Below are 277,927 nucleotides of genomic sequence, written 5' to 3'. Positions count from 1 at the left end.
TCAGCCTGGTGAAACCCTGTCTCTATAAAAAACACAAAAATTAGCTGGGTGTGGTGGTGGGTGCCTGTAATCCCAGCTACTCAGGGGCTGAGGCAGGAGAATTGCTTGAACCTGGGAGGCGGAGTTTGCAATGAACTGAGATCGCGCTGCTGCACTCCAGCCTGGGCAACAGAGAGAAACCTTGTCTCAAAAACAGAAAACAAAAAACAAAAAAACAAAAACAAAAAGAAAGAAAAAAACTCATATGTGAAACTAAATTTATGTATAGTGACATTATCATAAAGCTATGAAAGACTGTGTTATAATCTATTAACGTTGGTTATTTGAGTGTAGGGAAATAAAACAGTCCATTTCAGTGAATTCTCAATGCTCCAGTAAAAGCCCTACCTGACCTCCCAAAATTCTTCACATACCTTGAGAATTAAGATTTATAGCCCTTTGTGTAGTTAACTGCATGATCCAAAAGGATAGTAAAACTTCTCTTATCTCCAGAAGAGAGATTAAATGCTCACCACCTGTAAATCCCCAGGTTAAGCCAGTACCTGGAAGACTAGATAGAGTACTATCTCCCTAGGGATTTACACTTCAAAAGGGCCAGGTGGATGACTCACGCCTGTAATCCCAGCATTTTGGAAGGCTGAGGTGGGCTGACTGTCTGAGGCCAGGAGTTTGAGACCAGCCTGGCCAACATGGTAAAACTCCGTCTCTAACAAAAATACAAAAATTAGCTGGGCCTGGTGGTGGGCGCCCATAATCTCAGTTATTCGGAAGGCTGGGGCAGGAGAATCACTTGAACCCAGGAGGCAGAGGTTGCAGTAAGCCAAGATCATGCCACTGCACTACAGCCTGGGCGACAGAGCAAGACTGTCTCAAAAAAAAACAGAAAGAAAGAAAAGAAAAGATAAAAAGAAACAGTGCCCTCTAAAAATATCACTGCCTTCAAAAGGAAGGAAACCCTGTCACATGCTACAATATGGATGAGCCTTGAGGAGAAAAAGACAAATACTGTATGATTCCACTTATATGAGGTACCTAATGCAGCCAAGTTCATAGAGACAGGAAGTGGAATGGTGGTGGCCCGGGGCTGGAGAGAGGGGGAAATGAGGTGCTATTGTTTCATGGGGGTAGAGTTTCAGTTCCTTAAGATGAAAAGAGTTCTGGAGGCTGTGTTGCACAACACTGTGAATGTACTTAACACCACTGTACTGTACACTTAGAGATGGTTAAGATGGTACATTTTATGTGATAAGTCTTTTACCACAATAAAAAATAAAAATAAATTTAAATATCACCCATAAATCACCATGTATTATATGATCCCATATATGAAAAGTCATCTATCTAAAAACAGATGCATACAAGGATATAATCAAACCAATCGTTATTTCACGGAGATAGGACTTCAAGTGACTTCTTTTTCTTTACATTTTAAAATATTTTTCAAATTCTTTACCATCATTAAGTTTGTTGATATAATAAGAGGGGGAAAGTATTTTCGTTGAGAAAAATAAATAGACAAAAATAAGCATCGGGCCAGGCACGGGGGCTCACACCTGCAATCCCAGCACTTTGGGAGGCAGAAGCAGGCTGATTGTTTGAGGCGAGGAGTTTGAGATCAGCCCAGGCAACCTAGTGAAACTTTGTAGCCCAGGCAACATAGTGAAACTTTGTTTTAACAAAAAAATTTAAAAATTAACCGAGTGGGCCGGGCGCGGTGGCTCAAGCCTGTAATCCCAGCACTTTGGGAGGCCGAGACGGGCAGATCACGAGGTCAGGAGATCAAGACCATCCTGGCGAACATGGTGAAACCCCCGTCTCTACTAAAAAAAATACAAAAAACTAGCCGGGCAAGGTGGCGGGCGCCTGTAATCCCAGCTACTCGGGAGGCTGAGGCAGGAGAATGGCGTAAACCCGGGAGGCGGAGCTTGCAGTGAGCTGAGATCCGGCCACTGCACTCCAGCCTGGGCGACAGAGCAAGACTCTGTCTCAAAAAAAAAAAAAAAAAAAAAAATTACCCGAATGTGGCAGCATGCACTTGTAGTCTCAGCTAACTCGGGAAGCTGAGGCAGGAGGATCCTTTGACCCAGCAACTTGAAGTTGCAGTGACACAATGATAGCATCACTGCATTCCAGTCTGGGCAACAGAGCAAGACCCCATCTCAAAGAAAAAAAATAAACCGTCAATAGACAAGTTGGAAGGAAGCCACTGGCCTACAGGATGATGTGTGGAGACCCCTTTCACCTCCTCCTCCACTTTACCCTGAGCTGCATCTCCAGCCAGAATACCGACGCCTCCCCATCTCCCTGCCAGGCTGGACTACTCTCCTCATCATCCCCGCAACCCATAGCTAGATTCCTTTGACTATCTGTGATCCTCACTGAATTAAGCCACCAAATTACTTTCCCTCTTTGGGATTCCAGCACTAATGCTAGATGGATGAAGGAGAAGCCATATTATTATTGATCTTTTTAAAAGCATCAAAAACCCTGTATTAGTTTTTTAAATAAATTTTTGGAAGTATAAACCTCCAAAATTTGAGACAGGTCTCAGTTAATTTAGAAAGTTTATTTTGCCAGTGCCAGGCGCAGTGGCTCATGCCTGTAATCCCAGCACTTTGGGAGGCTGAGGGGGGCAGAACACAATGTCAGCAGTTTGAGGCCAGCCTGACCAACATGATGAAACCCCGTCTCTACTAAAAATACAAAAATTAGCCAGGCATGGTGGCACACACCTGTAATCCCAGCTACTTAGGAGGCTGAGACAGGAGAATTGGTTGAACCTGGGAGGCAGAGGTTGCAGTAAGCAGAGATCGCGCCACTGCACTCCAGCCTGAGAAAAAAGAGAAAGAAAGAAACTAAGAAAGAGAGAGAGAGAAAGAAGGAAAGAAAGAAAGAAGGAAGGAAGGAAGGAAGGAAGGAAGGAAGGAAGGAAGGAAGGAAGGAAGGAAGAAAAGAGGAAGGAAGGAAGGAAGGAAGGAAGGAAGGAAGGAAGGAAGGAAGGAAGGAAGGAAGGAAGGAAGGAAGGAAGGAAGGGAGAAAGTTTATTTTGCCAAGATTGAGGACACAGCCTCAGGAGGCACCCGTGACACAGCCTCATGACAGGCCCTGATGACATGTGCCCAAGGTAGTCAGGGCACAGCTTGGTTTTTATACATTTTAGGGAGACATGAGACATCAATCAATATATTTAAAATGAACATTGGTTAGGTCTGGAAAAGTGGGACAGCTTGAAGCGAGAAGGGGGCTTCCAGGTCACAGGTAGATAAGAGACAAAGGTTGCGTTCTTTTGAGTTTCTGATTAGCCTCTCCAAAGGAGGCAATCAGATATGCATTTATCTCAGTGAGCAGAGGGGTGACTTTGAGCAGAATGGGAGGCAGGTTTGCCCTGAGCAGTTCCTAGCTTAATTTTTCCTTTTAGCTTAGTGATTTTGGGGTCCAAGATATATTCCTCTCACTGAAGAAACCACACATATAATAGGTAAAAGTGAGTGTCCAAGCCAAAAGAGTCTAGGAAGAGATCCCAGAGCCCTGGCCACAGGCATCCCCCTTACTCTCTTAGCTAAATAACATCCCTGGGCCTGTTAATCTACGTTCTGCCTTTGTACAAATGAGAAAAAGGTGTCTCATCCTCCAGGCAGAGGTAGCCAGGCACCAAGGTGGTGGCTTAGAAAGCTCAGCTCAGGCTGAATTTCAGCCCCCACCGATTCCCCTAGCAGGAGCTTTTTGTGCAGGACACAGATTGGAGGGCTGTTCTCAGCAGCTCTGCCTAGGGTAACTCCAGGGAGCACAGCCTTAACCCTATGGACTAGACCATCTCTAACATCCCACCCAGCTCTGGTGTATCAGACTTCTTCAATTCCACAGCTTCACTCCTGAACAAAGCAGTTGGGCTATGTATTTTTGTGAGATACCTTATCGCAACTATTAAATCCATTAAAACCAAGTATCTTAAGTAAACTGAAATGACTCCTGAATTGCTGTGGGCAGGCAGTTCCCTCAGGGCAGAGCATGGATCTCAACCATCACGGCAGCCCCAGCAATAAGGATAGCTCCTGCCACACAGAAGGCCCTCTCTGAGTACACATGTATTGAATCAGACAATAAATAATGACAGGAAAGGTATCTTGGCCAACTAGAAACATCTCAAAATGCTACATAAAATATGAAAACCTTTTTAAAGTGCATCAGCAAAACAATTTGGTAAGAAATATTCAGAGGCCAAATCTAATAAAAACAGAAATCCAGGAGAATTAGAATAGCTTCGTAGTTGGGTTTTGCCTTGAAAGCATTTGCCAATCTTGGCAAATTGAGTTTCTATTGTCATAGCTCCCAGGGTGATAAAACAGAAGACAAAGCCCAAGATCTCTAGGCAGGAAGTTTATTGATATCCCTTCACCCCTGCATAAAGCTGAGACTTTAAAAAGCCTCACCTAGGCTGGGTGCAGTGGCTCACAGTCTGTAATCCCAGCACTTTGGGAGGCCAAGGCAGGTGGATCAGCTAAGGTCTGGAGTTCAAGATCAGCCTGGACAACATGAAGAAACCCTATCTCTACTGAAAATACAAAAATTAGCCAGGCATGGTGGTGGGAGCCTGTACTCCCAGTTACTGGGGAGGCTGAGGCAGGAGAATCGCTTGAATCCAGGAGGTGGAGGTTGCAGTGAGCTGAGATCACACCACTGCACTCCAGCTTGGGCAACAGAGTGAAACTCTGTCTCAAAAAAAAAAAAATATATATATATATATATATAATATAACATATACAGAGCATTATTAGAGAAAAATAATCACTACCTATTACTACAAACATTTCAGAAGACATAACAATTCCGAACTTGTTTGTATCTATTATTATAGCCTCAAAAAATATTTTAAAATGATAGAATTAGTAAGATAAATTTATAAAATCACAGTCTTAGTGGGATATTTCAACATGTTTCTTTCAGTAATTGAGAGATCAAGCAGAAAAAAAAAGAACCTCAATAAGAAAAAAAGAAAACACGACTACAGAATATGCATTCTTCTGAAGCACCCATACAACTTTTATGAAAATTGACTACATGCTGGAGCAAAACAGAGAAGTCTGAACATATTTCTTAAAATTATAAAATAAATCCCCTGCTATCAAAACACAATGTAATTAAAACTCAGTAACAAAAGGATAACTAGAAAAAAGGTACATGTGTGAAAGTTTAAAAATACACTTCTAAGAAATATTCATGGGAAGATAAGAAATCATAATGAAAATTTGAAAAACTACACTTTGATCAATCAATAAAGATAAGAAAAGGAAACCTTAAAAATGTGGAAAACTCAGTCAGGTAAGGTGGTTCACACCTGTAATCCCAGCACTTTGGGAGGCCGAGGTGGGCAGATCACTTGAGGTCAGGAATTCAGGACCAGTTGGCCAACATAGTGAAACCCCGTCTCTACTAAAAGTACAAAAATTAGCAGGGTATGGTGGCAGATGCCTGTAATCCCAGCTACTCGGGAGGCTGAGGTGGGAGAATCACTCGAACCCGGGAGGTGGAGGTTGCAGTGAGCCAAAATCGCACCACTGCACTCCAGTCTGGGCAACAGAGCAAGACCCTGTCTCAAAAAAAAAGAAAGCAAGAAAGAAAAAAAAAACCAAGAGCACAAAATAGATGGTAGGAATAAGAACAAATATATCAGTAACATAAATACATATGAATGAATTAATTGTTCTAGTTTTAAAAAAGGAATCATCTGGTCAGGTTTTTTAAATCCATATGTGCTGTTTACATAAAAACAAATCTAAAGCAAAAGAATACAAAAGATTGACAGGAGAAGAATGAAAAAATATATATCATGTAAATATAACCAAATAAAAGCTGGTTAATATAGCACGTGTAGAACTAACCAATATATATATTGTTTAGGCTGGGCACGGTGGCTCACACCTGTAATCCCAGCACTTTGGAAGGCCAATGCAGGTGGATCACCTGAAGTCAGGAGTTCAAGACCAGCCTGACCAACACGGCAAAACCCCGTCTCTACTAAAAATACAAAAATTAGCTGGGCGTAGTGGTGCATGCCTGTAGTCCCAGCTACTCAGGAGGCTGAGACTAGAGAATAGCTTGAACCCAGGAGAAGGCGGTTGCAGTGAGCCAAGATCATGCCACTGCACTCTAGCCTGGGTGACAAAGCGAGACTGTCTTAAAAAAAGAAGAAGAAGAAAAAAATGTATATATATATATATAGTTTAGTAACTGTAGCTGGTTACATATTATGTACATTTATAAGACAACATAAAACTCATTGGGTAACTAAAATAGTACTTAGATGCAGTGTATAGCCTTAAAGTTATATATTAGAAAAGACAAAAGTCTAAAAATAAATGAATTGGGCCAGGCGTGGTGTCTCACACCTGTAATTCCAGCACTTTGGGAGGCTGAGGTGGGAGGATCACTTGAGGTCAGGAGTTCTAGACCAGTGTGGCCAACATAGTGAAACCCCATCTCTACTAAAAATAGATAAATTAGCCAGGTGTGGTGGCGCATGCCTGTAATCTCAGCTACTCAGGAGGCTGAAGTAGGAGAAGCTCAAATCTGGGAGGTGGAGGCTGCAGTGAGCAGAGATCACGCCACTGCACTCCAGTCTGGGGACAGAGTAAGACTCCATCTCAAAAAGAGAGAGAGAGAGAGAGATCAGCCTGGGCAACATGGCAAAATCTCATCTCTATTAAAAAAAAAAAAAAAAAAAAACTGGCCAGGCGCAGTGGCTCAGGCCTGTAATCCCAGCACTTTGGGAGGCCGAGACGGGCGGATCACGAGGTCAGGAGATCGAGACCATCCTGGCTAATACGGTGAAACCCCATCTCTACTAAAAAATACAAAAAACTAGCTGGGCGAGGTGGCGGGCGCCTGTAGTCCCAGCTACACGGGGAGGCTGAGGCAGGAGAATGGCGTAAACCTGGGAGGCGGAGCTTTCAGTGAGCTGAGATCCGGCCAGTGCACTCTAGCCCGGGCCACAGAGCCACAGCAGTTCTACAGAGAGGCGACCAGACTGCTTATTCATGTGGACCCCCAGTAACCCCCAGCAGTGTTTTCCAGCCAAAAGAGGTTTTAAACCTCCCTGGATGGACCTCACAGAGGAAGGGATAAGCCACCATCTTTGCTGTTTGGCTGCTTAAGCCACTCTTGCCTTTGGGCTTTGAGGAGTCTGAGGCAACTGGCGGCTGGAGCAGACCTGCAGCATACCACAGCAGCTCTACAAAAACGTAACCAGATTGCTTTTTTAAGCAGGTCCCTGATCCTATTACTCCTTGCTGGGCAGGAGGTTGGTCTGCAGCTACCTCTGCCATTGTTTTCCAGCAGACAGCAGTTCCAAATCTCCTTCAACCTGCCCAGGTCATTGTGCATAAGGGATTGAAGGATGGAGCTATCAGAGGTGTGGAGTCCAAATAGGAAAAAGGAGGCAGGCTGGTGGGACCAGGGGAAAGCAAAAAGAGAAAACAGATAAGCTCTAAGTGGGCCTTTCTTCATGATCCGGGACTCATAGCCCTCATGTACAAATAACTCACCATCTTCCTGTGCCCAACTGATACAGGATTTTGCTCCTTAATTCAGCTAAATCCAGGTTCTTGTGTTACAACCAAGAAACATTAGGCATATGGACACATTGAAGGATGAGGAGGGTGAAATTTGTAGAGCAAAAGGAAAGCTCTCAGCAAATAGAGGGGTCCTGCAAACAGGTTTCCACCTCACAATTGAATACCAGGGCTCCCACATACACGCTGAAGAGTCAGCCTCCCTCCCTTGCATAAGGTATGAATTCCTGGTGGCTCCACCCCGACCTTTCAGTTCAGTACACAGCAAAGAGCTATCCTATAAAATCCCCAGCAAGCTTTTGTTTCCTTGCAGTCAGCTCCTCTCTTGCTGACTCTGCCGGCTGTTCTTTTGCAACATATTCATACTTCAACAAATCTGCCTTTCTTTTCATACAACCATCTTGATAAATTATTTTACCGTCCACACAATACCAGCCCCAGAGAGTTGTTGCTCATCTGTGACATTTTATTTGCCCGTAGAGGGACTCTTTCTCTTTATGGGGAACTCTCTCCCCTCTCTCTTTCTCTTTCCCAGCTGGGGACCTTTGGTGGACAGCATCTAAGCATGAAAACAACTATAGGTCTCCGGCTGGAGCCACACTTTGGTGGAACTAAATAGTGTCCATGTGGAAGTGTCTTACGGTGAGAGGCCTAAGTTTATGTTATCTTTTTGGTCTCTCCAACAGCTGGCTTCTAGTATCCCTCTGGCAATTGATGGCAACTAGCCGGGGCCACTCTCCAGTGTTGCCTGAAGGCCAGAGCGTGAATGGGGCTGGCCACCTTGCCCAGAAGGGAAGAAGGCTCTCTCCTGTATTTTCTGGTTAGAAGTTCCTAATACCTATGTGTGATGCAACTGGCCATGGAAGCTCATTCAGAGCAAATTCACACACACTTTGGGTGACTCAGACCCTCTCTTTCTTACTCTAAATTCTCCTGTGGAGTCAGCCAGGCATCCTGTCCCAGATGTTGCTAAATCAGGTGATCTCAGACAGCCTTGGAACAATGAGTTTTCCCCTACCCGCCCCCTCCGCTGGGCTAGCACAGGCAGAGCTCTCCCTTCACCTGTTTTCCTTGTACCTGGATTGGCCTTATATGGGATGGCCAATGCAGGTACAAGGAAGCAGCCAAGCAGTCTTTTCTAATAGGTGGGACACCCCTTTAGAAAGTGTGCCCCCAAGTCCCTCAGCAGACACAGTGGAACCCTTTTTCATCTCAGCGGGACACCCTGAGAGAACATGTATGGCCCCCAAAGAGTCCCGCCCCCAAGCACGTGTTTCCCAGGCCCTCCACAGGACAAAACCCGTCTGTTCCTTCAGACTCACCTCTAGGCTGCATCCTAAAGTATTGGGGCAAATTCAACCCTCAAACTCTCAAAAAAGAAACATCTGGGTTTTCTTGTGTAATACAGCATGGCCGCTATGCAAGAAATCCTCAAATTAACCTCTTCAGTCTTTTATAATTGAGAGCAGAATAAGGACAACAGGACTAAAAAGAAAAAGAAAAATGCAGAGACAAGAGGCAGACTCAACTGCTGGCTGCTTCACAAGCCCTCGGCCCCCTCCATGTTTGACCCGAAAACCACTCGTCCAAGTAATTGCCATCAGTGCAGAAGGCCAGGTCGATAAAAGACAAAGTGCCCCAATAAAATAAATGGGAAAAAGCCCTGTATGGCTTGGCCCCTCTGCCACAAGCTCAGCCAGTGGAAACAGGACTGCCCTGGAAGCCAAAGGGCCCCTGGGAAGGAATCTTAACCCCTGATGGCCGTGAGCTAAAGGGGCTCTCTTCTCCAGCTGAAAAGATCTCACCTTAACTGGTGAGTTGTGAAGGGGGAAAAATTTGTCCCAAACCGTGTAGGTCTGGGGTGCTAAGGCTCTCCCTAATGGGAAATAAACAAGGGTGGTAGGGTGCTGCCACCACCACACCATGCAGTGGCTAAAAGGCTCACGCCTGTAATCCCAACACTTTGGGAGGCCGAGGCAGGCAGATCACTTGAAGTCAGGAATTTAAGACCAGCCTGGCCAACATGGCGAAACCCTGTCTCAACTAAAAATACAAAAATTAGCCAGGGATGGTGATGGGTGCCTGTAAACCCAGCTACTTGGGAAGCTGAGGTAGGAGAATCACTTGAACCCAGCAGGTTGGAGGTTGCGGTGAGCTGTGATCAGGCCACTGCACTGCAGCCTGGGTGACAAAGTGAGAATCCATCTTAAAAAAAAAAGTTTCATATATTTTATATACATATAATATATATATACACAAAATATATATATAATATATACAAAATATTTATAATATATATACAAAATATATATAATATATATACAAAATATATATATAATATATATCTCAATAAAATTGTTTAAAAAATTTTAAAGACATACAAATGGCAAGAAGTATATGAAAAAATGTTCAGCATCACTAATCATCACGAAAATGCAAATCAAAACCATAATGAGATATCTCATCTCAGTTAAAATGGGGTATCAACCAAATGTCTATTATCAAAAAGACAGAAAATAACAGATGCTGGCAAGGATGTGCAGAAGGGAGAACACTAGTCTATTCTTGGTGGGAATGTAAATTAGTACAGCCACAATGGAGAACAGTATGGAGGTTCCTCAATAAAGTGAAAATAGATCTGTCATACGATTCAGCAATCCCACTGCTGGTAACATATCAAAAGGAAAGAAAATCAGTATATCAAAGGGATATCTACATCCTCATGTTTATTACAGCACTATTTACAATAGTCAAGATATGAAATCAGCCTAAGTGTCCCTTAATGGATGAATGAATAAGGAAATGCAGTATATATACACAATGGGATACTAGTCATTCACAAAAAAAGAATGAAATCATCTCACTTGCAGCATGATACAGAAATACAAACATCAAATGTTCTCACTCATATCTGGGAGCTAAAAAAGTAAATCTCATAAAGGCAGAGAGTAGGATGGTGATTCCCACACGCTGGGAAGGGTAGAGGAGAGGGGAGGACAAAGAGAAGTTGGTTAATAGGTACAAAAATACAATTAAACAGAAGGAATAACTTCCAGTGTTCCATAACACAGCAAGGGAACTTCAGTTAACAAGAATTTATAACAAATTTCAAAACAGCTAGAAAAAAAGATATGGAATGTTCCCAACACAAAGAAATGGTAAATGCTTGAGGTGATGGATACCTAATTACTCTGATTTGATCATTACATATTGTATACTTGTTTCAAAATACCACATGTACCCCATAAATATGTACAACTATTAGGCATCAATAAAAAATCATGTTGCACATGAAAAACATAGAAAAGATTAGCTGAGAGTCTAGCATCTTTTAAACATCTGAATAGGAAATATTTGCCATCTAGTGTCTCTAAGGGTGGCCACCTATGAAACTTCATCTACATAATAAGAGCTTTGGTCTCCACAATCCTTTATCTTAACCCAGATCCTCCTTTCTATTGATTCCAAGTCTTCAGGTAATAATTTAACTTTTTCAATCAATTGCCAATCAGAAATTATTTGGATTCACCTATGACCTGTAAGTCTTCACTTTGAGATGTCCTATCTTTCCAGACCAAATCAGTGTATACCTTAATGTGCTGATGTCTGCCTGTAACTTCTGTCACCCTAAAATGTGTAAAATCAAGCTATAACCCAACCACCTTGGTCACATGGTCTCAGGACCTCCTGAACCTGTGTCATGGGTCATGGTCTTCACATGTGGCTCAGAATAAATTTCTTTTTTTTTTTTTTTTTTTTTTGAGAAGGAGTCTCGCTCTGTCACCCAGGCTGGAGTGCAGTGGCCAGATCTCAGCTCACTGCAAACTCCGCCTCCCGGGTTTACGCCATTCTCCTGCCTCAGCCTCCCGAGTAGCTGGGACTACAGGCGCCCGCCACCTCGCCCAGCTAGTTTTTTGTATTTTTTTAGTAGAGACGGGGTTTCACCGTGTTAGCCAGGATGGTCTCGATCTCCTGACCTCGTGATCCGCCCGTCTCGGCCTCCCAAAGTGCTGGGATTACAGGCTTGAGCCACCGCGCCCGGCCAGAATAAATCTCTTGAAATATTTTATAAACCAGGCATGGTGGCTCATGCCTGTAATCCCAGTGCTTTGGGAGGCTGAGGTGAAAGGATTGCTTGAGCCCAAGAGTTCAAGACTAGCCTGGACAGCACAGTGAGATTTCATCTCTTTTTAAAATTAATAATAATTAAAAATAAAATATTAAAAAATATGTTACAGAGGTTGGCCTTTTCATAAACAAAAAAATATGGCATTTGCAACAATGTCAATAAATTGTACAATTAAGTACGTGCATGCTAAAAATGATAACATGTTATTCAAAGATATTTAAAAAATCTAGGTGGGGCAGGGTGGCTCACACCTGCAAGCCCAACACTTTGGGAGGTTGAGGTGTGAGCATCACTTGAGCCCAGGATTTTGAGACCAGCCTGGGCAACATAGTGAGACCTCATCTCTACAGAAAAATTAGGCAGGCATGGTGACACACACCTATAGTCCCAGCAACTCAGGAGGCTGAGGTGGGAGGATTGCTTGACCCTGGGAGGTGGAAGTTGCAGTGAGCCAAGATTGCACCACTGCACTCCAGCGTGGGCAACAGAGCAAGACCCTGTCTCAGAAAAAAAGAAAAAAGTAAATTAATACCTTCTTAATTTTCAATCCTTAAAGAGAGTGAAAAAACAAGCCACAGACTAGATGACAATTGCAACATATATAAGGACAAGAGAAAAAATCTTGACCAGAAACTTATGGCCAATAAATATATGAAAAGATGCTTGGCCGGGCACGGTGGCTCACGCCTATAATCCCAGCACTTTGGGAGGCTGAGGCAAGCGGATCATGAGGTCAGGAGATTGAGACCATCCTGGCTAACACGGTGAAACCCTGTCTCTACTTTAAAAAAAAAAAAAAAATGCTTAGATTCATCAGTAATCCGGGAAATACAAATTTTAAAAATGGTTAACATTTCATACTAGGCACCAAAAAAAAAAAATTAGCCCAACAAAAAATAAGGATGTGGAGTAAATGGAACATGCAAAGCTGGTATGAGTACAAATTAATACAATAACTTTGAAAAACAAGGTGATGTTTTCTAGTAGAACTGAAAGTGTGAGTACTCTACACACCAGCAACTCCACACATAGGTACAAACCTCCAGCAATTCCACACATAGGTACAAACCTCTGGCACGAATCTTGGGAGATATGTACAGAAATGGTCACAGAAACACTGTTTGTAATGGGAAAAATAGAAATAACCCAAAATGATAATCAGCAAGGGCCAGGATAAATAATGCTGTAGTCATATGATGAACTCTTGCATAGCAGTGAAATCTAGCAAACCAGAGCAACTTGGATAAATCTCAAACATAATATTAAGTGAAAAACAGCCAATAACAGAACAATGCACATATAATTCCATTTACATAAAACTCACAATAATGTAAACCCATATATTGTTTAGAGATGAAAATACGTGTAGTAAAAATTATTAAGAAAGGAAATGACAAATAGTATTACCAGATAGCGGTTCCACTGAGAGGGAAGAAAATGGGATAGGGAAGACAAGTTAGGGAATTAGAAGGTAATGGTAACTTTCACTTGTTAAACTGGGTGGGTTTTGTGTCATTGTTCTTGTATCTTAGATGTAGTCTATAAACAGTTTTATATATTCGCAATATCTAATTAAAACATTTAAGAGAAAAAGATAAGGAAGAAATGGTTAAAGAATATCATGAGACAGGCACTAACGAAGTGGCCTGGAATCAGGAGAACTCAGCTCTGCTCACAGTTCCCTCTTAACTTACAGTCTGACCTGGGTAGAGGCAATGGCTTCCCTGTAGCTCACTCTTCTCACTTGTCCAGTGGGGTTAATAATATATACTATACAAGCTGAGCACGGCGGCTCACATGGCTCATACCTTAATCCCAGCACTTTGGGAGGCCAAGTAGGGAGGATCACTTGAGGTCAGGAATTCAAGCCCAGCTTGAGCAAAACAGCAAGACCTCATCTCTACAAAAAATAAATTAGCCAGACATATTGGTGCACACCTGTAGTCCTAGCTACTCGGGAGACTGAGGTGAGAGGATCACTGGAGCCCAGGAGTTGGAGGCTGCAGTGAGCTACGATAGTGTCACTGCACTCTGTCCTGGGCAACAGAGAGAAACAGTCTCTGAAAAATTAAAATAAAATAATACATACTACACATAAATCTTCTGAAGATGACCAGAGGCAGTGGCTGTGATAGGCACCTCATGAAAACAAGTTGCTATACAAATGTGGTCTTATACAAAGGTAGTGGCATTATTCTTGACAATTTCCTATTTGCTTGGCAAAAAACAGAGAGCCACTTCCTGTAACTCAGTCCTAAACCCCCTTACCTGGGGCCCGCCCCAGCTTACAGAGATAGTCTGTGGTGCTGCTTTTGCAGCTTCACCGGAGTTAGGATGGTTAGATTGTAGGATTAATGTCAGTAATGGGCTAACCTCAACGGAAGGAAGTGGAGAGATGTAGAGCCACTCCCACTGCTCCACCTTCAGAAAAGCAAAGTGACCTCTCATGAAGCCCTCAGCTCACATCCTAACTTTTCCGCATCCTATAAGCCCTCACCATACTCAACAGTAAGCTGAAAGGATTCAATTCCAACTTTAAATTGGTTGGAGCAATAAAATGTCCAGTCTGTGCACCTCTCCACACCCAATTCCACCATTTGACTGCTGCACCTACCATATTCCCTTGTAAATACTGCTTCCCTCCCCTCCCCTGCCAAAAAAAAAAAAAACTTAAAAATTATACACCTAAAGATTTGCTGTTTGTTTTGTTTTTTGTCTTATTCTTGAAATCCATGTTCCCGTTCCCCTCCACCACTGTGGAGAAGCAGAAACGAAAGGACACACCTGTTTACTTAGCAGGTGGACCGTGCACCTGTGTTGATTCCCCTGCACCGGTGGCCTGCCCACCCACCAGAGCTCCCCAGGAACGCCCGGCGGACTGCCTTGCCTGAGCATCCCCTCCCCACAGCAGCGGGCTTCCTCTTCCCTCTCCGCAGGCAGCATTTATTTGTACGAAGGTCTTCTAGCCTTGCAGAAGAGTTGCAGGTGGGGGAGGGGAGGCGCAGGGTTCAGGTTCAGATTCTATTTGTCTTTACAAAGGGACCGCCTTTCCCTCATGGACTTACTTGTGGTAGGTTTGTCGCTTGTGAAGCTGAATTGCTTAATTCTAGGGCTGATTGCCGGGAGCCAAAGGATCACCTACCCTGACGTTCCCGGGGCGCCCTATTCTGTCTTCCTCTTCCTAAGGACTCCCTGACTGCCAGACCACAGACCCACGGCAGGCCCCTGCCAGAGGCTCAAGAAAACCAACCCGACTGTCCCCGCTGCCCGCTGCTCTCTGCTCACAGGAGGGCGCTCGCTCCGAGCCCCAAGTTGTCCGCCACTGGAAGACAGGCGGCGAGGAACTGGAAGAAAGGGGGAGGAAAGGGGCGTAGGGCGGGAACCTAGCTGGGCGCGGGAGGGGTTGGGGAGTGCGTACTTTTCCAGAGGAAGCTGAATAGAGCCAAGGCTTGGCCACGGCTGTGCAGAGAGGGAATTCGGCCCCCGGTCTCTTGCAGCCAACAACGCGACTTCTCCCTGCAGGGCAGGGGAGGCAATAGAGAAGGAGGGACTCCAAGAAGGTGCGGCTCCCAGCTGTTTACCAATCCCCACCCAGTGGAGACAGAAGACAACTTAATTCCACAAAGTTGGACCCCCAAGGGAAGTGGGGGAGGTGAGAGGGAGGGAAGGATGTGGTCTCTGTCTAAAGTCAAGATCTCTTCCCCAGGAGCTAGAGGTGAACTTGCCCAGCTCGGACTAGGCCTAGAGAGGCTGAATGATGTGGCATCACCCGGAAACAGCATTTACCCTCCTTATCCTCTTCCCTCCTGCCTGAAAACACTAATGCAGACGATGGACAATAATTCAATTAGTCATCTTCTCTGATGGGGCTGAGATCCAGGCTGGGATCCCGTGGAAGTGCCGAATGAGTCATTATGCTGAGGCTGCAGAGACACCCCGCCCCATTACTGAGCACCCCCTGGTTCACGTGTTGGTGCAGCTGCCAGCTCCTCAGACCACCATTCCAACAAAAAGGCCCTCATCCCTGAATGCAGGGACACACTCCTAGAGTGTGCCTCCCCGACTCTACCTGGGACCTGCGCAGCCGCAGTAGACTCAGTCACACAGCGTCCTCACTAGTCTAAGAAACTCCCCCAGCCAAGCTTCAGGCATCTCAGATGTGTCCTATCTGCCCCCTGCACTGTGGTGAGAAAGGGGACTTGCCCCACCCCAGGGCCCTTCTTGCCACACCCAGAGCAAAACACATCTGGGAGCCTCTGGGACTATCTCTGCCCCACTTCCAGCCCCCAGACCCCATCACATCCCAGCCCAGGGACCATTTCCATCTCCAAGCTCATCCCAGGGCACTCTCTACTGGAAACCACTTGAGCCTTTCCTTAGGATGGCATTGCCAAGAGGGGCATCTCTCCTCATTCACATAAAGGCACCTTATGTGCTAGAAAGAGCCTTGTCAGGGTGGGTCCCCTGGCCTGGCGAGTCAATGAGTCATTTTCAGAGGTCGACTATGAGCAAATCTTCCGATGGCTGGTGCCCCACTAAGTCAAGGAGGAACAGAAATAATTCGGAAACCAGGACACAAGGGTAAATTTGACCAAAAAAAAATTTATTGTACAATTACCCACCACTGGATTTGACTCAGAGAGGACCCCCAGAGGGTGACTCCATCTTCCCTATTTATTTTCAGCCCTTGAGGGCTTCATTGTAGATCAAAGCCAAGGCCCCCAGGAAGGTGACATACTCCTGGAAGTTCACCTCCTGGTCCTTGTTCCGGTCCAAGTCTTCCATCAGCCTTGCAATTTCAGCATCCTGCAGCTTCTAACGTGTTAGAATGTGAAATCCAGACTCAGTGGTGATGACAATCTTGGATTCTTCCCCTTCCCCCTCCCAGGCAGCCATCTCTGCAAGTGAATCTGTGCTCCCTCATCACCAAGGACTTATGTCCACCTTGAGTTTCACTTTGGCATTACTTCTGCTCAGCTACTCCTCAGTTACTGGTCCTCATTTGGAGCGATGGATATCAGGCTGGGAGCATCCCCTACCCGCTGGGAGAGTGGGTCTACAGCTCAGTAAGACATGTGGACCAGAGCCTCAGAATGTGGGTAAATGTGAGTCAGATGCACCTGGCACCTCTCCCTCCCCTAATCCTGCTTCCAAAGGACAAGGGTGGGAAAAGGGGTCCTGCAGAGGAGGCCACTCACCGAGCCAATGGTGAGCTCCTTCTGGATCAGCTCCTTCAGCTCCTTCTTGCTCAGGGTGTGCTTGTCACCCTCCCTGCCGGAGTACTTGTGGAAGATGGCCACAAGGAGGCCAATGGCCTGATCCAGGGGGCATGCCATGGCTGAGGGCTGGACTTGGAGCTGGCAGCAGAGGGCCTTGTCAGTGCCATGGGAGCAAGGACTTCTCACCCACACCCCCCAATAATGCTGCCTGCACTAGCCCCGACCCCTTGGGAACCACCCAGTCTCAGGCCACATACAATGGCATCAGGAGACAGCCCAGGACTTGAAGGGGAAGGAGAGAGAAGACTAGGGCCAAGGCACAAGAGGTGGCTTAAGGATTCTAAGAAGCGTATAGGAACAGTAGCTTTGGGCACAGCTGAGAACTGTCCTTCAGGGGATCCAGAAGTTAGGGAGTATGGCTGGGCAGGGGAAGGGGATAGAGGCTGCACAGGCAGCTTAAGCACAGCCTCACAGGGCCACTCGTGATGGCAATGACACACCCAGGGCACTCCCTTCCGCACCCCAAAAGAGCACACCCCATTGGGATCCCTTAGCCCAAGGCCTGCCTGGCACAGCACTGCTGCTGCTGACTATCCCTCCAGCTGGGGAGCGCCACAGACGGCCCCAGTCGGGATCCAGCAACTGGACGGGGCTGGGGATGGCTGGACCCCCAGGGGAGGACGGCTGGCCCTGGGAAGTACCCAGGGCTCCTGGCGAGAACTCACCGGTAGGGAGGTGGCCAAGTGCGACGGGAGCGGTCGAGGGGATGGGCTGTGTCGCAGTCCGGCTGGCCTTATAGCGGTCGATGCCCCGGAGGCCGGCTCGGCCAAGCCCACCCCACCCGCCCAAGTCCCGCCCGCGCCCCACCCTGCGCCTTGGCTTACACAACGCACATTCGCGGTTTCTACCCTCGACTTTCCACGCCTCCTGCCCGGGGCTGTTCCGGGTTAGGACGGGATGGGGGAGCCCAGCAGATCCCACTGCACGCCCGGTGACGACGACTCTTCCCTCATCTGTGCAGCTCACTTTGCTCAGTTTGCTCTTCGTGACACGTGACTCGGCAAGGGGAGCAGGAGGCAGACGGCGGCGGTCACCCCTGCTCCCTCTGCCAGACCGTGAATGTGACCCTCGAGCCAGCGCAGCGTCAATGTGGGCAAGGAGGGCGCCTCACAGGATGCCGGTGTCCCGCAGAGGATACTCAGGGTCACCCCAGAGGAGATAGGGGGAGTAGCCTGTGGTCTAAAGGATATCTATGGCACCCATGCCCTACCAGCAACAAGTTCCTACGACATCTCCACGCCTTCCCCTCACTGCCCCAAATTCCATTCACTACAGCACCTTTGGTGTTAATGTGCATGCAGGCGGGAACCCAGCCCTGTAAGCACCATTCGTTATTTCAGACCCTCCCCTGTAAAAGATTTTGATGGAGGAGGTAGGGAAAGAAGAAAGCATTGGCCCCCAGAGATGATGAGAGGGGTGCTGTTAAAGGGGAAATGGAGAAGAGGGAGGGGGCTGGTGTGGAGGCCAGACTTGCCCTTCCTAAAGGTGCTGCCAAGGTGGCCTCCGGTGAGCTATGGACAAGTCAGGCCTGCCTGCCACTCCCAACCCCTCCCAGTGTCCCCCTCTCAAAGCAACTTTCTCTCTTAGCTTCCTCTGCATCTTTGCAGAGTTCCCACCTGGCCTGACTTCCCCATTTTCCAGGCAGTCAAAACTAAGCCATGACAAGACCAATGAGACATCCACACAAAAGAAGGAGAAGAATGCAGTGGAAGCCCAGGACCCTAAACCCCAGAGGCAGAGGCTGTCTCAACCCACTCAAAGAGAGACCCCTCCTGTGCTCCCCTCCCCCCAGGCCAAGGTAGACAAGACAGCTTCAAAACCAGACTCCCAGCACCTGCGATGGAAACTTTATTTCCTCCCATGGAAGGGTCCATCTGGGAGGGAGAGGAGTGCAAGGGGCCAAAGAGGGTCCGTGAGAGGAGCAGCCAAGGTCAGCAGCAAGGGGTGGAGGGTAAGGGCGGAGGGCAGCCCGGGTCACTTCTTGTCCTCTAGGAAGAAGTCATTGTAGGCCATGCACAGCGTAGTCAGGAACACCGAGTACTCCTTGAAGTCGATCTCCTGGTCACTATTCTTGTCCAGGCTCTTCATCAAGTCATCGATGCTGTTGTCCTTCATCTTCACAGACCCAGGTGGAGGGACAACTCAGACCCCACTCCCAGCCCTGCCCTCACACCACTGCATGGTGTCATACCCACCCTGAAATCTCAGTGTGAGCCCCAGCTGAGTCAGTGACACTGTCAGCATCTCGACCGCCAGAGTCTGCCCGCTGCCCACACCTAGGCAAGGGCCTGGCACGAGGTAGGGGGTCAGGGACCTGACTCCTGAATGCAAATAAATGACAGCAGGAGCGCTAGCCTATCCTGCCTTCCCTGCAACGCCGTCCCCCAGCCAAATAAACAATCATCTGGGTTTTATACCAACACCTGATAAAAACAGCTTGCTGGGTCAGGCACGGTGGCTCACATCTGTAATCCTAGCACTTTGGGAGGCCGAGGTGGGTAGATCACCTGACATCAGGAGTTCGAGACCAGCCTGACCAACATGGTGAAACCCCATCTCTACTGAAAATGCAGAATTAGCAGGGCATGGTTGTGCATCCCTGTAATCCCAGCTACTTGGAAGGCTGAGGCAGGAGAATCGCTTGAACTTGAGAGACGGAGGTTGCATTGAGCAAGATCATGTGCACTGCACTCCAGCCTGGACAACAAGAATGAAACTCCTTCTCAAAAAAAAAACCTTGCTGATTATGTGGCACTGAGCGTTATCCAAGTCTCTGAGTGACTCTCTCCCCGTTCTAAGGACTAGGTGAGAATAAGCCCAGACAAAATGTCTCTCAATGAGAGCAGTGCACCAGGGCTGTGAAGCCACTGCATCCCTCTGCTGCTAGGAGAGCTGTGCAAGAGGCCTGCCTGGAGCCCAGTTGTACACTCTTGTCTGGTCCTTTGATGTCCCAGCCTGGCTCCACTATGACGATGGAGTCAGGGTCCTTTGGGTGGAACAGGAAGAAAATATAGACAAGCAGATCCTGATGTCTCCTCATCATTGCCATCAGCTACAGGTTTTCACAGGAGACACTGGGACTTATGGAGGTGGAAACTGCTTGTCTGTGATATGATCCTAGTCCCCATCCTGGACTCCTGTTATTGCCAGGCCCTCCCCTGGGCGTTTCTCCTTCTGTAATTAACCCCCGCTGTACCCGTGGCCCCTCCCTTTGCCCTCATTAACTCCAGGATGCAGGGAACATGGCGGAAGCCAGAGATCAGGACTGGGGACGCCCACACCTGCTTTGGTCCCCTGCCCATGTGGCACACTGTGGACCTTCTTTCTTGGAGGGCCTACCAGGGCTCAAGGTGTGATAGATGGAGAGGCACTCAGGCCAAATTTTAAAGGAAACAGAGAGGATGATTCACCGGCCTGGCCCAGAACTCCAGTTCAGCTCCCTTAGGCAAGTTATTTGATGCATTTGAGCATTGATTTTTTTTAACTGTAAAAATAATAAGACTAGGCACAGTGGCTCATGCCTGTAATTTCAGCACTTTGGGAGGACAAGGCGATAGGATTATTTGAGACCAGGAGTTCAAGAACAGCCTGGGTAAAATAGTGAGACCCCATCTCTACAAAAAATTTTTAAAATTATCTAATCTTGGTGGTACTCGCTTGTAGTCCTAGCTTCTCAGGAGGCTGAGGTGAGAGAATCGCTTGAGCCTGAAAGTTCAAGGCTACAGTGAGCCATGAGCACACCACTGCACTCTAACCCGAGTGACAGAGTGTTATTTATCCTTGGCCAGGCGCAGTGGCTCACGCCTGTAATCCCAACACTTTGGGAGGCCGAGGCGGATGGATCACGAGGTCAGATGTTCAAGATCAGCCTGACCAATATAGTGAAACCCCATCTCTACTAAAAATACAAAAATTAGCCGGGCGTGATGGTGCGTGCCTGTAATCCCAGTTACTCAATAGGCTGAAGCAGGAGAATCACTTGAACCTAGAAGGCAGAGGTTGCAGTGAGCCAGGATCATGCCACTGCACTCCAGCCTGGGCAACAAAGCAAGACTCTGTCTAAAAAAAAGAAATAAATATATATATATATTTATTTATATATATTTATATATATATATATTTATTTATATATATATTTATATATATATATATTTATTTATCCTCAGGGATATTGTATTATAATAACCTCCTGGGCCTTCCCCTCTGTCAGTCACCTCCCTCCTGCCACCTCCATCTGGTGAGAACCAGTTCTGTCTCTTGGCTACCCTATATTTACAAGTTAACATAGCGTAACTTGTAAACATAGTTTCAGTTGGAGAGCCAGCACCATTGTAGAGCCCTGGCCATGCTGTGCACACAGAGAAGAATCAGGTAGGGTCCCTACCCTTGGGTTCTACACAGCTGGACCAGGACACCCTGCATCCCTTCACCACCCACGACCCCTAGCACAGGTTCTGCCACTGCTGCGAAAGCCTAGCCGCACCATCAAAGGCTCAATCTCCTTCTCTAAACCCTCCAGACTCAGCCCTTCCTCCTTCTCAGTGAGACCCTGACGCATCCTCCTTCACAGAGGGCTAGAGTTTTGCTGGCCCCAAATCCCCACCGTCTTCCTTTGTCTCTGTCTGTAGCCCTTGGCCACCCTGCCCCTGGTTTAGGCTGGAGGATCCTGGAAGTAGGTATGTGTCCCCCAGAGGGAGTACTCAGACTTTGGGGTGGAGGATGAGGGAACAATCACCTACCTCCCCAAGACACAGCTCTTTCTTGATCAGCTCCTTGAGTTCCTTCCTACTCAGGGTCAGTTTGCTACCCTCTCTCCCTGAATATTTGTGAAACGTGGTCACCATAGTGGTCAGGGCCTTCTCCAGAGGGGTCTCCATCACAGTGTGCAGCTCTGCAGAGGGAGCGAGGAAGATCCCATTCCTCAGGAAGTCACCACCAGCAGCACTAGCCTACCTCTGAGGCCCCTCCCTCAAAGACAAGAGACTGGAACCCAAGATGAGACCAAAATCCACTAACAAGAGCACCCATCTGTATCAGCACAGGTTACAATGAGACCCACAGCAAACCCTGGAGCAGCTGGTACAAGGAGAATGGCCAGCCCCCAAAGGAGACCACAGACTGTCCTGCTTGGGAGTTGTTGAAAAGGAGGCCTGGGGCAGAAAGATGACAAGACGACCTCCTCAAAAAGCCTGGTGGCAGATGGTGGAGCAGATCAAGGGTCACGATTTTCTGTCTGCCCCTTCTCGCCTAGGAACTGGTTTTCCAGAGGCAGTTCCCACCTTAGTCACCAGCCTTTCCCCCAGTGCCTGAATCACCTGATATCGAGGAGTGTCCCATTATTAAAGTGGGGGACAGGGCAAAGAGAGAGTCCAGGGCTGAGAGGGGGCTGGGCTGGAACTAGGAGATGAGGTCTCAACAACGAGCAGCAGGGAGGTGACTGAGCTGGCCCAACTGGTCTCCAGACTCTGGCCCAGAGCAGTGCACACACAGACAGGCCAGGAGGCAGGGAGAGCAGGGGGCCTCTTGAAATCTCCAGGATCATTCCAAAACCTGGATCCAGAGGCTGCGCTTGAATAAAGGCCTGGATTCCAATGGCACAGCCACCCCCAGCCAAGGGAAGAGACAGATGGAGCTCAAGTGACTCAGAATAAAAACCACTTGCCCCTCAGGGAGGAAGGAGGCAACACCCACGGAACTTGAGGACTGCAGGTTAATCCTGTCCTCACCTCCAGCCCAAAGCCCTCCCTGCCGTTCTTAAACCAGACCCATCATTCCTCTCTTACCACCCAAAACCTCAGCCTCTCCCACCTCAAGGAGACTCAGCTGGGGCCACAGTTGAAGGCAAGGGCCTCTGTGCACCTGCAGGAGCATCCTGGCTAGTCCGGACCCCCACCTCCACCCCAGAGCCATTTCTCAAGAAATTCCGAAGTCTCTGCCCTTTCCTCCCTGAGTGCATGCCCGCTTGTGGGGCCAGGCCTCCTTGGTGGAGGTCACCACCACTCATCACCCTCACCATCCAGTGTGATCCACCAGATAGCAGACAAACAGGGACATAGGAAGGAAGGACTTACCACTATGGGAGTGAGCCCAGAGAATCCAGGCAGCAGACAGAGCCTCCCTCTCACTGCCTTCTGCCTTTATTCCCCTGCTCTCTGTCCCCAGGAAACAGGGTAGAGAAAGGGCCCATGGGAAGGGGCTGGGGACTTGGGGATGCTCACGTCAGAGCCTCCCGGGATGGAGCTGGGGAGAAACCCCTTCTGCCAATCTCACCTTCCTTGTTTACAAACAAGGGCTGGGGACACACTGAGTTCCCACAGCACACACATCCCCAATCCCAGAAACTTTATTCTTCTGACCAAAAATCAGAACTCACAATCTGAAATCTGATGGAACAATAAGCTGAAGAAGGAAACCAGATTGTCCTGGAAAGAAAACTTTGGAGGTGTGGGCCAAACATAAGGCACCATCTCCCCGTGTCCTAGGAAGCTCTCCACATCGGGACCCTCCCACCCATCCTGCCACCCACTCCAGAAGCAGAGAAGACAGCCCTTGAGATAGGGATCAGTGGAGGAAGATATTTTCTGCGAAGGATATGGTCAAGGTCGTGAGCTAATATGGACCCAAAGGTTTTTAAAGGGCTTTTAAATGAACAATTTCTTCTAGGCCTCACTGCTCTTCACAGGAAAGGCTTGTCGGAGACTCTTGGCATGGAGGACTGAGAATCAGGAATAGGGAAGGCACCCAGCGAAGGTCTAAGGCCCAGCACTGGGGTAGAGGTTGTGGATTGGGGAGGGGGGTTCGGGCTCAGGTTGCAGTCAAGGAGGGAGTAGGGGCCAGGGAAGTTCCCTGTATCCCAGAAGACACTCAGACATTGTTCCACCACAGTAGAACAACGTACTTCTACCACCAGGCCAAGAACAGACCCGGGCTCAGGGTGTAGTTCCTATCACTACTACAGTCCCACCTCAGCCTGGGAGGCCTCCCCACTGCTCCCCACTCCACCCCACCCCCAACTGGCAAGGTTGGAGAGGCAGCAGGGATTGGTTGCTATGCAGCAGGCATCTCTGAAGGAGAGCGTGATGCAGGTGGAGGCCCCAGGGAGGGTGCTCCCAGGGAGGGTGGATGGAGAGGGCAGGGGAAGGCAGCAGACTTTCTCCTGAACTGAAATTCCTCCCAAGTCTCTGTAGTCAAACCCTGAGGGAACATCTGAGTCACCTGCCCCACTCCTCTGAAACCTGAGAGAAAAGCCCCGCATGATGAGAGGAAAGAGGACCTGCAAGAGGAGGTCAGTGGGATCACGCCTTCCAGCCTCTGCACCTGATCTCCACGCACTTCTTCCTTAAAGATCCCTGTGTCACCCAGGCAGGGCCTTGAAGTCTAACCTCAGCCCGCCACTGCACCCTTGAACCACTGGCCTTGAACCTGCTTAAGGGGAAGCAATATCATGCCTCATATTTTCTGGGGTGGAGGGGAAATAATCTCAATTTCATTTATCAGATCAAAATTCCACATATGTGGAATTTTGTCTCCAAACTATGGTTACCTTCCCACCCTTTGCCTCACTCCCACCCCAGCCACTGACCCCCACTCATCTCTTCTGAGTCCCCTGTCCTTCCCTGAAGGAGCTTGATTCCTGACTGATAACAGATCTCATCCAGGGACCTTTGAGGCAGAGACGGTGGATTCGAGAATGCCTATATTCTCATGCTACTGCAAACAGCCAGGTCTCCCTCCACATTGCCCTCCCTGATCCTAACACAGATAGGAAAGGATTAATCCATCCCTGTGGTTTGAAGCCAGGGATCTGGAAGCGGGTGGCAGGACAGAGCCTGGACTGTAAATGTCAGCACTAAGTGCCACCCCTCCTCCCCATCCCACTGTCACCTAAGTACTTCCTCCCTGCAGCTCAGCCTTATTCTTTTCCCTCTGACTTCCTCCCAGGACACCCAAACTCCATTCCAGACCCCAGCCAGGAACAGATGTGACCTTCAATTCCAGCCTCGGTTCAAGATCCTGTCAGAGGCAAGATTGGAGAGAGGTGGGAGGGGTAAGTGGGCTGGCTGAGATCCCACAGCTGGGGCCTTCCAAACCTTGGCAAGGGGGTGGTTATGGGGTCCCCTTCTCAGCTTTGACCTCACTGAGTGAACTTTATTGCCTGTGCATACACTCTTAGTCATCTTGCACCCCTCCTCTGACTTCACTAGTTTGCTCTCCATAAAACTTCAGCTCAACTCCCAGCTCTCCCCACGACCACCCCACAACATATCCCTCAGGCCCCAACCCATGCCCCCAGAGTCTCTCAAACCGTCAGCCTCAAAACTTCCAAGAATCTTTATTGAACTTGCTCAGCATCAAGCACGTGTCTGAAGGAGCCAGGGTGGGGCACTGTGCCCACTGGCGACAGGGAAGGCCCCAGCTGGCAGAACCCCCAACCACATCAGAGAAGCTTTCATTTCTTCTTGGGCTGCTTATCTGGGAAGCCTTCAAAGAATTCATTACACATCATGGCGATGCAGGACAGGAAGACACAGTACTCTTGGAAGTCCACCTCGTTGTCCCTGTTGCTGTCCAAGTTGCTCATCAGCTTCTGGAATGCAGCTTCATCTGTCCTTTTCTGGAGGGAGAAGAGGCTACAGATAGAAAACAGAAGCCCAGTGGGGGGAGCCAGGACAAGACCCAGTTTCTACTCCCAGACCAGGGTTCAGGGAGGCTCCTTTGGGAGGTCCAGTTTGGAACTGCAACCCTTAAGGCTAAGCTAGGATGGAGAAGGTGTTCCTTGGATCAGGAAGTCTGAGTACCTGGTGCAATGGAAAAATGACGGAACCACTACATTTTCACCCAAGGTTGTTCTAATAATCCCATGAGGTAGTAATAGTCATGAAAGCAATATGTAAACTGTATTATGTTTGATACAAATATACATTGTTATTGTTTGAGGGGAATGTCTGCAGGCCTGTGATCATCTCCACATCTGTGTCTTCACATCTACAAGCCAAATAGAAACTCAAACAGTGTCCACTGTTGGTGTGATGGCAAGAGTCAGACAGTCCTGGTCCGGAAGGCAGTTGTGTACACTGACCACTTTGGGAAGTTACTGAGCACTCTGAGCTTAGTCTTCCCTTCAGTTAAGTTGCGCAAAGCATCTGGCAGTGTCTGACACATTCATTCTCAGCCCTCTTTCAGTATATGGGGCCAGTCAGTGAGCGGTGCTGTTCAATGTGTTTCCACACCAGGCAGTCACCCCACTGATAGATGCCCTCTGTAGCTAATGCTCTAGAGCAAGACTGCTGCCCTACTCTGTGGGAAATGCCCCACGTGGGGACACACTCAGGCACTACCCACTCACCCCCAAGAAGCTGGGCAGCTCCCGGGTCAGCAACTCCTTTAGCTCTGATTTGTTGAGCTTGAACTTGTCACCCTCTTTGCCTGAGTACTTGTGGAAGGTGGACACCATCACATCCAGGGCCTTCTCCAGAGGGTACGCCATGACAGCAGTCAGGATCTGGGAGCAGGAGGCACAGAGACCCTCTTATTTACCCCACCCCTCAGAGATGTGTTCAGAATGCCAGGCTCCCCTCCCATCCCTCCAGGAGCACTTGGCGAGACTCTGCTCCCTCCCTGGGCCCAGCACCTGGCGGGGAGGGTGTGCACAGTGGGGAACACATGCTCTGGGCAGTGAACATTTGCAAAACCCACTGCGCAGGCTCTGGAGATTCAGGCAGCAAGCTCCCAGGGCCTCCCAGGCCTCGCCTCAACAACAGCATTTTTTCCATCCCTCGCTCAGTCTATCCGCTCCCACGGCTCAGCCACAAAGGCCCCGCCCTGGCCATTCTTCTCCCTCCCAGCACTGGGTGGGGCTGCTGGAGGCCTGCCCAGGGGCCTGCAGCGGAAAAAACCAGCTGCTTAGCGCTCAGCATAGGGAGGGGCAAAGTGAGATGGCAGAGACAAGGGTTGGAATAGAAGGTGCAGAGGCCACGCTCCTTCTTGAGCTGGGCTGCTGCGTGCAGGGCAGAGGCTCATGGGGCACACCACCAGACAAACGCCCACAGTTGCCTTCTGCCTTTCCTTTGCTTCCTGCTCCCGAGTGTGCAACCCAGCAAACATGAGCCAGTGCAGACACCCATGGGCACATACATACCAACACATGCTATAGCAACAGCATGTGCAAGCCCACATCTCAGAAGCACCTGGAGAGCTCAAATCTAGCCACTTGCTCGCTTTTCTGTTGGTTTTTTCCTCCCTCTTACGTGCACGTGTGTGTGTGCACATGCACACCCACACACATGCACACCCACGCACATGCACACCCACGCACACACTCTACCCAGAGTTCCACATCAGAGTCTCACATCTGGATCTCTTTAGCACATCTGGCCCCCACCAGCCTCCCCTTCTCCTGCCCCAGCCCTGGCCTCTGACCCCCCTTGCATGCCAGTCAGGCCAACATAACTCACCAAACCAAGAGAGAAGCGCTGAGGAGAGAGGGTTGTAGAGAGGGGAAGAATGGGGACGGCCCAGCGGTCTGACCTATTTATACCCCAGCCAGGCCCTGCCCATAGCAGGGGACAGGGGAGAGTGGATACTGCCTTCCTGCTGTGGGCTGATGTGTTAAGTGCCACAGCACCCTCCACCAGCCCAGCCTTGCAACCAAGCCTCTTGTTTGGGTAACGGGTAAGCCCCAGCGGTTACCAGCAGGGACCTGGATGCGATAGACATCACCCAGTGTACATAGCTCAGCCTGAGTTTTAGAGAGGTGGAGGAAGGAGTAGTCTGTGCCTGGAGCATGGCGGACAGGGAGGGAGTAGTTCCATCAGGGAGCTAGGAAAGAAGATGCAGGGGGTGGTGGGTGACAGGTGGGAGATTGCCCTGAAAATGTGGTGACACAAAAGCTAGGGAGGGGGATGGGAGGATCGCCTGAGGCCAGGAGTTCAAGACCAGCCTAGGCAACATAGTGAGACCTCTGTCTCTATAAAAAGGAAAAATAAAATTTGTTTTTAATTAGATGGGCAGCATGGCTGTAGCCTGTAGTCCCAGCTAGTCAGGAAGCTGAAACAGGAGGATCGTTTGAGCCCAGGAGTTCGAGACTGCAGTTGGCTATGCTCAAGCCACTGCTCTCCAGCCTGGGCAACACAGCGGACCTTGTCTCTTAAAAAAATAAAGACTCAAAAACAACAACTGGGGCAGGGATCTCCATGCTCAGTACTGTCTGCCATGCCAAGTAAGGCTCAGGGCCGGGGCTGAGGGATCTGGAGGGGAACAGGCTCACACCCAAATGAGGCTCTGGGACCACTTCAGGAACGTCAGTGGGAAAGTTCCTGGGTGAGGTAGTGATGGAGTATGGAGTGGCAGTGACACGTGGGGGCTCACAGATAGATCTCAGGTTCGGAGAGGGTATCAGGAGGGGCCATTTCAAGTTGGGATGAGTGTCAGGAATGAAGAATCCAGGTTGGGGTGGAGAGTTAGAGGTGAAATGGCACGAAATAGGGGAGTTAGAATTCGAGCCAACCTCTCAGGGTGGGCTACAAACTCAGTGAGGGTTAGAAGTAGGGGGTTAAGGCCCTCAGGGGACTGCGGCTTCAGGGCTAGGGGCTGCCTCAAGTTATCCCCTTCCCCCTCCACATAGGGCACAACTTCCTGACTGGGAGTAAACACCTCAGACACCCTAATCCTATTAGTGCTGCTCTCTGGGCTCCCACAGCCCGGGGCAGGGAACAAACACCCCCACTGTGCCCACGGCCCCACCCTCCTCAGATCATCCAACCATGAGCACTGAGTCCCAGGGGAAACTCAGGCGGTCCTCTCTCAAAGACCCCAGAGAGAGAGAGAGAGGAATGGAGGACAGGGGTCCCTGTGTTGGCCCCACGCTCTCCTGCTGGACCCCGGAGGCCACTGCATTTCTGCAGGGTCTGCAACTTCCCTGGGGGAGCCTCCTGCCCCTGCCCTCAGCTGCCTTCCTGCAGTGGAAAAGGCCAGAAAGGAGCAAAGAACTCAGCAGACGCGTCCTCAGAAAAGAATCAAACAAAACCAAGCTGACGCCAGTTTTTTATTAGGAGTTAAATAGGCCCTTTCCCTTCGTGGTCTCATTGGTGCACGCTCTGCTGAGCCTCGAGGGCCTCAGAGCAGATCCCGCCTCCTCCCATCCACAAGGGAGGCCGCAGGGGTGCAGCAGGCAGGCTGGGGCCCAGAGTGGCTCTACCCCTCACTTGCTGGGCATCCTGGGAAAGGAGCCCTCACATCTCTGGGCCTCCTAGGTAAAATGGGTTAACTGATCACGGAAGACCTGGGCAAGTCCAGATTGAAAGGGGTACAGGAGAGAGGGTAAGAGGGAGTGTGGGAGACATGCCCAGCCCCCAACAGCCGGCGCACCCCTGGAGCAGAGGCTACTGGGAGCAGGGGGGATCTGAGGGGCAGTCCTTGAAGTACTCGTGGCAGTAGAGACAGAGGCAGGCAAGTGAGCGCACATACTCCACAAAGTCCACCTCGCAGTCCTTGTTGGTGTCCAGAACACTCATGAATTTGTTGTAGTCACACTCCCGAAACTCAGTCTGTGCAAGGGAAGGGTGGGGAGGAGTGGGGGAGTAGGATGAGGAGGGCAGAACAGCCTCACACGCCACCTCCCTCCCTCCTCTCCCAAGTGGACCCACCCTACCCCAAACTACACCCTTCTGAGGGCCAATTTCAACCTCCTTGCTCTGATAATGCACCCATTGCAATCCCCTCCCAAATCTGCCCTCTCAGATTATTAATCGAGCACCTACTATTTGCTACTGAGTGCCTACTATGTGTTAGGCATTCTTCATGGTGCTCTCGCTCAGTCCTCTCAACAACCCTGCAAGGCAGCAGGTGTGATGATTGTCATCCCATTTTATAGATGAGGAAGCTGAGGTTTCTGCTATGTCAGTTCTCCCCTCCCACTTCCTCCTCACAAACCAGCCCCCGCCCCTTGCTGTCCTGTGCTCATGCTTGTCCCCAGGTCTCTCTTGGCAGAGTCTAGGCAGTGCCTCCCGCTGGGTGAGGAGGGGACAGACACTCCAACTGCTCACCGGGGTCCAGGTGGCCAACTCCTTTTGCAGCAGCTCCTTGAGCTCTGCCTGGCAGAGCTTGTATTTGTCCCCACAGCGCCCTGCATATTCCTGGAAGGTGCACACGATGGCAGCTACCGCCTGCTCCAGAGGCCTGGCCATCCTCACTGTCACAGAACAAGGGTGTGACTCACAGCAGAGTTCCAGGCCAACCCCCCTGCTCACCTCTACCCTCTGTGTTTCTCAGAGACTGTTCCCAGACCCATCTTAACCTCCATCAGGCTTCAGGCCCCGTAGTCTCCCCCTCCTCTGAGCAGCCCTCCCGGACCACACCAGCCCCTCCTAATGTATCCCCCTGCTGTCCTGTTGTTATTTCCCCATGTAGAGGTCTCATTGCCCCAACATCACCGCAAACTCCTTAAAGAGACAGCATCCCACCCCACCACCTGCACACCCCACTGCGGGGCTCCTTAAGCACTCTCAGATTCTCTGCCACCTCTTCTTATCCCCAACACCCAAGGGTGGCTCGCTCCCAGTCTGCCCCAGCCCATGAGATGCCCTAGAAGCCTCCCTCCCACAGGAACTTGCACAAGGAGAGCCTGGCCCTGTGCTTCTCTGCCCTCAGGCCCTTGGAGAAGCTAGGCCTTAGCAGGGAGGGGCAGGTCTGAGAGGCACCCCCACCACCTCATCACCACTCCCCTCATCCTGCCTCCTGCCCTGAACTCAAGGAAGCTGCATCCAAAAGAAAAAACTCGTGGGATCCTCTCTCCCTCTCGCCAGCTGTGCAACCCTGGTGAGTCATTTGTCTCTCTGGGTCTCAGGGGCGGGGCCTAATCTGTAAGGTGGGGTTCATCCCACCTCGCAGGCCTAGTCAGGAACCTGAACCAGATGGTCTCTTGAGAATTGACCAGTTCGGGTGTTTACCAATCTGAGACTCGCCTCCCCTGAGGTTACCCTCCTGCCCCCTGGGGGTTTTGAACAGGAAGGCTCTATATAGGGGTACCCTGTTCTATTGGAGGGAAAGCCCTTCCTGGATTTCCCCTCACTTCCCCTCACTTCAACTCTCCCCTTCCACCGCCCTTCTGGGATGATGCCTCCAGCCTGGGAAAACCCGAAAGCGGCCAGGAAGGCAAGAGTTTTTTCCATGCTAGCCCAGTGACTCACTCCTGGTTCCCCCATGGGACGAGAGTCCTGCAGCACAGGACAGCCAGGGCCAAGACTCTCCCTGAAGATTTGCCCACTGCTGGGCCCCTGCTGGGAGCAAATGGCTGGCATGGTTGAGGCTGGCAGGAAAATAGGGGAAGGAGAGTAGGGGGTGCCAAGCACTGCCAGGATTTGATTCATTGTAAACACCCCAGGATTGGAGCAAGGTGTCCAGGATTCCCAGGAGAGGAAAGGGCCATGATCCTGAGAAATGAGGAGCCTCACAGGTGAAGCAAGGAGACAAGGAGCAAGTGAGGGGCCTGACCAAAGGGAATACCAGAACCTTGAGCCCAGTGCTCCCACCCCAAGGCAGACCTTAGCTCTACACACCCCCCAGTCCAAACGTCCCCAACAACCCCTCACTGTGCAAGGAAACCTCTGCATCCACTATATCTGACTTCCCTCCCCCTGTCAGGCCCGCCTGTGGTCATCTCTCTGCTTCCAATGACAGACCCTAGGTCAGGAGTCAGGCTGGCTATTGGGGATCCCCCAAACTGCCCTGACACTCAACCCAGGGCAGGACCCAAGCAGCTGGCACTCACCGCTGGTGCTGGCGTTTCAGCTGTAGGAGCTTAGAGACAGTGCCTCACTATTTGTAGCCTCCCAAGAAAGGAAGGAAGCAATTATGGGGGACTCAAGTAGGTCAACACTGAGGATGCCCTCAGGGATCCCTCAGCAGCCCCATTACAAGCCCCACCTGCCCACCTATCCACGCACACATCAAAGGCCAGTCTGGGCTCAGACACCACTCCCCTTTCATTCCCCCTCTGTCCTCCCCCAGAGTTGGGAACTGGGGACAGCTTCCTGCCGAGTCCTTCCAGTTCAGTTGGAGAAGACAGGCGGGCCTATCCATCACATCACAGCCCCATCTCTTCACTCTGCAGAGGCCCGAGAATACCAAGTGGGGACACACTTCTGCCTCGCTCAGGTTGCACCCCTACAAATCTTTATTCTGGGGAGACCTTGGAGAAACGTAGCTAAGCCTCCCCTTTACAGATGAGAAGTCTGAACTTGCCTGACCAGATCACAGCTTTTGGCTGTGAACTGCCTGCTTCCCGGGGGGAAATCATCGGGTGGGATGTCTTTGAAGCACACGGGCACTTCCAGCAATCTAAGCTTGAGTTTTCTGACCTTTCCCAGGTGATGGGAATGAATTTGGGCTAGAGTCACGTGAAGGCTGGCCTGAGGCTGGAGCTCCTTAAGGGCTGTTTTTCTTCTTCCCCTGCTCTGCTCAGCACCAAAATAACCTTCCTTGAAGTCTTGTGCGTGGCAGGATGGGATTTCCTCTGTCTTTTAGCTTGAGTGTGTAGCCTTTTGGGGTCTCACCATCATGGAAGGGTCACCCATTTGTGTCTCCTCCTAGGGTGAGCCCTGGGCTCCTACTTCTGTCTTCCTCACTCCCCAAACCATCAAGATCAAAGTTCAGGTTCGGCTTGGCTTGGCCAATGACCTCAGGGCACGGGGGACCCCAGTACAGATTCTGCTTTGACTTAGATTTTGACCTACCCATGTCTTACTGCCTTGTGGGCTCTTCAATGCTTTGAAAAGATTTAATTCTATGCAGCGTTTTTTGTTGTTTTTAGCTGGAGTGGGCCCAGACCACCATATTACCAGAAACAGACACCTTTCACGTAACTTCTCTATTCTTTCCTTCACGCCAGAGCTTGAGAAACTCCTCCCTGTTTCATAGGAAGAGAACCCAAAACCTAGAAGAGCATGAGAGGGAAAAGAGGAAGGAGACTGACTCCCAGGCTGGCAAAGAAGCCTTCCTGCCTGTGCAGGCAGCCAGAGCACCAGTGACACCTTTGACTTCGCCCTCGGCCCCCAGCACCCAAGTCTTGCCTGTTCCATCCTCTCCTAGAAGACTGAGCCCTGTTGGGGAGGAGAGTAAGCAATAAAGGAGGGAAGGAAAGGAGGAGCTGTGAGTAGCCCTGTTTTATAGGCCAGGAAATGTGGGAGTAGGGTGCAGAGAACAAGAGACAGTCACTCAGCAGAAGTGGGGGTTGCCAGAGTACACCAGCAATTAATTCAGCTCTAGGTCAAGCATTTTTCCCTCCTATGACATCCCAGCTCTGTCCCCAGCCACCTCCCTTAAGCAGCCACCTCTGCTCTCAGGGCTTCATTTTACTCATATGTCGGTGATGGAGGGTGATAATAGTAACTACCTCATAGGTTTGTGTGGGGCTTAAATAAGCTAATACATATAAAGTTCATAGAATAAATAGTGCCCAGAACATGGCAAGGGCTTGATAAATGTTAATCAAGAGATGGGTTGGCCGGGCGCGGTGGCTCACGCCTGTAATCCCAGCACTGTGGGAGGCCGAGACGGGCGGATCACAAGGTCAGGAGATCGAGACCATCCTGGCTAACACGGTGAAACCCTGTCTCTACTAAAAATGCAAAAAATTAGCCGGGCGTGGCGGCGAGCGCTTGTAGTCCCAGCTGCTTGGGAGGCTGAGGCAGGAGAATGGCGGGAACCCGGGAGGCGGAGCTTGCAGTGAGCCGGGATCGCGCCACTGCACTCCAGCCTGGGCCACAGAGCGAGACTCCGTCTCAAAAAAAAAAAAAAAAAAAAAAAAAGAGATGGGTGAGGCCGGGTGCGGTGGCTTACACCTATAATAACAGCACTTTGGGAGGCCAAGGCAAGCAGATACCTAAGGTCAGGAATTCGAGACCAGCCTGACCAACATGGTGAAACCCCATCTCTATTAAAAATACAAAAATTAGCTGAGCATGTTGGCAGGCGCCTGTAATCCCAGCTACTCAGGAGGCTGAAGCAGGAGAATTGCTTGAACCCGGGAGACAGAGGTTGCAGTGAGTTGAGATCGTGCCACTGCGCTCCAGCCTGGGCAACAGAACAAGACGCTGTGTCAAAAAAAAAAAAACAAAGAGAGAGAGAGAGATGGGTAACTTGCCCAGGGTCACATAACTAGTGAGTGGCAGGCCTAGCAGGCATTCATTTTCTGTACAAATATTTAGAGGCACTGAGGGTACAGCCATAAACAAAACAAAAGTCCCTGCTTCATGGAGATGACAGTCTCTTCGGGAAAACAGACAATAACAAAATAGATGCTAAATAGATTGCTGATATAAATGCTATGAAGACAAATAAAGCAGAGCTGGGAGAAAGAAGATGATGGTAGGGAGCGATGCACTTTATTAATATGTGCATGGTCAGGGAAGAGCCCAGCAGCCCGGCTCCTTGCCCATGTCCTCATCCACCAGCCCCTGGCGTTTCTCAGCTTGGCAGACCTCTCTGGGATACAGCACCTTGGTTTGTCCACTGGGAGAGACCTGGGAGAGACTCAGACTGAGACTGTGGGGAGGGCGGGAGCTCACTCTGGGAGGTGAGGCCTGAGGGGTCGGGTGGGAGGACAGAGTGGTCAAGGTACAGGACTTTGGGGCTGGCGGACTCTCATGGAAAGAACCTCTAGGTTCTACCTTCCTCTTGCCACCTGCCCTCAAGCATGTTACATTCTTTACCTTGTTAGAGCCTTAATTTCCTTACCTCCAAAATGGGTTTGGAAGATTCCTACCCTGAGAATCCAACATGAAAGTGCTTTCTATCACTTGCTGTTACTGTGGACAATGTCAGGGCAGAGGCCTCTGAGTCCAATTCAACAAACAGGCACTGAATCACCTCAAGGGGGGCTGCAGGGAGGAGAAGGAGAGAACCAGCCTCTCCCCCAACAGGTCACTGGGTCCTGCCTCCTCCATGCAGGTGGAGGGGAGAGCTGTAACTTCCCTTCCTTTCACAGACTCTTCTTGGGGTGATTGGACTCTCTGCCCTGCTGGAATTTGGAAGTTCTTCCCCAGCATCTCCCCTGAATCTCCCTTTCTGCAGTGGTTCCGAATGTATCCCACATGAACCACCCCTCCAAGGCCTGGAGAGGGACCGTCCTTCTCCCACACCCCCTCCAGTGTCCACACACTCAATTCTTCACACTCAGGCTGAGCCCAGGACCTTGCCGCTCAATCAGAGCTCCCCCGCTGCAGGTGTGGAGCTGACCACTGAGAAATGCACCATATTTGGAGGGCAAGGAGCTCTCTTCCCGTAGGGACAGCATGTCTGGGTACACGAAGGGTGAGAGCAGATGCTATCTGATCTGGCAGGACTTATTACAGCACTGACTCTCTCTCCCCTGCACCTATTCTCCCTGGCTCTGTCTCCCCAATATCACCACTATCATCATATGCCCTTGGAAACTGCACCGCGTCCCTGAAGGTCAGTGTCTGGTTCTGCACCGCAGGGAGGAACAAGATAAAGTGTCCTGAGCTTCTGGATATTCCACATGCTTGTGCCAAAAGGGCCTGGGCCCCGGGAGACAGGGTGAACCCACCCCAATTCCATAGCCCCATGGGACCAATGAACCTTGTCAAAATGATCAGCTTCCTTTCTCATCATCTGAGCCAAATGTAGGGAAGGCGTAGGAAGGGGCATTTGATGACTGGGACTGGTGTGGAGCCAGGAAGGCCTTTGCTACAGAACTGGGGACTGAGCCTGGGGAGATAGGAAGAGGATCTGAACTGAGATCAAAGAGGCCTGTGGACCTACTACTTAGACCTAATACTTCTTTTGACTGCTAAATCAGTGACTGTTTGTGACCAATTCACAGATGAGAGCAGTGAGTCACTGGAGACATCAAGTGACCTAAAGACAAGGGCATGGGGGCCCTATTTCAGCCGGTCCCTTGTCTCAGAGCCCACCTTTGCCTTCATTCTCTCTTTTCTTGGAGGATTAACAGGCTGCCAGGGATTAATTCAAAAAAGCAAACGCCAAAGTGACAGTAGGGCAGGATGCAGGGTGAGGTATGTGTTCCTGAGGCTCTCCTCCGGCAGCAGTTCTAGGAGGAAGTGGGAGAGAACTGGCCCAACAAACCTTTGAACAGAGCTATTTCTAGACTCTCCTCCTCTGTGCCTCTGCACAGAAATTTGGGGAGAGGAAAGGGGATAAGGGAAGATTGCTGGAACCATCTGGGAAAGTGGTGTTTGTTAGTTTGTCAAACGCCCAGAAGGAAAGGAAATCAGCCTCCTTCAGAACCTGCCCAGCTCCAGGGGCAGCCAGCTGAGGCTAGTCTCCACCAGCCAAAACAGCCCCAGAACCTGAGCCCCAAGAGAAGCCAGGAATTGTTGTGAGCATAAGGCCCAGAAGAAACCAGACTGCACTAATCCACCAGGAGCAAGGGGGCCTGCTTCCCCCAGTGACTCAGGATAGGGACACTGAGAGTCTGGATGCTGTTCATCTGGGTCCCCTTCACCTTACATAAAGCCCCAGGCTTTGGAGATGGGTGTGGGAAAGGTAAGGAAGGCCCAGACTGCCATCCTGGTGTCCACAGGGATGAGGACCTTTCTTAAGACATGGGTCAAGTCCTGACGCTACTCCTTATTTAACCTCTCCCAGCCTGTTTCCCAGTCTGTGACATGCAGAAACTAATAGCATAGCTCTCGCCCAATTGCCCCGAGGATTAAATGAGATGACACTTGAATAGGCCTAGCAGAGTGCCTAGCTGGAGGGAGTGCTCCACGAATGACAGATGCTGCTTCCTCTCAGTTTCCTCATCGGTAAAAACGGCCTAATGATAGCTCCTCTCAGGGTTACCATGAAGCTGAAATGACAGTGTGCATGAAAGGAACTTTGAGAACTGCTATAGAAATGTTAATTACCATCATCATGATTCTCTGACCTATAGTTACTGGCTGCCTTTCCTACAGCATATTAGGAAGGTGGGCTTCTCTCTTTTTATTGCTGTGAAAAGAGACCATTTGTCACTGAGGGCCTGCCCCACCTTGCCTTGCCAGCCCCAGATGTGCAGTCAAGGCAGAATCGTAAGTGAGAACAAGCAGTTGTCCCAGCGCCTTCTCACTTGGCCTTTTCTGTCTCTGGGGACCCTATCTGAGCTACTCTGGAAGTGGTTCTCAAAGATCGGTTTCCCAAGGAAGTAAGAAAACAGTTCAGGCCAGGCGCGGGGGCTCATGTCTGTAATCCCAGCACTTTGGGAGGCCAAGGCGGGTGGATCACAAGGTCAAGAGATCGAGACCATCCTGGCTAACACGGTGAAACCCCATCTCTACTGAAAATACAAAATATTAGCCAGATGTGGTGGCGTTCGCCTATAGTCCCAGCTACTCCAGAGACTGAGACAGGAGAATGGCGTGAATCCGGGAGGCGGAGCTTGCAGTGAGCCAAGATTGCACCACTGCACTCCAGCCTGGGCGACAGAATGAGACTCTGTCTCAAAAACAAAAAAAAACAAAAAAAAAAAAACCCAATTCAGGAAAACACTGCATTACTCATCCACTATCCATCCCTTCTTTCTTCATTATTAAGACCCCTTTTTTTCTTCTAAGATGTCAACATGGTCAGCTAAAACACTTGGTTACAGCTAAGACTAGCCAAATGACACAGTTAAGGCCAAAGATATAAGTGGAAGTCTCTAGGGGAGGACACTTCTATCATAATAAAAAGGCAAAGGCTCCTGTGGAAAAGGCATTTTGCACCTCACCCTTATTCTGTTTTCCAGCCTGGAACATGGACAGTGAGGCCTGGAGGTATAGCAGCCATAGTGTGATCACGAAATAAGCCATGAGGAAAATAGTAGATGTCCTATATATTAAAGGGCTGAAAAATGAAAAGGCACTGGGTCTCAGAAGATGGCATCTCCGGAACCCTGAATCAAACCTGAACATCCTACTCCAGATTTCTTGTATAAGACAATTGAAGCCGCTAGCATTAGTCAGGTTTTTTGTAACTTGTAGTTGAAAAAACCCCTAACTAGTAGAGAATTTGATATCTTAAAGTGGAATCCTCAAGTAAAAGAATCTAAAATGTAGGGGCCGGGCCCAGTGGCTCATGCCTGTCATCGCAGCACTTTGGGAGGCCGAGGTGGGCAGATCACGAGGTCAGGAGTTTGACACCAGCCTGACCAATATGGTGAAACCCCATCTCTAAAATCTAAAATGTGAACTTGGCTAAGTAGAGGGAGGAAGGTAGTGAGATATGATGACCCAATATGTCAGGCTGGAAAGTCAGGACCTTTGTTGTGAAATGACAATATATTTGGTCAGACCATGGCATATCTTGCAATATGGACCAAATAGAAACCTAGGTGTAATGATAGAGGAAGTGGTAGGAAAAGTTTAGAAAGTTAGCATAAGCTGGTTTCTTGCATCTTTCATCAAAGACCTACAAGAGTAGGATGCTGGCCGGGCGCGGTGGCTCAAGCCTGTAATCCCAGCACTTTGGGAGGCCGAGACGGGTGGATCATGAGGTCAGGAGATCGAGACCATCCTGGCTAACACCGTGAAACCCCGTCTCTACTAAAAAATACAAAAAACTAGCTGGGCGAGGTGGCGGGCGCCTGTAGTCCCAGCTACTCGGGAGGCTGAGGCAGGAGAATGGCGTAAACCCGGGAGGCGGAGCTTGCAGTGAGCTGAGATCCGGCCACTGCACTCCAGCCTGGGCGATAGAGCGAGACTCCGTCTCAAAAAAAAAAAAAAAAAAAAAAAAAAAAGAGTAGGATGCTGCTATTGCAAAAAACTGAAACAGGTGTCACTGGCTTTGGGAGCAGGCAATGGGTGAAAGCCGGAAGGGTCTCTAGAAGATTATTAGTAATGATTTGAAGGATAGTGAGGAAATCGTTACTGAAATCTAGAAAAAAGAGATCCTATTAGGTAATGGCAGAATGTCTGGCAACACTGTTATCTGTGGTTACATGGAAAACAGAAAGGTACCTAATCAGTTTATGGATATGAGTAAGGAGACTTTTATGCAGAATATGAAAGTACCAATTGGCTTCTTCTGGCTGCCTATGATAAAATATGAGACTAGAAAGTTGAACTAGGCCAGACACGGTGGCTCACGCCTATAATCCCAGCACTTTGGGAGGCCAAGGTGGGCGGACCACAAGGTCAGGAGATCAAGACCATCCTGGCCAACATGGTGAAATTCCGTCTTTACTAAAAATACAAAAAATTAGCTGAGCATTGTGGTGCATGCCTGTAGTCCCAGCTTCTAGGGAAACTGAGGCAGGAGAACTGCTTGAACCCGGGAGGCAGAGGTTGCAGTGAGCCAAGATCGTGCCACTGCACTCCCGCCTGGCAACAGAGCGAGACTCTGTCTCAAAAAAAAAAAAAAAAAAAAAAAAAAAAAAAAAAGTTGAACTAAAGAAGGAACTACTCACCCAGGAGGCAAAGGTTGCAGTGGGCCAAGATTGCACCACTGCACCTCCAGCCTGGGCAACAGAGTGAGACTCCATCTAAAAAAAAAAAAAAAAAAAAAAAAAAAAAACCGAAGGAACTACTCAACTTTTTAAAGAATTACAAGGAAATATAGAGGGCCCAGTACAGTCTTTCCAGCCAGCAAATGACTCTCAAACTAATAAATGGCCTTGGGGCAAACATCAAATCCAGATCCCTGACAATAAAAAGGATCTCAGGATAAAGATGAAGTAAGTCAAAGGTAAGACCTTGTAATGAGACCTCAAAAATATTTAAGGGCAAGTTTCCCAGATCTTCTCAGATAAATAATACAACGTCTAATAATCCTAGAAGTGTGCCTCTTAGGCTCTTTCAGACTAGAAGGCTTTTAGGAATCTCAAGGGCATTTACTCCCAGCACCCTGACTCTCAGTCCAAGCTGGAGAGAGACCAATCTTAAAAAGATTTGTAGGTATGGTTTTGTCTATTAAGTGAATTATAAGTTGATGCACAGTGAGGCCACATTTTTACAGGAATTGTATCATTTTGGACTAAAACGGACCAAGATGGCTTAAAACCAAAAGAAGTTTTTGAGTCTTCAACTTTAAATGGGCAAGAACTAGGCTGAGAAAGATACTTAGCTATCAACACAGATACTTCTTGTGGAAAATAGAGAGGTAACTCAGAAAATGAAGTCAAGAACCTAGAAGCGAAGCGCCAAGAAGAACCAAGAGCCAAGCAGAACTGAGCCCTAGACAAGAATCTGGTGACATGTGTCTGACTCAATTTCAGAATTGCTATGGACCAATGCACCAATTTGTGCCTCCAATACACCAACACACCCTTAAGAATAGGAGTGTTAAAAAAAAAAAAGCAGAGTCTCACTCTGTCACCCAGGCTGGAGTGTGGTGGTATAATCTCAGCTCAGTGCAATCTCCACCTCCCAGGTTCAAGCGATTTTCCTACCTCAGCCTCCTGAGTAGCTGGGATTACAGGAGCACACCACCATGCCAAGCTAATTTTTGTATTTTTAGTAGAGACGGGGTTTTGCCACTTTGGCCAGGCTGGTCTCTAAATCCTGAGCTTATCTATCTTTATCTTACCTGTGAACATCGACTATGTTCTTCACAAGGCTTCAGGCCAAGAGGAGCCACTTTTGAGGAGCCGTCCTGGAGGAACTGCACATGAGAAGCCTTGTTCATATCTCTGGACCTCTCTCAGATAATAAGATCAGAGACATCAAATTGATGCCTTAATGAGATAAGACTTTGTGGGTCTTGGGAAGGAGATGAGTGTATTTTGCATACGGGAGGGATGTAAACTGCAGTTGCTAGAAGACAGTCTATGGTATTTAGTCTCCAAAGACGGTCACCGTCAATTTTATGCATGCTGCTCTTTACATTAAAAGATGCCTAACTGGGCGCGGTGGCTCACACCTATAATTCCAGCACTTTGGGAGGCCGAGGTAGGCAGATCACGAGGTCAGGAGTTCAAAACCAGCCTGACCAACATGGTGAAACCCTGTCTCTATTGAAAATACAAAAATTACCCAGGCGTGTGACACACCCCTGTAATCCCAGCTACTCAGGAGGCTGAGGCAGGAGAATCACTTGAACCCGGGAGGTGGAGGTTGCAGTGAGTCAAGATCACTCCTCTGCACTCCAACCTGAGTGACAGAGCGAGACTCCATCTCAAAAAAAAAAAAAAAAAAAAAAGAGAGATGTCTAATTCTCCTCCTCCCCTTAATCTGAGCCAGACTTAATGATTTTTTTTTTTTTTTTTTTTTTGATCCTTAGAATATAGCAGAAATGATGTCCTGGGATTTCTGAAATAAATCTTAAGAAGTGCCAGGCATGGTGTCTTGTGCCTGTATTCCAAGCACTTTGGGAGACCAAGGCAGGTGGGACCCTTGAGTCCAGGAATTCGAGAACAGCCTTGGCAACATGGTGAACCCCTGTCTCTACAAAAAATGCAAAAATTAACCAGGTATGGTGGCGTGTACCTGTAGTCCCAGCGACTTGGGAGGCTGAGGCAGGAGGATTGCTTGACCCTGGGAGGTGGAGGCTGCAGTGAGCAATTATTATGCCACTGCACCTGGGCCTGGGTGACAGAATGAAATCCTGTCTCAAAAATAAATTAATTAATTTAATTAAAATTTAAATAAATAAATCTTAAGCCTACCAGCTTCCATGTGGGCCTCATGCAATGCTCACTTTGAGATTGGTCCTCTCAGGACCCTGCTGCCATGCTATAAGAAGCCCAAGCCACATAGAGAGGCCATGCACGGTAAGCACTCCGGCTGACAGTTCTAGCTGAGCTCCCAGCTCACATCTGATATCAATTGCCATGCATGTTAAGCAAGCTACCATAGATGTTGAGTTTGTTCAAACATTCGGATTACTCTAACTCTGATTTCCATCCACAACTGCATGGAAGACTCCACGTGAGAACCACCAACTAAGTCCAGTCTACCCGCAGAACCATGAGAAATAATAAATTTGTGTTCCTGGCCGGGTGCGGTGTCTCATGTCTGTAATCCCAGCACTTTGGAAGGCTGAGGCGGGCGGATCACCTGAGGTCAGGAGTTCAAGACCAGCCTGATCAACGTGGAGAAACCCCATCTCTACTAAAAATATAAAATTAGCTGGACATAGTGGCACATGCCTGTAATCCCAGCTACTCAGGAGGCTGAGGCAGGAGAATCACTTGAACACGGGAGGCAGAGGTTGCAGTGAGCAGAGATCACGCCACTTCACTCCAGCCTGGGCAACAGAATGAGACTCCATCTCAAAAAAAAAAAAAAAAAAAAGAAAGAAAGCACAATACAATATAGAATGTGTTGTATAGAATACAATACACTTGTTTTCTGAAAACAGGTGTACTGCCTGTCTTGGTTCGTTTTGTATTGCTACAACAGAATACCACAGACTGGTATTCAAAACAAAACAGGTATTTATTGGCTCACAATTCTGGAGGCCAGGAAGTCTAAGCTGGAGGGGGTAACACCTGGAGAAGGCCTTCTTGCTGCATCATCTCCTGGTGGAAAGGCAAAGAGAGGGAGAGAAAGAAAAGGTGGGGGGACAAACTCATCCTTCTATAAGGAACCCGCTCCTGTGATAACAGCATGAATCCATTCATTACAGCAGAGCCCTCATGGCCTAATCACTTGCTAATTACCGTTGCTTTGGAGATAAAGTTTCCAACACATGAATCTTGGGGAACACATTCAAACCATAGCACTGCCTATGGCCTGTATCCTGACAATGAATCCTTTTTTTTTTTTTTTTTTTTTTTTTTTTTTTTTGACAGCTCTGTTGCCCAGGCTAGAGTCCAGTGGCAGGATCTCAGCTCACTGCAACCTCCATCTCCCAGGTTCAAGCAATTCTCCTGCGTCAGCCTCCAGAGTAGCTGGGACTACAGGCATGCACCACCACACTCAGCTACATTTTTTGTATTTTTTGGTAGAGACGGGGTTTCACCATGTTGACCAGACTGGTCTCAAACTCCTGGCCTCAAGGGATCTGCCTGCCTTGACCTCCCAAAGTGCTGGGATTACAGGCGTGAGCCACCGTGCTCGGTCTGACAAGGAATCCTTTAAATAAAGCTTTGTGGGGTTGATTACATTAATTCATATCTCTTGAGCAGATCCTGGTACAACTCATTACTTGTAGTATTAAATGTTAAGGTCTGTCTTTACTCTGAACTTATACCTTTCCTCCTTTATTGGAATTGAAATTTTATCATTTTATGAAATGATAGTGATGGTAGATGGTAATTGCCTTTTTTAATGTCTTTATTTGACAAAATAAAAGTCAGCAACCTATCTTGATTTCCAAATTTTTGCTGGTATTTGAAATCCCAAAATTGAGACCTAAAGTACAGCTCCGGCCTTGGAGAGATTTCCAGGAGAGTCAGAGCCCAGAAGGCAGCAGGATCCAGGAGGCCCTCATTTCCCAGCACTCCAACTGAGCCATCCGGGTTATGGAACATCACTGAGCAATTAAAATATTATCAACAGTCAAAAAAAGTTTATTGAATACAAAACTCAAAGGCATCGAGAGTCCTGGGCCCAAGAGACCCATGGCAAGGAGTCAAGAGTTCTGCTTCAGGGTTGGTCTGGGCAGCCCTGGAAGAAGTCATTGCACATGACAGTGATGAGGGCCAGGAAAACAGCATACTCCTGGAAGTCCACCTGCTGGTCACTGTTCTCATCCAGGTTGCCCATCAGTTTCTTCAGCCCCTCCTCATCCACTTTCTCCTGAAAGTGACAGGAAGTACACTCATCACCAAGCCAGCCCCAACCCCAGCTCCACCACCCAGACCCTCATACACTCAAGTTGGTTCCCAGCTCTCCCTCCCCACTGGGCAGCTGGGTATATGGTGAGCAGGAGGCCCTGGGAGCTACTAAGAGGGCCCAGTGAGTAAGAAGAGAGACAGATACTCATTGGTGAGCATCTCCAGTGTGCCCTCCTCCTGGACACAGGGAGGACACTGGGTGCTCCTCTGAGTACACATCAGCTCGAATCCCACAGGAGCCCAGCGAGGTAGGTATCATCACCCCTTTCTGCTGATGAGGAAACTGACGGTTGCTGATCCCCAACACTAGCCAGGTGGATTCAGAAAAGAAGAACACTTTACTTTTTAAGACAAGGTCTTGCTCTCTTGCCCAGACTGGAGTGCAGTGGCACAATCACAACTCGCTGCAACCTCAACCTCCTGGGTCCAAGCAATCCTCCCACGTCAGCCTCCCAAGTAGCTGGGACCACAGGCTCATGCCACCACACCCAGCTAATTGCTTATTTTTAGTAGAGACAAGGTCTCGCTATGTTGCCTAGGCTGGTCTTGGCAAACAGAGTGATCTCACTCTGTCACCCAGGCTGTATTATAGCTCACTGTAACCTCGAACTTCTGGGCTCAAGCAATTCTCCCAAGTAGCTGGGACTACAAGCGTATGCCACCATTTTTTTGTACTCTACTCTACTAACCCCATCTCTACTAAAAATACAAAAATCACTTTGGGAGGCCAAGGCAGGTAGATCACAAGGTCAGGAGATCAAGACCATCCTGGCTAACAGGGTGAAAACCCGTCTCTACTGAAAATACAAAAAATTAGCCAGATGTGGTGGCGGGCACCTGTAGTCCCAGCTACTTGGGAGGCTGAGGCAGGAGAATGGTGTGAATCTGGGAGGCGGAGCCTGCAGTGAGCTGAGATCACACCACTGCACTCCAGCCTGGGCGACAAAGCCAGACGCCATCTCAAAAAAAAAAAAAAAATAGCTGGGCGTGGTGGCATGAGCCTATAGTCCCAGTTACTCAAGAGTCTGAGACAGGAGAATTGCTTGACCCCTGGAGGCACAGGTTGCAGTGAGCTGAGATCGTGCCATTGCACTCCAGCCTGGGCAACAAGAGTGAAACTCTGTCTCAAAAAAAAAAAGGAAAAAGGGAGAGAGAACGTGCCAGTACTGTGTGATCTTGGGACAATCACTTTTCCCTTCTGTGCTCTGGTTTCTCAAGTCTCCAATGACAGGATTAGACAGATGGACTCTGAAGGCCCTCACAGCACACAGTTCTCTGGAATGCTGCAGGAAACAGCCATTAATAAAGCACTCCCACTCGGGCCTCATTTCCACTCCAGTGGAGCCATGAAGCAAAAGTGGAGAGAGGGCTGGGCCCCACCCTGGCACCTGCATCGATAGGCACCCGGAACTGGGGGAGAGATGTAACCTGCACCCCCACACTCACACCAGGACCTCCCCCAGAGGCCTGTGCCACTCACCCCCACAAAGCTGGGCAGCTCCTTGTGCAGAAGCTCCTTCATCTCCGCCTTACTCAGCTTGAACTTGTCGCCCTCTTGGCAGGAGTACTTGTGGAAGGTAGTGACCAGCACAGCCAGCGCCTGCTCCAGGGAACTGCACATCATGGATCTGTGGCTGCAGAGGTGCCAGGTGATGGGTAGACTGCTGAGGCTCTTGGGGCCTTAGCTCAGCCTGCAGGATCCACTTCTGCCCAATGCCCCCAAGCCACCTCACAAAACCCCTCTCTGAATGGGAAGGCAGGGGCTGCATCTCCCCCTCAGACTGTGGTTCCCTGAGGCCGGAAGCCATACTTCTGCCGCACCCTGAGGGCAGATGCTAAAGCTTCCCTTGTGTCTGGGAGTCACCAATGGCAGGGCCCCAAGCCTCAAGCCTCCTCTGATGGCACTTGGGACACCTCCCTGAGGGCAGGGCTCCCCGCTTGAGTGTCTGCCAGAAGGGAAATGGTAGGGTGACCAGAGCCCCATTGTGACGGCATCTACCCAGGCGCTGGGGAGCAGGGCCACATGCACCAGCTGGCAGATGGGGGCTGTGCGCGGTCTGGCAGGAGCCATGGCTACACCTAGGAGCAGGAAGCTCCCTGAAGGAGTCATTTCCCTCCTCAGACTCGGGGCTCCTGAAGCCAGAGGCGTCTCTCTGCCATCTAACTGGAAGCTCCCTTGGGCAGGGGCGTTTCCTCTCTCAGACTAGGAGCTCCCAGAGGGTGGGGAATGTGTCTCCCCTCACCCTGAAGGCCCCTGAGCCTCTATGCAGAGAGGTGCATGGGTAGGGTGGGGGCAACTTAACATCCTCTCCACCAGGAAGGATCCTGTTGGAATTAGAATTAAAGATATGAAATGTTCATTGCCTTGGGATCAGGAGGGGACAGACCTCAGCAGCAAGGCCTCCGAGAATACTCAGACCAGCCTGGTAAGGTTAGGCAGGTTTCAGGGTGAGGCCAGAGGAGCTATGCCAGAGGCAGGGCAAGCCCTGGGCCCATCCTGCCGGCCCTGCCTTCACCGAGGCAGGGAGCAGAGCTTTGCTGCTCGGGGCCATGACCCAGGCAGAGTCTTGCACTTGAGACCCCTGCCTTTTGTTCCTTAGTCTTGCTAGAAGCCGGGACTTTGCAAAAAAAAAAAAAAAAACCCTCAGGATTCTTATTGTAGCACCACCCATATGTACACCTCCTGCTCCGAGGCCTAGACCCCCAAAGAAGGGCCCCTAGACTGGGATAGCCAGAGGAGGGCCTCAGAGCAACTGCTGCACTGAGACCTCACAGAGGAACCTGGAGAAAAACCCTTCAGTCAACACTTCACAAAGGGTTCTTCCGAGGGGGAAGGCCCAGAGAGGCCCAGGTTGATCCCACCAGGGAAGCTGGAATGAGAGAACTGTGGAGACAGAGACCCACGGGGGTCCTCCCCACCCTGCCCTCAGCAGGACAGAAGTACTCACCAGACCAGGTGGCAGAGAGAGACCCAGGAAGGAGAGCAAGGCAGCCAGGCTCCCAGGGTGAGGATTTATATGTGGGCCCCACTGGCCCCCAACTTGGCTTTTTAAGGAAACCAAACCTGCCTCAACCTGATCCCACCAAACCCTGGCCTCTTGCCCTTCCCACTCATTTCCTCCCAGCCCCCTCCCTCCCAGAGAGTGCCAGCTCCACCACCAGCTCGGGGAGGGCTCTAGGCCAGGTCAAGGGCAGCCACAGTAGGAAGTGGGAGGTGTCATGGGGACTGGGCAGCCTGGGCCAGGGGTGAGGGGAGGCAACCCTGCTCTGGGGCCTGGAGACTGGTGCCAGGCCTCATTCTCATGACATGCCTGTGAGTCACAGCCCACTCCTGTGTGAGAGGCTGCGGGCACACACTGGGCCTTCATGGCCGGGTGCTCATGTGCATACACGTGCCTGTGTGTGAGAGACAGAAGCAACCTGGGGCCACCCTTAGGAAGCTGGGGGCCAGAAGAGGCAGCTGGGGTACATCAGGAGAAGGACAGGACTGACTTCAGGACATGGATGAAGTGGAGTTCATTTTAATGGCCAGCACCAGAATACCTCTTAATGAGGGAATGAAGTAACTAAGTGTGCTTAGAAATACCTCGGAAGGTCCCTCTGTGTAGGAAGGGATCTGGAAGGATAGGGAAGCAGGGAGAAATGGGGTTGCTCTGCACACAGCCACAGCTGGGCTGGGCAACAGTCTGTGGGGAGTTTAAGGAAGTCCCAAGCCGTTAAAGGGTGAACAGGAAAACTTTAGCCTCCTCTTCTCCAGCTTGAGGGCTGGGTGGGTGGGTAGGGGTACATCCCTACTTAGGGCTGAAAACACCAGCTAGACAGCTTCCCAAGCCAGGGTCCAGGCCTGAAGCAGAGCCCCCAGCCACAGCCCTCCCTCACTGCTGCCACACACATGTCCTCCCCAGACCTGGAGAAAGGCAAACACTGTGGCCATTCAGAGCCCAGCCCAAGGGAGGGCTGCCCCCTCCCAGGGCCCCTTCCTCCTTGGCCCTTTGTCTATCCCAACCCCAGTCTGGGCATCAGGGCACCGCCCTTCCTGTGGCCCAGCTCCCCTCCCTGCTCCAGATGTCAAGCAGCTTCTTCCCTTCCCCCAGCCCCTCTACCCCAGCCCTCAGTGACTCACCCGAGGTTCCAGGCCCAGATGCCCAGGCAGTGACTCACCGGCACCACCCTCCTCCCCCAGGGCCAGGGCAGCAGCAGTCCCAGAGCAGTAGGTGGAAGCCCCAGCCCAGCCTGGCAGGGAAAGCACTGGCACGGAGACCCTAAACCGGCCCTGCCAGGAGGAGCTTTGGATAATGACACGGCAGGAGGATCAGACTGAGAACAGGCTGGTCCCTTCCTGGTGGTCACCGTGCCACTTGGGGGCCAGCCTGAGCAGTGTACATGAAGTCAGGCCTTGGGGCCCCCAGTGTCCTCTTCTACACCTTGACACAGTCACCCAGTGTCCCTTGCTGCCCTCGGCACTTAAACCCCTTATGCTACTTGTCTTCCCACCGAAGCCTACTTCAAGTAGGACTCAGAATAAAAACCCTTCACACTGAGGGTGAGGGACAAGGGAGCGCAATGCATCGCTTTTCACAGCCATTCTTTCCTTTTAACTAAGGGCCTCCGCAGGGCCCTCCCTGTTCAGAAAATGCAGTGCATCCCCATGGCTGTCCCTTAAAGCCAGGCGGTGTGTTCTCACTCATAAGTGGGAGTTGAACAATGAGAACACATGGACACAGGGAAGGGAACACCACATACTAGGGCCTGTGGGCGGTTGGGGGGAGAGGGATGGGGGCAAGGGGAGGGAGAGCATTAGGACAAATACCTAATGCATGTGGGGCTTAAAACCTAGATGATGGGTTGATAGCTGCTGCAAACCACCATGGCACATGTATTCCTATATAACAAACCATGTTCTGCACATGTATTCCAGAACTTAAAGTAAAAATAAAATGAATTAAAATTAAAAATTTTTTTAAAGCCTGGCAGTGAGGCGCTCCAGACTCGGCCTGCTCCTGTGTGTCCCTTAAACACACCAGCACATGCAACTAGTGTGACCAAGACCCTTGGCTTGTGCTGACCCCTTGCTCAGAACGTGCCCACACATGCCCACGCCCTCTATCCTGCTGAAACCCCACCGACCCTTCAAAGGCCAGTGAAATGCCACCCACTGCAGGGAGCCTTCCCAGGGCCCAACCGGATTCAGTCTCTACCTGTTCTGTCCTGTACAAAGCACCCCTTTTGCCCTTCTCGTGTGTACTTAGAGCATTCTGACTTTGACTGAAACACTTGTGTACTTGTTTTCTCTCAGCCTCACCCCCACATGGTGAGCTCACCGGTCTTACTCATTTCTGCATGAGGTAAGGGTCTCGCCCGCACCAGGTGCCAACCAGTGTTTATGTCTACCGCATGGCAACAGGGGTCACTGGAGGAGTACTTAGGAGCCAGGGAGTCCTTCTCACCCCGTGAAATCACACCACTGACTATGCTACGAAATCATCACCTCTCCTCTGGATCCCAAGAGTGGAACCGAGACAACGGGTCGGAAAAGAGCTTCAGAGAGCTACAAATCCCTGAGGAGTGACAGCACGAAACGCGGCTCCCGGGACCCAGTGAGGCAGTTGAGCAAAGCCCCCAGCGGGCAGAGACGGAGACAGGAGGCAGACAAAGAAGACAAAGAGTTAGTCAGATGGAAAAGCCAGGGAGAAAAACAGAGACAGCAGCAGAGCCGCGGGTCACTAGGGTCAGCTCCTGGAGGCCTGTCCTTAATCAGGTGTCTCTGTCTCAGGAACTGAGGCTGCGACTGCGCCCATCAAATGGCCATATTCCTGAGACTGGTGATAATCGGATTCATTTGCCACTAACTTGCTGCGTAACCTTGGGCAACTCCCTCCGCCACGGCAGAACAGGAGAGTTGTACAGAATGGACCCTAGTGTCCAATCCCAACTCCACTGTGACGTTCTCCAGCTGTCTACAAAGGCAGAGTAGTCAAGACACGGGCAGGCCCTGCGGACATCCGAGGCAGTGACACTACCCCGGCCCAGCCTAAGGAAGCTGGGTCCTCACATTCTGTCCACCCCCTCTCCGGGTTCCAGGTGCCAGAAATTTTCCACCAACGGCCCCGCAGGATTTTGCCCGGCTGCTTCGTGCCCTCTGGTGGCTAAGGCGTGTCATTGCGGTGCCGGCCTCCTGTCATCCTTGTCCGCCAGACCCTCCGGCGCCCTGCTGACGACTCAAATAGGAGACAGTGCTGATTCATTGCCAAGCGGCCTTCCTACACCCATACCTGCTTCACACAGATGAGGTTTCCTGGACAGTCCCTGCCCAGAAGCCCAGGTGGATGCCTGAGACGGCAGCCAGATACCTGAAAGCCGTTTTAAAAGCCTAGGGATATAGGTACTTGGGAGACAGGAGGTAGAAGGACCATTTGAGCCTGGGAGTTTGAGGCTGCAGTGAGCCATGATCGTTCCACTGCACTCCAGCCTGTACGACAGAGCAAGACCCTGTCTCAATCAATGAATACAAGCCTAGAGATAGGGGCAGAAGGAAACCAGGGGTCAGAAGTGAGGGACTGGCCACTGCCAAGTTCTGCCCACCCACCCCCTTTCCCCAGGCCATTCAGGGGAAAGAGAAATGGCCTCACTGTGGGGGCCACAGGTTTAAAGTCCTGGCATTGCCTCTGGCTCACTGTGTGACTGTCAACCTTGGTTGAGTGGTGCCACGGACCTGAGCTTAAACGTTTTCAGCAGAAAGACCCCTTTATTATGCCCCAACCCACAAAATACGTTCTGAGGTATTCTCTCTTAGCAAAATGCATTAAATAATTTATTTCCCCTGTTTTACTAATCGAATCCATAAGTGTCTCCCGACAGCATGACCAGCATGCGAGGATCCACGTTATCACATTGTGTTCAGGTCATCCTGGATTTGTCACTCACAATGGGTGTGTGCATATCCTTTGCTGGAGGAGTGCAGAACTGAAATTTCGAAGCACCTGCTGTGTATCAGCTGCTCTCTGTACATTACCCCATTTAATTCACACAACAATCCCAGGAGTTGGAATAAGCTGACCCCACTTCACAGAGGAGAACACTGAGACTCAAAGTCTGCCCAAATTCACACAATTAGTAAGGGGTGGCGAGGCATGACCAACACAGGTGGTCACAATGTTAAACCTTTTCTAGAAGCTCCAATCATCCCCCGATAACCCTGAGAGCCCTGACATTTCATTTCCATTCAGACCAGCCTCAGTCTCTCTGCCCATCCTCTCTCCACCCCCACACCCAGCCTATCTGTCTCATTTCTCAACCTCAGCAGGTGCCAGAAGCCCATCTTCTCCCCATCTCTGATTCTGGCATCTTTTCCTCTTGCCTTCAAATGCCCTGTGGACTGGATTCTTTTAAATTTTTGTTTATTTACTTACTTATTTGAGGCATAGTCTCACTCTGTCACCAAGGCTGGAGTACAGTGGCACCATCACAGCTCACTGCAGCCTCGTGTGATCCTCCCACATTAACCTCCTCAGTAGCTGGAGCTACAGGTGCACGCCACTGTGCCCAGCTATTTTTTGCATTTTTTGTGGTGATGGAGTTTTGCCATGTTGCCCAGACTGGTCTTGAACTCCTGAGCTCAAGCAATCCTCCTGCCTCGGCCTCCCAAAGTGCTGGGATACCAATATGAGCCACCATACCCAGCCTAGCCTGGATTAAATACAAATATAAAAGAGACTGGGAGTGGTGGCTCCCACCTGTAATCCCAGCACTTTGGGAGGCTGAGACAGGCAGATCACCTGAGGCCAAGAGTTCGAGACCAGCCTGCCCAACATGGCAAAATCCCATCTCTACTAAAAATGCAAAAATTAGCTGGGTATGGTGGCGCGCACCTGTAATCCCACCTACTCAGGAGGCTGAAGCACAAGAGTCTCTTGAACCCGGGAGGTGGAGGTTGCAGTGAGCTGAGATTATGTCACTGCACCCTAGCCTGGGTAACAGAGTGAGACCCTGTCTCAAAAAAATAATAATACAATCAAATACGCTTAAAATAACAGTTTCTCAATGCCTCACCTCCTCTTGGCTTCCCCTTTGCCACAAATAACAACATCATCTACCCAATCACCCAAACCAGAAATGTGGTTGTCCTCCTGTCCTCTAGCCTCTCGCTTCCCCCTCTCTGCCCCCCAGATGTTGGTCAGTCAACCTGTTGCTTCTACCTTCTAAATAACTCCCAGCTTTGTCCACTCTGCCTTAGGTCCCTCAGCATCATCTTGCTCCTGGACTACTGCAAACACATCCCAAATCCCCTCCCACCTCCATCCTTGCCCCCCAACTCTAACCCCTTCTCAGCTCTCCCACTAGAGTAACCTTCCTAAAATTCAAATCTGAGCATGTCACCCCAGATTCAAACGCTTAGTGATCCCCCACAACTTTCAGAAGAAGGCCTTCTGGCATGGCACGCTTTTGCTGGCACAGCAACTACACTGACGTGCATGCCGCGCCCTTCTGTGTTTCCAAGCACCTGCCTATGCCCTTGAAAAGCCCTTCCTCGGGGGATCCACCTGTCAATCCTAATCACCCCTTAAACTCAGCTCAAAGATCATCGCCCCTAGAATCTACTTCCCAGCCTTCCACCTGCTAGAGCAGAAGAGTGTGCACACACACATGCCCACACACAGCTAGTGTTCCTCCTGCAGCCCCTTGCTCATCGCTCTATCTCTTTTTTTTTTTTTTTAGATGGAGTCTCGTTCTGTCACCCAGGCTGGAGTGCAGTGGCGTGATCTCAGCTTACTGTAACCTCCACCTCCCAGGTTCAAGTGATTCTCCTGCCTCAGCTTCCCAAGTAACTGGGATTACAGGCATGCACCACCACACTCAGCTAATTTTATATTTTTAGTAGAGATGGGTTTCTCCATGTTGGTCAGGCTGGTCTCGAACTCCGGAACCTCAGGTGATTCGCCTGCCTTGCACCCCCAAAGTCCTGAGATTACAGGCGTGAGCCACCATGCCCGGCCCCCATTATTTCTTATGTTTGTGACTATATAAGTGTCTCTCCCACTAGACTGGGCTCCTAAGAAACAGGCACTGAGTATTGTCAGTGCTCCATATCCCCAGTGCCTGACACAGAGGCACAAGTGCTGTCCCTCGTAATCACCATCCTCTCTCCTCCCTTCAACACCACTTTTCCAGGTATGCTCTAAATCCTCCACCTCCACCCCCAGAACCTCCTGAAAACTGACTTGCTGCCATTCTACGGAGCCAACTTTCTCCTATGTCACCAGAAACTCTTCTTGCCAATACCGGTGTTTTGAGGAGGGAGCAATCTAATACCCCACTCTCAAAAGAGTTCTTCAGCAGGGAGGAGCCACCTACTCCTCTCTCCACCACTCTCTCCCTCTCCCAAAGGAAGAGGTGCGACTGAGGGATAGGCTCTGAGCAGCCTCAGCTCTGCCCCTTCTCACTGCAGCTTCTTCTTCCCAGTCAGTCTGGTCCCGGGAAGACATGCCCTGCATCCTGTGCTCTCCACCTGCACTGATGGCCCCACCACCGCAAGGGTTGGCAGCTGGGCAGTTGCTGTCTAGGATGAGCTACAAGGAAGGTTCTTTCAAGAAGCAACGGGAGAGGAATAGAAATATCTTTCCGGCCTCAGCTCCAAATTACATTCACTGGTTCACAGCTGAGACTTGGAGCCCTGCTTCAGTACTTTTTCCCAGAACTCAAAAGAAAGAAGGATGTGGCTGGACGCAGTGGCTTACCCCTGTAATCCCAACATTTTGGGAGGCCAAGGCGGGTGGATCACCTGAGGTTGTGAGTTAAGACCAGCCTGACCAACATGGAGAAACCCCATCTCTACTAAAAATACAAAATTAGCTGGGTGCGGTGGCACATGCCTATAATCCCAGCTACTTGGGAGGCTGAGGCAGGAGAGTTGCTTGAACTTGGGAGGCGGAGTTTGTGGTGAGCTGAGATGGCACCATTGCACTCCAGCATAGGCAACAACAGTGAAACCCCATCTGGAAGGAAGGAAGGAAGGAAGGAAGGAAGGAAGGAAGGAAGGAAGGAAGGCAGGCGAGGTGAGGGGAAGGGAGGGGAGGGGAAGGGAGGGGTGGGGGAGGGGGAGGGGAGGGGCAGGGGAGGGAAAAGGGAAGGGGAGGGAAGGGGAGGGAAGGGGAGGGGAGGGGAAGCGGAGGGGAGGGGAGGGGAGGGGAGGGGAAGGGAAGGGAAGGGGTGAACAATTAGCACCCTCAAAAACCCTAATACTCAGGCCTCCACCTTGGCCACTCTGTTTTTGTCTACACTGTTACCCAGGGCCATTCCTCAGGAGGATCTAGTCAGGAAGAAACTACTCCTTGTGTCCCCAACCTCCCACCACCTCCACCATCATTCGTGCCCTAACGAAAGCAGGCTAGAAAGAGCCAGCCACTCTGTACTATTTCCTGCTGGGCCTCAGGTCCCGCTGAGACTTGCCTCCCCAATATACAACTCCTTACATACAGTCAGTGTATCAGGATGAGCATGGTGGCTCATGCCTGTAATCCCAGCACTAGAAAGCTGAAGCAGGAGAACTACTTGAGGCCAACTGTGAAATCAGCCTGGTCAACAGAGTGAGCTATACAAAACAAGAATGATAATAATGTCAGCGTATCATAGTTCCTGAATTCTGACGCCTGACACCTGGCTCAAGAATGTGGGATATTTCCACCCTGGCCTGCCAGCCCCTCGTTGTCTCCCACAGCCAGAGGCCGCTGCTGTCCTGGCAAGGGCATAGGCCTGAGTATAAGGCAGGCTTGAGTCTGAAACCAAGTTCCACTATTTGCCAGCATAGAGGACCAAGAAGAAACAATGTCACTTGGTAAAACCGAAACTGGTGCTAACAGGCATCAACATAAATCAGGGTGATTCACAATGTTCCCAGAAACACCCAACTTGAGAGATGCATTCTGTGTTCTGATAAATCCAAGTTACTTTCTAAATCTTAGAAAGGGACTAAGGGCAGCTTCAGAAAAAGGTGACTCAGGAGAGTAAGCGGTGATTTTTAATATTATAGTGTGTTGCTCATGAGGAAGTGGTTTAAAGAAAGACGTTTTTGAAGATCAATGTGTAATACTAGGAAATGGGGTTATTGCAAAGGAGTTAAGACTTTGGATTCTGGATTTGAATCTTGACTCCACCATATTCTAATTCTGTCAATCAAGGTCTTTCAGCTAAAAGAGACAGAAGTTTAATTCAAACTCACCAAAGTGAAAAGGTAGTGTATTGTGTTACATCGCATTAAGGTCACTGTGATAATTCACAGGATCAGTAAGCCACTGCCTTGGGGACCAGAATGAGGAACTCAACACCATCCATCCATCCGTTCTTCTCTCATGCTGTTTGTGTCTTTTTGCATGTGGGTGTCGCCCTTAGTGTAGCATAGCAGAGCCTCTCCAAATAATGAGGAACGTGGCCACAGACTGCTCCAGGTTTGTAAACCCATTATCTATATGTTAATCCAGAGAAAAGCCCTGATTGGCCCTGCTTGGCTCATGTACTTAGCCATGGGCCAATTTCTGTTCCCAGGGAGACGGGGTGCTATGATTAGCCAGTGTGGTCAAGGGTCTCTTACTAAAAAAAGAAAGCAAGTTACCTCAGTTACTACACTCATCATGTAACCTTACAAACATTACTTAACCTTTTCCTGAGCATCAGTTTCCTCTTCTGTAACATGGGAATACTATTGCCCACTTCACATATCAAATGAGATAACACATTTGTATGTATGTAAAGTATAGGGAGGACTCAGCGAGTGTTATTACATGTAGCAATAGAAGAAGAAACTATGGGTCAGGCATGGTGTCTCACACCTGTAATCCCAGCACTTTGGGAGGCTAAGGGGGTAGATCACAAGGTCGGGAGTTTGAGACTAGTCTGGCCAACATGGTGAAATCCAAACTCTACTAAAAATACAAAAATTAGCTGGCGTGGTGGTGTACTCCTGTAATCCCAGCTACTAGGGAGGCTGAGGCGGGAGAATCACTTGAACCCAGGAGAAGAAGGTTGCAGTGAACAGAGATCATGCCACTGCACTCCAGCCTGGGCAACACAGCAAGACTCCGTCTCGAAAAAAAAAAAAAGAAGAAGAAGGAGAAGAAGAGGAAGAGGAAGAAGAGGAGGAGGAGGAGGAAAAAGAAGAAGAAGAAGAAAAAGAAGGAGGAGGAGGAGGAGGAGGAGGAGAAGAAAACTGACATATACTTAGAGCCAGTGTCATGGCCAAGATGGGGCCATCTGATGTATCAGCAACATAGAACCATGACCAAACCCCACGGCCACTAAAATACAGGGATCATGATCTACTCCTGGTTTCCCTATCAATACTTATTTATCCTTTGAGCCCACTTTTTGTCATCTGCAAGTATCAGGTGTTAGCTTACAGAAAAATAGTAAAGAAAACCTTAAAGTTGAGAATAATCTGTTAATTTGCTACATTATTTCTCTTAGTTTGGAAATGGCCATATTTTTCTCATTATAATTGGTAAAACATCTAAGTCTAGCTTCAAAAATAATGGACTTTGATGACAACTTGCTTGATCCAGTTCAATGCTTCCCCCCATTTCAAAATAAGAAACTGGCTCCCTACAGGGGAATAGACACACACATCATCAACCAGGCTTACTCAAGCAATCCTTTAAGCTCATCTACCTCCGGGCTCTCCATTCACCAACCAGCCTCTGGTTTGCATTTGGATTCTCAAAGGGACTTTACTTCTGGGAAGAAATTGAGCTAATTCCTGGAATGTTTGTGTTTATTTTGCGGTCATGAAGATGCACAATAATTAGTCTCTCAGAACAAAAGCATCCCTCAGTGAAGTGATAAAGAATGACCTTCTGAACCTGCCCAGTTTCTGGCTTCTGGCTAGATAAATATCTGTTCCTAAGAAGGAAAGAAGAGGTCAGGAGCAGAGACGCACACCTGTAATCTTAGCACTTTGGGAGGTCGAAGCAGGAGGATTGCTTGAAGTCAGGAATTCCAGACCAGCCTGGGCAACATAGTGAGAGCCCACCTTATATATAAAAATGAAAATTAAAATGTTTAAATGATATCTATATATAAAAATTAGCTGGGCATGGTGGCTCATGTCCATAGTCCAAGCTACTCAGGAGGCTGAGTCAGGAGGATCACTTGAGTCCAAGAAATCAAGGCTGTGGTGAGCCATAATTGCACCACTGCTTTCCAGCCTGGGCAACAGAAAAAGACCCTGTCAAAAAAAGAAAGAAAAGAAGAGAGGAAAGAGGAAGGGAGGAAGGGAGGGAGGGAGACAGACAAAGAGGAAAGGAAGGAGGGAAGGAAGGAATGGAAGGGAGGAAGGAAGGAAGGAAGGAAGGAAGCGGAAGTATGTAGTTGCTGAGGTTGGTGGGAGGGAGTTCGGTAAGTGAATATAACTACGAAACTCAGCCCAGAAAAAGACCTCCCTCCCCCCTACCATCCTCCCCCAGCCTACATCCGCCTCCTCAAGCCCAAATCAGCCCACTCCTAAGCCTTCCTCCCTCTCTTGCTTCGATAGAGGGAAAGGGCGGTGCAGATGCAGGGGCTCATGCCTGTAATCCAAACACTTTGGGAGGCTAATGCAGGCAGATTGCTTGAGCCCAGGAGTTCAATACCATCCTGGACAACAAAGTGAAACCCTATCTCCATAAAAAACACAAAGATTAGCCAGGCTTCATAGTATGCACCTGTGGTTCCAGCTACACAGGAGGGTGAGGTGGAGGATCGCTTGAGCCCAGGGAGCAGAGGTTGCAGTGAGCCGAGATCACACCACTGCACTCCAGCCTGGGTGACAGAGGCAGACCCTACCTCAAAAAAAAATAAAAAAGAAGAAGGGAAAAAGAGAAGACAGACAGGCAGGTAGGCAGGAAGAAACTAAAATTTGCTGAGTGCTTATACTGTGTAGGCATTACACTAAGTACTGTACATTTATTATCTAATTTACTCCTCTCAACCATTCTATAATGTGGGCAATGTCTGTGATTAATAGATCAGGAAATGGAAGCTCAAGGAATTAAGTGTAGAGCTGGGATTTGAACTCAGATTGGCATGGCTACAGAGTACCACTCCTCAATCACCCTGACTCTGCCATTCCTTCACCCAGAGTTTCTTCTCCAGCCCCTTCCCCAGGTCCTCTTCCTCCCTCTACCCCAGCTGGTGGAGCTAACGTTGGTCCTCTAAGCTTTTCTCTCTCGCTTGCTTCCCTCTGTCTCCTTTTTCTTTCTTCCTCTTTCTCACAGCATCACCACCCCTCAGTTTATTTATTTATTTTAATAGAGATGGTTCTTGCTATGTTGCACAGGCTGGTCTTGAATTCCTGGGCTCAAGTGATCCTCCCACCCCAACTCCCCCAAGTCCTCCGTTGGCACACAATAGCTAAGATTATAGGCACTCACCAGCAGGCCTGGCCACACCCCTCGGATTACACAGCTCCTAAAAAGCATTTGAGGCCCGGCGAGGTGGCTCAAGCCTGTAATTTCAGCACTTTGGGAGGCCGAGACAGGCGGATCACGAGGTCAGGAGATCGAGACCATCCTGGCTAATACGGTGAAACCTCGTCTCTACTAAAAAATACCGGGCGAGGTGGCGGGCGCCTGTAGTCCCAGCTACTCGGGAGGCTGAGGCAGGAGAATGGCGTAAACCCGGGAGGCGGAGCTAGCAGTGAGCTGAGATCCGGCCACTGCACTCCAGCCTGGGTGACAGAGCCAGACTCCGAAAAAAAAAAAAACCATTTGAATCTCCACTCCACCAGCTCCGCCCTTCCAACCCCAGGCTCTACCAGTGAGCTCACTGCTCCCCCCTACCCCAGCTCCATCCCATCATCCAAGCCCCAATGTGTATCATCTCTGCCTTGCTCTATAGAAACCCAGATCCAGTCAAGCAGCCACTGAGCACACACCAAGTGCTGCTGGGTTTTCCTTGGAAGCTCACCCGGCCAGTCCGTTCTGTCTGTCCCTATAGCTACTGCCTCACACCAGCCTGTCCTGGGACAGCCACCTCTTGGCAACGTCCTGGCTAGCCTCTCCTTGGACTCCAGTCTCTCCCTTCTTCATCCATTGTGATTATAGCTCTTAGTTCCGTCACTCACTTGCTCAAAAACTTTTTGGGTCTCTTCACGGACCACCACATCATTTAAACTCTTCAACACGGCTCTCAAGGATAAAACTCTAATTTATTCTCTATTCATGTACTTGACAAATGGTTATTAAGAACTGACATTGGACTAGATAGACCCTGCAGAGAGATTGGTGAATAAAACAGACATATTTCCTGCCCTGGTGGAGCATTTAATGAACTGGGAGAAGAAAGGGGAAAAACATATAATTACAAGTAGTAGTAAATGCTGTGAATACAGACAAATAGGTGTGATGATGGAGAACCATGGGGGGCCCCAGGCACCCACCTGGGTACAGTCAGGAAAGGGGCTTGCTAAGGAGGAAGGCTTTCATCTGAGACTGAAGGATGAGGAGTTACCCACGCAGGGAGCAGAGCCCATGAGCATTGCAGGCAGCGGCCCTGGGATGGTAAAGAGTTTGGTACATAAAGAAAGTAAAAGAAGACCAGTGTGGCTGGAGCATGGATGGAAAGAGATAGAGAGAGAATGGCACATGGTAGAATTGGAGAGATGAGCAGGGGTCAAATCATGCAGAACCTTGTAGGGCAATGTAAGGAATTATGGTTTTTTCCTAACTCCAACAAGAGGCCAGTGGAATGTCATTCCATTCAAATGATGGAATGACATTATCTGATTTAGGTCTTAAAGATGATTCTAGGGAGCTCCCAATAAAGGATGGCAGATTAGATTATTTCTTCAACCTTGGGACATCACTAAGAATAATCAAACAGAACAAATAGAGAAAGGGTAAAAAGCCATGTTTAATGAAACTGATACAACCCTAAGCTGCAAATCACAAAAAGCATCTGCCGAATGCATTTCTGCAGGGAGCTAAGCAAGGACATTCAATGAGAGCAGAACATGCCACCAAGCCCTTGGTGGAGAGCCCTGTGAAAGGAACCTACCTATTTGAGGTTGAGAAGAGGCTAAGGGAGAGGTCTCCCTGAGGAGACCGACTTTGACACTCCAAGACAGCAGGGAAGGGGGAGCTTAAGAAGAAACGATGCTGGCGTGACATTCCTGTTGCCTTGTCAGGGACACCACCAGAGGTAAACTGGGATAAAGCAAGAGAGGAGACAGAGAGTGTCAGACCACATTCCACTAAGCTTTGCTGTGATTCAACCTGGGGAAGCTGATTGGAGAAAAAAGAAAGGAAAGTTTTGCTGTCCATCCTGGCCAATATGGTGAAACCCCATCTCTACTAAACAAACAAACAAAAAAAAAGTACAAAAAATTAGCCGGGAGTGGTGGCAGGCGCCTGTAGTCCCAGCTACTTGGGAGGCTGAGGCAAGAGAATGGTGTGAACCTGGGAGACGGAGCTTACAGTGAGCCGAGATCGTGCCACTGCACTCCAGCCTGGGCAACAAAGCGAGACTCCATCTCAAGAAAAAAAAAAAAAATTGTAGATGACACAAACAAATGAGAAGACATCCCATGCTCATGGATTTGAAGGATCAAAGTCATTAAAATGACCATACTGCCCAAAGCAATCTACAGATTCAACACAGTTCTTATCAAATTACAAACATCATTTTCACAGAATTTGAAAAAAACTATTCTATAATTCATGTGGAACTAAGAAAGAACCCAAATAGCCAAAGCAATTCTAAGTAAAAAGAATAAAGCTGGAGGTATCATATTGCCTGACTTCAAGTTATACTACAAGACTATAGTAACCAAACTAGCATGGTACTGGTATAAAAACAGATACACAGATCAAAGGAACAGAATAGAGAACCCAGAAATAAAGCCACATAGCTACTCAACTGATCTTTGACAAAGTTGACAAAAACATACACCAGGGAAAGGACACCCTATTGAATAAGTGGTGCTGAGAAAATTGGATAGTCACATGCAGAAGAATGAAACTAGACCCACATATCTCACTGTATACAAACATTAACTCAAGAAGGATTAAGGACTTAAATGTAAGATCTCAAACTATAAAAATCTTTGAAGAAAACCTAGGAAAAACTCTCCTGGAAATTGGCCTAAATTAGCATTTATGACTAAGTCCTCAAAAGCAAATTCAACAAAAACAAAAAAAGACAAATGGGACTTAATTAAATTAAAACGTTTCTTCACAGCAAAAGAAATAATCAACAGAGTAAACAGACAACCTACAGAATGGAAGAAAATGTTGACAACCTATGTATCTGACAAAGAGCTAATATCCGGAATCTACAAGGAACTTAAACAACTTAAGGAAAAAAATCAGCTCATTAAAAACTGAGCAAAGGACACAGACAGATATTTTTCAAAAGATGACATGCTAGCAGCCAAAAACCATGAAAAAAAGCCCAACATTACTAATCATCAGAGAAATGCAAATTAAAATCTGGGTGACAGAGGGAGACTCTGTCTCAAAAAAAAAAAAAAAAGAAAGAAAGAAAAAGAAAAGTTTTGCTGTGAAGCAACCCTATCTGCCAAAAACCAAAAATGAAGAAAAGATGTGTTCCCTATCCCCCACTGCCAGGTTCCACAAAAGCCCACTATACTTCCACTCCGCTCTACCACACCATCCTTCAGCTGATAACTAGCCCCATTCAAAGTGAATAATAATTAGAAAGGAATTAACTTGGGAACTTTGCTTTTAAGTGCTCTTTTAAAAATGAGAGAAATGGGGCAGGTGTGGTGGCCCATGCCTGTAATCCCAGCACTTTGGGAGACCAAGGCAGGAGGATGGCTGGAGCTCAGGAGGTCAAGGATGCAGGGAGCCATGACTGTACCACTGCACTCCAGCCTGGGCCACAAAGCAAGACCCTGTCTTTAAAAAAAACAAGAGAGAGATAAATGGAGGAAAGAAACATAAGCAGCAAAAAATGAAGTATAACTACCAATATACCCAAATAAACTCAGGAAGAATTCTGACAAATATTTCTCCATAATCTAAAGGAGAAAAAAAAACTCATATAACATGACCTCTTCTTTAAAAAATAATTTTTTAATAAACTCCTAGCTTTCAGCAATCCTTCCTCCTCAGCTTCCAAAAGTGCTATGATTACAGGCATGAGCCACCACACCCAACCTTAAAAATAATTTTTAAAATGAGATACAAAATTTCAGAGAAAAGATTATATAGCAAAAGAAGGTGAAGAAGTGAAAATTGGCAGATTTTAGAAAAGAAATAAAAGGGAAAAAGTAAAGCATTTCGAAGTTGAAGGTCACAGTTTTTTTTTCTTTTTTCTATTTCCTGGCTTCTACAACTGAGAAGGTCATTTTTAATTTTTTTTTTTGAGATGGAGTCTCGCTCTGTCACCCAGGCTGGAGTGCAGTGGCTTGATCTCAGCTCACGGCAATCTCCACCTGCCCAGTTCAAGCAATTCTCCTGCCTCAGCCTCCCAAGTAGCTGAGATCACAGGCACACACCACCACACCCACCTAATTTTTGTATTTTTAATAGAGTTGGGGTTTCACCATGTTGGCCAGGCTGGTCTCAAACTCCTGACATCAGGTGATCTACCCGCGTCAACCTCCCAAAGTGTTAGGATTACAGGCATGAGCCACCGCACCAGTCCAAGAAGGCCGTTTTACAAAATAGAATAAATGCAATGGAAAAAAAATCAAGGCTATAATGGGTAAGTTTCTGAAAATCATAAAAATGAAATGGAAGAACACAACAATGAAAACAGCATTATAGAAAGAATGAGAAATGTGGAAAACAGAAAAATCCAAATGACTTATAATTGATATTTTTGAAGAAGAGAACAAAGCACAAAATAATGAATAAAATAATCTAAAATAAATACTTTAAAACATAAAATAAATAAAATAAATACTTGACTCCAGATCTAATAGACACACCTTTTTTTTGTTTTTTTGAGATGGCCTCACTCTGTTGCCCAGGCTGGAATGCAGCAGCACAATCATGGTTTGCTGCAGCCTCGACCTCCCTGGGCTCAAGTGATCCTCTCACCTTAGCCTCCCAAGTGGCTGGGACTAGAGGTGTGCACTACCACACCTGGCTAATTTTTTATTTATTTATTTATTTATTTATTTATTTATTTATTTTTAAGACCAAGTCTCACTCTGTCGCCCTAGTTGGAGTGCAGTGGTGCCATCTCGGCTCACTGCAACCTCCGCCTGCCATATTCAAGCCATTCTCCTACCTCAGCTTCCCGAGTAGCTGGGACTACAGGCTCGCACCACCATGCCCAGCTAATTTTTTATTTTTAGTAGAGATGGAGTTTCACCATGTTGGCCAGGCTGGTCTCAAAATTCCTGACCTCAGGTGATCTGCTCACCTTGGCCTCCCAAAGTGCTGGGATTACAGGAGTGAGCCACCATACCCGGCTAATTTTTGTATTTTTTTTTTTGTAGAGACAGAGTTTCATCATGTTGCCCAGGCTGGCCTCGAATTCCCGGCTCAAGTGCACCACCCACCTTGGCCTCTCAAAGTGCTGGGATTATAGGTGTGAGCCACTGTCCCCAGTCAGGCACATCATGTCCTAAGAAAAGAAAATGATCCAGACTTATCAAAGCCAAGACATATTGTGATGAAGTTATTGTGTTAAAGAAAAATAGCTAGACTTCCATTTCTATCGGTTATTTTTCTTTTCTTTCTTTCTTTTTTTTTTTTTTTAATTTTCAGCAGGGGCTTCTGCAATAGAATCTATCTGGTTAAAACATGACAGTGCTCTTTTTTTTTTATTTCATAGCTAAGTTCATATTAAAGTAAAGAAAACCCTTCTAGGCACAAAGCGAAGGGGAGGCCGGGCGCGGTGGCTCAAGCCTGTAATCCCAGCACTTTGGGAGGCCGAGACGGGCGGATCACGAGGTCAGGAGATCGAGACCATCCTGGCTAACACAGTAAAACCCCGTCTCTACTAAAAAATACAAAAAACTAGCTGGGCGAGGTGGCGGCCCCTGTAGTCTCAGCTACTCGGGAGGCTGAGGCAGGAGAATGGCGGGAATCCGGGAGGCGGAGCTTGCAGTGAGCTGAGATCCGGCCACTGCACTCCAGCCCGGGCGACAGAGCGAGACTCCGTCTCAAAAAAAAAAAAAAAAAGCGAAGGGGAAACTAACAACCAGTTAAGCAAGAGTTAATGCTACAGCTGTTCTTGGGAAGGGAGGGTTTCTAATCTCAGAATACAAGGGGCTTCGGTTTTCAAGGACTTATCATGAAGAGATGGGTCCTCATATCTGCAAGTATCTGGGAATCTGATAGCCACCTTACATGAAGCAAGGTCCCCCAAGGACTACTTCCGTGGTGAAAGAATGGTCTGAAAGAAAAACCTCTCATGAACAAAATGAGATTTCAAGAAAGCTTGTATGTCTTCACCTGGGCTCTGGATGGAGGAAGTTTTCTTAGAGAAATTTTAACCTTGGGCCTGTCTTCATGCAGATTTGGGATTTTAGTTTACACGGCTGGCATGGTTCAGAAAACCCCCAAGCCAAGAAATCAGCATAAAAAGTAATGCTAAACTGGTTTTGGCCTTGGGGCACTTGGGAAAAGCAAAAGCAAAATTGCTTTGAAGACTTATACTCTTAAACCAGATTAACCAGGATTCCCCCAGCTAAAGCTGACGTTGACATTTTTTAAATTAGATAAAATAGGCAGCTTTGCAGGAAAAAAAATTATATATTTATGTAAATTATATATATGTGTAAATTATATATATGTAACACTGACCAACATTGACTAAGAAGGGAAAATCTGAAGACCTATAATCATTAAAGAAATTGATTAGTAGTATAAATCTACCTAACAAAGATAAAATTGATGGTTTTCATAGACAAGTTTACCAAATAAGAAAAAAAAATCTCATACAAACTTAAATTTCCAGAAAATAGAAAAAGGAAATACTGCCCAACTGACTTTATATGGCAGATATAAAATAACCTTTATGGTAGAGACTGTTAGTTGTCCGATTACCTATTCTCCCCTTGTCTTTCACAGCAAAAGAACCTTTGCTTTCAAATTCAAATAAAGGTCACACTTCCTTGCAGCTGGGTGTAGCCATATGACTAAGTTCTGGCCAAGAGAAGTAGAAACAGTGTATGCAACTTTTGATTCATGCTCAAAAGTCAGAGGCATGCCCTTTCTTCACCCTGCCACTTATAAAGTAGATGAGCTATTTGGACCATATGAACTAGGGGTGGTTAAGCAGAACCACCAAACCAGCCCTGGACCACCAACCTCCAGATAATACAGGACAAAAAAAAAACCTGCCTGTCATTCACATCACCACTGTTTTTGGTATCCATTACATACAGCCAAACCCATGTACCAAGTAGATCATCCTACATACCAGCACCAGAAATGTATCGCATGAGAAAGGAAAATTGAGAGCCAATCTCAGTTATGATTATAGATGCAAAACCCTAAATAAACTGCTAGTAAATGGAATCACGTATTATACTTAAGAAAAATTATGACTGGCCGGGCGCGGTGGCTCAAGCCTGTAATCCCAGCACTTTGGGAGGCTGAGACGGGTGGATCACAAGGTCAGGAGATCGAGACCATCCTGGCTAACACGGTGAAACCTCGTCTCTACTAAAAAATACGAAAAGCTAGCCGGGCAAGGTGGTGGGCGCCTGTAGTCCCAGCTGCTCGGGAGGCTGAGGCAGGAGAATGGCGTAAACCTGGGAGGCGGAGCTTGCAGTGAGCTGAGATCCGGCCACTGCACTCCAGTCCGGGAGACAGAGCGAGACTCCGTCTCAAAAAAAAAAAAAAAAAAAAAAAAAAAAAAAGAAAAATTATGACTAAGTTGGGTTTATGCCATGATTGCAGGGATGACTTTAACATTAGAAAATACATTAATGTAAGTCACCACATCAAGAGATTAAAAATTAAAACCATATGATGCTAGAATAAATTCAATACCCATTTATAATAATAACGTTTAATAATCTAGGAATAGAAAGGAACATCTTGACCAACAAAAGACATCTAGCAAAAACCTACTGCAATCTTATTCTTTTTTTTTTTTTTTTTTTAATTGGGTTTCACCATGTTGCCCTCACTGGTCTTGAAGTCCTGAGCTCAAAGGATCCACCTACCTGGCCTCCCAAAGTGCTGGAATTACAGCCGTGAGCCACCACACCCAGCCTGCAATCTTATTCTTTTTTTTTTTTTTTTTTTTTGAGACGGAGTCTCGCTCTGTCGCCCAGGCTGGAGTGCAGTGGCCGGATCTCAGCTCACTGCAAGCTCCGCCTCCCGGATTCACGCCATTCTCCTGCCTCAGCCTCCCGAGTAGCTGGGACTACAGGCGCCCACCACCTCGCCCGGCTAGCTTTTTTTATCTTTTAGTAGAGACGGGGTTTCACCATGTTAGCCAGGATGGTCTCGATCTCCTGACCTCGTGATCCGCCCGTCTCGGCCTCCCAAAGTGCTGGGATTACAGGCTTGAGCCACCGCGCCCGGCCCTGCAATCTTATTCTTAACAGTAAATGAATGAACAGTAAATGCTTTGAAAGTGTTCCTGTTAAAGTCAAACACAAAGAAAGGATTCTTGCTATTATCACTTTATTCAACATTAATTTGAAGGTTCTGACCATTACACTAAGGAAAACAATTTTTTAAGGTCTAAGGATTGGAAAAAACAAAGATATGATACAATTGCCTCCACAGAAGAAACAAGCAGGGCAACGCACAAGGCCTATCAGGATAAAAAGCTGATGCAAGTAAGTCGGGGGCTGACCTGAGGCGACAAGCTTCCTCCCACTGCAAGTCCACAGAGCTGGAGGTTTAAATCCAGGGAGACTGCCTTTTCCCAGAGCTGCTTTTTAAATTAAGGCTTAAAGGCAAATTCCCATCCAGGATGTTGCCCGGTGGAATGACAGCAAACAAAATGGTGACACTAGTTCTCTGGTGCTTTTGGCTGTCCACACTGAGGATTCTCCCCAATACCTCCCATGCAGTAGCTGAGAACAACCCCCACTCCAGCCCAGGAAACACAGGCTCACAAGCCAAAATCACCAGAACCTGAGATGTACAGAAACTGTAACAAAATACCCCCCAAAAAGACCAACATGAACCATCTGAAGCAAAGTTATTGAAATTGGTGGACCAAAAAGTTAAATTAAGGTAATAAACATCCTCAAAAAGATAAAGGAGAGATTAGTGGTAGAAACAAGAACAAGAAGTCATAAAAAAAAGAACTGGCCGGGCAGGGTGGCTCACGCCTGTAATCCCAGCACTTTGGGAGGCCCAGGCAGGCAGATCACGAAGTCAGGAGATCGAGACCATCCTGGCCAACATGGTGAAACCCCGCCTCTACTAAGAATACAAAAATTAGCTGGATGTGGTGGTGTCCACCTGTAGTCCCAGCTACTCAGGAGGCTGAGGCAGGAGAATTGCTTGAACCCGGGAGAGGTTGCAATGGGCCAAGATCGTGCCACTGCACTCCAGCCTGGGTAACAGAGTGAGACTCCATCTCAAAAATAAAATAAAATAAAATAAAGAGCATAATAATTGGGAAAAATAAAAGATGGCTACAACTGGAGGATAAATGGATGAGCTAAATGATCAGACTGAGAAACTCTTCCAGAAGGCAGAAGTAGAGAATAAAGAGAATAGTTTTAAAAGAGCTAAATGCTATGGAGAACAGAAGTAGAGTGTTCATATCAGGATAATAGGGTTCCCCAGAGAGGGGATTAAAAAAAGAAAAACAGAGAGGAGGAAATAATTGAAGTAATAATGTGGAAACGCTTCTGAGAATTAGAGAAAAAGGTTTCAGATAGAAAGGGCTCATAGAATGCTAAATAGGATAACTGAGGAAAAAACACATTTAGACTCATTACATTGAAGTGGAAGAAAATCAAATTCAATTAAAATTCTAAACATTTCCAAAAGCAATAGATTGCCTACAAAAGAATTGAGAAGTAGGTCCACTGTGCACTGGTTTCAACCTGTCTGAGTCAAGTTAAACAGAATACACACACACACACACACACACACACACACACACACACACACACGTTACATGAAGCAGGTTTATTACTTACAGATTGAAAGCAGGGGACAACAGAAGCCTCAGATTCACGGCAGGCTGGTACCCCAAGGCTCAAAAAAGCTGCCCAGGGCAGATGGAGTCTCAGTTACAGGTGTCCCACTTGCATCTCAGCTGAGGGACCCCAAAAAGTAGCCTAAGGTGGCTCATGCCTGTAATCCCAGCACTTTAAGAAGCTGAGGCAGGAGGATTGCTTGAGGCCAGCAGTTTGAGACCAGTCTGGGGAATATAATGAGACTCCATCTCTAGAAAATAAAAAGCAGGCCAGGCACGGTGGCTCACACCTGTAATCCAACACTTTGGCAGGCCAAGGCAGCTGGATCACCTGAGGTCAGGAGTTTGAGACCAGCCTGGCCAACATGGTGATACCCCATCTCTACTGAAAATACAAAAAAATTAGCTCAATGTGGTAGTGGGCACCAGTAATCTCAGCTACTTGGGAGGCTGAGGCACGAGAATCGCTTGAACACGGGAGACAGAGGTTTCAGTGAGCACAGATCAGGCCACTGCACTCCAGCCTGGGCAACAGAGTGAGACTCTCTCTCAAAAAAAAAAGAAAAAAAGAGAGAGAAAAGAAAAGAAATCAGCTGGGCATGGTGGAACACACCTGTAACCCCAGCTCCTTGGGGGGCTGAGATGATCAGATTTCTTGAGCCCAGGAGTTCAAGGCTGCATGAGCCATGATCATGCCACTGCACTCCAGCCTGGACAACAGAGCAAGACCCTGTCTCAAAAAACAAAACAAAAAAAGCAGCCTGCCCTGGATTTACACCCTTGGGGCAATGTGACATGCTTGGCTAAAGAGTTGAAGGACATCCTGTTTCTAGGGGCTACTGGAATGGGGCCCAGGCTGTTCACCAGTCCCTCTTTATCTCGGGATGTTGTATCTCAGCACATCCTACAGTTATTCCTGAGAGCTTCAAGTGATAAAGGGGAGATAACTGGATAAGGCCAAGGCCACCTGGAGAACTGTCCCACAGGAACATGAATCAAATTAACATCAGACTTCTCAATAGAAACACTGAATACAAGAAAGTGGCAAGGTTTGTAAGCATTGAAAGAAATTTTAGGCTGGGTGCAGTGGCTCACCCCGGTAATCCCAGCACTTTGGAAGGCTGAGGTGGGAGGATCACCCGAGGTCCAGACCAGCCTAGCCAACACACTGAAACCCCATCTGTACTAAAAATACAAAACTTACCCAGGCGTGGTGACATGCCCCTGTAATCCCTAACTACTCAGGAGGCTGAGGCACAAGAATTGCTTGAGCCTGGGAGGCAAAGGTTGCAATGAGCCAAATTGCACCATTGCACTCCAGCCTGGGAGACAGAGCAAGACTCTGTCTCAGAAAGAAAGAGAGAGAGAGAGAAAGAAAGAGAAAATTTCTGTGTAGGCAAATAGTCATTCAAATTTGGAAATATAATAAAAATATTATCGGCCAAGCATGGTGGTTCATGCCTGTAATCTCAGCACTTTGAGAGGCTGAGGCGGGCGGATCACCTGAGGTCAGGAATTACAGACCAGCCTGGCCAACAGGATGAAACCCTGTCTCTACTAAAAATACAAAAGTTAGGCCGGGCGCGGTGGCTCAAGCCTGTAATCCCAGCACTTTGGGAGGCCGAGACGGGCGGATCAGGAGGTCAGGAGATCGAGACCATCCTGGCTAACACAGTGAAACCCCATCTCTACTAAAAAAATACAAAAAACTAGCCGGATGAGGTGGCGGGCACCTGTTGTCCCAGCTACTCGGGAGGCTGAGGCAGGAGAATGGCGTGAACCCGGGAGGCAGAGTTTGCAGTGAGCCGAGATCCGGCCACTGCACTCCAGCCTGGGCGACAGAGCGAGACTCCGCCTCAAAAAAAATAAATAAATAAATAAATAAAAAATAAATAAAAATACAAAAGTTAGTCGGGCATGGTGGCGTGTGCCTATAGTCCCAGCTACTCAGGAGACTGAGGCAGGAGAATTGCTTGAATCCAGGAGGCGGAGGCTGCAGTGAGCCAAGGTCGCACCACTGCACTCCAGCCTGGGCAACAAAGCGAGACTCTGTCTCAAAAAAAAAAAAAAAAAAAAAAAAAAAAAAAAAAATCTCACATTACAAAAGCCTCAGAATGTTTGTCACATTTAAAATTCTTACATTTAAAATTTACATTTAGGACCTACATTTAAAATTCTTAAAGTATTCAAATAAGAGAAATAAGTTCAAGAGGATAGAATGATGCCTGCAATATAGGAACTAAATGTGGTTAAATGACATAATAAAATCGAATACCAACAAAAGCTAAAGGGGGAAGAGAGAGAAAGAAGAGGTGGAGGAGACAGAAAGAGATAATCAGAATGGCATGATTGGTTGGAGAGTAGAGTCTCTAGTTACTGTGGCATATATTTGCAACTGGATTCTGTCCCATAGATGAGCTGAAGCAAAAGGACCTTCACAGAGAACTTTTATCATCAGCCTGAGGAAAAGCAATGAAAGGACAAGGCCATTGGTTGGGAACTTACACCAAAGAAAAATAACCTGAATTCTAGATACTATGAATACGATGAAAATAAGCAGAAGGGACCTGGTGCGGTGGCTCATGCCTGTAATCCCAGCACTTTGGAAGGCCGAGGCAGACGGATCACCTGAGGTCAGGAGTTCGAGACCAGCCTGGCCAACCATGGCCAGCATGGTGAAACCCCATCTCTACTAAAAATGCAAAAATTAGCCAAGCACGGTGGCACACACCTGTAATCCCACCTACTCAGGAGGCTGAGGCAGAATTGCTTGAACCCAGGAGGTGGAGGTTGCAGTGAGCCAAGATTGCACCACTGCACTTCAGCCTGGGAGACAGTGTAAGTTTCCATCTCAAAAAAAAAAAAAGAAAAAGAAAGAGAGAGAAAGAGAGAGAGAGAAGGAAAGAAAGAAAGAGAGCAGAGGCCCTCCAAGAAATAAAGAAGAAAGAAAGAAGAAAAGAAAGAAAAAGAAAAAAAGAAAGAAACTCACGAAGACATCCTCAATAAAGAACGCACGACCTCCCTCCTCCCTCCCTCACTCCTCCTCCCTCACCTCCCTTCCTTCTGCCCTCCCTCCCCTCTCCTCTCCGCCTCCCTCGCTCCTCTCCCTCCCTCCCCCGCCCCTCCTTCCTTTCCTTTCCTTCCTTCCTTCCTTCTTCCTTCCTTTCCTTCTTCCTCCTGCTTCCCCCCGCCGCCTCCCTCCCTCCACCTCCCCCTCCCCCTCCCTCCCTCCCTGCCTCCCTCCTTCGGCCTCCTTCCTTCCTGCCTTCCTTCCTTCCTTCTTCCTTCCTTCCTTCATTCCTGGCCTTCCTCCTTCCTCCCGGCATGAAGACCATACCACCGGATAGTATGGGTGAAAGTACTTTATTTTAGGGATACTATAAATATTAAACTTTATCCAGCCGGCGCGGTGGCTCAAGCCTGTAATCCCAGCACTTTGGGAGGCCGAGGACGGGCGGATCACGAGGTCAGGAGATCGAGACCATCATGGCTAACATGGTGAACCCCGTCTCTACTAAAAGATAAAACAGCTAGCCGGGCGATGGTGGTGGCGCCTGTAGTCCCAGCTACTCGGGAGGCTGAGGCAGGAGAATGGCGTGAACCCGGGAGGCGGAGCTTGCAGTGAGCTGAGATCCGGCCACTGCACTCCAGCCTGGGCGACAGAGCAAGACTCCGTCTCAAAAAAAAAAAATTATCCAATGAAGTAGCATAAAGTCAAAGAAACTATATTAACAAGAAAACAGAATGTATAGTTTTCAAAACATGAGAAGAATGTTGGCTCTATCTAATGGAAAGTAATAAAGGTGGGGAAAGAAACAACAAAGAAGGCACGGTACGTGAAAAAATATAAGATTAAATGGGCCGGGCGCGGTGGCTCAAGCCTGTAATCCCAGCACTTTGGGAGGCCGAGATGGGCGGATCACGAGGTCAGGAGATCGAGACCATCCTGGCTAACACGGTGAAACCCCGTCTCTACTGAAAAATACAAAAAACTAGCCGGGCGAGGTGGCGGCGCCTGTAGTCCCGGCTACTCCAGAGGCTGAGCCAGGAGAATGGCGTGAACCCAGGAGGCGGAGCTTGCAGTGAGGTGAGATCCGGCCACTGTACTCCAGCCTGGGTGACAGAGCAAGACTCCGTCTCCAAAAAAAAAAAAAAAAAAAAAAAAAAAAAAAAAAAAAAAAAAAAAAAAAAAAAAAGATTAAATGACAGAATAAGTCCTAATGGTTGAGTTTTTTAAGGTTCAGCAATACGTTGCATACAAGAGAAACATTGAAAATAAAAAACTTTATCAAGGGCTGGTCACAGTAGCTAATGCCTATAATCGCAGCACTTTGGGATGCCGAGGCGGGCAGATCACCTGAGGTCCGGAGTTCGAGACCAGCCTGACCAACATGGAGAAACCCCATCTCTACTAAAAATACAGAAAAATTAGCCTGGCATGGTAGCATATGCCTGTAATCCCAGCTACTCAGGAGGCTGAGGCAGCAGAATTGCTTGAACCCGGGAGGCAGAGGTTGCAGTGAACCGAGATCACGCCATTGCACTCCAGCCTGGGCAACAAGAGTGAAACTCTGTCTAAAAAATAAATAAATAAATAGAAATTAAAAACAATTTTTTCAAATATTTAAACAAGAGAATAGAAGAAGTAAACAAAAGGAAGAAAATACATGAAGCAAATATGAACCAGAAAAAATCAGGGAAGTAATTTTAATATTTGACAAAAGAGGACACAAGAGGAAAAATGTAAAAGACAAAGAAGGATGTAATACAAGAAAATACAAACACCAGGAACATCAAAGCCTACTCATATAGCCTCAAAATATATAAAACAACAACTGATAAAATTTCTGAGGCTGTGTGTGGTGACTCATGCCTATAATCCCACCATTTAGAGAGGCCAAGGTAGGAGGATTGCTTGAGCCCAGGAGTTCCAAGACCAGCCTGGGCAGAATAGTGGGACCTCATCTCTATTAAAAAATAATAATAATAAATTAAAAATTAAAAAGAAAACATGTTTTTTGGAAGAAATAGATTAATTATGGTTAGAGATTTTTTACACACCCTTCTCTGAAACTGGTTGATCAAGGAGACAAAAATAAGCAAAGGTATAAAATAACTGCATAATATCATTGGCAAATTCAAGCTATTGGGCTGGGCATGGTGGCTCAATCCTGTAATCCCAGAACTTTGGAAGGCCAAGATGGATGGATCACCTGAGGTCAGGAGTTCGAGACCATCCTGGCCAACATGGCAAAACCCCATCTCAACTAAAAATACAAAAATCAGTTGGGGGTGGTGGCAGGCACCTATAATCCCAGCTACTAGGGAGGCTGAGGCAGGAGGATCACTTGAACCCGGGAGGCAGAGGTTGCAGTGAGCTGAGATCATGCCACTGCACTCCAGCCTGGGCGACAGGGCAAGACTCCACCTCAACAACAACAACAAAAAAATAAACTATTGGTGTATACAGAGTTTCACACCCAACAAAGAGAAAATACATATTCTTTTCTAGCATGTATGTATCAGGTAATATTGAATATGTTGGATGCTACAAAAAAAAGCCGTGAAAAATTTCAGCGACTCACTATTATCAGATTAAGGCCAGATGTGTTGGTTCACACCTATAATCCCAGCACTTTGGGAAGCTGAAGCAGGAGGACCGCTTGAGCCTGGGAGTTTGAGGCTTCAGTGAGCTATGATTGTGCCATTGCCCTCCAGCCTGGGCAACAGAGCAACACACTGTCTTTAAAGAAAAAAAAAAAAAAGGCCAGGCGTGGTGTCTCACACCTGTAATCCCAGCACTTTGGGAGGCCGAGGCTGGCAGATCACCTGAGGTCAGAAGTTTGAGACCAGCCTGGCTAACATGGAGAAACCCAATCTCTACGTGCCAGTAATCCCAGTAACTCAGGAGGCTGAGACAGGAGAATCGCTTGAACCCGGGAGGCAGTGGTGGCAGTGAGCCGAGATTGAGCCATTGCACTCCAGCCTGGGCAACAGGTCGAGAGTCCGTCTCAAACAAACAAATAAAAATAGATAATAAAAGAGTTTTAAAATAAATCACCCCAAAAAACTAAAAACAGCCCAATGTCCATCAATAGGACTATAGATAAATAAAGTATTTTCATACAATGAAATATGATAGAGTAGTGAAAATGAATGAACTCTATCAATATAAATCTTAAAATAAATCTCTTATTTTAGCCGGGTGCGGTGGCTTACACCTGTAATCCCAGAACTTTGGGAGGCCAAGGTGGGTGGATCACCTGAGGTCGGGAGTTCAAGACCAGCCTAACCAACATGGAGAAACCTCACCTCTACTAAAAATACAAAATTAGCCGGGCATGGTGGTGCATGCCTGTAATCCCAGCTACTCAGGAGGCTGAGGCAGGAGAATCGCTTGAACCCTGGAGGCGGAGGTTGCAGTGAGCCGAGATCATGCCATTGCACTCCAGCCTAGGCAACAAGAGTGAAACGCCGTCTCAAATAAATAAATAAATAAAATATCTTATTTTAAACCAGAGGGGAAGTTGTAGAAGAATTTATACATTATGATACCATTTATGTAAAATGCAAAAACGTGCAATACTAAATAATATATTGTTTAAAAATTAGCTGGATGTGGTGGCACGCACCTGTAATCCCAGCTACTTGGGAGACTGAGGCATGAGAATCACTTGAACCTGGGAGGCGGAGGTTGAAGTGAGCTGAGATTGTGCCACTGCACTCCAGCCTGGGCAACAGAACAAGTCTCCATCTCAAAAATAATAATAATATACTGTTTAGAAATTTGTAACATATGATCAAAAAATGTTTCAATCAAGGGGATCATAAATACACAATTCAGGATAGTGACTACAGCTGTGGAAAGCACAAGTACAATATGGAAGTGTACACGGAGGCCTTTAACTGGATCTGTAAGTTTTAGTTATTTATTTAAAGCAATCTAACACAAATATAGAAAAATGTCCAAATTCAACAAAGCTTATGATTAGATATTATGTTATATTCTGTACCTTTCTGTACCTTTGAAATACTTCATCATTAGAACAATAGGAAAAGAAAAAGAATCTTTAAAAAGGAAGAGCATCCATGAACAAAAAGCAAGCTGTGGATCAGGGAGGAGAGACCAGTTCCCCTGCGATTTTCCCATGAAACACACAATGTCAGCAAACAGTAGAGCGATGGTCACAGGGCTCAGAGAGAAAGAGAGACCCAAGAATTGTATTTCCTGCCAAGCAGCAAAAGACTCAGGTTGAAAGAACTCAGGGAATACATAAAACAAGGGCCCTTTGAAATCCAACCAACCAAATAATAAATCACATTAAGGATGCAGGAATTAAGAAGCCAAGCTAAGCGCTCTGTCTGTGAGCATCGCATTCAGAGAACTGAGGCTAAGCTCACATGGAAATAACGGTTACAAGGCAAAATGTAAATACTGTATTCATAATGTAACTATCAGATAGTGCTACACTGGGGTACGGGAAATGGAAGTGTAAATGTATTATTTTCCTCATCCCCCTGGAAAAATTCATAAGTCACTGTCTAAAATGAAAACCTGTGGTGAGGGCCGGGCACAGCGGCTCATGCCTGTAATCCCAGCACTTTGGGAGGCCGAGGTGAGCAGATCACCTGAGCTCAGGAGTTTGAGACCAGCCTGGCCAACATGGTGAAATCCTGTCTCTACTAAAAGTATTTTTAAAAATTAGCTGGGCATGGTGGCAGACACCTATAATCCCAGCTACTGAGGAGGCTGAGGCAAGAGGATTGCTTGAACCCGGAAGGCAGAGGTTGTAGTGAGCCAAGATCGGGCCACTGCACTCCAGCCTAAGCGACAGACTCCATCTCAAAAAAAAAAAAAAAAAAATTACCTGAGTTCAATATTTTGTTCATTTTCCCTTTGGTTAACTACAAGTAAAATAATTCAAATTGTACTTTTTTCATAAATAACATTTATTATGGTCTACTTTCATAACTTTTTTTTTGGCAAGATGGAATCTTGCTTTGTGGCCCAGGATAGAGTGCAATGGCACGATCTCGGCTCACTACAACCTCCGCCTCCCAGGTTCAAGCGATTCTCCTGCCTCAGCCTCCCGAGTAGCTGGGATTACAGGCATGCGCCACCACGCCCAGCTACTTTTTGTTTTAGTAGAGATGGGATTTCACCATGTTGGCCAAGCTGGTCTTGAACTCCTGACCTCAAGTGATCCATCCGCCTCGGCCTCCCAAAGTGCTGGGATTACAGTCACAAGCCACTGCACCCAACCTGAAGCACATTTTTAAAGAATGATTCTGGCTGCTATATGAGTATATAAGATGAGTATGTTCCCATAAAGGAACAAAGGGAGATGCTTGGAATGTCTAAGTAAGAGACAAGCATGATTCTCATCAATATCGTAGCAGTAGAAGTGGAGAGAGGGATTAATTCTGGATGTGTTTTGAAGATGGAACTAGCAGGATTTCAAAACAGACAAGATGTGGGATGTGAAATATAGAAAGGAACAATGAATGGCTCCATGCTGAGAACAGAGCTGCCAGTGAACCAGAGCGGGAAGAGCAGGTTGAGGACAAAGGGGGCATATGGAGTTTGCATTTGGACGTGCCTTTTGGACAGACCCTCTTCTCACTCCATGCTTGCCATGGGCAAGCTCATCCATGCCCAACACTTAGGTTACCATCTAAATGTTTCTGCCTCCCAAATTGCCAATCCAGCCCTCCCCTATGAACTCTAGATGTGGATATCCAACTATCCTTTTTTTTTTTTTTTTTTTTTTTTTTTTGAGCTGGAGTCTCACTCTATCGTCCAGGCTGGAGTGCAGTGGTGTGATCTCGGCTCACTGCAACCTCTGTCTCCTGGGTTCAAGCAATTTTCCCACCTCAACCTCCCGAGTAGCTGGGATTACTGGTGCATGCTTAGTAGAGATGTGGTTTCACCATGTTGCCCAGGCTGGTTTCAAACTCCTGGCCTCCAGTGATCCACCTGCCTCAGCTTCTCAAAGTGCTGGGATTACAGGATTACAGGCAAGAGCCACCGCACCTGCTGTGCACCCCCCAACTACCATTTTGTCATCACCACATCACTACCCCAAAGGAATGTCTGAAACTAAACTTGCAGTGTCCACAAGTCCTCCTTCCCCACCCACTCTGAAAAAGGGTTCTGGGCCTCTTCCAGTATTGCCTATATCAATGAATGACACTACCATTCTGGCTGCACAAACCAGATATGTGGAAGTTGCCTGGACACCTTCCTCTCTCTGGTCCATCAGATTCAGTTCATAATCAAGGCCTGACTTTTTTACCCCTTACATTTCTCCCAAATCCATCCCATTGTTACATCTCTCCACCAGCCCCATTCCTCAGGACTCACTGTTCTCTTTCCTGCTTTGTTTTTCTCCATATGCCATATGATTGCTTGTCTGCTTACTGATTGTATATCTCCACCTGAGTGGACTATGAGTTCTGTGATGGCAGAGACAGAACAGTGCCTGAGGCTGGGAGTGGTGTCCCATGCCTGTAGTCCCAGCACTTTGGGAGGCCGAGATGGGCAGATCACTTGAGCCCAGGAGTTCAAGACCAGCCTGGCAAACATGGCAAAACCCTGTCTCTACAAAAAAATAAAAATTAAAAATTAGCCAGGTGTGGTAGCGGCACGCCTGTAGTCCCAGCTACTCAAGAGGCTGAGGTGGGAGGATCACCTAAATCTGAGAAGTTGAGGATCACGTAATCTGAGAAGTAGAGACCTCAGTGAGCTGTAATTGTGCCACTGCACGCCAGCCTGGGTTACAAAGAAAGACTCTGTCTCAGAAAAAAAAAAAAAATAGCTGGGCATGGTGGCTCACAACTGGACTGGGTGGCTAATCCCAGCACTTTGTGAAGCCAAGGTGGGTGGATCATCTGAGGTCAGGTGCCTGGTCAACATGATGAAACACCATCTCTACTAAAAATATAAAAAGTTACCGGGCATGGTGGTGGGTGCCTGTAATCCCAGCTGCTCAGGAGGCTGAGGCAACAGAGTGAGACTCTGTGTCAAAAAACAAAAAATAAAAAATAGAACAGTGCCTGGCACATAGTGACCACAGCATAAGTACATGTTGATTGAATGCATGATACATGAGTCCTCATTATCACCACCTGAGTGCTCAAGAGACAATCGCAGTGAAGAGCAGAAGCTCTGAAATCAGAGCTTCTGGGTTCCACCATTTATCAGTTCTATGATCTCCAGCAACTTATGTAACTTTTCTGCACCTTGGTTTCCTCGTCTGTAAAATGAAAATAATGGAAGTCTTTTTTTTTTTTTTTTTTTTTTTTTGAGGCGGTGTCTCGCTCTGTCGCCTGGACTGGAGTGCAGTGGCCGGATCTCAGCTCACTGCAAGCTCTGCTTCCCGGGTTTACGCCATTCTCCTGCCTCAGCCTCCCGAGTAGCTGGGACTACAGGCACCCACCACCTTGCCCGGCTAGTTTTTGTATTTTTTTTAGTAGAGACGGGGTTTCACTGTGTTAGCCAGGATGGTCTCGATCTCCTGACCTCGTGATCCGCCCGTCTCGGCCTCCCAAAGTGCTGGGATTACAGGCTTGAGCCACCGCGCCCGGCCAATAATGGAAGTCTTTACTTCCTAAGATTATAAGGATTAGGGAGTCAATACATGCAAGATACTCAGAATAGCACTTGGTATAAAGTAAGTACTCAATAAATATTAGATGTTATTTTTTGCCTCTTAGCTGGTCCTCCTGCATCTATTCTGCCCCTCTTGATCTTTTCCATATTGCAGACTGAGTGAAATTTTCCAAAATGCAAATCCATGTCACATGCACAAGTACACGCGCGCACACACACACACACACACTCACATCACTAGAAAAACCATTCTATGGTTTTTGTGTCCCCCAAGGCCCTGCCTGCTTCTCCAGCCTTACCTGGTGCCTCCCTCCTTCTTGCTCTTGAGCTTCAGCCATGCCTGCTCTCTCTCTCAGTTACAAACTCATCATGCCATAGGGCCTTTGCCCATGATGGTCCCTCTATCTGGAAAGTCATTTTCCTCCTCAACTCCACTCTCACCTGCTCCCCTTGCATGGATAACTTATGCTCATCTTTCAGATCTCAGCTCAAGCGTCCCTTCCACAAGGATCTTCCCACACTGACACTAAGTCAAGTTTCTTTGTTAAAAACTCCTACAAATGTGATCCCTCAGAAGTTATCTCAATTTGTAATTATCCACTTTTTTGTGTGACCATGTGGCTATCTGCTGACTTTTCCTCTAAACTGTAAGCCCCATAAAATCAGGAAGCATGTCTGTTTCCACTGTTTTTGCTACAGCATCTACTGTGTCCAGAACGTACAAGGTACTTTATTCTTTTTGTTTCTTTGTTTGTTTGTTTGTTTGTTTGAGATGGGGTCTTGCTCTGTCACCCAGGCTGGAGTGCGGTGGGGCAATCTTGGATCACTGCAGCCTCCGCTTCCTGGGCTCAAATGATTCTCCCACCTCAGTCTCCCAAGTAGCTGGGACTACAGGTACACGCCACCATGTCCAGCTAATTTTTGTTTTTTGTTTTTTTTTTTAGTAGAGACGGCATTTCTCTATGTTGGCCAGGCTGGTCTCAAACTCCTGACCTCGTGATTTGCCCGCCTCTACCTCCCAAAGTGCTGAAATTACAGGCGTGAGCCACCACGCCCGGCCTCAAGGTATTTTATTCTTATTGAATGAATAAATGAGTCTGCAGCAGAAACAACACAGCCACTATACAGGGCCTCTGGGGGACACTCTTACTCCTCCATAATTATTGGTGCCAAAACCGGACAAGAACCTCTGCCCTTTGGGCAGTCCACACAGAGTTAGTGAAAGATGGGGTTTGAGTCACAAGTCTCCTGGTCACCAGCAGTGAGTCCTTGGCTGAGTCACATTACCTCTCTGAACCTTGACATCTTCATGTGTAAAATGTGGATCATGATTCTTATCTCACTGCAGTTGTCAAGAGGACCACAAAAACCTTGGATGTGAAAGTGCTCACTAAAACTTTTGCCAGGCTGGGCGTGTCGGCTCACGTCTGTAATCCCAGCACTTTGGGAGGCTGAGACGGACAGATCACAAGGCCAGGAGTTTGAGACCAGCCTGGCCAATAATCGTGAAGCCCTGTCTCTACTAAAATACAAAAAATGAGCCGGGTGTGGAGGCGGGTGCCTGTAATCCCAGCTACTCGGGAGGCTGAGGCAGGAGGATTGCTTGAACCCAGGAGGCGTAGGTTGCAGTGAGCCAAGATTGCACCACTGCACTCCAGCCTGAGTGACAGAGCAAGACTCTGTCTCAAAAAAAAAAAACTTTTACCAGGTGCAGTGGCTCACACCTGTAATCCCAGCACTTTGGGAGGCTGAAGCAGGAGGATCGTTTGAACCAGGGAGTTTGAGGCTGTGGTGAGCTAGGATCATGCCACTGCACTCCAGCCTAGGTGACAGAGTGAGAACTTGTCTCAAAAAAAGAAAGAAATCCACTTTTGTGTGTCTGTGTGTGTGTGTGTCTGTGTGTGTGTGTGTGTGTGTGTGTGTATAGTCTCACTATGTTTTTCAGGCTGGTCTGGAACCCCTGGGCTCAAACAATCCTCCCTCCTCAGCCTCCCAAAGTGCCGAGAGCTCACAAGTGTGAGCCACAATGCCAAACCAAAAACAACACTTCTAACACTGGACAAAGATAGTATTGTTTAGTTTTTCAAAAGGGACTTTACTAGGAATCTAAATGTAAAATGAAACCAAATTTACAGAAAATACAAAAGTTGACACAGATAATTTCAGGTTTCTTACCCTATGTGACAAAATGAGCCAGGCTCTCACCCTAAAGAATGATAGATCTGAGGCTAGGTGCGGTAGCTCACACCTATAATCCCAGCACTTAGGGAGGCCAAGGTGGGAAGATCACTTGAGCCCATGAGTTCAAGACCAGCCTGGCCAACGTAAGGAGATATCATCTCTACAGAAAACTTTTGAAAATTAGCCAGGCATGGTGACCCTGCATCTGTAGTCCTAGCCATTCAGGAGGCTGAGGTAGGAGGAGTGCTTGAACTGGGGAGGTCACGGCTGCAGTGAGCTGTAATCACACCCCTACTCCAGCCTGGGCAACAGAGCAAGACCCTGTCTCAAAAATAAAAAACAATGGCAGGTGTGCTACAGATGGGTTTGACGGGCACAACTTACGGGGCACCCACCACTTCAGTCCCAAGAGGGTTAGACACTGGGCCAGGCCAGCGCTGGACCCCAGACAGAGGAAAGGCCTTCTCAGCTCCACTGTGAGGCCCCACAGAGACCTGCCTCTGGCCCTTCTCTCTTTTGATATGCTCAGGCAGGCATCTGGTTCACAGCTCCTGGGTAAGGGAGGCATGCCCTTCTCTTGCCCCAGCAGTCCGGAGGGAGGCCGCAGGCTGAGCCCACTGACCCTCCAGTGGCTGCTTTTTCTCCTTTGGGACCTCTCTGGCTCCAGGCTCTGAAGCCAAAGCTTTGGCTACTGTTACAGTCCTCTGACCTCCTCTGAAGTTCAGCTTCCTCCCCAGAGCCCTTAAACCCCCTAGCAACAGGCTTCTAATTAGCATCACACACATACTCATTTCCTGCCAGCTGTCCTACAGTCTCCGTGGGGTGGAAGGGCTGGTTTCATCCAAGTACTGCAGGCAGTGAGGGGAGAAAAACCCATCTTCTCTCAAGGAGGCAGAAGTGGTGCTGGGGACAGAGATGGGACTGGCCTGCAGCTGCTCCCTCACCCCTCCTAAGAGAGTCTCTGTCTTGTCTCTGATACAGAGATAACATTGCCTTCTCTCCCCAGTTTCCATCTCCTTTTATTCATTTATTATTTATTTATTTATTTATTTATTTATTTATTTATTTATTTATTTATTTTGAGACAGTGTCTCGCTCTGTCGCCCAGGCTGGAATGCAGCAGTGCGATCTCGGCTCACTGCAACCTCCAACTCTCAGGTTCAAGCGATTCTCCTGTCTTGGCCTCCTGAGTAGCTAGGACTACAGGCGTGCACCACCACACCCAGCTAATTTTTTGTATTTTTAGTAGAGACGGGGGTTTCACCATCTTGACCAGACTGATCTTGAACTCCTGACAATCTGCCTACAATCTGCCTGCCTCAGCCTCCCAAAGTGCTGGGATTACAGGCGTGAGCAACCGTATCCAGCCCCTTCTCCTTTCAGAAGGAAAGACAGGAATGCTGAGTGGGGTGAGAGGGAGCAGGCACAGTATTAAGGACTCGAAAATGAGGGAGGAGGCAGGAAGGGCAGCTCTACCCTGAATTGCCTCCAGGATTTTCCAGGAGATCCCCCATCCCCTGGGCTTCGAGGATTCACCTCCTTCACTACCCCAAGGCCTTGGCACCATGATCCTTGCTCTGTCTTCCAGAAGGCTCTTTGCCTTTTTCCTCCTCACCCCCTCCAGGCCTGCCCCTCTCCTGCCTTCTGTTCCAGCCCAGCTCATGCCTCCTCTAGGAAGCCTTCCTAGGTAGCACCTACTCTGCATTGCTGGTGACCCTGCTGTTCCCTAAAGCAGTAGTCTGTCTTCACAAGGTTTGTTTCTGTGCTCCCTGAAGGAATTGTTCTTTTCTTGAGCCCTAAAGGAATTTCTTAAACTATGTACTGGTTTGCACATTTTTCAGGTTGACAGTTAAGATTTTTCATCATGTTTAATTCATTGCCAAATATGCAGTTTCTGAAGTGTTTTACATATTGCAACATTTTAAAATAAAACTGCTAGGATTCTGTTCTAAATGTATGTTCAATTAAATCTAAATATTATAATGACTTGATACCCTCCACCATCCATTTATTTAATTATTCATTCATTCATTTATTTTTTGAAACACAGTCTCACTCTTTTGCCCAGGCTGGGGTGCAGTGGCATGATCTCAGCTCACTACAACCTCTGCCTTCCAGGTTCAAGTGATTCTCATGTCTCAGCCTCCTGAGTAGCTGAAATTACAGGCATGCACCACCATGCCCAGCTATTATTTGTATTTTTTAGCAGAGACGGGGTTTCACCATGCTGGCCAGTCTGGTCTCGAGCTCCTGACCTTAGGTCATCTGCCCACCTCAGCTTCCCAAAGTGCTGGGATTACAGGTATGAGCCACTGAACCCGGCCTCCATCATCTGTTTAAAATACATATGTATAATAGAACAACCAGACAGGAGATCAGTAAGGAAACAGATAACCTAAACAACAGTATAGACCAACTGTCCCTAAGAGTATACATGGAATTCTCCACTTGATAACATCCAAATACACATTCTTCCTAATCACATACAGAATATTTTCCAGGAGAGAGCACATGTCAGGTCACACAGTAAACCTTAACAAATTTAAGAAGATAGAAATCATGCCAAATATTTTTTATGATCACAACGAAATCAAACTAGAAATCAATAGCAGTAGGAAAACTGGAAAACTCACAAATATGTGGAAATTGCACAACATACTCTTGAACAACCAGTGGATCAAAGAAGAAATCACAAGGGAAATTATAAAACATCTTGAGAAAGGCTGGGCGTGGTGCCTCACACCTGTAATCCCAGCACTTTGGGAGGCCAAGGCAGGTGGATCACGAGGTCAGGAGATTGAGACCATCCTGGATAACATGGTTAAACCCCGTCTCTACTAAAAAAAAAAATACAAAAAAAATTAGCCAGGTGTGGTGGCGGGTGCCTGTAGTCCCAGCTACTCGGGAGGCTGAGGCAGGAAAATGGCGTGAACCCAAGAGGCAGAGCTTGCAGTGAGCTGAGATCACGCCACTGCACTCCAGCCTGAGCGACAGAGCAAGACTGCATCTCCAAAAAAAATAAAATAAAATCAAAACCACAACATACCAACACTTATGAGATGCCACAAAAGTAGTGTAAAGAGGGAAGTTTATAGTGGTAAATGCTAAATTTAAATAGAAGAAAGATGACCAGGCCCAGTGGCTCACACCTATAATCCCAGCACTCTGGAAGGCTGAGTGGGCAGGTAACCTGAGGTCAGGAGTTTGAGACCAGACTGGTAACATGGTAAAACCCTGTCTCTACTGAATATACAAAAACTCACCTGAGCCTTGTGGCACATGCCTGTAATCCCAGCTACTTGGGAGGCTGAGGCACAAGAATTGCTTGAACCTGGGAGGCAGAGGTTGCAGCAAGCTGAGATCGCACCACTGTTGTCCAGCCTAGGTGACAGAGCAAGACTCCATCTCAAAAAACAAAACAAAAACAAAGAAAAAGAAAAAGAAGAAAGATCTCAAATCAACAACCTAACTTTACACTTTGAGGAACTACAAAAAGAAGAATAAACTAATCTCAAAGTTAGCAGAAGAAAGGAAATAATAAAGTTTAGAGCAGAAATAATAGCCAGGCACAGTGGCTCACACCTGTAATCCCAACACTTTGGGAGGGCAAGACAGATGGATCACTTGAGGTCAGGAGTTCGAGACCAGCCTGGCCAATATGGTAAAACCCTATCCCTACTAAAAATACAAAAATTAGCTGGGCGTGGTGGCATACACCTATAGTCCCACCTACTCAGGAGGCTGAGGCAGGAGAATCACCTGAACCCGGGAGGTCGAGATTACAGTGAGCCAAGATTGTGCCACTGCACTCCAGCCTGGGTGACAAAGCAAGATTCTGTCTCAAAAAAAAAAGAAAAGAAAAGAAACAGAAAGTAGAATTGTATTCACTGTGGGGAGGCAGAAACAGTTGTTGTTCAAAGGGTATAGGGTTACAATCGTGCAAGATGAAAAAGTTCTAGAGATCTGTTGTACAACGTATATACAGTTAACAATACTGTAATGCACACTAAAAAAAGAGAGTAAATTTATGTCTTTTTTTAACCAGTTAACAGATAGTGATAGATAGATAGATAGATAGATAGATAGATAGATAGATAGATAGATAGATAGCAGATAGGTAGATAGGTAGGTAGATAAATAGATGATTGATTGATAGATACATAGATGGATGGATGGATGGATGGATGGATGGATGGATGGATGGATAGATAGATAGATAGATAGAGATAAACCTCCCTCCCAACAAAACATGTTAACTCATTCTTTATCATTCAGTCAAGATAGCATAGTAGGCCGGGCATGGTAGCTTACGCCTGTAATTCCAGCACTCTGGGAGGCTGAGGCAGGTGGATCTCTTGAGACCAGCAGTTCAAGACCAGCCTGGCCAACATAGTGAAACCCCTTCTCTACTAAAAATACAAAAATTAGCTAGGTGTGGTGGCGCCAGCCTGTAATCCCAGCTACTGGGGGTGGGAAAGGAGGAACAGTGCCAAACCTTGAGCGCTGCCCTGTTCCAGGGCAGATCAGTTTTAGAAGGTTGAGGATCTGTAAGTGGATGCCAATAAAATTATTGTGCCTGTGCATCTTTTGGAAAGCCTTAAGCTGTTCCCATCTAAAAACCACTGATTCCCAGTTTTGCAGGGTGAGTTTCCTACTGGGATCTCCCTCAGTGCAAGAGCAGGGGAGAAACCAAGGAACTGGCAATGTCCCCTCCAGCAGTTGCAAGTCATGGCTTCCATTCCCCCTGGCCTCCCACACTCCTTCTTCCGTGCACCTCTACTTCTCCATCCCACAACTTCTCTCTGTATCGGAATAGGCTACTAATGAGAATTCAGAGCCTCAGTGCCACTCATGGTTCAAGACTAAGGATAATGGGAGTTCCCTCTCTTGGCTTTGGAGCCCCCCTCCCTCTATCTCTGTATAGGGGAGCTTCTTCCTTCTCCCTTCCTTCTTGTCCCTCTTGCCTATTAAACTCTCTGCTCCTTAAAACCACTCCATGTGTGTCCGTGTTGTTTTATCTAAACCAGCATGAGGACCAAGAACCCTGGTGTTCCTCCACTCATCAGAGACATATCATTTTAGTGCGTTGGCCAGGAAAGGAAATTCATTCATCTGATTGAGTCAAGGAAACATTTTAAACTATTTATGGCCTTTAAACATTGAGTAAAGTGTACTCCTATGAACAAAATTTGGAGGTGTACTCCTATGAACAAAATTTGGAGCATGTTTATTTCTCTGCCTGGTTCCTCTAGATTTGGGAAACTATCTGAATCAAGTTTGACATGCAGAGTCAATAAAAGCCCCTTGGGGAGAACTGGCCTCATGCCTTGTCTACACAATCTCTGCACACGGTTCCTAACCTGTGGTCAGTAAAGAATGTCACTTTCTAACAGGTCTGGGAGCTCCAAGTTTATCTTGGGATCTCAAGAGGAGAGGATCACACAACTAACAGGTATTTGAGGATACAAACCCATGACTGGGCTACGCTTTAATAGTCTTATCTGAAATTCCTTGTGAAACAGAGTTTCATCAAAGCCAATCCAAAAGGCCTGTGCGGAAATAACCATTCTTGCTGCACTTTATGCAAATAATCAGGCCAAGCATAAGACTATACAGTTTATTCATGATTTGTTTTTTCCAAAAATGAGGACTAGAGAGAAAAATGGTGCTCCAAAGCTTATCACACATTTGTCATTAAGTCCTAGTCTCATTAATTGTTTTCAAGCTTTTCGCCTACATTTTTGACTAACCCTGCTTATTCCTGTGAATCAAGCAGTGATCTCCTGCAGCTTGGAAGAAAAAAATAAGGGATGGGTAACACAAAATCTGCATCAATATACTAGTTCTGGGCAATTATTCTGCAAATTCTGCCAGGTAATAAAAGTGAGTAGGGTGTCCATAACCCAGAGATTTCTTTGTTCAGGAAAATAAAACCAAGGAACTTCATAGACCCCCAAAGGGGAATTCTATATCTTGACAGGTAAAAGTTTAGATGGAAATTATCTACCACACCACACTTATGGAAACTGCCCTACTCACTCTGTTATTTGCAATAGGATTATACATGGTAGCACCTTCTAACTGAAATATTAAACAGAGAGTTTCCATCGCTGTCATATTTTGCTTAATCATTATCCTTATAGCAGGGATAGTAGTTACTAATGAAAAGGAAGCATGAAAGTTTTACTGTCACTGAATCTGCTAGGACTTTTTATTGGGTTTAGTGATGCAGTTTTAAACGAAACATGCTGCTTTTGGATTAACACTTCTAGTAAAGTAAAGGAAAATCTACGAGTACTTAAAAATCAAATCAAAATTATTGACAGGCTCAGGGAAAATGCCAGCTTTATCCCCGAGTGGCTACAATCCCGCTTTAATAAATTCCAGTCTTCTTTATGGAATTAGTTAACCCCTTTATTAAGCCCTCTCTTGCTTGTGTGTCTTATATTGATATTTGGACTCTATACACAATACTATAACTCAAATTGTTTCTTCTCATCTAGAAACAATCAAACTCCAAATGATGCTGTAAACAGAGCCACACATGGACACGCCATTCTTCCGAGGACCCTTAGATTGACCCCAGGAGTAGCCCTAGCTGCTGTTCCCCATTCGACGCCCCTTTTCAACAAGAAGTAGCCAGAAGGAGTCGTCGCCCAAAACCCCCTAACAGCAGTTAGTGTAGCATCTCCACAGGGGGGAATGTTGTAGGAGTTATTAAGAAATTATTTTAGGCAGATAGAGAGGAAAAGGGGTCTTTGGGTCCTTGGGAAGTTTTCTTTTTGAGACGGAGTTTCGCTCTTGTTGCCCAGGGTGGAGTGTAATGGCGTGATCACTCACCGCAACCTCCGCCTCCCGGGTTCAAGCAATTCTCCTGCCTCAGCCTCCCGAGTAGCTGGGATTACAGACATATGCCACCACGCCCAGCTAATTTTGTATTTTTAATAGAGATGAGGGTTCTCCATGTTGGTCAGGCTGGAGTTTTCATTTTGTTAAAGCATCTCCAGAAAAGTTTCTTGTAAAGCCCCAGCCCTTAGAGCCAGGTTGGCAACCTTTGATATGCAAATGCAAGCCCGTAGAAACGGGGTCCACCCAAACGTGGTGATTCCCACGGCCTTCTTGCCCTTTCCCCACATGTTCCTGGCAATGTGGCCGCTCTCACGTATCCCCGAGTGTGTAAAACATCATGGTACCCTGCATTTGCATATTAAAAGGCTAGGGTGGGGCCGGGTGCAGTGGCTTACACCTATAAACCCAACACTTTGGGAGGACGAGGCGGGTGGATCACCTGAGGTCAGGCGTTCAAGACCAGCCTGACCAGCATGGAGAAACCGCATCTCTACTAAAAATGCAAAAAAAATTAGCCGAGTGTCATGGCACATGCCTCTATTCCCAGCTACTCAGGAGGCTGAAGCAGGAGAATCACTTGAACCCAGGAGGCGGAGCTTGTGGTGAGCCAAGATTGCACGCCACTGCACTCCAGCCTAGGCAACAAGAGTGAAACTCTGTCTCAAAAAAAAAAAAAAAAAGCTAGAGTGGGAGGGCCAGCTTTTTCCCAGGGCTATGTGAATGCCATGCATAGTCAAACCAATCCCCTGAGCCCTATGCAAATCAGACACCTCCTCCTCCAGCCTCTGTATATATAGCTAGATGGTATCTGTGGCAGCTGGGGTTCCCTCTCTCAGCTTTGGGGCCCCCCTCCCTCTATATCTGTACAGGGGAGCTTCTTCCTTCTCCCTTCCTTCTTGCCCCTTCTTGCCTATTAAACTCTCCAAATAAAACAAAAAAAAGACTACGGGTCATGGCCCCTCTCTCGTGGAATTGCAGTGAGGACTAAATGGGACTTATTGTGTGTCTGGAAGTTGAATTTGAGTCTGAGTCTGGACTAAAAGGGCCCAGAGATTGGTGACCTAAGGCCTTTGGCCCTTCATGGAGGAGGATGGAGGGAGCTGCTGGTCCACAGTTGACAGTGCCTGTTGGAATTCAGGAGTTCTGGCTCCTTTCTTGCTCTGCCTTTGAGGTTCTTCTGTGAGATTCTCTCTGGTCACAGGGCCCAAGGCCTAAGACCACCAAAGCATAAAACGTTTCCAAGGGGTGGGAAGGTTTTAATGAGCATCCCAAAGGGACCAGGGGATACAAACTCCAAATCCGGCCTTTATATCACCATTATTTCAAGCAACGGGAGGAGGCTCAGCTTTGCTTAGCTCATTCCCAGATGAAGAGGCAACTGGAGGGAAGTCCCTGAAAGTGCCTCTCTACCCAATAGAGGGGCTAAGGAAGGAAAGTGGAGAGGTCTCTGCTGCTGCTGCCGCCACTGCCACCAAAAGCAGGGAGACCTCAAGCACCAGGCTGACCTCTGGAGGTCAGGACGGACCCAGAATCTGGCAGGAATTGGGCAGGAACATCAGACCCTGGAAAGTTAGATGAGACTGAACAGGTGAGAAAACTCTTAGGGTCCCCAGACAGCACTGAGATCTCACAGAGGGGCCCCAAGAGCCCGCTGACTCCAGGGGCTGAGACACCCCAGGGAGGGAGGTACCCCTAGACTGAGACACTCACAAAAGGACCCCAGTTCAGCAAGGGTCGGAGTAAGGTCTGGAGAGAGAAGAGAGTAAAGGGCCCTGGGTGGGCAGGAGGCTGAGGAGGGAGGCTGGGGAGAGCACCAGGGCGGGGCGTCAGGCAGGTGCCTGGAAGGTGTGGCCAGAGGGGTCTCTAGCTGCTGCTCTGCTGCTCCTGCTCGCGGATGAGTTTGGCAATGGGGCCGGTGATGCCGCCTATCAAGGTCCAGTACTCGTCGAAGCTGATGCGCCCATCGTGATTGGCATCCAGGTTCTGGATGAGCTTATCTGCAGCCTTCCGGTTCCCTGTGTCCTGGGGAGGAAGCAGGGGTCAGCAATGCTGAGGGTGGAAACCCCAGAGACAGACTCCAGGTAGGACTCTAGGCAGAGACCTAGGATCTGGCCTGGGCAGCTGCTTCCCTTGGGAAATGCAAACACAGCCCCACTGGCTAGGCCTGAGCATCCTGAGCAGACAGAAGCCTGGGGGTAGAGGAGACCCTGGAGTTAGGAGGGCACTGGAAGGATAGAGGCCTCAACAGGGAAAGACACCCTGAGAGGCCAGAGGCTTGCAGGGGAGGGAAGGGGAGAGGGAGGCAAGGCCCTTGGGTGAGAGGCCTTACCGACAGCATGTGGTTCAGCTCTTTCTGGAGCATCTCGCGGAAGCTGCTCTTGCTGATCTTGTTCTTGACCAGGCTGTACTTAGACACATATTTGTAGAAGTTTTCCACCAGGACAATGACCGCCTTCTCCAGCTCCGTGTAGCAGTCTGACATCTCCCTGCTTCGCCTGCTGGTGGGGCCTGGACACCAGAAGGAGGGGAATTGAGAAGAGACCCCCTCAGGCCATACCTCCTCCTCCACGCCCACCCTAGGCCCTGGGTCCCTCCTCCTCCCTTGCTTCTGGTCGCTGGAGAAGGTGGCAGGAAAAGGGGAACAGAGTGGGTGGGGGAGAGTAAGCCCTGGAATGAGAACTATGCGGCTCCTCTAATCCAGGTTCTCCCCAGCTGAACCACCTCAACAGGTTCTCCAGGCCCTGCCCCAGCCCCAGGCACCAGGTTCCAGCCCTAGGAAGCAAGATCCCTACTGTCAGAGACCTGAGGGGCAAGAGGCTCTCACGAGAAGAGGAGAAGAGTCCACCTGCTCTCCCACCCTGCTCCGCAGCTGGCCTACCTCACCTGGGTCCAAGCATGGCTGGGACAGCTGAGATGAGCCATGGAGGTTAGGGGCAGAGGCAGCCACTCCCAGGACTGGCCGAGACCCCAGCCCCAGGAAACAAAGCAGAAAGGAAGGAGTAGGCCTTCCCCAATCCCTTGCCGGGCTCCAGGGCAGTGAGTCCAGGGTCTCAGGCCCCGGCTGCCCCTTTTGGGAAAGGACAAGGTCTAGATCTGTTGGATCAGATTTTGTGCAGCTCTCCCAACACACCCCTCCACACCCTGCTAGCCTCTCCTCCCCTATGCCCATCCCTAAATACACAGCAGGATCCAAGAACACCCCCACCCACACTTCATTACCTACGGCGGGGCCAAGCCCAGTTACAGCCCAGCTGGAGTCGGACCCTGGACACAGCAGCAGACTGCCAGAGGGCACATGCGTCACCCTCTCAACCCAGGACAAAAGACACTTTCCAAGCGGATACCGTCTTCTGAATAACAGGATATGAGGGGAGCAGGCGGATCTGGATCTACTCTGTGAGTCACAGCCCATGCCCAGAGCACCCCCCACATCAACCCCGGGCAAATCAGTCTCCCTTCCCACTCCCAAGCCCAGGAATGTGCTCCAGCCACTCTCACCCGGCAGGTCCTGGTGAAAGGAGATGGACAAAACAGGGACACAGCCACCATAAGGGCCTGAGCAAGCCACAGTCAGATTTGGAAGGAAAGGCTGCTCGGTCAGGCCCCACCACAGCCTCCTGTCCTGCCACCTGCTTTCCGTTGGCCCCTCGTGGCCATTCCTACTCCCATGCCGGCTGCCCTGCCCTCTCCAGCCAGCCGAAGCCTGCCAATCACTCGGGCCCTGCCCAAACCACGCCTCCAAAGTAAGCCCGCCTTGACCCCTGCCCTGGGTGCCATCCTTCCTGACTCCCACAGACGTGTCTGTCATCACCACTCAGCTAGCACTGGCTGGGGCCCACTAACTGGTGAGGCCACAGTGGCTTTCTGGGTCCTGTCTTATTCCTTGAGACAAGCATAGTTTTTCTTACACACGGCCAATGTATTTTCTGAACCAAACGGTGGGACTCAGACTTTAGGACAGTTTTTTTAATCCTGGGTATACACCACTCCCTGCTTTTAATCTCTGCATCTCTCCAGGCCACATTGCCTGGTCCAGTGCCTTGCTCAAGGTAGACGTTCTATAAATATTCCACCTCCTTCCAGTCCTGATAACAGGTATCGCAGGTCCCTGACCACCTTTTAAGCTTTTTCTTTCGTGAAGCTTCTTCTGAAGGAAGGGTGGGACCAGGAGGGAACAGGCCAGGAAGCAAGAAGAAGGAGAGTTGAGAGGGAGAGTCAGGCTGCGGCTTCTCTGAAGGGAAATCCTGCCCTTGTCTCCCCTCCTCCACCTGCCCAAACCCTCTGGTCCCAGCTGGGAGGATGGAGCACAGTACCAGGATGGCAGGAAGCCACACTCTTTTCCATATTCTTTTATTTAAGTGTGTAATTGCATGGTTCCATGTCAATTCTGCTGTAAGACTTTCATACAAACACTTTAACATTTACAGATGAAGAGGAAGACCATTGTTCAACCTGTGATCTGTCCGCTATGCTGCCCTTGGGTTGGAGGTGGCTCAGGTTCACGACCAGTGTTTCAGGTGATTCTGAAAACCGTGCCCATTTCTGGAAGGACTGCGCCAAGTTCACTCCCAACCAAGCCTTGGGAGTGGGAAGATAATTCAGAGACCCTCTCCACACTTAACCATCCCACACTTCGTTCCCTAAATGAGGGATCTTGTGGGAAACAGTCAGGGAGAGGAAGAGGGAAGGAAATGGGTGGTACACCTCCCTCTGCCACTCTCCCCACAGGCCAGCCTACCTCTCCCACCACCTGCCTTCTTGGAGTCATTTCTCTGAGCTGTGTCCTCCGGGCTGTCCTCAATATCATGACTCAACCCCTGCTTGGCCTCTGGCAGCAGCCAAGTGGACAAGACACAGATGAGCCCCAGAGATGACTCTGCTACCTGCTCCCAGGAGTACTGGGAGACCCACAGCGGGAGCTCCAGTGCCTCAGGGCTTCAGCTCCCAGCCCATCCTCCCAGGAATCCACCCACTCCCCACCTTCGGTAAGATGGACAGTGCTGGAGATAACCATCTGACAAGTGCTTTTCTGGAGCTTTTTCTGAAGGAAGGATAGGGTAGTAGGCAGGCAGGGATCATTACCCTCCTCTGCCTCCCTACCCTGGAGGCCAGGAGACAGGATCTGCCATCCCACTGTCCCACAAACCACCTGCTCCTCCCACCTGCCCCATTCCCCCACCAGCCAGGCCCTGGGTCTCCTGGTTCAGGGGTGGGGCATATGTTCTATCCCATCAGCCCCTTCCTAGAAAGGTCAAGCAGGAGGTCGTTCCTGCATTGGCCCTGCCACAGGTAGATCCTGGCCTGAGTGGACAGTGCACACTGGAGCCTTCCAGAAATGTGGGAATGGGAGGACCACGAGTCCTCCAATGGGACCTCTCACCTCAGGCCTCCAGCCCTACCCCAATGTTCTCATTGTCTTCCCCTTGGCTGATTCATCATTGAGCAACCAGCAGTCTCCCACCCCCACCCCGCCCACCTCAGCCCAACTTGCTGACTTCTCTGAAAGCCCAAATTGCCCTGACACCATGCCCATGGATCCCAGCCACTCCAGCCCCACCCTCCCACCCCCAGGTTCTGGGTCCCACGCCCTCCAAATGCCTCCTAACCACCCCCAACATCCCCAGGCTCCTTCTGCCTGGAGCTTCGAACATCCGCCACACCCTCCTAAGTCCACCTTCTCTTCTCACCCCACACACACCTCTAGAGTCTTAAGGTTTTTCCAGGTGTTGGGATGTGTCCCTAGACTCCTGTCCCTCCTGGTCACTGTTCTCTCCAGAGCCTAGCCCACTGCCAAACCTAAGTATGGATTCTCTGTGTCCCTTCCATCTACCTGGAATTCATTTGCTCACTTAGGCACCATGAGTTTGCTTACTCATTCATTCAGTGGCTCATTTATTGACTCTCATTCATTCACTTGCTCATTCAATAATGCATTCACTCTCTTGCACATTCATTAATTCATTCCCTTTTTCATTTACTCATTTGTCCTCTTTGCCTTCAATATACAGGGAAGGTGCCAACAGAACTGGGCTGACAATGTCACCTCTATCAGTAAGGCTGTTTCAAACGAAATTTCTCCAGCCTCAGCTGTTCCATTCTCTGCTCCCTCCTGTGTTCTTTCTCTAGTTCCACAAGGCCCTTTCCAGGAACAGCTCCTGGAGCACAGTGGGGCCTGCTTGGGTCGCGAGGTAGCCACTCTGCCTCACCCCTCACCATCCTCACAGGACTCTCTGCATCTAACTCACACACACACACACACACACACACACACACGCACACACACACATACACACGGAGCAAGGACCTCTGCCATTCCTGATCCCTTCTGCTTGGGTAACCCATCGCCCTTCCACTCACTTCAGCTCTTGGAGCAAGAAGCCAGCCTCTGATATTTTTCCAGACAAGTGAAGTTGGAGGAGTTCAGTGTGGATCTTGCCGCCGCCTCCCCCAACACACACACAACTGTCACAGCCTCACCAACACTTACTAGAATGTGGGGAAAGGCAGAGCTGGCTCCCCAGAACCCTTGCCCTCACCTCCATCCCGACTGGGCTGGGCAGGGGAAGGCTCCCATAGTGCAGGTGGCTCTGCCAAGAAAAGCAACACAAGCCGGGGCCTGCCTGGGTCCTGAGGTAGGGAAGCTGCTGAGTTCAGACCCTCTTCCAGAGAGCTCGCAGGCTCCCCACAGCCTCACTCGGGTTCCTCCCAGATCTCATCATCCCCCTCAAGGAACAGCTCCTGGAACACAGTGGGGCCTGCTTGGGTCATGAGGTAGAGGAGACGCCACCTCAGCCCCTGCCTCCTGTTCCCAGAATCTCAGGCTCCCTGGGACTCGCCTGGTTCCTTCTGGACCCCATCGCCTCTCCCAGGACACAGCTCCCAGAGCCCAGGAAGGCCTGTGTCCAAGCTCTGACCACCCCCAACCCAGACCAACACGCATTTGTCCTCTCCTATTGGGAAGGATCGAGTAGCTGTGGGCAAAGCTTCCAAATGCTCTGCCCCTGGAGAGGAGCTCCGTCAGCTGCTGCGGCAGGGAGGGGTCTCACCATCCCATGCATCCCCTCTGAAGGCCTCACCCAGCTCCCAACCCCCCAGGACTCCGCATTCCCAAACTGGCCTGTGGGGGAAAGTTAATAATTACCAAAGTCTTCCTCCCCGTTCTCTGACAGGCCCCTTTCCCCAGGCCCCCTTCACTGCCCCTTCTCCTGGCCTCCCAATACTGTGGGGCCCTCCAGCAGCCACAGACCTCCCAGGCCGGGCCTGGGGTGCTCACCTGCTGCCTCGGTCTGCCTCCGCTCCAGCAGAGCTCTGGGGCTTGGGCTCCGGCACTGCCAAGCAGCTCCCTGCACTCAGCCCAGCCGGGACTCCTCCCCACTGCACTCCCAGAATCTGTCCCACTCCCTCCCAGCCCTGCCCGCTGAGCTGGCTCAGTGGGGAGATAGTGGCTGAGCTGCCTCTTGACTTGGCCCTGGGGTTGGGCCCTTGTTAAAGGGATACACACCTTTTTTCACACTCCACTACCCCCATCCCAGAGGGAGTGGTGAAAGCTGGCACTCCCCCAACCCCACCCTCCCAGCGCCACAGGGGCTGAGCAGAACCTGACAGGGTAGAGAAAGGAAGGGAAGGACTGTCACCTGCCTTTCTCACCTGGATCACTGGGATCCCAGTTTCGGGGGCTCCCAACAGACAAGTTCAGTTAACATTCCAGGCCAGCCTAACTGGCCACAGAAACCTCCTTGCCATTGGGGTTTCAGAAATAACTCCCAACTTCTGTGCTCAAATCAGAAGGCAGATGCCAGGGACCTGTCTGGCTCCCTGGTCTTCTGTCTCCAGTCCAGCCCATCAGCTCTTCTGAGACCCAGCCCTAAGATCCCTCGTGTACAGAGAAGGACTCCTCTGGAAACTCCCCACACCCCACCGTTGCCCTAAGATACCCAAGGAAACTGGCCAACTCGACCTCCCTACACTAGGGCAGCAGCTGAAACCAAAGAGGGGCCCACTCGCCCACTCCAGCAGTAATGACATTGGCTCATTGGGCACTCGCCATGTGTCAGGCTCTCTGACAAGTGCTTTACATGACATGTGGCATTGTCCTCCTGGCAATCCTGTGGAAGTAATATTCATAATCCCCGTTTTATAGATGAGGAAACTGATACTAAGAGCATGCGCAAATTTCCAATGATAAGTGGCAGATCTGAAATCCAAACTCAGGCCAGTCAGCCTGTTTCTAACCCTCCACCCCCATCTGCCCCATTTCCCTTGTTATGTCAGCCGGGGCTCAGAACACCTGGACTAATATCCTTTTCCCCAAGTGTGCACACATACTCTCCTCTCCTATAAGAGGGTCTGCCCGTTGACAAAGAGGAACCTGTCCCTCAGAGAGGACCATGTTGCCCTTTTGGGCCTGGTACCACCCTCAACCCAAACCCATAGGGAAAAGTGAGTTCCCATTCACTTCCACTGCCAACCATTCCAGCCCCACATGCCCCACCCTACCAATGACTTTGCCATTCACCCCCAAGCTCCTCTCACCCGTGGACCCTGGGGGAGGGGGTGTCCAGTCAAGACAACATGCTTCACTTTTTTCATTTTTTTAATTAATCAAATGATACAAAACAACCATCATTCTGTCAATGCCCAAGCACCCAGCTGGTCCTCTCCCCGCATGTCACACCCTCCTCAGCCTCTCCCCCAACCCTACTCTCCCTCTTCTCCGGCCCTAGCCCAGGGACAGAGTCTAGGAGGAACCTGGGGCACAGCTGGAGGCACGAAGAGAGCCCTAGACAGACAGCCATGGTTTGGGTTGGGGAAGAGGTTGGGAAGTAGGTTCTTAAAGACTCATTTTTAGTACCAGATATCCAGCCATATTCCCAGCTCCGTTCTTCAAATCGTTTCCCACAGCCCAGCTCCTCTCTGTTCTCCCCCTACTACCAATTCTTTGGCTCTTACACAATTTTTATCCCTCAAATATTCATCCCTGGCCCAACCAGTCCCCTGAGCCTCCCTCTGGCGGGGACTCCTGCACTCATGAACTCCACAGAGCATCCAAGACAGAAGTGCACAGAGACCCTTGGGAAGGCCGTTAGGAAGCTGAACTTTGCAGAGATGAGGAGAGGTGCAGGCTAGGGAACACGGTGGTGGTAGAGGAGAGTTTTATTTCCAGGCCCACAGTCTCTCCCCAACACCCCCAAGAATTCCAGGGGGAGTTCTCAGCGCCCCCGGACAGGCCTCTCCAGCTTCACACTCTTGGCCGCTTCTCCAATCAGCTCCCAGAAACTCCCGAACTCCAGTTTAGAGTCATTGCAGCTGCCCAGGTTGGCAATTTTCTCTTCCAGGCCACAGTTGCTCTAAGGGGAGTGAAGACACCATGGCTCAGGGAGGCAGCACCTTCCGATCTTCCCACCCCACCCTGCCCAGGGGCAGACAGCAGGAGCAGAGCCTACCCGGCTCTGGGAAGGGGGAAGAGCTAGGGGTTGCAAGTGCCAGTGTGGGTGGGATCCTGGAACACTTGCTTGGGAAGTCAGGGTACTGACTGGCTGGGGTGGGGTGTGCTCCCTCCATACCGGCATGAGGTGGGGCAGCTGCTGGGTGACCAGGTCCCGTAGCTCAGATGGGGTCAGCGTCTCCTTCCCACCCTCCACAGAGTACTGGTGGAAGTTCTTGATGAGGGTCTCAATGGCCCTCTCCACATCACTGAATTCCTGAGCATCCTGAGGGCAGGGGACATCACCCACATCAGTGAAGCTCCACGCACCCCAACAGCCTGCTCCTCCAGGAGTCTGGCAAAGCCCTCAGGGCAGAAGACTGCTGGAAGGCACACAGCTCCCACCCACTCCAGAGCCCAGAATCTAGCCCCTCTCCCCTACCCCAGCTCGGCCTCCAAGCCACAGCGGCCACAGGTTGGGGAAGACTTCCCTCCCCACACCCTCCAGCTGCAGGCAGTGCAGGTCCCAGCATGCACCCAGGCATCCTCTTCCCAGGAGGACTCCATCTGCATCACCCTGTGTGGGCCTCAGAAGAGGGTTCACATCTCACTCACAGGGTCTGGGGTGCAGGGTAAGGCCAAGGTGAAGGGCAAAAGTCAGTGGGGGGACATAGACCCTCAGGGTGAAGGAGAGGAGTGTTGGAGCAGAAAGGCCAGGAGTGAATGAGCCCACCTCTGCGTTGGCTGACCGGCACTGTCCCATGGTACCCGCTGCGTCAGGTCCTTTGGTGAGAGTTCTGTTGTCCTATAGCTGGCGCCAGAGGAGCTGATGGCTCATGATCTGCCTAGAGGAGGGGGCAGGCCTGAGGTGAGGGGAGAGTCTAGCATTTCTTTCTCAACTGCCCACTTTGGCTCCACCTCAGATATTCTGTGCCTCATCAGGGGGTCAAAACCAACAGCACACAGGCCCAGGCCCTGCCTAGGCTTCAACGCATCTAGGGGGAATCCCTTGGGCCTCACCTTAGCCTCATTCTTTCCACCTCCTCCAACCACCCACCTCTTCTTGAAACACACACACCAACCTCCAGGATCTGATCCCCAGGCCTTACCCTAAGTGTGCCTTCTGGTCAGCAGGCTGTATATTTGGGTGAAAAGCCCTGGGTTTCCTTACCTGCTGGCAGCCGCAGAGACAAGACAGGAGGAGCCAGCTCACCTGAGCTCAGCTCTTATACATGGGGGAAGGGAGTGGAGGCAGGGGCTGGGCCTAAGCCACCCCTGCTATTGCAGCAGCCTGGGCTGTGAGCCAGCGTTATGAGCCCCACCCTCCACTAGCCAGAGTTCCAGAGCCTACCCTGACCCTGCCACGAGGAGAGAGCCACAGAGCACTGGGGCTGGGAAAACCCTGGCCTCAGATCAGCATGTAGAGTCACAGAGAAAGAGAGGGGACAAGGCTGAGGAGACAGGGAGGACTTGGAGACCTCATGGGGTCACCCTAGGAAGTGGAAGGGCCCTGGGGAACTGTAGGGCAGGGAGGGAGAGGGGGTCTGAATCTGTGACCAGGAAAGGAGAAGCAGGAGCCTCTGTACCCTCCATGTGTGTGTCTGTCTGTCTGTCTCTCTCTCTCTCTCTGTCTCTCTCGCACACACACACACACACACACACACACACACATACACACATACGCTTCTCCCAGCCAGGCCCAGTTTGGATACTGACACTCAAGCCTGCCTGGATCCCGGAGCCCAGCCTTTACCAGTCCTGGAGGCAGAGAGACGAATGTAGAGAACTTGAATCAGGAGGAAGAAGCCAGAGAAGGGCAGCCTGGTGGAGGGAGGCAGATGGAGTGAGTGTTCACCTGACCTCCCTTCAGCTCCCCTCAGCGGCCCAGAGTGCACAAATGCAAGGCCCACTTGCACTGCTTGGCAGCTAACACCCACTCCAAACTGGTCGGGCCACGTGTTTCTCTCTGCCTCCCTCAGAGCCCCATGCTTTCCCTAACCCAGCTGCAGAGCAACACCCCCTGATTCAGAACCCAGAATGACATCCCAGAGAGCCCAACCCCAGTGGCCCTCCTCACCTGCCCAGGCCCAGACACCCACAACCTGAAGTCATGGGGAGGGGGTAGGAAGAAGGGCAGAGCAGTAGGCATGAGTCAGGGCAAGGATGGGGTGCGGCCCAGAGCCAAAGCTCCCAGGATCTTTTCCTAAACGCTGAGATCAGAGCACACCCCACTATGTTCCTCCCCATGTCACCTTCTCAATCCAGGGCCTTCTGTGTCTCAATGGAGAGGACCTTCCAACAGTGTCTCATTCTAAGAGTTCCTCTGAAGGGCTTCAACCTGCAGGTCCCTCTGAGGGTCTCTCAGCCTGTCGGTCCCTCTGAGAGTGACTTAGCCTGGGTTCCTCAGGAAGAGGCTCAGGCTGGGGTTTCTTCACAGGGCTTCTCACGGTGAGGGAGCCCTTCAGTGCAGGAGCCCCTCTAGAATGTCTCCACCAATGGCCCCTTGGATTCCCAGTCTGGGGGTCCCTCTGAGGTCTGTCTGGGATCCTCTCATGGTGTGTAACAGGGAGCTTCCTCAGACTAAAGGTTCCTCTGGACTCATAGCTGCCCCTCATGGATGCCTGCCAGTGAGGCACAGACAGCCCTGGGAGGCCGGCCACCGAGCTGCCCGCCCCTGCACCCTCTGGTGGTGGTCATGTACACCATATGCCCCTCAAGCCAGGAAGGCAAGGCAAGTTCTGCCTCCGGTGGCACCACCCCACCCTCACCCCACAGTCCTTGAGCAGAACATCGGGCCCCTCCTTCTGGCTTCCCCACTGCTCCAGAGGGTAAGGGGAGGAGGGCCTGGTGTTCCTGAGCAACCAGCCAGAGAGGATCCTGGTTAATCAGAGCTCTGAAATCCACCTATTCTTGTCTTTATGACTTTACCTAAGATCTGTGTCCTGATCTAATACAGGAGTTAAAAATAGCACCTTCCTCAAAGGACTGTGAAAATTAACTAAGACAATACAGGCAAAATGTTTAGCACTGCACCTGGTACTTAGTAAGTGCTCTATACATGTTCACCACTATCACTGTCATCCAACGGACAAACCCAAGAAAAAGGAAGCACAGCAGGACCATGCAGCTGAGCCCCTGAGTCACCTCTCCTGCCCCACATCTCTGCCTCTACTTTTCTTTTTTCTTTTTCATTTTTCATTTTGTTTTGTTTTGTTTTGATTTGATTTTTGAGATGGAGTTTCGCTCCTGTCTCCCAGGCTGGAGTGCAATGGTGCGATCTCGGCTCACTACAGACTCCTTCTCCTGGGTTCAAGTGATTTTCCTGCCTCAGCCTCCTGAGTAGCTGGGATCACAGGCGCCAGCCTAGCTAATTTTTGTATTTTTAGTAGAGATGAGGTTTCGGCATGTTGGCCAGGCTGGTCTTGAACTCCTGACCTCAAGTGATCCACCCGTCTCAGCCTCCCAAAGTGCTAGGATTACAGGCATGAGCCATTGTGCCCAGTCCTCTGCCTCTACTTTTCATATATTCATTCATTCAACCATTTACTGGGCACCTGCTCTGTACAAGACCTGGTGCTAGATGCTGCGGAGTGTTCAAAGATGAATAACATTGCCTGTCCTCAAGGGGCTCATAATTTTCAGATCCATCCTCAGGTCAAGAGAGAGATTTCCCACCCTCTGGTGTCAAGAAAAGAAATCAGGATGGGGTGTGAGTAAGAAACAATTGTGTTTCAAGGATGAAGCTTTATTTGGGAAGAGTGCAGTTCTGCTCGGCCCTGACCAGCCCTGCCCTGCCCACCCCCATCCCAGCCAGGCGGCTTTACTTCTTCCTGATCTTCAGGTCCTTCTTCTTCCTGATTTCCTTGGCCAGCTCCCCAATCAGTCTCCAGTACTCATTGAACTTGAGCTCTGAGTCCTGATTCACATCCAAGCTCTTCATCTTCTCATCAAGAGAGCCCACATCCTGAGAAGGCACCAAAGGGAAGGGTAGAGTTAGAAACAGGTTCTTGAGAAAACAGGGAGGGAAGAATTGCCAGCTGCCATTCTCTCAAGGCCCTTCCCTCAGAGAGCAGTGGCACCTGCCCCTTCTCTAAAGAATGAGGCTGCAGCCCCAAAACTGCACTGCCGTGGGGTGCCTCTCCAAGGAGCACCAACAGAGAGAGGTGGAGGGGCCTGAGTCCTAGTGCTTGCCATTGTGTAAATACTTCCACTATGGCACAAACAGGTTGTTGCTTAATATAAAGCTGGAAAGAAATGCACACAATCTGCTCTCACCAGCACACTGCTGCAGCTGCTATGGGATCAGCCCAAGGATTTGCCAGCATCTCAGGGAGATGCTGCAGGGTTGGACCCAGTCTGAGCTTTCTGGGGCCACCCTCCTCTTTATCAGAAAGCTGGAGAAGCTCCCAGTACTTAGCTGCTCATTCACACGGCCCTTGTGTCTTTTCATTCATCCAGCTGGGTCACTAGACCAGGGGAAAGACATGGAGTATATGGGTTTTTAGGGGGCCCTTGACAGGGTCTCTCTCATAGGCCTGTGAAATCGATGGCAACAGTAAACCGGACGTCCTGATCGAAGGACCTGTTGCCAGATAAACAAGCAGAACCAAAAAGTTGACTGTTGAATAATAGTTCAACATCAAACCAGAGAAGGGTGCCTCAGGCAGGGTGTGATGCTCAAGGTTTGAACCAACATTTGGATGCAGACAGAGAAGACTCACCAAATCTCTAAAGGGAACAAAGCTGATTCACAGAAGAGCTAAAAAGACTTTTTTTTTAAGTTACAAGCACATTTAATTATAAAACACTATAAGCACTGCCAGTGGAAGGCAAGGATGGCTACTGTAACATTATATTGGGGGTGCATTCAATTAGTAAAGATAAATAAATAAGTATTAAGAAGGAAGAAGCAGGAAGGGTGTGGTGGCTTACGCCTGTAATCCCAACACTTTGGGAGGCTGAGGTGGGTGGATCACTTGAGGTCAGGAGTTTAAGACCAGTCTGGCCAACAAAGCGAAACCCTACCTCTACTAAAAATACAAAATTTAGGCAGGCCAGGTGTGGTGGCTCACGCCTGTAATCCCAGCACTTTGAGAGGCCAAGGCGGGTAGATCACCTGAGGTCAGGAGTTCAAGACCAGCCTGGCCAACATGGGGAAGCCCTGTCTCTACTAAAAATACAAAAATTAGCCAGGCATGGTGGTGGGAGCCTGTAATCCCAGCTACTCAGGAGGCTGAGACAGGAGAATTGCTTGAACCTGGGAGGCGGAGGTTGTGGTGAGCAGAGATCACACCATTGCACTCCAGCCTGGGCTACAGAGTGGGACTCTGTCTCAAAAAAAGAAAAAAAAAACAAAAAACAAAAATTAGCTGGGTGTGGTAGGGCACACCTGTAGTCCCAACTACTTGGGAGGCTGAATCAGAAGAATCCCTTGAGTGTGGGAGGCAGAGGCTGTAGTGAGCCGAGATCAAGCCAGTACCCTCCAGCCTGGGTGACAACGAGACTCTCTCAAAAAAAAAAAAAAAAGAGCTGTGACAGAAACAAAACAAAGGCCAAATACCAAATACCACATCAGTATCAGTGGGTTCCACAGCCCTGGATTCAACCAACCTAAGACCAAAAATATTTGAAGAAAAAAATCCACAAAATTCCAAAAAGCAAAACTTAAATTTTGCCCCATGCTAAGTACTACGTTGAATCCATGTGAATGAAGTGATGAGTAGGCATTGCATTATGTATTACAAGTAGCCTAGAGTTACTTGTAATTTAAAGTATATAGGAGGACGTGCCTAGGTTATATGCAAGTACTATCTGATTTTATATAAGGGATTTGAGGCGAGCCATGGTGGCTCACACCTACAATCTCAGCACTTTGGGAGGCCAAGGTGAGAGGATCGCTTGAGCCCAGGAGTTCAAGACCAGCCAGGGCAACATAGTGAGACCCCCATCTCTACAAGAAAAGGACCAAAAAAGGTACTGGAGCATCCAAGGATTTTGGCATCCAAGGGGGTCCTGGGAATAATTCCCATGGATACAAAATGACAACTATATATTTCATATTATACCACAGGCATATTACAAAAAAAAACTTGAATAAATAGAAAATTAAATAAATATGTATTTTTCTTAAACAGAAAGGCTCAATCGGGTAAAAATGTCAATTTTCCCTAAAATATATCTTTTATATGATCCCAATTAAGCGATTTACAGGATTTTTTTTTTCTTTTTTTTTTTTTTTGAGATGGAGTCTCACTCTGTTGCCCAGGCTGAAGTGCAGTGGTACAATCTCAGCTCACTACAACCCCTGCCTCCTGGGTTCAAGCAATTCTCCTGCCTCAGCCTCCCGAGTCGCGAGGATTACAGGCACCCACCACCACACCTGGCTAATTTTTGTATTTTTAGCAGGGATGGGGTTTCACCATGTTTGCTAGGCTGGTCTCAAACTCCTGACCTCAGGTGATCCACCCACCTCAGCCTCCCAAAGGGCTGGGATTACAGGCATGAGCCACCACACCCGGCCTACAGGATTCTTTTTAACATTATAAAATGTTACTGGCCAGGCATGGTGGCTCACACCTTTAATCCCAGAACTTTGGGAGGCCAAGGCAGGTGGATAATTCAAGGTCAGGCATTCAAGACCAGCCTGGCCAACATGATGAAACCCCATCTCTACTAAAAATGCAAAAATCAGCCAGGCATGGTGACGCATGCCCATAGTCCCAGCTACTTGGGAGGCTAAGGCAGGAGAATAGCTTGAACCCAAGAGGCGGAGGTTGTAGTGAGCCGAGATCACACCACTGCACTCCAGCCCAGCCTGGGTGACAGAGTGAGACCTTATCTCAAAAAAAAGAAGAAAGAAGAAGGAGAAGAAGGAGAAGAAGGAGAAGGAGAAGGAGAAGAAGAAGAAGAAGTTGTTGAAGTTCCATTTCACTCCAAATTATATCAGCGTAAATCAGAAAAAGATACCATTTTCACATCGTAGATTAGCAAAAATTAAAAGCTCAATAATACCCAGTTTGGACAAGTACAAAGGCATCACATGAAGTGTGGGTGGCCATATAAACTGGTACAACTTTTTTAGGAGGCAAATTGGTAATATTCACAAAAATTAAAAATGAAGGCCGGCCAGGCGCGGTGGCTCAAGCCTGTAATCCCAGCACTCTGGGAGGCCGAGACGGGTGGATCATGAGGTCAGGAGATCGAGACCATCCTGGCTAACACGGTGAAACCCCGTCTCTACTAAAAAATACAAAAAACTAGCCGGACGACGTGGCGGGCGCCTGTAGTCCCAGCTACTCCAGAGGCTGAGGCAGGAGAATGGCGTGAACCTGGGAGGCGGAGCTTGAACCTGGGAGGCGGAGCTTGCGGTGAGCTGAGATCTGGCCACTGCACTCCAGCCTGGGTGATAGCGAGACTCCGTCTCAAAAAAAAAAAAAAAAAAAAAAAAATGAAGGCCGATCTTGGTGGCTCAGCCCTGTAATCCCAGCACTTTGGGAGGCCGAGGCAGGCGGATCATCTGAGGTCAGGAGTTCGAGACCAGCCTGGACAACATGGTAAAACCTCGTCTCTACTAAAAATACAAAAATTAGCCAGGCGTGGTGGCATGAGCCTGTAGTCCCAGCTACTCAGAGAGGCTGAGCCAGGAAAATCGCTTGAACCTGGGAGGCAGAGGTTGCAGTGACCCAAGATTGCACCTCTACACTCCAGCCTGGGTAAAAGGGCAAGATTCTGTTAAAAAAAAAAAAAAATTAAAAATGAACATACCACTTAACCTAATATTTCTACTGCCAAATATTTACCTTATGTTGTTATTTTCCCACCAGTACGTAGGTATACAGACACGGATGTTTGCAAGAAGGAAGAAATGGACATAAGAAAAATTTCCATCAGTGAAGGATTGGACTGGGCATAGTGGCTCATGCCTATAATCCCAACCCTGTGGGAGGCTGGGGCAGGAGGATCACGCAAGCCTATGAGTTCAAGACCAGCAAGGGCAATATAATGAGGCCCTGTCTCTACAAAAAAAAAATTTTAATTAGGCCTCAGTTTCCATATATGTGAAATGAGGAATGCGGACTGTGGTTTCTCTTGGCCTCCTTCTAGCTGTGATGGTCTGTGAATCTCCTGGAAGCCAGCTCTGGGCCCAGTCTTGTCTTGGGGAAATTAGACCAGAAAGGCACAGAGCATACACAAGAACCCAACAGCATCATCTGATACAAGCCCATACTCTCACTGACACACAGTATCTTTGCTTACCTAATTACATGCACGCACACATACAGAGGCCCTGTCTCTACAAACAATTTTAAAAATTAGCCGGACATGGTGGCACATGCTGTAGTCCCAGCTACTCAGAAGGCTGAGGTGGAAGGATCACTTAAGCCTGGGAGGTGGAGGTGGCAGTGAACTGTGATCATGCCACTGCACTCTAGCATGGGCAACAAAGTGAGATCCTATCTCAAAAAAAAAAGAGGTATCAGTTGTAAGCTTGTAAGAATGATACAGTGGAGAAGGAAAATTTGACGATGCAAGAAAGAGAGGAGTAATTTCAAGAGGAAAGTCTTTAAGTAGGTGAGAGGGGATGGGATCCAGGGCACCGGTGAAGGGTTGGCCTTAGGGGCAGTGACGGATCATTTGCATAACAGGAAAGACTGCTGATTTCAGGTAGGGAGCATGTACAAGTTTCCTGATTGCTCCTATTTTCTTTTTTCTTTTCCTTTTTTTTTTTTTCTTTGAGACAGTCTCCCTCTGTTGCCCAGGCTGGAGTGCAGTGGTATGATCTTGGCTCCCTGCAACCTCTGCCTCCCAGGTTTAAGCAATTTTCCTGCTTCAGCCTCCCAAGTAGCTGGGATTACAGGTGCACACCACCATGCCCAGCTGATTTTTTAAATATGTTTTTAGTAGAGATGGGGTTTCACTATGTTGGCCAGGCTGGTCTCGAACTCCTGACCTTCTCAGTGAGTAAACTTCTCAAGAAAATGGAGAATGTGGAAAGATGTACTGAGCTTCGAAGAGAGAAGACAAATTGTGAAATAATCATCTGAAAGAACTGGTAAATGAATCAACCAGGGAAACCTAGTAGAACCGCCAGGCATTGCCAAGGGTCCCTTTTGGGGTCTGTGGTTATAGATTTAAAGTGAGACAAGTCAACAAAACTGTGCATTTTTCTTCAGCCGGATTCAGCTATCCAAGTGCAGGTGCAGAACAGTGGATTTAACCGGCAAGTTACCATAGGTGAAATGGTGGATTAACTGGGTTGAGAACAGAGAGAGACAGAATCAACGGAGTTAAGGCAGTGATTACAATGAGAAGCCTTAGAACCTGAGGTGAGGAAGAAGGGCAATGAGGACATGAGGGATGTTGATGGAAGATGCAAAAGTGAGAGGGTCAAGAGACTGAAGGTACCTGAGGAGTCAGGGAAGTGCTGGAGTGGAGAAGCTAGAGAGGGGAACAGAACCAGAATGACAGGAGGAGGTCAGCAGATAAAGGGAGACTTGAAATCAAGATTTTGGAAGTGGTGCGTCATTTTGTTAATGACACAGTCTAAAGCATGAACAGAGGAGTGGGATGCTGAGATGCAAGAAGACAAATCTTTCTGGAAATGAGGAGTTGAGAAAATTGAAAGGCCCAGGTGTTGGATGAATTGTCTGTGTGGATGCTGAAGCCACTGAGAATAACAATGGATGCTGAAGCCACTGAGAATAACAACAGAAGCAGTGATGAGAAGAAAACAGTGAGCCAGGAGCTGAAGAGCTGTAAGGAGTGCAATAAAAAGAATGGCAGGTTGCAGATGAGCTTCCAAGGAGCTGGGAACTCTTAGAAAGAAGAAGAAACTAAAATCTAGAAGTAATGCAAAGCAGAGAGGTCACTTCCTACACTTCCAGGCCCAGAGGAAGTTGAATTTAGGAAAAAAAAAAAAAAAAAGTCACTGCTTGACAAGGATATAAGGAATGCTGTCCCTTCAGGAGAGAAACTGAAGTTTCCAGTAAAAAGATGAAAGGAAACGTCTGACTGGGCACAGTGGCTCACACCTGTAATCCCAACACTTTGGAAGGCCAATGCAGGAGGATCACTTGAGGCCTGGAGTTTGAGACCAGCTTGGGAAACATAGAGAAACCCCATCCCTACAAGTAACTTAAAAACTGGCCAGGCACGGTGGCTCACGCCTGTAATCCCAGCACTTTGAGAGGCTGAGGTGGGCGGATCACCTGAGGTCAGGAGTTCGAAACCAGCCTGGCCAACATAGCGAAACCCCATCTCTACTAGAAATACAAAAATTATCTGGGCATGGTGGTGGTTGCCTGTAATCCCAGCTACTCATGACACTGAGGCAAGAGAACCGCCTGAACCCAGGAGGCAGAGGTTGCAGTGAGCCGAGATCGCACCACTGCACTCCAGCCTCGGTGACAGAGTGAGACTCTCAAAAAAAGAAAACATTAGCCAGGCAGTGTGGCATGTGCCTGTGGTCCCAGCTACTTGTGAGGCTGGGGCAGGAGGATTGCTTGAGCCTGGAAGGTCAAGGATGCAGTGAGCTGTGATCGCACAGTGGCTTGGGCAACAGAGTGAGACACTGTCTCAAAAAAAAAAAAAAAATCTGAGAAGTTGGAAGTTGTAGGGGATTTTGCAGATGAAAGACCATGAGTTTCAGAGACTCATTGTGTTCAAGGAGTCCATATTCACACACTTCAATGTGCCTGTGGATTTTCAGAAAAGATGTAAAACAAACTGTCAACACCCTGGAATGACCAGGCCTCTTTGAGCCCAGAGTCAATGAAATTTAAGACCTGACTCCAGCCTGTGAGTGGGAGAGAAGGAATGACTCTGTCTTACACCCTAGTAAGGGGATGCCCATAGCAAGTGGGGAGTCTTCACAGATGCATCCCACAGACCCCCTACACTGAGGTCTATGACTCCATGAATTTGGCTGTGTTTTCATTTTTGATAAGCCCCTTTCCACTGCTAGGCCTCAGTTTCTATATATGTGAAGTGAGGAACACGGACTGTGTTTTCTCTTGGCCTCCTTCCAGCTGTGACAGTCTGTGAATCTCGTGGAAGCCAGCTCTGGGTCCAGTCCTGTCTTGGGGAAATTAGACCACAAAGGCACAGAGCATACACAAGAACCCAACAGCATATTCTGATACAAACCCGTACTCCCACTGGCACATAGTATCTTTGCTTATCTAATTATATGCATACACACACAAACACACACACATACACACCAGGCAAGAAAACCAATCCCAGCACTTTGGGAGGCCGAGGCGGGTGGATCACCTGAGGTCAGGAGTTCGAGACCAGCCTGGCCAACCTGGTGAAACCCTGTCTCTACTAAAAATACAGAAATTGGCTGGGTGTGGTGGCGTGCACCTGTAATCCCAGCTACTCAGGAGGCTGAGGCAGGATAATCATTTGAACCCTGGAGATGGAGGTTGCAGTGAGCCAAGATTGCACCACTGCCCTCCAGCCTGGGCAACAGAGTGAGACTCTGTCTCAAAAATAATAAAAATAAAAAAAATAAAACCTGCAACCATTTATACATGCAGCTACCCACATCCTTTCTTGTGGTCACATTATCGTACTCGGCACCATCACGTCCTAAACACAGTGTCCCATAATCACCATCTCACAAAATCTCAGTCCCAGACCTCTGCCTACCTTGAGCAGATGGGGCAACTGCTGGGTAACCAGCTCCTTGAACTCGTTGATGCTGAGGCTATCCTTCCGGCCCTCCTGCCTAGCAAAAGTGAAGAAGGTGGTGACCACGGTCTCAATGGACTCCTCTAGCTCTGTCAGTGGTTCTGCTGCCATTAGGACCCTGAGGCCAAAGCTGATGTCCTTAAGGGGCTATCTGACCTTTGTCAGGGCTGACCTGTGGAACAGAGAAGGAGCAGAGAGGGAGAGTCAGGGAGCCCCAAGATGCAGGAATGGTTCAGAAGGCCCCTGCCTTGGTGTTATCGCATCAGGTCTTGGCCTGGAGAGGGCATTATGGGGAAAGAGGGAGAGGACAGGGGTTGAGCTTGGGGCAGCAGACCAGACAACAGCATTTCAGTTTAGGTGGGGGCAGAAGATTCGGCTCCAGAAACCCCCTCTTCTGTAGGTCTCACAATCTGGGCTCCTTTTTAAATGTCTGTGGTTTAGGGACCCCTCTGTGGTGATGCCTCCATCTGGAGACCTCTCTACTTGAGAGGAGGTTTTCAGTTGAGGGTCCTTCCTGGAGTCCTTAGAGTCTGGTGGCCCCTCTGTGGCGTGTCTATCTCAAGAGTCCCTTCTTGTCTCACCCAGCCTCACAGGTCACAAGGTTGTTTGTCTCCAAAGCTTGTTTATGTTGGGACCTGGTCTCCAGCCACTCGCATCCGCCCACACACACTCTGACCGCTTCTCCCAGCAGAGAAGCACAGGGTCTGGCAAATGTTCCCTGTGGTCAGAACTGGCTCCGTCTGAACAGACCCATTTTCTCTGCCTGGATCCACCCTTACCTCTCTCGTCAGGGCAGCAGGGCAGAGTGCTGAACCCAGGACCCCACAGATCCTCCCCGCTCCTGTCTCCCGATGACAAGGGTCCTGGAACGGGGTGTCTCTGACTCCCTGCCCCACGACGGGTTTAGTACAGGTACTCACAGCCCCCTGGGGTGCGGTGGGTGGGGCTGGAAGAGGCATTCTCTTTTCTGTCCACCCCGTCACGCACTCCGGCACGCAGTTGTTCGATCATCCAAAGCTGCTTCCTGAATTCCTGTTTGAGCCAGCTCTGGGGGAGGGACCTGGGAGCCCAGGAAGAAAAAATGATCTCCAGGCTCCCTCCAGGGTCGGCAATGAGACTTACCGGGCAAGGAGATGGGGTAGAGCGAGCTGGAGTCTCAGGGCTGAGGTTTATAAGCAGCAGGGAAGGAGGAGACAGCTGCTTACAAGCCCGGAGGTGTCAAATTTCCGTGGTGGATTCTGAAGACTAGAGACAGCCCAATCACGCCTCTTGCCCTGAACCCTCAGGCCTGGACCAGGGCTCCCTGCCAGCCACACGAGCGCCCCCACTTGGTCAGGGAGAGGAGCTGTCTGGACAGATTTCATTCAGCAGGGGTCCCAGGATCCTAGTCCTTTCAATACTGGGGGCTGTTGCCACCACACCCCATGTCTAATCAGGAGTGTGTATGCTGAGGGGGGAAGAGGGAGGAAACCAATTGAGGGAGCTCAACACTGAGAGGCCCAATCTGAGACATACACAGAGGCCCCTTAGAATGAAACCCCACAAAGGATGCTACAGCCCCAGATCCCTCAGAGAACCCCAGGCTGAGGCCCCACACACAGAGGGGGATCCAGGTTGAGACCCCTATAGAAGAGTCCTGGATCGAAATCCCTCTGTGGGTTCTCAGACTCCCAAGACTTAAGTTACTCACTGAGAGTCCTCTCAGTGAGGCCCCATGGAGGAGTCACAGACTAAGATCCCCTCAGCAGAATTCCCCCCTTACCCGGCTCAATCAGCACAGTCAGCTGCAGGTACTGCAAGGCCCAGCTTGGGGTGAGACAACCAGTATCCCTCCCACGACCTCCTTCCCACCTCTTTCCCCTGCACCATCCACTGCTGCCTAAAGAGAAAGGAACGGGGCAAGCAAGGCTGGGAAAGAGACAAGGGCCGCCTGTTCCAGCCCAGGAGACAGAGGGCGCCTCTGTCTGCTCCTGGCCCCTTGCCCCACAGGGTGTTCGTCTGTGAAGGGGTGGAGTCGATGGGGGGGTCAGTGGGGGAGGGACTGTTGAAGACAGGTCTCCACACACAGCTCCAGCAGCCACATTTGCAGCCTCGGCCATCTGTCCAGAACCTGCTCCCACCTCAGGCCCAGGCCGACGGTGAGTACCCTGCCCCACTGGGCTAGTCCCTGGCCTGCCAGCTTCCGGGAGAGGGGTCTTCAGAAGGGCTCCAAGAGGCTGGGGACCATAGCACTGTGGAGCACTAAGGATCTGGGAGGAGTCAGTCAGGGTGAGGGCAGTTTGGGATTTGGGGGAGACAGGGTTTGGAAGGTGGTGATGAGAGACAAATGAACTGAAGGTCGGAGAGAGAGCTGGCAGCTCAGCAAAGGATGAAGCTAGTGGGGAACCCACCAAGAGCTTCCTGTCCACCTGGCCCTCCCACAGGGAGCCCTCAAGTCCCTGCCAAGGCCCCCTCTGTCTCCCAGGTGTTGGGAAGGGCCCCAGCCCTCCCCTGCCTCGCCTCCTGTGGGGTAAGAAGAAGAGAGCAGATACAACAGCTGTTTCTGCCCCCACCTCTCTTGCCAGCCTTAGTCTCTGCCACCCCCACCCTGCCTTGCCAAGAGCTCAGGTCTCTGGGGAGTCTGGGGGTGGCAAGGCGAAGCTCCCAAGATATGGGGAAGTGGGGGATGGAGGGTGCTGTACCCCTTCCCAACGCTATCTCCACAGGACCTCCCCTTTCTCCTCCTCCCGTTTTTGGCCCAGACCTCTTGACTCCTCTTTCCCCCAATTCTTTCCTCTTTGTTTTCCCATCTGCCCTGCCCCCAAGTCCTCTCAGAACTGCCACCACATAAAATCCCAGGCTGCTCTGGGGCTCCAGGCGACCTCCAGCTGCCCCTCTGGCATGGAGCAGGTATCAAGCCACCAGCATCCCTCCCTCAAGCACCCCTTATCCCCTCATCAGCCACAGCTTGGGTTCCATCTCCCCCATGTCTCTGTGACAACCGCTTCTCAGGTCCAGAGTTCAGATGACACTCACAAGGGCCCCATTGAAGAACTGGGATGTCATTCGATCAGGGGCCATTGTCCAGCCCCCTAGGCCTGGGGAAGGATGGGGACATCTGATCCGAGACACCTGAGCTGCCCCCCTGGGGTTGCGGAAGGCCAGACTGTCCCAGGGCCAAGGGAAAGAGGCCCCCCTTGGCAGTCTTCTCTTTCAACAGACCCCTCCTTTCTCCTTTCTTCTCCTACTCTCTCCCAGCCCCTTGAACTCAAAGGACTGCATGCTCTCAGCCCTTTATCTCCCCCAACACATACCAGCCCCATTCCCCTTGCTCCCACTATCCCCAAATCAACCAGGAGTGAGCAGTCGCAGGGACAATGCCTGCAGGTCTCCTCTCCCCTTCCCTGGGAACCCTGGCTCCAAGGAAAAGGCTCAAACATTCCTCTCTCCCCTTCTGCCACCCACTAGATAGAAGGGATAATTTTGCAGAAGCAATGGGAGCATACCCCAGAGAAGCCAAAATGACATGTTCAGGAGAGAACAGAGTTGAAGGACCAAAAGGGGCCCCCAGCTACTGACAGGAAACTCAGAGTCAGTGAGACCTCCCTCCCCTAGAAGCCTTAGGCCACCCGCCCACTGGGGCTGCCACCCCCCCACCAAGCTGACCGAGGGTACCAGACTGACTCCTTGCTAGGGGTGGGCAGCAGAGGGAAGGCTGTAGTGGACACCCCAGCCCACCATCCTCAACAGCAGAGCTTGGCTATGCTAGGCAGGCAAGGTCCAGGGTAAAAATAGAGCCAGAGGAAGCATGGCCCAGTCCTGTGACCACCCCTGCCTGCCCCACCCTCCTCAATCCCTGCCTGGGCAGCCACTGTAGACATCTACCACAAGCCTCTGAAGCCAGCCCAGCTCCAACTGCCCTCTCTCCATGCCCTAACCCTGATTCCCTTTGGCTGGGGTACACACTGAGGGACACGGAGAAGAGGTCTGCATTTAGGTCTGCTGGGATTTCCCTCACATTGTAAAATCTCAGGGAAAGATCAATTGCAGTAGGGCTTTAATCCCACAGTTATTTGAGCTGTCAGCCAGGGCCAGGCTTGAGGGCTCCCCTCACCTAGACCCCGGTACTCTGGGCCTGGTCCTCAAGGCTCACTTCCATGATGGGGGTGTGTAGGTGCACTGCTGCAATGGGCTCTGAGCTGGAGACAGCAATGGAGACCCTCATCAATGTGTTCCACGCCCACTCGGGCAAAGAGGGGGACAAGTACAAGCTGAGCAAGAAGGAGCTGAAAGAGCTGCTGCAGACGGAGCTCTCTGGCTTCCTGGATGTAAGTACAGAGTGGTGGAGTGGAAGTGGAGTGGGTGAAGGTTGGGAGAATGGGGTGGGCACCCCCTTGCTGTCTCCCCACCCCACCTCCAGCTCAGCCCAGCCTCCTTCTTTCCTTTCCCAGGCTTCTCTCCTGGATTTTTCCAGGCTCCCCTACTCCAGCTGGGTCAAGTCAAAATGCCCCGGTTTATTGATCACCAATGTGTTATTGATCACCAATGTGTTATTGATCACCATAACAAGTGTTAGGCCCTGTGTAGATTCATCAGTAATAAGACTCATAGACTAGAAGGGAAAGATTGACACTTAAAAGTAAACCATGAACTCCAGGAAGTACACAGAGCCTTTTTTTTTTTTTTTTTTTAGACGGAGTCTCGCTCTGTCGCCCATGCTGGAGTGCAGTGGCCGGATCTCAGCTCACTGCAAGCTCCGCCTCCCGGGTTTACGCCATTCTCCTGCCTCAGCCTCCTGAGTAGCTGGGACTACATGCGCCCGCCACCGCGCCCAGCTAGTTTTTTTGTATTTTTTAGTAGGGACGCGGTTTCACCATGTAAGCCAGGATGGTCTCGATCTCCCGACCTCGTGATCCGCCCGTCTCGGCCTCCCAAAGTGCTGGGATTACAGGCGTGAGCCACCGCGCCCAGCCATACACAGAGCCTTAACAGATGTTCCAGAAAGGGTTATGAGAGATTATTAACCTGATTGAAGTGAGATGGCTTTCCTGAAGAGGTAGCACTTGAGCCATGGATTTCCATTGGAAGATTATCTGGGTAAATGCAGACATTTTAGGAGGAAATAACTGAATGAACAAAAGCACAGGAGAAAGAAGAATGTGGAGCATGCCAGTAGTTTTATTCGACTGGCATGAGGGATGTAGAAAAGTAGGCTGCAAAGGCTAACCAGGGCCACAAAGTAAAGAAGCCTCAGGATACGGTAGAAAGTGCACCAGTTTAGGCCAGGCATGGTGGTTCACACCTGTAATCCCAGCACTTTGGGAGGCCGAGGCAGGTGGATCACGTGAGGTCAGGAGTTCGAGACCAGACTGACCAACATGGAGAAAACCCGTCTCCACTAAAAATACAAAATTGGCCAGGCGTGGTGGCGCATGCCTGTAATCCCAGCTATTCGGGAAGCTGAGTCAGGAGATCACTTGAACCCAGGAAGCGGTGGTTGCAGTGAGCCAAGATCACACCATTGTACTCCAGCCTGTGCAACAAGAGCAAAACTCCATGTCAAAAAAAAAAAAAAACAACAAAAGAAAGTGCACTGGTTTTGAGGTTTTATTGGACTGGGTTCAAATTCCAGCCCTGCTACTTTCTAGCTGTGGGACTTTGGGCATATTTATTTAACCACCAATTACCAATTTGTTTCTTCTCTGGAATGGAAATAATGAAACATACCTCACATTATTTGTATTAGAATTAAATTAGACAGTGCTTGTAAAGCTCCTAATGTAGTGCTTGCTGCATTGCAGGCACTCAACATACGGTAACTGGTGTTATTATTATTCATTCTGCCAGGTGAAAGAGCTTATGCCGTAGGCAACAGGAGCCCTCAAGAGTTTTGAAGCCCAAAAGAGTCCCATAATTCAGTGCAGTTCCTCTCGCTCATCTCTGCCTCCTTCTCCTCAACCACCCCCTTGCCTCTGACTCAGTGCTGTACCCCTCCCTATACACCTCCCTCTTCCTCTCCTCCTACCACAGGCCCAGAAGGATGTGGATGCTGTGGACAAGGTGATGAAGGAGCTAGACGAGAATGGAGACGGGGAGGTGGACTTCCAGGAGTATGTGGTGCTTGTGGCCGCTCTCACAGTGGCCTGTAACAACTTCTTCTGGGAGAACAGTTGAGCAGACAGCCACATCGGGCAGCGCCCTTCCTCTCCACCCTCCCAAATCTGCCTCTTGCCCCTGCTTCCACCTCATCCCACTTATCCCTCTCCATAACCCCACCCCTGCCCACCCCACCCACACATACACTAAGGGCGCAAGAGTAGAGGTCCAAGCCTGCAACTCATCTTTCATTAAAGGCTTCTCTCTCGCCAGCCATCCGATGTCTGTCTCCTCTGGGATCTGGAAGTGGGTGGATCCCACTTCCCTTATTTGGGGAAGTGTCTTATTTAGAAACAGGTCAAGGTGCATCACACCTTCCTACTTGAGGAAAGCTCAAGGTCCAGGAATGTGGGGGTTCAAGGTTCCAGTTGGAAGTCGAGGAGACATCAGCTTCTCAGCTATAAAACCAGAGGAAGAAAGAATCTCCTTTCTTTCTTTCTTTTTTTTTTTTTTTTTTTTTTTTTGAGACACAGTCTGACTCTGTTACCCAGGCTGGAGTGCAGTGGCACCATCTCGGGTCACTGCAACCTCCAACTCCCGGGTTCAAGCAATTCTCCTGCCTCAGCCTCCCGAGTAGCTGGGACTACAGGCGCCTGCCAACAGCTAATTTTTTGTATTTTTAGTAGAGACGGGGTTTCACCATGTTGGCCAGGATGGTCTCGGTTTCCTCACCTTGTGATCTGCCTGCTTCTGCCTCCCAAAGTGCTGGGATTACAGGCGTGAGCCACCGCGCTTGGCCAAAATAATCTTCTTTCAATCAACGAACATTTACCTAAGTGGTACTGTGTGTAAACATTGTGTAGGAACTGAGGCTCCAGCATGAAGCAAAATAACCACGATCCTTATCCTCACATGGACCTTACACACACACACACACACACACACACGTGCCAGTGCCAGGAAGGAAAATGAAAGGGTCCTGACGTGCCTATGGGGCGGAGAAAGGGTGGGTAGGGACAGATGTGTCATTCTCTCATTACTCAAACATATGCACACTGTATTGTGCACATAGCCGTTAGAAAAATCCCTTATTGAGGCCGGGCACGGTGGCTCACGACTGTAGTCCCAGCACTTTGGGAGACAGAGGTGGGCAGATCACTCGAGGTCAGGAGTTGGAGACCAGTCTGGTGAAACCCCATTTCTACCAAAAATACAAAAATTAGCAGGGCGTGGTGGCACGCGCCCGTAATTCCAGCTACTCAGAAGGCTGAGGCAGGAGAATCGCTTGAACCTGGGAGGCAGAGGTTGCAGTGAGCCGAGATGGTACCACTGCACTCCAGCCTGGGTGACAGAGCGAGACTCCATCTGCAAAAAGAAAAAGAAAAGAAAGAAAGAAAGAAAGAAACAAAAATCCCTTAATTGAGCAGGACACACAGCTCATGCCTATAATCCTAGGACTCGGGAGGCTGAGGTGAGAAGATCACCTGAGCCCAGGAGGTCAAGGCTGCAGTGATCCGTGATTGATCGCGCCACTGACTCCAGCTCGGACAACAAAGCCAGACCCCGTCTCAAAACAACAACAACAACAAATCAGAAAGCTAGAAAAGAGAAACCCCTATGTAGGTCTGCCACAAAATAAACACGGATGGCAGGTGTGGAAGGAGGAAATGGAAGCGCAAACGAGGACGCAAAGGTGCACCCCCCGCAAGAAGGATTAAACAGTATTTAGGCCAAGTTGGGAAGGGGAGGAAGTGAGGAGAAAAACATGGACAAGGGGTGTTGTTGGCCGGCGCAGGATGGGAGAGGAATGTGCTCCCAATACTGGCCTCCTGGGCCTTGGCGGGAGCATTTACGGCACTTTACAACTCTCAGACTGGGCGACTGGCCATGAGGGGAAAACCAGTGCAAATTCCCCAGGCCCAGTTGTCCGGAAGCAGACGAGGCAAGTCCGCGTAAAGATTTTTAGACGGTGTACCTTGCCTAAGGAACAGAGGGGCGAGGGAATTCGGGACCCAAACCCCGTCTAAGACCCAGATTACTAACTACCCCAGGAGGTTGCAGCGTAACCACCACGGGAACTTGAAGTCCCGGCACGCCCCGACAGGGCCATTGGCCACGCCCCCAGGGGGCGGGGCACTGCTTGTACCGCTGAGGCAAAGTTTGGTGAAGTTCGCCCTAAGGCTCCGCCTCTGACCTCTGCGCAGGCGTAGCTCAAATCCTTCACGCCCTCCAGTCGTGCACGGATCTGACGCCTGACGTAATGGCGTAGACGCCATTTTAGCCGGTCCCACAAGCACTGCATGTGGCGGCCATTTTGTTTTGGACACCGAGCCGGAGCTGGCCGCCGCTGCAGACGAAAGGCAGGAAAGGGCAGGCCGGGTGAGCAGACGGATCGGCCGGCTAGACAGCCAACCAGCAACAACGAACTGAGCTCGCATACTACCGCTTACGCATCTGACCAACCGCCCATCTAGCTAACCCGAGCCCCTCCACCGTCAACTCAGGTTCGGCCGGTCCCCGGCCCGCCTGCCGGAGCCGTGGTGGCAGCCCCGGGAGGAGCACTGGCGTCTGTTTCCTTCGGTGAGTTTCCGTAGTGAGAAGGAGCGGGGTGGGGGGGGTCTTGGGGAGCGGAAGGGGCCGGCGGACGCGGAAAGGGGGTGGTGGCATGTGGACACAGCTGCGGTGTTGGAGCGTGGAGGCCCGGGGGAGGAGGCGGAGCCCCTGCGACGGGGCGGGGGAGGGGCTGAACTGGAACCTGGTGGCGGGACTGATGGAGGTTGGGGTTTGATAGGGATAAAAAGGAAACTTGGGTTGAGCAAAAGTGGGGGTCTTGATAGGGCTTTGAGGATGGTAGGGAGATTAAGAAATACAAGACTTTGAGGAATGTTGGAAATTAATGGCGGCTTTAGGGTTAAGTTGTGGAGGGCTCTTTGCGAGCTCATTCCCCAGGTGAATTTAGAAAACCTTTCCTACTCTTAACTCCCCCAGATCGTTAGTTTCTTGTTGCAAAAGTCTCTACTTGATTCTGGAGTTGAAAGCCAATTTTTAAACTAGGCTTTTTTTTTTTTTTTTTTTTTGAGACGGAATGTCGCTCTTGTTGCCCAGGCTGGAGTGCAGTGGCACGATCTCAGCTCACCACAACTTCCGCCTCCCGGATTCAAGCGATTCTCCTGCCTCAGCCTCCCTTATAGCTGGGATTACATCCATGCGCCACCACGCCCAGCTAATTTTGTATTTTTAGTAAAGGCGGGGTTTCTCCATGGTGGTCAGGCTGGTCTCGAACTCCCAACCTCAGGTGATCCGCCCGTCTCGGCCTCCCAAAATGCTGGGAAAACAGGCGTGAGCCACTGCGCCCGGCCTATATTTTCACTTTCGATCAGTAGTTTTCAACTTTAACTGCACACTAGAAGCACCTAGGTAGCTTTCCCTCCACCCCACAATTGTTCATTTCCAAACCTCGTTACTAGAGATTGTGGTTTGATTGATCTAGGCCCAGATATCTGTATTTTTTATTTTTTAAATTAATTTATATTTTTATAGAAACGGGGACTTGCCATGTCGCCCAGGCTGGTCTCGAGCTCTAGGGCTCAAGCATTCCGCCCACCTTGGCCTCCCAAGGTGCTGAGATTACAGGCGTGAGCCACCGCGCCAGGCCTGGCCGGCGCTTTAAAAGCTCCTTGGATAAGTCATATGTAGTCAAGGTTGAAAATGACTGCTCTAGAGGAAAAGCCAAACTCGACCGGGCGCGGTGGCTCACGCCTGTAATCCCAGCACTTTGGGAGGCCCAGGTGGGTGGATCGGGTGAGGTCAGGAGTTCAAGACCACCCTGGCCAACGTGGAGAAACCCAGTCTCTACTAAAAATACAAAAACAATTCGCCGGGCATGGTGGCACGTGCCTGTAGTCCCAGCTACTCAGGAGGCTGAAACAGGAGAATCACTTGAACCGGGAAGCAGAGGTTGCAGTGAACCGAGATCGTACCACTGCACTCCAGCTTGGGTGACAGAGTGAGACTCTGTCTCAAAAAAAAAAAAAGGCCAAACTCCATACTTTGATTGCTAAATTGGGTTCTGCCGTTTTTGAGAATTTCCTGGGTATTTTCTGGGCCTTGAAGTTTGTTTGGGGTTGTTTGTTTTAAAGAGATGGGGTCTCACTCAGGCCGGAGTGCAGTGGCGTCATCACAGTTCTTTGCAGCCTCCGACCCCTGGACTCTACCACTTCTCCCACCTCAGCTCCCCCTGAGTAGCTAGGACCACAGGTGCTGGCCACCATGCACCGCTATTTATTTATTTATTTTCTTAGTAGAGACTGGGTCTCGCTTTGTTACCCAAGATGGTCTCTAACTCCTGGCTTCAAACCATCCTGTGCCCTCGCCCTCCCAAAGTGTTAGGATTACAGGTGGTGAACCACCACGCCCAGCCACCTTGAAGTTATAATAGTAATCTGAGGTAATTGCCATAGAAATTTAAGCACTTTTGCTGGGCGTGGCACCTCACGCCTGTGATCCCAACACTGGGAGGCCAAGGTGGGAACATCCTTTGAGGCCAGGAGATTACAGCTGCAGTGAGCCACTGCAGCCAAGATCGTGCCACTGCATTCCAGCCTGAGTGACAGAGTAAGAGCCTGTCTCAAAAAAAAAAAAAAAAAGAAAAGAAAAAGAAATGTAAGCACTTGAAATATAAGGCCTTTTTGTTTATTGTTGACTTGGGCCTTGCCACTTATAAAAATTATGTGGTCACTATTGTGATTTGTTCATTTTACATGTTGCCCTTTGTAGATTCTCGGGATTTGAAGATGGCTGCACAGTCAGCGCCGAAAGTTGTGCTAAAAAGCACCACCAAGATGTCTCTAAATGAGCGGTGAGGCAGCCAACAGCAACTTCAGCTCCTTCCTAAGAAAACATTACTTAACTTGGCCCTGGGGTCCAGTGCACAAAGCCAGTTTTAAGCTAAATACCAACAGAAGGCTACAGACCTCTGTTCTTAGTTGCATCTCATGTGGTACACAAAACAAATTGGGCGGTTGTTTCAAAACCCCTTATCAGTAGACTTTTATGTTAAGCTGTCTGAAATATTTATTTGGTGGGATGTATTTTAAAAGACTCCTAACACCCTCCCTTTTCACATTTTTTTACATTGATACAGGGGTCGTGCAGCACGGTAGCATGGTACCCTGGCTACAGTAGGCTTGCTGCCCAGTCCAAGGCCAGCAGTGTTGTGTCTGGCCTGTAAGAGGCAGGTAGCAAGCCATGAATATGTCCAAAGGTCCTTGAATGTCGTTCTTGGGCCTTGTAAGAGGCACTTGCTTTGCTCCATTTCACTTTCTTTCCATTCTGCTTTTAGTTTGGTTTTGTTTTGGATTCTTTTACAGTTAAGTGTTGTTCTCTTCCATTCCATTACACTTCCTTGACAGAAATAATGAGTCTCTTCACGGGCTTATAAATGATTGAACTAATCTAGCTTTCAAAAGTAACTACTTGGAGTCAGAAAAAGTGATGATTTGAGACTAAGAAAAGTAAAGGTATTTAAAGGCAGTTTCTATTTCTGACAACTTTGTTCATTAAGAGTCCCTTTGGCTGGGCGCAGTGGCTCATGCCTGTAATCCCAGCACTTGGGGAGGCCGAGGGCGGATCACAAGGTCAGGAGTTCAAGACCAGCCTGGCCAACATAATGAAACCCTGTCTCTACTAAAAATAAAAAAATTAGCTGGGCGTGGTGGCGCATGCCTGTAATCCCAGCTGCTTGGGAGGCTGAGACAGGAGAATCACTTGAACCCATGAGGCAGAGGTTGCAGTGAGCCAAGATCGTGCCACTGTACTCCAGCCGGGGCAACAGAGAACAGAGTGAGACTCCGTTTCAAAAAAAAAAAAAAGAGAGAGATTGCCTTTGATCAGTGATTTCATTAAGTTGACTTTAGACCACTGGAATTTACTTAATGTCTATTCTTGCCTCTTCTGAGGCGTATGTGCTTCTCTCCTTATCTCTTTGGCTATAGGCTAATTATTTATGTTTATATAATAATATTTATGTTTGCATGTTACTGAGTGACATATTTTAAAATGTGATACACTCCTGTAATTTATGAGAGTATGTTAATTGCTGTGAGCTTTGAAGGTGCTCTAGTCCTTCCTCATATTTGGCCTTAGAATGCACCTTGGATCCCCCAAGGTTTAGGCTTTCTTTGTTTGTCTTTGAAACTATATCTTCTGTCTCTTGTCATATCTGCTTACTGCGTGTTTTTCATACCTTCCACCTCTCTAAAAGCCGTTACCTGAGCCCTTGTTATCACTTTTGGTTGAATGTGCTGCACTTAGCTGCATTTCTGAGTTTCTGATTCTTGCAAGTTTGTGGAAACAGAGGAGTCTTTAACCCACATCAGCCTTGATCTAAGTGTACCACTTTACTTAAAAGTTCGTGGGATCTGGAGCTCCTGGTCTAGCAAGCCATGAAAATGCCAATAAATGTTTGTAATAAAGCTTTTATTTAAACATCCATTTTGTTCGACCTTGAAGCTTTACTAATATGCTGAAGAACAAACAGCCGACGCCAGTGAATATTCGGGCTTCGATGCAGCAACAACAGCAGCTAGCCAGTGCCAGAAACAGAAGACTGGCCCAGCAGATGGAGAATAGACCCTCTGTCCAGGCAGCATTAAAACTTAAGCAGGTGAGAGAATGGGTCTTAATGCTCCAGAAGCAGCTGGTGATCTCTGTCAGGGAGTCCACTGAGGCTGTCAGAACGTGATGGATGATTGCAAAGTGGTTCAGGGCAAAAAACTGAAACTTCTCTGGAAGAAAGAGAAGTGCAGAGAATTCCAATTTTGGCAGGTACCAATAAGTAACTTTTTATTGTCTTTCTCTTTTAGGGAGTTTGCCATCTATGTGGCCTGTTTCTGTTACCAATGAGTATTAATCTTTCGTTTTCTGATCTTTAATCCTTAACATAAATTAATGGCTTATTCCACAAAGAAACTTTATTTCAGCTTTAGATAATCTCACAGCATCCTTTACTCTGTTAAATGATTTACCCACCAGGGAAATAATTTTATTCTTGTTCCCCTAGTGCAGGGAGTTTGCATGGCCTTAGTCAAAGATTTTCAATGCTAAAATATACAGAGTAGAGTGACCTTCATTTCCACAGCACCTAAAGTTTTACCAGTAAAGTGGAGCAAGAGTACTGAGTAATTTGAGTTAGGGGTTCTCTTTCAAACTTACAGTGAGAGATAATCCTATTCCGACCTGAATAAAACCTACTCTTTATTATTCATAGAATTTATATGCAAGTCCGGACAGTGGCTGTGGAAGGATATGTCCAAGCTGTGGCTGGGCGTCTGGAGGGCGGTGCCATGCAACTGTAAGGGCTTTGGTAGCATTGCATGGCTGTGCATAAATTCAGCAGTTAAATATAACACCCTTACACCCCCACCCCGAACCACTGGGCTCACTGACCAAAAATAAACAAGACTTTCTGCTTCAGCTGTCTTAAGCCTTGGAGTGACCGGATTCCTCCCTGACTCAGGAAAGCAGCAAAAGGCACCACCATTTTCCAAGAGTAAATGGAAATTGCTGAAGATGAGTCTCTGACAGATCATTCCAAAAGACCTTTCAACAAGAAGCTTTAAGTTTAGGCTCTGCAGGAAGTAGTCCCGATCCAGAGTAGTAATATTCACTAGAATTTTTTTATGTGGTTTTGTTTTTTTGTTTTTTTGAAACGGAGTCTCACTCTGTCACCCAGGCTGTAGTGCAGTGGTGCAATCTCAGCTCACCCACAGCCTCCACCTCCCGGGTTCAAGCAGTTCTCCTGTCTCAGCCTCCCCAGTAGCTGGAGTTACAGGCACCCGCCACCACGCCTGACTAATTTTTGTATTTTTAGTAGAGACGGGGTTTTGCCATGTTGGCCAGAATGGTCTTGAACTCCTGACCTCAAGTGATCTGCCTGCCTCAGCCTCCCAAAGTGTTTGGATTACAGGCATGAGCCACCGTGCCCAGCCATAACTTTCTATAATGATGGAAATGTTCTGTGTTTGCTATCTGGTACAGTAGCCACTAGCCACATGTGGCTATTGAAAACTTTAAATGTGACTAGTGCAATTAAGGAGCTTAATTTTTTTTTTTAATTTAATTTTAGGCCAGGCCTGTAATCCCAGCACTCTGGGAGGCCAAGGCAGCCGGATCACTTGAGGTCAGGAGTTCGCAACCAGCCTGGCCAACACAGCAAAACCCCATCTCTACTAAAAAAAAAAATTAGCCGGGCATGGTGACGCACACCTATAATCCCAGCTACTCGAGAGGCTGAGGCTGGAGAATATCTTGAACTCAGGAAGTGGAGGTTGCGGTGAGTGGAGATAGCACCACTGCATTCCAGCTTGGGCGACAGTGAGACTCTGTCTCAAGAAAATAGATAAAATTTACTTTTAATTTAGGCTGGGTCTGGTGTCTCACACCTGTAATCCCAGCACTTTGGGAGGCCTAGGCAGGTGGATCACCTGAGGTCAGGAGATCAAGAGCAGCCTAGCCAACATGATAGAACCCTATCTCTACCAAAAATAAGCCAGGCGTGGTGACAGGGCCTGTAATCCCCGCTACTCGGGAGGCTGAGGCAGGAGAATTGCTTGAACCTGGGAGACGAAGGTTGCAGTGAGCCAAGATCGTGTCATTGCACTCCAGCCTGGGCGACAGAGCGAGACTCTATCTCAAAATAAAAATAATAATAATTTAAATAGCCACATGTAGCTAGAGGCTGTCTTACGCAGCACAGCTCTAGAGTAAAAACTAAGTGGTATAGTTGACATCCTTAAGTTTCCTGTTAATATTAAAGGCCAATATTGGTGGCAGTTAAGGATTGGAATGGATAAAGAACTTCTCAGCACAGTACAGTTCTCCCTTTAAAGCACAAAGCTTGGGAGAATTAATATATGCAGGATAACTGAATGCAAGAGACTTGTGGAATGCAGTCTAACCTCATAATTGTGTGTTAATCAGGGGAGTAATAGGACAGGCTGTTATGGTTGGTTATACCTACTTATGCTAGATGCATAATGTTTGGAGCCTTTCCCACTGATTAGAAGCAATTTATGATCTTGTGCTAGAAAGTTAACAATAATGCTTCACAGCATCTTTTTTGAGAGGTATGATTAGAAAACATACACACACATTGGTAGTCACTTCTGGGTGGAGCCTGAAGGGGCCATAGAATTTATTTTCTTTCATATTGACTGATGACTTTATGGACAACTAGGCTTGCTAGGACCTTGGTTGTGTTCAGGGCTATGGCTGTCCCTTTTTCCTTTGAAGGAATTTAATTCAGATGTAGTCTTAATGGTTTTCTGAGAACAGATTCTTAAAAATACTCTTATCTCTGTAGTGTGTCCTTGTCCTCATATATGGCCCTGAGTTTTGTAATCACCAGAATAATTCTAACATATGTTTGGCTGGCTGTCTGTGGAGATATATTGGAGTTACATGTTTATTTTGAATTTAAGGTCATATTGTTTTAAAGGAGCTGTTTGCAAGTGCAGGCATGGAATTAGGGATTTTTAAGAAATGAAAGGAGGTTTGACTTTCTTGTGTTTATTTACATCTTAAGGTAAAAAGTGGACCGTCTGGAAATAGATTCCCAGAGGAAAAATGGAGCACATGGGCCTCTTTGAGAAATCAATGTTGTTCTTAAGTCACAAGAACTCAAGTGAACTTGTAATTTAAGTTTTGCCCAGAGTATGATGAACTTCCTGTGGTGTTTGAGTAAGCCTTTGAAGACAGTGGTAGTCTGTGGGCAGGTATGAATCAAGTCATAAAATCGTCAACCTGTAGTTGAAAAGCAGTACAATCTAGGATTGAACTATAGAGTGTTCTTACTGAAACTTAAATTTCAACTGGCAGTGTATGACTTACATAGCCAAACTAGTGAGGTAGTTTGTGGAGATGCCCATTTCATGGGACCACCCTTGAGCTTCTTGGAGTTTCTGCTCTGGATCAAAATTCTGCTGCTTGTATAACATGTTCTGAGGCAAAGGCTTGCTTCTGGTTTGGGATCCTTATGACACCCACAGCAGGTTTATCTCCCTTCACACCAGCATCTCACTTGCTTCTTTTTCTCTGCACTTTGAGTTGCCAAATCCTGTTGGATTGCTTTTTTGATCTCAATCCCCTAACACCTTTTCTTCCAGAAGAGCTTAAAGCAGCGCCTGGGTAAGAGTAACATCCAGGCACGGTTAGGCCGACCCATAGGGGCCCTGGCCAGGGGAGCAATCGGAGGACGAGGCCTACCCATAATCCAGAGAGGCTTGCCCAGAGGAGGACTACGTGGGGGACGTGCTACCAGAACCCTACTTAGGGGCGGGATGTCGCTCCGAGGTCAGTGATGTGTACCCTGATAATTGTCGGGCCCTACTCCCTTCCCTTTTCTCTTGGGCTGCTTATGGACACGTTCGTTTAACATCTTTAAGCCTGAATTTGTATTAATATAATAACTTGTGAAATCACATATTTTTAATAGTGTTGCATGTCTTTTATCGATACCATTCCTTTTCTGATAATGTGCAATGGTGAGAGGCTATGACCTGCGTAACAACAGGTAATTCATGTCATCTCCATTCCATTTTAAAACACCCTGCTGCTGCTTGAATCAAAGCACATTCAAGTTCTTAGAAGTAAGTCAAACGTAAGAAATTTATAGGTCTTTTGACCTGTATCTTAACTCTTTGTTCCTGGTGCTAGTAAAACACTGATACAGCTGGAAAAAGAGGACAAGTTGACCCACAGCACTTACCTATGTATGTTCATTTGGGGTACTCTTGTTCTGTTCCCTGTATAGTTCTTATTCCCTAGAATAATCTGTTGAGATAAGGAACCATAGCAATTATTTTTAAATTTACCATAATGCTAGGCATCTTTCTGATTATTCAGTAGATATTTATTAAATGTATGTACTTACTGATTGAATTAACTCCCAACTTCTTCCAAAAATGGATTTGTGGTCAGACTTGTTGAATTGATTGAATAAAGAGTAGGTTAATCTATTCGCAGTATGCAGCTTGCTCCAACCAACCTAAAAACTAACTGAATTACCCTCATTTAACCCTCACCGCCTGCCTTTGGTTAGAATCTACTTTGTGTCTCTTGGATTTACCTGCATATACATTGTATGCCTCCTCTCCAAGGTCAAAACCTGCTCCGAGGTGGACGAGCCGTAGCTCCCCGAATGGGCTTAAGAAGAGGTGGTGTTCGAGGTCGTGGAGGTCCTGGGAGAGGGGGCCTAGGGCGTGGAGCTATGGGTCGTGGCGGAATCGGTGGTAGAGGTTAGTCAGCTACCAACTTCAGAGAGTAGCTCCCCCTTACTTTCCTCCCTTAAAAACTCAGAGCCACCTTTCTGCACAGCTTCAAGTCATAGGCAGGCTTCTTTGTTTGTCTTGTTTTGTTATTTGAAACTGGCTTATTTTTCAAATTGCCATGCTGATAGTGCAAAAGTCTCATGATTTTTCCAAGAATCAATCAAGTGCATATTATAGAGCCAGAGTATACACCATCTTCCTCCAGGCTCTTGCAAATTTAAATTGTACAGTTGAAAATACCCCCTAAAATGGTCAGTTTAGGTTTTACCTTTCTCTGCCCCTGCCCCACCACACACTACCCTGTAGCTCCAGATCCTGGTTTGAGTCACATGAGAATATAGAAGAGAGAGAGGTACAAAGATGAAGCAGAGTTAAGAGGGTGGTGAGACTTGGAGCTGGGCATTGGCTCTGAAACCAGATAAATTCAGTGTCACATTTTTGCCTGTGGAGAACCAGAGATGACTTTTTTTGCTCAAGGTAGAGAGCAAGATGGAATTATCACCAGTTGACTAACTGGCTCTTGTTGATAATCTTGCCTTTGAAATCTATTGAAGTTTGTCTTGTGACCTCATGACCCAGATTGGCAAAGAGTTGAATGGTGTTGCTGCTGCTAATACTAAATCTCATGGGAGCCTTCTGGTTCAGAGCTTAGTGGAAAACTCCCAACACCACCTGTCCAGGAAAAAAACACTATTGTAGCCCCTGTGTATATTTGCTTTGGTTCTCTTAAAAGGTGTCTGGGGTCTTCCATAACTTCTGACCTTGAAGTTGCCAAGGAATAATAACTTAGAAAAATTGATAACCAGGGGCTTGTTTTCTTCTCTCCCATTATATGATACTTGGCCTACTGAGTGAAGTGCAAGCTAGTGTGGGTTTCAGGATGAAATAACATGTTTCCAAATTATCTTGACTTGGATTCTGATAGAGAGACATCACGAGGGTGGCAGAGACTAAAATAGCTTTTCAAAAAGCTGAGTTTGTTTTGTTAACTGAATTCAGACTACTCAGATAACCACAATTGTCATAAGGTAACTAGAATTAGAGGTAGAAAGAGCTAGGACAACTCAAAATATTTTTTCAAATCTCCCTGACATTGTTCTTTTGTCAGAAAAACTCCTCAGTCTCCTGACACATGAGGTCAGTTAGCTCATTAGACTTGATAAGCTTAAGGAAAGATGAGATGACTTTCCAGAAGGGTCTCCAGTAAACTTAATTTGAAAACTGTCTATCTTCACACCCCTCATTCTCTGTGCCCTTGTTACCACCTCTCTATCTTACTAAATGGGGTTATCTATCACGTATTTTAATTATGAACTTAGTGAATCTCAAATGTTAGGTAATTTTATCTTAGGATCGATTAAGGTTTTTTAAAATTATAGTTGTCAGTTAATTATTTTCCTTTATTGATAGAATAAAAATGGTTAAAATAGCATTTAGAGATGATCATGTGATAGGGGATTCATTATGTGTGCTTTCCATGTGCTGCTTTCTACCCAGTGTGTTTCCTGTTTTTCCAGATTTCTCCTCTTTGCCCTGCCCTTCAGCTTTTCTCAGCTAGGCCCCACTGCTGTAAGGGGCATTTACTACAGCACCTATTAAACTTACTTGTAACTGTCTCTTTTTTTTCCCCCCCCCTTTGGGCTAGGTCGGGGTATGATAGGTCGGGGAAGAGGGGGCTTTGGAGGCCGAGGCCGAGGCCGTGGACGAGGGAGAGGTGCCCTTGCTCGCCCTGTATTGACCAAGGAGCAACTGGACAACCAATTGGATGCGTACATGTCGAAAACAAAAGGACACCTGGATGCTGAGTTGGATGCCTACATGGCGCAGACAGATCCCGAAACCAATGATTGAAGCCTGCCCACCCTCCCATGAGAGACTCTTGTTAGTCAACACATCTGTAAATAACCTTGAGATAGCAGATGAGAAGAAATCTGATTGATGCTGGATGGACCTATCACAATAGGTTGTGGACTTACTTGCCACCAGCTTGTGCATTTAGTGTGTTACTTTTTGATACTGTGTTGTATGAAACCCTTTTGTCCTTTGATTTGATTTTTTGTTTTTGTTTTTTTTGGGGGAGGGGTTTCCCCTCCTTTGCCCAGACTTCTCTTTGAACACAAATGCATTAGCCTTGTGGCTAGAACACCCTCTTCCTACCTCTGTCTCCCCTCACTTGTCATATGCTATGACATGCTAACATTTCTTTTGTTCACCTCTGTTGCCCCCACAGAAAGATGCCAGAAAAACCGGTCAGTGTTCCTCCCTGATGCTTAGGTTTCTGAGATAGGGTTGTGTTACATCCTCTTTGATAGCCTATTTAAGATGTTTAGAAAGTCTGGAGCTCAAAAATGCATTCTTCCACATTGATAATTTAGTAAATTGAGAACATTGACATCACTACAGGGCAGCATAAGAGGTTGCTTACCTGTGGTAGCAGCTCTGATTTGATTGAAGTTGCTGCCATGTACATTGACACCACATATACCATAACCAGCGTGCTGGGTTGAATTGCACTTTCTACCCTTGTATGAGATTTACAGACTTTCCTCCAGGGTGTGTATCATGTCCAGAGGGGTACTGTAGGGTTGGTTTATACTGCAATATAGAGGAAGAAGCCATTTGATTTGGTAGGTGTGTCAGAAGGAAGAATGATGGCAGATGAACTGCTAGAAGAGGTCAGAAGATACCCGTGCTAAAATGCAATTATATCCTCATGTGTATCCCAAACTAATTTTGAACGTTCCCACTCATTAGCTTTGTTTCACCTTTATTTCCCTTGAAGGTTCAATTAAGTTCAACCATATTCCATCAACTGTTCCAGTTTCAGTGGAATCTTGTATTTCTGGTTCATTATAACAAATCGTTTGCTCAGATCCACCCAGGACTCTCTTTATTTGGGGTGCCTCAAAGTACCATGGCTACTTTAATGATGTCTTTTATTTTTTCCTTTTTTTTTTTTTTTTTTTTTTTTGTGACAGAGTCTCGCTCTTGTCACCAGGCTGGAGTGCAGTGGCGCGATCTTGGCTCACTGCAACCTCCAACTCCCTGGTTCAAGCGATTCTCCTGCCTCAGCCTCCCAAGTGGCTGTGACTACAGACATGTGCCACCACACCCAGTTAATTTTTGTATTTTTAATAGAGACTAGGTTTCACCATGTTGGCCAGGATGGTCTTGATCTCTTGACCTGGTGATCCGCCCGCTTCAGCCTCCCAAAGTGCAGGGATTACAGGCGTGAGCCACTGCACCTAGCCACTTTGATGATGTCTTGATATACCCCTTGTGTGTTTGAGAGTCTCTTTCTTCCTACTTGTGTTAAAATTCTGGAGAGCCTGTGGCTTTGAGCAGAAGGTGAAGAATTTGACTTCCTCAGAGCTCTGCAGAAATAATACCATGCCCACAAGAACTCAAGGAGGATTGTCTTGGGCAACATTCTGGGCCCTTGGGCCCTGGCACATACTTGCCTTTTTCCCTGTGTTGTGGAAGAGAAAAGAACCTGGTAGTTCCCAGCCAAACTAGTTGTGATTGGGCTGCCTTTCACTCTAAATTGCTAGGAGGCTGTACTTATTGGGGACAGGGAAGGAAATTTTGGTCAGGACAACCCAAACTTGAATCCTGACTGTGATGTGGGGTGTCTGAAGGTGCTAAGGGAGATGGGCAGTGGGGTCTAGCAGAAGGCTACAGGTTGGACAGTGACTGCAGAACTGAACCCCCAGTTCAGCTCCCTCTGCCTTTTCCAATGCTAAAACACGACGACTTCCCCTTCCCCAACAACCCCAACAAGTGCAAGACGCCAGGCTCCCTCCCACCCCAGAGGAGACTGATGCTTAAGAGTTCTGTATGAAGGAGGTGACTGCCATAGCCTAGGCTTTCATCTCTCTACCTCCTCTATGTCCTTCCTACCTCAGGAAAGAGTTTATCCCCAAATTCCTCACCAGTGGGGCACAGGGAACTCTCCTATCAGCCAAGGGTCCTCCAGCCCCACGTCCTGATCACTACAGTTCCCAGGGTCTCTTGAGGCCTGTATCCCTGTCATCCTCAGTCACTGGTTGTGTGGGACAAGGTGAGTAAACCTGACCACCTGTGGGTCAGCCTTTCATTCAGGTGCCATGTGCTGAGGGCTTGCCACACCAACCAAGGCATCCTTTGTAAGGATGGGAGCACAGGGAAGAGGTCGATGAGCTGGATCTTGTAAGACGGGAAAGTATAGAGAAAAGAATATACCAAGCAGAGGGAACCAAGTGTAAAGGTACACTGCTGAAAGAACACCTGAGGCTGGGCACGGTGGCTCATACCTGTAATCCCAGCACTTTGGGAGGCTGGGGCGGGCACATCACCTGAGGTCAAGAGTTCGAGACCAGCCTGACCAACACAGAAACCCCATCTCTACTAAAAATACAAAATGAGCTGGGCGTGGTGGCACATGCCTGTAATCCCAGTTAGTCGGGAGGCGGAGGTTGCAGTGAGCTGAGATTGCGCCATTGCATTCCAGCCTGGGCAATGAGAACGAAACTCCGTCACACACACAAAAAAAGGTTCTGCTACTCTAGCTCCATGGTCCCACCAGCAGGGATTAGGGTAGAGGCTCCCACTTATGCCTGGGTGGGCTCTCCCACCTACATCACACCCTGGCTAGTGACCCAGTCAGGTGTGCTGGGGACCCTGGCTGACCACCTGTTCCAGGGGCAAGGAAGGAAGGAGAGGGGAGCATTGTGAAGCAGGGCAGGATGACCCCTGATGGTGGAGACTGAGGCCCTGGACAGCTCTGGGACCCTTAATGGTGGCAGCAGCCCCCAGTCATAGGCCTCAAACTGTGTGGGCAACCTGGGACGGCTAAGATCCCCACGAGGTCTCTCTAAAGGATTCACTAAATGCTCCATTTAAGCTTGGTTTTGGGGGTGGTTTTTTTTTTTTTTTTTTTTTTTTTTTGGAGTCTTGCTCTGTTGCCAGACTGGAATGCAGTGGTGCCATCTCCGCTCACTGCAAACTCCCACTCCCTGGTTCAAGCAATTCGGCCTCAGCCTCCCAAGTAGCTGGGATTACAGGCACGCACCACCACGCCCAACTAATTTTTGTATTTTTAGCAGAGACAAGGTTTCATCATGTTGGCCAGGATGGTCTCGATCTCCTGACCTTGTGAGAATTATAGGCGTGAGCCACCACGCCGGGCGATTTAGTTTCTTACCCTTTAGTGTAAGGTGATTATCAGCTCAAGATTTAAACACATCCGTGAGGAGATGGGAGAAGGGGTTCCCTCAGAAAGTCCTAAAGCTTTCCTTTGGAATTTTTTTTTTTTTTTTTTTTTTTTTTGAACAGTTTCACTCTTGTTCCCCAGGCTGGAGTGCAATGGCACAATCTTGGCTCACCACAACCTCTGCCTCTCAGGTTCAAGCGATTTTCCTGCCTCAGCCTCCCCAGCAGCTGGGATTACAGGCATGCACCACCACACCCGGCTAATTTTGTATTTTTAGTAGTGACAGGGTTTCTTCATGTTGGTCAGGCTCGTCTTGAACTCCTGACCTCAGGTGATCTGCCCGCCTCGGCCTCCCAAAGTGCTGGGATTACAGGCATGAGCCACCGCACCCAACCTCCTCTTTGGATTTTAATTCAAAGCATATACTCTCAAGGAGTTTAATTTCAAGAGGAAATCCAGTTCAGACAACAGAGAAGAGAAAGGAGATGGAGGAAAGGTAGTCAGGGAAGATAAAAGAAGAAAGGCCCCTAATGCTTTTCTCAGCACTGCCAAGGCAGGACCTCACCTTCAGCCTCTGACCCTTTTGTGATAAGCAGGAGTCCTAGGGTCTGGCCAGATATTCACCCATGGGGGATGTGGGGAGATGGCAGCTCTCCAGGCGCACCAGTTAAGATAGCTAGAACCACAGACCTGACTGCCTGCCCTAACCCCTCCCAGCTCCCGCCTCTACTGCCGCCCCTCCGGTTCTTCCAGTGAAGCATGGTAAGGCTCCCCAAACAGAGGTTTGGCCTCCCAGAAAGCAGGATGAACCAGGAATATCCTCATCCCTATCCTTTGGAGCTCACAGAGGCCCAAAGAATTCTGACTCTCAGGTCTTCCTCCCCAGTTAAAGGCATTACCAGACACACCATTCTGTGAACCCTCTCTCCCACAAGAAAGGCCTTCTTCTAAGCCCCACCCAGGCTCTACAGAGGGTGCAGCTTGCAGGTGGCCTCCAGGCAGAGGGCACTATGTGTACTGCCTGAGAGCATAGCATGTTCCTGCAGAGCTTCCACATGGGCCTACCCCAGAACCCACCTTGAGGTAGCCAGCAAGAAGGCAGTTCAACCTAAGCATGGGGAGAACAGAGTCAGAAGCGAGGGTCTGAGAGGTAGGGAAGAGCCAGCGCTTCCAGGAGATGAGAAGAGACCTAAAGTCTAGAACAGAAAGGCTTGTAGTCACTGAAATCCCAAAAGCACCCAACTCATCACCCCAAGATTATATATATATGTGTGTGTATGTATATACACACACACACACACACACACACACACATATATATATATTTTTTTTTTTTTCAACAATGTCTGGATCTCAGACCTGGTGGCTAGGGCTCTTCCCTATGTACTCTAACTCTAGGAGTAACAGCTGCTCCTAACACCTGCTCTTCCTATGTACTTTAGAGTTGTCTCTGCTTATTAGCCAATTCCTCATTACTCCAATCCCCCGTTATCAACTAGAGTTGATAATTCTTTACAGTAAACTCTCCCTGTTGATATTGTGTCATTTGTCTCTCTTGATTGGACGCTGACATACAAACAACTGGTTGTATGTGCAGTAGTTGGTTGGGAAGGGGCGTTCTTAGGACCTATATCTTCAGTCTCTCTGGAAAAGCCAAGGCCTGGAGGAGGGCGGGCCACAGCTGTATGATACAGGTGAAGTTAGGGAGGAAGGGGGTTTTGTGCTGAATACCTTGGGCCTAGAGTGTGATACATGTTTAGAGAATGAAAAATTACACTAGCACTGGCCTTCAACCTATTATCAAACTTCAAGGATTCTTCAAGACCCTTGCCCAGTTTTCCTCACAAGTGTCCCAGGAACAAAGGAGAGAGTCTAAAATTCCTTTCAGCACTAATTTTCTCTAAGCAGGCATATGATGAAATCTGACTGGTATTTTAGAATGCAGATTGACCTGGAATATACAGACTACAGGCAAGAAGATAAGGAGGCCTTTGCAATAGACCCCATGAGAGATAAAGGTCAAGAAAAAGGAAAGCATAAAAACAAAACACATGCTTTTCCTCAGAGAACTAGCCTTTGAAGTCAGATTACTAGATAACCACACTAAAAAAATTATTTGTTGTTGCTGGGCACGGTGGCTCACGCCTGTAATCCCAGCACTTTGGGAGGCCGACGCAGGTGGATCACCTGAGGTCAGGAGTTTGAGACCAGCCTGGCCAACATGGTGAAACCCCGTCTCTACTAAAAATACACAAATCAGCCAGGCGTGGTGGCAGGCGCCTGTAAGCCCAGCTACTCAGGAGGCTGAGGCAGGAGAATTGCTTGAACTCGGGAGGCAGAGGTTGCAGTGAGGCGAGATTGCGCCACAGCACTCCAGCCTGGGCAACAAGACTGAAACTCCGTCTGGAAGAAAAAAAAAAAAAAAGAAAATGCCAGGCATGCTGGCAGGCGCATGTAATCCCAGCTACTCGGGAGGTTTAGGCTGGAGAATCACTTGAACCCGGGAGGTGAGCGGAGATCACACCCCTGCACTTTAGCCCAGGCAACAAAGCAAGACTCTTAAAAAAAATTTTTGTTGTTGTTGTTTATCTGAAATTCAAATTTACCTGGTGTCCCAAGTGTTTTGTTTATTCTGTTTGCTAAATCTGGTATTAGGGAGCATTTAATCTAAAAGTTAAAGAGGCACCTGAAAGGACAGTGCCCTAACCCAAGGGCTTCTTGTGCAAACAGTGGACCATCAACCTCCAAGGCCCTTTCCCAGCCCAGGTCAACACCTGTTTTCTCTCTCCAGTACAAGCCTTAGTGATTTCAACACTTTTCCATTCCTCTTCAACACTGTCACCACTCTCTCCCCTGGGCTTCCTTTTCCCAAGGCCCAACTCTGAAGCAGGTTGCAGTTGCCTTGACACTTACTCCCAAAATAAGCTCCTAGCCTCTCACAAGAGCATTACTCTAATCACCAGAGAGGAAGATACAGGGACACAAGTGTAATCAACGACAAAAAGTGTTGTTTTTGGGGTGTGTGTGTGTGTTTTAGACAGAATCTTGCTCTTTCACCCAGGCTGGAGTGCAGTGGCGTGATCACAGCTCACTGCAACCTCTACCTCCCAGGCTCAAGCGATCCTCCCACCTCAGCCTCTCGAGTAGCTGGAACTACAGGTGTGTGCCACCATGCCCAGTTATTTTTTTCTTTAATCAAATTTTTTGTAGAGATGGGAGTTTCCCTATGTTGCACAGGCTGGTCTTGAACTCCTGGCCTCAAGCATTCCTCCTGCCTCAGCCTCCCAAAGTGCTGGGGTTACAGGCGTGAGCCACCGCACCCAGTGTAAGTGTATAAGATTTTAAAAGTTATCACAGTTGGGGCTGGGCTTGTTGGCTCATGCCTGTAATCCCAGCACTTTGGGAGGCCGAGGTGGGAGGACTGCTTAATCCAGGAGTTCAAAACCAGCCTGGGCAACATAGAGAGGCCTCGTCTCTACAGAAAATTAAAAAAAAAAAAAAAAAAAAAAACGTTATCACAGTTGGGGTCTCAGGTTTAGAGCTGCTGACCACCAAATCTCACAGTGATTCAAATGCCTTATCTTCCTTTATTACTGAAGATGAAGCTTGAGGTTGAACATTCTGGTGCCTATTTATCACTATGGATGCCTTTGCCTGTCCTCCAGAAGCATTTCTGCACATACATCCTTCCCCATGGCCTAGGGAATTGGGAGCCACTGGAACACATTAGAGCCTAGGAGACAGATGTAAATTACCTGGAAAGCCATGAAAAACCACACCGAATCCAAAAGGAATCATTGTCTTCATAATTCTCAGGGAAAAAGAAAACCATGGAAGGTTGTCTTGAGGCCAGGAGTTCGAGAACAGCCTGGGCAACATAGGGAGACCATGTCTCTATCAAAAAAATTTAAAAATTAGCCAGACATGGGGGCAGGTGACTGTAGTCCCAGTTACTTAGGAGGCTGAGGCAGGAGGATGGCTTGAGCCTGGAAGTTTGAGGTTACAGTAAGGTATGATAACATCACTGCACTCCAGCTTCAGCAACAGAGTGAGTACTTGTCTCTAAAAATGAAAGGAAAAAGAAGTGAACTAAGGAAACTTTAAAATTTATTTTTATTTTTTGAGACAGGGTCTCACCCTGTCACCCAGGCTAAAGTGCATGCAGTGCCACGATCTTGGCTCACTGTAGCCTCGACTTCCTGGGCTCAAGGTCCTCCTACTTCAGCCTCCCAAGTAGCGGGGACCACAGCTGTGAGCCACCATGCCTGGCTAATTTTTTATTTCCTGTAGAGACAGGGTCTCACTAGGTTTGTTGCCCAGGCTGATCTCGAACTCCTGGGCTCAGGTGATCCTCCCGCCTCAGCCTCCCAAAGTGCTGGGATTACAGGAGTGAGCCACCATGCCCGGCCTGCGTGTTTATATTATTCAACCTTAAAAAGGAATGAAATTCGGATACATGCAGTTTTGTACATATTTAATGCCATTAAAAATATACTCTTTAGAAATAGACCAGGCGTGGTGGCTTACGTCTGTAATCCCAGCACTTTTGGAGGCTGAGGTGGGAGGACCACCTGAGCCCAGGAGTTCCAGACTAGTCTGGGCAACAAACATAGTGAGATCTCTTCTCTACAGAAAATAAAAATTAATCAGGCATGGTGGCTAACACTTCTGGTCCCTGCTACTTGGGAGGCTGAAGCAGGAGGATCTCTTGACCCCTAGAGGTGAAGGCTACAGTGAGCCAAGATTGTGACACTGCACTCCAGCCTAGGCGACAGAGAGAGACCCTGTCTTAAAAACAACCAACCACAAAAAACTCTTTAGAAACAGAAAACGATATTATTAATATAATGTGATTTCTCATAAAGTTTTTTTTGTTTTTGGTTTGTTTTCGTTTTTTGTTTTTGTTTTTGTTTTTTTTTTGAGGTGGAGTCTCTCTGTTGCCCAGACTGGAGTGGCAGTGGCACGATCTCGGCTCACTGCAACCTCTGCCTCCCGGGTTCAAGCGGTTCTCCTGTCTCAGCCTCCCAAGTAGCTGGGATTACAGGCACCCACCACCACGCCCGGCTATCTCATAAAGTTAACATGGGAAGGCTATGGACAGCTGAAGTTATTCGTGTTTATTTTCACCTTTGGAGAAAACAAAAAGTATCCACTCCAAAAACTGGTTCCTTTCTACACAATCTGACCTTTGAGGATTTTCAAGACCAGCCACAAGGCCTCTACTCCTAGGGCCTGGCCCTCCTCCCAGCCCGGCTCGCTCCAGACTCCATTTCCCAGAAACCCCAGTGCCTTGGTGGAGACAGCATTTCCCGGACGCCCCCTCGCGGGGCAGTGCGGCGCGGCTCCGGTTCCCGGCGGCCCTCGCGGCAGGTTCCGGGCGTCAGGACAGTTCGTGATGGCGGGGGCTGGTTCCGCCGCTGTGTCGGGGGCAGGGACACCGGTGGCGGGGCCCACAGGCCGCGACCTCTTCGCCGAAGGGCTGCTGGAGTTCCTGCGACCCGCTGTGCAGCAGCTCGACTCTCACGTGCACGCCGTCAGGTGCCCGGGAGGGAAGTTGGGGGCGGGACCTCTCTCTGGCTTTGTAGGGGCGGGGCCAATAAAGTGTTCTAGCTGGGAGTGGGCATAAATTTAGGAAACTGGTTCGAGGCGGGGAGGACAGGTGGAAGGCCGCAGGTGGAGGGTTCAGCGGAGGCCGGCTTCTCTCAGTACTTGGTAAATACGTAGGGGGAGTTCGTTTCCTGAGCTCCGGTAACTGCCTGACCGTGTAGGCCTTGTACCTCTTTGCAGAGAGAGCCAGGTAGAGCTCCGGGAACAAATTGACAACCTAGCCACAGGTGAGTGAGCATCCCTGTATACCCGGAACCCTTCAGCCACTTTCAGGACCTTAGGTTTTTGCCAACCCCTGGCCTGGGTTTCTATCGCTTGCTTCCAGGTCATCAGGGCTGCCAAAGGACTCCTCCTTTCAGGGATGTCTTAAATCTATAATGGCTGTGGGCCGTTTGGGTGCAAGTGTTTTCCCTCCCGTTACCAGCCTGCTTTCCCTCAGAACAAGAGATGAGCCATTAGATCTTAGCTTCACCTTGCATCCCCAGAACTGTGCCGCATCAATGAGGATCAGAAGGTGGCCCTGGATCTTGACCCGTATGTTAAGAAGCTACTTAATGCCCGGCGACGCGTTGTCTTAGTCAACAACATTCTACAGAATGCTCAGGTAAAAGAATATCATACCTGTGATTCTTTGCCCTTTTTTGTAAGTCCTTAACACAGTGAAAGCGGCTGTAATTTTAAAACAGCGAAAAGGAAATTCACTTCTCTCAGTACTTGGAAAATACCTAGGAGAATTCGTCTTATTCTCAGTATTCAGTTGCTGCCATTTACATTCTTTTGTGTGTGTATGTGTGTGTGTGATGATCTCCCTCTGTCACCCAGGCTGGAGTGCACTGGCTCAATCTCAGCTCACTGCAACCTCTGCCTCCTGGGCTCAAGCAATTCTGCCTCAGCCTCCTGAGTAGCTAGGACTACAAGCGTGCACCACAACGCCCAGCTAATTTTTGTATTTTTTTCTAGAAGTAGGTAGGGTTTCGCCATGTTGCCCAGGCTGGCCTGGAACTCCTGGGCTCAAGTGAGCTTCCCACCTCGGCCACCCGAAGTGCTGGGACTACAGGAGTGAGCCGCCACACCTGGCTATTTATTTTTATGAGACAAGGTCTGTCACCCAGGATGGAGTGCAGTGGTATGATCACAGCTCACTGCAGCCTCTACCTCCCAGGTTCAAGCCATCCACCCACCTCAGCCTCCCAAGTAGTTGGGTCTACAGGCATGCACCCCCATGTCCAGCTAATTTTTGTATTTTTTTCTAGAAACAGGGTTTCACCATGTTACCCAGGCTGGTCTCAAACTCCTGCACGCAAGTGATCCACCTGCCTGGGCCTCCCAAAACTCTGGGATTACAGGTGCAAGCCACTGAACTCGGTCTGCCTGGCCTTTTTTCTTTTAATAAAAAGACAGGATTGGCCGGGTGAGGTGGCTCATGCCTGTAATCCCAGCACTTTGGGAGGCCGAGGCGGGCGGATCACCTGAGGTCGGGAGTTTGAGACCAGCCTGACCAACATGGAGAAACCCCGTCTGTACTGAAAATACAAAATTAGCTGGGTGTGGTAGCACATGCCTGTAATCCCAGCTACTTGGGAGGCTGAGGCAGGAGAATCGCTTGAATATGGGGGACAGAGGTTGTGGTGAGCTGAGATCGCACCATTGTACTTCAGCCTGGGCAACAAGAGCAAAACTCCATATCGAAAAAAAAAAAAAAAAAGGATCTTACTATGGTGCCCACGCTGGTTTCGAACTCCTGGGCTCAAGTGATCTTCCTGCCACTTCCTCCTAAAGTGCTGGGATAGACATGAGCACCATGCCTGGCCTATTTTTTTTTTTTGAGACGGAGTTCTCCCTGTCACCCAGGCTGGAGTACAGTGGCCAGTGGCACGATCTCAACTCACTGCAACCTCCACCTCCCAGTTTCATGCGATTCTCCTGTCTCAGATTACAAGCACCCGCCACCATGCCCAGCTAATGTTTTTGTATTTTTAGTAGAGACAGGTTTTACCGTGTTGGTCAGGCTGGTCTTGAACTCCTGACGTCAGGTAATCCACCCGCCTCAGCCTCCCAAAGTGTTGGGATTACAGGTGAGCCACCATGCCTCACCTACATTCTTATATATGCTTTAGAAGACTGACTTTGAGGTAGACCAAGCCCGGTATTTTTCAGCACCTAGTTCACTTATACTCTAAAGCCTTTCACGGTGGTTAAGATTTCAAACCTCCCTTGTCTTGCAGGAACGACTGAGGCGGCTAAACCACAGTGTTGCCAAGGAAACAGCCCGCAGGAGAGCAATGCTGGATTCGGGAATTTACCCCCCTGGCTCCCCAAGCAAGTAACAGATGAGCCTATGGACTCAGTAGCGCAAGTACTGTTCCCAGCTGCCTTGTTTCGACAGACATGCAAAGATCCTAGGAGACAGTCCCCTTAGACCTTCAGACTTTAAAAAGGCAGCTGTATGGTTTGTTTGAAGCACTTTGTCTTACTCATTTATGTAGGGGCCCCAGGAAAGCTACACACAGCCAGAATGAGGTTCCCAAAGGACTTACGTTAATTATGGCTCTTGCTTCCTCTCACAAATGAGCAGAGGCCTCTACTCTTTTTTAACCTGCATACTTGAGGCTTACCTTCTTCAGGCCTAGTTTTAACCAGAGGGGCTTCTTTTGTTACATGCCTAGTTACATGGGTCTGGGCAGCATGTCCTCTACCTGTGACTTCTCATTTTCCTGTTTACACTGGGGATTTGGAGAGGGCAGGCAAAGTCAAAGTGAATGACCTCTGTACACCCACTTTTTTATTGCACTGGCTTCAATACAGTAGCAGTGTTGATGGAATCATTTTATTCAATAAATACTTAAAACGGTATTCTAGTTTACTCTGGTATATGGAAAGGTTCCAGGAGTTTGTACTTTAATTCAAAGACAACTTCAAATTGTGATCTGAGTATTTATAATTAAAAGACTCAAATATTATTTTCAAGAGTATACAAAGCAAAAAGAAGCAAAAAAGGTTGCCACATGCAAAAAAACAAACCAAAAAAAAAAAAAACCAAAAAGGCCAAGAGCCCTACTAGGAAGTACTTTAATAGTTTTTCTTAGAAAAAAAAATTCCAGACACTTAACATTTCACAACATTTCAACAGCAAAGTATTAATTGAGAGAGGGGTTTTCAGGAGTTGGGGATTCTAGATTAGGAAGAAATGTTGGTATCCTCCTTCATTATAGGTGGATGGCATAGGTCACAAATGAGAGACTGGCAGCAAAGCTAATATCAAAACCCAGTGGAATGACACTTTTGTGGAGTTTACTTTTCTTCCTGCTATCTTCCCTATCCCACGGAAATGTCTGTCACCATGTAAAGCCCAGTAGCAGGGAGCTTAGGCTCCAGTCTTCCCCCTTGGGTAGGAAAAGGAGTGAAGGGAACATCACTCCTGAGTTTCCATGCTTTCTTCTTCCTCTCCTTGAGGTGGTTCTTCTGTATTCTCCTCTTCTTCCTCTCCTTCCTTCTTCTCTGGTGGCTTCTCATAAGCCTTTTCTGAAGGTGTTACTATCACTCCATCCCAGGTAGATATTTCAGAAGCAAGATCTAGGAAAGAGAAAAAGGTGATTTAGACAAGTAGTCCAGCATAAAAGACATTATTTACACTGTGGAAATATTAAAGACAGTTAAATAGTGTACAGCTTCTTTGTAGAACAGATTACAATACAAAATCCCTGACCCACAGTAGTCACTCACAGCTGGCATCACCCTCCTGGCCAAGGATCTTCCTAAAGCCACCATGTGAGAGGATTCGGACGAGAGTCTGAGCTGTATAACAGACCATGTCCTGAAGGAGAGCAAAGTGAGAGTAAGTTAGCAAGGAAAATCAAAAGACTTTGAGTAATACCCTTGTGAAAACAGAGATTAAGACAATTTTTTAAATGTCAGGACCAAAGTATTTCAGAATCCCCCAATTCCTGACCCCTAAAGACCATATTCCACTTCGCCAGCTGACTAGGAGTATTCAAGAGTAGGGCAAAACAACTCAGTTCATATCTGTCCCAATACCTGCTGTTCTAGGGTCATGACTGTGTGTACTCTGAAGTTGCCACTCTCACAGGGGTCAGTGATACCCACTGAACCTGGCAGGAACAGTCCTGCAGCCAGAATCTGCAGGCAGCGTCTAGAACACAGGGAGGTATGAGGTATTAAAGGAATGCACAAAATAGCTTAAAACCAACCCTAAACCCAAAGAAGCATGCTGTACCTGTATGCAACGTTTAGGGCCAAAGGCTGTCTGGTGGGGTTGTTCATCACAGCATAATGGCCCTGGAAAATAATAAATCCAGTAGGTGTGCCATCAAAATGGCAATTCTGATAACTAGAACTGTAGCCTCACTTTGTCACCCAGGCTGGAGTGCAGTGGCACAATCATAGTTCACTGTAACCTCAAACTCCTGGGCTCAAGCAACCCTCCTGCCTCAGCCTCCTGAGAAGCTAGGACTGACTATAAGTACAAGCCACTACAACTGGATTTTTTTTTTTTCCTGGTAGAGACAGTCTCACTATTTTGCTCAGGCTGGTCTCAAACTCCTGGCTTCAAGTGATCCTCTGGCCTCAGCCTCCAAAAGTGTTGGGATTACAGGCATCAAACTAAAACCTTAAATCATCACGAGGAAAACTGGTTATTAAGGTCTAAGCCTAGCCAAAATTTTCATGTTATTCAGAAGCAATTCTGAAATGGCTGCTCACTCATTTCTCTCTACTACCATGATGAAATAGTAGCAGTCATGAGAAGAAAACGGGACACTATAACTCAGTAACTACTCATTTAATTGAATATACAAAAAAAGAAAAAAGAAAACTTTGGATTTTTTTTTTTTAAAACAAATGTCTCTGAGTCATGTAAATGTTGAATTTTTATTGGATTACTTGTCTACCAATAAAATTTCTTTTAAGCCTCACCAAATTTCAGACTCTGGTGAATTTCACAGTTACTACTACTACTACTACTAGTAAATAAGGATGATAAGGAACTCCAATTGTCCATCTTTACTTACTAGTAGGTCAAGGATCCAGGGTGTGAGGGGCTCAAAGCCAGGAAAACGAATCCTCAAGTCCTTCAGTAGTCTGATGAGAACTTTAACTCTGAAAGTAATAGTGACCCAAACATTAAAATCAATACTATCATGTATTTCCACGCCTAAGGTAGAATTGAAGCTGACTATGCTGTTTACAGAACTATACGTTCTCTGCTTTCTCTAAATCTTAATTTGCTTACTTTTTTTTTTTTTTTTTTTTTTGAGGCAGAGTCTCACTCTGTCGCCGGGGCTGGAGTGCAGTGGCCGGATCTCAGCTCACTGCAAGCTCCGCCTCCCGGGTTTACTGCCATTCTCCTGCCTCAGCCTCCCGAGTAGCTGGGACTACAGGCGCCCGCCACTTCGCCCGGCTAGTTTTTGTATTTTTAGTAGAGACAGGGTTTCACCGTGTTAGCCAGGATGGTCTCGATCTCCTGACCTCGTGATCCGCCCGTCTCGGCCTCCCAAAGTGCTGGGATTACAGGCTTGAGCCACCGCGCCCGGCTAATTTGCTTACTTAAGGTAAAAATAAAAATCCAGGAAAAAGGTCACAGGCAAAATAGTTCTGTCAGAGGAAGTATGGGGGTATCCTGCTATTCACTGCAGTTAAAAAATTTATCTTAATCCAGATGGTCAGGGAGGGACTCACGTGGACTGAGAAGCATTTTCCTCGAACCAGCGGGCATGTCGGATGGCTGCTAAGGCACTCTGCAATACCTTGATATCCACTAAAAAGACAAGCATGATAGCCCAGGATGAAACATTTTCATTAAACAAGCTACTCATTATCACTGCTACAGTCTAGGCTGGAGTGCAGTGGCGTGATCTCAGCTCACGGCAACCTCCGCCTCCGGGGTTCAAGAGATTCTCCTGCCTCAGCCTCCTGAGTAGCTGGGATTACAGCTACTCATGCCCCACTAATTTTTGTATTTTAGTAGAGACGGGGTTTCACCATGTTGACCAGGATGGTCTCCAACTCCTGACCTCAGGTGATCTGCCTGCCTCGGCCTCCCAAAGTGCTGGGATTACAGAAGTGAGCCACTGCGCCCGACCAACTTTGCAATTCTTTAAGCCACCCCGTGTTTCTCATATCAGCAAATCACTTGTCTAAAAATCACTAGAAGCAGGCAAGAGTGATGATTTTCTCCAAAAGCCTATCCCCCTCCATAAATATTTTCTCGGTCCTTTTTAAGTCCTCCAAATGCTTTCTTGGTCACCCCATCTGAAAATTCCACTGGCAAGCTGATAAAAAAACTACTTCCAAATTACAGAGGGAGAGAGCAAAGCTCAGAATAAACCTAAGTTCTTCAATTCCCAGAAAGCTGCATGTGGAATAGCAACAAGCTAAGTAAACTAAACAGCAACAATACCATGTTTTGAATATCCCCTAAATTTTCCAGCAATGGGAAAAAAAGAACTAACAATGGAGTTCTGGGTCCAGTTTTCGAAGATTGGGTGGCACTGTTGTAATGAGAATCTTCACTGTAGCATCAGAAGAACTGATTTCAAAGCCAGTTTCGTTGGTCAGCATGGTTAAAACTGAAAAAACAGAATAAACAAAAACTATAACTCACATTTCCATTAGATGACCAAAGTTAAATCCAGGTGGATTTTTAAAAACAGCACAAAGTCCAGAATGAGAATTTAGAATACAGAGCTTTAGAAGGGAGATCAAACAGATCTCCCTTGAACACCTGAAGCCCCTGCCAAAAACTCCCACAACATAAAACTCTGCATTTACTCTTCCATCTGGTCTGACCTGATTTTGTTGAAAGTGTACTTACAATTACAAAACCTGGTTCCTGTGGCTACTAAATACATAATCAGCAACAAATGCAAACCTTCAGAAGGATCCTGTGCTCTTAGGCTTTCCACAACTTTGTTCCCCAGGGCAGCAACAGCTTCCACTAATTGACAGAAAAGGACATAATGTTATAATAATTTATTTATCTAGACTTTCTATATATCTCTAAGCTACTTTGCACTCTCATTTCTGTCCCATATCCAAGACTGAAGCAAGGGTAAGTAATAGAATAAATACTTTTATAAGAGGAAGCCAAGGCCTGGACAGAAAAATTGCAAGACTCAGGCAACAGAACCCCTCCTATACTCATATCCTCTTTCTACAGCAAGGTTTTTTAGGTCAGTGACACTAACAACATTTTGGGCTAGATAAATCTTTGGGGTGATGGGGATGTAGGATGTTTTAATAGCATCCATGGCCTCTATCCTTTTTCTTTTTTTGAGAAAGGGTGTCACTCTGTCACCCAGGCTGCAGTGCAGTGACACAATCACAGCTCACTGCAGCCTCAGTCTCCTGGGCTCAAGCAATTCTCTCACCTCAGGATGCCGCTTTTTTTTCTTTTTTTTTTTGAGACAGGGCCTCACTCTTGGCACCCAAGCTGAAGTGCACTGGCACTCTCTCTGCTAACTCCAGCCTCTGCCTCCCAGGTTCAAGCAACTCTCCTGCCTCAGCCTCCCAAGTAGCAGAGATTACAGACGCCCACCATCACGCCTGGCTAATTTTTATATTTTTGGTAAAGACGGGGTTTTGCCATGTTGACCAGGCTGGTCTTGAACTCCAGGCCTCGGCCTCCCAAAGTGTTGGGATTACAGGCATGAGCCACTGCACCCGGCCCCACCTCAGGCTTCTGAGGAGCTGGGACCAAAGCATGCACCACTATGCCCAGCTAATTTTTTTCTTTTTGCAGGTACAGGGTCTCTCTATGTTACACAGGCTGGTCAAACTCCTGGGGTCAAGTGATCCTCTTGCCTCAGCCTCCCAAAGTGCTGGGAATACAGCCACCACACCTGGCTTCTACCCTTTTTTGATGTCAGTAGCACCCCCTTGTTTTAACAATCAATAGTACCTCCAGATACTGCCAGATATCCCCTGGGTAGCAAAATTACCTCCAGTTGAGAAACATGGCTCTATAGTAACCTGCTATACATTCTTTCAGACACACACACATCAGCATTTATCCCTTATCACCCATTAAAAAACATTTGTCAGGCAGGGTGCGGCAGCTCATGCCTGTAATCCCAGCACTTTGGGAGGCCAAGGCAGGCGGATTACCTGAGGTCAGAAGTTTGAGACCAGACTGGCCAACATGGTGAAACCCTGTCTCTACTACAAATAGAAAAATTAGTCGGGCGTCGTGGCACATGCCTGTAATCCCAGCTACTCGGAAGGCCAAGGCAGAACAGCTAGAACCCAGGAGGGGAGGTTGCAGTGAACCGAGATCACGCCATTGCACTCCATCCAGGGCAACAGAGCGAGATCCGTCTCAAAAACAAAAACAAAAACTAAAAACATTTGTCTTATAAACATTCTTTCTCACAAGAAATTTGAGCTTTCAAGATCCCTAAGGGCTGGGCACAGTGGCTCACGCCTGCAATCCCAGCACTTTGGGAGGCTGAGGTGGGCAGATTGCTTGAGCTCAGGAGTTTGAGACCAGTCCGGGCAACATGGTGAAACCCTGTACCTACAAAAAATAAAAAAATTAGCTGGGTGTGGTGGCACACATCTGTAGTCCCAGCTACTCGGGAGGCTAAGGCAGGAAGATCACTTGCTGTAGTGGAGGTCAAGACTGCAGTGAGCCACAATGGCACCACTGCACTCCAGTCTGGCCAACAGAGTGAGAATCTATCTCAAAACAAAAAAAGATGCCTAAGCCCCTAATCCAAGTGCTATGTTCTGTTCCCATGACCAGAAACGGGCACACTCACATGTTGGCAGGATCTTAAGTATCACCACCAGGTCAGCCACATTGTGTCCTGTAGTCATTGTCCCCTTTTTATAGGATCCCACCTGTCGAACTTCTTCAATTTGCTATTGGAAAAAGGATTTCAGGGGAAAAACAATTTAGAAGAAAAAAAGGTGCCTAGGTCCTCCCAGAACTATTACAACATAGCTACCTGTTACCCAAATTAGGAAGTAGCTGAAGTGAAATCACCCCCAGAACCACATGAAAGCCTGATACATCACAGCTAGCATAACAGTGATCTAAGTCTTGTCCCCAAGATCAGTACTACAAAGAAATCCCACTGTACGTTCTCATTTTAGGCTTGGCTTTGGATAATAGACAACTGAAAATTAAAAGTCAGGAGCCAAGGAAATTTCCACACTACCAAAGGTGCCCTTTCCTAAAACTAAATCATCAAAAACTCACCACTTCAAATGTCCCTGGAGCCACAATCAGATTATCAATCACATTGTTTATTTTTGTCACCAGAGAAAGGATAGATGCCTGAAAAACAGCATGAAACAATACTCGAAGATGAAAAATTAGAAGCAACTTCTCAGAGTTTGAATATTTTCTCCTAATCCCTTCCATACAAGCTGACTCAATACCGACCTAGGGCTTTAAAAACACTTCATTCTGGCCTTGAATATATGGAAAGAGAACAATTCTTTGTCCCCGATAAAAATAAGAATGCATATGTAATTTGTTTATATATCCACCTGGCTATCTCCACCCACAATGAGAAATAAGGAGAACAGTTAAACCCTCTGTGGATTTCAGGCTCTGTTAACACCATTCTTAACCTCACCAACAGTTACTCTTTACCAATACTTTTAACTGCTTTAGAGACATTTCTGGAAGACAGCCAAAAGAACATACCTGTTCAGCAGAATTAGGAGCCAGGTCCTGATTCCTCTTCAGCAAGGCCTCACTGAAGGAAGTTTCATCAGGTGCTGGCTTGACCCGGGGGAAGGCCATTTCACACTAAACCAGAAGTAAACAACTACATTGTATTTGCCGAAAATAATATACAGGAGAGATTTTTTTTTCTATCACTACGACAGAAAAAGGTTAAAAATAGAAAATTCTACACTTGTTTTCACTCCTTAATTTGTTCAATTAGCTGGGCATGGTGGCTCACGCCTGTAATCCCAGCTGAGGTGGGAGAATCCCTTGAACACAGGAAGCAAGGTTGCAGTGAGCCAAGATCGTGCCACTGCACTCCAGCCTGGGCAACAGAATAAGACCCTGCCTCAAAAAAAAAAAAAAAAAAAAAAATTTGTTCAACGGCCAGGCACAGGGGGTCGCGCCTGTAATCCCAGCACCTTGGGAGGCCAAGGTGGGCAGATCACTTGAGGTCAGGAGTTCAAGATCAGCCTGGGCAACATGGTGAAACCCCGTCTCTACTAGATACACAAAAAATAGCTGGGCATGGTGGCAGGCGCCTGTAATACCAACTACTTGGGAGGCTGAGGCAGGAGAACTGTTTGAACCTGGGAGGCAGAGGTCCTGATTCCTCTGCCTCCCAGGTTCAGTGCAGTGAGCCAAGATTGCACCACTGCACTCCAGCCTGGAGTGACGGAGTGAGACTCTGTCTCAAAAAAAAAAAAAAAAAAGTTCAAACACGGATACAAGCTGGAATAGCCATAATTTAAGCTATCACTATCTTTATAGTAACAAATAAGCCATAGGTACGATTACTTGTTCAGAACAAAGATTATAATCATGTTTAATGCCAACAGTAGTCAAGGAATTATTCTCCCCACCATGCTTACACTGTTTCTGTATGTAAAGCAACACACAGTTGACTCAAAACCCCAAGTCTTTTCAAAAATCACTTTCCCTCCCTATTTCAATCACCATTTTTTTTTTTTTTTTTGGTAGTGGTGTCATCTCAGTTCACTGCAACCTCCGCCTCCCGGGTTCAAGCGATTCTCCTGCTTCAGCCTCCCAAGTAGCTGGGATTACAGGCACTCGCCCAACCAACTTTTTCATTTTTAGTAGATATGAGGTTTCACCATATTGGCCAGGATGGTCTCAAACTCCTGACCCTCAGGTAATCCATCCGCCTCAGCCTCCCAAAGTGCTGAGATTACAGGCGTGAGGCACTGTGCCTGCCCTCTTCCACCACCATCTAACTTCATTAACTGGGAGATACTGGGCTCCATTTCAAGAATGGCCAGAAATTGTGTATTATTAACCCAAGGTACTCACCAAATAGAAGTCAAATGGGATATGTGGTACAAAGGGCCTGAACCTAAAACATGAAAAACAGCCAAATTATTCCCTATGTAGGAATCAAGTGAGATGTAAATAACACACCAACAATTTTGAAAACATGTCAGACCTCAGAATGAGTGACAAAGTCTCTGGGGAGGGAAAGAATCATTCTTACCATAGTGGGGCCAAATTCATTTAGCAGGAGTGCAGGAAAAGACCACAGATGGCTCTCACAAAACCAAGTGACATTAGCCTACTCCAAAACTCCTATTTAGATGACAAGCAGAAACTAAGTGCAGAGATGCTAAAAGCTGGCACTCACCCTCCTCCTGGGCCTCCTCTGGAACCAAAGCGCCCACCACGACCACGGCCTCTGTCACCCCTAGAAATGCAGATTTTATTTTGATCTCATTAAAGGAATATCCACCGGCCATATCATTTTAAGTTGGCTACTTTCATCCCTCGGAACCTCCCAACGGTAGGCAAGAGAACCCACTCACACTTACACTTCTCCCCATTCCAAATGGTGCCCAGTTACACCCCCATAACCTCCTCATTCTGGATAAGTTAATCACAACCCCCCATCAAGTAATGATGGGGCTCAGACAGTGAGCCCTACACGAAATAACCCATAATCCTGGGCCACATGAATCCTAATACTTCGGAAGCTAAAGATTGCTCATTTCTTCATTAACGTACACATTTATTGGGCATGTCCTATATGTCAAGCCCTTCGCACTGAGGATGAATGCGGCTCGCTCCAGCATTCTCAGCCCGGATGACGGGGGCGGGGGGAAGGTGGGGAGCTCCTCCGGGGACTTGAGAACACCCCCTCATCGCAACCCTTCAGAGAGAGAGGTGTCGAACCCGCCTCCCCACTCCTGGGCCCCAACCCCATACCGGGCCCAAGTTTCCCCACCTCTACCGGCCTCACTCTCTCCCACTCTCCTAGACCAGGAGTTCTCAGGTTTTTGGCTAGCTCCCGGATACATGGTCCTTTTAGGTACTCCGACTTCTTTCGACCCACGTTCCCAAAATTTTCCGTCGACTACCTGAAACCTTTCGACCACTTCGACCCCCTTTCGACCCCCTTACCTCATGGCGCCTTAAAACACGAACAATGGAAGCCGCACCAACCGCCCCTTTCCTCTGAGAAGCAGACAATTGAAGAGGCGTCTTGCCGGCGTGTCCCAATAAAACCCGGCGTGATTGGCTCCCGCCTTACCCCATCGCTTATGCCTATTGGCTTACTTTGTCAAACCGGGCTTATGAACCAATAAAAAACGCCTACTGTGTGAGGAACTGGCCAATAAGAACTGGTTCTATAGTAATGACGAATTTTTGATCAGACATTAGGTGGCACTAAAGAAGTCAGGACAACGACTACGTGGTCTTCTATAATAGTTATGAGAGTGCTTAGTTTCAGATAGCAGAGTGGCGCAGCGGAAGCGTGCTGGGCCCATAACCCAGAGGTCGATGGATCGAAACCATCCTCTGCTATCGGAGTTTTTTAATTGCCCTGTAGGACACACGTATTTTACGTTTCATTCACTGAATGAAAATACCTTGCCGATTTTCCTACCTCAAAAATGCAAGCGATATCAACCATTTTTGCCACCAGCAGTTGAAGTTGATAGGGAAAAGGGAGTTTAGGCAACTATGAACACTACACGTCTACAAACTCGAAGCAGGAGAAACAGGTTTCAGATAGGAGGAGTATATTGATTAAATTAATGTGGAAAACATGGTTTTCCATGTCCGTGGAAAACAGGTGTTCCACCCGCCTCAGCCTCCCAAAGTGCTGGGATTACGGGCCTGAGCCACCGCGCCCGTTTTGGTTACATAAATTCTTTAGCAGTGTTTTGTGAGATTTTGGTGCACTCATCACCCGAGCAGTATACACTGAATCCAACTTGTAGACTTTTATCCCTCATCTACCTCCCTTCCATACATACTTTTTTGATATTTAATTTACTAGAGCAGAACATAAACATCTTAAGTCTAAACGTATTCTCTCCATATAACCACCATCCAGATTAAAATAAATGTTATTAATTAAAAAAAAAAAGGGGGCCGGGTGAGGTGGCTTGTGCTGGCGGGCGCCTGTAATTTCAGTTACTCGGGAGGCTGAGGCAGGAGAATCTCTTGAATCCAGGAGGCGGAGGTTGCAGTGAGTTGAGATGGCGCCACTGCACTCCAGCCTGGGCGATAGAGGGAGACTCAGTCTTAAAGAAAAAAAAAAAAAAAAAATCGTGCTTGAGGTTTGTTGAGCTTCTTGAATCAATGGCTTGAGGTTTGTCGTCCATTTATATAATTTATTAGCTATTATATCTTCCAGTATTAGTTTTACCTATTATTTCCCTCCTTCCTAAACTCCAAAGACGTATTAGACTTTTCCCCCGGTAATCTCTTTGTCTTTTACCCTCTCTTCTATTATTTTATTTGTACACAGGATCTCACTCTGTTGCCCAGGCTGGAGAGCAGTGGTTCACCGTCATAGCTCACTGCAGCCTTGACCTCCTGGGCTCAAGAGACTCTCCCATTTCGGCCTCCCCAGTAGTTGGGACTACTCAGAGGCACAGGCCACAACACTCTGAGCTAATTTTTTTTTTTTTTTGAAATGGAGTCTCCCTCTGTCTCCCAGGCTGGAGTGCAGTGGCGCCATCTCAGCTCACTGCAACCTCCACCTCCCCGGTTCAAGCGATTCTCCTGCCTCAACCTCCTGAGTAGCTGGGACTACGGGTGCATGCCACCATGCCCAGCTGATTTTTATAGTTTTAGTAGACATGGGGTTTCACCATGCTAGCCAGACTGGTCTCAAACTCCTGACCTCAGGTGATCCTCCTGCCTCTGTCTTCCAAAGTGCTGGGATTACAGGCATGAGCCACCTCCCTTGCCCCCGGGCTTATTTATTTATTTGTTTGTTTGTTTATTTAGAAATGGGACACTTTATATGTTGTCAAAGCTAGTCTTTTTTGTTTGTTTTTGTTTGTTGAGACGGAGTTTCGCTCTTGTTGCCCAGGCTAGAGTGCAATGTATGATCTCAGCTCACAACCTCTGCCTCCCGGGTTCAAGTGATTCTCCTGCCTCAGCCTCCCGAGTAGCTGGGATTACAGGCATGCACCACCACACTTGGATAATTTTGTATTTTTAGTAAATACAGGGTTTCTCCATGTTGTTCAGGCTGGTTTCGAACTCCCAACCTCAGGTGATCTCCCCGCCTTGGACTCCCAAAGTGCTGGGATTACAGGCATGAGCCACTGCAAAGGGCTTTTACCCTCTCTTTTTATGTTTTTCATTCCTTTTTACCCATTCTTCATTTTAGGTAGTTTCTGCTGTCCTTTTTTCCAATTCATTACTTGCTCCTCAGTTTAGTCTAACATAATATTAAATCTATCAATTGGTTCTTAATTTTGGTCTTTTAATGTTTTGGGTCTGGATTATTATTTTTGAGACAGGGTCTCACTCTGTTGCCCAGGCTGGAGTTCAGTGGCATAAACACGGCTCACTGAAGCCTCAACCTCTCGGGCTCAAGTGATCCTCCTGTGTCAACCTCCAGAGTAGCTTGGACTACAGGCATATGTCACCACACCCAACTAATTTTTTAATTTTTGGTAGAGATAAAGTCTCACTATGTTGCGTAAACTGGTCTCCAACTCCTGGGCTCAAGTGATCCTCAACTCGGCCTCCCAAAGTGCTGGGATTACAGATGTGAGCCACCAAGCAGGACCTTCGATTTTCTATTTATTCTACTCCCAGTTTCCCCCTAGGAGTGCAGCCTTTTGAGATACTAGCCCAAAACATGAAAGTGGTTTACCAAGATTATCACCTTTGGGGACATTTGGACTTCTTTTTTTTTTTTTTTTTTTTTTTTTGAGAGTGTGTTTCCCTCTATTGCCCAGGCTGGAGTGCAGTGGTGTAATCTCGGCTCACTGCAACCTCTGCCTCCTGGGTTCAAGTGATTCTCCTGCTTCAGCCTCCCAAATAGCTGGGCTTACAGGCACATGCCACCACTCCTGGCTAATGTTTGTATTTTTAGTAGAGATGGGGTCTCACCATCTTGTACAGGCTGGACTTGAACTTCTGACTTCATGATCCATCCACCTCGGCCTCCCAAAGTGCCGGGGTTACAGGCATGAGCCACCGTGTCTGGCCCTTTTTTTTTTTTTTTTTTTGAGACGGAGTCTTGCTCTGTCGCCTGGGCTGGAGAGCAGTGGCTGGATCTCAGCTCACTGCAATCTCCGCCTCCCGGGTTTTACGCCATTCTTCTGCCTCAGCCTCCCGAGTAGCTGGGACTACAGGCGCCCGCCAGGTCGCCCGGCTAGTTTTTTGTATTTTTAGTAGAGACGGGGTTTCACCATGTTAGCCAGGATGGTCTTGATCTCCTGACCTCGTGATCCGCCCGTCTCGGCCTCCCAAAGTGCTGGGATTACAGGCTTAAGCCACCGCGCCCGGCCTGTTTTTTGTATTTTTTAGTAGAGACGGGGTTTCACCGTGTTAGCCAGGATGGTCTCGATCTCCTAACCTCGTGATCCACCCGTCTCGGCCTCCCAAAGTGCTGGGATTACAGGCTTGAGCCACTGCGCCCGGCCTTTTTTTTTTTTAATTTTAAAAAATTGAGATGGGGTCTCGCCCTGTTGCCCAGGCTGGTCTGAAACTCCTAAGCTCAAGCCATCCCCCTACTCTGGCCTCCTAAAGTGCTAGGATTACAAGTGTGAGCCACCGCACCTGGCCTGGACTTCACCAGCCCCACACAGCATATTTTCTGCCACTAATTCCAAATTAGCAAATGACCCCAAGGTAAAATCAGCCCTACTACTGGGCTTACTTCTCTACTTTCCTGTACTTTTGTGCTCTCACACCAATAATTCCTCACTATCTTATTTTTTAAATTATTATTATTTTTTGAGATGAATTTTGCTCGAAATAGAGTGAAATGGTACGATCTCAGCTCACTGCAACCTCCACCCCCTGGGTTCAAGCAATTCTGCCTCAGTCTCCCAAGTAGCTGGGATTACAGACACCCGCCACTACGCCTGACTAATTTTTGTATTTTTAGTAGAGACGGGGGTTTTGCCACATTGGCCAGGCTGGTTTCGAACTCCTGACCTCAGATGATCCACCTGCCTCGGCCTCCCAACGTGCTAGGATTACAGGCATGAGCCACTGCGCCTGGCCTGACTATCTTATTAGTTCTTTTATTAATTATTTATTATTTATTTATTACTTATTTATTTATTGTTTTTTGAGACAAGGTCTTGCTCTGTTGCCCAGGCTGGAGTGCAGTGGTGAGATCTCGGCTCACTGCAACCTCTGCCTCCCAGGTTCAAATGATTCTTGTGCCTCAGCCTCCTGAGTAGCTGGGATTACAGGTGTGCACCACCAAGCCCGGCTAATTTTTTGAGACAGAGTTTCACTCTTGTTGCCCAGGCTGGAGTGCAATGGCACGATCTCGGCTAACTGCAACCTCCACCCCTGGGTTCAAGCAATTCTGCCTCAGCCTCCCGAGTAGCTGGGATTACAGGCACCTGTCACCACGCCAGCTAATTTTTGTATTTTTAGTAGAGATGGGGTTTCACCATGTTGGCCAGGCTGATCTTGAACTCCTGACTTTAGGTGATCCACCTGCCTCAGCCTCCCAATGTGCTAGCATTACAGGCATGAGCCACTGTTCCTCGCCTCACTATCTTATTAGTTCTTTTATTTTTATTTTTATTTATTTATTGTTTTTTGAGATAGGGTCTTGCTCTGTTGCCCAGGCTGGAGTACAGTGGCACCATCTCAGCTCACTGCAACCCCTGCCTCCCAGGTTCAACTGCTTCTTGTGCCTCAGCCACCCGAGTAGCTGGGATTACAGGCATGCACCACCATGCCCGGTTAATTTTTTTTTTTTTTTTTTTGAGACAGAGTTTCACTCTTGTTGCCCAGGCTGGAGTGCAATGGCACGATCTCGGCTCACCGAAACCTCTGCCTCCCAGGTTCAAGCGATTCTCCTGCCTCAGCCTCCCAAGTAGCTGGGATTACAGGCATGCACCAAAATGCCTGGCTAATTTTTGTATTTTTACTAGAGACAGGGTTTCTCTGTGTGGTCAGGCTGGTCTCGAACTCCCAACCTCAGGTGATCCGCCCGCCTCAGCCTCCCAAAGTGCTGGGATTACAAGCGTGAGCCACCGCACATGGCCTATGCCTGGCTAATTTTTGTATTTTTAGTAGAGACAGGGTTTCATCATGAAGGCCAGACAGGTCTTGAACTCCTGGCCTCAAGTGACCCGCCCACCTCCACCTCCCAAAGTGCCGGGACTACAGGGATACGCCACCATGCCCAGCCAGTTCTTTGATTTAGAAAAGTATTTCATCCAACACTTTTAGTTGTCTATAGCTTTAGGGCTAGTTCACTGTTATTGAAAGGAGCTCAATTACTAAACTATATTTCTAGTCCAGTCATTTCTTCTGAGCTCCAGCTCCACTAGTCCAATGCCTATCAGACACTTCCACTTGAGTATCTATAGGCACCTCACATCCAATAAACTAGAAGTATCATCCTTCCAAAACCTCCTTCTTCAGCTTCTCAACTAATGGGGTCAACATCACCTAGACCTGTTATTTGTATAATGTCCTCATTTCCCAAAGTTCAACTGATTCTACTTACAAAACGTTTCCCCATCTCCAACTGCTGTCTACCTCTACAATCTCTGGAACCTGCCATCTCCATCACAGGACAAGAACATTATGCCTGTCACACAAAAGCTTTCATAATCTTCCCTCCATTGCCCTTTTCCTCAGTCATCCTACATGCAGACATCTTACATCCTAGATCAGGGCTGAAAACACAGACTCCTACTACAGCCAGGCAGGTAATGCACCTGAATGAACCAGGGTGCCTAGGAACCATGATGAACTAGACTCATTTCAAGGAGATAATGGATACTTGTTCTGGTTGGTTGCTCATGGAGGGATGCAGGACAATATATTGCCAGCTCTTCCAATATTTTAGGAAAAGTCAGAAATCCAGGTTGGGCCTGGTGGCTCACACATGTTATCCAGGAATATTGGGAGGCCGATTCAAGAGGATCACTTGAGCCTAGGAGTTCAAGACCAGCCTGGGCAACATAGAGAGACCTCCATATTTGGGGGGGGAAAAGAAAAGAAAAGAAAAGTCAGAAGTCCAAATATTCATGTGCCATCTTATGACTTTTTTTTTTTTTTTTTTTTTGGAGATGGAGTCTTGTTCTGTTGCCCAGGCTGGAGTGCAGTGGCGCAATCTTGGCTCACTGAAACCTCTGTCTCCCGGGTTCAAGCAATTCTCTACCTCAGCCTCCCGAGTGGCTGGGATTACAGGTGGCCACCACCATGTCCGGCTAATTTTTGTATTTTTAGTAGAGATGGGGTTTCACCATCTTGGCCAGGCTGGTCTTGAACTCCTGACCTTGTGATCCACCCACCCTGGCTCCTAAAGTGCTGGGATTAAAGGCTTGAACCACCTTGCCCGGCCCCATCTTATGATTTTTAAGTGTGGGGAATTAAAAACAATATACACAGAAAGAATGCAAACCAAAGCATGCCTACCATCTCAAGTTGGCCTATCGACCACAATTTGCTCTAGATAATAAGAATATTCAAGTCTCCTAAAATTCCATATATAGGAAATATACTTCAAAATTCGGCTCTGTCTGCACAGAATACCTTTCTCATCCTTCTATCCTCTTGAATTATTTCTCTTTGGAGATTTTCTGGCCCCAATCCAAGCAGAATGAATAGCCCTCACTGAGTCCTTTAGCAATTTATCCATGTCTCCCCCGTAGTGCTTAATGCATGTTGCATTACGGTTATCTGTCCCAAATAGAGCTCCTCAAAGGCACGGACTATATATATTCATCTTTATGCCCTCAGCACCTAGTGCGTGCTTGACGCACCAAAGGTTCTCTGGAAATGTTTGCTGACCTGAAGTTTGGTGATCTTGTACGTCCTGCGCTTAGGCGCAGCGTTGGAGAGGTTGGCGCTGCAATGCCGTCAATGACCCCTGATGACCATTAGAGGGCACACTGATTCCACAGCAGTCTGCACCGGGGGCCCAGCTGTCAAGTGCTCCAAAACCCACTCCCCCAATTTACGCCTTCAATGGTCATTTCCAACAACATCTTCCACAGCCTTCATTTTAACAACCCTCAACATAAAACAGTCATTTTCTTGGGGCGGCCCTAAGGTGTGAACTTCTTCCCTCCCAGCCACCTACCCACTCTCCCCATCTTCCTACAATTTGGGCGCTAAAGATTTAATTCCGCCCTGACACCAGATTATTTTTCACAGCTAATCTACACAATCTGGAAGGTGGCAGGGAGGGAAAGAGAGGGGGATCATAGAAGGACTGGGTAACAAGCACTCTGGGCTCGCCTTCAACTTTAACGGACTTTCCAGAAGCCCGTCACCTTCCACCCCACTCCCAAACACACACATCCACGCACTCACACAGTTTCCTGCCAGGACCCCAAACGAGCACACCTTTCACTCTTCCCCCGAGAAGACGAGGTAGGGGGCGAGGGAAAAGGTGGGGCGCAAGCGGGCCCCGGTTGCTTCCACACACACCCTCCGTTCAGCCCTCCTTTCCATTCCGGCAAGGGCGCGCCTTCAGAGGGTCCTGTCCTCCAAGGAGGTAGGCGTGGGGCGGCCGAGACCCGGGAAGATGGTCCACTGGGAAGCACGCGGGCTGGGCGGCGGGGAGGAAGGAGTTAAAGATCCAGGACTGGCTCTTCTGTCACTGAGTCTGGGAGGGGAAGCGGCTGGGAGGGAGGGTTCGGAGCTTGGCTCGGGTCCTCCACGGTTCCCTCCGGATAGCCGGAGACTTGGGCCGGCCGGACGCCCCTTCTGGCACACTCCCTGGGGCAGGCGCACACGCACGCTACAAACACACTCCTCTCCTCCCTCGCGCGCCCTCTCCCATCCTTCTTCACGAAGCGCTCGCTCGCACCCTTTCTCTCTCTCTCTCTCTCGCTCTCTCTCTCGCTCGCTCTCTCTCTCTCTCTAACACGCACGCACACGCCCAGTTGTTCACACTCGAGTCCTCTCCGGTCCGACGTTCTCCTGGCACCCACCTGCTCCGCGGCGCCCTGCGCGCCCCCCTCCGTTGCGCCCCTTGCGCTCTCGGCCCAGACCGTCGCAGCTACAGGGGGCCTCGAGCCCCGGGGTGAGTGCCCCCGTTCCGCTCCTGCTCCTTCCCATAGGGACGCGCCTGATGCCTGGGACCGGCCGCTGAGCCGGAGGGGACCGAGAAGGCCATGGTGGGAGCGCTTGCCCGCTGCGGTGCCCGCTGAAACCATGCCGGGGCCCCGGCGCCCCGCCGGCTCCCGCCTGCGCCTGCTCCTGCTCCTGCTGCTGCCGCCGCTGCTGCTGCTGCTCCGGGGCAGCCACGCGGGCAACCTGACGGTAGCCGTGGTACTGCCGCTGGCCAATACCTCGTACCCATGGTCTTGGGCGCGCGTGGGACCCGCCGTGGAGCTGGCCCTGGCCCGGGTGAAGGCGCGCCCCGACTTGCTGCCGGGCTGGACGGTCCGCACAGTGCTGGGCAGCAGCGAGAACGCGCTGGGCGTCTGCTCTGACACCGCAGCGCCCCTGGCCGCGGTGGACCTCAAGTGGGAGCACAACCCCGCGGCGTTCCTGGGCCCCGGCTGCGTGTACGCCGCCGCCCCGGTGGGGCGCTTCACCGCGCACTGGCGGGTCCCGCTGCTGACCGCCGGCGCCCCGGCGCTGGGCTTCGGTGTCAAGGACGAGTTTGCGCTGACCACCCGCGCGGGGCCCAGCTACGCCAAGCTGGGGGACTTCGTGGCGGCGCTGCACCGACGGCTGGGCTGGGAGCGCCAAGCGCTCATGCTCTACGCTTACCGGCCGGGTGACGAAGAACACTGCTTCTTCCTTGTGGAGGGGTTGTTCATGCGGGTCCGCGACCGCCTCAATATTACGGTGGACCACCTGGAGTTCGCCGAGGACGACCTCAGCCACTACACCAGGCTGCTGCGGACCATGCCGCGCAAAGGCCGAGGTGAGACGCTGGCACACCCCGTCCCGCCGCTTAGCTGCAAGGCTTCCCCTCTGACCCGCCGGAGGCATCGGGACTTCCTCTCTTGTCTGGGGGTACTCTTCTTTCTCCTCGCCGTTCATTCCACTCTCAGCTCCCCGGCCCTTTCTACAGCTGAGTTTCCATTTCCCTCTCTTCTTCCGCCACCCTCACCACATCTCTATCCTCTCACCTCTTCGACCCCCACTCACTCCCTCCCACCCTAGTACAGCTCGGTTCCGGTCCCTTTTTTCCTCCCGCATTTTCTCTCCTCCCTATAGCCTTCTCCCCTCTTTCATCCTCTCTTCCCATTGCTCCTCATCTCCTCTCTTCTCCCCCTCCCTCACTCCTCTCGCCCTCCTGGCCCCACCCTTCTCCACCTTCAGCTCCTCTATCCCGCTCTCCCTACCTGTTCCTTCCTCGCTTCCGCCCCCTCCTGCCCTCTTTCCTCCCCGCCCCCACCCCACGCCCAGCCTCTCCTTCCACCCTTCGTCTATCTCCTGCTGTGGCCTAGGCTGAGCCGGGAGTTACCACTTAACTCTCACTGGGTCTCTCCTGCCCCCATCTCTAAACTTCCTCCCCTGGATGCCCCAGCTTTCCTACTCCTGTCTGTCCCGCAGTACCTAGGCTTCTCCCTCTGACTCCCCGTCTTTTTCTCCAGTTATCTACATCTGCAGCTCCCCTGACGCCTTCAGAACCCTGATGCTCCTGGCCTTGGAAGCTGGCTTGTGTGGGGAGGACTACGTTTTCTTCCACCTGGATATCTTTGGACAAAGCCTGCAAGGTGGACAGGGCCCTGCTCCCCGCAGGCCCTGGGAGAGAGGGGATGGACAGGATGTCAGTGCCCGCCAGGCCTTTCAAGTGAGTACCTAGGTTTGAAGCCCAGGCTGTCTCAGGTTGTGGCATATAATTTCTGGGCACTGTGGCCCTCAGCGTCTGAAAGAATTCCAGAAAAGAGGTTTTTTGTCTATTTGTTTCTTTATGCACTCCTGGTAACTCACAGAACAGAAAAGAGGTTGGTGATGCTCACTGGGAATTAAGCAATGAAGGGCAGGGGACTGCACAGGGGCGCTTTGGCACCAGCAGGCTAAAAAGATAAGAACATGGCTTGAGGCGGGAGGAGGATAAAGTCCCACAGCCTGGACAGGACTTGGAGAAGCCATCCCATTGGATCCCCTGCTTTGGAGTGGGCATCACTTCATGCAGGGCATAGGGTCCAATTTGACCTTGAGCTAAGCAGAGATGCAGCTCTGGGAGCTGGGCTCCCGACTGTTGGGGCCCCACAGTACTTGGGGACAGAGTCAGCTCCCAACTCTCCGCTCCCCACTGACACCTTCCTCAGGCTGCCAAAATCATTACATATAAAGAGCCAGATAATCCCGAGTACTTGGAATTCCTGAAGCAGCTAAAACACCTGGCTCGTGAGCAGTTCAACTTCACCATGGAGGATGGCCTGGTAAGAAGGGGTCCCGGGACCCTCCAGCGTGGACCTCCAGCCCCCACTCCACGACCCTCTGCCAGCCTCCATCCTTCTCTATTCCCAGTTCTCCCCTTCCCTCCCTTCCCATTGTTCCATGTCTCTCAGGATGATGGAGGAGGACACTGGCAAGTTCAGCCTCTGAAACTCAGGTCATCATCAGTAATATGGAGACGATACATCCTGCCCTGTCTACCTAGCAGGATTCAGGACGTGATGCTAATCCAAAGGCATCATTTATTTTATTTTATTTTATTTTTTTTTTTTTGAGGCGGAGTCTCGCTCTGTCGCCCGGACTGGAGTGCAGTGGCCAGATCTCAGCTCACTGCAAGCTCCGCCTCCTGGGTTTACGCCATTCTCCTGCCTTAGCCTCCCGAGTAGCTGGGACTACAGGCTCCGCCACCTCGCCCTGCTAGTTTTTGTATTTTTAGTAGAGACGGGGTTTCACCATGTTAGCCAGGATGGTCTCGATCTCCTGACCTCGTGATCCGCCCGTCTCGGCCTCCCAAAGTGCTGGGATTACAGGCTTGAGCCACCGCGCCCGGCCTCCAAAGGCATCATTTAAATAGTAAAATCTCCCTGTGATGTAGCGGTGTTATTTTCTCCCATCCTCTTCCAAAATCCCAGTGCCTCTCGTTCCCTTCCCCACAGCTCTCACCTCCATACCCTTCATACGCCCACCCCAGCCAACCTCTATTTGCCCCTACAGGTGAACACCATCCCAGCATCCTTCCACGATGGGCTCCTGCTCTATATCCAGGCAGTGACGGAGACTCTGGCACATGGGGGAACTGTTACTGATGGGGAGAACATCACTCAGCGGATGTGGAACCGAAGCTTTCAAGGTCAGGGCCTGGAGGTGGTTGGAATGGGCTGCCTTGGGGGATGAATCCCAGGTGCCCAGTGTCAAGCCATGAGAAGCCTATTGCCCTGCAGCACAGTTACCTATGCACACCAGCCCTTTCCTCCACAGCTTTTTTTCAGGCCCATCCCTCAGAAGTCCTACTAAGTGTCCAATCTCAATCATCCCTGCTGGGCACTGAATTCTTTTACCTTTTTTTGTTGTTGTTGTTGAGATGGAGTCTCACTCTGTCCCCAAAACTGGAGGGCAGTGGTGCAATCTCAACTCGCTTCAACCTCCGCCTCCCAGGTTCAAGCGATTCTCCTCCCTCAGCCTCTTGAGTAGCTGGGATTACAGGTGCCCTCCACCAATGCCTGTCTAATTTTATTTTTCTTTTTTTTTTTTTTTTTAAGTAGAGATAGGGTTTCACCACGTTGGTCAGGCTGGTCTTGAGCTCCTGACCTCAGGTGATCTGCCTGCCTCAGCCTCCCAAAGTGCTGGGATTATAAGTGTGAGCCACAGTGCCCAGCGCTTTTACCATTTACTATCATTCTGTATACACATATGTTTGGAAGGTAAGACAAAAAAGATTAGAGGATGAAGAGATGAAGTGGGGCACCCCTGAACTTCCATTCTCTCAAACATAATCATCTTCCCCCATGTCCTCAGGTGTGACAGGATACCTGAAAATTGATAGCAGTGGCGATCGGGAAACAGACTTCTCCCTCTGGGATATGGATCCCGAGACTGGTGCCTTCAGGGTAAGTTTGTGCACCCAGAAGACAGTGCCAATTCCAAATGACATCTCACCCTCCTACTTCCCCCCCACAGCCCTGCCAGGGCACCTGTTTATCCTGTAGCCATTCTACCATGCGTGGACACTTACGAGAGCCCTGGATAAAACAGACCCAGCTCCAGTCTGGGGAAGCCACCAGAATGATAGGGACCCACAGGCATCACACTTGGGGACCCCCATGCCTGAGGAAGGAGCACAACCCTGCCCTCGGGGAGCTCCGAAAGGAGGCAGCAGGACCACCTCCCAGCAGAGACAGGGCAGTGAAGGACGCACATTACATAACCTTGCAAGCGAGTGGGGACAGGAAGGCGCTGAGGCCAATGGTGGCAAGGGACAGGTCATCCAGAGAAGGCCTCCTGCAAGAGGGGCACATGGACTGGGCCTGGGAATGTAGGCTGAGGTGAACACTACCTTCTGTTTTCTACCAAGAAAATAGGTAGAGAAAAATCAGTGCTTGGTTGGTGCTTCAACCAAGATTATAAACTCCCTGAGTGTAGAGATCGGGTTCTAAATGGAGTTTTCTTTATAAAGCCCTTGATAGTTTTCAGGTGTTTCCACTTGAATAATATGTGTATGGTATGAGGTCCTGTATCCAGTTGCAGCAGGGGCTTGGTAAGCAGGTGACAACCCAGATATATATAGGCTCTGGAAGCAGAGCTGGGGTAGGTGGGAGGTGACACTGCTGCACTGCACAGCAGGCCTTCCCCACAGGCCCTGGCCTAGCCACCACTCCTGCTCTCCCTTAGGTTGTACTGAACTACAATGGGACTTCCCAAGAGCTGGTGGCTGTGTCGGGGCGCAAACTGAACTGGCCCCTGGGGTACCCTCCTCCTGACATCCCCAAATGTGGCTTTGACAACGAAGACCCAGCATGCAACCAAGGTGACTGCCCCTTGCCTTCCAGGCATCCATCCCGGAGATGCTGCATCCTTCCCCTAAGCACAGTTGAGTAGGTGTTCCTGTCCCATGCTGAGGGCTTCCTGGAGAATGATTCCTGCCTTTTTCTTCCCTTCATCCATCATCCCAGTTCACTGATGGACTATTAGAAAGTTCTTCCTCCTGCTGTCTAACCCAAATCTCTCTTGCTGCAATATGGACTCTCTCTTGCAGATCACCTTTCTACCCTGGAGGTGCTGGCTTTGGTGGGCAGCCTCTCCCTGCTCAGCATTCTGATTGTCTCCTTCTTCATATACAGGTGAGCTGTGATGTGGGGGGCTGAGTGAGGCTGGAGGACCTGGAGAACCAATAGCAGAGGAGGTGGTGGGGACCCAGAGGGAAGAGGGCAGGGGTGAAGGGACAGCAGGGGAAAACTAAGGGAGATGAGGAAGAAAGGAGGCTTAAAAGCCAAAGGAGAGAGAAAGAGAAGGGAATGGTGGGGCGAGGGGAAGAGACAAGGAGAGGAATGGCCAAGGAGAGTCAGAGAGATCCAAGAAGCAGAGAAGTTGATGCGTGACATCATAGGGGTGTAGACTGGTTTCCCTTGCTACTCTTGCAGGCCAGATGGGAAGCAATGTTCTGAACCTTGGGATCATGCACATGTTAGTTGAGAAGGGTGGTGAGCCCTGGTGTGTGCCAGGTGCCCAACCTAGAGTGGAGAAGGGAGCTGAATGAGCCCTGTTACTGCCGTCCAGTGGAGGCTAAAATGAAGTACAGGAGGAGTTAATGATATACGAAAGCAAAGAAGGAGGGGAGAAAATCACTGCTGGTTGAACATAAAATATATGCCAAGCACTTCCACGTATACTATTTCTTTTTTCTTTTTCTTTTTTTTCTTTTCTTTTTTTTTTTTTTTTGAGATGGAGTCTCGCTCTGTCGCCAGACTGGAGTGCAGTGGCATGATGTCGACTCACTGCAACTTCCACCTCCCAGGTTCAAGCGATTCTCCTGCCTCAGCCTCCCATATAGCTGAGACTGCAGATGCATGCCACCAAGCTCAGCTAATTTTTGTATTTTTAGTAGAGACAGAGTTTCACCATGTTGGCCAGGATGGTTTCAATCTCTTGACCTCATGATCTGCCCGCCTTGGCCTCCCAAAGTGTTGGGATTACAGTCATGAGCCACCGCGCCTGGCCTCACACACACTTTCTTTTCATTCTTATAATAGTTAAGAATGAAATAGATGTTGAGGCCTCATTCCCAAATAAGGACATTGAGGTGATTCCCCCAAATTCTGCCTCCCCAGTGAGGCAGAATTTCCCCCAGCCATCCTGATTCTCAGTCCAGAGGATATAATTCCCCTCCATCTCTGACCACGCATCATGGTGTGGTCCCACGGCTCTGAGGAGGGGCTGCTGAGCACCCTGCCCTGGGTCAGGGGCTCAGCCACGGGCTCAGATGCAACCTTCTTATCCCAGGAAGATGCAGCTGGAGAAGGAACTGGCCTCGGAGCTGTGGCGGGTGCGCTGGGAGGACGTTGAGCCCAGTAGCCTTGAGAGGCACCTGCGGAGTGCGGGCAGCCGGCTGACCCTGAGCGGGGTAAGAACGCTGGTGTTTGTGTTGGGGGGCAATAAAGGAGAGCTGGGTAGAAGGGGCAGTGCCTGAGGGGTAGGGAAGGGAGCAGGATTCTAGTCCCAGCTCTGCTTTCACTTGCTGTGTGACCTTGAGCGACTCATAGTCCCTCTCTGAGACTGTTTCAGATGAAGATTACAGCTGCAGAGCCTCCCTCACAGGGCTCTTTTAAAGGTCAGAGGAGACAGTACCTGTGAAAACACATTTAGAAAAAAAAAAAGCAAATGAGGAGATTTTATGAGGTAGAACATAAAGCAGGGTGGGCCAGGCACGGTGGCTTACATCTGCAATCCCAGCACATGGGGAGACCGAGGCAGGAGGATTGCTTGTGCCTGGGAGTTCAAGACCAGCCTGGGCAACATAGCAAGACATCGTCTCTACAAATAATACAAAGATTAGCTGGGCATGGTGGCGCATGCCTGTAGTCCCAGCTACTCTGTAGGCTGAGGTGAAAGGATCATCTGAGCCCAGGAGTCTGAGGCGGCAGTGAGCTAGGATAGCACTGCTGCACTTCAGCCTAGACAACACAGCGATACTACATCTCAAAAAAAACCCAACAACAAAAAGGGCACAAAGATAAGGCAGGATAAGGCAGGGTAATAAAGACCAGAGCACGAGCAATCAGGGTGCAGACTGGGCCCACCGGTTGACCATTCCTCCTGCTCTCCCTCCTTTCAGAGAGGCTCCAATTACGGTTCCCTGCTAACCACAGAGGGCCAGTTCCAAGTCTTTGCCAAGACAGCATATTATAAGGTGGGCCTGGGGAAAGACCACTGGGCCTTGGGACTGGGGCAGGAGTGTACTCTGATGGAAGACTAGTGGGGGGTTCTGAGGGAAGGAGTAAGCTGGTGGGGAGCAGCAGATGGGGGCCCTGGGGTTGGGCTATTGGGAACAAGTGAGGGTCCTGAGGGCAGGGATGGGCTGTTGGGAGCAGCTGGAATTCCCAGGACATGGGACCATGCTCTTCACAGTGACAGTCTCCATTCCATGCCCAGGGCAACCTCGTGGCTGTGAAACGTGTGAACCGTAAACGCATTGAGCTGACACGAAAAGTCCTGTTTGAACTGAAGCATGTAATGTGGGGAGTGAGGCAGTGGCATGGAGAAGGGGCCCATGGGGACACAAGGGAGACTGGCCAACAGAACTAGTTATGGAGGGACCTCAGGGTACCCCAAGAAAGAGGCAGGGACTGGAGCCCTGGGATGGACCTTCATCTTATGGGTGGGATGGGGGGATCCTAAGCTCGGAGAAGAGACCACTGGAGATAACCTGGAGGAATCCTGAGGGGCCATATGTGATGTCCCTGGGGGAGAGAGAGCTTAGGAGGCAGAGGGAGTAGGAGCAGATTCTGGGGAGGGTGGGCTAAAGGACATGGGTGGGAATCACCAGGGAAGATCCTAGTGACGGTTGCAGAAAATGAATAAGGAGCTAAGAAGAGTGAGGGTCCCTGAGGCTAATGAGCAACTTGGTGAAGAGTGAGGTCTCTGTCAAGCTCCGGATGCTGGTCCCACTTGCAGATGCGGGATGTGCAGAATGAACACCTGACCAGGTTTGTGGGAGCCTGCACCGACCCCCCCAATATCTGCATCCTCACAGAGTACTGTCCCCGTGGGAGCCTGCAGGTGAGGGGGACAAGGGGTGTCAAGAAACCTGGGTTCTAGCCCTGGCTCTCCCCTTGACTGGCCATAAGACCCCAGGCATGCCTCACCCTCTTTCTGACCTTTCTGGTTCCATCTGTAAAATGGGAGTTGGGGGAGGGCAGTGGCACTAGAGCCAATCCAAAGTTTTGTCCTGTACTACCAGTTCTCATCAGTAGGACCCTGCACCCTCCTCTAACTCCCAGGGGGGTCTGCAGGGGATTGGTCTGACTCTTATTTCCCCAGTAGGACATTCTGGAGAATGAGAGCATCACCCTGGACTGGATGTTCCGGTACTCGCTCACCAATGACATTGTCAAGGTATGCCCCTAAGCACCTATTGGATGTGTAGGGGAGGGGCCAGGCATGCTTCTCCTGGCCACGGGTGTAGGTCCCACTCATGGCCAAGACCTCTGCCCACTCACGTTTCCAGGGCATGCTGTTTCTACACAATGGGGCTATCTGCTCCCATGGGAACCTCAAGTCATCCAACTGCGTGGTAGATGGGCGCTTTGTGCTCAAGATCACCGACTATGGGCTGGAGAGCTTCAGAGACCTGGACCCAGAGCAAGGACACACCCTTTATGCCAGTGAGCCTCAACTCTTGAACCCTAACACCTGCCCCCAGCACCACCCAGCAGGGAGATTGATGCAAGGCCTCTGATGGGCTTGGGCATGCTTGTCCTGACTCCAGCCTCAATTCATTCACCCATGAAAAGGAAAGCCAGACAAAGTGGTCTCTAAGGCCTCCTCTAGCTCTAACACTCTGTGATGCATCCAGATCAGTTTCTGCCACATCCTTGTTTCCCCCTCACCCCTTAGCTTTGGGCTCCCTCACTCGGTGACCACCGACCTCTGACCCACAGAAAAGCTGTGGACGGCCCCTGAGCTCCTGCGAATGGCTTCGCCCCCTGTGAGGGGCTCCCAGGCTGGTGACATATACAGCTTTGGGATCATCCTTCAGGAGATTGCCCTGAGGAGTGGGGTCTTCCATGTGGAAGGTTTGGACCTCAGCCCCAAAGGTGAGAGGAGCACGCCTTCCTTAAACCCAGCAACAGTCTCAAAGAACCCCAGCCCCAGGGAGAGGGTACCCTGGCAGCACCACCACATCTTCCTTCTGGAATGGGGCTCAGTCACCACCCTTTGACCCATTGCTGCCAGTGACCAGTCCCCCGCCCCCATGCCTTGGTCTTGGACTTCCCCTGCCATCCCAGCTGGTTGTCCCTGTCTCTCACTAGGCCCTTGGCCTAGTGGCCCCACCTCTCAGCTCCCCTACCCCCCAATACAGAGATCATCGAGCGGGTGACTCGGGGTGAGCAGCCCCCCTTCCGGCCCTCCCTGGCCCTGCAGAGTCACCTGGAGGAGTTGGGACTGCTGATGCAGCGGTGCTGGGCTGAGGACCCACAGGAGAGGCCACCATTCCAGCAGATCCGCCTGACGTTGCGCAAGTTTAACAGGTCCCTGGTGTTAGTCATGGATCCCCCAGGCCCCTCCTCCACAGCCACCATTTACCCAACGCTTCTGGCTCTGGCTTATCCCAGCAGTGGCAGAGGAAGACCACTCACCTCCTCCCTATACATAGTCTGCTCCAGACCACCACAGCCTCACGACCCTCTTCACAAATACAGCATGACTCAGCTGTCCCACAGTCCCCTGCCATTCGTACCCCTTCTCTCCACCATTGACACCCCACACCCTTCCTGCCCACTCCCCTCACTGGCCTCTAGACTTCTCGGCAGTGTGTAGAGTAGATGGGCCTCCTGCCTCCTGCCCTGTAGGCTCTTGGCCCTCCATGGGAGCTCCTGCCCCAGCCCTTGATTTCCGTTCCCCATTGTGCCCACCAGGCCCAGTTCCTCCAGACGCACCCTTCTGCGGCCATCACTTTGTCTACAATTGACCCTTGTCATTCTCCACCTTCTCTACCTCCTTCTAACTCACTGGGTTCAACAAAGATGAACAAAATGTCCATATATCTGAAGCTTCATACTTGACTTTGGGGTCTCAGAGAGGAATTGAACTTTCTTCCGTTTTCCCCTGCTCCCCAGTATCCTGCTATGCCCTCAACCCTGAGCCTCTCTAGAGACCCCACTGCAGCCTGAGCCAGGGGAGTGCCTAGGGGTGGGCAGTCCCGGGTAGGCTGTGCTGCTCCTCTCTCACCACCCCCACTGCCACCCCCTGCCCCCAGGGAGCACAGCAGCAACATCCTGGACAACTTGCTGTCCCGCATGGAGCAGTATGCAAACAATCTGGAGGAACTGGTGGAGGAGCGGACCCAGGCGTACCTGGAGGAGAAGCGCAAGGCTGAGGCCCTGCTCTACCAGATCCTGCCTCAGTGAGTGCCTGAGTCTGGGGACCCCCACACAAACAAAGCCACTGTCCCGACACCCCATTCTGATTCTGCACCTGCCCTGACCCCTTAGCTCAGTGGCTGAGCAGCTGAAGCGTGGGGAGACAGTGCAGGCCGAAGCCTTTGACAGCGTTACCATCTACTTCAGTGACATTGTGGGTTTCACAGCGCTGTCAGCGGAGAGCACGCCCATGCAGGTAGGCCAGGGTTCAGCTGCAGGTGCCAGGCAAGCACGCTGGCCTGGTTCAGTGTCTGGATCCCACCAGACCTGCCTTCTGGTTCTGCTTTACCCACCTGACCCCAGGTGGGGTCCCCTACTTCCTGTCTCTCTTAGCTTCTCTTCCCTTCCAGGTGGTGACCCTGCTCAATGACCTGTACACTTGCTTTGATGCTGTCATAGATAACTTTGATGTATACAAGGTGAGGGTGGGAGTGGGGATGGGAAGGGACAGACAGACATGGACAAGGCCAGAAAAAGATGAGGGGTAGGCAGAATGATGTGGAGTCTTAAGAGAGGAGACCAGGGGACACGGGCAGAGACAGTGACACAGGGAGACCCGGGAACAGGTAGAGAACCCATGTGGGATGGGGGATAAGCAAAGACAGATGAGGGTACAGAATGACAGACGCTGCACCCAGTGTGACGGTGTGGCTAGCCGCACAGTTGCAGCCCTCAAGTCCTTCATCCCCTCACCACTCCCACAGGTGGAGACAATTGGTGATGCCTACATGGTGGTGTCGGGGCTCCCTGTGCGGAACGGGCGGCTGCACGCCTGCGAGGTAGCCCGCATGGCCCTGGCTCTGTTGGATGCTGTGCGCTCCTTCCGAATACGCCACCGGCCCCAGGAGCAGCTGCGCTTGCGCATTGGCATCCACACAGGTAAAGCCACTGAAGGTGCAGGCGGGCATCCAGAGACCAAGGCTTCACAAGGGAACTTGTCCCCTGGCCCAGCCCCTCACCCTTTCGTCTCTCTCTCTCTGTCTCTCTCTCTCTCTCTCTCTCTCTCTCTCTCTCTCTCTCTCTCTCTCTCTCTCTCTCTCTCTCTCTCTCTCTCTCACACACACACACACACACACACACACACACACACAGCTGGGACCTCAGATCCTGCCTCCTGCCTCTCCTGGATTGTCTACCTACCTCCCTTAACACCCCTCCCTCCCTCACTTGCTGGTGGGCTCTGCTCCTTCCCTTGCTCCTCCCAGGACCCGTGTGTGCTGGAGTGGTGGGACTGAAGATGCCCCGTTACTGTCTCTTTGGAGATACAGTCAACACAGCCTCAAGAATGGAGTCTAATGGGGAAGGTATAGCGCCCCCTTCTAGAGGGAATGGGGAGGGCAGGGTGGCCAAGGGAAATGCCACCCTGGGGCAGCCTGTGCCTGCACAGCCCGTTTCAGCTCCTAGCCCTTTAGCCTCCCAAGTTCCCCTTCTCGTAATATAAATAGTTCAACCTGGGCTCATCACCTTGACTGTAATCAGAGACTCAGGTTCCTGCTGCCCCTCTTGTCAAACGATGTAAAAGTATTTCCAGACCAGTGTTGGAGAGTTCCCAGCAGGAATCCTATTTTAAGACCCTCTGTGGGCTGGATACGGTGACTCACACCTGTCATCCCAGCACTTTGGGAGGCCGAGGTGGGTGGATCACCTGAGGTCAGGGGTTCGAGACCAGCCTGACCAATATGATGAAATTCTGTCTCTACTAAAAATACAAAAAACTAGCCAGGCGTGCTGACAGGCGCCTGTAATCCCAGCTACTCGGGAAGCTGAGGCAGGAGAATTGCTTGAACCTGGGAGGCAGAGGTTGTGGTAAGCCAAAATGGCACCATTCACCCCAGCTTGGGCAACAAGAGTGAAACTCTGTCTCGGAAAAAACCCTCTGCTCCACCTTTGATGTGGTAAAGATGGCTTCAGAGCCAGCATACTTGGCTGTGAATCTCAGCTCCACAGCTGGCTGTGTGTCAGTTTGCTATACCTCTCTGAGCCATGGTTTTCCTCATCTGTAAAATGAGGGAAAAAAATCTACCTCACAGGGGTTATGTGAGAAATCCATAAAAAATGTCTACCACATAATTGTCATTTAACTTTTCCAAGCCTTAGCTGATTATTTGTAAAATGATGTCTATCTCAGGATTGCAAGAAGCCTAGCACAAACCCTGGTACCCAGTAGGCACCTAATAAATTCTTGCTCCCACCCGCCCCTTGCTCTTGCCTCCTGTTTATCTTCTGTCCTCCTGCTGTATTCGACACAATTCAATGCAGTAAACATTTATTGAGTGACTACTGAATGCCAGGCCCTTGGATAGTAATATGATCCAGACCCAGAGTTAGCTGAGAAATTCATGTGGACCCCATCTAAACCTTATGGTGAAAGAAAGGCTGCTTGGGAGCCAGTCCTGGGAGCCCAGAGGGATCTGGGATATTCGGCAGATATTCCCTGGGCACTGTTTTGGGAGCTGTCAGAGTAGAGCCCCTTGCTGAGGTCCAGTCCTCAAGGAGCACATTGCCAGAAATTGTTCAATATTCTGGGTGCCGGCGACGCTTGTAATCCTGGCACTTTGGGAGGCCAAGGCAGGCAGATCACTTGAGGCCAGGAGTTGGAGACCAGCCTGGCCAACATGGTGAACTTCCTGTCTCTACTAAAAATACAAAAAATTAGCCAGGCGTGGTGGCGTGTGCCTGTAATCCCAGCTACTCAGGAGGCTGAGACATGGGAATCACTTGAACCCGGGAGGTGGATGTTGCAGTGATTCGAGATTGCACTCCTGGGCAACAGAGCGAGACTGTCTCAAAAAAAAGAAAAGAAAAGAAAGAAACTGTTAAACACAACAAGGCCACTGTGATTGATGCAAACCCCAGAAGTAAGGACGTGAGTTCAGATAGTGGTCAAAGAGAGGGTGTGGCAATATTGGGCCCCACTCCATCACTGACCTCCTCAGCCACTTGGGCAGATCACCCTGGGCCTCAGGTCCTCGGCCACAAAATGAGGGTATAATTTATTAAATCGTGAAAGCAACAATTTACATATTGCTTCCTAGGTAGCATATTCCGTTTGAATACTTTATGGATGTTAAATTTAATCCTCACAACAAGGTTTTGAGATGGGTACTGACACTATCAGCATTTTACAGATTAGGAAAAGGAGCAGAGAGAATTTATATTACATACCCAAGCAAGTATCCAAGCTGAGGTTCATACTGAGGCAGTGCAGGATCCAAAGTGCCAGCTCCTAACCACTATGCTGTGTTGAGCCCAGTGACACTCCAGAGTGCTGTCCAACAGGATGTTCTGCAGTCATGAAAATGCTCTGTATTCTGTGCTGTCCAATGCAGTAGCCTCTAGACACATGTGGCTACTGATCACTGGAAATGTGACGGGTGCAAATGAGGCCCTGATTTTTTTTTTTCCTTTGGAGACAGAGTCTCGCTCTGTCGCCCAGGCTGGATGGAGTGCAGGAGCAATCTCGGCTCACTGCAACCTCCACCTCCCAGGTTCCAGTGATTCTCCTGCCTCAGCCTCCCGAGTAGCTGGAATTACAGGTGTGTGCCACCACACCCAGCTAATTTTTGTATTTTTAGTAGAGATGGGGTTTCGCCATATTGGCCAGGCTGGTCTTGAACTCCTGGCCTCAAGTGATCCTCCTGCCTCAGCCTCCCAAAGTGCTAGGATTACAGGTGTAAGCCACAGCACCCAGCCTGAATTTTTAACTGTATTTAGTTTAAATTAATTTAAGTTGAAACAGGCACACGTGATTAGTGGCTACTGTATTGGATTACACAGCTCCAGAGTTCTAAATGAGAGGCTAATGTCATGCACTACATGCAGGGAGTGGGGCCGCTCTGAGCTAGAGAGTGAAAAGAGGAAGACAGGGTACCTGTCCACCCCCACAGTCCCTGGTCTCTTTTGCCTCTACTTTCCTGCTCTCCTGTCTCACATTGCTCACCTTCCGTTCTCCCCTGTCCTACCCAGCCCTGAAGATCCACTTGTCTTCTGAGACCAAGGCTGTCCTGGAGGAGTTTGGTGGTTTCGAGCTGGAGCTTCGAGGGGATGTAGAAATGAAGGTAGAGGGGGAAGCCTCTGCCCTTCCCACCTTTTGGGGTCCTAGAAGGAGTTACCCTTCTCAAGCAGCCAACACCACTCCCATCCCTAAGCCTCTCATCTGACTGGGGAAAGGGCATGTGCCACTCCCCAGGCCATCCTCTTCTTTTTCCCTCCAGGGCAAAGGCAAGGTTCGGACCTACTGGCTCCTGGGGGAGCGGGGGAGTAGCACCCGAGGCTGACCTGCCTCCTCTCCTATCCCTCCACACCTCCCTACCCTGTGCCAGAAGCGACAGAGGTGCCAGGTCTCAGCCTCGCCCACAGCAGCCCCATCACCAAAGGATGGAAGTAGTTTGAATAGCTCAGGTGTGCTGACCCCAGTGAAGACACCAGACAGGACCTCTGAGAGGGGACTGGCATGGGGGGATCTCAGAGCTTACAGGCTGAGCCAAGCCCACGGCCATGCACAGGAACACACACACAGGCATATGCACCTGCTCTCCACCTGGACTCAGGCCGGGCTGGGCTGTGGATTCCTGATCCCCTCCCTTCCCCATGCTCTCCTCCCTCAGCCTTGCTACCCTGTGACTTATTGGGAGGAGAAATAGTCACCTGAAGGGGAACATGAAAAGAGACTAGGTGAAGTGAGGGCAGGGGAGCCCACATCTGGGCCTGGCCCACAATACCTGATTCCCCGACCCACTCCACGCAGCAGTAGACACAGTGCACAGGGGAGAAGAGGGGTGGCGCAGAAGGGTTGGGGGCCTGTATGCCTTGCTTCTACTGTGAGCAGAGACAATTAAAATCTTTATTCCGGTGACAGTGTCTCTTCTTGAGGGAGAGAGGGTTGCCAGAAAACAGTCAGTTCTCCACTCTCTACTTCAAATAAGACTCTCGCTTCTTGTTCTACAAGGGCCTAGAAGAAGAGGTAAAAAAAGACTCGATTCTTAAGCTGGGAATGCAGGCTCTGAGAGTAGTGACAGCCTATGAATTGCCCAGCAGTGCTGCAACTGGTTTAAGGACCCATTTACACCCTTAAGAATTATTATTATTGGCCGAGCACAGTGGCTCATGCCTGTAATCCCAGCACTTTGGGAGGCTGAGGCGGATGGATCACCTGAGATCAGGAGTTCAAAACCAGCCTGGCCAACATGGTGAAACCCCATCTCTACTAAAAATACAAAAATTAGCTGGGTGTGGTGGCATGTGCCTGTAATCCCAGCTACTTGGGAGGCTGAGGCAGGAGAATCTCTTGAACCCAGGAGGCAGAGGTTGAAGTGAGCTGAGATGGCACCACCGCACTCCAGCCTGGGCAAAAGAGGGAGACTCTGTCTCAAAAAAAAAAAAAAAAAAAAAGTCCGGGCGCGGTGGCTCAAGCCTGTAATCCCAGCACTTTGGGAGGCCGAGACGGGTGGATCACGAGGTCAGGAGATCGAGACCATCCTGGCTAACACCGTGAAACCCCGTCTCTACTAAAAAATACAAAAAACTAGCCGGGCGAGGTGGCGGGCGCCTGTAGTCCCAGCTACTCGGGAGGCTGAGGCAGGAGAATGGCGTAAACCCCGGAGGCGGAGCTTGCAGTGAGCTGAGATCCGGCCACTGCACTCCAGCCTGGGCGATAGAGCGAGACTCCGTCTCAAAAAAAAAAAAAAAAACCACCAGGCACGGTGACTCACACCTGTAATCTCAGTACTTTGGGAGGCTGAGGCGGGCAAATCACATGAGATCAGGGGTTTGAGACCAGTCCGCCCAATGTGGAGAAACCCAGTCTCTACTAAAAATACAGAATGAGTTGCCAGACGCAGTGGCTCACACCTGTAATCCCAGTACTTTGGGAGGCCGAGGCAGGTGGATCACAAGGTCAGGAGTTCTAGACCATCCTGGCCAATATAAGGAAACCCCGTCTCTACTAAAAGTAGATGGATATGGTGGCCCGTGCCTGTAGTCCGAGCTACTCAGGAGGCTGAGGCAGGAGAATCGCCTGAACCTGGGAGGCAGAGGTTGTGGTGAGCCGAGATCACGCCATTGCATTCCAGCCTGGTCAACAAGAGCGAAACTCCGTCTCAAAAAAATAATAATAATAATACAATAATTAGCTGGGCATGGTGGTGGTCATCTGTAATCCCAGCTACTCGGGAGGCTGAGGCAGGAGAATTTCTTGAACCTGAGAGGCAGAGGTTGCAGTGAGCCGAGATCGTGCCATTGCACTCCAGTCTGGGCAAAATGAGTGAAACTCAATCTCAAAAAAAAAAAAAAAAGTATTAGGGACCTAAAGAGCTTTTGTTTATGTGAATATCTATTGATATTTGCCATAGCAGATATTAAAACAAATCCTTAATTATTTTTTATTTATTTATTTTTGGTTTTTGAGATGGAGTCTTGCTCTGTCACCCAGGCTGGAGTGCAGTGGCGTGATCTTGGCTCACTGCAAGCTCTACCTCCCGGGTTCATGTCATTCTCCTGCCTCAGCCTCCCCAGCAGCTAGGACTACAGGTGCACGCCACCATGCCAGGCTAATTTTTTGTATTTTTAGTAGAGATGGGGTTTCACCGTGTTAGCCAGGATGGACTCGATCTCCTGACCTCGTGATCCGCCTGCCTCGGCCTCCCAAAGTGCTGGGATTACAAGTGTGAGCCACTGCGCCCGGCCACAAATCCTTATTTATTAACTCATATAAGATAACAACAATAAACCCATTACATGTTAATAATTTTTGACGGCTTTATCAAGAACATTCTTATGTGAAACCAGCCTTTTCAATGTGCAGTGGTGAAGAATGCATTCAATACTAATTGGGTGCCACTGCCTTGATTTATGTAAAGCCACAGCAGTTTTGCCCCCATTGCTTTTGCACTTCCATGCAATGTGTCAACTCTGTCAAAAGGGCAAATAACGTATTAGAATTATTATGAAAATCGTTTGACCTCATCTATGCCCTGAAAAAATATTGGGGACTCCCAGGATTTGTGGACCACACCTTGAGAACTGTTATGTTACTCAATGGCTGGCATACGGTAGGAATCAGATAATTAGTATGGACTGAATGGAGAGTCCTGGGAGCTGGGGAGGAAGTGGGAGTCGGGTGGGAACATATGGAGCCTTTCAACCCAGGTGAAATTTAGGGATTGTCCACCTACTCCTCCATTCCCCGTGTCAGTGTAGACAAATGTGAGTCATAGTTTGCAAAATGCCTCTCAGCTCAGCCAGGAGCCCTGGTTTCCTTGCTGGACCCACACCTCACCCCCTCCTTCCGAGGCAGGCAGGCAGGAATGCGGGGGAGAGGTGGCTGCAGCTCCACCGCCCCCATGGGGGAGGAAAGTGCCAGACATTTCTTCAGGACCATCCATCAAGTGCAGGCAGGCCTCTACCCTGACCTCCCAGGCCTCTTCCTGGAGTCCACCCTGTAGGACCTGGACGTAGGGTGGCCACTGGGAGCTTGGAGGTCTGGCGTGGCACTACTCCCTGGTACACAGCTGGCAGTTTGGGATGAAGAAAGGACAAATTGCTCACCTCCTGTCCAGTGACTCTTCGTTTTGTGCTTCCCACCCACCCTTTTTGGCCCCAGTCAGGCTCAATTTATTGGGAGAGGGAGCAGACATGGTTTACTCCTCTCACCAGCCAAGCCACGGATGAACAGCAGTGGGAAGGCCTAACCAAGAGTTGCTGTCCTGTCAACCACAGCTACTGAACTTCCTGATGGGCCCTGGTGGCCCTGTAGCCTCCCGTGCCCCAGTTCCCCTGCACAAGGGTAGTAGACAGCCCCTGAAGAGACTGGCTATGATAAAGAGAGCTGTGAGGCCTAGAAAGTTAGATCAGGGTGGAGCTGGGACAGCTACGGGAGTTGGGCTCTGGGGAGAGGAGTCTTAAATGAGGTGGGGAAGAGGGACAGGGAGTGGACGACTGAGGAGCTCCAGAAGCACAATTCTAGGAAATTGCCGGTCAGATCCTTCCGGGGCAGCCTGGCTCCACTGTGGGCACCGGGAGGGGAAGGGGCTGTGCGGCGGAGGTGAGGAGGGGCCTAAGGAGTCGATAATTTCAGCTGCCCGAGAACTTTCACTGGAACTAAGGAGATTTCCTTCCGGAGGAAGGCCCCTGAAGCCAGGAAGAACTGGGAAAGCCATTCGTGAGGGGGCAGGAGGGTAGCAATAAAGCCCTCCCCGCAGGCCGGGGAGACCGTCTTGTGCCAGGAACCTCCGCCCACATGGGAGGGGCAGTCTAGCCTCTCAGTTTCCCGGGCTGTCCCGCCTAGTACGTTTGGGAGGGATGGGGGCCACAGGGTTCCCCAGAGTATGGTAAGAATAACAATAATAATTGGCATTCAATTATGCCTTGCAGTTGACACCGGCTTTCACATACATTATCTCATCAGCCCACGTGACGCCCCTGGAAGAGTGGGGCGGGCTGAGAAGGCAGCTCAGCAGGCGGGTGGAAGGGCCAGCTGGAGGCTGTGCAGAGGGAACCCCCGCCCAGCCAGCCCCGAACAAGGCCAGGGCCTGGAACAAAAATGGAGCTGACAGAAACAGACAAATGACCTCCTCCCCCACCCGCTCTTTTCTCTACGTCAAAGGGTTTGAGTAATTTATTTATCATAGCAGTATATTTAGTAACAATTATTTTTTTAAAAGATTTATACCTTTCAGGACAGATCCGTGGAATCTAATTAAGCAGAGGCCAGTTTTGCAGACTGAAAGTCAATTTTTTAATTAAATTGCAGGAGCTATAAAAATAAATTAATTAACCATTTATGTATAAAGAAGAATACTGTCCAGGGAGATTTAATCTCTTTGGGTTGGAACGCAAGTAAGATTCCAGGTGAGGTGTTTACCACCAACATGAAGGGTCGGGATGAGGATGAATTTGGTGTTGCACAAAGCCAGGAGAGAACACTCTGGAGGAAGATGAGCCCACATCCCGTGCCTGCTCCCAGACTGCATTCTACCAGGAACAGGGGAGGTGGTGGCAAAAAACCTGCTTGACTGTACTTCAGACCAAGGTTAGAGAAGTAGTGAGAGAGTCCAGATAGGAAAAGACCCCAGCCACCTACTTCCGTACCACATCCACTGGCACCAGTGAGTCAGAGGATAGGCTGGTTGCCCTTTAAGAACCTTTCCAAAGGGAAGATTCCATAATCAGGCACATCTGTTGATGACAGTGGCACCCTGTCTGAAACTGATGCAATCATCCCAGCATGACTATCTGCCTTTGGCTTCCAAATGTGGACTACATATGGTATGCCTTGGCTATTGCATGTCCAATGATCAGGTCAGCCCACTAAACTTCAGGCAGGCTAAAACTAGGCCAAAATACCATGCAGATCTCAGTGTTCAAAACTGGCACAATAACACTCCTCTATCAAATGAGAGGCAGTGCAAAGTTGGATAAGAGACTGGACTCTGGAGATAGCCTGCCTGGATTTAGATCCCAGCTCTGTTACTCATAATCAATGTAACCTTGTGCAAACTACTCAACTTCCCTCTGCCCTCAGTTTTCTATTCTGTAACTCAGTAATGATCATAAAACCTACTTCATAGGTATGTTTTGAGAATTACATGACTTAATAATTCCTGTTACATCCTCAGAACACTGGCAGGTAATAACAATTAGGTAAGTGTTTGTTGGTATGATTAAGAGTCAACATTATACAAACCATAAGGCTAGATTTTTTTTTTTTTTTTTTTTTTGAGACAGAGTTTCACTTTGTCTCCTAGGCTGGGCTAGAGTGCAGTGGAGCAATTATAGCTCACTGCAACCCGGAACTCCTGGGGTGAAGTGATTCATCTACCTCAGCCTCCTGAGTAGCTAGGCCTACAGAAGCACACCACCCCCACCAGCTAATTCTTTTGTTCTTTTTTGGAGATGAAGTCTCACTCCGTTACCCAGGCTGGAGTGCAATGGCATTATCTCAGCTCACTGCAGCCTCCGCCTCCCAGGTTGAAGCGATTCTCCTGCCTCAGCCTCCCAAGTAGCTAGGATTTCAGGTGCCTGCCACCAAGCCTGGCTAATTTTTGTATTTTTAATTAGATGATGATGATGATGATGATGATGATGATGGTGATGATGATGATTATTATTATTGAGACGGAGTCTCACTGTTGCCCAGGCTGGAGTGCAACGGCGTGATCTTGGCTCACTGCAACCTCTGCCTCCCGGGTTCAAGTAATTCTCCTGCCTCAGCCTCCTGAGTAGCTGGGATTACAGGTGCGTGTAATGACCGGCTACTTTTTGTTTTTTTGTTTTTTGTTTTTTTTTTTTTTGAAACAGAGTCTCGCTCTGTCACCTGGGCTGGAGTGTAGTGGCGCAATCTCGGCTCACTTCAAGCTCTGCCTCCCAGGTTCACGCCATTCTCCTGCCTCAGTCTCCTGAGTAGTTGGGATTACAGGTGCCCGCCACCACACCCAGCTAGTTTTTTGTATTTTTAGTAGAGACGGGGTTTCACCATGTTAGCCGGGATGGTCTCCATCTCCTGACCTCATGATCTGCCTGCCTCGGCCTCCCAAAGTGCTGGGATTACAGGCATGAGCCACTGTGCTCGGCCTCTAATTTTTGTATTTTTAGTAGAGGCAGGGTTTCACCATGTTGGTCAGGCTGGTCTCAAGCTCCTGACCTCGTGATCCGCCTGCCTTGGCCTCCCAGAGTGCTGGGATTACAGGCATGAGCCGCCACGCCTGGCCTAATTTTTGTATTTTATTTTTGTATTTTTAGTAGAGATGGGGTTTCGCCATGTTGGCCAGGCTGGTCTGACTTCAGTTGATCCACCTACTTTGGCCTCCCAAAGTGCTAGAATTACAGGCGTGAGCCACCATGCCTGGCTCCCAGCTAATTTTTGAAAATGTTTAGTAGGGACAAAGTTTCACTGTGATGCCAAGGGTTGACTCAAACTCCTGGCCTCAAGTGATCTTGCCTTGGCCTCCCAAAGTACTGGGATTACAGGTGTGAGCCAATGCACCTGGCCCATAATGCTAGATTTAAGGCGTTGCTTATTTCTGGAGAATAGTTGAAAGTGAAATGCAGCACCTGATCGAACCCCTTAATGAGAGATATTAGTAAGATCTAAAAATCTTTGTATTAGAAAAAGTACAGATTAGGCCGGGCATGATGGCTCATGCTTGTAATCCCAGCATTTTAGGACGCCAAGGTAGGTGGATCACCTGAGGTCAGGAATTTGAGACCAGCCTGACCAACATGGAGAAACTCTGTCTCTACTAAAAATACAAAAAAAAAAAAAATTAGCCAGGCATGGTGGCACATGCCTGTAATCCCAGCTACTGGGGAGGCTAAGGCAGGAGAATCATTTGAACCCGGGAGGCAGAGGTTGCAGTGAGCCGAGATAGCGCCATTGCACTCCAGCCTGGGCAAGAGGGCAACTCTGTCTCAAAAAAAAAAAAAAAAAAAAAGAAAAGAAAGAAAAAGAAAAAGTACAGATTATGCAATCTAACTGCTTATCCAGGTCTGAAATCCTTTTAAAAATATCCATGATCTTCAGCCAGGCGCGATGGCTCACGCCTGTAATCCCAGCACTTTGGGAGGCCAAGGCGGGTGGATCTCTTGAGGTTGGGAGTTCGAGACCAGCCTGACCAACATGGTGAAACCCATCTCTACTAAAAATACAAAAATTACCTGGCCATGGTGGCGCGTGCCTGTAATCCCAGCGACTCAGGAGGCTGAGGCAGGAGAATCACTTGAACTCGGGCGGCAGAGGTTGTGGTGAGCTAAGATCGCGTCATTGCACTCCAGACCAGGCAACAAGAGGAAAACTCCTTCTCAAAAAAAAAAAAAAAAAATTGACTGGGCGCTGTGGCTCACAACTGTAATCCTAACACTTTGGGAGGCCAAGGTGGGCAGATCCCAAGGTCAGGAGTTCAAGACCAGCCTGACCAACATGGTGAAACCCTGTCTCTACTAAAAATACAAAAAGATTAGCTAGGCGTGATGGCAGGCACCTGTAATTGTAGCTACTCGGGAGGCTGAGGCACAAGGATTGCTTGAAACCGGGAGGCAGAGGTTGCAGTGAGCCAAGATCGTGCCACTGCACTCTGGCCTGGACGACAGAGAAAGACTCCATCTAAAAAAAGAAAAAAAAAAGAAGAAGAAGAAGAAGATGGAAACGTTTCAATCATCACAATTCCTTTTGAGGGAACAGAAGCTCATTTTATTTGTGGAAAAGGGGGCTTGACCCTGAAACTGCCATCTAAGGAAGGTGCACCTTTTTTTGTTTTTTGTTTGTTTCTTTGGGTTTCATTTGTTTGTTTGTTTGAGACAGGGTTTTGCTCTGTCGCCCAGGCTGGAGTGCAGTGGTGAGATCTTGGCTCACTGTAACCTCCGCCTCCCAAGTTCAAGCAATTCTTCTGCGTCAGCCCCCCCGAGGAGCTGGGACTACAGGCATCCGCCAACACGCCCAGTTAATTTTGTATTTTTAGTAGAGATGGGGTTTTACTATGTTCGTCAGGTTGACCTTGAACTTCTGACCTCAGGTGATCCACCCACCTTAGCCTCCCAAAGTGCTGGGATTACAGGCATGAGCCACCGAGCCCGGCCTGTCTTTGTGTTTTTGAGATAAGAGTCTCACTCTGTCACCCAGGCTGGAGTGCAGTGGTGCAATCTTGGCTCACTGCAACCTCCACCTTCTGGGTTCAAGTGACTCTCCTGCCTCAGCCTCCCCAATAGCTGTGATTACAACACCCGCCACCATGCCTGGCTAACTTTTGTATTTTTAGCAGCGGTAAGGTTTCAGGCTGGTCTCGAACTCCTGACCGCAGGTGATCTGCCCACCTCTGCCTCGCAAAGTACAGGTATTACAGGTATGAGACACCAGGCCCAGCCAGGAAGGCACATCTTGTTCGATGGGAGATCCTTTGTTTTGTTGAGCTTGGAATGAGTTTTTATACACATCATGAAACTCAGGATGAACTTAATCCACTTGTGTGATAATCGAGAGAAGAAGCAACGATAGAGGTATTTCAGTAGCTGAATTAGAACTTTGGAGACCACATGTATCTAAAAGAGGTTTTTTTTTCTGAGACGGAGTCCCACTCTTGCCACCCAAGCTGGAGTGCAGTGGCATGATCTCAGCTCACTGCAACCTCCGACTCCGAGGTTCAAGCGATTATCTTGCCTCAGGCTCCAGAGCAGCTGGGATTACAAGGCACACCACCACGCCTGGCTAATTTTTTTGTATTTTTAGTAGAGATGGAGTTTTGCCATGTTGGCCAGGCTGGTCTTGAACTCCTGACCTCAGGTGATCTGCCCACAGCCTCCCAAAGTGCTGGGATTACAGGTGTGAGCCACCACACCTGGTCGAGTTTTTCTTTTGTTGTTGTTTGTTTGTTTGTTTGTTTTTGAGACTGAGTCTCACTCTGTTGCCCAGGCTGGAGTGCAGTGGCGCAATCTTGGCTTACTGCAACCTCCGCCTCCCGGGTTCAAGCAATTCTCCTGCCTCAGCCTCCCGAGTAGCTGGGACTATAGTCTTGTGCCCCCACACCCGGCTAATTTTTGTATTCTTAGTAGAGACGCGATTTTGCCATGATGGCTGGGCTGGTCTCGAACTCTTGACCTTGTGATCCGCCCGCTTTGGTCTCCCAAAGTGCTGGGATTACAGGCGTGAGTCACCAGGTCCAGCCTCTTTTTTTTTTTTTTTTTTTTTTTTTTAAGATTAATGACCTTGGGCAGGGTGAGGCGGCTCTCACCTGTAATCCCAGCACTTTGGGAGGCCGAGGTGGGTGGATCACGAAATCAAGAGTTCGAGACCAGCCTGGCCAACATGGCAAAACCCCATCTCTACTAAGAATACAAAAATTAGCCAGGCGTGGTGGCACCAGCCTGTAGTCCCAGCTACTTGGGAGGCTGAGGCAGAAGAATCGCTTGAACCCTGGAGGCAGAGATTCCAGTGAGCATAGATTGTGCCACTGCACTCCAGCCTGTGCAACAGAGCAAGACTCCATCTCAAAATAAATAAATAAATAGATTAGTGACCTTATTATTTCTAGAAATAACATACACTTAGAAAAGGAATTACAGAGAAGAAATGAAAAATCACCTAAAAGACCAGGCATGGTGGCTCACACCCATAATCTCAACACTTTGAAGGCCCAGGCAAGAGGATTATTTGAGGACAGGAGTTCAAGACCAACCTGGGCAATATAATAAGACCTCATCTCTATAAAGGAAAAAAAAAAATTAGCCAGGTGTGGTGGCACATGCCTGTAGTCCTAGCTATTCAATAGGCTGAGGCAGGAGGATCCCTTGAACCCAGGAGTTCAAGGTTACAGTGAGCCATGATCATGCCACTGCACTCCAGCCTGGGTACAGAGTGAGACGCAGACTTACAAAAAAAAAAAAAAAAAATCACCTAAGATTCTGACATCAAAATAGTCATTATTGGCAGTGCATGGTGGTTTACATCTATAATCCCAGCATGTTGGGAGGCCAAGGCAGGAGGATCACTTGAAGCCCAGGAGTTTGAGACAAGCCTAAGCAACATGGCAAGACCCTGTCTCTACAATTATGAGTATAGTATTTGTTAATATTTGGCCAGGCCTGGTAGTACATGCCTGTAGGCCCAGTTACTTGGGGTGGGGAGGCGGGAGGATCACTTGAGTGCTGAAGTTCTGGGCTGTAGTGCACTATGCAATCAGGTGTCCCCACCACATTGGGCATCAATCTGGTGATTTCCTGGGAGCAGGAGACCACCAGGTTACCTTACGAGGGGTAAACTGGCCCACATCAAAAACAGAGTAGGTCAACATTTCCATGCTAATCAGTAATGGGATCCAGCCTATGAATAGCCACTGCACTCCAGCCTCGGCAATAGAGCAAGACCCTGAATTTTTTTTTTTTTTTTTTTTTTTGAGACTTGCCCTGTGGCCCAGGGTGAAGTGCAGTGGTGTGATCTCAGATCACTACAACCTCCGCTTCCAGGGTTCAAGTGATTCTCCTGCTTCAGTCTCCCAAGTAGCTGGGATTACAGGTGGGCGCCACCACACCTGGCTAATTTTGTATTTTTAGTTTCACCATGTTGGCCAGGCAGGTCTCAAACTCCTGACCTCAGGTGACCCACCTGCTTTGGCATCCCAAAGTGCTGGGATTACAGGCATGAGCCACCACACCTGGCCAAACCCGCATTTTTAAAAAATTAAAAAACTAAAAATAAGGCCAAGCACGGTGGCTCACCCTTGTAATCCCAGCACTTTGGGAGGCAGAGGTAGATGGATCACTTGAGCTCAGGAGTTCGAGACCAGCTTAGGCAACATGGCAAAATCCTGTCTCTACTAAAAATACAAAAAATTAAGGCTGGGCACAGTGGCTCACGGCTGTAATCCCAGCACTTTGAGAGGCCGAGGTGGGCAGATCATCTGAGGTCAAAAGTTCGAGACCAGCTTGGACAACGTGGCAAAACCCGTCTCTATTAAAAATACAAAAATTAGCCAGGCATGGTGGCGGGCACCTGTAATCCCAGCTACTCGGGAGGCTGAGACAGGAGAATTGCTTGAACCCAGGAGCTAGAGGTTGCAGTGAGCCAAGATCGCGCCATTGCACTCCAGCCTGGGCAACAAGAGTGAAACTCCGTCTCAAAAAAAAAAAAAATTTAGCCTGGCACGGTGGCGTGTGCCTATAGTCCCAGCTACCAGGGAGGCTGGCATTGAAGGATTGCTTGAGCCCAGGAAGCAGAGGTTGCAGTGAGCTGAGATCCTGCCACCACACTCCAGCCTGGGCTACAGAGTGAGACCCTGTCTCAAAAAAAAAAAAATTAAAATTAAATGTAAAAAAACTGATGAACATCATTCCAATGTTAATTATAAATTGTTTGATGTTAGATATTTAATATAAATGCCTTTCACATTTGTAGAAAAGCCAATCTGGCTCCCCACTTCTTCCAATGGTCCTAGAGAGGTAGCGGGCAGGACTCAACTCCGGAGGCGGGGCTCAGAAACAGAACCAAGCTGACGACTTGCTAAAACAGACTGAAGAGAAGCAGCTTTCCATGACATGCCCAACAGTGTGCCCTGTCCGTTCACCATTGCCATGGCAACACTGGGATGTTTCCGCCCCTTTCCATTGCAACAACCTGATGGCCTGAAAATTACCAACCTTTTCCTAGAAATTTCTGCATAGCCCACTTCTTAATTTGTATGTAATTAAAAGTAAGTTATAGACTGGGTGAGGTGGTTCACGCCCGTAATCCCAGCACTTTGGGAGTCCGAGGCGGGTGGATTACTTTAGGTCAGGAGTTCCAGACCAGCCTGGCCAACATGGTAAAACCCCATCTCTACTAAAAATATAAAAATTAGCTGGGAGTGGTGGTCCACACCTGTAATCTCAGCTACTCCAGAGGCTGAGTTAGGAGAATCGCTTGAACCCAGGAGGCAGTGAGCTGAGATCTCATCACTGTAGTCCAGCCCAGGTGACAGAGCAAGACTCCATCTCAAAAAACAACAACAACAACAACAACAAAAAAGTGAGTTATAAATATGACTGCAAACTGCCTTTGAGCTGCTACTCTGGGTACACTGCCTATGGGGTAGCTGTGCTCCCCAAGGAGCAGCACTGTGCTACTGCCGTACCCTGCTGCTTCAATTAAAAGTTGCAGTTTAATACCACTGGCTCACCCTTGAATTCTTTCCTAGGGCAGACCAAGAACCCTCCCAGGCGGCCGGGCGTGGTGGCTCAAGCCTGTAATCCCAGCACTTTGGGAGGCCGAGGCGGGCGGATCACGAGGTCAGGAGATTGAGACCATACTGGCTAACATGGTGAAACCCCGTCTCTACTAAAAAATACAAAAAACTAGCCGGGCAAGGTGGCAGGCGCCTGTAGTCCCAGCTACTTGGGAGGCTGAGGCAGGAGAATGGCGTGAACCCGGGAGGCGGAGCTTGCAGTGAGCTGAGATCCGGCCACTGCACTCCAGCCCGGGCCACAGAGCAAGACTCCGTCTCAAAAAAAAAAAAAAAAAAAGAACCCTCCCAGGCTAATACCCAGTTTTGGAGCCCACCTGCCCTGCATAGCACTGGCTTTTTTTTTTTTTTTTTTGAGACAGGATTTCCTTCTGTCACCCAGGCTGGAGTGCAGTGGCTGGAGTGCAGGGATGCCTTCTCGGCTCACTGCAACCTCCACTTCCTGGGCTCAAGTGATCCTCCCATCTCAGCCTCCCAAGTAGTTGAAACTACAGGCCCACATCACCACACCTGGCTAATTTTTGTGTTTTTTGTAGAGATGGGGTTTTGCCATGTTGACCAGGCTGGTCTCGAACTCCTGGGCTCAAGGGATTTGCTCACCTTGACCACCCAAACTGCTGCGATTACAGCCATGAGCCACTGCACCAGGCCCAGCACTGTCTTTTCTAAGGAGGCAGAGGTCCGTTGTCTATTCTAACAACAGTGCCCGCCCCCCTCCTACCCCTCCATTTGGAGTCTCAGCAGTACAACATCACTACAGATGCTCTTTGACTTATGGGGGATGGAGTTACATCCCAATATGTCCATCCTAAATTGAAAGTATTATAAATTGAAAATACATTTAGTACAAGTAGCAAGTATCCATAATAATTAAAAATTAAATATTAGCCAGGCACGGTTGCTCATGCCTGTAATCACAGCACTTTGGGAGGCTGAGGCGGGCAAATCACGTGAGGTCGGGAGTTCAAGACCAGCCTGACCAACATGGAGAAACCCCGTCTCTACTAAAAATACAAAATCAGCTGGGCATGGTGGTGCATGCCTGTAATCCCAGCTATTTGGGAGACTGAGGCAGGAGAATTGCTTGAACCCGGGAGGCAGAGGTTGAGGTGAGCCGAGATCGTGCCATTGCACTGAAGCCTGGGCAACAAGAGTGAAACTCCATTTCAAAAAAAAAAAAAAGAAAAGAAAAATAGTAAGTCAAAGACCATCTGTAGTTTCTTGAGACATTTCTCCAAGATTTTGGCTAGGCATGTGGTTCAAACCTGTAATCCCAGCGCTTTGGGAAGCCAAGGCAGGAGGATTCCTTGAAGCCAATAGTTCAAGATCAGCCTGGGAAATATGGAGACTCTATCAAAAAAAAAAAAAGAGAGAGAGAAAGAGGAAGGAAGAGAGGGAGGGAGGAAGGAAGGGGGAGGGAAAAGAAAAGAGAAAAAGAAAGGAAAGGAAGGAAGGAAGGAAGGAAGGAAGAGAGAGAGAGAGAGAGAAAGAAAGAAGAAAGAAAGAAAGAAAGAAAGAAAGAAAGAAAGAAAGAAAGAAAGAAAGAAAGAAAGAAAGAAAGAGAGAGAAAGAAAAGAAAGAAAGAAAGAAAGAAAGAAAGAAAGAAAGAAAGAAAGAAAGAAAAAGAAAGAAAGAAAGAAAAGAAAAAAAAAGAAAAAAAAGAGAAAGAAAGGGAGAGGAAGAAAAAAGAAAAGAGAAGAGAAGAAAAAAGGAAGGAAGGAAGAGAAAGAAAGAGAGAAAGAGGCCGGGCGCGGTGGCTCAAGCCTGTAATCCCAGCACTTTGGGAGGCCGAGATGGGCGGATCATGAGGTCAGGAGATCGAGACCATCCTGGCTAACACGGTGAAACCCCGTCTCTACTAAAAAAAAATACAAAAAAAAAAAAACTACCCGGGCGATGTGGCGGGTGCCTGTAGTCCCAGCTACTCAGGAGGCTGAGGCAGGAGAATGGCGTGAACCCGGGAGGCGGAGCTTGCAGTGAGCTGAGATCAGGCCACTGCACTCCAGCCTGGGCCACAGAGCGAGACTCCGTCTCAACAAAAAAAAAAAGAAAGAAAGAAAGAGAGAAAGAGAGGAAGGGAGGAAGGGAGGAAAGGAGGAAAGAAAAGAAAGGAAAGAGAAAGAAAGAAATCTCCGGGCTCCGGGTTCTGACTCCAAACTCTTTATCACTCTGGGTGAGTGCCTGTGGGTTTGCCCTAGTTTGTCCATGTCCCTTTGACAACCTGCCTCCTTATCTGGGGCAGAATCTTCCATGTGCAGCCTGAGGAGTGCAGAGAGCAGGCAATTTGTCACCTCCCTACCTATTATGGAACTTGTGGCCACACATACACTCCTCCCTCTACCCCCGCAGAATTTCTCACATTTGCTCCTGTTAATCTAAGTCTCTTCCACCTGGTTCTCTGTTAAATTTTAAAGTTAAAAAATAGTTATTTTGCTAAATATTTCATACAGAATTTGGGGGAAAGGAGGGATATGTCACATAGAGATCAGTTTTTGTTTTTGTTTTGTTTTATTTAAAAACTCCAGTGGACAGTTTTACTGTCTCCTCAAAGTCCCTCTGTAGCTGGCCCAAGCCAGGGTGGATCCAGGTTTTGTGGGACTTGGAGTTTACACAGTTTGGTGGGTCCCTTTTAAAAAAAAAAATACAGGCTGGGCCTGGTGGCTCAAGCCTACAATCCCAGCACTTTGGGAGGCCGAGGCAGGCGGCCAAGGAGACCATCCTAGCCAACATGGTGAAACCCCATCTCTACTAAAAATACAAAAATTATCTGGGTATGGCGATGTGTGCCTGTAACCTCAGCTACTCAGGAGGCTGAGATGTGAGAATCGCTTGAACACAGGAGATCGCATCACTGCATTCCAGCCTGGTGACAGAGCAGAGTCCATCTCAAAAAAAAAAAAAAATTGTTATGAAATAAATATTTAATTAGAAAGTGAAAAGAAATTACAAATTTCAAAAACCTGACAAAAATCCAAACATCTCACAATCTAGAAGGATATTTTTATTAGTAACTACCCATCTCACTTCTATAATATTAACTACTACTTTCTCTTCTTTCCTTTTTAAAAGTTTTTAAAAGTTTTTTTATTTTCTGCCAGACACTGTACAGCTCAAACTCCTACTTTTCTCATTGCATACTCTGATTGTTATTTCATATAACAATGATTTTGTAATACCATTTTCTTTCTTTTTCAGACAGAATCTTGCTGTGTCCCCCAGGCTGGAGTCCAGTGGCATAATCATAGCTCGCTGCAGCCTCAATCACCCAGGCTCAAGCAATCCTTTCACCTCAGCCTCCTGAGTAGCTGGGACTGCAGGCACACACCCCTGTCTAATTTTTAGACTTTTTTCTTTTTTTGGGACAGAGTCTCACTCTTACCCAGTTTGTAGTGCAGTGGTGCGATCTCGGCTCACTGCAACCTCTGTCTCCCCGTTTCAAGCGATTCTTCTGCCTCAGCCTCCGGAGTAACTGGGATTATAGGCGCCCACCACCACGCCCAGCTATTTTTTTTGTATTTTTAGTAAAGATGGGGTTTTTTCATGTTGCCCATGCTGGTCTCGAACTCCTGGGCTCAAGCGATCTGCCCGCCTCAGCCTCCCAAAGTTCTGGGATTACAGGCATAAGCCACTGTGCCCAGCCTGCAGTATCGTTTTTTATGGAGGAAAAAGAAAGATAAAAAGTTCAATCTTTTCTCTAGCAAAATCAAATGAAGTTTGTTTATTTATTTATTTATTTATTTTGAGACGGAGTCTTGCTGTATCGCCCAGGCTGGAGTGCAGTGGCACGATATCAGCTCACTGCAAGCTCAGCCTCCTGGGTTCATGCCATTTTCCTGTCTCAGCCTCCCCAGTAGCTGGGACTACAGGGGCCCTCCACCATGCCCTGCTAATTTTTTTTGTATTTTTGGTAGAGATGGGGTTTCACTGTGTTAGCCAGGATGGTCTGGATCTCCAGACCTCGTGATCCGCCCGCCTTGGCCTCCCGAAATGCCGGGATTACAGGCGTGAGCCACTGTGCCTGGCCCATCTGAAGTTTATTTTTATTTATTTTATTTCTTTTTATTTTGAGACAGGTCTCACTCTGTCACCCAGGCTGAAGTACAGTGGCATGATTACAACACACTACAGCCTTGAACTTCTGGGCTCAAGCGATCCTCCCGCCTCAGACTCCGAAGTAGCTGGGACTACAGGCATGCACCACCATGCCTGGGGGATTTTTTAGTTTTTTTGTAGAGGCACTGTCTCCTTATTTTGCCCAGGGTGGTCTTGAACTCCTGGCCTCAAGCAATCCTGACTTGGCTTCCCAAAGTGCTGGGATTACAGACGTGAGCCACTGTGCCTAGCCCATTTACATATTTTTAATCTTTCACTATTATATAAATGCTATGTCTAATCCCATACCTATACCTAATGTGTTATATCTATGTTTCATTCAATATCTCTGTAAGATAAACTCCTAGAAATGGGATTAGTGAGTCAAAAAGATATAATATGCATTTGTTACTTTTATATCTATTCCAAATTGACCCTATATAGGGTTTAACAACTTGCACACCCGTCAGCAATGCATGATAGTGACTAATTCCCCAAAACTTTGACAACAGTATCAAACTAAAGTGGCTTCGTTGCCTGGGGTAGATATCTGAGGTTCGTCGTCTGGTACCAAGAAAATTTAGGACACACACACACAGGAGGAGTTTAGTGATACCTCAGTTTAGCTTTATTTGCTCCTGCAACCCGGGAGACGGAGGCTGCAGAAAGAAAGAGAAAGGAGAACAGCTCTCTCTCTGGCAAGAAATAGGGGTTTCCCAAAGGAAAAGACTGGCCGGCAGCAGAGTTCGCCGGGTTTTATAGGCAGGCTTGAGAAGGTGATGTCTGATTTTCGTAGGTAAATCAAATTGGTTCAATCAGGTGTGACGTTTATATAGCATGAGGGGAAGGTTGGCCACCCCACCCTAATCTTATTACGCAAATGAACTCTCTCCTTCGCAGGCGCCATATTATCTGCTGCTTACTGTACACTGTGGCTGACAAAGAGAAGGAAAGATGGAACCGCCATTTTGAACATGATTGGCATAACTGCCGGCATCTCTGGCTGCAGCTCGATTTTACAGGCTGCTCTTTGTTAGAACGGAAAATGATTCCCGGCTGCTTTTCATTAAAAGGAAATCCTCCTGGTGGCTCATGCCAGTAATCCCAGCACTTTGGGAGGCCGAGGCAGGTGGATCACAAGGTCAAGAGTTCGAGACCAGCATGGCCAAAATGGTGAAACCCAGTTTCTGCTAAGAATACAAAAATTAGCCAGGTGTGATGGTGCGTGCCTGTAACCCCAGCTACTAGGGAGGCTGAGGCAGAGGATCACTTGAACCTGGGAGGCAGAGGTTGCAGTGAGCTGAGATCCTGCCACTGCACTTCAGCCTGGGTGACAGAGCAAGACTCCATCTCGAAAATAAATAAGTAAATAGGCCGGGCGTGGTGGCTCACGCCTGTAATCCCAGCACTTTGGGAAGCCGAGGCAGGTGGATCATTTGAGGTCAGGAGTTCAAGACCAGCCTGACCAAAATGGTGAAACCCCGTCTCTACTAAAAATACAAAAATTAGTCAGGCATGGTGGTGCGCGCCTGTACTCCCAGCTACTCAGGAGGCTAAGGCAGGAGAATCACTTGAACCCGGAGGCAAAGGTTGCAGGGAGCCGAGATCAGCCACTGCACTCCAGCCTGGGTGATAGAGTAGGATTCCTTCTCAAAAATAATAATAATAATAATAGTAATAATAATGGCCAGGCGCAGTGACTCACGCCTGTAATCCTAGCACTTTGGGAGGCTGAGGAGGGTGGATCACCTGAGGTCAGGAGTGTGAGACCAGCCTGACCAATATGATGAAACCCTGTCTGCACTAAAAAAATACAAAAATTAGCTGGATGTGGTGGCATGCACCTGTAATCCCAGCTACTCGGGAGGCTGAGACAGGAAAATTGCTTGAACCCAGGAAGCAGAGGTTGCAGTGAGCTGAGATCATGCTGTTGCACTCCAGCCTGGGCAACAAGAGTGAAACTCCATCTGAAAAAAAAAAATAAATAAACAAACAAATAAATAAATAAATAAAAATAAAAGGAGAACCTTACCGAGGACTCCCATACCCTCACTATTTACCTAAGTAGATTCTTTTTTTTTTTTTTTTTGAGATGGAGTCTCGCTCTGTTGCCCAGGCTGGAGTGCAGTGGCGCGATCTTGGCTCACTGCAAGCTCCACCTCCTGGGTTCACGCCATTCTCCTGCCTCAGCCTACCGAGTAGCTGGGACTACAGGCACCCACCACCATCCCCCACTAATTTTTTTTATTTTTAGTAGAGATGGAGTTTCACCGTGTTAGCCAAGATGGTCTCAATCTCCTGACCTCATGATCCGCCCACCTCGGCCTCCCAAAGTGCTGGGATTACAGGCGTGAACCACTGCACCTGGCCTTTGTTTTTAATTTTAAGACAGAATCTTGCTCTGTTGCGCAGCCTGGAGTGCAGTAGCACAATCTCAGCTCACTGCAGCCTCTGCCTCCCAGGTTCCTGCAATTCTCCTGCCTCAGCCTCCCAGGTAGCTGGGATTACAGGCCCGTGTCACCAGGTCTGGCTAATTTTTGTATTTTTAGTAGAGATGGGCTTTCACCATGTTGACCAGGCTAGTCTCGAACTCCTAACCTCAGATGATCCACTCGCCTTGGTCTCCCAAAGTGCTGGGATTACAGGCGTGAGTCACTGCGCCCCGCCATCTTCTTCTTCTTTTTTTTTTTTTTTTGAGGCAGAGTCTCGCTCTGTCACCCAGGCTGGAGTGCAGTGGCCGGATCTCAGCTCACTGCAAGCTCCGCCTCCCGGGTTTAAGCCATTCTCCTGCCTCAGCCTCCCGAGTAGCTGGGACTACAGGCGCCCGCCACCTCGCCCGGCTAGTTTTTGTATTTTTAGTAGAGACGGGGTTTCACCGTGTTAGCCAGGATGGTCTCGATCTCCTGACCTCGTGATCCGCCCGTCTCGGCCTCCCAAAGTGCTGGGATTACAGGCTTGAGCCACCGCGCCCGGCTTTCTTCTTAACTCCTATATCAAAACTGGGATTTTTGTCAACCTGACAGATAAAAAGTGGTACCTCGGTTTAGCTTTATTTGCTCCATTTTTAAAAAAGTGAGGTAAGTCTGGGTGCAGTGGCTCACCCCTGTAATCCCAGCACTTTGGGAGGCCAAGCCGGGTGGATCATCTGAGGTCAGGAGTTCGAGACTAGCCTGACCAACATGGTGAAACCCCATCTCTACTAAAAATACAAAAATTAGCCGGGCGTGGTGGCACATGCCTGTAATCCCAGCTACTTGGGAGGCTGAGACAGGAGAATCACTTGTACCTGGGACACGGAGGGTACAGTGAGCCAAAATCGCGCCATTGCACTCCGGCCTGGGCAACAAGAGCGAAACTCCATCTCAAAAAAAAAAAAAAAAACCAAGCTGGACATGGTGGCTCACGCCTGTAATCCCAGCACTTTGGGAGGCTGAGGCAGGCGAATCACAAGGTTAGGCGTTCAAGATCAGCCTGGCCAACATGGTGAAACCCTGTCTCTACTAAAAAAACAAAAAATTAGCCGGGCGTAGTGGTGGGCACCTGTAATCTCAGCTACTCGGGAGGCTGAGGCAGGAGAATAGCTTGAACCTGGGATGCGGAGGTTGCAGCGAGCCGAGATCACTCCACTGCACTCCAGCCTGGGCAACAGAGCAAGACTCTGTCTCAAAAACAAAACAAAACAAAACAAACATAAAAACCATACATACAGTAAAGTGTACAGCTCAATAAAGTTTTACATGTGTATACATTCATATAACCATCACGCAGGAAAAGATAGGATTTTTCCCAACACCTCAGAGGTTCTTTCTTGTCCCTCCTAATCAATACCTCCCCTGACCCTCAACCCCTTAGACGTAATCATTCTTCTTACTTTTTTTTTTAGGTAGAGTCTCTCTCTGCCACTGAGCTGGAGTGCAGTGGCATGATCTCGGCTCACTGCAACCTCTGCCTCCCAGGTTCAAGTGATTCTCCTGCCTCAACCTCCCTAGCCCAGCTAATTTTTGTATTTTCAGTAGAGACAGGGTTTCACCATGTTGGTCAGGATTGTCTCGATCTCTTGACCTCGTGATCTGCCCGCCTTTTCCTCCCAAAGTGCTGGGATTATAGGGTGAGCCACCGCGCCCAACTTATTCTTACTTTTATTGACATAGATAACTTGTTTGTTTGTTTGTTTTTTAGAGAGATGGTGTCTGGCTATTGTAATTCCCCAGTGGGTTCTTCTGGCCACTGAACACATGAAACCAATCTACTGAGACCCTGTTATTGCAATAAGAGTTTAATCAATTCGCCGGGCACAGTGGCTCAAGCCTGTAATCCCAGTACTTTGGGAGGCCGGGATGGGTGGATCACGAGGTCAGGAGATCGAGACCATCCTGGCTAACACCGTGAAACCCCGTCTCTACTAAAAAATACAAAAAACTAGCCGGGCGAGGTGGCGGGCGCCTGTAGTCCCAGCTACTCGGTGGCGGGCGCCTGTAGTCCCAGCTACTCACCTGCCCTGAGGCAGGAGAATGGGGTGAACCCAGGAGGCGGAGCTTGCAGTGAGCTGAGATCCGGCCACTGCACTCCAGCCTGGGCGACAGAGCGAGACTCCGTCTCAAAAAAAAAAAAAAAAAAAGAGTTTAATCAATGCAAGGCCAGCCGTGTAGTACAACCAGAGTTATCACTCAAATCAGCCTCCCTGAAGGCTAGAAGGTTAGGGCCTTGCCGTTTTTATTTTTATTATTATTATTTTTGACGGAGTTTCACTTTTGTCGCCCAGGTTGGAATGCAATAGCGTGATCTTGACTCAGTGCAACCTCCGCCTCCCAGGTTCAAGCGATTCTCCTGCCTCAGCCTCCTGAGTAGCTGGGATTACAGGCGCACGCCACCATGCCCGGCTAATTTTTGTACTTTTAGTAGAGACGGGGTTTCACCATGTTTGTCAGGCTGGTCTTGAATTCCTGACTTCAGGTGATCCGCTGCCTCGGCCTCCCAAAGTGCTGGGATTATAGGCGTGAGCCACCATGACCGCCTCCCTCCCTCCCTCCCTCCCTTCCTTCCTTCCTCTTTCTCTCTTTCTCCCTTTCCTGCCCTTCCCTTCCTTTTTTCCTTCTTTCCTTTCTTTCTTTTTTTCTTTTTGAGACAGTCTCTTTCTGTCACCCAGGCTGGAGTGCAGCGATGCAATCTCGGCTCACTGCAACCTTCACCTCCCTGGTTTAAGCAATTCTCATTCCTCAGCATCCTGAGTGACTGGGACTAGAAGCTCATGCCACCACGCCCGGTTAATTTTTTGTATTTTTAGTAAAGATGGGGTTTTGCCATGTTGGTTAGGCTGGTCTTGAACTCTGGCCTTAAGTGATCATCAAACTTAGGGTTTTTCTTTTTTTTTTTTTTTTTGAGACGTTGTCTTGCTCTGTCGCCCAGGCTGGAGTGCAGTGGCCGGATCTCAGCTCACTGCAAGCTCCGCCTCCCGGGTTCACGCCATTCTCCTGTCTCAGCCTCCCGAGTAGCTGGGACTACAGGCGCCCGCCTCGTCGCCCGGCTAGTTTTTTGTATTTTTTAGTAGAGACGGGGTTTCACCGTATTAGCCAGGATGGTCTCGATCTCCTGACCTCGTGATCCGCCCGTCTCGGCCTCCCAAAGTGCTGGGATTACAGGCTTGAGCCACCGCGCCCGGCCCAAAGTTAGGGTTTTTCAAAGACGGTTTGGTAGACAGGGAACTAGGGAATGCGTGCTGCTATTTTGTTGGGGATATAATCATAGGGGTGTGGAAAAATGTCCTTGTGTGCTGAGTCGTCGGCCTCTGGGTGGTGGGGAACGGGCACAAGAACATTTGGTTATATCATGAGTCACAAGTCTGGGTAAGGTCAGTAAGTTGCCAGAATATATTAGGTTGGTGCAAGAGTAACTGCAGTTTTGACCCTTTCTTTTGCACCACCCTAATAGAAGTCTGAAAAACTTTTTCTTTTTTTTTTTTTTTTTTGAGACAGAGTCTTGCTCTGTGGCCCAGGCTGAAGTGCAGTGGCGCGATCTCAGCTCACTGCAAACTCTGCCTCCTGGGTTCAAACGATTCTTCTGTTTCAGCCTCCTGAGGAGCTGGGAATACAGGCATGCACCACCACACCCAGCTAATTTTTGTATTTTTAGTAGAGATAGGGTTTCACCATGTGGGCCAGGCTGGTCTTGAACTACTGCCCTCAGGTGATCTGCCCACCTAAGCCTCCTAAAGTGTTGGAATTACAGGCGTAAGCCACCTCACCTGCCCTGAAAACATTTTAAAAGACCAATCTTAGGTTCTACAATACTGATGTTATCTATAGGAGCAATTGGGGAAGTCACACATCTTGAGACCACTGGCCACGACTCCTGAACGGTAAGGGATTATAGAAACTATGCCTACATTTTAGCAGAATTCACGTCACTCCCATAATCCTAATCCTGTGGACTTTCTTTAGTCTTATAAAGGCAGCTTTCAGTCCCTGAGCAAGAAGGGGGTTAGTTTTAGGAAGGCACTATTATCATCCTTGCTTTTAAATTAAGCTATGGGCCGGGCGCGGTGGCTCAAGCCTGTAATCCCAGCACTTTGGGAGGCCGAGACGGGCGGATCACAAGGTCAGGAGATCGAGACCATCCTGGCTAACACGGTGAAACCCCGTCTCTACTAAAAAATACAAAATACTAGCCGGGCGACGTGGCGGGCACCTGTAGTCCCAGCTACTCGGGAGGCTGAGGCAGGAGAATGGCTTAAACCCAGGAGGCGGAGCTTGCAGTGACCTGAGATCCGGCCACTGCACTCCAGCCTGGGCGGCAGTGAGACTCCGTCTCAAAAAAAAAAAAAAAAAAAATTAAGCTATGCACTAAATTCCTCTGATGGGTAGCTTGGCCTATACCTAGGAATAAGAAAAGATAGCTAGCCTGTGAGGCTAGAAGCAAGAGAGAGTCAGCCATGCTAGATTCCTCTAAACAGGCATAATCTTTGCAAAGGCAGTTAAACTATGTTATCCAGACTGGTCTCAAACTCCTGGCCTCAAGTAATCCTCCCGCCTTAGCCTCCCAAAGTGCTGGGATTATAGGTAGGAGCCATCACACCCAGCCATTCTTTTTTTTTTTTTTTTTTTTTTTTTTTTTTTTGAGACGGAGTCTTGCTCTGCCGCCCAGGCTGGAGTGCAGTGGCCGGATCTCAGCTCACTGCAAGCTCCGCCTCCCGGGTTCACGCCATTCTCCTGTCTCAGCCTCCCGAGTAGCTGGGACTACAGGCGCCCGCCTCGTCGCCCGGCTAGTTTTTTGTATTTTTTAGTAGAGACGGGGTTTCACCGTATTAGCCAGGATGGTCTCGATCTCCTGACCTCGTGATCCGCCCGTCTCGGCCTCCCAAAGTGCTGGGATTACAGGCTTGAGCCACCGCGCCCGGCCAACCCAGCCATTCTTATACATGCTTTTTAGTAGCCACATGTACTCATTTCTCTCAGCTATATACTTATAAATGCAATATCATGGGATAGGCAATTGTTTGGCTTTGGTAGATACTGCTCAACAATTTACCAATGTACTGTTGGGGTTCAAAAAGTAATACCCCAAAGACTGGTGCTTTAACATGCTGTGGCCTTAAACATGCTTTGATCCTCTGCAGGTGGATCACGAGGTCAGGCGTTAGAGGCCAGACTTGCCAACGTGGTCAAACCCCGTCTCTACTAAAAATACAAAATTAGCTTGGGAAGCTGTGGTAGAATTGCTTTTACCTGGGAGGCGGGGGTTGCCATGAGCTGAGATCATGCCACTGCACTCCAGGCTGGACGACAGAGGGAGAGTCCATCTCAAAAAAACAAAACAAAAAAAAGCCTCCCAATGAAGGTCTCTCTAACCTTGTCTTGTTCCTTCACCAAGCTCAAGGAAGGACTCTTTCTGGAATTTCCTGATCTGACCAAGAAAGCTTCTTTCCAAAAGAAACACAACTGCCGGCCAGGCACAGTGGCTCACACCTGTAATCCCAGCACTCTGGGAGGCTGAGGCGGGCGGATCACGAGGTCAGGAGATCAAGACCATCCTGGCTAACACAATGAAACCCTGTCTCTACTAAAAAAAAAAAAAAAAATACAAAAAATTAACCGGACGTAGTGGCAGGCGCCTGTAGTCCCAGCTCCTCGGAAGGCTGAGACAGGAGAATGGTGTGAACCTGGGATGCAGAGCTTGCAGTGAGCCGAGATCGTGCCACTGCACCCCAGCCTGGATGACAGAGTGAGACTTCGTCTAAAAAAAAAAAAGAAAGAAACACAATTGCCTTCTGTTACTTCCTTGAAATTTCATCATATGCCAAAGAAAAGAAAACTAAGGAATGCAAACACACCTGGAGGGACTTTTTCACAAGATAATTCCTGTCTCTGGGACCATTCAAATTCCAAAGAGAATAATTTATGAGATAATTTCTGTCTCCCATGTCCATTCCTTCTCCCTAATCATTTTGCCCCTCAAAAGAACTGTCTACATTCTCATCTCTCCCCTCCCCTATAAAGAAGAGTATATAAACTTCTGTACCCCAGTGGTTTGTTTGTATTTATTTATTTAGAGACACAGTCTCTCTGTCACCCAGGGTGGAGCACAGTGGCACAATCTTGGCTCACTGCAACCTCTGCCCCTCAGTTCAAGCAATTTTCCTGCCTCAGCCTCCCAAATAGCTGGGATTACAGGTGCAGGCCACCACGTCTGGCTAATTTTTGTATTTTTAGTAGAGACAGGGTTTCCACATGTTGGCTAGATTGGTCTCAAACTCCTGACCTCAGTTGATCCTCCTGCCTCAGCCTCCCAAAGTGCTGAGATTGCAGGCACAAGTCACTGAGCCTGGCCTTTTTTTTTTTTTTTTTTTTTGAGACAGTCTCACTCTGTCACCCAGGTGGGAGTGCAGTGGCACAATCTTGACTCACTGCAACCTCCATTTCCTGGGTTCAAGTGATTCTCCTGCCTCAGCCTCCTGAGTAGCTGGGATTACAGGCGCATGCTATCGCATCTGGCTAATTTCTGCATTCTTAGTAGAGATGGGGGTCTTGCAACGTTGGCCAGGCTGGTCTCAAACTCCTGGCTTCAGATGATCTGCCTGCCTCAACCTCCAAAAGTGCTGGGATTACAGGCCTGAACCATCACACCTGGCCCCCACTGGTTTACTGGGTAATAATTATCCTGCTATTCCCCCTTGTTATGTACCTTAAAATAAAATCTGTATATCTTTTTTTCCTATTAATCTGCCCTTTTAGCTGGGCGTGGTGGCCCACGCCTGTAATCCCAACACTTTGGGAGGCCAAGATGGACAGACAACCTGAGGTCAGGAGTTTGAGACCAGCCTGCCCAACATGGTGAAACCCCGTCTCTACTAAAAATACAAAAAATTAGCCGGGCATGATGGTGGGCACCTGTAGTCCTAGCTACTCAGGAGGCTGAGATGGAAGAATCGCTTGAACCTGGGAGGTGGAGGTTGCAGTGAGCTGAGATCATGCCATTGCACTTCAGCTTGAGCAAAAGAGTGAGACTTTGTCTCAAAATAACAATAATAGTAATAATAATAATAATAATAATAATAATCTGTCCTATTGTTGGTTGATTTTCAGTGTGCCTTCAGAGGCAGAAGGGAAAGTATTCCCTTGACCTCTACAGTACTTAGCCAAATTTTCACTAGGTCCAGCAAAACCTGAGAGTTCCAGTCACTACACATACTCGCCAACACTTAGTACTGTCAGTCTTTTCAATTGTAGCTATTCTAGAAAGTGTTTAGTGATATCTCATAGGTTGCTTTTTGAAATTTTAAAAGTCTGGGCCAGGCATGGTGGCTCATGCCTGTAATCTCAGCAATTTGAGAGACCAAGGAGGGCACATCACCTGAGGCCAGGAGTTCCAGACAAGCCTGGCCAAATTTTTTTTTGTTTGAGAGTTGGGGTGGCCAGGTGCAGTGGCTCATGCCTATAATCCCAACACTTCGGGAGGCCGAAGTGGGCAGGTCACAAGGTCAGGAGTTTGAGACCAGCCTGGCCAACATGGTGAAACCCTGTCTCTACTAAAAGTACAAAAATTAGCCGGACGTGGTGGCAGATGCTTGTAATCCCAGCTACCAGGAGGCTGAGGCAGGAGAATCGCTTGAACCCGGGAGGTGGAGGCTGCAGTGAGCTGAGATCACACCACTGCACTCCAGCCTGAGCAAGAGAGCGAGACTCTGTCTCAAAAAAAAAAAAGGAGTTGGGATGGCCGGGCACGGTGGCTCACGCCTGTAATTCCAGCACTTTGGGAGGCCAAGGCGGGCAGATCACCTGAGGTCAGGAGTTTGAGACCAGCCTGGTCAACATGGTGAAACCCTATCTCTACTACAAATTCAAAAATTAACCAGGGGTGGTGGTGCTTGCCTGTAATCCCAGCTACTCGAGACGATGAGGCAGGAGAATTGCTTGAACCCGAGAGGCAGAGGTTGCAGTGAGCAGAGATTGTGCCACTGTACTGCAACCTGGGCAGCAAGAATGAAACGTGGTCTCAAAAAAAAAAAAAAAGTTGGGGTTTGACCAGGCGCAGTGGCTCACGTGGTAATCCTAGCACTTTGAGAGGCCGAGGCGGGTGGATCACCTGAGTTCAGGAGTTCAAGACCAGCCTGGCAACATGACAAAATCCCGTCTCTACTAAAAATACAAAAATTAGCCTGGTTTGGTAGTGGGCACCTATAATCCCAGCTACTCCCAGCTACTCTGGAGTCTGAGACAGGAGAATCGCTTGAACCCAGGGGATGGAGGTTGCAGTGAGACAAGATCGTGCCACTTCCCTCTAGCCTGGATCAAAGAGCGAAGTTCCATCTCAAAAAAAAAAGAGGGAGGTGCGGTTGGCCAGGTGTGGTGGGTCACACTTGTAATCCCACTTCAGGAAGCCGAGTTGCGCAGATCACTTGAGCCCAGGAGTTGGAGACCAGCCTTGGCACCACTGTGAAACTCCATCTCTACAAAAAATACAAAAATTGGCCGGGCGCGGTGGCTCACGCCTGTAATCCCAGCACTTTGGGAGACCGAGGCGGGCGGATCACAAGGTCAGGAGATCGAGACCATGGTGAAACCCCGTCTCTACTAAAAATACAAAAAATTAGCTGGGCGCGGTGGCAGGCGCCTGTAGTCCCAGCTACTCAGGAGGCTGAGGCAGGAGAATGGCATGAACCCAGGAGGCGGAGCTTGCAGTGAGCCGAGATCGCGCCACTGCATTCCAGCCAGGGGGACAGAGCGAGACTCCGTCTCAAAAAAAAAAAAAAAAAAAAAAAAAAACACAAAAACAAAAATTAGCCTGGCATGGTGGTACATGCCTTTAGTCCCAGCAACTTGGGAGGCTGAGGTGGGAGAATTGATCACTTGAGCCTGTGATGTCGAGGCTGCAGTGAGCCGTGATCGTATCACTGCACTCCAGCCTGTGTGACAGAACAAGACCGTGTCTCAGAAAAAAAAAAAAAAGTTGCTGTTGTGCAGGATCTGGATTTTGTGGAAAAATAAAGAATTGGAGTATCGCTCTGTTGCCCAGGCTGGTGGGTAGTGCTGCAATTACAGCTCACTGTAGCCTTGAACTCTTGGGCTGAAGTGATCCTGCCTCAGCCTCCCAAGTAGCTGAAACTATAGGCAAAAAAAAAAAAAGAAAAGAAAAAAAATTTACATAACAAGCTATAACGTTGTTTAAGGTGCTTTTCCTTGGCCTCGTGTTTTGTTTTGTTTTGGTTTTTTCTTTTTCTTTTTTTTTTTCTTGAGACGGAGTCTCGCTCTGTTGCCCAGGCTGGAGTGCAGTGGCCGGATCTCAGCTCACTGCAAGCTCCGCCTCCCGGGTTTAGGCCATTCTCTTGCCTCAGCCTCCCAAGTAGCTGGGACTACAGGTGCCTGCCACCTCGCTCGGCTAGTTTTTTGTATTTTTTTAGTAGAGACGGGGTTTCACCGTGTTAGCCAGGATGGTCTCGATCTCCGGACCTCGTGATCCGCCCGTCTTGGCCTCCCAAAGTGCTGGGATTACAGACTTGAGCCACTGCGCCCGGCCTGTTTTGGTTTTTTCTTTTGAGACAGAGTTTCATTCTGTTGCCCAGCTCGGCATCTTGTCTTAACTGGGCTTTTACCCATTCTTCCTTGGTTTGGGCAAATGATGGTACAATATGTGGGCCTGGTTTAAGCTCTGTGCCTTTGAGATCTAAGTTTTCTACCTTGTTTTACCTAAGATTCATCCCTTCAGACATGCAAATTTAGGACTGCCTAGCTAACAATTGCTTAGGGTAATAAAACAGGTAATTAGAAGATTGATAGTCTGAATGGCAAAAAGAAAAACTATTTATTTATTTATTTTATTTTTGCAATTTTTTGAGACAGAGTCTCACTCTGTAGCCCAGGCTGGAGTGCAATGGCGTGATCTCAGCTCATTGCAATCTCCGCCTCCCGCGTTCAAGCGATTCTCCTGCCTCTACCTCCTGAGTAGCTGGGACTACAGGCTCGCACCATCACGCCTGGGTAATTTTTGTATTTTTAGTAGAGACAGGGTTTCATTGTGGTGGCCAGGCTGGTCTTGAACTCCTGACCTCAAATGATCCGCCCTCCTCAGCCTCCCAAAGTGATGGGATTACAGGCATGAGCCACTGCACCCAGTCTATTTTTGTTTTTTGTTTTATGTTTTTTGTTGTTGAGATAGTACCTCACTATGTTGTCCAGAATGGTCTCAAAGTCCTGGGCTTAAATGCTGTCACCTCAGTCTCCTGTGTAGCTGGGATTACAGGCATGCACCATCACACATGGCAAGAAAAACTGTTTGAAAGCCAGCAAATGATAATTTTTTATGAAAGCTATAAGATGTACTTCTGTTTGTCTGCCTATATGTCTATATGCGCTATGTTTATGTGACAATTTTTTATAAATAAAACTAGCTTTAAATTTGTTAGTAAAATAAAGGCTGTGTGTGGTGTCTCATGCCTATAATCCCAGTACTTTTGGAAGCTGAGGATCACTTGAGCCCGGGTGTTTAAGACCAGCCTGAGCAACATAGTGAAATTTTTTTTTTTTTGAGATGGAATTTCGCTCTTGTTGCCCAGGCTGGAGTGCAATGGTGTGATCTCTGCTCACCACAACCTTCACCTCATGGGTTCAAGCAATTCTCCTGCCTCAGCCTCCCGAGTAGCTGGCATTACAGGCACGCGCCACCATGCTCGGCTAATTTTGTATTTTTAGTAGAGACGTGGTTTCTCCATGTTGGTCAGGGGGGTCTCGAACTCCCGACCTCAAGTGATCTGCCCGCCTCAGATTCCCAAGTGTTGGGATTACAGGCGTGAGCTACTGTGCCCGGCCAAAATAAAATAAAATAGAATAAATTATTAAGTCATATTCTGTTAAATTAAGTAACAGATAATCACAAAATGTCTGAGTCATTTCTAAGTAAGTTAAAATACTGAAACATTAATTATTAAACATAAGTTTTATACTTTGGCATCTTATTTATATACAATATAGAAAACTTAAATATATTTAGATAGATCTCTTAATAAACAAAAATTGGGCTGATTGTGATGACTCACGCCTGTAATTTTGCGAGGCTAACACAAGTGAATAACTGCAGCCCAGGAGTTCAACCACGGAGGCCGAGGTTGCAGTGAGCTGAGATGGTGCCACTGCAATCCAGCCTGGGTGACAGAGACTCCATCTCAAAACAAACAAACAAACAAACAAAAAACCTACTAGATATAAAAGAAACAATTCTGTATACAAAGTGTATAAATAAAAGCAAGATATATTTTTGGCAAGGAAAGTTGTAACAGCATTGAGAAAAAAATAATTTTTTCTATTTTACAACTTACTTAAAGTTTGTTTCAATTGGAAGGAATAAAGATATAGATAAAACTAAATGGATACATAAGTTGGGAAGAAAAAGGGAATAGAAAAAGATTCTGTGGGGAACTGGCTGGGTTGAAAATCATGGCATGGGTACGAGCAAGTCTGCAGTGGAAGAGTTGATACCCCGGCTACTGCCAGTAGAGCTCTGCCACCTGACAGAAGGTTTCCATCCCTCATTATCCCCGAGGATGCCTCAGGAATACCTGAGGAAAGTCCAGACCAAAGCAGCTCAATGTCCAGATGCTGTGGTAGCTCAAACTGACCCAAAGAAGTTGAAAAGGAAGGACAGACCGGGCGCGGTGGCTCAAGCCTGTAATCCCAGCACTTTGGGAGGCCGAGACGGGTGGATCACGAGGTCAGGAGATCGAGACCATCCTGGCTAACACGGTGAAACCCCGTCTCTGCTAAAAACTACAAAAAACTAGCCGCGCGAGGCGGCGGCGCCTGTAGTCCCAGCTACCCGGTAGGCTGAGGCAGGAGAATGGTGTGAACCCGGGAGGCGGAGCTTGCAGTGAGCTGAGATCCGGCCACTGCATTCCAGCCTGGGCGACAGAGCGAGTCTCAAAAAAAAAAAACAAAAACAAAAACAAAAACAAAAAAACTGGCCGGGCGCGGTGGCTCAAGCCTGTAATCCCAGCACTTTGGGAGGCCGAGACGGGCGGATCACGAGGTCAGGAGATCGAGACCATCCTGGCTAACACCGTGAAACCCCGTCTCTACTAAAAAAATACAAAAAACTAGCCGGGCGAGGTGGCGGGCGCCTGTAGTCCCAGCTACTCGGGAGGCTGAGGCAGGAGAATGGCGTGAACCCGGGAGGCGGAGCTTGCAGTGAGCTGAGATCCGGCCACTGCACTCCAGCCCGGGCGACAGAGCGAGACTCCGTCTCAAAAAAAAAAAAAAAAAGAAAAGAAAAGGAAGGACAGGCACGGTGGATCAAGCCTGTAATCCCAACACTTTGGGAGACCAAGGCGGGCGGATCACCTGAGGTGAGTTCAAAACCAGCCTGGGCAACATGGTGAAACTCCATCTCTACTAAAAATACAATAACTAGCCAGGCATGTTGGTGGGCGCCTGTAGTCCCAGCTACTCGGGAAGCTGAGGCAGGAGAATCACTTGAACCCAGGAGGCGGAGATTGCGGTGAGCTGAGATCGCGCCACTGCATTCCAGCCTGGGCGACAAGAGCAAAACTCCATCTCAAAAAAAAAAAAAAAAAAAGTTGAAAGCAAGGTGTGAATGTTTCTCTTTTAGGATGCCAACCTGCCCCTGAAGGTTATTCCCCAACACTTCAGTGGCAACATCAAGTGGCACTGTTTTCAACGTAAGACAGAATGTGCACAAACATAGAAGTCACTGGAAATCACTACAGTTGGATAATAATGTAACTATGCCAAAATCTAAAGATGAAGAAGGCTGGCAGAAATTTTGTCTGGATGAAGTTTATGTGCTGGTGTGGTCACTGACAGCTACACGTGAAAGTCCTGGAATTGATTATGTACAAATTGTTTTTCTCCCCTTGGTTAGTATTGCTAGCAGAATGAATCAGACAACAGTAGCTACTATCTTGAAATATCTGAGTAATTGGTTTGGAGAAAGAGACTTTACTTTGGATTTGAGAAGATGGCTTTATGCCTTATTGGCTTGCCTTGAAAAACCTTTATTAAATGAGGTTCATTCACTGATTCGGCAGCTTGCAAGAAGGTGCTCTGAAGTATGAGGCTCTTAGTGGATAGCAAAGATGATGAGAGGGTTCCTGCTTTGAATTTATGTACTTCTGTATGTATGTATGTATTTCATTTTTTTATTTTTTTGAGATGGAGTTTCGCTCTTGTTGCCCAGGATGGAGTGCAATGGTGCAATCTCGGCACACCGCAACCTGCACCTCCCAGGTTCAAGCGATTCTCCTGCCTCAGCCTCCCAAGTAGCTGGGATTACAGGCAAGCACCACTACCCCTGGTTAATTTTTGAATTTTTAATAGAGATGGGGTTTCACCATGTTGACCAGGCTGGTCTCAAACTCCTGACCTCAGGTGATCTGCCCGCCTTGGCCTCCCAAAGTGCTGGAATTACAGGCGTGAGCCACCATGCCCAGCCACCCCAACTCTTTTTTTTTCTTTTGAGACGGAGTCTCTCTCTGTTGCCCAGGCTGGAGTGCAGTGGTGTGATCTCAGCTCACTGCAACCTCCACCTCCTGGTTTCAAGCAATTCTCCTGCCTCAGCCTCCTGGTAGCTGGGATTACAAGCACCCGCCACCATGCCCAGCTAATTTTTGTACTTTTAGTAGAGACAGGGTTTCACCATGTTGGCCAGGCTGGTCTCAAACTCCTGACCTTGTGATCTGCCCACTTCGGCCTCCCGAAGTGTTGGGATTATAGGCGTGAGCCACTGCGCCTGGCCACCCCAACTCTCAAACAAAAAAAAATTTGGCCAGGCTTGTCTGGAACTCCTGGACTCAGGTGATGTGCCCTCCTTGGTCTCTCAAATTGCTGAGATTACAGGCATGAGCCACCATGCCTGGCCCAGACTTTTAAAATTTCAAAAAGCAACCTATGAGATATCACTAAACACTTTCTAGAATAGCTACAATTGAAAAGACTGACAGTACTAAGTGTTGGCGAGTATGTGTAGTGACTGGAACTCTCAGGTTTTGCTGGACCTAGTGAAAATTTGGCTAAGTACTGTAGAGGTCAAGGGAATACTTTCCCTTCTGCCTTGAAGGCACACTGAAAATCAACTGACAATAGGACAGATTATTATTATTATTATTGTTATTATTTTGAGACAAAGTCTCACTCTCTTGCTCAGGGTGAAGTGCATTGGCATGATTTCAGCTCACTGCAACCTCCACTTCCTGGGTTCAAGAGATTCTCCCACCTCAGCCTCCCGAGTAGCTAGGAGTACAGGCGCCCACTACCACACCCAGCTAATTTTTGTATTTTTTTTTTTTTGAGACGGAATCTCGCTCTGTTGCCCAGGCTGGAGTGCAGTGGCCGGATCTCGGCTCACTGCAAGCTCCGCCTCCCGGGTTTACGCCATTCTCCTGCCTCATCGTCCCGAGTAACTGGGATTACAGGTGCCTGCCACCTCGCTCGGCTAGTTTTTTTGTATTTTTCAGTAGAGACAGGGTTTCACCATGTTAGCCAGGATGGTCTTGATCTCCCTACCTCGTGATCCGTCTCGGCCTCCCGAAGTGTTGGGATTACAGGCTTGAGCCACTGTGCCCGGCCTAATTTTTGTATTTTTAGTAGAGACAGGTTTTCTCCATGTTGGTCAGGCTGGTCTTGAACTCCCAACCTCAGGTAATCCACCCGCCTCAGCCTCCCAAAGTGTTGGGATTACAGGTGTGAGCCACCGTACCCAGCCTGAATTTATTAATCTGCTTGGTTAGCAGGTATTTTCACCAACGTGATTTAGCTGATGAGCTATCTTGATGTAGCTGATCTCTCAGGGATGGAAGATATTTCCCAAAAAGGCAGCCTAAGTCTGCGTAAACACAATGTCAATTCAGGTACAGATTGCATCACATCCTCAATACTATGTGAAGGGTTCTCATCTTAACCTGTGCAACTCAAATTGATACTCAGAATATAGATTGTATTGATTTCATGTTTGAAATATCAATAGAAAATCCCACCCACTTTTTGATGAACAGTATGAACAGTTTTTTGTAATCACATGCATTTAAAACAAGTTGAGTGTCATTTATTGGTGAAGCAGCCTGCATAGAAACTGCATGATGAACAGCTGGGCACAGTGGGTCACGTCTGAAATCCCTGCACTTTGAGAGGCTAAGGTCAACAGATCACTTTAGGCCAGGAGTTTGAGACCAGCTTGGTCAACATGGCAAAACCCCGTCTTTACAAAAGATACAAAAATTAGCTGGGTGTGGTGGCCCACACCTGTGGTCCCAGGTACCCGGGAGGCTGAAGTATGAGAATTGCTTGAACCCAAGAGGCGGAGGTTGCAGTGAGTGGAGATCATGTCACTGCATTCCAGACTGGGCAACACAGCAAGACTCTGTTTCTACTGCAAAATAGAAAAATTAGTCAGGTGTGGTGGTATATATGTGTAGTCCCAGCTATTCTGTAGGCTGAGGTGGCAGGATCAACTGAGCCCAGGAGGTGGAGGCTGCAATGAGCTGAGATCATATCACTACACTGCAGCCTGGGTGAAAGAGTGAGACCCTGTCTCAAAAACCAAACAAACAAAACAACTTACTTTGGGATGTTATAGAGGGCCCCTGTGGCATCCAAAAAGAGAGATAATAAACAAGTTTTCTGATATGTTAAATTACATATCAGGTAATGACAAATAAGAAATTATTGAGTAAGAAATGATGTTTAGGCTGGGCATGGTGACTCACGCCTGTAATCCCAGCACTTTGGGAGGCTGAGGTGGGTGGATCATGAGGTCAGGAGATCGAGACCACCCTGGCTAACATGGTGAAACCCCGTCTCTACTAAAAATACAAAAAAATTAGCCAAGCGTGGTAGTGGGTGCCTGTAGTCCCAGCTACTCGAGAGGCTGAGGCAGGTGAACCCAGGAGGCAGAGCTTGCAGTGAGCTGAGATCACGCCACTGTGCACTCCAGCCTGGGCAACAGAGCAAGACTCCATCTCAAAAAAAAAAAGTTGTTTAACCAAGTTATATGTTTATGAATATGTTATTAATGTGTTCCAAAACTATATGAGATTCCTAAAATTCTGATATATCTTGATATGTTATTAGTTATATTTCTGGTTATGTTAAATTATTATAGAACACAGAAATAACCAAATTTTCTGGCCGGGCGCGGTGGCTCAAGCCTGTAATCCCAGCACTTTGGGAGGCCAAGATGGGCGGATCACGAGGTCCAGAGATCGAGACCATCCTGGCTAACACGGTGAAACCCCGTCTCTACTAAAAAATACAAAAAACTAGCCGGGCGACGTGGCAGGCGCCTGTAGTCCCAGCTACTCGGGAGGCTGAGGCAGGAGAACGGCGTAAACCTGGGAGTCGGAGCTTATAGTGAGCTGAGATCCGGCCACTGCACTCCAGCCTGGGAGAGAGAGCTTGACTCCGTCTCAAAAAAAAAAAAAAAAAAAAGAAATAACCAAATTTTCTTGTCAATTTTGACTTTATGATTTTAAGTTTTTTTTTTTTTTTTGAGATAGGGTCTTGCTCTGTTGCCCAGGCTGGAGAGCAGTGGTGCAGTCTTGGCTCATTGCAGCCTCTACCTCCTGAGTTCAAGCAATTCTGGTGCTCATCTTCCTGAGTAGCTGGGATGACAAGAATGCGCCACCACCCCCGGCTAATTTTGTATTTTTAGTAGACGGAGTTTCTCCATGTTGGTCAGGCTGGTCTCGAACTCCTGACCTCAAGTGATCCACCTGCCTCAGCCTCCCAAAATGGTAGGATTATAGGCATGAGCCACTGCACCTGGCTCAACTGTCATTTTATTAATATGTATATAAGAAGAACTATAGCTTATGCCCTGACAAATGTATAACCTACTAAAGATGGGGAATTAAGCTGCTCTCTCTCTCACTCTCTCTCTCTATATATATACACACATACATATACATATATACATATGTGTGTGTGTGTGTTTGTGTATTAGAGACAGAGCCTCACTCTGTCACCTAGGCTGATATGCAGTGGTGCAATCATAGCTCACTACAGCTTTGAACTCCTAAGCTAAAGTGATCCTGCTGACTCAGCCTCCTGAGTAGCTGGGACTACAGGTGCATGACACCTCACCCTGCCAATGTTTTTATTTTTTGTAGAGACAAGGTCTCACTTTGTTGCCCAGTCTAGTCTCAAACCTCTGGCTTCAAGTGATCTTCCTGCCTCTGCCTCTCAAAGTGTCGGGATTACAGGCTTGAGCCACCACACCAGGCTCCCAGCTCCTACTTTAAAAAACACACAAACAAATGGAAGCATGAAGTACAGTGTTCTACCCTTTACTCTTCTTTTTTCACCTATGTATTTCCTATTACATATATATGTATTTCCAATGACACACAGTAATGTTATAGTAATAACTTGAGTTTCTATTCTTTTTAAAAAAAATTTTTTTTGTAGAGATGGGGGTCTTCCTATGTTGCCCAGGCTGGTCTCCAAATCCTGGGCTCAAGTGATCCCCCTGCCTTGGCCTCCCAAAGTGCTGGGATTACAGGCGTGAGCCATCGCACCCAAAGAGTTTGCATTCTTCAGCGGCTACGCAGTGTTTTGCACCTAGAAGAAATCCAAGGTATTCTCAATAGAACTGCAGACTTTCAGTGCCAGAAAGGTATTTAGAGATCAGCAAGTCCACCTCTTATTTTACAGATAATTAATGTACAGAAAGTCAAAATGACTTCCCTAAGGTCTTACACCTACTATTAAAGAAAGGAATGAATGAGCCAACTTAAAGGAACATTCACATATAGAGTTAAAATGTTAAGCCACTACAAGTGTAAAAAGAAATAGGATTGCCTGCAGTGGTAACTAGTATCTGTGCAGTGTATTCCAATTTAAAATGTGATCTCACATCCGTTAGGTCACATAATGTTCTCAAAGCTCACAGGCAACCTTTGTCTCTATTTTACTGGAAGTAAAACAAGCAGGAATGCGGATTTTTTTTTTTTAAAGGCTACCCAAGTGAAGCAGTGGGACTGGAGAAGAAACAAAGAAATCTGTAACTGGTTGTGATCAATGAGTTGTAAACACCACTGCACTAGGACAAGCCTGTGGATTTTTTTTTTAAGCAGTCTTTAAAAACAGCGAAATTTGGCCGGGTGCGGTGGCTTACGCCTGTAATCCCAGCACTTTGGGAATCCCTGGGCGGGCGGATCACGAGGTCAACAGATCCAGACCATCCTGGCTAACACGGTGAAACTTCGTCTCTACTAAAAATACAAAAAATTAGCCGGGCGCGGTGGCGGGCGCCTGTAGTCCCAGCTACTCTGCAGGCTGAGGCAGGAGAATGGCGTGAACCCGGGAGGCGGAGCTTGCAGTGAGCGGAGATCGTGCCCCTGCACTCCAGCCTGGGCGACAGAGTGAGACTCCGCCTCAAAAAAACAAAACACAAAAAAATTAGCCGGGCATGGTGGTGGGCGCCTGTAGTCCCAGCTATTCGGGAGGCTGAGGCAGGAGAACCGCGTGAACCTGGGAGGCGGAGCTTGCAGTGAGCCGAGATCGCGCCACTGCACTTCAGCTTGGGCGACACAGTGAGACTCCGTCTCAAAAAAAAAAAAAAAAAAAAAAAATTAACCAGGCGTGATGGTGGGTGTCTGTAATTCCAGTTACTAGGGAGGCCGAGGCAGGAGAATCGCTTGAACCCGGGAGATGGAGTTTGCGGTGAGCCTAGATCACGCCATTGCACTCCAGCCTGGGTGAAAACAGTGAGACTCCGTCTTTGGAAAAAAAAAAAAAAGCGAAATTTGATCTGTCTTTGGATCTGCGAAAAATAATCCTAAAGTGCTCTTGAAAAAAAAAAATGCCACTGAGACACACAAATGGAGAACCAAGAAATACAAATGGACTTACAAAACAATCAAGGCTACATTAGGTTCGCAACACATAACAACACTCTGAACTGGGTGGAAAGTACAGTGACTTCAGTGACATGGGTCAGTCCCAGATACTCAAAACAAAAATGAAGTTGGTTCTATCATTTGGAACATTTTTGCTGGACTTAGCGCTGGCACGACTTGAACGACTTGTTTTGAACAAGTGGATCAATGCACTTTTTTTTTTTTTTTTGAGACGAGTTTCTGCTCTTGTCGCCCAGGCTGGAGTGCAGTGGCGCGATCTCGGCTTACTGCAACCTCCGCCTCCCGGGTTCAAGCGATTCTCCTGCCTCAGTCTCCCAAGTAACTGGGACTACAGGCGCCTGCCACCACGCCCGGCTAATTTTTGCATTCTTAGTAGAGACGGGGTTTCACCATATTGGCCAGGATAGTCTCAATCTCCTGACTTCGTGACCCGCCCACCTCGGCCTCCCAAAGTGTTGGGATTACAGGCGTGAGCCACCGCGCCCGGCGTAAGGGTCAATGCACTTTTTTTGCAAAGTCTGATAATTGCACTTGTGCGAGTGCACACACTTGCCTGTGTGATGCACTCCTAGCTCTGGGAGCTGGCTTCATACCATCCGACGGCATTTGCTCTGTGACTGCCTACGGGTTGGGGTACCGTTGCCTCCCCAACCCTGCCACTTCGTTGCAGGGTTCGTATCTCTCAAAGCCACGCAGGAATATTGCCCAGGTTCCTGCACCCACCCAAATTCTAGAAGAAGAGGGTGGAGGGTGACATCGCGCATGCGCGTCAGCGCACGCAAGCGCAGCCTCTCTCCTTCCTGATCGCCTCGCGCTCCCACCCCACCCGAGAGCAAAGGAGGGAAGCGATTGGGCAGGCTGGTTGCCCATCAGACCAGGCTCTCTTCTCCCTCAACACAATTGGCAGACGGGGAAAAGGCCAGCCGCCGAGATCTTCCTACCCCTTGGAGACTCAGTGCCACCGCGGAAGCAGCTATTGGCGGAGGCCAGAGGCCACGACTGCTCACTTCCGGCGCGGGCCTAGAGGATTTCTCCCCCTCCCTAGCCCTCGCCCTCGCACTCCGCCTTCCCACCCCCCGCCCTTCCACCATGGCTGCCTCTGTGTGGTGTGGGGAGACGCTGGTCCTCCCTGTCCTCCCATAGCGCTTATTGCCTCACCCTCACCCCCTAGGGGCCGGATCCAAAGGCGCTTCACTTCCCAAGCCTTGGGGCATCAGCCAGGAAGGTTTCCTACCTCCTACTTCAGGGGCAGGACTCCTCTTTCACCCCCAACGGGGAAAAGAGGCAGAAACTTAGGATTTTCCCTCCTTTTCTTAGGGTCAGACGCTCTTAGGGTTCACTTCTTCAGGGGCGGAACCCTCTCCTACCCTTCCCATAGGGGCACAGGCTTTTACCCCACTGTACTTCGGAGCCAGCGGCTTTCCCTCAGCACTGCCACCCCAAAGTCAGGACCCAGAGGACTCTGCCTTCGCCCCCAACGCAGGCGCGGCCTTTTGGAGAGGAGAGAGGAGTGGAGAGGACAGGGGCCCTTGCTGTCCCCCCCCCCCAACCTGTGCCCCTGTCCCGCAGTCCCTGGCAATCCAGAGTTCCCGATATCTAGGACTTTCCATCCATCCACTCCCTGACCTTTTCCCATCTCCTGGCTGCAGCCATGGAGTTGCAGAAGGGAAAAGGGGCAGCAGCAGCAGCAGCAGCTGCTTCGGGAGCAGCGGGAGGTGGAGGAGGAGGAGCGGGAGCAGGAGCCCCAGGAGGGGGGAGGCTGCTACTTTCAACCAGTTTGGATGCCAAGGATGAGTTAGAGGAGGTAGGTGTGGGGGGAGGGAAGGGAGTTAAGAAATTGGATTTTGGAGGGATACTGGAGCGGATACCGGGTGGGGGGACGAGGGAGGGTGGGGGAGGAGGCTTTCAAGTTTTTTTCTGAAGCAACACAAACACTGCTCCAGCTTCCTGCTCCTGAAGGAAGAAGTGTGGGCCAACTTCCTGGACAGGTTGTCATAGTAACAGCAGCCACTAGTATGAAAATGGGTGGGGGGTGTTGGTGAAGGAAGGGATACAGTATCCAGATTTACCGAATTTATTTTTGATATTCCTTTCCACGTACACACCACAGCTATTTTTACTATCAACCCTGTTTCAGACTTAGGTCAATATATTGAGTTGAGATGTAATGTACGTTTGCGTAGATGTTTGGGGGGCTGATAAGAGCGGGCAGTAGACCTTGGACCCTCCTGTTAGATGCTGTCATTGACTTCATGTAGACACAACCAATTGCTAGTGATTTAAGTGGGCATTTAGAATGAGTGAAGACTTAAGAAAAGTGAGTAGTGTTTAGTTTGGTGGCATCAGCCACAGTAGTGGGGTGAATGGTACCTAAGGGACTCTCCTTCAGAACCAGATAGCAGACACAGAGGAGAGAACACATCGCTTCTGAATAAGAAGGTGGAGCGAAGCAATGGAATGGACCTGAATGAGGACTTCAGGGGTCCTGATTGTTGCCCCTCCTGTCCTCTTACCCAGCTTCTTCATTCTGCCATCCCAGAGTTGATCATGTATACCTTTCCACTGCTACAAACGAGAATACGTACTTAAGAATATGAGATCTAGGCCAGGCGCGGTGGCTCATGCCTGTAATCCCAGCACTTTGGGAGGACAAGGCAGGCGGATCACAAGGTCAAGAGATCAAGACCATCCTAGCCAACGTGGTGAAACCCCATCTCTACTAGAAATACAAAAATTAGATGAGCGTGGTGGCTCGTGCCTGCAATCCCAGCTATTGGGAGACTGAAGCAGGAGAATCGCTTGAACCCGTGGGCAGAAGTTGCAGTAAGCCAATATCACGCCACTGCACTCCAGCCTGACGACAGAGCGAGAGACCCTGTCTCAAAAAAAAAAAAAAAAAAAAGAATATGAGATCCAGAACTGGGACATTGATTGCTTAACGGTTTGTAAGGCCTAATATTCAACTCGGTGGTTATCCAGGGATAGGATGAGTACATTAACAGGCCTTGGCTCTTCACTGGCCGTTTCCCTGCTTCTAACTTTGTCAGCTTTTAGAGGGTGGGCAGGCAGACAGGTGAAATTCAGAATTTAGATTTGAAAAGATGGGTCAGATACAAGATCGTGGAACATATATGCAAAAATGAACTTTGTGAATGAAGAAGTGACTTGATCCACCAGCAAATGTCTACTTGCGGTCTGCCTTCCCATCATGTTTTTCCCTCGTAATTCTGTGGGCATTCAGGTAAATCAGAGTTTGTTTTCTGTTGTCTGTAGTTATCAGCTAAGGTAGATATAATTATGAATGTAAACAATGTATTCCCAAAACAAGTGAGAATGACTTTAGGACTGCCTGGCAATTGGTATTATCTACTTTTTAAGAAATGGCCACTATCATTGTCAAGGCATTTCTTGATCCCTGTGTACTAGCACTGGAGCTGTAGAAGTATAGAAAGTCAATAATGGGCTGCCTTTGATCCCTCCATCAGTTTGAGTGGAGGGCAAAAGACCCAGGGGTTGGAATCCCCACCCTGATTCTTAGAGGCGTCATTGTGTCTCTGCTTTAATTCAATTCACTGAATAGTACAGCATCCTGTTCTTCTGAGCAGTGACGTGTTTGCTACTGAGTGAAATGATGCTGCAGGAGGGGACCATCGAAGAGGGGAAGCATGCATTTTTTGCCTTTCTTTATACTGAGAGTGAACTTTTCAACTGTTTCCAGGGAAAGTGGGGAGAGAGGGTCTTTCTTTTTTTCTGATCTCCATAATGTGGATGTTTTCCAGTATGTTTCATGTTCCCTCTTCTTTGCCGTTTGTCCTTTGCATTTGAATTTTCTCGCAATACTTGCCACACTATTTTTTTTCCCTATGTGTGTGGTTCGGTTATCCCCACTAGACCAGAGGGTCTCTAAGGGCAGGACTTACTGGCTTCTTCCTTTGGGTCTCCCCACAGATCTCTGCACACCGAAGTTATGAAAACTTGGTGTTGATCAACTGACCTCTGCTTGTTCTGGCTTGGTTATTTTCCACCACAGACCTACCTATTGCCCAGGAACACAGAGGTAGTTTCCTGACCATGTATGCTTACTATGTGCTGAGTCTGATAGGAAAACAAGATGGAGGACATCCAAGGTCTGCCTTTCAAAGCTTATCATCTAACAGCTTGAGTTAACACACCCACAAGGAAGGTAAAAAAACAAAAACAACAAACAAAAAAACTGGTTAGAGTAGTGAAGAGACTGGGGTCATTATAATTGGATGTGATTAGGAAACACCTTTAGAGATTTGGAGTAGGAGGCACTGGTCAAGAGCATTCCAGGCAAGAACTCTTAACTCTTCCACCCTAGGGAACACTTGGTGTATCCTTTCTTCTCTTTGGCCCTGTTTTTCCCCTTTGAAGGCGGAAGTCTTCTTGCCCATTCCCATCCCAATTTGGGGAGGGAATGAGATAAAAATAGTGCCAGAGATTGAAGGAGTTTAGAACATGTAGTTCCTAATCTCATGAGCCTTGGTAGCTCCTGGTTTTTCTTCTGCCGAAGAGGGACCAATCACTTTTAAATCAGGCTAAAAGCAGGAGGCCCAAGAAGTCAGAGCATCCTGGTTTTTTTTTTGTTTTTTTTTTGTTTTTTTTTTGTTTTGAGACGAGTCTCGTTCTGTCCCCCAGGCTGGAGTACAGTGGCATGATCTCGGCTCACTGCAAGCTCCGCCTCCCAGGTTCACGCCATTCTCCTGCCTCAGCCTCCTGAGTTGCTGGGACTACAGGGGCCCGCCACCACACCCAGCTAATTTTTTGCATTTTTAGTAGAGACGGGGTTTTACCGTGTTAGCCAGGGTGGTCTTGATCTCCTGACCTCACGATCTGCCCACCTGGGCCTCCCAAAGTGTTGGGATTACAGGCATGAGTCAGCGCACCTGGCCCCACGTCCTCTTTTTTTTACTTTTTTTTTTTTTTTTTTTTTTTTAAGACGGAGTCTCCCTCTGTCACCCAGGCTGGAGTGCAGTGGCACGATCTTGGCTCACTGCAACCTCCGCCTCCTGGGTTCAAGCAATTCTCCTGCCTCAGCCTCCAGAGTAGCTGGGATTACAGGCACCACCATGCCTGGCTAATTTTTGTATTTTTAGTAGAGATGGGGTTTCACCATGTTGGCCAGGCTGGTCTCAAACTCCTGACCTCAGGTGATCCGTCTCGGCCTCCCAAAGTGCTCGGCCTCCCAAAGTGCTGGGATTACAGGCATGAGCCACCACACCTGGCCAGAGCTTCCTCTTAAGCCCTGGATAGGTCTCGGGGTTGCATTTGGTAGAGGTATGTCCCTACCTGGTTTTCCCCAAGGAATAATTCATATCCATATGGGAGGAATCTCCAGGGAATGGACTTTGAGTCACTTCTAGTTTTTGTCCCCTTAAATCATAATTTCATATACAAGTGACTCATGGTTGTGGAATACTTTGAACCCAGCTTGTTCAGTAACTCCTTACCTGCATGAGTCCTTGGGGATTTTTTTTTTTTTTTTTTTTTTTTTTAAGACAGAGTTTCCCTCTTGTTGCCCAGGCTGGAGTGCAATGGCGTGATCTCAGCTCACTGAAACCTCCACCTCCTGAGTTCAAGCGATTCTCCTGCCTCAGCCTCCCGAGTAGCTGGGATTACGGGTGCCAACCAGCACACCCAGCTAATTTTTTCGTATTTTTAGTAGAGATAGGGTTTCACCATGTTGGCCAGGCTGGTTTCGAACTCCTGACCTCAGGTGATCCGCCCACCTCAGCCTCCCGAAGTGCTGGGATTACAGGCAGGAGCCACTGTGCCCAGTCATCTTTGGGGATTTTATGAATTAGATTGTATATTCCTTTTCTGAAGATGAGGAATTTATTTTTTTTAATTTTTTTTTATTTTTTTGAGATGGAGTCTCACTCCGTTGCCCGGACTGGAGTGCAGTGGCATGATCTCGGCTCATTGCAACCTCCACTTCCCAGATTCAAGCGATTTTCCTGCCTCAGCCTCCAGAGTAGCTGAGAGTATAGGCATGCACCACCATGCCCGGCTAATTTTTTTGTGTTTTTAGTAGAGATGGGTTTTCACCATGTTGGTCAGGCTGGTCTTGAATTCCTGACCTTGTGATCCTCCCACCTCGGCCTCCTAAAGTGCTGGGATTACAGGCATGAGCCACCGTGCCTGGCCAGAATTTAGTCTTTCAAGGCCACTGACTTCCCATAGGGAGCAGTATTTACTGTATGCTTTTTCTTTCTTTTATCTTTTTTTTTTTTTTTTTTTTTTTTTGCAAACGGAGTCTTGCTCTGTCTCCCAGGCTGGAGTGTATTGGTGTGATCTCAGCTCACTGCACTCTTTGCCTCCTGGGTTCAAGTGATTCTCCTGCCTCAGCCTCCCAAGTAGCTGGGACTGCAGGCGTGTACCACCACACCCAGTTAATTTTTGTATTTTTAGTGGAGATGGGGTTTCACCTATTGATCAGGCTGCTCTCGAACTCCTGACCTTGTGATCCACCGGCCTTGGCTTCCCAAAGTGCTGGGATTATAGGCGTGAGCCACCACGCCCATCTGTCCTTGGGGATTTTATGAGTTAGATTGTATCTTCCTTTTCTGAAGATGGGGAATTTAGTTTTGTTGTGTGTGTTTTTTTTTTTTCCTTTAGGCAGAGTCTTGCCCCATCGCCCAGGCTGGAGTGCAATGGCGCAATCTCAGCTCACTGCAAGCTCCGCCTCCTGGTTCATGCCATTGTCCTGCCTCAGCCTCCCAAGTAGCTGTGACTACCGGTGCCTGCCACCACTCGTGGCTATAATTTTTGTATTTTTAGTAGAGACGGGGTTTCATTATGTTAGCCTGGATGGTCTCGATCTCCTGACCTCATGATCTGCCCGCCTTGGCCTCCCAAAGTGCTGAGATTACAGGCGTGAGTCACTGTGCCTGGCCGGGAATTAAGTTTGTAAGGCCACTTGCCATAGGGAGCAGTATTTATGCTTTTTTTTTTTTTGGGGGGGAGATGAAATCTTGCTCCATCACCCAGGCTGAAATGCAGTGGCGCAACAGCTCCCTGCAACCTCCGCCTCCCGGGTTCAAGTGATTCTCCTGCCTCAGCCTCCCGAGTAGCTGGGAATGCAGATGTGCACCACCACGCCCAGCTGATTTTTGTATTTTTAGTAGAGATGGGGTTTCACCATGTTGGCCAGACTACTCTCAGTCTGTCCTCGTGATTTGCACTCCTCAGCCTCACCAAATGCTGGGACTACAGGCGTGAGCCACCGTACCCGGCCACTGTGTGCTTTTTACCAGACTCTATATCCACCTGGCTGAGGGAGGGGAAATGGAAAGGTTAGAGGAAATGGAAAGCTTGAGTCTCCAGCTTTGGGTATATACTGGCAAAGAGAAAGGCCCTCTCCCCTTTCTCCCCCATTTCATCTGCTGCTGCTATCATGGAAACCATGGTCAGGTAGTCTTAGTATTAGAAAAATTAGTTCAGGAGCTCCTAGAGATTGTAAATATTTACTCAGCTCTCTAAGGTACTGTCATGGAGGGCTTATTCTGAACAGAGCCATTCTGCCAGCAATTGTTGGCATCTGAACCTATGATTTGATCTTTACTAAGAGCTTCTGAAGACTAGGGGAAAAGGGTTGCTATTACTTGATTGTAGGGATCTGGCTTCCTGTGGCTCTCTTTGAAGGGACATGGTCCTTCGTCACCCTGAATGTTTTGTAATTAATTTTCCCATCCCTGTTTGGAAAAGTAATTTATATAGTTCAGGAAGAGTAAAGTATCATTTATACTTCTTGTCTGTGAACAGAAAGGACTGGGCCTCACATTTTTTCCTCATTGCGGTTATCCACCCATCCAAATTCTGGACTCTCACTTTCTACAACCTTAGCTGGGCCTGTCTGTTCCAAGAGGCCACTTTTCTCCTTCACTGGGCAGTGACCCATAGAATTGACTCAGGCCTCTGAGCAGAACTTGCGGGAGCTAGGGAAGGAGCCTAGAGAAACTGTTCAACCCAAGGTCTCTCAGCCATAGATCATTGCCTGAGACTCAACTAGCCCTTAGGTCTGTGTAGGCAGCTTTGTAGGATCTGGTACAGGGTACATCATTCAGGCCCCTCCCTCTCTCCTACCTTTTCATCTTGTCTCCTAGAAGGCAAAAATTTACAGAGAGTAGATAGGAGAGAAAGCTTTTTAGCCTGGTCAGGCATTTATTCATGTCCTGTGGTAGGAGTTTTCAGGAATCTTTAAGGCCATCCCATTAGAATAGAAGTAGTGGCTGGGAGTGGAGAGATTTTAGTCCTCTAAATTTAGTTTTGCAATTGCTGAGCTTCCCGCAAATTGAATAGTTTTTGTTTTGTTTGAGACAGGGTCTTGCTCTGTCACTCAGGCTGGAGTGCAGTGGCGTGATCATGGCTCACTGCATCTACAACCTCCTGGGCTCAAATGATCCACCCACTTCAGCCTCCCAAGTAGCTGGGACTAGAGGTATGCCACCACACCCACCTAATTGTTAAACGTTTGTTTTGTGGAGACAGCATCTTCACTATGTTGCCTAGGCTGGTTTTGAAATCCTGTCTTCAAGTGATTCCTCCCCACCTTGGCCTCCCAAAGCGCTGCGATTAGAGGCATGAGCCACCATGCCTGGCCGCAGATTGAATAGATTCTAATTTAACTGACGCTCTATGCTAGGTGTTTTCACATGTCATTTTGTTTAACCCTTACAGCAACCTTGTGATAGAGGCATTATCTCTGTTTTGAGGGGTTTTGAGTAGCTAAATTACCCAAGATTAGCCTAAGGCTGGCAAGTGGTGGAGGGTTCTTTCTATGTTATGCTTCCTGTCAGTTTGCTTGTTAGCTAGCTGCTGTTTGATTTTGCTTGCCTTTCCTCTCCATTGATTCAGCAGAGACTTTTCCCTTTGATAGAAAAGAATATCTAGAATTTTATTTTTTTCTCTCTCTCTTTTTTTTTTTTTAGAAAAGAATATCTAGAATTTTAGAATGCTATGCCACTCCTTGTTCACCATCTCCTTCTCTGAAACCGTTAACCTAGGCTGTGTACAGGGCTTCCCCCAGATCTCCTAGCAGCTGGATGTAATTGATTCCCCAGTTCTTGATAACTATCTTGGGTAGAGAGGGATGATTTTTGAGACAGGGCCTCGCTTCGTCACCCAGGCTGGAGTTCAGTGGTGCAATCACGGTTTATTGCAGCCTACAGCTCTTGGGCTCAAGTGATCCTCCTGCCTCAGCCTCCCAAGTAGCTGGGACTACAGGTGCACACGACCATGCCTGGCTGATTTATTTAGTTTTTGTAGAGATGGTGCGGGGCATCTCATTCTGTTCCCCAGGCTAGTCTTGAACTCCTGGGCTCAAGTGATCTACCTGCCTCGGCCTCCCAAAGTACTGGAATTACAGGCATGAGCCACTGTGCCTGGCAAGTGGGATAAGATTTAAAAACAGAGGAAGCCCAGCCAGAGGGTTTTCCTTCCCTCCCCTTATCATATAGGAGATGGACTAGGTAATACTGGATCTCAGAGCTTGTGGGAGAGGTGGGCTGTGAGAGTCATAGCTCAGCTTTCATGTGACCTCACAGCTCCTTTTCACAAGTACACAGGTGCTTTTTATTCAGGCTGAGCTGCCAATCTGACCTAATTTGGGGCATAGTCAGACATGATATTAAGTTGTAATAAGTGGCTTGGGGCTTATTTTAGCTTGAAGTTTTGTAGCTGTGGGAGCTACAAACACTTGCCTTGCCTTACCACTCAGTTCTACCCTGTGCCACCTTATGCTTTTACACAGGATAGACATAGGCAACCTGAGGATAATGGTAAAGCAGAAGCATGATTGTCTTTCATTCTTTTTTTTTTTTTTTTTTGAGACAGTCTCGCTCTGTCACCCAGGCTGGAGTGCAGTGGCGAAATCTTGGCTCACTGCAACCTCTGCCTGCCAGATTTAAGCAATTCTCCTGCCTCAGCCTCCTGAGTAGCTGGGATTACAGGCGCATGCCACCACACCCAGCTAATTTTTGTATTTTTAGTAGAGACAGGGTTTCAACATGTTGGTCAGGCTGGTCTCGAACTCCTAACCTCATGATCCACCCACCCTCTGCCTCCCAAAGTGCTGGGATTACAGGCATGAGCCACCGCGCCCAGCCCAATTGTCTTTCATTCTTTTTTTTTTTTTTTTTTTTTTTTTGAGACGGAGTCTCCCTCTGTCGCCCAGGCTGGAGTGCAGTGTCACAGTCTCCGCTCACTGCAAGCTTTGCCTCCCAGGTTCACGCCATTCTCCTGACTCAGCCTCCTGAGTAGCTGGGACTACAGGCGCCTGCCACCACACCCGGCTAATTTTTTTGTATTTTCAGTAGAGACTGGGTTTTACTGTGTTCACTAGGATGATCTCATCTCCTGACCTCGTGATCCGCCCACCTCGGCTCCCAAAGTGCTGGGATTACAGGCGTGAGCTGCTGCGCCCGGCTGTCTTTCATTCTTAAACCTCTATCCTATTATCCATATTTGTCAGTTCCTCAAAATGATGCAATAGAACCACTTCTCAATAAGATACGTGGTGATGACCTCTAAGATCAGGTAGAAGTAAACCAGCCTTCCTTTGTCCTCCTTATCATTGGAAATTGGTTTTCCTTAAACAGTTTTTGTGTTAATCCTCAAGATAAAGTTTTAAAAGGACTCAGGAAATAGTTTAGGTGGTGATAATGGAGAGGTTCATTGACTTATGAGATACATTTTGTCAGTATCTTACCAATACTGCTTCTTCTGAATAGGGACCCATGACTAAGGTTCCCTTAGAATGTTGAGCCCATGCCGTGGTGGAGTTGAAACCAGAGTGACTATTGGGTAGGCTTTAATGCAGCTATTTCCATCCTTGTTTAGAGACCCTGGTAGGTTTTTGGGTTTTTTTTTTTTTTTTTTTTTTTTTTTTTTTTTTTTGACAGAGTCTCACTCTGTAGCCCAGGCTGGAGTGCAAAGGTGCAATCTCGGCTTACTGCAACCTCTGACTCCCAGGTTCAAGCGATTCTTCTGCCTCAGCCTCCCAAGAAGCTGGGACTACAGGCTTGCGCCACCACACCTGGCTAGTTTTTGTATTTTTAACAGAGATGGGGTTTTGCCATGTTGGCCAGGCTGGTCTCAAATTCCTGACCTCAAGTGATCCACCTCAGCCTCCCAAAGTGCTGGGATTACAGACATGAGCCACTGTGCCCAGCCCCGGTAGGTTTTGGTTTGGCCTTTGGTGCTCTGTTTTTCTTTCCTCACACTCTCATTGTTTTTTAAGTTTGTTTTTAACATTTTGGGGGGACATTTCAAATATAAAAAAGTAGAATAGTAAAATCTTCATGTAGCCATCACTCTGCTTCAGTACTTAACAGTAGATAGCGGCCGGGCGCGGTGGCTCAAGCCTGTAATCCCAGCACTGTGGGAGGCCGAGACGGGCGGATCACAAGGTCAGGAGATCGAGACCATCCTGGCTAATACGGTGAAACCCCGTCTCTACCAAAGAATACAAAAAACTAGCCGGGCGACGAGGCGGGCGCCTGTAGTCCCAGCTACTTGGGAGGCGGAGGCAGGAGAATGGCGTGAACCCGGGAGGCGGAGCTTGCAGTGAGCTGAGATCTGGCCACCGCACTCCAGCCTGGGCGACAGAGCCAGACTCCGTCTCAAAAAAAAAAAAAAAAAAAACAGTAGATAGCAATCTTTTATCTTCTTTCAGCTACCTCTGTATTACTTTGAAGCAAATCTAAGATACACAGTTTTATCTGTAAACATTTTATATAAAGTCTATAAGAAAAGGACTTTTTAAAAACATAATCATAATATTTATATCATAACTAAAAACATTAACAATAATGTTCTCTTGCCCAGGCTGGAGTGCAGCAGTACCATCATAGCTCACTGCAGCCTTGCCTTCCTGGGCTCAAGCGATCCTCCCATCTCAGCCTCCTGAGTAGCTGGGACCACAGGCATGCAAAACCATGCTCAGCTAATTTTTTTCTTATTTATGGAGGTGAGGTCTCCCTATGTTGTCCAGGCTGGTCTCAAACTGCTGGGCTCAAGCAGTCCTCCTGCCTCCCAAAGTGATGGGATTACAGGTGTGATCCACCTGTAATCCACCACGTGATCCACCACGCCCGGCTGGAGTTTTGCTCTTGTTGCACAGGCTGGAGTGCAATGATGTGATCTCGGCTCACCTCAACCTCTGCCTCCCGGGTTCAAGCAATTCTGCCTCAGCCTTCCGAGTAGCTGGGATTACAGGCATGTGCTACCATGAGGATATAACTATAAATATAAATATGCCCGGCTAATTTTTATATTTTCAGTAGAGACGGGGTTTCTCCATATTGGTCAAGCTGGTCTCGAACTCCCCACCTCTGGTGATCCAACCCCCTCAGCCTCCCAAAGTGCTGGGATTACAGGTGTGAACCACCACACCCAGCTAATTTTTGTATTTTTTGTAGAGACAGGGTTTCACCATGTTGGCCAGGCTGGTCTCGAACTCCTGAACTCGGGTGATCGACCCACCTCAGCCTCCCAAAGTGCTGGGATTACAGGCGTGAGCCACTGCATCTGACCTGGCCTAAGTCCCTTTTATTTTATTTTATTTTATTTAAAAAAATTTATTATTATTATTATTATTTCTTTTTGAGACTCTTGCTCTGTCACTCAGGCTGAAGTGCAGTTGCACGATGTCTGCTCACTGCAACCTCCACCTCCCGAGTTCAAGCAGTTCTCCTGCCTCAGCCTCCTCCTCCTGAGTAGCTGGGATTATAGGCATATGCTGCCATGTCCGGCTACTTTTTTTTTTTTTTTTTTTTTAAGACGGAGTCTCGCTCTGTCGCCCAGGCTGGAGTGCAATGGCCGGATCTCAGCTCACTGCAAGCTCTGCCTCCCAGGTTTACGCCATTCTCCCGCCTCAGCCTCCTGAGTAGCTGGGACTACAGGCGCCCGCCACCTCGCCCGGCTAGTTTTTTGTATTTTTTTAGTAGAGACGGGGTTTCACCGTGTTAGCCAGGATGGTCTCGATCTCCTGACCTCGTGATCCGCCCGTCTCGGCCTCCCAAAATGCTGGGATTACAGGCTTGAGCCACCGCGCCCGGCCAATGTCCGGCTACTTTTTTGTATTTTTAGTGGAGACGGAGTTTCACCGTGTTGGTTAGGCTGATCTTGAACTCCTGACCTTGTGATTTGCACACCTCGGCCTCCCAAAGTGCTGGGATTGCAGGTGTGAGCCACCATGCCCGGCCTATTTTATTTTATTTTTTTGAGACAGGGTCTCGGTCTGTCACCCAGGCTGGAGTGCAATGGCGTGATATCTGCTCACTGCAGCCTCTGCCTCCTGGGTTCCAGCATTTCTCCTGCCTCAGCCTCCCAGGTACCTGGGATTACAGGCGCGTGCCACTGCGCCCAGCTAATTTTTGTATTTTCATGTAATACAATGTAATGTCTGTGTAAGTAGAATGCTGTCCCTGCAGCCACTGCTGCTGCTGTTCAGTAGAGACAGGGTTTCACCATGTTGGCCAGGCTGGTCTCGAACTCCTGACCTCAGGTGATCTGCCCCCCTCAGTCTCCTAAAGTGCTAGGATTACAGGCGTGAGCCACCACCCCTGGCCCTAAGTCTCTTAATATATGGGTTTCCCGGCCGGGCGCAGTGGCTCAAGCCTGTAATCCCAGCACTCAGGCCGAGTGGGAGGCCGAGACGGGCGGATCACGAGGTCAGGAGATCAAGACCATCCTGGCTAACACGGTGAAACCCCGTCTCTACTAAAAAAATACAAAAAACTAGCCGGGTGAGGCGGCGGGTGCCTGTAGTCCCAGCTACTCGGGAGGCTGAGGCAGGAGAATGGCCTAAACCTGAGAGGCGGAGCTTGCAGTGAGCTGAGATCCGGCCACTGCACTCCAGCCTGGGCCACAGAGCGAGACTCCGTCTCAAAAAAAAAAAAAAAAAAAAAATATATATATATATATATATATATATGGGTTTCCCTCACTTTTTTTCTTGTGATTTATGTGTTTAAAAAATGAGGTCACCTGTTACGGTTTCCACATTTTAGATTTTGCTGGTTATATCCTCATGGTGACTTTATTAGTAAACTGGCAGTTACATCAACGGGCGTGATCAGGTTTGAATTGTTAAACTTTTAGGGGCCCAGAAGTACTTCCTAAGTGATGTTAACGGCACACTGTTCATTTTTTCTCACCCCTTCCCAGAGATTGGAAAGGTGTATGAGCATTGTGACATCGATGACTGCTGGTGTCTCTGAGAGAGAAGCCAATGATGCCCTCAATGCCTATGTAAGTAGAATGCTGTCCCTGCAGCCACTGCTGCTGCTGTGAAAGTCTTGAAACATGGTCAAAAAGATGGGAAGACTAAGTGGTTGGGGGTAGGGGACTGAAGTTCATCAAGTCTTGGCTCCCTGAATCAAATTTCTCAATTCTTCTCTATTACTGTGGGAGCCTATCTCTTGGAGACTTGGGCATCTTTCAGTATAGCTTTTTATTTTTATAGCAATGTGGTCTCGCTATGTTGCCCAGGCTGGAATGCAGTGATTATTCACAGGCATGATTATAATGCACTATAGCCTTAAACTCCGGGGCTCAAGCAATCCTTCTGCCTCAGCCTCTGGAGTAGCTGGGACCACAGGTGTGCACCACCACACCTGTTGTCCTTATCTCTCTTCTTTTTTAAAAAATCTCTTTTAAGAGAAGGAAATCATCAGATTTAAAAGTTGATTATTCTCCTTTGCATCTTCCTTAGGAGTCCCATGTTTTCTGGGAGAAACTGAGTTTGAGAACTTACTGCCCGTGAGTGACAACTAGTTTGTTTTCCTTTCTCACATTCCAGGTGTGCAAAGGCCTCCCCCAGCATGAAGAAATCTGCCTGGGTCTGTTTACTCTCATCCTTACTGAACCTGCCCAAGCCCAGAAGGTAAGGCACCCTGCTCTGGACCCATAAACCCTCCTCATATATGATCCAGGATATGGTGGAACTTACAGTTTAACTGGGGTAGTATGAGACTCTTTGACCAGAGCTGGATCACCTTGTTCTCCAAATATAGTTATAAGTCCCTTTTTACTCAGTGAATTTGTCATCCTCTGATTAAAGTCCCCTCTCTCTCTCCAGATTCTGAAGCTAAATGGCAGTCATGAAAGTGGAAAAACACATAGAGTTTTAAATTTTAAATTTATGAGGCAAGGCTAAAAGGGTTGGGATTTAATCCAGGGAATAGAAGAGAACAATTGTAACCAAGTCCATAAGAGTTCTTATTCAGAAGAGCATGGCCTATAGTTTGCAGATTCTGCCATTGGCAGGTGAATAGAAAGCAGGCTTAAAATTTTAGTAGGTAAGATTTAGATGAGACAGCTTAATGTTACATGATTGATACAGTAAATAATATAGTGGTTAGGAGAACACTGGAATATACTGGAGTCAGACTTTCTGAGGAATATTATATGAAAACTAGTTTGGGGTTCTTCACAAACTGAAGAGTCCCCTTTATGTGGAATGGTTCAGGTAGGTTCCCTCCTTGAGGTGAGGGACTAGGCAGGGTGATCTCTTTGAATTCTGTTCTTTTTATTTATTTTGAGATGGAGTATTGCTCTGTTGCTCAGGGTGGAGTGCAGTGGCGTGATCTCAGCCCACTGCCACCTCTGCCTCTCAGGTTCAAGAGATTCTCCTGCCTCAGCCTCCCGAGTAGCTAGGATTACAGGCGCATGCCACCATGCCCAGCTAATTTTTGTATTTTTAGTAGATACGGGGTTTCGCCATGTTGGCCAGGCTAATCTCGAACTCCTGACTTTAGATGATCCACCCACCTCGCCCTCTTGAAGTGCTGGGATTACAGACATGAGCCACCACACCCGGCCTGTTGTTTTTAAAATAAAGGAGCAAAATTCTGTCTTTTTTTTTTTTTTTTTTTTTTTTTTTTTTGAGACGGAGTCTCGCTCTGTCGCCCAGGCTGGAGTGCAGTGGCCGGATCTCAGCTCACTGCAAGCTCCGCCTCCCGGGTTCACGCCATTCTCCTGCCTCAGCCTCCCTAGTAGCTGGGACTACAGGCGCCCGCCAGGTCGCCCGGCTAGTTTTTTGTATTTTTAGTAGAGACGGGGTTTCACCATGTTAGCCAGGATGGTCTTGATCTCCTGACCTCGTGATCCGCCCGTCTCGGCCTCCCAAAGTGCTGGGATTACAGGCTTGAGCCACCGCGCCCGGCCAAAATTCTGTCTTTTGCCTCTCCAAATTTCCCCTGTCTAGCAACGCTATGTCCTTTGCGTCTTCATATAATGAGTTAAGGTATGTGTCTGTTATCTGGCATTAACTACATGACACTAAGAAGAGCTTGGAATGGGGGATTAACATTTCATTGGTTCTTCTCTGAATAAAGGTGATGTAGAGGGAAACAAACATGCTCTGTGCCCAGCATTCTGTTAGACTCTATCCAGACAAGATCTCATTTAATCCTCTCACAAAACCATATGAAGTTGGTGGTTCTATCTCCTCCTAACCACTCCCAGTTTACCTGTGAGGTAACTTGGAGGTCAGAGATGATGTCGTTTGTTCAAGGGGAACCAAAGGAAAATCATTTCCGGGGATAAGAGCAGGATGCTCATGGTTCCTTGGCATAGCTGCTTGAATTAACGCCAAGGGAAGGATTTATGGGCATGGGAACCTGATCTGTTTGTACTTCTAATGCCAGCTGGAATAGGGTCAGGGTGAGGGTGGGCAGTGAGGCAGCAAGTATTCAGAAATCCTTGGTTTCCCAGGAGAGCCAAGGCCATTCTGGGCTGGGACCTTGTCGAGTTAAATTGCTGTTTCATTTTTTTCTGAATTTATCATCAAGATCCTTGAAGACAAATGAATGTTTCCAGTTGGGTGGTGTTAAAGAGTGATATGATCCAGTCGGCCCATCCATTTTAAAGAAATTGTTGGCAAAGATGAGAGTGGATGGATTGGAGTTAAAGTTTAACTTCCTCTTGTGTGGGTTTTTTAATCTTTGCGTGTGTGTGTGTGTGTCTGTGTGCGCCCATCATTGGCTATGTGTGGGTTTTTGAAAATACCATTCAAATTCCATTTAGTCATCTCAGTGCAGGCAAGGCTGGAAAGTTTTGTTTGTTTGTTTCAGGTGATCTGAACCAACCTGGGTAAATCAGTAAACCTAAGTGAAGGGGGCAGAGTATGTGTGGTATTTCTAGCTCTTTGCCTGGCCTATCAGTAAGAGGCCACTGGGTTCTGCAATGTAAATGCAAGAGATTAGAGTATCTCCTCTTCTTTTTGCCCTATAACAGCCCCATGTGGGAGGCCCAGTCCCTCTGGGGAAGTGAAGCATTTGCCTTGGGTCTCATAGCTGGTTGACACCTTCACTAGCATTCATGTTCACATACTAAAAGTTTCCAGGTAAATCCCCTACCTGTGAGCCTTTCTGGGCCGAGCCTGCAGGTCAGACCTCTTCAGACAAAGGCAGTAAAGACAGAATTAGGAGGACACAGTTTTAGGCGGGTGAGGAACTATCAAGTAGTGACTCATTCAGAGACCTTGAGCCAAGTCAGAGCATGATGGAAGAATTAGTGACGTATCTCCCTAGAGCTTTGATCCCTCTTCCTAAAAGAGTGATTATTTTGTAAAAATACTTCTGTCCTACAGAAGGTTTAGGTGGGAGTTACTGATGAGAACTGATTGTAATGCATCATTTTAGGCTTCAGCTTAAAGCAACGGGACTGCTTTCTAAGGATTTATATTTGGGGTTAATTCTGCCTTTGGAACAGAAACCTCAGGATGGATTTGAGATTTAGTTGTTCTTGAATCTCCATGGGCCGAGATGGGACGTGGATATGGTGGAGAAGTAGTGGAAACTGAGTCTTGAACAAATAGAATCCTGCTATAGGGAAGCATGAGCTGAGGAGCCTCTGTTAGTACTGGCAGGCAGGTTCAAGGAGTTAGGGCCAACTCTCTGGGACTTAGTGGGTGGGATTAGGATGGATTGAAGAGGTGAACAAGAGAATTCAGTTAAGGAGAAAGTAGGTCAGTACTGAGAAAGAACAGAGGATGCATGGCGTGGATTTTGTCTCACTTGTACCTTCTTGATTTGCATCAACCCTCTTGGCAGCTCTCAGGAATGTTTATATCCTTTGAGTTTATTTATTTTCTATTTGGTGTCTGAACTAAGCAGCTGGGAGCAGGCCTGACTGGGGAACTGTGGCAAGGAGGGAGGCTAAGGTAGAGTCCTAAGCTGTGCAGGTGCTGGCAGTCCGTAAATAAAGGTAATGGGAAAGGTCTGTCTAATGTCAAGGTCTGTCTTCATCAAAGGATCAAGGACTCAGGCCCAGGCAGCCCTTGGTCCAGGTATTTCTCCCAGCAGGCAGCTCTAGAAAGAAGCTTGGGGATTACAGGCATGAGCCACCACGCCCGGCTACCTGGGGCAAATAACTTTTAAGCTCTCCATGCCTATTTCCTCATCTGTAAAAGTAATAATTATAATAAGTAGTACCTATTTTAAAAGGTTGTTGTCCAGGCGCGGTGGCTCACGTCTGTAATCCCAGCACTTTGGGAGGCCAAGGCGGGCGGATCACGAGGTCAGGAGATCGAGACCATCCTGGCTAACACAGTGAAACCCCATCTCTGCTAAAAATACAAAAAATTAGCCGGGCGTGGTGGTGGGCGCCTGTAATCTCAGCTACTCGGGAGGCTGAGACAGGAGAATGGCATGAACCTGGGAGGCCAAGATTACGCCACTGCACTCCAGCCTGGGTGACGAACAAGACTCCATCTCAAAAAAAAAAAAAAAAAAAGGTTGTTACGTATATCAAATGCAGTTTTATATATATATATAATTATTATTCTTGATGCTATCCTTGCTATATTATTGCTTGCTATAGTATAATAACATCCTTGCTGTATTTTTTTTTTTTTTGAGACGGTCTCCTTCTGTCGCCCAGGCTGGAATGCAATGGTGCGATCTTGGCTCACTGCAACCTCCACCTCCTGGGTTCAAGTGATTCTCCCACCTCAGCCTCCCTTGTAGCTGGGACTACAGGCACGTGCGACCACACCCAGCTAATTTTTGTATTTTTAGTGGAGATGGAGTTTCACCATGTTGGCCAGGGTGGTCTTGAACTCCTGACCTCAGGTGATCCACCCACCTCGGCCTCCCAAATAGTGCTGGGATTACAGGCATAAGCCACCGTACCCAGCCCTTGCTATACTATATTATTATTATTGTTGATGCCATCCTTGCTACTGGTCTTCAGAGGTTGTGGGAAGCTACCTGCCTAATTTCTACTCTTTCTGATGAGACCCTGACAGGATAGAACTCAGCAGGCTAAGGAAGTTGCTAATGAGGCCCCCTAAGGTATTCCTCCAAGAGTCTGGTCTCACAATAGAGACAGAGTGAAGAAAAAAAAAAAAAAAAAAACTAAGGGGAAGGGAAGCAATAATCTCACAGAAGAAATTAGCACGCCCTCCCTTATCTCTCCCAGGATTTGGTATGCTGAAGCACCTCTCCTTTTTCAATACGTGGCAGAAGGAAAGGGCATCACAGAGAAAAGAATGAAGATATTTAGTTCAACTGGGTATGGTGACTCGTGCCTGTAATTCCAGCTGCTCAGGAGGCCGAGGCGGGAGAATCACTTGAGGCCAAGAGTTTCAGCCTAGGAACATAGTGAGACCTTGCCTCTAGAAAAAAACGGTTTTAAAAATTAGCTGGGCGTGTTGGTGCATGCCTGTAGTACCAGCTACTCAGAAGTTCGAAGCTGCAATGAGCTACGATGGTGCCACTGCACACCAGCCCAGGCAACAGAGTAAGACCCCAAGTATAAAAAAACTAAAAATTCAAAAAAATTTCAGTTTTGCTTCTGTCCTTAACTGTCTAGGGCTCTGTCCTGGATCTTCTTCCCTTACTACCCCCTTTACTGTATCTGGCTGGGTCAGTACTGGTCTAAAAACCTCTTTAGGATCCTTTCTGGCTTGTTCAGCCAAACCCATTTTGCAGTGACCTTTTACTTCTGGCAGATGAAAAGCAGATGGCCTCCACCTGGTTTTGCTCAGCCTGTGGCATCAAACAGTATGACACTTCCTAAGAGGGGAAGTGGGGGGACAAGGATAGTACTAGGAGCCTTGCCCAGCAAGCTCTTCTCTTTTTTTTTTTCGAGACAGTTTCGCTCTGTTGCCCAAGCTGGAGTGCAGTGGTGCAATCTCGGCTCACTGCAAGCTCCGCCTCCCAGGTTCACGCCATTCTCCTGCCTCCGCCTCCCAAGTAGCTGGGACTATAGGCACCCGCCACCGCACCCGGCTAATTTTTTGTGTTTTTAGTAGAGACGGGGTTTCACCGTGTTAGCCAGGATGGTCTCGATCTTCTGACCTCGTGATCCATCCATCTTGGCCTCCCAAAGTGCTGGGACTGCAGGCGTGAGCCACCGCACCCGGCTGCCCAGCAGGCTTTTCTGCCTCATTAAAGGATAACCAGTACCTTTTCCCCACTCTGTGTGACAGAACAAGGGATGGATTGGGAATGCAGGACCCCTATGGAAAGAAAGTGTCCAGAATGGAAAGTATTTCACTGCTACTCGGTGTCTTACTGGTGTTATTTAAGTTTAAGGGTTTAGAGGGCAAGGGGTCCACTGTGGGTGGGGTAAGGACCTTATCCTCAGCTTGCTGGCTGATCACAAACTTTACTTCTCACAGTGTTACCGGGACTTGGCTCTGGTGAGTCGTGATGGCATGAATATTGTCCTGAATAAAATCAACCAGATACTCATGGAGAAGTACCTGAAGCTGCAGGATACCTGCCGTACTCAGGTAAGGCCAGAAAGAAAAGACAGGATCCAGCTCAAAGAGAGAGGATGGATCTTCTCTCTGTCAGGAATGGGAAAGAGGAATCAGGGCTAACACACCCCTATCATTGTGTGTCTAAATTGTAATGTGCTCCTTTCAGTTGTAATTGAATTAGCTCCCTTCTCAAACTCACAGGTCCTGCTCTTCATCTGTTTTTCCCTCTTTCCTTTAGTTGGTGTGGTTGGTACGGGAACTGGTGAAGAGTGGGGTTCTGGGAGCCGATGGTGTTTGTATGACGTTTATGAAGCAGATTGCAGGTGAGTTTGATGGCAGGAGCATAAAGAAGAAAGGAGGAGAGCCAGAGACTAAATAGACACAATGGAGAATGATTAAGTGCCAAAGGGATGGAATTCCTGGATTGCTTAGACTCTTTCTTTCTGATACAGACATCTTCTGGCCACATATGTTGTATAAATAAATTGACTGAAAAATCATGGGGGGGCTTTTTAAAGCAGTAAGTCTTGCCTCATTTTCCTTCCTACTAAACCCAGGACTTGACAGACTATTTGGCCTATTTTAGCCAGTCTTCACTCTGAGATTTTATAGCATTTCAGAGCAGGAAGAAATGGGGAGAGAAGTGAGGGCAAATAAATTTGTTCCCAAGTCCCTGTGCTTTCAGAAACCTAGACATCTTCCCTGGCTCCACCCCCATGATCTGAATGCTTGCTCCCTAATAATTAGGCCCTTTACTGGGGCCAGAATGAGGGACAAACTATGTCACAGAACAGACCCTGACATTTAGGTGTTTTTTTTTTTTTTTTTTTTTTTTTTTGAGACGGAGTCTTGCTCTGTCGCCCAGGTTGGAGTGCAGTGGCCGGATCTCAGCTCACTGCAAGCTCCGCCTCCCGGATTCACGCCATTCTCCTGCCTCAGTCTCCCAAGTAGCTGGGACTACAGGCGCCCGCCAACTCGCCCGGCTAGTTTTTTGTATTTTTTTAGTAGAGACGGGGTTTCACCGTGTTAGCTAGGTTGGTCTCGATCTCCTGACCTCGTGATCCACCCGTCTCGGCCTCCCAAAGTGCTGGGATTACAGGCTTGAGCCACCGCGCCCGGCCGACATTTAGGTTTTATTCTCATCTTGGCATCGGTGACATCTGTCTGAGCCACCACATATTCAAATGGCTACTCCCAAGATTGCATGTGTTTGTTTAAAAGTGACCTGCTACTACCTCACCATTAGCCCATTGGGGCTTGCTTCCTCTTTAAAATTTTATGTAACACTGATGCTCCTGTTTTGATGTGTATGAACCTTAATCTATGTCATGTGTGACTTTGTGAACATTGAATTTTTTAATTGGGACCTGGGGCAAGGCATAGTTGTGGCTATTTTTATCCTGTTTCCTGGCCTCTTCCCTGTTTGGCACTCCCAGCTCCCACTTCTTATCCCAAGACTGGTCTGGCATTGCTGTATGTTAATTCTGCGCCAGGAAGTTTCATAGCAAGCACTAAAGACTGTTACCTGGAAATAAGAAACTCTTGGCCTGTTGGGGGCCTGAGTGCAGGACTCAGGACATCCAGTTGCTAGACTGCAGCTGTTGTCAGCCACCTGTACCTCTCAGGCCCTATCTGAGATATCATCCTTTCTTTCCAACTGGGGGCTTCTTATATCTGCTTCTCAGACATTCATTTTCAAGGGGCAAAATGTTCCCACTCCAGCTCACAATCTGTGGAAAAGGAGCAGCTCTGGTTTCTAGAAAAATTCAGAACCTTCCCTTTCCTTCTTTCCGGAGGCAAAGGGTAAAACTTTAAAGCCTGACAGAACAGAAGGCAGTTTATCTCAGCACTAAGAACAGCAGTGATGGGATGGCAGTCAGGGTGAACCAGCAGAATGGGTGAAGAGATGTATTGGATTGGCTGAGTTACTAATCAGAGCTATTCTTTTTTTCTCCTTTTGAAATCAGGTGGAGATGTTACAGCCAAAAATATCTGGTTGGCAGAAAGTGTTCTGGATATCCTGACAGAGCAAAGGTAGAGTCCACCATGAAGGGTGGGGTACAGGCCAGATAATGGCCATTAGGAGTGTGAATGTGGGAAATGGGGATGAAAGGATTGTGTGGCCCAAGAACACCTTAAGTCAGAGAGGGGGAGGCAAGGAGAGGGAGAGACAAGTGTATTGTTGGCAGGTGAAGAAATTAATGCCCAAGGAATGAAGGAATGGGAAAGAGGTCTTTGCCAAAATATCGCATAGCCCAGAAAAACTGGCTTCATCTGATAAGGGTTTATTTTTGGTCCAGACCTCCTTGGAATGTTTATCTTAGGGGAAAGCTGGGGAGGAATGAGCTCAGCAGAGTTGGGCCAGGCAAACACCCACGCCTGGCAGGTATCGTTTTCTCCCCTGCAAGCTTCTCCATCGAACCCATGCTCTTTTTGAAGTGGCACAGGGGGCAATTGGGGTGAGCAGGTAATAGAGATTAGTGAATCCTGCTGGAGTTTGCATATGGGGTTTGGAGGCTCCAGTGGTAGAGAGTGCATCAGGGGGTACATATTAGACTTCCTGGCTGATTCTTTCCCTTATCCATCAAAATAAAAGGCCAGAAATTTTATGAGGGCTATTCCACCTCTGAACTTGTTTGGAGGTGAGGCTTTCCCCTTGGTTTCAGTCTTTCTCTTGCCTTGACTTCTGAGTCTCTTTTCTGATGGAGGACACCATAGCAGTCAAATGATTGAGAGGGCTAATAGTGTCCATACTATCTGTAGTTCAGAAGAATGGACCTCCTCCCAACATTCACACTTGTGAAAGAGATGGCTGTGTGCTGTGCTTTGCTCAGGTCTGAGAGCCCTGCCCTGTCTGCTGTGCAGTGCCACCTAGTGCTCTGGGCACGGGTGTGCGGCCACATCTGGGCCTGGAGCCACTTCTGTTATTGGTGCCATTGCCGTAGCACGTTAGATCCTAACAGTCTCTTCTTACCAGATCTCTGCTTTTCCTAGGTCTTTGTTTCTTTTTACTATCCTGGGTCAGAGGGCCTTTCAACTCTTTCTTTCTCTTTATTATGCCATTCCAGGATTCAGGTAATTTCATTACCTTTGTTAGCAATCTTTCTAAAAAGTGATTTTTCTTATTTTGTTCCTGGTGCCAAATACATCCTGTCCCCATACCTTAAAGCTGAGTTTTCTGTACAGGCATCAGATGACAGCCAGATAACTGCCCTGTTTTCTACCCTCCAAAAAACTTAACATCTTTTGGTGAAAGTCAATACCTAGAAATTTAAGTGTGTCCTCTCCTATACCCTCCTTCTCACTCCCTTGGAAATGTTTCTAGGGCTGTGGAGTTAAAAGGTAACAGGTAGGGGAGGAAACCTTCCCCAGTAACCTTGGCTAGTGCGTCCATTCTGTGAAAAGAAAAGGCCACAGAGTCTTTTAATTAGGTGGCTTGAGTAGTTTTCCGGAATCAGGATGTGGCCTGCTTGGACTAATTAAACGCCATGTCATCTTCCTCCAGTTCCCTGCCTTCCAGCAGGGGTGCCAAAGCCATTACAAATTGTTTGCTGGGAGGAGACAGCATCTCAATTTTGTCACTTAGAGACAGGATTAGAGTTTTAGGAATATCCCCACTTTGTCTTTCTCTCTACTCCTTTTAAAGCAACTGGGAACAAACCTTTCATTACCCCCTTTTTCCTCAGGGATATTCTGAAACTCATGAGCAGATGAGTTTGCCACCCAAAATCGGGTTCTTTTTTTCAGGTTGTGATTTAGGACAGGTGACTCATTGTGTGGGAGTGGGGACTCGTGTGTCGGTGACTAGATAGAGCCAGGGAAAGGTTTGTGGCATGGTGAGCTACTAATGATAAGCAGACTGAGCTAGCACAGTATGTTCTCAAAACTCCAGGTCCTGAAAGGGTCTTGGCAATCCCCACATGTTCTTGCATCACACTTAAGAACCGCTGACTTAGGGACACTTACCCAGCTTTTCCCCATAGTCTGACCTGGGTAGATACTGTGGCTCAATTCTGTCCCTAGTACCTCACATGTTGCTTGGCGCCTGATAGGCATTCAGTAAATGTTTGAATGAATGAGTCAACAAAGAGAGTTATTTTCTTGGAAGCTAAGTAGTTAGGTGGTAAAAGAGATTGCTTTCATTTGGCAGTTACCTTTTAGGCACTTGTAAGAGAAAATTAGGAAGTTGACCATAGCTTAGCCAGTTGTTAGTCCAAGATAGACACTAGCTTGAGTGAGCAAGCAAAAAATCAAAGCATCTACTCCCAGTGTCAAATCATCAGTTATTTCTGAGGCACTGTAGCCAAGCCCAGGAAGGGTGAATTGGGAGGGTGAATAGTTCTAGACAGAGCATAGGAGCCAGTGTGTTTCTTCCCTGCAGGGAGTGGGTCCTGAAGAGCAGCATCCTCATTGCCATGGCTGTATACACGTACCTCCGCCTCATCGTGGACCACCATGGGACTGCCCAGCTCCAGGCCCTGCGACAGAAGGAAGTGGACTTCTGCATCTCACTGCTTCGGGAACGGGTGAGGGAACAGGACAAAAATAATGTGGGGAAGTGAGACTCAGGCTGAGATGCCTCTGGAGGTTTATGCAGTGAAGTCAGAAATACCTTGTTAGAGACGAAGGTGCGTCAAGATCTGGTGTTTTCCATCATTCGTCAGCAGATGAGGGTAGAAAGGAGCGGGAGTTAGTGTAGAATAGCCCTAATTCCTAGAAATGCTACCTGTTCAGCTGGCATCCTTGGGATTTCCCTGGTCAGCTTCAAGGATACTGTTGTACACCACAGAGATAAGCTGTCCTTGTGTGCCTACCATGACATGGTCCCCCACCTACTCTCCTGGGTAATTCCCATGGTCTAGTGGGATTATGAATTGTCCTCTATCAGACCTCCCATGTGGCAATTAAAATTTTTTTTTACTTTTTATTTTTGTAGATACTGGGCCTTGCTTGGTTACCCAGGCTGGTCTTGAACTCCTGGCCTCAAGTGATCCTCCCGCCTCAGCCTCCCAAAGTGTTGGGATTATAGGCGTGAGCCACTGTGCCCAGCCTAAAATTAATGTTAGATAAAACGTTAAAATTAATTTCTCTAGTTGCATTAGCTACATGTTGCTAATGGGTTTCATTTAGACTACACAGATATAGACATTTCTACCACAGAATTGGACCCACAGAATTAGATACTGCAGAATTTTGTTAGACAAAATGAGTTTGAGGTTAGGGTTTCTGGGGCTCAACTTGCCAGTCCCATCCTTTTGAAACTTTAGTCGTCCTTGAACTGGATTGAAACAGTTCTGGGTGGAGAGGGAGGTAGATTAATGTAAAAGCCAGCAGGCTTCAGCACTTCCCACTAACCTCTCATTCTTGGTATCAGTCCCCAGCTTCCAGCTTCCAGCTCTCTTCCCCTGAACAGCTAGGAGCCAATCCTTTGGTTCCAGAAGAAATCCTATAGTCTCTTCAACCCTCTTTCCTTCCCTCCCTAGAACATGTTGTTCCTTTGTCCTCCCTCCAGCAGGTAAACAATCCATGTTTTTATTCTCTTTCCTGTCCCCCACTTCCTCTTCCTTATCAAGTTCATGGAATGTCTGATGATTGGTCGGGATCTCGTAAGACTGCTTCAGAATGTTGCTAGGATACCAGAATTTGAACTGCTTTGGAAAGATATTATCCATAATCCTCAGGCCTTGAGTCCTCAGTTCACAGGTAAGTAGGGTCTTAGGCATCCTGTCCTTGACAGCTGGGAGTTCAATGTATATATCTTGCTTGAATCAAGAAGGTAGAGGTTGGTGGGTAGGAGAGTTTTTGGCGATCAGATTTTAGGAAGCTTGGGACAGGGCAAGCTTTGCAAACTACAACTGGGAATGGTAGAGGTACAGAACAATTCATGTAGTTCCTAGGCAGCCCCTACTTGGCAGACTCCAGCTGCCACATTACTACGAAGAAAAAAGAGAGACAGAGAACCGTAGTCCTCCTCCCTTCTTCCTGGCAGCCCCTTGGCTCAGGAGGTGAACCAGTGGCCAGTGTTCAGCTTCACGGAGTCTAGCAGGGGAGTCAGAGGTCAACTCGTGAGACTGAGTCAGTAGAGGCCTGGAATTAATCCTATAAGAGAAGGCCCCTCCCTGGGAACAGTCTTGCCTTGAATTCCAAGGATCCAGCTTGGGCAAAATCCACTTTGGAGGAGGGAGTCTCCGTGTGCCTCCCCCTGACAAGGTCCTGTTTATATCCCTTTCCCTTTCCCAGGGTCCTGCTATGGTCTGAACAGCAACTGTACAGCTTTGCTCCCCACCTCACCTCAACACACATGTGCTTGTGATCATGCACACACCCCCTCCCCTCCTAAACACACACACACACACACACACACACACACACACACACACACGCGCGGAAGGCAGTTGTCCGGGACCTGGGAAGTCAGGAAAGAGAGGAAAGTGCTGGAAATTGTAGTATTCTTATATTGAACATCTATTTCATTGCTTTAAGTACCTCCTCTGTGTTAGACAAACATGTGTTACCTCATTTAATCTTCTGGACAGCCCTACAAGTATTTTAGTTTCTACATTTATACATAAACTGAGGTTTGAGGCCAGGCACGGTGGCTCACGCCTATAATCCCAGCACCTTCAGAGGCCAAGGTGGGCGGATCACAAGGTCAAGAGATAAGACCATTCTGGGCAACATGGTGAAACCCTGTCTCTACTAAAAATACAAAAATTAGCTGGACATGGTGGCACGCGCCTGTATTCCCAGCTACTTGGGAGACTGAGGCAAGAGAATCGCTTGAACCCAGGAGGCGCAGGTTGCAGATTGTGCCACTGCACTCCAGCATGGTGACAGAGTGAGACTCCGTCGCCACCCCCCCAAAAAAAAGAAAAGAAACTGAGGTTTAAGGAGATTAAGTAATTTGCCCAAGGCTATACAGCGGGTAGGTTAGGTGACAGAGGCAGGATTTTGATCCAAGTCTTTTTTTTTTTTTTTTTTTTTTTTTTTTTTTTTTTTTGAGATGGAGTCTCGCTCTGTCACTCAGGCTGGAGTGCAATGGCATGATCTCAGCTCACTGCAACCTCCGCCTCCTGGGTTCAAGTGATTCTCCCACCTCAGCCTCCCAAGTAGCTGGGATTACAGGCACCTGCCATCATGCCCAGGTAAATGTTGTATTTTTGTAGAGATGGAGTTTCACCATGTTGGCCAAGCTGGTCTTGAACTCCTGACCTCAAGCGATCCGCTCGCCTTGGCCTCCCAAAGTTCTGGGATTACAGGTGTGAGCCACCGCACCCGGCCTCTTTTTTTTTTTTTTAAGATGGGGTGTCACCATGTTGCCAAGGCTGGTCTTGAACTCGTAGGCTCAAGGGATCCACCTGCCTCGGCCTCCCAAGGTGCTAAGATTACAGGTGTGAACCACCGGTATGCCTGGCCTTTTAAATTATTTTTGTTCTCTCATGTCAGGCAGGTAATGTGAGGACATGGTGACAAGGTTTGAGGGAGGCACATGTCACGCATGAGTGTGAAAAAACAATAATCATGCTTATGAGCTACAGTAGGATCTGGATCCACATGTTTCTGACTCCAGGGCTCATGCTCATGCCACAGATAGCATTGATTCCAGGACCCAAGGATGGGATCATCAGGAGCAGGAAGAGCAGCTGGGGTTTCCCATATTTTCCCCTTAACTTTCCCATCTGTTGCCAGTGGGAATCATGTGGGTAGGAGGCTCTGGAAGACCAGCAGAAGACAGGAAGTAATATAGCTGGGTCCTGGGGATAGTGGTTGGTTGGAGCAGAACACGTAATTGCTGGTTGGAATCCCCACCTGTGCTTGACCTCCCTTGGTCTTGTCTTGGAATTTCTCCGTGAGCAAGACTACTGGTCATCAGTACCTGGGCCCAGGTTCCCCAACCTGCCTTTCATTCTTTCTGGTCTTCAGGCTTCCTCTTTTCTCTTCCCTTCCACATTTGATTCAGGTATCCTACAGCTTCTTCAGTCAAGAACATCCCGAAAATTCCTAGCATGTCGTCTAACCCCAGACATGGAGACTAAACTCCTCTTCATGACATCCCGGGTAAGCTAAGGTGTTGCAGCAAGAGAAGAGGTCACACGCTGGTTGGGCTTCTTTCTTTGGTCTGTGGAGCTGTTACCATTGTTTACTAACCGGTAGAGTGGTAGCTAAATAATTGTACCTGATCTACCTGGCTACTGGTTTCCTTGTCCTTTATTCATTCTATGCCTACACATTGAGCATGGTGCTAAGGATTGGGGGTACACTGTCGAATAAGAGAGATACAGGTCCAGCTCTTGTGAAGCTTTTAGTTTATCTAAAGTGGTCACTAAACCAATAATTATGTAGAAATACTAGTATCATTTACAAGTGTGAAATGTTCTATAAAGGGGAGAGTGAAAGTGTTCATGTTAAGAAACCCACAGTTGCTCCAGGAGAACCATGAGGTCTCAGGAGAAGAGCTATGTATCTTTCCAAACTTGACTGAATAATGGCAGAATTACTTGAGCATGTTAAAGATGCAGCTTCCTGGATCCCACTCTCCCAGATAATTTGATTGAGAAATCTGTGGGGTTTTTTTTGTTTTTGTTTGTTTGTGTGTTTGTGTTTTGAGACGGGATTTTGCTCTTGTTGCCCAGGCTGGAGTGCAATGGCATGATCTCGGCTCACTGCAGGCTCCGCCTCTTGGGTTCAAGCAATTCTTCTGCCTCAATCTCCTGAGTAGCTAGGATTACAAGCATGTACCACACTTTGCGAATTTTGTATTTTTAGTACAGAAGGGATTTTTCTATGTTGGTCAGGCTGGTCTCGAACTCCTGACCTCAGGTGATCCACCTGCCTCAGCCTCCCAAAGTGCTGGGATTACAGGCGTGAGCCACTGCACCCAGCCAGAGTCTGTGTTTTTAGCAGAATTCCCAGGCCATTCCTCTGCGGCCAATCTGGCTGTCGAGAACTACTTTCCTAATCAGCTTTCCCAAGTCACCCAGACTAATTGTCGAGGTCTGTGTTGTACTATGTGGTAGCCACCAGCCATGTGTTGCCATTTAAATTTAAGTTAGCCTTCAGGACTAGGTATGATAAACATTCTTGGCCAGGCGCCGTGGATCATACCTGTAATCCCAGCACTTTGGGAGGCCAAGGTGGGCAGATCACTTGAGATCAGGAGTTTGGGACCAGCCTGGCCAACGTGGTGAAACCCCATCTCTACTAAAAATACAAACATTTTACTGGGTGTGGTGGCACACGCCTGTAATCCCAGCTACTCGGGAGGCTGAGGCAGGAGAATCACTTAAACCCGGGAGGCAGAGGTTGCAGTGAGCCAAGATCGCACCACTGCACTTCAGCCTGGGCGACAGAGTGAAACGCTGTCTCAAAAAAAAAAAAAAAAATGAGTTAAAATTAAAAACCCACAGCTGGGCGCCGTGGCTCATGCCTACAATCCCAGCACTTTGGGAGGCTGAGGCTGGTGGGAACAGTTTAGGTCAGGAGTTCAAGACTAGCCTGGGCAACATGGTGAAACCCTGTCTCTACAAAAATTAGCTGGGTGTGGTGGTAGCTACTCAGGAGGCTGAGGTAGGAGAGTCACTTGAACCCAGACCCAGGAGGCAGAGGTTACAGTGAGCTGAGATCGTGCCACTCCACTCCAGCCTGGGCAACAGCGAGATTCCATCTCAAACAAACAACAACAAAAAAATTCAGAGCCTGGTGCAGTGGCATGTGCCTATAATCCCAGGTTCTCAGGAGGCTGAGGTGGGAGGATTGCTTGAACCCCGGAGTTAGAGACCAGCCTGGCTCAAGCAATCCTCCCATCAATGAGACCCTGTCTCTTAAAAAATAATAATTTGGGCTAGGCATGGTGTATCACGCCTGTAATCCCAGCACTTTGGGAGACCAAGGCAGGCGTATCACGAGGTCAGGTGATGGAGACGATCCTGCCTAACACGGTGAAACCCCATCTCTACTAAATACAAAAAATTAGCTGGGCATGGTGGCGGGCACCTGTAGTCCCAGCTACTCGGGAGGCTGAGGCAGGAGAATGGTGTGAACCCAGGAGGCAGAGCTTGCAGTGAGCCGAGATCACGCCACTGCACTCCAGCCTGGGCAACAGAGCGAGACTCCATCTCAAAATAATAATAATAATAATAATAATAATTCGGGCCAAGTGTGGTGGCTCACGCCTGTTATCTCAGCACTTTGGGAGGCCAAGGTGGGTGGATCACTTGAGGTTGGGCGTTCGAGACCAGCCTGACCAACATGGTGAAACCCTGTCTCTACTAAAAATACAAAAATTAGCTGGGCATGGTGGTGTGTGCCTGTAATCCCAACTACTTGGGAGGCTGAGGCAGGAAAATCACTTGAACCTGGGAGGTGGAGGTCATAGTGAACCGAGATCACTCCTTTGCACTCCAGCCTCGGCAACGAGAGTGAAACTCTGTCTCAAAAAAATTAAATTAATAATAATAATAATTCGATATCTCAGTTACAATAGCTGAATTTCACGTGCACAATAGCAACCATCATTGCTGAAAGTTCCGTCGGATGGTGTTGGTCTAGAAGTATCTTTTTGTTTGCTTTTTTTACCTTTTTGCTCTATCTTGGTTGATTTCTTCTGACAGATGGGGGAATATAAGAAGAGGGAAACCAGATCCTTTTCCTTATTTAGTGTTATTATTTGTGATCACTTAGGGTCTGTTTGAGGAAAAACTTTCCACAAGAAGGTTTGGAGAGTCTAGGCTTTGGATAAATGGTCCTGTTAGGTCAGCACCAGGAAATTCTCAGTTGATGTTGAGTGGTGAACAGGCCCAGCTCTTACTCTTGAAGAACATTTCTTGCTGTTCACCAGTGGCTCAAGAAAATGAGAAAAGATTATACTTCTTTTTTTGTTTGTTTGTTTTTTTTTTGAAACGGAGTCTCACTCTGTCACCCATGCTGGAGTGCAGTGGCGTGATCTCGGCTAACTGCAAGGTCCGCCTCCAAGGTTCACACCATTCTCCTGCCTCAGCCTCCTGAGTAGCTGGGACTACAGGCACCTGCCACCATGCTCGGCTGATTTTTTTTGTATTTTTAGTAGAGACGGGGTTTCACCATGTTAGCCAGGATGGTCTCGATCTCCTGACCTCATGATCCACCCACCTCAGCCTCCTAAAGTGCTGGGATTATAGGCTTGAGCCACTGCGCCCAGCAAGATTATACTTCTGACTGGAGAGTCAGTGACCAGTACAAGGAGTAAAGAGCCAAAAAATGGACTGAAGTTGCAGTTGGGGGTAGATGTAGCCTGAGGTAGGTGGCAAAAATGACTGTAACACTAGCATGCAGTGCAAGCTAGAAATTTTCAGCCTTTTTTTTTTTTTTTTTTTTTTGAGACGGAGTTTTGCTCTTTTTGCCCAGGCTGGAGTGCAATGGCGCCATCTCAGCTCACTGCAACCTCCGCCTCCCGGGTTCAAGCGATTCTCCTGCCTCAGCCTCTCGAGTAGCTGGGGTTACAGGCATGTGCCACCATGCCTGGCTAGTTTTTTTTTGTATTTTTAGTAGAGACAGGGTTTCTCCATCTTGGTCAGGCTGGTCTTGAACTCCTGACCTCAGGCGATCCACCCGCCTCGGCCTCCCAAAGTGTTGGGATTACAGGCGTGAGCCACCGTGCCTGGCATAGCTTTTTTTTCCAAATCAAGAAGTTCTCCTAAAAGAGGGGAGACTTACGACACAATATGAGCTAATGAATAAGTTGTGGGAAGAAATGGAGGTCTAGGGCAAACCTAGAGTTAAGTGGTGCTCGTTTTCCTCTGTCCAGGGACCCACACTGTCTTCTAAGTTCTTTTTCTTGCTTCCGCTTTCCCCAGGTGCGATTTGGTCAACAAAAGCGATACCAAGATTGGTTCCAGCGCCAGTACCTGTCAACTCCAGATAGTCAGTCTCTGCGCTGTGACCTCATTCGCTACATCTGTGGGGTAGTCCACCCTTCTAATGAAGTACTGAGTTCAGATATCTTGCCCCGGTGGGCCATCATTGGTTGGCTCCTGACAACGTGCACGGTGAGGGCAAAAGATACTGGGTGGTGAAGGGTGCCTCTTCTATGATTTTCCCATATTTCCATTCTGCTTCCTGACTCCAGGGCCACTTGACCCCTAAGGGCCCTTCTTTCACTCTGGTCCTCCAGAGTATCTCAGCCTTCTGCCCCACTTCCCTTTGTGTCTCTAGAAATTTACTTACACTCATTATTTTCCATCTGGGTTTGAAATTGAACAGGTTCATCTCCCCCATTACTGCCAAACCCCAAAAGCCTGGGTTTCTGGAGCATCCCTGCCTTTTTCATTTTTGCTTCCAGAAACCATATACAGCTATTCCTCTTAACTGTTTCTTTCTCAGATTCAGAGCTTGCATTCTTTAGACCCTCACTGCCATGCCTTTTTGGCTTCAGCTTTGTCTACTTCCCTTCTGTAAATGCAGCAAGTCTGCAGTGGAGGCATTTCCTTCTAAGTGTTTTCCTCTCTGTGCCTATGGTGGGAAACTATCCATTCTCTGGCATCTGGCTGCTCCCTGACCTCTTCCAACAGGGCTCCTCCTCCCCCGTTTGACTGGGTCCTTGGAATGTGCTGATTCAGATATGACAACAGGCTCTTTCTGGAGAGGTGGGGGTCTCTTCTTCAGGAATGTGCCTGGAGAGCCCAGCAAGGGCAGCCAAGGGGTTCCTAGTCTGACTGTTGCCTCAGCTCAGGGGTGATGAGTGGACTTCTGAGTCCAAGCATTCTCCCTTACAGAAATCAGAGATATGAACTGCTGGCTTTATTAAGAACCCAGGCCTGCTGAGCATGGTGGCTCACGCCTGTAATCCCAGCACTTTGGGAGGTTGAGGCGGGCAGATTGTTGAGCTCAGAAGTTTGAGACCAGCCTGGGCAACATGGCAAGACCCCCGTCTCTACAAAAAAATACAAAAATTAGCCAGGTGTGGTGGTGTGCGCCTGTAGTCCCAGGCTGGGGTGAAAGGACTGCTTGAACCTGGGAGGTGGAAGTTGCAGTGAGCTGAGATCCTGCCACTGCACTCCAGCCTGGGTGACAGAGTCAGACCCTGTCTCAACAACAAAAAGAAAAGAACCCAGGCCTGGCCAGGCATGGTGACTCACGCCTGTAATCCCAACACTTTGGGAGGCTGAGGCGGGAGGATCACTTGAGCATAGGAGTTCAAGACCAGCCTGGGCAACATGGCAAAACCCATCTCCACCAAAACAAAACAAAAAGCCAGGCATGGTGGTGTGCTCCTGTAGTTCCAGATACCCGGGAGGCTGAGGTTGGGAGGATCACCTGAGCCTAACAGGTCAAGGCTGCAGTGAGCCGTGATCATGCCACTGCGCTCCAGCCTGGGTGACATGGCAGGACCCTCATCTCTACAAAAAAATACAAAAATGAGCCAGGTGAGGTGGTGCGTGCCTGTAGTCCCAGGCTGAGGTGAGGATCTCTTGAGCCTGGGCAGTGGAGGTTGCAGTGAGCTGAGATTGTGCCACTGCACTACAGCCTGGGCAACAGAGCAAGACCCTGTCTGGGAAAAAAAAAGGTTGGGGGGTACCTGGCCCAATCCCTACCCTCTTGGTTAAGACCACAGAGTATTCACCCATACACAACACAAGGGGGGTGAGCATTCCACCTGTTTCACTGGGAACTGAATTTCATAGATGGAACAGCCAAGTGGGCCTTGGAATCTGTTTTGGGACTCTGAAATGGAGGGAGGTGATTGATGAAACTAGCCCTCTGTCTCTCTCCTCTCTTTTCCAGTCAAATGTCGCTGCCTCCAATGCCAAACTGGCTTTGTTTTACGACTGGCTGTTCTTTAGTCCAGACAAGGATAGCATTATGAACATAGGTATGTGACCAAGACCAGGCGGCTCCACTTCCCCACCACCCTAAGCCCCACTGGCTTGTCTTAGTGATAGCAGTCATAAATCTCAGGGCACCATGGAGTGGAGGCAGCTATCTGGGAGCAGCTCTGTTGTTCCTCATCAGTTTTCCCTTGACCTAGAAAGAGAATTGCTTTGATAAGGCTAAGCCATCACCATACCTCCTCCCCGCAGCATGATGCATGGTCTTCAGGAGGGGAGGGCCTGGGCAAAGGAAAAGGCTGTACCATGTCCTGCTTTTCCTCTCCTATTACTTCCCTTCTCCAAGCTGAATGCTGGGAACAAGAAGAGAAATGAGGACTAGAAGCTGTTTCAGGGGCTGTCAGCTCTTGGATCTGCTCAGTGGGAATGGGGGGAATAGACATAGCACTTCCCAGACCCATTCATGTATATTGACATGCCATTTTATGGAGACAGAAACAGGCTGACTTTAGCCTGGCGTGGTGGCGCAAACCTGTAATTCCAGCTGCTGGGGAGGTTGAGGCACGAGATTCGCTTGAACCTGGGAGGCGGAGGCTTCAGTGAGCCGAGATTGTACCACTGCACTCCAGCCTGGGTGACAGAGCAAGACTCTGTCTCAAAAAATAAAATAAAAGGCCGGGCGCGGTGGCTCAAGCCTGTAATCCCAGCACTTTGGGAGGCCGAGGCGGGCGGATCACGAGGTCAGGAGATCGAGACCATCCTGGCTAACACAGTGAAACCCCGTCTCTACTAAAAAATACAAAAAAAAAAAAACTAGCCGGGCGAGGTAGCGGCGCCTGTAGTCCCAGCTACTCGGGAGGCTGAGGCAGGAGAATGGCGTAAACCCGGGAGGCGGAGCTTGCAGTGAGCTGAGATCCAGCCACAGCGCTCCAGCCCGGGTGACAGAGCGAGACTCCATCTCAAAAAAAAAAAATAAAATAAAATAAAATAAAATAAAATAAAGAAAGAAAAAAAGAGACTGACTGATGTGAGGGGCTCTTTAATTTCACATCCTCCAGAACCAGCCATCCTGGTTATGCACCACTCCATGAAGCCCCACCCAGCCATCACTGCCACACTCCTGGACTTCATGTGCCGCGTAAGTGTTAGAGCTCTCTTTTCTCCCCAGGCCTGGATGAGCAGAATTAAGTGTATCTCCCCTGATCTCCCAGTGCATGGGTCTTCTCAGTATGCCTTGACTGAGAGCAGAAGTGGTCATAGGTCCTATCTCCCAAGTTAATAAATGCTTCCCTTCCATATTCCACTGTCTGCAGTTGCATCTTCCATTTTCTGTGGGGTTGCTCAATCACAGGGATGGTGATTTAAGATAGAATCTGGTTTCCTTGGGGAGCAGCCAGGTCCTGTAAGAATTTCTCATTGAGTGGCCTGGAATGGTCAGGAAGTCCAGTTCTCTCTGCAGCCATACTCCCCAGTGTCTCCTGATCAAAACCAAAGCAACTTTTCAGATCTAATTCAGCAGAACTCTGGATGGAGTCCTGTGCTCATTTTTCCCCTCCTTCTTCCCTTTCAGATCATTCCCAACTTCTATCCACCATTGGAAGGCCACGTGCGGCAGGGTGTCTTTTCCTCTCTCAACCACATTGTGGAGAAACGAGTCTTGGCGTAAGGAATTTGGTGGGGGAAGGAGGTTGTTTTCCCATTTTTTCATTAGGTCCAGGCATATCCAAATGTTGCCATAGCACTGCTGGCCCTTTTCTCTGACAGGTGTAAAAAGTATTGGCTCTACCTCAGACTGCTGGGCATATGTCTTCCTGGCTCTTAGAGGAATTTCTCTACTGCCATCGTATTACAAAGGTCTTCAAATGCCTTCATCTTCCCTGTTGACCCCCTTCAGGGATCTGAGTATGGTCCAGTTATAATGATTGGGCTTAGACCTATCTCAGCTCCATGTTGAGTTAGAAATGAGAAGCTCTGGCCGGACACAGTGACTCACGTCTGTAATCCCAGTAGTTTGGGAGGCCAAGGCGGGCAGATCACCTGAGGTTAGGAATTTGAGACCTACCTGGCCAACATGGTGAAACCCCGTGTCTACTAAAAATACAAAAATTAGCCAGGTGTGATGGCGCACACCTGTAATCCCAGCTACTTGGGAGGCTGAGGCACAAGAATTGCTTGAACCCGGGAGGTGGAGGTTGCAGTGAGCTGAGATTGTGCCACTGTGCTCCAGCCTAGGTGACAAGAGTGACACTCTTGTCTCAAAAAAAAAGAGAAGCTCTGATACTGACCTTCATCATGTTCCCCATTTAGACACCTGGCTCCCCTGTTTGACAACCCTAAGTTGGATAAGGAGCTGCGGGCAATGCTGAGGGAGAAGTTTCCTGAGTTCTGCAGCTCACCCTCCCCACCTGTGGAAGGTATGAGGTCCTCCCATTCCATCACCTGTGTCAAAAGAGGGGCAAGACAACAAGGCTTTCAGGCCAGAGCCCTTTTCAGAATATTCACAGTTCTCCACTTCCGTGACACTGTCCATCACAGTTTTTCCTTCTTCAGTTTATCTTTTTTATTCGTTTTTGTGTTGTCTGTCTTGAGTCTCTTGCTTCATCTAATCTTATTTGACGTGCTCATCTTTCTTGCTCTCTTAACTCTTGTTTTTTCTCCTAGTAACTCCTGCTTAGTAGTTAGAAGGCTTTCATGTAATATTTACAATATTTATCTCACTTTAACTTGCCCATTTCTTCTCTCTTCCCAGCTCTAGGTCCTGGCCTCTGATGACAGTGTGTCATGTTGGGCCTCAAACCTTGCTCAGAATTCAACTGCCATCTCCTTACCACACATACACACTTTGTTTTGGGATAAGGGTCTAAGCCAAGTAGTATCTTCCAACTTGGTTTTAAATTAAAGAGCACTTGGAGGCTAAGCATGGTGGCTTATGCCTCTAATCCCAGCACTTTGGGAGGCCAAGGCGGGTGGATCACTTGAGGTCAGGAATTCAAGACCAACCTAGCCAACATCATGAAACTTCATCTCTACTAAAATACAAAAAAATTTGTATTTGGTGGGCACGTGTAGTCCCAGCTACTCAGAAGGCTGAGGCACGAGAATTGTGTGAACCTGGGAGGCGGAGGTTGCAGTGAGCCGAGATGGCGCCACTGCACTCCAGCCCAGGCGACAAGAGTGAGACTAGCACTTGGGACTGTCCCTGGTCTTACTCTAATTACCAATCCTAACGCGCTGAGCATAGAGGAGTCATGTCCTGTGTTGCTTTTATTCCTGGCAACATCCCTCTGCAGGTCATGGAGGGTTAAGAGGACAAGAGGTTTGTCAAGAGGTTTGTCCTTCCAGGGTCAGAATTCCATTTAGATCATAAACACCTTATTCTCTCACTTGCCCTCCATTCTCCCTTCCTAGAAGCATAAGGCATGTTAGAGGACCCAGGAGGCCATCATATGCCTTATCTTTTTTTTACTCCCAAGTCAAAATTGAGGAGCCAGTTTCCATGGAGATGGACAACCATATGTCGGATAAGGATGAGAGTTGCTATGACAATGCAGAGGCAGCCTTCAGTGACGATGAAGAGGATCTCAACAGCAAAGGTGAGGGTATCAGCAAGGGCTAGTTCAGGAGTGTGCCAGCCCTGAGAGGACCAGTTCCCAGAAGCAGCCTCTCTGCACTCTTCCTGTCACCCTTATTCCTGTGAGTTAAAGTTTTGTTCACAGAGGTCTGGATGAGACTCCAGAGTGCAGAGCCCTGCACTTAACACTCAAGGCAGGAAGGAAAAAAGAAGTGGTTCCTGCCCTTGTTTGCTTGTAAGAGCTAGCACATGTGCACATTCAGGGAGATGCTTCAGGCACTCACACAGCATTGAGGAAACAGGTGCACACTTAGGGCATGTGAGGAAGGGGATAAGTGGTTGAGGGACTGTCTCTGTTGCTGGCATCTGGGCAAACTGACTTCTTTCCCAAATCACTCCCTTTAGGAAAGAAGAGAGAGTTTCGCTTCCACCCTATCAAGGAGACAGTTGTGGAGGAGCCAGTTGATATCACCCCTTACCTTGACCAGTTGGATGAGTCCCTGAGGGACAAAGTACTCCAGCTACAGAAGGGGAGGTGGGTACAGACCCTGTTCTCAACCTCAAGAGGTCCAGCCCCAGGCTCTCCACCTGGTGCTTAATGGGTACAGCAGGAGATGGGGGTTGGAGGCGAACATGATAGGAGTGTGTGGAGAGGCAGCTGAAGCTTCATGAGGGAGTTCTTCTCCAGTTTACACTGGGAGTGCAAGCTGGGAGTGGGGCAGCCTCGTTCCCTGACACCTTGAGTTCCCACTCTGCAGATTCTTGGGAGAAGAGCCTCTGAGAACCAAAGCAGGGTTGGTGGGGATTTTCCTTTTCTTTAGGCCTCTGCCCAGAGAGCACCAATTCTGCCCTAAAGCCTTCCCATCCAAGCTGGGATTTTACACAGAGCTCCTTTGTTTTGTCTCTGTGCATGTGAGTGTGCTTGTGCACTGTTCTGGGTGTGTGTCCTGCCCTCTGCTATCATTTATGTCCCTGGGATTTCCTCTCATTTCTGTCCTGCAGTGATACGGAGGCCCAGTGTGAGGTCATGCAGGAAATTGTGGACCAGGTCCTGGAGGTGAGGAGGAACCCAACCCCTTAGGGAGGAAGCAGCCTAGCCTGCTTAGCTTACACGTCTCCCAGGGAAGCCAACTCACTTTTTCCCTCCCCTAGATGAGTCCCTCTTATAGTGGGGAGGGGAGCTTGCTGATCCTGGAGGTGGAAGCAGATGAGTTCCAAGACTGGGATAGTGTGGTCAGCGGGGCGTGAGTATAGGTAGTGATTCTCTCTCCCTTGTCTCATCACTCAGGAAGACTTTGACTCGGAGCAGCTGTCTGTCCTTGCTTCCTGCCTACAGGAGCTCTTCAAGGCCCACTTTCGAGGGGAGGTCTTGCCCGAGGAGATTACTGAGGAGTAAGGCTCATCTTCTCTCACTCCTGAGCCTCAGGAGCCAGAGGCTGCTCTTACAGCCTGAGTCCAAGAGACCCCTTACTGTAGACTTGAGAAAAATCTGTTCACTTGGTGTTTTTATTCTCACATGTACCAACTCATTTAAACAAGGGCTTATGTTTATCTGCTGAACACGGTGTGTACTGGGGAGGTAGACTAACATCCCCTCCTCATACTTCTAGCCCTTGCTGCTGGGCCAAGTAACTCTAATCTGCTGAATCAGGTGTGATTGGACACTGGCCTGGAGCCTGTCTCTGAAGGGCGAGAACATGGTCCCATGTTAGGAACCTGTTTTCTCTGTTACCAAGCCTACAGAGCAGCAGGAAGTTTGCCTTTTGGGTAGGGAAGGAGCAGGCTGGCATCTAGCCTTCAGCTGGTCCCCCATATCTGCCCATAGCCCACCTCACCCCCTCACATGGACTCTCAGATATAACCATTTTCTTGTAGGTCCCTGGAGGAGTCTGTAGGAAAGCCTCTGTACCTAATATTTAGGTAAGCATGCAACTATAGGAGATACTGTTCTGCCCTCTGTCCTCCCTGACAGCACACACATGTGCTCCTGTCCTGGGGTAATGGGACTCCCTTTCCAGGGAGGAGGACATATGCTGTGGGCACATACAGCCCATATCATCTGAGAAACTCCATGGGAGAGTCTGCCCTGGGTAAAGCTCTGTTCCTCTCCTCCCATTCCCTACTCCAGGAACCTATGTCAGATGCAGGAAGACAACAGCAGCTTCTCTCTGCTTCTAGACCTTCTCTCTGAGCTGTATCAGAAGCAGCCCAAGATTGGCTACCACCTGCTCTACTACCTGAGGGCCAGGTGGGTATGGTCCCCATGTTTCAAATGGTGTCAGGACACATCCTGGAGAGCCTCTCTTCCGCCCACTGGCTCCCCCACCCTGGACTGTCATCACCAGGGCCTTGTAGGTTTGTTTGGTTGGATTGGTTTTTTTTTTTTTTTTTTTTTTTTTTTTTTTTGAGATGGAGTCTCGCTCTGTCGCCCAGGCTGGAGTACAGTGGCCGGATCTCAGCTCACTGCAAGCTCCACCTCCCGGGTTTACGCCATTCTCCTGCCTCAGCCTCCCGAGTAACTGGGACTACAGGCGCCCGCCACCTCGCCCGGCTAGTTTTTTGTATTTTTTAGTAGAGACGGGGTTTCACCGTGTTAGCCAGGATGGTCTCGATCTCCTGACCTCGTGATCCGCCCGTCTCGGCCTCCCAAAGTGCTGGGATTACAGGCTTGAGCCACCGCGCCCGGCCGGATTGGTTTGTTTTTAAGAGACAGCATCTCACTCTGTCACCTGATCATAGCTCACTGCAGCTTCAAACTCCTGGGCTCAAGCCATCCTCCCACTTCAGCATCCTTAGTAGCTGGGACTACACAGCCTTGCGCTACCATGCCTGGCTAATTGTTTTTTTTTTTTTTTTTGAGACGGAGTCTCCCTCTGTCGCCCAGGCTGGAGTGCAGTGGCCGGATCTCAGCTCACTGCAAACTCCGCCTCCCAGGTTTACGCCATTCTCCTGCCTCAGCCTCCCGAGTAGCTGGGACTACAGGTGCCCGCCACCACGCCTGGCTAGTTTTTTGTATTTTTAGTAGAGACGGGGTTTCACTGTGTTAGCCAGGATGGTCTCGATCTCCTGACCTCATGATCCGCCCGTCTCGGCCTCCCAAAGTGCTGGGATTACAGGCTTGAGCCACCGCGCCCGGCCGCCTGGCTAATTTTTTAAAAATTTTTTGTAGAGGCCGGGCGCAGTGGCTCAAGCCTGTAATCCCAGCACTTTGGGAGGCCGAGACGGGCGGATCACGAGGTCAGGAGATCGAGACCATCCTGGCTAACACGGTGAAACCCCGTCTCTACTAAAAACTACAAAAAAAAAAAAAAAAAAACTAGCCGGGCGAGGTGGCGGCGCCTGTAGTCCCAGCTACCCGGGAGGCTGAGGCAGGAGAATGGCGTGAACCCGGGAGGCGGAGCTTGCAGTGAGCTGAGATCCGGCCACAGCACTCCAGCCTGGGGTGTCAGAGCGAGACTCCGTCTCAAAAAAAAAAAAAAAAAAATTTTTTTTGTAGAGACAGGGTCTCACTTTGTTGCCCAGGATGGTCTCAAACTCCTGGGCTCGAGTGATTCTCCTGCTTCAGCCTCCTGAGTAGCTGGGATTACATACAGGCATGTGCCACCATGCCCAGTTATTGGTTTTGGGTTTTTTTTCCCCCTCTCAATAAGGCTTGTGTGCTCCTAAGGCTTTTTTTTTTTTTATTTAAATTTTTATTTATTTATTTTTTGAGACAGGGTCTCACTCAGTCACCCTGGCTGGCGTGTGATCTCAGCTCACTACAACCTCTGCTTCCCAGGCTCAAGCGATTCTCCTGCCTCAGCCTCCTGAATAGCTGGGACTACAGGCGCAAGCCACCAACCCTCGGCTGATTTTTGTATTTTTGTACAGATATGGTTTTGCCTGTTGCCGAGGCTGGTCTTAAACTCTTGGGCTCAAGTGATTTGCCTACCTTGGCCTCTCAGAGTGCTGGGATTACAGTCATGAGCCACTCCGCCCGGTCTTAAGGTTTTTTTTTTTTTAATAACTTTTTCGAGATATAATTCAAAAACCATAAAATTTGAAATTTTAAAATTTATTTTCAAGTGTACGATTCAATTTTTTTTTTTTTTTTTGAGACAGAGTTTCACTCTTGTCTCCCAGGCTGGAGTCCAGTGGCACAACCTTGGCTCACTGCAATCTCCTCTTCCTGGGTTTAAGCAAGTCTCCTGCCTCAGCCTCCCAAGTAGCTGGGACTACAGGCATGAACCACGATACCCAGCTAATTTTTTTTTTTTTTTTATTTAGTAGAGACGGGGTTTTACCATGTTGGTCAGGCTGGTCTCGAACTCCTGACCTCAGGTGATCCACCCGCCTTGGCCTCCCAAGGTGCTGGGATTGCAGGTGTGAGCCGCTGTGCACAGCCTCAATAATTTTTTAGTATATTCACAAAGTTATACAACTATCACTACTGTCTAATTTAGAAAGAACATTTTTATCACCCCAAAAAGAAACCTCATACCCATTAACAATCACTTTGCCATTCTGCCCTTCACCAAGCTCCTGGCAACCACTGATCTGCTTTCTGCCTCTATAGATTATTTTGGACATTTCAGATAAATGGAATCATACAGTATGTGATCTTTTGTGACATGCTTTGTTTTTTGTTGTTGTTGTTGTTGTTGTTTTTTTGAGATGGAGTCTCACTCTGTCGCCCAGGCTAGAGTGCAGTGGCGCGATCTTGGCTCACTGCAAGCTCCGCCTCCTGGGTTCACGCGGTTCTCCTGCCTCAGCCTCCCAAGTAGCTGGGACTACAGGCGCCTGCCACCATGTCCGGCTAATTTTTTTTTTTTTTTTTTTTTTTTTGTATTTTTAGTAGAGACGGGGTTTCACCATGTTAGCCAGGATGGTCTCAATCTCCTGACCTCATGATCCACCCACCTCAGCCTCCCAAAGTGCTGGGATTACAGGCGTGAGCCACCACGCCTGGCTGGTGACTTGCTTTTTTCACCTAGTATAATGTTTTCTAGGTTCATCTATGTTGTAACATGTATCGTTTCTTCATTCCTTTTTTGTTTGTTTGTTTTGAGATGGATTCTTGCTCTGTCACCCAGGCTGGAGTGCAGTGGTATGATCACAGCTCACTGCAACCTCTGCCTCCTGGGTTCAAGCAATTCTCCTGCCTCAGCCTCCCTAGTAGCTGGGACTACAGGTACACGCCACCACATCCAGTTAATTTTTGTATTTTTTGTAGAAATGGAGTTTCACTGTGTTGGCCAGGCTAGTTTCGAACTCCTGACCTCAGGTGATCCACCCACCTCGGCCTCTCAAAGTGCTGGGATTACAGGCATGAACCACCGGGCCCAGCCATTTGTATATTTTCTTTGGAGAAAAAAATTTTCCCATTTTTAATTGAGTTATTTGTCTTTTTATTATTGACATTTAAGATTTTTTTTTTTTTTTTTTTTTTTGAGGCAGAGTCTTGCTCTGTTGCCCAGACTGGAGTGCAGTGGCGTGAGCTCCACTTACTGCAACCTCCACATACTAGGTTCCAATGATTCTCCTGCCTCAGCCTCCCAAGTAGCTGAGATTACAGGAGCACACCACCACGCCCGGCTAATTTTTTTGTGTGTGTTTTTATTAGAGATGGGGTTTCACCATGTTGGCCAGGCTGGTTGACCAGGCTGGTCTTGAACTCCTGACCTCAGGTGATCCACCTTCCTCTGCCTCCCAAAACACTGGGATTACAGGCATGAGCCACCATACCCGGCCAACTTTTAAGAATCTTTTTAAGATTTTGTTGCATACCAAAAGAGTTCTTTATATATTCTGGATACAAGTCTCAGACATGATGATTTGCAAATATGTTTTCTTCCATTCTGTAAGTTTTAACTTTTTTGATAGCACTTTTGAACAAAAGTGCTAACTCTTTATGAAGCTAAATTTGTCTGTTTTTTTCTTTTACCACTTGTGTTTTTGTTGTCATGAAGATTTACTCCTGTTTCTCTTCTACAAGTTGTGTGGCTTTAATTCTTACGTTTAGGCCTACAAGCCATTTTGAGCTAAGTTTGTATATGCTGTGAGGTGTCATTGCCCTCATGGTTAGAGCCCAGAAAGCAAGAGAAAAAGCCTTCTCCAGCCTGACCTGAGCCCTCCCTCTTCTGTTCCTGACTCTCATCAGTCAGCAGCCTTACTCACTGACCATGGTTGGAGCCCTCTGAGTTCTGGGGAAGGATGGAGAGAAAGAAGAGTATCCTCTGGTTCCCATGAGTTATTAAGCCCCTGCGGGAGGCAGTTGGGAGGGACATGAGGCAGATCAGCACAGGGCATCTGGAGCCAGCGAAGCAGTTTTAGAGCGGGAGCCTGCTTCAGTGATGCTTGAAGGTGGGCACTGGGGTCAGGCTACTGGCTCAGATCCAGCTGGTCTTGCAGCAAAGCCGCCGCAGGAAAGATGAACCTGTACGAGTCATTTGCCCAGGCTACCCAGCTGGGCGATCTACACACCTGCCTGATGATGGACATGAAGGCCTGCCAGGAGGACGATGTGCGGCTCCTGTGCCACCTCACGCCCTCCATCTACACAGAGGTCAGTGCCTGCATCCATATCTGTGCCGGGGGGCTCACAGGAACACACTTCAGTGAACACTCTGAGGACACACAACCCTGAACCCTCTTTTGTTCATCCTCACTAACCTAGGTGGGCCATTGCTTCCCACAATCACAGCTGTCCCCTCCTTCCACTTCTCTTTATTAGTGGTTGAAACATTTCTAGAACTCCCTGAATTCCTATACTTCAGTGTAACTGATGTGCACTGGGGTCTGGGCCTATATACTTGGCTTCTCCTATTGGGTCCCATCATCTGGACCTAGGACAGGGCCCACAAACCAGATCCATGTTCATATCAACATGGACAGATCCACATCAGCAGGCCCTCTTGTCCTCTGATGGCTCACCCTTGCTTGGATTCTCTCTGATAGTTCCTGATGACCGGGGCTTCTGTAGTGGAGACTCACTTTCATTTCCCCTGGTTCACTCATGCTCTAGGAACTGGGACATAACAGGTATCGGCCCTTTCTCCTCTTGGTAGAAGTTCCCAGGAAGAGGGAAATGAGGATCCAGGGCATGACAGGAGGAACTGTGATCTCGGCCGAGTACTGGAGGGAGGAGGGGGGCAGATGCTGGACACAGGGTACTTCCCTCCCCTTGCTCCCCCTTCTCTAGATGGGGCCCTGCCTACCCCACATACCTCCAGACATAAACTCTCTACACCACCTCTTTGGCCAAAGGTCAGCACAGGTTGGACTTCTTTGCTGCCAGGGATGCAAATATTTATTCTACCGCTGCTCCCACACAGAATCAGGCATCATGGCCAGTCCTCTCAGCTCTGGCTTTATCTCTAGTAGTTCCCCATTCCTTTCTGTACACACACTGTGGGAACTATCAGAGAAAACCCACACCCCTGATGGTGTGCACACGTAAATAACAACACTTGGGGTCTTCAAGTTCTCAAAGTCTTCCAGCATCATAGCTGTTGGATCTCTGTTTAGCGGTTTATTTTTGGGCCTGTGTCTGGCTGACCCAGTCAAACCTTGAGATGTAATAAGGAAGGAGAGTGGGTTATGGGATGAAAGCTGAGGAGCCTACCCAGGACTTTTCCCCTCTCTTTTCCATTTAGTTTCCAGATGAAACCTTGAGGAGCGGAGAGCTGCTGAACATGATCGTGGCTGTTATTGACTCTGCACAGGTGAATATTGAGCTCTGACCTCCCCAGAAAGGTCTGGGAGGCAGCATTAGGGGAATAGGGCCTCTGCTCTCCCTCCAGGCCTGCAGACAGGGAGCCCATGCTCCCTCCTGACTACAGTGATGTGCACTTTCAGCCATGGGGCCTGAGAAGGAAAAGTGGAGCCCAAGCAAGGCAGGCTGAGGTTAGGCCAATCCTGCCTGGAGTTCCCCTTATTCTCCATATTCTTTGGGCACTCCTGTTCCACAGCAAAAGCTGAGGGGGTTGTGGTTTTAGCTCTCAACTGGTCTTTCCTTTGACTTAGAATGAAAATGGTCAGACCATTTCTATTTGCCCTTTTTACCATGCGTAGGTCCCCGAGAGGCTGTAGCTTTGCTCGGGTCCTTCTCAGGCCTATACTGGGATCCCATTTCTCCTCCTCTCCACTTAGTTCCCATTCATAAAAGAGGAAGTTTAGCACCCAAGAATCCTCCTCCTTTTGTCTTTACCCTGCCCGACCTACATCTAGAGCCCAGCCTCTCAGGGTCCTATCCTTCTCAGGCTCAGACCAAGGCTGTAACTACTTTTGCCCAAAATAGTCCTAAGGTTCCCGCTCAGGCCTGTGGCTACTTTATCAGCCCCTTCATCCTTCAGAGACGGCAGCATTCGTTGTGTGCCATCTCCTTACCATTCCTTTAAACTGGGCCTTCACTTCTTCTAATTTTTTTTCCCCCTTATGAGCCCTCCTGCGTCCCCGTCCATACTAGCTTCCTGGCCCCTTTCAGAGCTGATGGGTTCTGCCTCCTTCCTCCACCTCCTTAGCTCCAGGAGCTGGTCTGCCACGTGATGATGGGTAACCTGGTTATGTTTCGAAAAGACTCAGTTCTCAACATACTTAGTAAGTGATCAAACCTTTAGGTACCTGGGAGAGGAGAGGAGGGCAGGGTGTCAGTCCTATGTATTTTACACTATCTGGAAAGCTGGTTCTGGGGCTGGGAAGTTAAGGGGACAGAACTGTACTCCACCCTGGTGTGGTCTGGGGCAGTGTCTTTCTGGATCTGTCCTACCTCTGTAACATCCCTGCTTGGGGTGCTGGTTGGTAGTCAGTGGATTAGAGGTGTATGTATGTGTGTGTTCTTGAGAGAGATGTTTCTTTTGTCTCTTCCAGTTCAGAGCCTAGACTGGGAGACCTTTGAGCAGTATTGTGCCTGGCAGCTCTTTCTGGCCCACAATATTCCCCTGGAGACCATAATCCCCATCCTGCAGCACCTCAAATACAAGGGTGAGTAGGTTTATAGGTAGGGAGCACATCAGACATGACACTTCCTATATAGCTAGGGCAAGGCTGAGGCCTAGGCTTCTAGGATGAGCCCAGATCCATTGTCCTCCTTCCCACCAAAGTGCACAAGGGCAGGCTCCCTGTCAGCCACTTTTGTTCCTTAGATGAGTCCTGTGGGTCCACTATGAGCCAGGCTCTGGGCTGGGGCTCAGGTGGCTCAGGGACTAATAGGAGTGGGGTAGGGGATTCTTCCTGGCTCCTCATCAAAGACTGTCCTTATTCCCTCCAGTAGCTGTTGGGGGATGACAGAGGTCCCCAGATTCCATCCTGGAATCATACCTTCCCCTGAACAGCCTCTGCCCTTCCCTCACAGAGCACCCAGAGGCCCTGTCCTGCCTACTGCTTCAACTCCGAAGAGAAAAGTGAGTTCCACTTCTGGGGCTCTTTAGCCCTCAGTTTTAACATCCCAAGAGCTGCTGTGATCTAAAGGGCTTCTGTCCTGCTCCTTATTGCCATATTTTTTCCTGTCGTTAACATCTGCTTATTCTGCCCTTCCCCCAACGTGACTTACAAATGAGCAGCTCCCCTGGGATCTGGGCTTCCTCTCGACTTTACCCCCCTGCCCACCAGGAGCTGCCCTCGGAGGTAGGGAGGTGGGGACCGGACATCCCTGTTTCCTGCTGCCACAGCAGTTCTAATCCCTGGTGGCTCCTGCTCCCCGCCCCCGCCACCCCATGCTCCTGCGGCCACTGCACAGCTAATCCAAGAGGAGGGAGGGTCAGGGTAGAGGGGTCACGCACCATCCTCACCCTCACCCTGTGCAGAGCAGAGCCAGCTGGACCCATTGTGCCTTGACAGGGTGGGGCAGAGAGGGAGAGGGTGGCAGCCCCCTCTTCCCGCAAAGCCGCTTTAGCAACATCCCCCGATAAATGGGGCAGCAGCTGTGTATCTTATCCTTCCTACCTTTCTGCCTTCCTTCCACCCTTTCTGCTCCCTGCCTGAGAGACTAGAAATGGTGCAGAGTATCCTAGAGGAAGAGGGAAGCTTGGAGGCTGTGTGGGGCTGTGGCTTCACAACCCTCTCCTGCCCCCTTCCTCCAGCTGGAAGCCAGGTTGGCCCACAGCTCTAGCAGGGTAGGGGTAGGGGAGCATCTGCATGTCATATGCTTGTGCTTCTGCCTCCCAGGCCCACTCCCTGACTGTTCCAGGGGAGAACTGAGGGTTCTCCTTCCCAACACACACACGCACACACCTTCTCCTACTACAGCAAGTGAAGAATCTCACTTCTCCTCTCCTGGCTTCCACAGAGGATGAAACCAGGCATTCCTTGGCCTAAGGAGAAGAGGGAGAGGGATGTGAGAGTAGTGGGTGGGTAGGGAGGCCGGGGTTTGGGAAATAAGTGGGAGAGACCCAGCATGCCCTGTGGCCACTGTGCAAGCAGCACCCAGTGCCCCCTTCCTCCCCCAGGCCCAGTGAGGAGATGGTGAAGATGGTGCTGAGCCGGCCCTGCCATCCTGACGACCAGTTCACCACCAGCATCCTGCGGCACTGGTGCATGAAACATGACGAGCTGCTGGCCGAGCACATCAAGTCCCTGCTCATCAAGAACAACAGCTTGCCTCGCAAGAGACAGAGGTGGGACACAGTCCCTGTCTACCCTCCAGGCCATGGCGGTCTGCAGGGACTGCTGCCCGGTGGTGGTGGGGGCTGGTGCTGTCCCAGCCTGGTTTGTGGGCGACATCTAGTGGTCCGAAGCCACATGGCATGCGAGACCACTGTGGCCCCTTCTCCCCATCTTCCAGTGCCCCTGTGGCCAGGATCCCCTGCTCTAGGCACACCTTTCTCACCTGACCCCAGCCCTCCCAGCCTGCCTATCCTGCTTCCCATGTAGGCTGCCTCTGTCTTAAGGGGGCCCTGGCGGGTGGAGGGTGTCTTGCACTCTGGAACCCTCCCGCACTCAGACTCTGGCTCTGGTGATTCCTGCACAGCCTGAGGAGCTCTAGCAGCAAGCTGGCCCAGCTGACTCTGGAGCAGATCCTGGAGCACTTGGACAACCTGCGGCTCAACCTGACCAACACCAAGCAGAACTGTATGCCTTCCACCCTCGGCGTCCAGTGTAGACGGTGCTGCCCTGGCCCAGACTATGCCTGGAGCCAGGCTGGGGGCAGGGGCAGGACACTCGGGGCCACAACCCACACTGGGGATAAAACAACCTTTGGGTGCTATTTAATAAGCTCCCAGACATCTGATGGTTTTTCCTTCCCTACTCTCCCTTTTCTTCCTCTAGTTTTTAGCCAGACCCCAATTCTCCAGGCGCTGCAGCATGTCCAGGCGAGCTGTGACGAAGCCCACAAGATGAAGTGAGGCTCCTGCCACTTTGGGCCTTGGAAAGTAGTAGGGGAAGAGCCTAAGGGAGAGGAAGCCTGCTAGGGACATAAATGTAATGGCCAGCAAGACCTTAGGGTCCAGGGTTGAAGAAAAAGAGGCCTAGGCCTGGGGGCAGAGAAGAGGATGGGAGGTGCCATAGGAGCAGTAGGCTCCCACTCAGAGCTCCTGCTCCTTTTCCTTAGGTTCAGTGATCTCTTCTCCCTGGCGGAGGAATATGAGGACTCTTCCACCAAGCCACCCAAGAGCCGGCGAAAAGCAGCTCTGTCCAGCCCTCGAAGTCGTAAGAATGCCACACAGCCCCCCAATGCTGAAGAAGAGTCAGGCTCCAGCAGTGCTTCGGTGAGAGCCCAGCCAGTGCACAGGGGGAAAAGGAGCACTGGGTGCAGGTGGAGTCGGCACCAGCAGCTCCCCAGGCTGGTAACTTCCCATTTCCCCTCCCATCTCTTCCAGGAGGAGGAAGACACGAAACCGAAGCCTACCAAGCGGAAACGAAAAGGGTCCTCTGCAGTGGGCTCTGACAGTGACTGAGGCCCTGCATTCCCCATCCCAACCCCAGCTGGATTGCTTTCTCCTCCTTGGTGATTCAAAGGTTAATAGAGGCTGGGGAGATTGCAGGGGAAACACCCTTGTCGCATCCCCAAGCTCCCCCAGTGGAAGGAGGAGCTTTCTCCTCTGGCTGAGTTTGAGAAGCTGCCATGCAGCTCCTAGCCCCTTCCCTCCTGGGGCCTCCAGCCCCTCACACTGCTGTTCCCAGTGATATTTGGGATCTGACTGAAGCCAGAGGCTCTGTAAAATCAGACCATAGTGGAAGTCCTCAGCCCCCAGGCAAGGCCCTTCCCCAGTCTCCTCCCCCAGTCTCCCAAGGAGCCATTGCAACAAAGAAGGGAAATGACAAAGGGGCAGCTGGCCAGAGAAGCTGGGATACGAGCAGAGACTCAGTGTGTGGGAGTCCCTTCCCGCTTCCCCCTTCGGGTCTTGGTTTGTTCTGAAGGGGTGTTTTATAGTCACTATCCACATGCCAGTGTGAAGTGGGCATCTGTGACGTGGTCAGGGTGTCCATTCCTAATCATGGGGCAGATGCCGCAAGCATTCAGAAAGGAGTCTGAAAGGATGGCCACAGCCCCATGTGGTGTGCCCTGGAGGCTTAGGTTGGCCTGATGTTGGCACCTCAAGCTACACCAGAGTCCAGGGAGTCCCAGAGGCAAGTTTCACAGAACTGTCAAATGATCCCATTTCCTTGAATCTGGGTTTTTTTTTTTTTGTTTTTTTTTCTTTTTTTGGCAGAGATAATCGTGTCTTAAAAGTTGTTTTTAAATGACAATAAAACAAGCCAGAATGTCTTTTGTGCTGGAGTGTCTGCTGGCGTTTGCCCCGTGCATGTATAGCTTGGTCTTGATTTGATTGGCATCGCTACTTGTAACCTCAGAACATCCCCCTTTCCCTTCCTGTTCTGCCCCCACTTTTGTCTAGAGCAGAAGGGACTTGGCTTTGGCCCCTACCCATCCTTCCTGCTGCCACTGGAGGTGGGAGCCAGGCGCTGACCTATCTATGCAGAACCATCCCCTGTAGGATGAGGCCTGTCCTTTCTCATTTCTCAAGAAATGAGGCTTCCAAAAGGTCTGTCATCCTCCAGTTGAAGTCTGTGTGCCTACCAACAACTGCCGGAGGACTCCCTACTTGACGGGAGGGATACTCCAGCTTGGTCTCCAGGGACAACTGTATCTGGAGATAAAGTTCGGATACCAGGGTGGGATAGAGATGCTCTTCCTTCCACAGTCTGGCCACTTGCTGGGCCATGTGAACCAGCAGAGGAGAGTTCTTTGGCTATGCTGTTGTTCCCCCGCTATCCAGGGAGAATGGAGGCGGACTGAGGAGTGAAGTTTGGGTGAACTGCACAGAGCTGCTCCTCTTCACCCTGAAAATTTGTCTTTTTACAGAATCCAGGTTCTCCCCTCTCTCATCACTGCTGTTCCTTCCTTTGAAGGTCTAAACCACCAGAGGCCTTTTTCCTTCCTCTCTCCTTCCCCAGTTTCCTCTGCCCCAATTAAAACCAGGATGGAGAGCATTTGCTGACAGGCCCCAATTATTGTACCCTTGCCCAAAGGGAGGGGCCTCTGTTGTGGCCCCTCAGAAATCTGGCAGTCTGGGTTTCCACCTTTCCCCTATTTTAACTCTCAGCCCCCACCCATCCCCTGGGGTTGCGGCTGGCAGGAGGGGATGGGCCTGCCTATCCTGCTGGGACTTGCAGAACCAAATGGGCCAGGGGCCAAGTTCTTCATTCTTTTGGGAGAGAGCGATGGTACCTTCCCTTCACGGGAAAATGAGAAACATTGAGGGGAAGATGGACTGCGATCCAAAAGCCCTGGCTATCAGGCCTGGACTCTAGAGATTAGCCAGATGCCTAAACCGCCCAAACCGAGAAAGAACTTAGAAGACAGACATAACCCTGGGATTGAGGGGAGGCGCGAGCACCGCCCCGGACCTGGTAGGGTGCGAGCCGCGAGCAGTCCGGGAGGGAGCGCGCCTAGGGCGGAGCGTAGGCTGTGGGGAGGGCTGGGAGTCCGGGGCCGCCCCACACCCGCACTCCTCCCGGGTTTCTGCTCTCCGCCCGTGGGGAGTGGTGGGGGCTTGGGTGGGAAGGGGCGTGTGCCAGCGCACGCGCGCTCCCGGGAAGGAGAGGTCTCGGCTAGAACCAAAGGCCCTAGGTTTTCGGGAGGGAGGAACAGGGATGTTTGCTAGCGGCTGGAACCAGACGGTGCCGACGGAAGAAGCGGGCTCCATGGCTGCCCTCCTGCTGCTGCCCCTGCTGCTGTTGCTACCGCTGCTGCTGCTGAAGCTACACCTCTGGCCGCAATTGCGCTGGCTCCCGGCGGACTTGGCCTTTGCGCTGCGCGCCCTGCGCTGCAAATGGGCTCTTCGAGCTCGCGCCCTGGCCGCGGCTGCCGCCGACCCGGAAGGTCCCGAGGCGGGCTGCAGCCTGGCCTGGCGCCTCGCGGAACTGGCCCGGCAGCGCCCCGCGCACACCTTTCTCATTCACGGCTCGCGGCGCTTTAGCTACTCGGAGGCGGAGCGCGAGAGTAACAGGGCTGCACGCGCCTTCCTACGTGCGCTAGGCTGGGACGGGGGTCCCGGCGGCGGCGACAGTGGCACGCGGAGCGCTGGAGAAGGCGAGCGGGCGGCGCCGGGAGCCGGAGATGCAGCGGCCGGAAGCGGCGCGGGGCTTGCTGGAGGGAACGGTGCGGCCAGAGGTGGAGGAGCCGCCGCCCTTCTGGCACCTGGAGCAACCGTGGCGCTGCTCCTCCCCGGCGGCCCGGAGTTTCTGTGGCTCTGGTTCGGGCTGGCCAAGGCTGGCCTGCGCACGGCCTTTGTGCCCACCGCCCTGCGCCGGGGCCCCCTGCTGCACTGCCTCCGCAGCTGCGGCGCGCGCGCGCTGGTGCTGGCGCCAGGTAAGGCTGGAGCGCCGAACTAAGGCGCGGCCAGCCACAGAAGGGGGCGTGTCGGGGACCGCAGAAGGGCTTGGATTCATCCCTGGGCCTGGGAAGAAGCCGACTATCCCTTGGGGTTCGAAAGTGAGTGGAGCTAGGAGTCTCCGGGTTTGCAAAGGGATGAGGCTGAATCTTTGGTGCCCCAAGGATCCCCAAGGAGTCGAGTTCCAGGCCTCAGACCCAAGATAGAATGTTCATACCCTTCACCCTCACCCAAGAGCAGTGTGGGCTCGGATGGGGAGGGCACATGGGTCATAGGCTCTTCTAGGTAGAGCCAGGGCCCCGGCGCTGTGCTTTCCCACCCTTCCAGAGTTTCTGGAGTCCCTGGAGCCGGACCTGCCCGCCCTGAGAGCCATGGGGCTTCACCTGTGGGCTGCAGGCCCAGGAACCCACCCTGCTGGAATTAGCGATTTGCTGGCTGAAGTGTCCGCTGAAATGGATGGGCCAGTGCCAGGATACCTCTCTTCCCCCCAGAGCGTAACAGACACGTGCCTGTACATCTTTACCTCTGGCACCACGGGTGAGAGCCGGGCACCATACTTAGCTCCCCGAAACTAAGGCAGAGGAAGGCAGGGTTCTGGGAACAGAGACTGGGACCTCCTCAGCTCCCAGACCACTCCTTCAAAACCCCCAGACAGGATGCTGATTTCATTGGCACTTCCTTTTTCTCTTCATCATTTCACTCCCCAGTCCCTTCACCTCCTACTCATTTCTCCACCTCCCCCAGACCACCCAGATTTCCAGGACAGCCTGGTCTCCATCCTCAGCTTCTGTCCTGCGTCCACCTCTTTCTGTGGGAAACCCAGTGGGGGTGCAAACAGATAGGTAGAGCTTGGAGTCCACCCTTCCCCTGATCACCCCACAACTGCCACCCCACAGGCCTCCCCAAGGCTGCTCGGATCAGTCATCTGAAGATCCTGCAATGCCAGGGCTTCTACCAGCTGTGTGGTGTCCACCAGGAAGATGTGATCTACCTCGCACTCCCACTCTACCACATGTCCGGCTCCCTGCTGGGTGTTGTGGGCTGCTTGGGCATTGGTCAGTCTCCCCAACCCCACCTTCATTAATTCATCCAGCAGACATTTATTAAGCACCTACTATACTGTGAGTCCTCCAGGGTAGATAATCTAGAGGACAGATGGGGCAGAGCCCTACTCACCAAGAGCTCTACAATGGGGCAATGTTACCTGCCTAGACCTACAGACTGAGGAACGGGGCAGGGGGGCCATATAACCACATAACTCCAGGCTGCAGGATCAAAGGCAGGGAAGGACTGTCAGTCCAGGAACAGGCAAATAGAGAAGAGGGAGAGAGAGACAAGGAGGTGAGAGTGTGGAGGATGGGATCTTTGGGGCTGGGAAGTAGGGAAAGGGCATTCACCTCTTCCAAGGCTGGGGACGGGCCAGGGGAGGGGAGAGAGGGCCAGCACAGCTTCCTGACGGTGTGACTCCCACAGTGGGCCCTTCCCGGGGAATGACTACAGTGAAGGCTGGGGTCTGGAAAGAGGGGCTCAGGCTCCCCACTCTGCTCCTAATCTTACCTCCTTCCTTCTTCCCTACTTCCCACTTCTGGCAGGGGCCACAGTGGTGCTGAAGTCCAAGTTCTCGGCTGGTCAGTTCTGGGAAGATTGCCAGCAGCACAGGGTGACCGTGTTCCAGTACATTGGGGAGTTGTGTCGATACCTTGTCAACCAGCCCCTGGTGCGTGGGCACAGATCCTGGGCAGAGCTGCTGACACAGGGCTAGCTCACGGGGAACAGGACAGTTGACAGGAGACACTGAGACAGGGAGTTGGAGGGAGAAGCAGGAAGAAGGAAATGGCAGTGTAAGATAAGGAGCCGGAGATGGCCTAGGCCATCGGACGCTTATGGCCTCTGAGGGAGGTCCCAGTGGGGGGGATTCTGGTGAATGGAGAACAGGAATTCACTGCGGGGAGCAGGCATCTTGGTGCTGAAGCTCCGGCCCCTCTCCCACTCATCTCAGAGCAAGGCAGAACATGGCCATAAGGTCCGGCTGGTAGTGGGCAGCGGGCTGCGCCCAGACACCTGGGAGCGTTTTGTGCGGCGCTTTGGGCCCCTGCAGGTGCTGGAGACGTATGGACTGACAGAGGGCAACGTGGCCACCATCAACTACACAGGACAGCAGGGCGCTGTGGGGCGTGCTTCCTGGCTTTACAAGGTGAGGGGCAGAGAGGAAACTGAGAACCCGTGGAACAGCAGAGGGCTGGCAGGAGAGGGGGCTCGTGTGACTGCAATGATTCAGTACCTGGGTCTCCCTTTCCCCAGCATATCTTCCCCTTCTCCTTGATTCGCTATGATGTCACCCTAGGAGAACCGATTCGGGACCCCCGGGGGCACTGTGTGGCCACATCTCCAGGTTGGTGGTGTTCTGGTGGGGTGGGCGAGGTGCTGAAGCTGGCACAGGAGAACTGGAATTGGAGACGGGTGGATGGGGGCAGGAGGCTCTGGGAAAGGTGACAGCACTCCTGACCCTGGTGACTCTGCCAGGTGAGCCAGGGCTGCTGGTGGCCCCGATAAGCCAGCAGTCCCCATTCCTGGGCTACGCTGGGGGGCCAGAGCTGGCCCAGGGGAAGTTGCTAAAGGATGTCTTCCGGCCTGGGGATGTTTTCTTCAACACTGGGGACCTGCTGGTCTGCGATGACCAAGGTTTTCTCCGCTTCCATGATCGTACTGGAGACACCTTCAGGTATCTGTCCATAACTGGTTCTTCATCCTGGACATCTGATCTCTGTGATCCAAAGCTTCTGAACCTCAACTCCCTGATCTGCCACCTCAACCCGGGTCCTCAGCTAATCTCTCATTCTCAGATCTCACCATTTCATCCCTGTGACAGTCTGGCACGCCGACCTCTGACCTCATCTCCCCACCAAGTCCATGAGGCCCTGACCCCTGACTCCCAGTTTCAGATCTCTGCTCTCTGACAGGTGGAAGGGGGAGAATGTGGCCACAACCGAGGTGGCAGAGGTCTTTGAGGCCCTGGATTTTCTTCAGGAGGTGAACGTCTATGGAGTCACTGTGCCAGGTGCTTGGCATGGAAGGTGGGGGAGGCACCCAGCCACCACCCCGAATTGGTAATACTTGGGCGCAGGGAGCACGAGGCCTTCATGGTGGTCAGCCATGGAGGGGCTCACTCTGTCTCCCACACCCATCAGGGCATGAAGGCAGGGCTGGAATGGCAGCCCTGGTTCTGCGTCCCCCCCACTCTTTGGACCTTATGCAGCTCTACACCCACGTGTCTGAGAATTTGCCACCTTATGCCCGGCCCCGATTCCTCAGGCTCCAGGTAACCAGCCACTACCCCCGCAGCCCCTCACCTCATATATCCTCTCTCCACATATCCACCCCATGTATCAGCTTTGGGAGTTTGATGGCTCCCAAACTCTACAAAGGGGCCCCCAACGTAATACACTCCGTGAAGAGAAAAAACACGGAGGCATACGCTCTTCACCCCACTTCTTTCCTTATCCCTGCCTTCTCCTGGCCTGGCTCTTTCTCCTCCCTGTCACCTCCTCCCCTTAACCTTGACCTCACACTCCCTTTCCCCAGATTTGCTCCTTAACAAAATTCAGGCAACTCCCCTGAACCAGCTGGGCAGAGTCCCCTTCCCTCCAACTCCCTCTGACCCTTCCTCCTGTCCCCAGGAGTCTTTGGCCACCACAGAGACCTTCAAACAGCAGAAAGTCCGGATGGCAGAGGAGGGCTTCGACCCCAGCACCCTGTCCGACCCACTGTACATTCTGGACCAGGCTGCAGGTGCCTACCTGCCCCTCACACCTGCCCGGTACAGCGCCCTCCTGGCAGGGGACCTTCGAATCTGAGACCTTCCACACCTGAGGCACCTGAGAGAAGGACTCTGTGGGGTGGGGCCATGGCAGGGGTGCTGGGCTGTCAGGGACCTTTGCTATACCGGAACTGCGGTCACTATTTTGTAATAAATGTGGCTAGAGCAGACCCAGCTGTCTTTCTGATCTACAGTATCTGTCTTTATCTCTCTGTGGAACTGCTTTTTCCTCGAGAGTTTTCTCCTGGCGTGGAGCCACAGGCCACACGTTCCTGCCCTGACTGGCTGTGGGCCAGAGTCCCGTATCTGGACCTTGGTGTTTTCCTCTCAGGAGATCCTGTGTGACCCTTGTCCTTGGAGAACCTCTGGTTACTGATGTTTGTCTGTGTTCCTGTGTAGCTCACTCTAGTTTTACTCTTCCAGTGCCAGGCTCCCACTGCTCTGTCTTGGGAACTGGAGGACCCGAGGGGTTGGCTCAAAGGGCAGAGGCGGACAGAGGCACACAGAAATGCTGCCCCCCACAGCCAGCCCAAACTGCTCCCCGAGAATCAGGTATGGCCGGGCCTGAGGAAGAGTCTTAACCAGTCCAAACGAGTGTTTGACTGTGGGGGCAAGGATGCTCAAGATACCCCTGTGCCTCGCAGCTGTCTCTGAGAAGCCAATCTTTGAGGGGGAAGAGTGGGGTGCCCTTGCCTCCAGATGTTCCTCCTCCTACCTGGTGACTGTCAGACATTCCCAGAAGGAGCAGTTCCCAGGGGAGACCCTCAGATACTGCAGGAGAGTTTGATGGAAGCCCCTCCATGGAGTGAGGCTCAGGGTGCATGTGGTGGCAGGAGGGATGGTGAGAATCAAAAGGAAAAAGGCCTCTCGACCCCCGAATGAGGTGTCCAGAAAGTTCATCATCTAAAAGCCTGAAATGATGAAGCCCCTGCTTCTCCTAGGAACTGCAGTCCCCCTGTTTGGAGCTGTGGGTCCTTGAAACTTTCTGCTACTTTGCCTTTCCCCTTCTAGTCCCTCTGCCCAACATGAGAGGTCAGGGGACATGGCCTACTGGCACACTTGGTCTCTATTGCCAGCCCTCCCGTTCCAAAACTTTACAACTTGCCCCCTTCCACATGCAAGCCCGGTGCAGCCTCACTGACAGACTAGGTAAGGCACATGCTGAGGTGCCGGGGACATCTTCACACACAGTCCAATAAATGTGGGATTGAGCTCATTCTGAGCACCTCTCCAATCTGCCCCAGGAGGAGTACAATAGTTAGGGTGTGCCTGGGGGTAGGGCAGGTAGGCAGCCTGTTGGCTCGTAGTGGGGCACCTCCTGCAGCTGCTCTCCCACACCTTAATTCAGAGACGGAGTCTCGCCCTGTAGTCCAGGCTGGAGTGCAATGGCGCCATCTCGGCCCACTGCAACCTCCACCTCCCGGGTTCAAGCAGTTCTCCTGCCTCAGCCTCCCGAGTAGCTGGGATTACAGGTGCACGCCACCACACCCAGCTAATTTTTTTTTTTTTTCTTCCTATCTTTAGTAGAGACTGGGTTTCACCGTGTTGGCCAGGCTGGTCTCGAACTCCTGACCTCGTGATCTGCCCACCGCAGCCTCCCAAAGTACTGGGATTACAGGTGTGAGCCACTGTGCCCAGCCTATTTTTGCTTTTTAAAGTGTAGCTACTAGAAAATGTAGAATTACACATGTGGCTCAGGTTATATTTCTACTGAACAGTGCTGGCCTAAATCCTGACCCCACACTTCACTCTGCAAACCCACAAATGCCAAGTGAAACATGTCAGTTGCACCTGTGTCACCCCTGCTCTTGAGTATCTGCACTTTAGCAAGGTCAGCTGGGAGGAAGGGGATTCTGGCAAACTAGGCTGAGCCAGTCGCTGGGCCAGAGTTAAAGTGTGGGAGAGCAGCAAGAGGATCACTGGAGGCTGTTTGAGACCAGCCTGGGAGACTCTAAAAAAAAAGTTTGTTCGGCCGGGCGCGGTGGCTCAAGCCTGTAATCCCAGCACTTTGGGAGGCCGAGACAGGCGGATCACGAGGTCAGGAGATTGAGACCATCCTGGCTAACACGGTGAAACCCCGTCTCTACTAAAAAATACGAAAAACTAGCCGGGCAAGGTGGCGGGCGCCTGTAGTCCCGGCTACTCGGGAGGCTGAGGCAGGAGAATGGCGTAAACCCGGGAGGTGGAGCTTGCAGTGAGCCGAGATCGCGCCACTGCACTCCCGCAGCTGCAAGACGGCCGACTTTTAATTCAAAAGCATCGGGTTTTCTGTTTGCTATAATTAAAAATAAAATAAATTGTAAAAGAATTGGGTTTGAGACCAGCCTGATCAACACAGCCAGGCATGGTAGTGCGCATCTACTGTCCCAGCTACCAGGGCAGAGGGGTGATGCTGAGGTGGGAAGATCCCTTGAGTCTGGGAGGTCTGGGCTGCAGTGAGCAGTGATGGTGCTAATTGCACTACAGCGTGGGCAACAGAGTGAGACCCTGTCTCAAAAAAGAAAAAACAACAACAAAATTAAGTTGCCCTACAAAAAAGTTCATTAAAATAAAATTAAATGAGATCATGAGATAGTTTGCAAAGATGAACCAGTGGCCAGGCACGGTGGCTCACGCCTGTAATCCTAGCACTTTGGGAGGCTGAGATGGGAGGATGGCTTGAGCCCAGGAATTCAGGACCAGCCTGGGCAACATGGCGAAACCCCATCTTTACAAAAATCAAAAATTAGCCGGGCGTGGTGGTGCACACCTGCAGTCCTAGCTAATTGGGGGGCTGAGGTGGGAAGATCGCTTGTGCCCAGGAGGCCGAGATTGCACCACTGCAATCCAGACTAGGCAATAGAGTGAGACCCTGTCTCAAAAAGAAAAAACAGATGAACTAGGGTGGCCCTCAGGTGGTGAGTGCCCTTTCTCAGCAGGTTGGATGGAGGAGGATGGCGGACGCAGAGAACCCAGTCCTCAAACCGTAGCAATACTCTCAGCCTTGTGTCTGCGGAATCTTCCCTGGGGGTAAAGGGGCTCCCTTCCCAAACCTGCCTCAAAGGCAGCAAACGATGCTGCCTGTTTTTGTTACATACAGCACACTAAAATTGTTTTTTATATTTTTAGGTGGTTAAAAAAAACAAAAAAACAAAAAAAACAAAAGACTATTTCATAACGTAAAAATTACACGGGTTCAAATTTCAGTGTCCATAAATACTTCTGCTGGCACACAGCCGCGCTCGTTCCTTATGATTGTCTATGTCCGCTCTCCTGCCACAACAGCAGGGCCGAGTGTTTATGAGACCCGATGGCCTGCAAAGCAGAAAATACTTCTCGTGTGGCCCTAGACCAAAAGAGTTTGCGGGCGCCTCTGTCGGCCCCATCCCTCCTGCGCCACTGGGCTGCAGCTGCTTCCGTGAGCCCCGGGAAGGGGAAGTGGAAGGAAACCCGCGAGCCGGGAGACACCCAGGGCGGCCGCGCACGACCCCACAAGCGGGGAGATGGCAGGGCAGGAAGAGTCGTGAGACCCCTCGCGCGCAACGCCCGGAGAAGCCCCGTGGAGCTTGGCAAAAAAACCCATCTCGGGCGCTGCTGGAGACGGAAAGGCGTCAGGCGCAGAGAGCCAGCCTACCCACTGGCGGCCTTCGGCGGCCTCCGCCAGGCGGGATCCTGCAGGACGGTGCTTCGAGCCTACGTAAACCCGGCCTCGCTGCACAGGCGCAAATCGGCGCCCGTCCGGCGCGCGAGAGGGGCGGGGCAGGCTGGGGGGGAGGGCGGAGCCATTCTTAGGACTGTACCAGCAGCTCCTCGCCTCCAGCCAAAAAGACAAATGGAGGGGCGAGGCCGGAGTACCTGGAGCTGTCCTCCCAGAGCCTCTTTAAAACTCACCCGTTTAAAGTGTAAAATTTAGTGTTTTTAGTATATTCACAAAGTTGAGCATCAACGGCCACCACCTAATTTAGAACATTTTTGTCACCTCACAAGGAAATCCCTACTCATTAGCATTTACTGTCCACTCACCCCTAACCCTAGGCCCCAGCAACCACTAATCGTAGACATTTCATATAAGTGGAAGTATAGAACATGTTCCTTTTTTTTTTTTTTTGAGACGGAGTCTCTCTCTGTCACCCAGGCTGGAGTGCAGTGGCGCGATCTCGGCTCACTACAACCTCCGCCTCCCGGGTTCAAGCGATTCTCCTGCCTCAGCCTCCCAAGTAGCTGGGACTACAGGCACATGCCACCATGCCCGGCTAATTTTTGGGGGTTTCACCATGTTAACCGGGATGGTGGTCTCGAACTCCTGACGTTGTGATCCGCCCACCTCAGCCTCCCAAAGTGCTGGGATTACAGGCATGAGCCTCCGCACCTGGCCATATGTTCCTTTTTTGTAACCTGGCACCTTAACTTTAAAATGCATTTAAAATTTTTTTTCAGTCTCCTGGGTTCAAGTGATCCTCCCACCTCAGCCTCTCCAGTAGCTGGGACCAAAGATGGGCACCACCACACCCGGCTAATTTTTGTATTTGCTGTAGAGATGGGGTTTCGCTGTGTTACCCAGGCTGGTCTCAAACTCCTGGAGTTGAGTGATTCTCCAACTTCTCAGCCTTACAAAGTGCTGGGATTAAGGTGTGAGCAACCGCACCGGGCCTTAAACTTCTTTTTTTTTTTGAGACAGAGTCTCGTTCTTGTCACCCAGAATGGAGTGCGATGGCGCCATCTCGGCTCATTGCAAGCTCTGCCCCCTGGGTTCAAACAATTCTCCTGCCTCAGCCTCCCAAGTAGCTGGGATTACAGGCGCCTGCCACCACACCTGGCTAATTTTTGTATTTTTAGTAAAGACAGAGTTTAACCATTTTGGCCTGGCTGGTCTCAAACTCCTGACCTCAGGTGATCCACCTGCCTTGGTCTCTCAAACTGTTGGGATTACAGGCGTGAGCCACCATGCCCGGCCTTTATTTTTTTAAAAATTAATTTACTATTATTATTATTATTATTATTTGAGACAGAGTTTCACTCTTGTTGCCCAGACTGGAGTGCAATGGCATGATCTCAGCTCACTGCAACCTCTGCCTCCCAGGTTCAAGTGATTCTCCTGCCTCAGCCTCCTGTAAACTTTTTTTTTTTTAATCTTGAGTTTTAAGGTTATAATCTTGAGGAAAACTGCAGAAGCCTCTGTCTTAGCCTTAAAATAGACTCCACATCCCTCCCTTTCCTACAGTATGTATTCCCTTCACATTTATCTAACTATATGCTAGTGTCTAATTATGTGCCTTCTTAGAGGTTCCAGGGGCTAATCTTGAGATAGATGAACCAAGTCCGGAGACCCAGCTGCAAAATTCCAGAGATTACTTCAAGGTAGCTAGTTAACAATCCAGCCATTCTTGAGATGACACCAGCCTGAAATCCAGGTGGACTGGGACCCAAGCTAGCCACCAGAACAAGACACAGCTCAATTCTTGCATGCCTTCCTTATCCATTTTTTTTCTTTTTTCTTTCTTTTTCTTTTTTTAATCCCTGCCTTCTCCGCAAAACTCAAAGTGGTTGCTTTGGATGGGAATCCGGCCACTTTCCCTTTACTAGTTTTGGTTAATAAAATCATTTTCTTTAAAAAAAATGTTTTTTTTAAGGCTAGTCAAATGAAGCAGTGGGAGTGGAGAAGGAACAAAGAAATTTGTAACTGGTTGTGATCAATGAGTTATAAACAGCACTGCACTCAGACCAGCCTAAAATCACTTTCTACCAGACCTTGCTCTTGTTCATTGAACTCTGAAAGCAGCAAGCATCCAGAGCCACATTCAGGTGCATTTTGTGTCTGTCTTCTTTCACTTAGCAAAATGTTTTCTTTTTCTTTCCTTCCTTTCCCTCTCTCTCTCTCTCTCATTTATTTATTTATTTATTTATTTATTTATTTATTTATTTATAGACAGGGTCTCACTCTGTCACCCATGCTGGAGTACACTGGCACAATATCAGCTCACTGCAACCTGTGCCTCCCAGGTTCAAGCAATCCTTCCACTTCAGCCTTCCTAGTAGCTGGGACTACAGGTGTGTTCCACCACGCCCAGATAATTTTCTTTTTAATTTTTTGTAGAGATGGAGGTTCGCCACATTGTTCAGGCTGATCAGAAACTCCTGAGCTCAAGCGATCCACCAGCCTTAACCTCCCAAAGTGCTGGGATTACAGCTGCGAGCCACTGCACCTGGCTTCATTCCTTTTTTATGGCCATATAATATTCCAGTATATGGATCTATCACATTTTGTTAATCCATTCATCTGCTGATGGACACTGGGGCTATTTACGCCTTCTGGTTATTTGAATAATACTGCTATCAACATTCATGTACAAATTTTTGTGTGGACATATATTTTCAATATTCTTGGGTAGATATATAGGAATGGAATTGCTAGTCAAATGGTAACTCTATGTTTAACTTTTTGAAGGAACTACCAAACTATTTTCCACAGTAGCTGCACCATTCTACATTCCCACCAGCAGTCTATAAGGGGTTCCAGTTTTTCCACATCCCCACCACTTGTTATTATCTGTCTTTTTTTACTGTAGCCATCCTGCTGGCTGTGATGTGGTATCTCATTGTGGCTTTGATTTGCATTTTCCCATGGCCAGTGAGGTTGAGTTTCTTTTCATGTGTTTACTGGCCATTTGCAGATCTTCTTTGGAGAGATGGTTATTCATATTTTTTGCTCACTTTGTAACTGGGTTATTTGCCTTTTAATTATTGAGTTGTACAAGTTTTTATTTTAATCTGGACATGAGTTTTCTATCAGATATATAGTTTGCAAATATTTGATTCTGTTTGTCTTTTCACTTTCTTGTCAAAAGCATCCTTTGAAGCACAAAGGTTTTAAGTTTTTTTTCTTTTTCTGAGACAGGGTTTCACTCTGTCACCGAGGCTGGAGTGCAGTAGCACGATCTTGGCTCACTGCAACCGCCATCTCCAGGGTTCAAGCGATCTTCCTGTCTCAGCCTCCCAAGTAGCTGGGATTACAGGTGTGTACCACCATGCTCAGCTAAATTTTTTTTTTTTTTTTTTTTTTTTTTTTTTTTTTTTTTTTTTTTTTTTTTTTTTTTGAGGCAGAGTCTCGCTCTGTCGCCCGGACTGGAGTGCAGTGGCCGGATCTCAGCTCACTGCAAGCTCCGCCTCCCGGGTTTGCGCCATTCTCCCGCCTCAGCCTCCCGAGTAGCTGGGACTACAGGCGCCCGCCACCTCGCCCGGCTAGTTTTTGTATTTTTAGTAGAGACGGGGTTTCACTGTGTTAGCCAGGATGGTCTCGATCTCCTGACCCCGTGATCCGCCCGTCTCGGCCTCCCAAAGTGCTGGGATTACAGGCTTGAGCCACCGCGCCCGGCCTAAATTTTTTTTTTTTTAAACGGAGCCTTGCTCTGTCACCCAGGCTGGAGTGCAGTGGAGCGATCTCAGCTCACTGCAACCTCCACCTGGGCTCTACCAATTCTCTTGCCTCAGACTCCCAAGTACCTGGGACTATGGGCGCATGCTGCCATGCCTGGCTAATTTTTTTTTTTTTTTTTTTTTTTTTTTTGAGACGGAGTCTCGCTCTCTAGCCCAGGCTGGAGTGCAGTGGCCGGATCTCAGCTCACTGCAAGCTCCGCCTCCCGGGTTTACGCCATTCTCCTGCCTCAGCCTCCCAAGTAGCTGGGACTACAGGCGCCCGCCACCATGCCCGGCTAGTTTTTTTGTATTTTTTAGTAGAGACGGGGTTTCACCGTGTTAGCCAGGATGGTCTCGATCTCCTGACCTCGTGATCTGCCTGTCTCAGCCTCCGAAAGTGCTGGGATTACAGGCTTGAGCCACCACGCCCAGTCTTTTTTTTTTTTTTTTGGTAGAGATGGGGGTTTCACCTTGTTGCCCAGGCTGGTCTCGAACTCCTGAGCTCAGGCAATCCACCCGCCTCGGCCTTCTAAAGTGTTAGGATTACAAGCATGAGCCACTGTGCCTGGCCGATTTTTTTTTTTTTAGTAGAGGCAGGGCTTCACCATGTTGGCCAGGCTGGTCTCAAACTCTGGAGCTCAGATGATCTGCCCACCTCGGCTGCCCAAAGTGCTGGGATTATAGGCATGAGCCGTCACGCCTGGCCCAGGCTTTAAATTTTGATGAAGAACAGTTTATCTTTGTATTTATTTATTTATTTATTTTTGTATGGTGAGAATTTTGTAATACTTAGTTTTTCCCCAAGGAAGAATAAAGATACCTTATACTTCATTTGGTAATGTACTTGTTAAAGGTAATATGGGTGTTATTACTTGAAACTATTTAATGGCGTGTTGTATAACAGTGCACATATTAGGGGTCAATATTTCCAGAGAAAAAGAAAAAGTATTTAAGTATAAATAAAACTAATTGAATAAAAATCCTGGAACCCTTGGAGGAATGGTTGATCTAAGGTCTGGGGGAGAAAATACTCTGAATGAGCCTGGGGCAGATGGTTCCAGAAAGCAAAGATAACAACGGGGGAATAGCAAACGGACACTGAACTCCCACTGGCCTAAGATAGAGACAAACTGAACCACAGAGATATTACACCAGAAACACTGAATTAAAAAAAAAAAATGTATCAGTGCAGACTCCCACTAAAGGGACTTCCACTAAAGGGAAGATGGATAAAGGGAGAGAGAAAAAGAAACACACTGGACAGAGTACCAAATCCTTACTCTGAAAATTGGCAAACAAAGGAAAAAACTAAGCATTCTCCCTTCTTTCCCAGGTGAACTGAATTTCAGGGTTACCAAATTGTCCTAGTTGATGAGGGAACGTTCTTTACAGAAGAATTTCAGTTAATAAATGAGAAAGGAATGACAGAACTGGAAAATCAGCATTTTGAAACCCCTAATGAAATAACTGTCAAGCAATTTATTACCAATAGATACGATTACTGGATAAAAGGTTGATGAGGCTGGGTATGGTGGCGCATGCCTGTAGTCCCAGCCACTTGGGAGGCTGCAGAAGGAGAATATTTGAACACAGGGGTTTGAAGCTGCAGAGAACTATGATTGTGCCCGTGAATAGCCACCACACTCCAGCCTGGGCAACACAGGGAGACCTCATCTCTTAAAAAAAAAAAAAAGAAGAAAGAAAGAAAAGGTTGACGAGGGGCCAGGCATGGTGGCTTACGCCTGTAATGCCAGCACTTTGGAAGGCCAAGGCAGGCAGATCACCTGAGGTCAGGGGTTTGAGACCAGCCTGGCCAACATGATGAAACCCCGTCTCTACTAAAAATACGAAATTAGCTGAGCGTGGTGGTGGGTGCCTGTAATCCCAGCTACTTAGGAGGCTGAGGCAGGAGAATCACTTGAACCCAGGAGATGGGGGTTGCAGTGAGTTGAAGATGGCACCATTGCACTCCAGCCTTGGCAAGAAGAGTGAAACTCCATCTCAAAAAAAAAAAAAAAAAAAAAAATTAAAAAAAGAAAAGGTTGACAAGGCATCTTGGAGGGATCAGGTTATCAACACCTGTAGCCCCTAATCAATTTTAGAATCACTAACAGCACAACCAGATATTGTGCATCTCCTGAATGCAGTGTGCAGCATAAAATACCACCAATAGGCCAGGCACGGTGGCTCACGCCTGTAATCCCAGTACTTTGGGAGGCCAGGGTGGGTGGATATCACAAGGTCAGCAGATTGACACCATCCTGGCTAACATGGTGAAACCCTGTCTCTACTAAAAATACAAAAAAAAAAAAATTTAGCCAGGCGTAGTGGCAGGCGCCTGTAGTCCCAGCTACTCGGAAGGCTGAGGCAGGAGAATGGCGTAAACCCGGGAGGCAGAGCTTGCAGTGAGCTGAGATTGCGCCATTGCACTCCAGCCTGGGCGACTGAGCAAGACTCCATCTCAAAAAAAAAAAAAAAAAAAAAAAAAAAAAACCACCAATAAAGTCTTCTTGCCTAAAAGTGGAATCTGAATAAACCAAGCCTCTGAGCCAACATCCATTTATAGAGAAACATATTCAATAGCACACACACAGAAAAAAAATAAGATCCCAGAACATGCAAAATTTTACTGGAAAATTTATGCAGTCTCTTCAACAATTCAATGACATATAAGGGTGAGGGTTGGGAGTGTTTGCCTTTGATAAAATCATTAAGGGACACAATAATCAAATGCAGTGTATAAACCTTGTTCTTGATTCAAAACAGAAAAACAGTAGAAAGACATTTTTGACACAACCAGGGATATTTGGTTAAGGACTAGGTATCAGATGATATTAAGGAATTATTAAGGAATTTTGTTATATATGATAAAGGCATTGTGGTTATGAAGAAAACGTTTGTAATTTTTTTTTTTTTTCCTTTATTGAGACAGGGTCCTCACTCTGTCACCCAGGCTGGCGTGCAGGGCACTTTCTTGGCTCACTGCAACCTCTGCCTCCCAGGCTCAAATGAACCTCCTGACTCAGCCTCCCGAGTAGCTGGGACTACAGGTGCTCGGCTAATTTTTTGTAAAGATGGGTTTGCCCTGTTGCCCAGGCTGACCTCAAGTGATCAAGCGCTGGGATTACAGGTGCGGCCACCGCGCCTGGCACCTCCTACCCTTAACAAACATTAACTGAGAGCCCTTCGTATGCCAGACTCTGCTCAGGGTACACAGCTGGGAGCACCACAAAGCCCCGCCCTCCTGGAGCTTGCTCCGGGGGAGACACGCATGAAAGCCGGTGTGAAATGCAGCGCCCCAGATTGAACATCAGAGACGGAGCCCACAGGAGTCGTGCGTTTCCTGCGGGGGCTGTAACAGATTACCATAGACATAAGGGCTTCAGACATGAATGTCTGATCTCATAGCTTTGCAGTCAGACGCCTGACAGGGCTCTCTGGCCTAAAATCGGCGTTGGCAGGGCTATGTTCCCTTCTGGAGGCTCTAGGGGAGCATGCGCTTCCTCACCTTTTCCGGTTTCTAGAGGCCACCCGGCGTCCTTGGCTTGTGGCCCCTTCCTCCTGCACATCACGTCTCTGACTCTCCTCTGCGGCCACCTCTCCATCTTCTCTCTTCCGCCTTCCTCTTCCGCTTTTAAGGACCCTCATGATGACATTGGGCCCACCTGAATAATCCCGGAGCACCTCTTTAAGATCAGCTGTAGCAACCTTAATTCCCCCCTGCCATGTAATTTAGCACATTCGTAGGTTCCGGGGATGAGGACTTGGATCTCTCCAGGGTCCTATTCTGCCGACCACAGATGGGAAGGCCGATGGAGATGGACAGAGAAGGGAAGAGGCAGAAAAAAGGCTCGGAGAGAGGCAGAGGACCAGGCTGAGAGAAGAGAGGAGGTGGCTGGGAAAGGAGACAGTGTCCTGGGCGTGCTTGGGGACTTTTGGGGGGATTCTATCTGCCAGCTGAGACTTTCCAGGGACGTTATTCCAGGAAAGCCTGGGCAGCTGTGAAACCTCAGATGACGCCAGAGGACTATTCGGGGTTGAGCCAATAGGCAATTGTTGGAGAGGGAGGGAAGGAGGGCAGCTCTCAGCAAGTCCATCTGGGCGGCGTTTCCTGAGTTCCAAGGCTATTCCGGGCTCCACCCCTGGGATGGAGTTTCCTTGCCTGCGTCAGGATGGCGTTTGCCAGTGTCCCAGGGAGTGTGGGTCTATCCTCTTGGTGGCAGGAAGGAGGCTTTAATCAAATTCTCAAAGGGTCCTGGGACCA

At 48.9% G+C, this 277,927-nt stretch overlaps 15 protein-coding genes, 2 non-coding genes and 1 pseudogene across 35 annotated transcripts; 8 read left to right on the top strand and 10 right to left on the bottom strand.

Annotated features, from left to right (window-relative positions):
* Window positions 1–16,279: 16,279 nt before the first annotated feature.
* On the bottom strand, window positions 16,280–17,949 carry S100A6 (S100 calcium binding protein A6). Its single transcript, XM_010364779.2, has 3 exons — window positions 17,642–17,949; window positions 16,896–17,054; window positions 16,280–16,512 (listed from the first exon to the last, which is right to left on the bottom strand). Exons 2-3 carry the CDS (start codon window positions 17,031–17,033, stop codon window positions 16,378–16,380), a joined length of 273 nt encoding a protein of 90 aa, XP_010363081.1. The 5' UTR covers window positions 17,034–17,054; window positions 17,642–17,949; the 3' UTR covers window positions 16,280–16,377.
* A 1,001-nt stretch (window positions 17,950–18,950) lies between these two features.
* On the bottom strand, window positions 18,951–23,081 carry S100A5 (S100 calcium binding protein A5). Its single transcript, XM_010364785.2, has 3 exons — window positions 23,048–23,081; window positions 21,716–21,867; window positions 18,951–19,091 (listed from the first exon to the last, which is right to left on the bottom strand). The coding sequence occupies exons 2-3, from the start codon at window positions 21,851–21,853 to the stop codon at window positions 18,951–18,953; spliced, it is 279 nt and encodes a 92-aa protein (XP_010363087.1). The 5' UTR covers window positions 21,854–21,867; window positions 23,048–23,081.
* Window positions 23,082–25,289: 2,208 nt separating this feature from the next.
* S100A4 (S100 calcium binding protein A4) lies at window positions 25,290–27,587 on the bottom strand. The gene is made up of 3 exons (XM_010364778.2): window positions 27,431–27,587; window positions 26,323–26,478; window positions 25,290–25,590 (listed from the first exon to the last, which is right to left on the bottom strand). The coding sequence occupies exons 2-3, from the start codon at window positions 26,461–26,463 to the stop codon at window positions 25,426–25,428; spliced, it is 306 nt and encodes a 101-aa protein (XP_010363080.1). The 5' UTR covers window positions 26,464–26,478; window positions 27,431–27,587; the 3' UTR covers window positions 25,290–25,425.
* Window positions 27,588–29,005: 1,418 nt separating this feature from the next.
* S100A3 (S100 calcium binding protein A3) lies at window positions 29,006–31,811 on the bottom strand. Of its 4 annotated transcripts, none has more exons than XM_030936626.1 (3): window positions 31,744–31,811; window positions 30,020–30,165; window positions 29,006–29,521 (listed from the first exon to the last, which is right to left on the bottom strand). In XM_030936626.1, the coding sequence occupies exons 2-3, from the start codon at window positions 30,158–30,160 to the stop codon at window positions 29,357–29,359; spliced, it is 306 nt and encodes a 101-aa protein (XP_030792486.1). In that variant the 5' UTR covers window positions 30,161–30,165; window positions 31,744–31,811; the 3' UTR covers window positions 29,006–29,356. The 4 variants fall into 4 exon arrangements, 3 of the variants coding, with proteins under 3 accessions (XP_030792486.1, XP_030792488.1, XP_030792487.1); XM_030936628.1 differs by lacking the exon at window positions 31,744–31,811 and adding an exon at window positions 30,453–30,482; XM_030936627.1 differs by lacking the exon at window positions 31,744–31,811 and adding an exon at window positions 30,445–30,460.
* An 11,360-nt stretch (window positions 31,812–43,171) lies between these two features.
* S100A2 (S100 calcium binding protein A2) lies at window positions 43,172–46,956 on the bottom strand. The gene is made up of 3 exons (XM_010364776.2): window positions 46,641–46,956; window positions 45,173–45,326; window positions 43,172–43,654 (listed from the first exon to the last, which is right to left on the bottom strand). Exons 2-3 carry the CDS (start codon window positions 45,314–45,316, stop codon window positions 43,502–43,504), a joined length of 297 nt encoding a protein of 98 aa, XP_010363078.1. The 5' UTR covers window positions 45,317–45,326; window positions 46,641–46,956; the 3' UTR covers window positions 43,172–43,501.
* A 41,676-nt stretch (window positions 46,957–88,632) lies between these two features.
* On the bottom strand, window positions 88,633–94,887 carry S100A16 (S100 calcium binding protein A16). 3 transcript variants are annotated; one of them, XM_010364774.2, is made up of 3 exons: window positions 94,671–94,887; window positions 89,727–89,905; window positions 88,633–89,419 (listed from the first exon to the last, which is right to left on the bottom strand). In XM_010364774.2, exons 2-3 carry the CDS (start codon window positions 89,877–89,879, stop codon window positions 89,261–89,263), a joined length of 312 nt encoding a protein of 103 aa, XP_010363076.1. In that variant the 5' UTR covers window positions 89,880–89,905; window positions 94,671–94,887; the 3' UTR covers window positions 88,633–89,260. The 3 variants fall into 3 exon arrangements, with proteins under 3 accessions (XP_010363076.1, XP_010363075.1, XP_010363077.1); XM_010364773.2 differs by lacking the exon at window positions 94,671–94,887 and adding an exon at window positions 90,617–91,067; XM_010364775.2 differs by lacking the exon at window positions 94,671–94,887 and adding an exon at window positions 90,896–91,067.
* A 1,085-nt stretch (window positions 94,888–95,972) lies between these two features.
* Window positions 95,973–98,700, bottom strand: S100A14 (S100 calcium binding protein A14). 3 transcript variants are annotated; one of them, XM_010364772.2, is made up of 4 exons: window positions 98,575–98,700; window positions 97,555–97,666; window positions 96,961–97,107; window positions 95,973–96,744 (listed from the first exon to the last, which is right to left on the bottom strand). In XM_010364772.2, exons 2-4 carry the CDS (start codon window positions 97,582–97,584, stop codon window positions 96,607–96,609), a joined length of 315 nt encoding a protein of 104 aa, XP_010363074.1. In that variant the 5' UTR covers window positions 97,585–97,666; window positions 98,575–98,700; the 3' UTR covers window positions 95,973–96,606. The 3 variants fall into 3 exon arrangements, with proteins under 3 accessions (XP_010363074.1, XP_010363073.1, XP_010363072.1); XM_010364771.2 differs by lacking the exon at window positions 98,575–98,700 and adding an exon at window positions 97,993–98,050; XM_010364770.2 differs by lacking the exon at window positions 98,575–98,700 and adding an exon at window positions 97,931–98,013.
* Window positions 98,701–100,545: 1,845 nt separating this feature from the next.
* Window positions 100,546–110,395, bottom strand: S100A13 (S100 calcium binding protein A13). 5 transcript variants are annotated; one of them, XM_030935472.1, is made up of 4 exons: window positions 110,281–110,395; window positions 109,641–109,763; window positions 108,477–108,690; window positions 100,546–100,785 (listed from the first exon to the last, which is right to left on the bottom strand). In XM_030935472.1, the coding sequence occupies exons 3-4, from the start codon at window positions 108,627–108,629 to the stop codon at window positions 100,642–100,644; spliced, it is 297 nt and encodes a 98-aa protein (XP_030791332.1). In that variant the 5' UTR covers window positions 108,630–108,690; window positions 109,641–109,763; window positions 110,281–110,395; the 3' UTR covers window positions 100,546–100,641. The 5 variants fall into 5 exon arrangements, with proteins under 5 accessions (XP_030791332.1, XP_010363063.1, XP_010363061.1 ...); XM_010364761.2 differs by lacking the exon at window positions 109,641–109,763 and adding an exon at window positions 109,439–109,578 and having other exon boundaries at window positions 110,281–110,391; XM_010364759.2 differs by lacking the exon at window positions 110,281–110,395 and having other exon boundaries at window positions 109,641–109,800.
* Window positions 110,396–110,534: 139 nt separating this feature from the next.
* On the top strand, window positions 110,535–114,869 carry S100A1 (S100 calcium binding protein A1). The gene is made up of 3 exons (XM_010364764.1): window positions 110,535–110,656; window positions 112,672–112,825; window positions 114,528–114,869. Exons 2-3 carry the CDS (start codon window positions 112,685–112,687, stop codon window positions 114,669–114,671), a joined length of 285 nt encoding a protein of 94 aa, XP_010363066.1. The 5' UTR covers window positions 110,535–110,656; window positions 112,672–112,684; the 3' UTR covers window positions 114,672–114,869.
* A 1,948-nt stretch (window positions 114,870–116,817) lies between these two features.
* Window positions 116,818–128,797, top strand: CHTOP (chromatin target of PRMT1). 2 transcript variants are annotated; one of them, XM_010364767.2, is made up of 6 exons: window positions 116,818–117,173; window positions 119,370–119,451; window positions 121,104–121,257; window positions 124,757–124,943; window positions 125,750–125,887; window positions 127,566–128,797. In XM_010364767.2, the coding sequence occupies exons 2-6, from the start codon at window positions 119,387–119,389 to the stop codon at window positions 127,769–127,771; spliced, it is 750 nt and encodes a 249-aa protein (XP_010363069.1). In that variant the 5' UTR covers window positions 116,818–117,173; window positions 119,370–119,386; the 3' UTR covers window positions 127,772–128,797. The 2 variants fall into 2 exon arrangements, with proteins under 2 accessions (XP_010363069.1, XP_010363070.1); XM_010364768.2 differs by having other exon boundaries at window positions 124,760–124,943; window positions 127,566–128,789.
* A 7,496-nt stretch (window positions 128,798–136,293) lies between these two features.
* Window positions 136,294–139,566, top strand: SNAPIN (SNAP associated protein). Its single transcript, XM_010364758.2, has 4 exons — window positions 136,294–136,649; window positions 136,899–136,945; window positions 137,204–137,322; window positions 138,944–139,566. Exons 1-4 carry the CDS (start codon window positions 136,507–136,509, stop codon window positions 139,043–139,045), a joined length of 411 nt encoding a protein of 136 aa, XP_010363060.1. The 5' UTR covers window positions 136,294–136,506; the 3' UTR covers window positions 139,046–139,566.
* A 202-nt stretch (window positions 139,567–139,768) lies between these two features.
* ILF2 (interleukin enhancer binding factor 2) lies at window positions 139,769–148,933 on the bottom strand. The gene is made up of 14 exons (XM_030935471.1): window positions 148,825–148,933; window positions 148,052–148,111; window positions 147,724–147,766; window positions 146,389–146,493; window positions 145,936–146,013; window positions 145,493–145,595; window positions 143,605–143,670; window positions 143,186–143,302; window positions 142,413–142,491; window positions 141,746–141,833; window positions 140,953–141,014; window positions 140,754–140,868; window positions 140,442–140,532; window positions 139,769–140,291 (listed from the first exon to the last, which is right to left on the bottom strand). Exons 1-14 carry the CDS (start codon window positions 148,827–148,829, stop codon window positions 140,131–140,133), a joined length of 1,173 nt encoding a protein of 390 aa, XP_030791331.1. The 5' UTR covers window positions 148,830–148,933; the 3' UTR covers window positions 139,769–140,130.
* A 224-nt stretch (window positions 148,934–149,157) lies between these two features.
* TRNAM-CAU lies at window positions 149,158–149,229 on the top strand. Its single transcript has one exon. It is a non-coding gene; the product is annotated as a tRNA-Met (tRNA).
* A 7,612-nt stretch (window positions 149,230–156,841) lies between these two features.
* NPR1 (natriuretic peptide receptor 1) lies at window positions 156,842–172,239 on the top strand. 4 transcript variants are annotated; one of them, XR_004058691.1, is made up of 22 exons: window positions 156,842–157,762; window positions 158,439–158,638; window positions 159,120–159,233; window positions 159,964–160,099; window positions 160,765–160,856; window positions 161,638–161,773; window positions 162,002–162,086; window positions 163,246–163,366; window positions 164,078–164,152; window positions 164,395–164,472; window positions 164,917–165,021; window positions 165,286–165,357; window positions 165,470–165,626; window positions 165,903–166,058; window positions 166,325–166,493; window positions 167,222–167,368; window positions 167,457–167,580; window positions 167,735–167,803; window positions 168,089–168,263; window positions 168,477–168,688; window positions 171,351–171,442; window positions 171,599–172,239. XR_004058691.1 is itself a non-coding variant. In XM_010364757.2 (22 exons), the coding sequence occupies exons 1-22, from the start codon at window positions 157,042–157,044 to the stop codon at window positions 171,659–171,661; spliced, it is 3,186 nt and encodes a 1,061-aa protein (XP_010363059.1). In that variant the 5' UTR covers window positions 156,842–157,041; the 3' UTR covers window positions 171,662–172,239. The 4 variants fall into 4 exon arrangements, 3 of the variants coding, with proteins under 3 accessions (XP_010363059.1, XP_030791329.1, XP_030791330.1); XM_010364757.2 differs by having other exon boundaries at window positions 168,590–168,688; XM_030935469.1 differs by lacking the exon at window positions 164,395–164,472 and having other exon boundaries at window positions 168,590–168,688.
* A 2,180-nt stretch (window positions 172,240–174,419) lies between these two features.
* Window positions 174,420–205,446, top strand: LOC104663537 (annotated as a pseudogene).
* Window positions 205,447–210,532: 5,086 nt separating this feature from the next.
* Window positions 210,533–260,326, top strand: INTS3 (integrator complex subunit 3). 2 transcript variants are annotated; one of them, XM_010364755.2, is made up of 30 exons: window positions 210,595–211,335; window positions 223,722–223,805; window positions 224,356–224,439; window positions 230,185–230,298; window positions 230,507–230,591; window positions 232,236–232,302; window positions 234,650–234,794; window positions 235,842–235,971; window positions 238,229–238,326; window positions 242,100–242,291; window positions 244,027–244,114; window positions 245,129–245,208; window positions 245,641–245,732; window positions 246,378–246,484; window positions 247,544–247,663; window positions 248,047–248,176; window positions 248,644–248,698; window positions 248,930–249,033; window positions 249,517–249,561; window positions 249,770–249,889; window positions 254,032–254,185; window positions 255,276–255,344; window positions 256,143–256,218; window positions 256,489–256,602; window positions 256,973–257,021; window positions 258,066–258,233; window positions 258,587–258,687; window positions 258,886–258,958; window positions 259,169–259,325; window positions 259,437–260,326. In XM_010364755.2, the coding sequence occupies exons 1-30, from the start codon at window positions 211,183–211,185 to the stop codon at window positions 259,512–259,514; spliced, it is 3,132 nt and encodes a 1,043-aa protein (XP_010363057.1). In that variant the 5' UTR covers window positions 210,595–211,182; the 3' UTR covers window positions 259,515–260,326. The 2 variants fall into 2 exon arrangements, with proteins under 2 accessions (XP_010363056.1, XP_010363057.1); XM_010364754.2 differs by having other exon boundaries at window positions 210,533–211,335; window positions 258,587–258,958.
* Window positions 237,709–237,812, bottom strand: LOC115899481. The gene has a single exon (XR_004059180.1). It is a non-coding gene; the product is annotated as a small nucleolar RNA U13 (small nucleolar RNA).
* Window positions 260,327–261,540: 1,214 nt separating the features above from the next.
* On the top strand, window positions 261,541–266,464 carry SLC27A3 (solute carrier family 27 member 3). Of its 3 annotated transcripts, none has more exons than XM_010364753.2 (10): window positions 261,541–262,432; window positions 262,782–262,991; window positions 263,351–263,509; window positions 264,047–264,171; window positions 264,454–264,648; window positions 264,756–264,846; window positions 264,978–265,176; window positions 265,415–265,512; window positions 265,643–265,773; window positions 266,132–266,464. In XM_010364753.2, the coding sequence occupies exons 1-10, from the start codon at window positions 261,715–261,717 to the stop codon at window positions 266,306–266,308; spliced, it is 2,103 nt and encodes a 700-aa protein (XP_010363055.2). In that variant the 5' UTR covers window positions 261,541–261,714; the 3' UTR covers window positions 266,309–266,464. The 3 variants fall into 3 exon arrangements, with proteins under 3 accessions (XP_010363055.2, XP_030791657.1, XP_030791658.1); XM_030935797.1 differs by having other exon boundaries at window positions 261,542–262,432; window positions 264,553–264,648; XM_030935798.1 differs by lacking the exon at window positions 266,132–266,464 and having other exon boundaries at window positions 261,542–262,432; window positions 265,415–265,561.
* The last annotated feature ends 11,463 nt before the right edge of the window (window positions 266,465–277,927 follow it).

The sequence above is a fragment of the Rhinopithecus roxellana genome, chromosome 8 (genome assembly GCF_007565055.1).
Source record: "Rhinopithecus roxellana isolate Shanxi Qingling chromosome 8, ASM756505v1, whole genome shotgun sequence".
NCBI classification, from domain to species: Eukaryota; Metazoa; Chordata; class Mammalia; order Primates; family Cercopithecidae; genus Rhinopithecus; species Rhinopithecus roxellana.
This window is presented reverse-complemented; position numbering and strand designations above follow the sequence as displayed.

Bases quoted from the DNA above. Each gene is read 5' to 3' on its own strand.
- S100A1 (XM_010364764.1), top strand. From the start codon at position 112,685: ATGGGCTCTGAGCTGGAGACAGCAATGGAGACCCTCATCAATGTGTTC. The intron at 112,826-114,527 runs GTAAGTACAGAG...CTCCTACCACAG, and splicing joins AGCTCTCTGGCTTCCTGGAT to GCCCAGAAGGATGTGGATGC.
- ILF2 (XM_030935471.1), bottom strand. The intron at 141,834-142,412 runs GTGAGTCCCTCC...TATTACTTTCAG, and splicing joins GAAAATGCTTCTCAGTCCAC to AGTTAAAGTTCTCATCAGAC. The intron at 141,015-141,745 runs GTAAGTAAAGAT...ATTATTTTCCAG, and splicing joins CCTGGATCCTTGACCTACTA to GGCCATTATGCTGTGATGAA.
- CHTOP (XM_010364767.2), top strand. From the start codon at position 119,387: ATGGCTGCACAGTCAGCGCCGAAAGTTGTGCTAAAAAGCACCACCAAG. The intron at 121,258-124,756 runs GTGAGAGAATGG...CTTTTCTTCCAG, and splicing joins CAGCATTAAAACTTAAGCAG to AAGAGCTTAAAGCAGCGCCT. The intron at 125,888-127,565 runs GTTAGTCAGCTA...CCTTTGGGCTAG, and splicing joins TGGCGGAATCGGTGGTAGAG to GTCGGGGTATGATAGGTCGG.
- NPR1 (XM_010364757.2), top strand. From the start codon at position 157,042: ATGCCGGGGCCCCGGCGCCCCGCCGGCTCCCGCCTGCGCCTGCTCCTG. The intron at 165,358-165,469 runs GTATGCCCCTAA...TCACGTTTCCAG, and splicing joins TCACCAATGACATTGTCAAG to GGCATGCTGTTTCTACACAA. The intron at 166,494-167,221 runs GTCCCTGGTGTT...CCCTGCCCCCAG, and splicing joins ACGTTGCGCAAGTTTAACAG to GGAGCACAGCAGCAACATCC.
- S100A5 (XM_010364785.2), bottom strand. From the start codon at position 21,853: ATGGAGACCCCTCTGGAGAAGGCCCTGACCACTATGGTGACCACGTTT. The intron at 19,092-21,715 runs GTAGGTGATTGT...GGGTCTGTGAAG, and splicing joins AAGAGCTGTGTCTTGGGGAG to ATGAAGGACAACAGCATCGA.
- SNAPIN (XM_010364758.2), top strand. From the start codon at position 136,507: ATGGCGGGGGCTGGTTCCGCCGCTGTGTCGGGGGCAGGGACACCGGTG. The intron at 136,650-136,898 runs GTGCCCGGGAGG...ACCTCTTTGCAG, and splicing joins TCTCACGTGCACGCCGTCAG to AGAGAGCCAGGTAGAGCTCC. The intron at 137,323-138,943 runs GTAAAAGAATAT...CTTGTCTTGCAG, and splicing joins ACATTCTACAGAATGCTCAG to GAACGACTGAGGCGGCTAAA.
- S100A3 (XM_030936626.1), bottom strand. From the start codon at position 30,160: ATGGCCAGGCCTCTGGAGCAGGCGGTAGCTGCCATCGTGTGCACCTTC. The intron at 29,522-30,019 runs GTGAGCAGTTGG...TCCCTTGCACAG, and splicing joins AGTTGGCCACCTGGACCCCG to ACTGAGTTTCGGGAGTGTGA.
- S100A13 (XM_030935472.1), bottom strand. From the start codon at position 108,629: ATGGCAGCAGAACCACTGACAGAGCTAGAGGAGTCCATTGAGACCGTG. The intron at 100,786-108,476 runs GTAGGCAGAGGT...GTGCCTTCTCAG, and splicing joins AGTTGCCCCATCTGCTCAAG to GATGTGGGCTCTCTTGATGA.
- S100A2 (XM_010364776.2), bottom strand. From the start codon at position 45,316: ATGATGTGCAGTTCCCTGGAGCAGGCGCTGGCTGTGCTGGTCACTACC. The intron at 43,655-45,172 runs GTGAGTGGCACA...TGTCACTTTCAG, and splicing joins AGCTGCCCAGCTTTGTGGGG to GAGAAAGTGGATGAGGAGGG.
- S100A4 (XM_010364778.2), bottom strand. From the start codon at position 26,463: ATGGCGTACCCTCTGGAGAAGGCCCTGGATGTGATGGTGTCCACCTTC. The intron at 25,591-26,322 runs GTGAGTGGGTAG...TTCTCCCTCCAG, and splicing joins AGCTGCCCAGCTTCTTGGGG to AAAAGGACAGATGAAGCTGC.
- S100A16 (XM_010364773.2), bottom strand. From the start codon at position 90,809: ATGGGCTGTGACTCACAGAGTAGATCCAGATCCGCCTGCTCCCCTCAT. The intron at 89,906-90,616 runs GTAATGAAGTGT...TCTGGTGTCCAG, and splicing joins TGGGCTTGGCCCCGCCGTAG to GCCCCACCAGCAGGCGAAGC. The intron at 89,420-89,726 runs GTAAGGCCTCTC...CTTCCTCCCCAG, and splicing joins AGCTGAACCACATGCTGTCG to GACACAGGGAACCGGAAGGC.
- SLC27A3 (XM_010364753.2), top strand. From the start codon at position 261,715: ATGTTTGCTAGCGGCTGGAACCAGACGGTGCCGACGGAAGAAGCGGGC. The intron at 264,649-264,755 runs GTGAGGGGCAGA...CCCTTTCCCCAG, and splicing joins GTGCTTCCTGGCTTTACAAG to CATATCTTCCCCTTCTCCTT. The intron at 265,177-265,414 runs GTATCTGTCCAT...GCTCTCTGACAG, and splicing joins CGTACTGGAGACACCTTCAG to GTGGAAGGGGGAGAATGTGG.
- INTS3 (XM_010364754.2), top strand. From the start codon at position 211,183: ATGGAGTTGCAGAAGGGAAAAGGGGCAGCAGCAGCAGCAGCAGCTGCT. The intron at 248,177-248,643 runs GTGGGTACAGAC...TCTGTCCTGCAG, and splicing joins CTCCAGCTACAGAAGGGGAG to TGATACGGAGGCCCAGTGTG. The intron at 249,890-254,031 runs GTGGGTATGGTC...CTGGTCTTGCAG, and splicing joins CTCTACTACCTGAGGGCCAG to CAAAGCCGCCGCAGGAAAGA.
- S100A6 (XM_010364779.2), bottom strand. From the start codon at position 17,033: ATGGCATGCCCCCTGGATCAGGCCATTGGCCTCCTTGTGGCCATCTTC. The intron at 16,513-16,895 runs GTGAGTGGCCTC...CTAACACGTTAG, and splicing joins AGGAGCTCACCATTGGCTCG to AAGCTGCAGGATGCTGAAAT.
- S100A14 (XM_010364772.2), bottom strand. From the start codon at position 97,584: ATGGGACAGTGCCGGTCAGCCAACGCAGAG. The intron at 97,108-97,554 runs GTGGGCTCATTC...CCCTGCCCTCAG, and splicing joins GCCGGTCAGCCAACGCAGAG to GATGCTCAGGAATTCAGTGA. The intron at 96,745-96,960 runs GTATGGAGGGAG...CACTCCCCTTAG, and splicing joins AGCTGCCCCACCTCATGCCG to AGCAACTGTGGCCTGGAAGA.